General features: G+C 38.1%; 1 protein-coding gene across 1 annotated transcript; it reads right to left on the bottom strand.

Moving 5' to 3' along the window:
* Window positions 1-79,123: 79,123 nt before the first annotated feature.
* On the bottom strand, window positions 79,124-229,932 carry TLL1 (tolloid like 1). The gene is made up of 21 exons (XM_063310035.1): window positions 228,429-229,932; window positions 146,064-146,174; window positions 138,328-138,408; window positions 136,678-136,830; window positions 134,500-134,617; window positions 127,874-128,052; window positions 124,479-124,584; window positions 122,984-123,108; window positions 117,327-117,442; window positions 113,000-113,102; window positions 111,985-112,101; window positions 110,851-110,996; window positions 109,086-109,281; window positions 100,472-100,597; window positions 97,730-97,890; window positions 96,145-96,325; window positions 95,188-95,313; window positions 94,476-94,603; window positions 90,273-90,486; window positions 89,596-89,846; window positions 79,124-80,902 (listed from the first exon to the last, which is right to left on the bottom strand). Exons 1-21 carry the CDS (start codon window positions 228,589-228,591, stop codon window positions 80,768-80,770), a joined length of 3,036 nt encoding a protein of 1,011 aa, XP_063166105.1. The 5' UTR covers window positions 228,592-229,932; the 3' UTR covers window positions 79,124-80,767.
* Window positions 229,933-288,358: the final 58,426 nt, after the last annotated feature.

Raw genomic sequence — 288,358 nt, forward strand, 5'->3', positions numbered from 1 at the left:
CCTATGGTGATTTAGACCACAAATTATACATGCAGCAACTCCCTGGCTATGAAAAAGGGGAGAATCTGGTCTGTGAACTGCAGAAGTCAATCTATGGGTTAAAACAAGCTGCTAGATCCTGGAACCAAAAATTAGATGAAAAGCTGCAGAATTTTGGTTTTGAAAAAGGAAAAGCAGATCCATGTGTATATATAAAGAAAGACAAACAAGGCTGTATGTATCTGTGCATTTATGTTGATGATTTGCTGCTGTTCACATCAACTGAAAAACAAAGGCTTGAATTTAAAGCCTGCATGAAAAGCCATTTCACATTAAAAAGCCTTGGAACAGTAACGAATTACCTAGGCTTGGAAATACACAGGGAGAAGGATGGTAGCTTTCTGTTCAGCCAACACAGTAAAATTCAGAAGCTCCTGGAGGAGTAAGACTGTAAGCTAATCTCTACTCCTATGATACCAGATTTTCGGAATAGGAGAAACTCAATTAACTGAGGCAGAGAAATATAGATCTGCAATTGGAAGTTTACTGTACATTGCAAATCACTCTCGCTCAGATATCTCAAATTCTGGGGCCATTTTAAGTAGACAAGTAGAGAAGCCTACATCTACTGGAAAAACAGCATTGAAGAGGTTAATGAGGTATTTGCAAGGAACAAAGAATTATTGCCTGAAGCTAAATGCCTGTGGAATAGAAAAATTGCAGGCTTTTGCCAATTCTGACTGGGGAGCAGATGTCAGTGACAGGAAATCCACTTCTGGGATTTTAATTCAATTTGCTGGGTCAAACTTAGGCTGGCATTCTAGAAAGCAAAGACTTGTTGCTCTTTCCACTGCAGAAGCAGAGTTTTATTGTCTAGCACAAACCTGTAACGAGGTTGTATGGTTTAAACAGTTGTTAAAAGACATAGGCATGGAAGTGATAGATTTGGGAATCTATTAAGGCCAAATGTGAAATGAAATTCAGCAACATGAAAGTGGTGGGGGGGGGAGAGGAGGAGGAGGAGGAGGAGGAGGAGGATTTTGGATCCAACTGACTATAATGGCTGTAGCATTTTTAAAAATTGGTTGAGGTTTTCTAGCACAATATATATATAGGTAGGTAGGTAAGTAGGTAGGTAGGTAGTCCTTTGGGTCTGAAGAAGACACACTGTTGTGCAGTTTATCTGTGGACACAGAGGTGGCTCTGCAGTCCCAGTCTAGAAGTGAAGAGTCTAGCACAATGGGAGCACTGGAAGTCCATTGTTGTAATAACTGTGGGTGTTATTCTGTGATGCTGCTCACAATTTATTATCAGTTTTTGGCAGCTCCTGTCTTCAAAACTGGTGCAGGCTAGCACAGGGCACACCAGTGGGTTCTGTCAGCAGCTGCAGCTTCTAGTTTCCTTGGCTAGATGTCACAGTGGGGTAGGGTTTTCTTCACAGCATCTTTGTAGTGCTTGCATGGACAACCTTGAGGTCTCTTCCCAGCCTCCAGTATACCATTGAGCAACTGGCAAAGCATACTTGGTTGTCCATTCTGATGACATGTTCCACCTACTGCATCTAGTCTCTGATAATCAGAGACTCAGTGTTGGTGGACTTTGTGCAATCTAAGACCTCCAGGTTGGAAACACAGTCTTGTCAACAAACACCGGGGATGCAGCATCTGAGAATTTGTTCAGCATCAACTGTAGATCATTGTCTTTGTACAACAGGAGTGTGCAGTCATCAGCAAAGAGGGTTTATTGAATGACTGTATGGAGGCACTTCATCTCAGTGTTTTAAGCAGCAAAGGTCAAAGAGAGAGCTGTCAAATTGGTACCTGATGTACATTCCCTCCTTCAGACCCTGGACAGCATGTTACAACATGCAAATGAAGAACAGATTGAACAGGGCTGGGGCTAGCACACAACCCTGCTTCACCCCATTGGAAATGGCAAATGCAGGTGATGTATCACCACTGTAAAGGACCTGTCCTGTCATTCCATCATGGAGTAGCTGAATCAACTTCACAAATTTCCTCAGGCATCCACACTGTCTAAGGATGGTCCAGAGAGCCTCCCGTTTACAGTGTCAAATGCTTTTGTCAGATCAATGAAGACAGAGTAGAGAGGTTTGTTCTGCTTGATGCAGTTTTCTGGACTTGTCTCATGGCAAATATGTCTCCTGTACTCCGTTCTGACCAAAAGCCACCCTGTGCCTCTGGGAGGTTCCTTTCTGAGACAGTGACAAATCTGTTCAGGAGAATGTGGGCAAAAAACTTGCCTGCGATGTATAGCAATGAGATACCCCTGTAGTTTCCACTGTCTGATTTGCTTCCTTTATTTTTATAGAAAGCCATGATGAGGGCATCACAGAAGTCATCAGGCATCTCCTCTGTGAACCAGATGTCTTCCAAGATGACTTGGAAAGCCTGTAAAGTGTTTGGGTTTAGTGCTTTGTAGATATAAGCAGGAATGCCATCCTGCCCTGTTGCTTTGAGTTCATCCATGAGATTGTTTTCTTGATTTCATCAGTAAAGGGAGGCAGGTCCAGGGCATCCAAGACTGGCAGCTGAGGAATCTGCTGAGACATCAGGATCAACTGTGGATAGCCTATTGAGTAGTTTGGAAATATGTTCAGCCCAGTGGATTTTCAGTCCTTCCTGGTCTTTGATCAGGCTCAACCCACCAGATGACAGCAAGGGGGAGCATCCTGATTTAGAAGGACCATAAACTGACTTTATGGTGATGAAGAACTCTGGTGACACGCATGTCTGCTAGTCATATTCAGCTAGCCAGATGTTGTGGGGCAGGCAATGTTTAGGGTACCTTTTCTAACCTCCTTCCCTCATGTGAGGGTGGGCAGTGCTATCCTAAAAAGGGCTGCCCAGTTGCCCTGGATGCTGTCAGATGCTGTCATAAGATTATGAAACTGATTAGAAATTAACTATAGTTCACTGATAAGGATGCCTGTTTTTTTTTTTTTTATCTTTAGTTACATTAAAGTCATATTGAGCAAGAACTTGCCTTGCCCCAAGAGCTAGGGAGCATGGTAAACTAAGAGTAAAGCCAATGGATAAATACATCACCTACAAGCCCCAGTGCTGCCAAATAAACAACATTGAAAAAAAAATCTAGTTTTGTTCCAATGTCAAATAAACTGGTATGAAATCAGAAGAATGCTGGGGGGGGGGGTTACATTTGTAACTATTCCAGGAGCAATGGAAAATGTGAAATTGGAGGGACACAGCATCTCTCAAAACTCCTCAAAATTTAGTTGTGTGATCACTAGCAATGAGACATGAATTGACCATAGAAAAAGTACAATACAAAGAGTTAAGCTCATTTTGAAAGATTAGATTTTTTGAAAATCCACTTCCATTTTGTGAATATTTTGTTATATTGTGAAGGATAAAAGGTAGGACCCTAGCCTAAATGAGGGTTGGGAGAGAATCTGTTTTGCTGCTACTGCCAATGGCAGTTAAATGGATCTTTTTCATGTTAGTATGGTTAGAAATCACCCATGTTTCTTAAATTTAATTGTGAGATTTTATTGTTTTAGAGGAGGTATCTATGTTTCATTATAAAGTTTTCAAAGTGAAATAGCTCTTTTGATTGTAAAATAAAAGCAGCAGATATCCTGAAAGCATGATTATTAATTCTTCTTGGGAGAATGACTACAAAAGCAGTCTTGAGTTCCTGCACTTGATTGTCCTCCTCAAGTCTTTGAAACCACATGTATACAAATGTACTCCATTCAGTAAAATGTTGGAAGACGTCCCATGTAAACCCATACTGTTCTATTGCATGTTTCCTGGCTATTCTTCATTCAGTTCAAGAAGATAATGCTGTTATGAGTCTTCACTTTCTGCATAATAATATCTAGAGCCACTTGTCCTACCTTGTGTTCTCCAAATGACATCCTGTAGATTCAAACACTCAGAATTCTCACCAGTAATCATGCTGGCAGTAAATTCTGAGAATTGAAATCCAGCACATCTTGAAAGTATCAAGTTGGGGATAGTTAACTTATTTCAAAGCTAGGCCAATGGCAACCAAGCTCACATGACACTGTCACATACTACTCCTAGAACTAGTATAAGGTGGGAGTGAGGAGAAGAGGATTCTCCAAAGAGATACTATTTGGAGGCTTTTTAGTGACATGTGTTACATTTATCTTGCTGTGGGTTTATTCTGTGTCATGATCATATGAGGATGACTCAAAGAAGGTTAGAATGAATTGTGCATAGATTTAATGTACTATGTGTGAAAAGAGCCACTGAATAATTTTCTGACTTCCTTTTTTATTTGTTATTGTGTTAAAACTTGCTTAAACATAAAATTGACTAGATATATAGAGGTTTAGCATTGCTCATTTTTAGACAGTTTTGGAAAAGGAGAGCAAAGAATGAATCAGCTGTACTTTTCCAAGCAATTAGCTATGCATAAGATAAGGATAAGTTGTTTTTTACAGCTGCACACACGTCTCTTTTTTGATTTGGAATTCAAATTAACTCATAAATATTGAAATTCTAAGCTTAAGGAAATTGTGTTATTTGATGCATGGCCTATTTTAAGTAATTAGTTTTATGGATAAATTGTAGCCAAAAAAAGGGAGTTGCCATTCTAAGCTATAAGCAATGCTTCTTACAAATATATACTGTACATTTATTTCATCATTTAATTATACAGCCCACCCTATTTGAAAGGCTTTGTGGCTTTTAAGACCACCAGCTCATCTGTTTCACAATGAACATTTGCAATGAACGTTTATATAAATTTGGAATACTTCCAAGTTGTTTTTGTTCCTTTGAGATCTACGCTGTGCTTTATAACACTACATTCATGGGCAGGTCTACATTTTCTGGATCTAGAAATTGCAGAGAATATTAGTGAACCTGGACTAATATTTTTTCTAGCTGTTTCCAAACTGTTTTTTTTTTTTTTTAAATCTCAGTGTCCATAGATCTTGCCAGTGCACTGAACTGTAATTCAACAGAAATCCTTCAACCTCTCCTACAATAATAATACTTGAATTGTATAGAGATATGCTTCCTTTTATTGATCCTGAATCTCCCTGCATTTATGCAAATTACATAATTTGTGTCATTTGAACAATGCCATGATGCATTTGATGTCACTGTGGCTTATACCAAATGCGTATGAATGCCATTGTGTTCCTTCTAGCCCCCCCCCCCCTTATTTTGATTGCCCTTTGCTGCACTTTGTGAAGCTCTAAAGCAAATATAAAGTGATGTTTGTTGGACCTACTATATATGTTCATACAACTAGTAAACCCATGCTATCATTAAAGTTGTTTCTCCCATAAAATGAATGCAATTTGGGCTTCTGCTTGGAGAACATTAAATACCAGCACATTCTTAAGAGTGAGTTAGATTTAAAATTGTTTTATTAACATTTTAAGCAAAAACAAACAAACAAACAAATTGGGAACAGTATTTAATGCCTTCTGATATCATCGAATAAATGCCTTATTATTGTATGTCATCTAGTTAGTATTATTCCCAGCTGTATTAATTCCATTGCACAGAGACTCTGTAATGATGTCTAACTTCTGATATCAGTCGTATGGTTATAGTAAACCTACTGGCAGGGATGTTACAGCATAAATCTATTTGAAGATGGATAGTAAAAAAAATAAGAAGAACCTAACTGACAGCAACTAGCTGGCTTTGGCTGATCATAGAAGGTAAGCAAGGTCAGACCCAGTTAGTACTTGGATGAGGGAATTTCATCCAATTGAGGGAAATTCAACTGGGGAATTTCAGAGATGTTGGGAGGTAAAATAACAAATACAATATCATCATCCACAACAACAATAAATAAATCGCAGAAAGTAATGGCAAGGAAAACTACTTCAGTAATGCTGCCAAGAAAATTGCATAGATACAGTTACTAGGAGTCAACCTTCACTTAAAGGTATCTATACTTTACTGCAATAATCAAGTGCAATGAAACCATAATGTTGTGAGCTTGGCTGTTCTTAATAGGCATAGAATTGCATTTCAAACAACTATGTAGCCTGGGGTTACACCCCTTCAGGAAACACAAAACCTTCTCTCTTCCCCCATTAATCAATTACCCAGAGAATGTTTGCCCTTTTTCCCACTCATTCTCTGAAATAGTTCTACTCACCTATTGCTGTTTTAATACACTATTAGATCTAGCAGGGACTTACTGCACACCTTAAATCTGATACCAATATCCTGCTCAAGCCAGAAGAGAAGCAATACAGCAAGTTATTGCAAAATATATACTGTAGGATCTTCTATGCCGTGTCAGAGCATAGACAATGAAGGTTGCCCCAAACAAGCCAGGAACATGGTTGATTGTTTTCTAAATAGAGCATATTTACAAGAGCACACTCACATCCATTCACATGCACACAATACATACCAAAAGGAAGAAAAGTATAGAGACAGAGGCAAAGACAGAGTGCCTTTCTCCATTAGCCAAGTAAATGGAAAAAGTGTTAGGAGATTCCAAAGGGCTCTCAGCATTTCAACACCACATCCCATCTTTTGTACAATACACAGATCATGATATCTGTGTTGATTCTAACAATTTTTTCTGGCCTTGTACCTTCCATTCTTATTTTGATGTTTTGGTTCCATTCTCAAAAAATGAAGAATGTTTATTAGTAATGGCCATACAATTACAATAGATGTTTCATTTAGTTTCTTTCCATTAATTAGCTCTAACTGATGCCAGTTGACTGTTTATATTCTTCAGTTCTGTTATTTTGTTCCTCTCTTTCCTCTCCTTTTCTGGTCAGCTAGTAATAGAAAGATACATACTGAGTATAGTAAGATTCAGGGAGCATATAATAGAAGAATAAAGAATTATGATATGCATTTCACATCACAGGATAGAGATCAGCAGTAAAGACAGCAAATTTTGTGCAGGTTTCACTTCTGACATTTTAAGGACAGGTGGATAGCATTTTAACTGAGGCTTTAGGAAAGTCCCTAAAAGTAGCCATATCAAATATCATTGAAGTAAACAAAGCTGATTTTAGAATTTCATATAAGATGATACAAGGATTCTAGTCCAAGTGCTGTGGAGCACAACTTTTAAAGCAATGTTTTCTGAACTCTTTGGAGGTTTTTTGGCAAGAAAAATTATAGGTAGGAGTACTTTTAGTGTTCATGAAACTTATCCTGTCCTTTCAGCTCAGCCCTAACTTTGTTGGGCAACATTCATCTGACTTTTGCTAAGCATCAGGTTCCAAGAACTTAAGCAATGGCTGAAGGTCAAAACTTTCCCTGATTGCTAATAGTACAGTCTATCCCAATCTGGTGTCCTCCTGATATGATTGTCTTTAGCTTCAACTCACATCATCTCCAGCCAATGGGAACACTGGCTGTGCTGACTGCAAATTATAGGAGCTGAATTAATACATTTGGAGAGGCTTAGGTTAAGGGAAACTGAACAAGCTGCTATATGCCTGTTCTCAACTGGAGATTTCATACTGGTGAAAACTAGGCAAGAGTTTTAAAGAAATATTTTTTTAAGTGGTGGTTATTGTTAATAATATCAATGTCAATGACTGAATAGCAGATATGGCTCCTAATTGCATGTATAGCGTAGCCCAGATTTGGAGCTCAAACTCAGCTGCTGAAAAATATGGCACTGAGATGAGAACAAATCTGAACCATAAGGACTTCCATGTTCAAGATAGTCTGTCCCTGGCTGTCATGAAAAAATAATGAATATTTCTGAAAATTGAGCAGAATCCATTCCAAAATTTAAGGATGTCATTAAAGAAATCAGTTACCATATTTCTATGCTAGCAAGCATGGAGGTGCCACTGGGAGACTCTTTCCCCCATGATACAGCTGCCTTATCACTGCAGTACCAAAGCTGCAGGAGAGCTACCTGTACAGCAGAGGGTCTGCAGCCAGCACATCCTTGATACAAGAAGAAAAGACTGTATCACCTAGCACTCATGGCAAATGAAGAGGGGACCAGTCTTTTCTTTTCCTGCACCTCTCTTTCCTGCTTCTCCTGGCATCCCAGTAGCAGAAGACATGGGGGGAGAAACTGGGGAGAGAAAGAGGAAGGACAACTCTTTTAATGCCAGTCTTCCATCCCATGGGATCAGAGATCTATCTGCAGAAGATGGTTCCCATCCTTTTCTCCCCACCCTTTTCATCTGCTACACTATGGTAAGAGAACCAGGGGGAGAAAGAGGGAAAAACATGTCTCTTTTCCTCCCCTGCTTCTCTTGACATGAGTTACAAGAGAAGAAGGAGAGAATCAACAAAGAACTGACAGCAGGAGAACTGTGGATCTTCTGCTGTCAGTTATTGGCATCAAAGGAGGCATTCCTCACCTCTTTTCTCTCCAGCTCCTGCTTCTCATGAAGCCAAAGTCCACATTTTTCCTCATTACACCCCTTTTTGCCAGTCCTTGCACTGAGTAACAGCACCATAGAGCCCAAATAATGTAAAAAAGCTGGCAATGTTATAATATTGTCAGATGCTTTTCAGGGACTGAGAGTTCTTTCAGGCTTGCACAACTGCATCATAAACATTTGAGATCAGGTCCTAATAAGTATGACTAAGCAACAATCCACAGGGAAAGTTTGTTTCTTTCCTGCATTATAGGAACATTCTCTAGAGTTAAGCTTGCTTCAGGACTTCAAACAATAAACAAATGATTACTACTAAATTCTCTGGCGCATTATTACATCAAGTTAGGGGTAAAGCACAACACTTTCTAAAAAGAATCTTACATAAAAATAAGATGAAGTTGATCTGCTTCCTAGTACTTTTTGGTGATAGCACTAGTTACTTGAAAAAACTATTGAATATTGTAAGACTTACAGTAATAGGTCCTTTACAGTCAGCTTTATGGCTGTAAATGACCTAAATAAACTGGTTTTGAGTTTATATTTTTAACCATTTGTATGTTCAGAATGGAGAAGGGCAATATTTTCTATAACTAATTAGGAAAAGGACCCCCCCAGACACAAATAAATAAATAAAATATTTCAGGGGGGTGGGGTCTTATTTGATTTCTCATCACCAAACCTTAATTAATTTTAAGAATGAATCCTAATTGTTTAATGTTTAGCTCAACTGTGGAGCATATCATTTACACAGTATACAGGAGGCTCTAAATTCAACCTTGACATCTACAACTGAAATAATAAAAAATGGTGAAAGGTCTGGCAATCAGGCTCTATGAGAATAGTTAAAGGATGTGGATACGTTTAGCCTATACAACTGATGATAAGATAGCAGTCTTTAAACACCTGAAAGGATGTCACATAGAAGAGAGAGTTATTCTCTATTGCCCCAGAGGGCAGGATGGGAACCAATAAGTTAAAAATACAAGGAAGGAAGTTCAGGATAGGCATTAGGAGGAATTTCCTGACTGTATGAGTTGACAACCAATGAAACAGGCTGCCACACAAAGTTATGAGTTCACTAGAGGTCTTCAAACAGAGGTCATGGTAATGTGCTAGGGGTTGGACTAGATGATCCCTAGGTACTCTTCCAGTTCTATAACTCAGTCTACCTGAATGGCAGTCAAAGACCAATATTAATTTTTTAAAAGTCCTCTGTTTGAAAGGCTGTTCAATTCAAGTCCACTTTAAACCTATGGAACCATTGCTTCGACTCAACCCAAGCAAGACTGAGTGGCTTTGGGCCTCCCGGTGCTAAGGTTTTTCCACCTCTGTTCTTGGATGGGGTTGCACTGCCCCAGACGGACCCGGTGCGCAATCTGGGGGTCCTCATAGACTCACGGCTCCTGCTCAAAGAACAGGTGGCAGCCGTGGCTAGGAGGGCCTTTGCTCACCTTCGGGTTGTGCGCCAGCTGTGCCTATTCCTAGACCAAGAGGCTTTGCTCACAGTCACTCATGCCCTCCTGACCTCCCGTCTGGACTACTGTAATGCGCTCTACATGGGGCTGCCCTTGAAGAGCATTCGGAAGCTTCAACTGGTGCAGAATGCAGCTGCATGGATAGTAAATAGTTACAAATAAATAAATAGTAAATAGATAGTAAATAGTAAAAGACTGCAAGGCAAAACTCAGCTATAGATTGCAATGAGGCGACAAGGCTAGGCTCGACTGGACTCTGTGGCGAGACGGCAAGACTTGACTCGACTGGGCTTCTTGGCTGGAGGGCAAGACAAGACTCTGGGCAATGTCAGAGCTGGCATGACTCTCTTAGTTCATGTCACTCTCATATCTGAGGTAGGCGGGTGAAGTGTTAGGGGGTCTTTGCTCCTTGACACATGTAACACCACTGCTACGTGAGCTGCATTGGTTGCCAGTGTGCTTCCGGGTGCAATTCAAGGTGCTGGTTGTCACCTTTAAAGCCCTTCATGGCTTGGGGCCGGGTTACCTAAGGGACCGCCTTCTCCCAGTTGTTTCTGCCTGTCCAATTCGATCTAGTAGGTTGGGTATGCTGCGGGTCCCATCAGCCAGGGAGTGTCAGCTGGCGTGAACTAGAAGGCGTGCCTTCTCCTCTGTAGTGCCTGCCCTCTGGAACATCCTCCTTCCAGAAATTAGGATGTCCCCGATCCTGCTGGCCTTTCGTAAGGCCGTGAAGACCTGGCTTTGTGCCCAGGCCTGGGGCCTCGAGTGTGTGGATGGTCCCGTCTCTTGGCTGTATTAATATCTATGCATTGCTCACTTGGCAGCCATATATATTTATTTTGTATTTATTTTATATTTTAACTGTTTTAATTATAATTGCTTTAATTGTTTTGTGGTTTTATTGTTGTAAGCTGCCCAGAGTCACTTGTTAAGATGGGCGGCTATAGAAATCAAATAAATAAATAAATAAATAACAAAAAGAAAACACTTCTTTATTTTGAAACATTGAGAACTCTGGCACTTAGAGATCACTTTGCAATGGGCTCAAAAAAGTAATGTTGTGGGAAGAAAGGAGGAAAAAAAGGCAAGATTTCAGAATTCATTGTATTCTGTTTATATTGATAGTAAATGTTTACAAATGTATGTGTGTGTGTGAGTATATATTACTAGCACTTTGGGGAAACAATTAGAGATACATAATCAAACTATTTAAAATGATGCTTGGATGCTGAGCCGCTGTCCTTTCATCTTCTGCACTTCTACTAACTCCTTTTCCTTAAGAGAGTTTCTCTGTGTCTTTCACTCTTAATGGGATTATAAGAAATACCTGAATTAGAAGCACAGTTCTTCAAAGCAGTAAGTGGTCCAACACTTCATTCTCATAGATTTTAGATGGCAGCATTTATGATACCAATGCTTATTAACCTTCTTCCTAATAGTAGTTTTAATGGTGATTTTGATATTACCATTTTTGCTTGTTTTTATATCTGGAAATGGTTCAAATGTGATTGAGCTGTTCAGTTTTACAGCTGGAAAGCTGGAGTTTGAACCAATTCTTTTTTTTTTAAGGTATTACTATGCCATCTTGGTTTAGGTGCAATTTCTGGCTATTCAAGAATTTTGAGAGTTGCATAGGACCTTGTAAAAAGTGCATTCCTTCAAAGTAAGGGGAAATTACAATGTTTGTGTTTGTCCCTATCCCTCTGGCAAAGCTTATGGGGAAAAAGAATTGAGGACCAGGAAAAAAGAGAGACAATAAGATGTTGGACCATATTTGCTTGCAGAGAGGGACAGCCTAAAGGAGATGGAAGAACAACCCAATCTCAGTGGAAGGACGAAGATTCTCCATTTCTGCTGCCGCTTCCCTTCTGCTCTGTACCTGGTAGGCCTTTTATCAATGGCAGCAGCAGTGCTGCCCAACTTCTACTGGCAGCTAGCTGGCCAAACTTTTTAAAATTAAACTGAAGGGTCCTCGGAGTGGTAGATTCTGGAGGAACTGCAGATCTGCCTCTGCAAGCAAACACAAGAGTGACCTCAGAATATGCCACCTTGAGGTTCCTCTCAGTGTTGCATACAGGGCAGCTAGCTGGGGGAGCAAAGGGGTCCAGATAGCTCCTGTTCATGCATTACCTAATTCTAATTCATATGTTTAAAATGTAAGGTAGTAGGAAAAAATGGCATATAATGCCAAGAAAATCCTATAACATACTGTGCCACTGCAATTGTACCACAAATATTAGATTCTTCTCATGTACCCCTGAGCACTTGTGGATGAAACAACAGTATATGTGAAAAAAATCTAGGTTTTATTTTGGAAACCCAGCAAATATAAGCAAGCAGAATGACATGGTTGGTTTTAAAAAACCTTAAAGTAAACATAAGCTCTGCTAACTGAAATATTTTGTCAAGGTCATAAGAAGCAATCCTTTCACTCAAGTTTATACTAGACAAACCACATTTAGAATACTGTGTCTAGTTTGGGGTACCATACCTTTGAAAGGTCATTGGCAAAATGGAGAGAAAATCAACCAGAATTGTAACTGGGCTGCAGCCCAATTCCTATGAGGAATTATACAAGCAAAGTGATGTGTTTAGTCCCACATCCCTGATGAACCTTGTGTCTCTCAAATGCCAGAAAGACTGCATTGCAGAAGATGAAGCAGAATTGTCCCAGGTGATAGGAAAAAGAATGACTCAATTGCAATGTCAGGGAAGGAAGTTTTAGACAAAACAGGCTGCCTCGGATGGTAGTAGGTCTCCTTTGCTGGAGATACTTAAACGGCTGCTGGATAGCATCTGCCAAAAAAAAAAATAGCACAGTAACATGCATTTTAGAGCTTGGACTGAACAGGAGCTGTGCTATATATGATCTCTATCATCCTTTCTAACTTGATGGGTCTATGTAATATCACAGTGATCCACAATAAATATGAATCAAAGCAGTGGAGATCTGAAATGAACTTTCTTTCTTAAAATACCCTGTAACAGTAATCACTGGGCTCTCAGCCAAACTGACCAAATATAGCTCCAAATACAGATTTGGAAAGGATTATATCCAGAAATAAAAAGGTGAACCAACCATCATGATTAACTAAGTACAGTATATAGGCAGGAAAAGATCCCAGCTCTGTATCAGCAGTAAAATAGCCAGACCTAGCCTTGAGGCTGGCACCCTAGTCTTCTTGGCAACCCTGATCTAGATATTTTAAACCGAAGAACAGGCACTCCTGTTGATAGTATGATAAGATGAGCCTTTTTCATACATCTTGAAATGCAAGTCCACCCTTCGTTGTTGTTGTTTTTTTGCTTTGTTCCTCAGAATAATTTTAAACTGAATTACAATATCAAAGGGCATCCTGAATCCCTACAACTTCTTAGTTCTATACAATTTTCTGCTGAGACAGAAAACATGATCTAAACATAAAATCAAACTCTTAACTAAAAAATCTACTTTCAAGGTTTTTCTTTACTTTTACATTCCACAACAACAAACAAGTTGGTATTGGGTCCATACCAATCCCAATAATCAGATTTCATTTACAATACATCTTTTTCTGAAGGAGAGAAAACAATAGAATATTGCTACCATTCCTACATACTGTAGTTCCTATATGACTATTTTCCCACATCACTATTTCAAAGAGTTCCCCTATGAAAATTATGCTTAACATGCTGCATCTGGATTTATCATGGTTAGATGCTCTCAGGTTTCCCAATTATGGATGGATGGATGGATGGATGGATGGATGGATGGAAGGAAGGAAGGAAGGAAGGAAGGAAGGAAGGAATAATTTGCATCCTAAATAAAACAAGCAAACTTGTCATATACTATTAAATCAAGAATATTCATTGTGCAGGTGGATTTGTTCAAATGTATGAAAGCAATAATTAAAAGCAAATGAGAGAAAATTAAACTATTTAAAAATCAACTGAAGCCCCATTCTTATTCTAAGTTTATTACTGAACTATACTTATATATGTAAATTGTATGCTAAACATTTGAGGTTATGGCAGAAGATTATATTTTATGAATACATTAAGAAATAGTTTACGAAACAACTGCCTGTCCTTTTGACTTAAAATATCAGCCACATATTCCCCAAATTGTCATATATTCCTCAAACATCTTTTTTTTTTGTCAAATAACCTTGCAGCCCATTCTGTGGGGCACAGAAGGACAGAATTGTAGTTGTCTGCCACTATAAATTGTTAAAAATTATTATATCTCTACTCAGGTTGTTACTATTTATGTTTCAGAAACCTACTTTCAAAGCTTCAACATAGTATGTGATTTTTTTAAAAGCAGTGGAACTTTTTAACCTGTTTTTAGGGAGGAGGGAGGGAAATAGAAAATGGCAGATACTTCAAAAATTATTACTGAGACAAGAACATGGAACTTGTTAACATTCAGATTAAATGTCACAGTGAAAACAGGAAAATATCTGACTTACCTAGCAACTTCTGTTTTTCATGTGAGGTAAATCTTAAAATGATCGATATTAAGATTTCTACTGGTAATTCAATCTATTTTTGATTGGTCAATAGCCATTTAACTGAGAAAGTTGATAATACTGTACTCTGTCAACATTTTATTACTTTCGGTAGTCATGTTGGTAATGGAAAAGGTAACATTTATCTTGGTGTGGTGGTATTAGAATATTGAATACACATGTATGTTGAACCCAGTTTTCTAATATGGGCTTTGACCTTCCTGCTTGGAATCTTTTCTCTTAACTATTTATCTGACTATTATTTAAAAAGTTGTAATTCACATTAAGAATCAATATCTGCACTTGCTCTTCTTGTTTCCTTATTCCCCTTTGTTTTATGTCTTTTAGACTGTAAATCTGCAATAGGAGCTGTCTTTTTCATTGACTGTACGTAAACCATTTTTTGGATGAAAGAGTAACATATGAACTCTTTAAATAAAGCCTTTAGAGAAGTAGCCTAATCTAATGGCTATGTGGGTAAGCTACAGATCAGGTACTCCTATTCAGATCTCATCTCTGCTTCTCCAAGTTTCCTGAGACAAGCCACTGTCTTTCAGCCTCACTTTCATATTCACATATAAGCAATAGAAAACCCGACTAACCTTATTAGGTTAGCATAAAACAGCCTTTCCCAATCTGGGTGCTGTCCTGATGTTTAGCCTGCAACTCCCAGAATGTCATGTTGGATGAGGAATTTTGAAAGTAGAAGTCTACTTATTAAAATGTATCACTTTGGGGAAGGCTAATATAAGTATTACAAGTCAATAATACACATGAAGTGTTTTTTTTTTTGTGCTACTCTATTACATATTTTCATTTATTTTGAGCCAAATACCCATTTGCTTCTGAGTTAAGAAGCAAGTCCATATTTGCTTCACCTCTATGCCCTTTCTACACGTGCAATATCTTAACATGAAGAATTGGTCTTGCAGCTACAAAGAAGTGCCTGACAAATTTTGTTAAGGCTCACCCTTCCATAATTTTCTGAAACTGTATTTTGCTTTTCAGTGATATTATATCCTTAGACAAGAAGAAAAAAATAAAGACAATCATGTGGCAGAACAAACTAAATGTATGAGTTACTTTCTAAGCATACTGTTAACACTTAATCTTTGCTTACTGCCCATTCTAATACTTTCAATACCTCTTGTTTATTTGTGCCATAAGTACTTCTCAAAGAAGGGATACTGTACAAGCCATGTGTGTATAATTGTGGGTTTCATGCTTTTTATTTTAAAAATCTATAATGCATTGTGTATCTTATGCTTTTCCCCCTCACTGCTTGCTTCCTAAATAATTTTCTGGACTCACAGGGGTGCTATTATGTAGCAGGAGAAATGTTGCCAAACACCTAGCATAACTCACATATCGAAGGACTAAGTAGGAGAGACAAAAATATTTCTTTTGCAGATATAAGACTTCTCTGATATTTTTTTTCCCTGTAGCACTTACATTGTTTCCAGTTCACAGATAAACCAAAATTTCCTTCATTACAGCAAAGATCCTCTTTGTTGCTCAGATAGCCATTGTTTGGGTTACTTTTGTTGTTTCATTGAGCTTTCAATTTTGTGTGTTTGTAGTCTTTTATGAAGAAATTACATTGAGAGAAATGTTATTTTGAGATGCACCATCTGACTCAGTAGAAATCTAGTCCAGTTTGAACCATGCTATTCCCTTTCTCTCTCTCTCTCTCTCTTTCATTTCCCCCCTTCATTTTGGAAACAGTATGACTAAAGAAAAAGGAAAAGTAATAAATTCCCATCTAGCTGAAGACATAAAAAAAGTATATGAACAAATCTGGTGGCAAAATTTACATTTACAAACTTTACAATATGATCTTCTTCTGGGCTGTGACTGTGCATCAACTTTGCAAATATCTAGAGCAGCAGTGTCCATGAGCCCCAAGGCTGATACACTCTCTGACAAATGGGTAACAAAGCCTAATAGAATTTGCACAACTTGAAGCTGCCCTTAGACACTGTTGGAATAAAGGAGGAAACATTAATTACTTTAATGCTGGTGTAGCTTAGAATGGCATAAGGCTGCCTCACTCTTAGACTGGAGATGAGATGAAGGCAACTTTATGGGGATACATCCAAACAAAGACATTGCTGGAGCATTTTTGTGCCATGCATAAGGACAAGTGGACAAGCCCTCGGAGAAGCTTAATATTGCTGTTGAAGACAGTGCTAAAATCCTGAAGGAGCATATCACAAGACTATCATGTAGTTTTATGCATACCTGTTAAGTAGCAAGTTTGGATGTCAGTATGCTGAGGCATGAGATTGGTTTATTTAGCCAGAAGCTCAAAAGTCATAGGTACACGTTCACATGCATAGCACACTCTAGAGTTCTGTGTTTTTCTTCCTCCTGCAAGTTTTTCTTCCTTTAAAATCTAAATATTATACCCCCCCTCAAGATGGCACTTATATTATATTGTATAACACCCCTCCTTTAGATAGGAGTGGTATGGACAATAAAAAGTTATATAGTTTTAATGCTTTCATTTGCTTGCTTTTATTATTGTAAGCTGTCTAAAGTCAAATAGCCAGCATGAAAATACCTCTGATAGAAAATAAATAAATAAATAAATGAGATTTTTTTTCCCCATGGTATTTAAATCTGGATAATGTAGCTATCAATGTTCAGAGGTTCAGTGCCTTCTAGGGAACCAGCCCCAGAGATTCTGGTTATGTTATACCATAAAGCAGGGCTGTGCAACTCTTCTCAGCTCAACTGACCAGCCTTTTCATGTCACGTTGAAAGCCAAAATGCACCCAAAGCCAGCATGGACAGAGCTCATTGTTAGAGGGAGGTTTCAGCAGTACAATGGTCAAAACAGATGTCCTAAGCATGCATCAGGCTTAATGCAACCACAGTGCTCTTTAAAACCCCCAAGTCGCTGGTGCTCAGTGAAAGACAAACTCAACCAAACATAGGTTAGAGCCACTATTAAGGCCTACCTTGTGCCAGTAAGGTTGGTGAAGTGACAATGCTTCTCCTCCCTTATTGTATCTTCAGATAGCTGTCCCACAGCCCTGTTTTGGGTGACCTGTGCCCTCTTGGGTAGAGGGGGCTCAGAGATACCACTGCAGGGTCATGTGGAAGAATTCATGATTTGGGGGAGAGGTCCCACTCTCTGCCCCTACTATGTGGGGTACCACAGGGTTCAATGCTCTCTCTGTTCCTATTCTACATCTACATGAAGCTGCTGGGTGAGGTCATCCATCACCATGCTGATAATACCCAATTATACATCTCTGCCCCTGGTGAATTAAGCACTGCTGTCGATGTCTTATCCTGGTGCCTGGAGGCTGTGGGGATCTGGATGGAGGAAGATAGGCTTCAAATGAACCCTGGCAAGACTGAATGGCTCTGAGTTTTGGGGCCTACTGGTTCTGGGACTATGCCATCTTTGGTACTGGATGGGGTTGCAGTGTCCAAAGGGATCCAGTGAGTAACTTAGGGATCCTCCTAGACTCCTGCTCCTGCTGAAAGACCAGGTAGCAGTCATGGCTAGGAAGGCCTTTGCACAGCTTTGTGTTGTGTGCCAGTTGTGCCCATTCCTGGATCAGAAGGCTCTGCTCACAGTCACTTATGCCCTATGTCCTGAGCAGACTACTGTAATGTGCTCTACATAGGACTGCTCTTGAAGAGTATCTGGAAACTTCAGCTGGTACAGAATGCAGCAGCGTAGACAGTTATGTGTGCCCCTAGAGTAACAAAGGTACATGACTTTATGGTTTTAGAAACTGGACACTAGAGGAGGCTAAAGATTCTAAGTAGAAAGAAAAAAAATACAAGCCTGCTTTTGGTGTTGGTTAGTACTGGGACATACAAAATGACACAAAATGTCATAACATTGGAAATATTAAAGGAGATCTTTGAAGAATAGAGCCAGAATTTAGTAGCTACAATATCAACAGTGTCAGTAATGATGTGTGACTCTATGGATAGACTATGCCCAAAAGATTCTAATGTGGGAATGATAGATGAGGAACAATTTTTTTCTGACAAGACAGAGAAGGTACCAAAAGTAGAACTACAAATGAAAAGGAAAGGCCAAAAGGATGATTTGGAAAAGGATGCTTTATTGGATACATAAAAGAAACTGGCTGAAGTTTTAAAAATTAAAAGGGAAATATACAAATAATAAACCAGGGGAATGACCTGGAAAATGTTTTCTTATTGGATCTACAAAAGAGGTTTAAAGAAACCTTTGTTAAACCCTTGAAGTCTGTGCGATAGGATAAAGAAGAATTGAAGAGAAATCAAATCCTACAACAATATTTGAATTATTATTATTATTATTATTATTATTATTATTATTTCTGTACTTGCTGAATGTTTTTTCTAATTGTTTTTTATGGTTTGACCCAGAGTTACATTTCATGAGATGCAGCCATATAAATATGATAAATAAATAAGCCACCAAAAATGCAAAAAGAAACCAATCTTATCTGTTATAGGATTGGGCTGCATTTTCTTTTCTTCTCCTGTAAAGGATGCTAATGTACATTTTTCAACACGTCCTCTCAAATCAAGGCCCTCAAAAGATTGCTTCTATAAAGTTTTATTTCTTATTTGTGTAATTTATTCTTATTAACAATGACTAGTCAGGGTCTTCAAGAGAGGTCTACTCTGTAAGGCAACACAGACACACAAACACACACATACTTTGTAGATATATATTTAGAAAATGCCTTAACATTTAAAAACATTCTGTAAGAATTAGATAGATAATGCAGCTAGAAAGGTCAATGACAAAAACTGAGCTTTTCACAAAAACATCCTTTTTTTCTATGCAGAGATGGAAAGGAAGCAGCCTCATTTTTGCATATAGTTCTGTGAAAAGGTATTCTCAGAATGTTTGCATATCTTTTTCACCAAACTGTCATATTCAGTGACAAAGTATTTGCCCCTATGGAATTTTCTGAATTTTTGCATATATTTGATACTAAAAGTTTTCAGAGCTTCATGCAGGTCCTGCTGATAAATGAAGAGAGCCTTAGTGAACAAGTACTCTCAGCATTCAGAGCTTGCTTCAGTTATTTCAAAAACATAGCCATCCAACATGCAGTGTGCATAAAACTCCCATTCCTCACTTGCCTCACTTCAATAAATTAAGTTATATAAATAATTAGGCCAGTCGCATGATATCATCAGGGTTGATTTGGGTCATCTTTGCCCTATAAAAATCTAACCAATTTTGGCACACTTTGTCACAGAAGTTCTCATCATGCATTTTTCAGAAGCACAACATGCACTGCTCAAAAGTATTTTCTGATGACCTCCATATAAAATTGTTGATGCTTATCAATCTGGAAAGGTTTACAAATCATTTCTAAATCTGTGGGGCTTTTAGTGCTGAAGTGAAGAGTTGGGACAATTGTGAATCTTCCCAAGAGCAGCCGTACTTTCAAAATCAGTCTAAGATTGCTATATAAACTCATCCATAAAACATAGAGAACACTAGAACAACATACACCACGGTCTCACCTTGGTTAAATTCTGTATTTATTATTCCATCATCAGTTAGGGCATAATCCCAGGCACATTCCTAAGCAGACCCAAGAGGATTGTATGTTTACTGCAGAGCATTAGAAAACTATACATACAAAGTTCTATACAGTATTCAGCAGCACATAGAAATCCTGCCCCCGTATGTCAGTCCCAAAGTTTAGATCCTAGGCCTCTTCCTCCCCACCTTCAATGGACTTTTGGCTGCTCCTTTCTTGTCCTTGAAGCTCTGTGCCATCTGTCCTGTGCTTAAAAAGTAGTGTTATGTGTTACATCAGAAAAGCACTGGATGATTATGGAATTCATAGGAGAAGAGCAAAGCAGAAGTCATTGCTAAGAAGAACATTGATGTTTGTCTGAAATTTTCCAAAAAGTATCTGGATGGCTCTTCAGACTTTTAGAGTAATGTTCAAGAAATGGTGAGACAAAAGTGGAATTTTTCAGGCTACATAGGTATAATTATGTCTGGCAAAAGCCAAATGCTGCATTTCACAATAAGAAATTCATAGCTGCTGTCACACATAGAGATGTCATGCTCTGGGGATGTTTTGCTGCCTCAAGCCTTGGACAACTTGCCATTATTGAAGAAAGCCTGAATTTTTTCTTCAGCACATTCCATTGATTCAGATAATTGTACATGTATCATGCTCTGTCTATCAGCTGATGCAAAACTGCAAGACAATGGTTACAAACACACAAGAAAAAGAATGGATAAAGAAGAAATTTAGTGCTTTAGAATGACCATCAAATCTCCAGCTGCACAGAAATATTGTAGCAGATTCTGAAACAAAAAGTTCATGCTAGAAAATTCTCAAAGTTTACAGAGTGGAATTAATTATCCATAGCAGAATGGGCCAAAATTCCTACACAAAATCCAAAAGTGGGTGTATATATTTTTTTTCATGGAATCTTATCTAAGACAAATGTAAACAGGCTAGGAAAGATTTAAAGGAAATACATTGTTATAGGGCACAGACATACAGATACATTGAAGTGCTATCCATTAGTCCTTGAATCAATGCAAAAGTATGTTGATAGACAATTTGCTACCCTAATTGCTGAGCCCTGTTGTGTCGCATTACTCTTTTAATACAGGATAAGCTTCATTTCTTCTTCTAAGCATCAGCTGCTGGTAGAAGAACAACCACTGCATAAGTTGGAATGAGGTTTGGCAAGTATAGTTGGGTGCTTAGAATGGTGTGTTTATGCAGAGATTGTCCACAATTATGACTGTCAATCAGACTATTTCTGAACATGGGGCTAGTGTTCTTCTGAAAAAAAAAAAAAACCAGTCCACATGACAGATTGCAGGATAGAAAGACACAGGGTGAAGTGTTAATTACTGAGTCCCTGCAAACAGTTACCCAGCCAGAATTAGGAAGAGTTGGGAAGTTTTTATTCAATGTCTTCTGTTTTCACTTCTGTAACTAATAAATACATTTAAGCAGAATAGTGGGAAAGCCACAAGGTTTTCCATGTGCCACAACATTATTGCAAATCAGTTCCTGGAGTTGAATCAGAAGTCAAGCTAAGCACTAACTGGTGTCAGGGTGAAATCATTTCTCACTGGCTATTCTAGGTTTGGCATTTCAAAGCCATGCCAAATCAAATGGCTTTTCTTAATATTATTAAGAAGGCTTTTGTATGTTGACAGATCTGCCCTTTCTGGTTACAAGGCAGAATAAATAAGTTGGATTCTGAAGTAACAGACAGCACCCAAAGTTAAGGAAAGTATTTTTATTTTTTTCTCCTATAGCATTTTATTATACATCATTATTCCATATTCATTCCCTTTGTTTAATTTTATTATTAAGCTAGGTAGTTGATATATAACAACCAATATTAGAACTTAGTATCTTACTATAGTTTCAGCAAATGCTAAAGGTTCAGTTTTACACCACTATTAAAAGACTTAGGGGCCATTCAAGCAATCTATATTTATCACTCAACCACATGTTAAGAGGTAGTTTTTTAGACTTGTGGAAGTTCTGTTGTAAGTATGAAGAGAACTTATACACAAAACATTATACAGCATAAAGGTTTGTACAATACTATACAACATTCTTGCTAAGTCTAATTTGACAGGCGTTATGCTAACACAATATTTATCCCTAGAAAAATGCAGCTTTGATAAATACTGGAAAGGGAGGTAGTAGAAAGAGCAGGTGGGTTTCATAGTGAACGTCAACATTCTGAACAAGCAAGATCTCTCATAAATATCTTTTCATAAAGATGTGTCAACTTTTATTAGCTAATATAAGTACTGGGAGCCCCACTGTGCACAGCTTCTCAATATGACAGAATAATAATGATATCTGCATTCTTCAATTGCCTAAGCAATAACTGTGCAAAAGAGAGAGAGAGAAAGTAAGGAAGTCCAATGTTCACTGAACAGAAATTAATAAGAACTCCCAGGTGGATTAGGGAGGAAGCATAAATGAGTTAGAAAGAGTAAGGGATTGTAAGATTCTTTTCTGCCAGTGATGGGATTAGGCTTCTTCCCTAAAATGATCTATTTATTAACAAGAATGGTACCATAGATTGGAAAGCATCATGGATGTCTCCCAGTTGTCATGCATAGTTACATTACATTCTGCTTTGTGACTGACACCTGATACTAGCCAAAATCTGCTGTTCAGGATAGTAGAACTGTTTATTGGATATTCCAAGCTAAAATAAATTCTCTGTGTGATGAAATTTCTGTCAGTATGGTATTAACGAATTACCAGATTAGCAATAATGAGGTATATACAAGTGTTTCAGTATACTGCATATATCTCCTAGTTAGATGTATACAAGAAACAGTATGTTGTTTTTCAAGGCAGTCTCAGGACTAAAGCATCACTAAACCCCACCCCACCCGATCATCCAGAGAGGGCATGTTGCGGACCCCGTCCATAAGAGAATTTCATCTGGCGGGGTCCAGGAAATGGGCCTTCTCTGTAGTGGCCCCCACCCTCTGGAATATCTTGCCCCCAGAGGTGAGGCAGGCCCCCTCACTCCTGACCTTCCGGAAGGCCCTGAAGACCTGGTTCTGCCATCTCGCCTGGGGCAGAAAAGTGAATAACCATTCTTGGGGGTGGCTCGCACCCTAGAGTCCCTCCCACCAGCCTCAATTTTATACCTTTCTTGGATTCTATTTATTTACTGTATTTTATTATAACGGTTTTATGAGATTTTAATGTTTATATTTTGCGCTTGATTTTACTGTAAACTGCCCAGAGTCCCTCTTTTGGGGGAAATGGGCGGTGGCTAAATTTGAGCAATAAATAAATAAATAAATAAAGGGCCACCTTACATAAAATAGCTTAAGAATGCTTGAGGTAAATAGGCTTTGGCTACACTATTCTTACCATTAGCAGAGAATGCCACATTTAACATGGGCATGACTAAACCTAATAACTTAGTTTATTCTTTTTTTCTCTTATTGAAAAGTGCTTTGTGAAAGCCATGGTTGATCAAACTCATGATAGGTGGCAGAATGTTGATGATATTTTTTCCCAAAAAGTAGATTGAGTTTTCCATGAGCTGACTTCTTTCTGTTGCCTACTTTTAGGCATTATCTACTCTCTTCTACTGTATGTGTAAGAATGCTATCTATCTTTTTCAGCACAAAAACTGTCTATATGCTCAAAAATTTCACCACTAATTACATCAAATATGTGGATTCCCAGTATTACAGCTCATAAATGCATAGCAGAGCTTTTACAGAGCCTTGCCTCTATATGTACTACAACTGTCAATGCATTCAGCAAGTGTATGGCAGTATTTTCTAGATAATTAAACTATAAGAGCCCTGGGATCAATTTTACTTTTTAAAAAAAAATTTTTTTTTTTGCTATAATTACATGATTCACTAGCTTTTATATTTTGTCTATATTACAGTAAGGTATAATCAGTGGTCTGGCACAAACAGTGAAATAAAAGGTCACATCTATTCTCCATATTAGGAATTTCATTTTCACTGTTCCACTAAGTATCTACACAAGTGTCCGAATTCAATAGCTTCATGATGTTGTAGATGGAATAATGATGAGCCTTTGAAAATACATAGTGTGTTATTTGGCTTTTCTTCTCACTTGAACTATTGGGTGACAAAGGGAAATATTCTTAGAGAACTCATGTGTAAGGAGGGAATGAATAGAAAAAACGAGTTTGCATGGGGAAGCATACCATTTATTGGTTACTTTCTTCTTACTATAATAAAGTCAAGCTTTAATATGTAGTCCTGTCAAGTTCAGTCTTAAATTGATAATTAATGCCATTCATTAGCTTAATACCAACATGACAAATCACAATAAATTTACATTTAATTTAGCTTAATAATCATGGACTATTGATCATGTCTAGCAGGCATGTCCACAATTAACCTACAGAAATGATCATCTTCAAAGATAATTCTTTGATGGTGTCTGTAAATTATGGATCTGCTGATGTATCTGGATTCCTAAAGGAGAATGATGTAGGAGATGGAATGATGAAATGCAGAGGCCTTGCTTCTGAGTATCCCAGAAGTAGGTGTCAAAGGCAGCCTTGCTCCAAGAAAGACACGGACTTACTTAGAGGGTCTAAGGATTTCCGGCTTTATTGGAACAGTATGCATGCAATGAAAAAGACAGGAATCCTTATGTGTTGGCAGGGTGTCCTGTTTATACCCTGGTGGTGGACCTTGTCCTACTCCACCCCCTGTTGACCCTCGAGCCAGGACCGGATGTGTGCTTGGAACTGTGATGCGTCTGCTGATGGGCGATTCTGGCGATCTCCGCCGTTCTCCTTTGTTTCCTCGCCTTCGTCTGGTGCAGGTGCATTCCCTGGGGTAATGGGAAGGCATTCCCCCGATCTTTCTATGAGTGCCAAGCCTGGTCTGAGGGGTGTTTCTATTATGTTGGTGATTCCTTTATGGATATGGGTGCTTGAGGGATATGTGAGTGATTAAGGGATTATGCTTATCCCTTCCTCTTTCCTAATGTGCATTTTCCTTGTTGTGATGCACATATGCCTTACAACAGGGAACATGACATGCTGCCCCTCAAAGACAATCTTAGGGTGCTGGTTTAGATGGGTATGCTTCATGGAAGCTCTTTACCAACCGTTTAGCTGAGACATGTTGAGCTTGGACCCACTCTGGGTGTGGGAAATGTCTCCATTTAACAAGGTACTGCAGTGTGCCCCTCAGCCTCCTGGAGTCGAGTACCTCTTGTATCTCAAAATGTTGTTGCCCATCTATCATGATGGGTGGGGGCGGGGGGTTTTCTGTGTGCCATTTTGAAAGGGTGGCTGGTTTCAGGAGGGCACAGTGGAGTACTGGGTGTATGCGCCGTAGATTGTGGGGTAAGTCCAGTTTAAAGGTGACTGGGTTAATAATCTCTGTGATTGGGAATGGTCCAATAAATTTGGGTGCCAGTTTCTTGGAGGGCTGTGGGGATTTGATGAACTTAGTGGAGAGGTAGACCCTATCTCCCACTTTGTAGTTTGGTTGTGCTGCCCTGTGATTATCTGCAAACTTCTTGTATGATGCTTGCGCGTCAGCAAGAGCCAGTTGGATGATGGGCCAAACCGTGCCCAGTTGTACTGCCCAGTCATCTGGAGAACAGGGTGGGGTGTCTGGTTGTGGCAGTTCTGGGATTGGCACAAAGTCTCTGCCATAGACCACCTTGAATGGGGTGTGACCTGTGCTCTGGTGTACCGCGTTGTTGTAGGCCACCTCTGCAAAAGGTAGCAGGTCCACCCAATTGTCCTGTTGGTAATTAATAAACGCTCGTAGGAACTGCTCCGGGGTGGAGTTGAGAATCTCCGTAGAGCCATCTGTGTGGGGGTGCCAAGCCGTTGACAGTGCTTGCTTCGTGCCAATGAGGTTTAAGAATTCTTTCCAGAACCTGGAGGTAAATTGTGTGCCCCTATCAGTCACCAAATGGGAGGGGGCGCCATGGAGCTTGTAGATGTGGGTGAGGAATAGGCATGCGTGGAGGGGATGGATGCGCAGGGTATGAAGTGTGCCTGCTTGGAAAAATAGTCTTTTACCACCCAGATTATGTTTTTTCTTTGGCTGGGTGGCAGGTCGACTATGAAGTCCATGGAAATCTCCTCCCAGGGACTGGAGGGGCTTGCTACTTTCTGCAGCAGTCCTTGGGGTTTCCCCACCTTCCGTTTTGACCTTGCACATGTGGGGCAAGCTGTGACATATTCTTTGATGTCTTTTCTGAGGGTGGGCCACCAGAATTGTCTCCTAATTAAGTGTAAGGTTTTAACGAACCCAAAATACCCAGCCATCTTATCATCGTGGGAGCGGTTTAAAACCTCCACTCTCAATGATTCTGGCATGTATAGGGTTTTTTGTCTCCAGCCTAGCCCGTTCGTAAGAGATACATGGTGTTGGTTGTTTTGTAACCATGTATCTTTCTCGAGGGCTTGAACGAGTCTTTGTTGCCAGTCCGGTGAAATTGACCTGCATCTCCCTCCATTCGCTGGTGGTTGCGCTGAGGTGCGTTGGGTTTTTGTCTGGCTGCGTGTGACAGCAGGGCAGCTCAGCTGTGTGTCTGTCCACACAGTGCCCACAATGTCCAATGCCTGGCCGGCATCCTGAGGTCGTCGGGAAAGGGCATCTGCCAGGAAGTTCTTTCTCCCCGGTATGAACTTAAGTTTGAAGTTAAATCTGCTAAAGAACTGCGCCCAGCATTCTTGCTTTGGACTGAGGCGTTTTGGGGTGCTGAAAGCCTCCAGGTTTTTATGGTCAGTCCAGACCTCGAAGGGGCAGGAGGCCCCTTCCAGGAGGTGCCTCCATGTTTCCAGGGCTGCCTTGACTGCGAACGCCTCCTTTTCCCACACGTGCCATCTCCGTTCCATTTCGGAGAACTTGTGGGAGAGGTACGTGCAGGGCTTCAGCTGATTGTCAAAATCGCGCTGAAGGAGGAGCGCTCCAATAGAAAAGTCTGAGGCATCTACTTGCACAACAAAGGGTCTGGTGGGGTCGGGATGCTGCAGTACTGGCTCCGCCATAAAGAGGCTTTTGAGGCGTTCGAAATCCGTTTGACAATCAGCTGTCCAGTTTAGCAGTGCCCCTGGGTTTCGTGATTTTCGTGTATCTCCTACTCCTACTCCTACTCCTACTCCCTTTGTCTGGAGTAGGTTTGTTATCGGCAGCACAATTTCTGCTAGCCCCTGGATGAAACCCCTATAGAAATTAGTGAACCCGAGGAAACTTTGAAGTTGCCTCCTCGTGCATGGGCGCTCCCACGCCAGTATGGCCTGGACCTTGCTAGGGTCCATTTCGATCCCCCTTGCCGAGATCCGATAGCCAAGGTAGTCGATTTGCTCCTTGTGAAACTCACACTTGGAGAGCTTGGCGTATAGCTCTGCCTTGCGGAGTTTTGTGAGCACTTTCTTTATGAGGCGTTCATGCTCTCCTTCATTCTCAGAGTAAATCAAAACATCATCAAGGTAAACAAGCACCCCCTTAAACAGGTGGTCGTGCAAGACCTCATTAATTAGCTGCATGATCACGCCTGGTGCCCCAGCCAACCCAAATGGCAGAACCCGGTATTGGAACGACCCCAGCAGGCAGTTGAAATCCGTCTTCCATTCGTCCCCCTCCTTTATTCGAATCCGGAAGTAGGCTTCCCTGAGGTCTAATTTTGTGAATATTTTGCCCTTTGCTAGGTGGGCTAGAATGTCCTTTATTATGGGTAGGGGATATTTATTTGAAATGGACGTGGCATTCAGCCCGCGGTAATCTGTACAGAGCCGGAGGGACCCATCTTTCTTCTCCCAGAAGAGAACTGGGGCCCCGACTGGCGAGTTAGCTGGCTCAATAAACCCCCACGCCAAATGTTTGTCAATAAAGTCCCTTAATGCTGCCAACTCCCTCTGAGTCATAGCATAAATTTTGGGCTTTGGTAGAGGTGCCCCCGGGACCAGTTCGATGGTGCAGTCTGTTTTTCTATGGGGGGGGGGGAGTTTGTCAGCCTCCTTTTCCCTGAAAACATCAGCAAAGTCTGCATATCTGGCTGGCAGGCCCTCCGGGGTTGCTGCCTCCAGGTGCATCAAGGTGGTTGTCGCCCTCCCCATTGCAGCGCAGGGAACCCGATCCCCTGTGGGTGCTTGGTAACGCCCGTCCGAAAAGGTGATCTCTCTGGTCATCCAATTTATTTGAGGGTTGTGATGCACAAGCCACGGGATCCCTAAGATGAGTAGGGGTTGGCCCACCGGTGCCACTATGAAGGGCAGGCTTTCCTCGTGGTTGCTGAGCCTCAACACAACTCTGTCCGTGTATTGGGTGACCGGGCCCCCTCCCACTGCTGATCCATCCAACTGTGTGAACACTAATTGGTGCTGAAGTGGATAGCAGCGGAGGTTGAGCGCGGCTACCAGGTCTGGGTGCATAAGGCATTTCGAGCAGCCCTAATCAATCAGCGCCCAAACTCTCTCTGTTTTTCCCCCGTGGGCCAGGGTGACTCTCACATATAGGGTGGGACAGTTCTCCCTCACCCCAAAGTTGTTGCGCCCTTTGTTGTCTTCCACCTGTCCTTTGGTGTTCTTTAAGGCAGGTGGCTGGCGTTTCCCACTGGTTCGTCTCTTCCACTTTCCTCGTCAGCAGTGACGTCAGGGAATTCCCTTGCTGAGGTTTCCCCCTTTGCGGCTGGCCTTTTCCTTGGTGTTGGGGTTGGTTGGTTTGGAGCCTTCCCTGGGCTGTCTCTCACCTTTGCTCTCAGGCAAGCCGCCGCCTTGTGGTTCTCCTCCCCGCACTTGAAGCACTGACCACTGGCAAAACGTCGGTCCCTGTCATCCTTACAAGGTTGGGATCTTGGGTTCACAGGTCTTGCAGCTGTGTGGGGTCCTCTTGCCGCCTCTGCATACTGCGCTTCCCTCTGCGCCTGGAGGAAAGTTTCCTGGATGTCCTCTGCCTCACCTGCCAGCCAGATCCACTCCACCAGAGTGTTGGGGTTGTTTCTGCAGAGTGCCCACCTAAGTACATTCAGGTTCAACCCTTCCTTGAATTTTTCGATGAGGGTTGATTGGGACCATACCTCGACCTTACCAGCCAGGGCTTGGAACTCCATGGCATAATCTGCCACGGAGTGCTGTCCTTGTTTGAGGGCTTTCAAAGCTCTTTTTGCCCTCTCCCTTTCCAGGGGGTCCCTGAAATACAGTTCCACTGCCCATAGGAACTCGTTGCAGTCCTCGAGTTCGGGGCACCTGACTGGCACAACTGGACATACCAGTCGGCAGCACGTCCTTTCAGCTTGACAGCTAGGGCATTTACCTTGCCCCTCTCAGTTCGAAAATAGGGGCACCATTCTTCCAGGTAGATCCTCGTGTTCGTGAGGAAGACAGAAAGTTTTGTGGGGTCCCCATCGAACTTGATCCCGAAGTCCTTGATCGCCACTCTCGGTGGGCTCCAGGCCGCAGCTGGGCGCTGCTGGGTACTTTGGGCAGTTGGGGCTCCATGGTTGGGACATGGGGATTCCCTCCATCTGGCGTCAGGTGGTGTTTGTGCCCTCTCGTGTCGGCTTCCGGTGTGTTGGACTCACCTTGGCTGTGGGGTGGGTGGGTGGGGTGCAGCCCATCTGGCGGGTACCTGGAACCGCACTCTGCCTGGCACTGCATCATCCTTCAGACCTCTCCTCCATCTCTCCGGCTGGTGTGTCTCCAAGGGGGGGGTGAAGGGTGTCGGGCTTCTGGTGCCTGGTCCCTCCGCTCCCCAGCTGTGGGACTCATACCCCTCTGCTAACCTCTGGAGCAGCTGCCGCGTCGCCTCCATCTTTTCCTCGGCCGTGCTCAGCCTTGCCGCCATTCGCGAGCTCGCCGTGGTGCGGTTGCCTGCAGTTCTTGACGCCTTTGGTGTCGGGACATCCCGCGGTTCCTCCGGGGTGCCGGGCGATCCAGGCGAGGATCCGTCCATCTCGTTGAGGGTGAGCCATGGGCCTCGGGTCTCACGGGTAGCGCTCGCCGTGGCTTCTCCCTCTGAACTCAATCCTGAGCTCCCCTGGATGTCGTGCCGTTGGGGCCTTGGGCATCTTCTGTTCGTCTGGATGGGAGTTCCGTTGCTGGTCGCCGGGTAGCCGCTTCTCCGTGAGTTGAAGTCTTCCATCCTAGCATGGATCCCTCACAGAACTGGTCCAGATTGGTGCTAGGGAAAAAAAAATGTTTGGATTCCCGTCTTTATGTCAAAGGCAGCCTTGCTCCAAGAAAGACACGGACTGACTTAGAGGGTCTAAGGATTTCCGGCTTTATTGGAACAGTATGCATGCAATGAAAAAGACGGGAATCCTTATGTGTTGGCAGGGTGTCCTGTTTATACCCCAGTGGCAGACCTTGTCCTACTCCACCCCCTGTTGACCCTCGAGCCAGGACCGGATGGGTGCTTGGGACTGTGATGTGTCTGCTGATGGGCGATTCCAGTGATCTCCGGCGTTCTCCTTTGTTTCCTCACCTTCGTCCGGTGCAGGTGCATCCCCCGGGGTAATGGGAAGGCGTTCCCCCGATCTTTCTATGGGTGCCAAGTCCGGTCTGAGGGGCGTTTCTATTATGTTGGTGATTCCTTTATGGATATGGGTGCTTGAGGGATATGTGAGTGATTAAGGGATTATGCTTATCCCTTCCTCTTTCCTAATGTGCATGTTCCCCATTGTGATGTACATATGCCTTACAATGGGGAACATGACAGTAGGATTCTATTGGACTTCTGGGGAAGAAAGGGCAAACTGAAGATGACCGGCGAGTAAACCAGCTCTTCATAATTCCTCTCTGGACAAAGACAGAACTTGAGATCTCCAAACACTTGGTCCTCATGACGAGACCACAAGACAGTGGTCTCCAGCAGGTTTAGAGTTCTGAGAGATGAGGGAATAGTCATCTTGCTCAAACCACAGTCAGTCTCTTTAATGACACTGGGTTTTCATACTTCCTTTTCTAATCACTTTCAGAAATTGCTTGTTAACTGCTTTTCACCTATTAGAAACCTTTGGATCAACAAATTTGGGTGAGCACTTGAATTTCCTTCAATCCTTAGCAAAAGAAGTTTTAAATACAGGTTTAAGGACTTAACGTTTTTTTTCCTTTTGGAATAAACAGCAAAAGGGTTATTAGAACTTTGATTTTTCTTTATTATATTCTTATTTTTTCTTTCTTTTCTATTTTTCTATTTTCTTTTCTGTACCTTCTATTTTTTTCTTTTTCTTTTTTAGTTTGCATTAGCTTTTTATTGTTGCAATTTTTAATAAAGTTACTGTTTAAAAAAAGTAGGATTTTGTACACATGGATTTCTTTTCCTTGTGAAGAGAGAAAGAGAAAAATAGCTAGGTAGCTGAAAGTTTGCATACTTATTAGTTACCTGTCAAAAATAGGTCAATTGAGAGGAGCGTTATCATACAGGACTTGGGCCTCACCCACACAATCAGCTGAAGTACATTAAATGGAAGAAGAGTTGCAGGCTGGTGAAAGGAACTGTACATTAAATATAATTTTTAATGTTATTCTACATAATGACATTCTTGGAGATTTATATTCAGCAGTAGCCCTTGTTAGAGAATATGTTCCTGAATACTCTATATGCAGAATGCTGAAAGAATACTGGGTAATTAAGTTGCAGTACATTCCAATAAAAAGAATTAGATACTCATAATATAGTTGTCTTGGATGCAGAGTATGTGCTTAACCTAGGTAGGCAAGCATTTACTATGACTGAAGTAAAATACATGAGGTTAGAAAAACTTTACCTCTATCTAAACTTTATGTTGAAGAAGCCCAAAAGATAGCACATCAGAGAGACAGGAAGTTTCCTTTGTCACTTAAACACATAGATTCAGTTAACAAAGAATAGGCCAGCAAAAAATCAAAATCAACTGGATGTCCAACGTAACATGTGTGTTGCCTTGTCAAAGACCACCCCACAATTTAATTTTCTTACTCGCATTAAACAAAAGTGTTCACACTAAAGTCTTTTTATAATTAATTAATTAATTAAAGTTAATTTTAACTTCTTTGTCTTTTAAAATTATAACCTTGTTCTTGATTTAATGGATTAAGATGCACATATATTGCAATATTACATATTTGTTAATTTTTAATATTTTGATAACTATATTTGAGCATAACTGCAAATTTGAGATTCACATATTTATAGACCTGGATGTGTTTATAGTGTTTTAATGTTTGAACAGAGCTGCAAAGAACACCCCCACCCAAAAAAAAAAAAGGTCTGAGTAATCTTGGGTATCTTTTATACTGGTTTGGAAGGATTGAGAGATGAAAAGGGTGGTTCTCTGGAAGGCCTCAATATTCCTTATGGATATTGTTTATTTACATTTGGTTAAAGACAGCTTATAAAGGTGATGGCTATGAGTGGAAATTGAGTCTGAATAATACGGGATTATATAGTACTTCCATTATTATTGTAATAAGAGAGGGATATGAAATAAAGAAAGAGAGTATGAAAGAGATAAATAAAACACCACTCGAAGAATACTAAATAAATAATGACTCCTTGAGTCAAGTGCAGCTGCTGGTGATTGCATCTAAGTTTGTCATTGCCTTCCCCCAGGATTTTTTTCTTTACTGCAGCCCTGCTGGTCACCCATTCAAAGAGTAACCAGACCAACTTCCACTGGGGACATGGACTGAACAGCTGTGTCCATGGGCTCTGCAGACAGGACTGACAATGTGGCAGTTTTTTGGGGCTCAGGCAGGATTTTCCTGAAGCACAGGAGCATTTTCACAGACAAAGAAAACACTCAGAATCATCCCATCTGTCCTCCTGAACAGCGACTTGCAGCCAGAGGAGCTCAAACAGCATTCACACTAATCTGGTAAGAGCCACCGGGAGGCTGGGATGTCACCATTTCCAAGCCGTGCTGTAGCCTTAAACAGACACTAAGGCCAGCCACCCCATTTCTAAATCATCCAATATATTTCTTTTTAAGTTTATATATCCTAAGCGAGGCTTTTTACAGCAAGGAGAATTGACCTCTCTTGGTGCTTATTGTTATTTTTGGGATTATTTTTTTTTTAAGTTTTGGATTTTGCTTTCCATCCAAATATTAAGGAGGGCTGAGAATACATCATTGTCTCCCTGTTATTATTTTTGCATTAAATTTGAAGATTTTACTATTTTCCTATATGTTGAATCTGCTGTTTTGAACTTTTAGCATTCTGCTGCTATTTTCCCTGGGGAATTGCCTGTTATCATACTTTCACTTGTGTAAACATCTTTCAGAAATTTTCCATTAAATCCTACTTTTGCTAGTTAAGTACCTAGAGGGTGCCATAATCTATTGCCTGAGACATGGAGGATTTCAAGCAGACTTTCTTGGATTTCTCATTGTGAGCTTAAACAGATTCTTTTCAATTCCTGTCAAATTATTATGCAAGATATTCAGGACATTGTAGAGAACATAAGTTTTACAGTAAAATGTGTCATCTGGTTGGGGATGTCATGGAAGAAACTGAAGAGCTCAACAATGATAGAAATGTTTCTACTAACAGTGAGACAGAGGCTTCTGTTGAAATGCCAGACGATGACTGGGTAGTTGAGTTGAAGAAATTAAAGGGACAGAATGAATTGCAAGTCATAAGTGAGATTGACTTTCTGATGGAACATTATGGAAAGGGAGGGGTTGTTATCTATGGGAGGTTTTCTGCTGTGGAGTCAGAGTTTTTAATGCGGACAGTTGGACTATTTGATTTCTTTATGAAAAATGCCTTGTGTGTATTGTGGAAATATGTAAATGCTCTGGTTTATTTTGAAGTGGGTTAAGGGTTTAAGAATTGCTTTTAAGGCTTGCTTTTAAGGCTTGATTGACTTGATTTCTCTTTAATGATCTGGATTAAGTTTAATAAGGTATAATAATAAATGCTTGATTTTAGGCTTAATATGATTAAGATTATTATAATTGTTGTATTATTAACTGTAATGGCGACATATATGCTTTTTAGTTTGATCTCTATTATAGAAGAAAGAAAAGTATTAAAAAGTAGTAGGAAGGAAATAATTAAATAAATATTTTGGGTGGGGGAGTTGATTAGGAGATTTATATTCTTTCTTTTCTTTTAATATAAGGGGAAGGAGTAAATGTATCTAGTTTTTTTATAAACTAAATACATTTGCTGTGAGTTTTATAATGTGCTATTAGAATGATTTATAGAAATAATGTGAATTTGGTTTAATATAGGGTAAGAAATTGATTATGGAAAATTGTTCCATATTCTTGCTGTTAAAAGTCAGAATTTACCTCTTTATGTAACCTTTAATTTTTTTTTCTCTTTTTGTGTTTTCACACTGTTTTAGTTTTTTTTCTTTTTTCTTTTTGTAGTTTTTTTTGCTTTTTTGCAGTTTTTATCTTTGTTCCAAATCTAATAAAAACTCTTATACAAATAAAATAAAATAAAAGAGTAACCAGACCCAGCCTCACTTAGCTTTTGAGACCAGCATATATCAGCTAGGTGTTGCCGCCTGCTGAAGTTACTGAAGAAGTAGAAACAGAAAAATATCAGATATTTCACCATGGCAACATTAGTAGAAACTTCAGATCAACAAAGACAGAGACTTAGCAGAATAGAAATAGAAAAGTAATAGTATATAGTATTAAATTATATAGAATGAATGAAACTCAAACTGACAGTTTAAAAAAAAAAAAACATGTGTCCCAAACTGCCACTGGAATCATTCTCTACTTCAAATTGCTTGCTTTACCAGAAACTCTGAAAGATAAACATTATTTTTCTTACATTGATTTACCATGCTAATTATAGGCATGCATAGAGTTTATACTGGTATCCACAGCAAACTGCAATGACATCAAAATAACAACACATACACACATCTCCATCAAGCATATTCTGCCATTATTTGCCATTACTGTCAGATTCTGCCAGTACTTGCATCCTGGCATCTAACACAAATATGTAAGTCAAGGCATTTGTGTGATCACTATGTACATATATTTATTTTCTCCCTTTTATTATACAAACTCACGCACACACACTTGAATGCCTGTGTACACACCTATACCTCCCAAACATTATAAAGTCTGGATACTATCTCAGGCTTCTTAAATGTTGTCAATGCTGTCTGTTATATCTTACTTTTTTTTTAATTAAGCCAATATTAAAGAGCAGCATTCCCAACCTGGGGCCTTGATTTGACTCTCAGAATATTTGACTATAATAGTGAGGTCAGACCATAATATAAGTGACTTTTATATTTTATATAAATGTTCAAGAATTGATAGGTTGCCAGAACACGGGAATTGGAGTCTCCTCCCTCTCTACATTTGTGTCTGCTTAGAGGGAAAAAAAGAATTCATATTTTAATTATCAAGCCAGTTTAGCCTTAAAATACATTTGATTTTGCAGCTTTTTTCTATAGTCACATGTCTCATTATTTGATATATTTTTATCTATGACAGAATAGAATCAATTACTTTAAAAGGATCAAGATTTCATAGGGTTCATCTTTTTTCCCTTCTTTTTCCTCCTCTTCTTCCCCTTCCCTTTCCCTTTCCCTTTTTCCTTCCCCTTCCCTTCTTCCTCTTCTTCTTCCTCCCACACACATACACACCTTCTTGGTGCAAAAACATGATCCATCCATCATCGTTGGCAGCTATTTGCTAACAGAACAAGAAAACCTTGCTGGACATAGCAACTATAGATTTATACCTTTAAGGTAGGAGCCAATTCATATGGAGAACAATAGTGCAATGTGCCAAGAGAATGTATGGATGGCATTGCACAGAAACACAGCAGATGCCTTCTTTAACAGTGAGCTTTCCTTAGAAAAAGGAAAACCTTTCTTTTGGACTCATATTTCAAATGTCAAAATAAAGGGAGTCATTTTTTGAAGTAGTAGAATGCTCCAAAAAAAGGAGAAGTCCCTTAAAAAAAACCTTCTAGACAAACATGATTGAGGTGTCTGTGGTTTGTACAGCACGCAGTCAATTAATGAATCAACTCACTTCACCATACAATACAATAAGCAATAAACACTAAAACTCCATATCATTAGATTTTCTTTAAAAGGTTAGATCATTCAATGGAGAAATAGAATAGTTGTTTCAGGCTATAGCTAAAGAGAATTCCTATTATCCATATGGTGTACACTCCTAATACTGTGCTCAGGTAATACACTGGAGGTGGAAAAGAAATAAAAACAGAGGAAGAAGATGCAAATTGCCAGCCAGAAAATATATACTCCAGTGTCATCTCTCCCTGATTGTTATATTTCATCCAGTTACCTGGCAATAGGAACAGTGACACTAACCAAGCCTTGACCAAGCCACCCAAATGGCAAGTCTCAGTCTAACATGTAATATGACCCAAAACTTGGATCCTTGGCATTAGATTTATGCAAATTCAGAACCATATGAATATGGTGCCAATAATGCACCATGACTGCAGCAGCCAAATATCTGATTGTGGGTCAATCAGGGAAGGCCCTTAAGAAGTTTGAAAAACTTTCTAGGGTTGGGCTGATTTGGAGTATATCTGTCAATTCCTGGAAAATTTGAGCTTCCTGTAATAGGTCTAGATAGATAGGGGATGAAATAGTATTCATCACATGGTTTATGTAGATAAAGGATACCTCTCTGATTTGTGATCTCAAGTGGGTAGGCTACACATCTGTATACAACATGATGTATACAGATTAATCACTGAATCAGGCTCAGTGTTTAATCATGTTTATGAACTGCTGTATACACATATGTAGTCCACTCACTCAAGATCACAAATCAAAATAATTCCATAACATAAATTAGAGGTAAGCAATAGAATATCCTCACAAGTGACTCAACCCAAAACAAACTCCTGCATCATGAAAAAAAAAATATCTCACCTTGTGTGAGGTTTGTTAATATTGCACAATCTCACATTTTCATGTTTATATTTTTGGTCATCTCACAAGATCACACAAAGATACTTGGGGCCAAAAAGAGTGGTTGCTGACCAATAGTATAAATAGGAGTGCATTCCCATAATTCTGGGTCCAGAGTTTCATATCCTTTGCCCCTTCTGCCAGGAGTCTCATGTATTAAATCACTCAATATCAAATTTCATGCAAATTGCTTCTCTTTGTATTGGTCTCTTAAATGAGGCAAGCATGTGATTATACCCACTGCTACTCAGTTAGGTTCCAGTGGTCTCACAAATTACCTTAAAAAACCTCCCAGGTTTGCAGCCATACAAAACAATGACAACAGCAACAGTGCTAATTATGTTAGCAAAAGTAAATGGGCAAATTAGTATTTTTAATACATTCCTTCTGTAAAACAATAACTCACTGCAGTCATGAGGTGGTATAGAAAACCAAACTCTTAAAAACCAGCAGGGTTTTTTTCTTACATATTTTCAGAATTTCCAATGAATGCAAATTTACAATGAAATAAAACTATTCCATAATCCACTTTCATTAAAAAAATTTCCTTGCAGAATCTTTAATTCTAAGATGGCATCATGCATAATAGATACTGTTAATGATAGATTATCCCAAGAAAGGAGCCTTTTCATTTGTTTTTAATGTGCTATATTTGATCCCTGTAAGATCTTCATCAGATGATATTAAGCTCAATGGCTCCATTAAGTCAATACATTAAAATATATGCTTTCAAGGAAAATGGGATCACTGAATACAAAGATTTGCTGGTATAGAATAGGGCAATCTGTTATGACAAATGATTTCTTACTTTCCTTCCAGCATCTCATCTTTAACATCAATGATTTGTATCTACTCTCCAAGCAGTCAGACTTCTAGCAAAGTGACACCAACCTTGGATATACTCCACAGAGTCTCCACGGATTTTTTCTCTCAGCAGAAGCCAAGCATTTCCTCATTTTTCAAACAATTATTGCATGGTCAGCTTCCAGTAGCATGCTATTTTCTTCAACAGATATAAATAATTCAAAGGAAGAAGGGGTAATCAAAGACTTCCCAACAATTATGCTTTGTTACTATGAACACAATAGATGGGTAGGGATCTTAAACATGATGGGCTATAATATTGAGACAGATTTCTCCAGCCTTTGAAAAGCAAGCACTTAAGCCAAGCTCAATATACTGTATACCTATTAAAACAGATTAAATATGTACTAAATGCATCAGAATTAAATATCAAATAGCCCCAAGCCTGATGAAATTCTATATTTTTTCGGTTTAAAAGAATAGTTAATTAACTGGTTTTACTGTTGTTAGGTTAATTATCATCATCATCACCATCATTGCAAAATATAGCAGGGATGTGAAACTTGCTGATCTCCAGATGTTGTTGAACTATAACCCCCAGCATTTGTCATCATTTGTCATTCTAATTGCTGTCCAGCAAAATCTGGGTACCTAAATGTTTGTCACCCTGCTTAAAAAAAAAAACATAATGATAATGATAATAATAACAATATAGATTTATTATACCTAACTCACTCCAAAAGACTTAGCAGTCTAGGAAAAGCTGTTATCAGCTGATAAGAAAAACCTTCTGTGGCACTCTCTACAGGGCAACATATAGATGACCTTGGAGTGAAAACTATTTATTTATGTATTTATGTATGTACTGTATGTATATATTCATTCATTCTTTCTTTCAGTTTCTATGGCTACCCACTTGCAGTTTACAAAAATGGCTTGTGGGATTGGCCATTTTCATAAAAGATACCACTTCATAGGGATTACTAAGAAGCTCAATTATTTAATAAGAATTCATTATTTTGGCTTTAACAATCTGGATTACCACTATATGGAAGCAAAGAAAGAAATGTTTAGCCCTTTACTGCCACCTAATGGCCATCTAGTGTTTTGCAACCAGATATGGCATGCATTCTCCTTTTGGGCTCTGATAGAGACCCCACAATGTCTTTGGCACTGGTGAGGAAGCAGGAAGAACAAATATTGTTATTGGCCTATAGACTGAATGTCTACATTTTTCTATATAAATGATGGGGCCTGTTTTGTGAATGAAACAGAGAAATGGGAATGATTGAGACATATGACTAGAGAGATATAGAGAGAAGGTACCAGTACAATCATTAGACTCCATGAGTCTCTAATGCAGAAAACAGAATGCATCCCTATTCTACTTATGTATGTATGTATGCTATATCCATCCTTTTCCCATTTTCTCTGAGAGAGAAATTAAGCTCCAATTGCTATGAATGAAAGAACCAATCTAAAAAAAAAACAAAACCAAGAATAGGGCTTTAAATGTCCCTAGAGGTTAGCCAGCTTGTTTGATGTTTATTTAGCACCATTTTCAATACAGAACTTCTAGTACTAACATTATTAAAATAATAAATACTAGCAAAGATTGGGAGCAATAAACAGAGATCAGGCACACATACTTGTATAATATTCATAACATTTGAAGCAACCTCACTATTTCTTCTAACTCATCTGTAAAAATAAACTGCAGTTAAAATGAGCTAGGTGTGCATAATAACTCTGTAGCCTTAAACAGAATCATAAGGCTGGATAGTGTGAAGATAATCTATTTGAAATTATTAGTCTGAAATCTTCCTTATTCAAACACTGGGATAGCTGCTATATGGATTATTGGCTGCAACAAGCAAAGGGTAGGTAGAAATAGAGTACATTAGCAAAGTTCCCTCAGTCTGTTTCAGATGAAATTCATTCATATAGTAGGTAAGTTCACAGCAGGCATTAATTAATAATAAAATCAAACTGTAGCATTATATGTGAATGCAACCTATAGGAGAGGTAATAGTTATTACAGATACGTTTGCCTCCTCTACTGATACTACCTCAATATTGCATATGTAGGATCATATGCAATTTTGAAGGTACATAATTAAAATCTGAAACTGTTTGGGATTCAAATTATTTTATGGAATATCTCTCTTCATTTGAACCTGCTAATCTATTATTTCTATGAATTCCTTGTGTAGGAAAGCTACATTACACATCTCTGCAGCAGAGACAGCCTTTTTGGTGGTGGCATCCTGAACTCTCCCCACCCCCTGAAAAAACGTCCTGCTGTATTGCCTCATTGTGGCAGGGGTGTTCCTGGGAGGGATGAGTAAAGAATGCCAGGAAGGTATGCCAAAAGTATATATTCCCAGAAGGGTCACCCAAGGCATGAAGGTCATCCCAGCTGCCCAGCCAAAACAGGTAGGCATCTATGTTGGGCAGCAGTGCTACAGGAAAATTCTAGAGGTAGATGATCACTTCAGTGACAATGGCAAAGGCATCAAATTATATTGTGCAGGAGAAGGCAATGGTGAACCACTCCTGTATTTTTACCAAGAAAACCACATGAAAAAATACAAAATTATTGATGATATAGTGCTAGATGATAGGCCCCTCAGGTCAGATGATACTCAACATGCTACTTAGAAAGAGCTGATGATCCTAATGGTGTTTATGACCTGGCTAGATTAAAGACTTTGGGATGTCTAGTTGCTGATGTTGCCATGTAGGAAAAGAAAATCCAAAGCTGCAAAGATAGAATTATAGTAGGAACATAGAATGTAAGAAGCATGAACACAGGAAAGCTCAATATGGTGAAAGATGAAATGAAAGAACCATAAACTGACATCTTAGGCATCAGAGAATTGAGATGGACTGGGATCAGACACTTTCAGTCAGAAGATCACACTATTTATTACACAGGACATGCGGGGTCGGGGGGAAGAATTGGCATTGCTTTTATAGTTAGGGAGGGTACAGCAAGAGCAATACTTGGCTACAAAGCAATCAATGACAGAACAATATTGACTAGACTTCTTGGACAACACTTTAATATGATGATCACAGTGGTTTATGCTCCAACCACTGATACATAAAAAATAGGAATTGGTAAGTTTTATGATCAAGTTCAATTTGAATTTGAAGAACATGCAAGGAAGATATGCTGTTTGTGACTGGAGACTGGAATGCCAAAGTTGGAAACATTAAAGAGGAAAATGTAGTTGGATTGAATGGCTTAGGAAACTGAAATGAAGCAGGAGACTGACTTACCAATTTCTGCCACTCCAACATAACTAACACTGTATTCAAAACAACCAAAACAAACATCTCTATACATGGTCATCACTAGATGGAGCATATAGAAATCAAATTGACTGTATTAGTGCTAATAGAGGACCTCAATTATAGCATCAAAGAAATAGTGAGGTTAGATGGAACAGGTCACAAACTGCTCATGTGGAAGTTCCAGGTTAAGCTAAAGAAGAAGAAAGCCAGTTAGTTTCCACAATATGCCCTTGAACGTATGCTAACCATTTTCAAGGAGAACATCAGGAATCACTTTGAAGTCCTGAGCCTCATTGGTAGGGAACCAGAGGAATTGTGGAAAGGACTTAAAGAAGTCATTAAGAATGAAGGTGAACAGGCAGCCAAAAATGGAAACAGTGGAAAGCAAACTGGATGTCAGAACGGAAATTGCCAAGAAGAGAAGAGAAGCCAAAGCTGTAGTATGGACAGAACATAGCAAAACAGACTGGATCCTGTATCAGTCACGTGGACAGAGCCACAGCTGAGTCTACAGGCTGTAACACGCAGCCAAACCCGGGCACATCTGCCTCAGACCCCGGTTGCACCGGCAGGGAGGAGGACACAGATTCCCTCTCAATTGCAACAACAGTTTCTCCAGACACTGAAATCTGATACTTGGTTGCAGGAGAACAGAGACAATGTTTCCTTTGACAGTGGTTTAGCTTGGAAGCAATCGGGCTCCCCATCACCCGCCTCCTTGGGTTTGGGTTCAGTCATCTCTAGCTCTACTCCCTCACTTCCACAAATCTGGAAAGGGGCTAACGGTAAAACTTTTAGATTCTCAACTTTATGTAATGATTGCCTATCCTAACATACTCAGACTCACAAGCCAGAGCTTAATAATATCTGATTTATTAAAGAATAGTGTGCAAATACAAAGAAAGCTGAGAATGAACAAAAGTGCACCAAATACAAACTAAAAACCCTCGGTACAAACATAATCCCTCCTCTAGCCCAACCGTTTCAAATTCCCCACCCCAGGTGCTGGTAACGAGTTCTGCTGATCTCCTGGGAAGAAAACCTTGAACACAGTATATAACCCAAACACATTCCATTCCCCTGAAGACAGATAACAAACCCAGCAGAAGGAGTTTGCAGACCCCTCCCAAACAGAACGCGCATCAGCAACTTAACCTGACATGCAAAACGTTACGATGTACAATGCACATTGAAATGGTGAACATGACAACAGGTTGGTAAAGGAAGGCAATAAGGTTGTATACTCTCCCCTTATTTATTCAACCAATATGTGGAATACAGTATATATTGAGGGAAGCTGATTAGAAGAAGATAAGTGTGATTTTAAAACTGGAGGAAGAAACATCAGTAATCTGTGCTATGCTGATGACACTACTCTGATAGCCAAAAGTGCAAAGAATGTGCTAGTAATAAAAATCAAGGAGCACAGTGAAAAAATGGGACTAACATTAAATATACCTAACTAATGATAACAGGTACAAAACCAACTTTAGAATTGACAGTGAAGATCTCAAAGTGGTGGATAGCTTCTGCCTTTTTCGATCAACCATCCACAGTAAAGGAATTAGCAGTTTAGAAACACGCCACAGACTAGCACTCGGTAGGGCAGCCATGACGGCCTTGGAAAAGATATTCAGATGCCATGATCTGTCTATAACTACAAATACCAGGATAGTTCAAGCAACGTTGTTCCCACAATATATCATGCAGCAAAGCAAACACAAACATTTACAGTATGCTTTTTAAGGGGGTCTAAATGTCTATAAAACTGTAAATCAGTCAGAGTATAGAGAAGGAGGAAGTTAGACGTTAAATACCTCTCTACTTTTTTCAAGTAGCTCCTTTCTTTCTTTCTTTCTTTCTTTCTTTCTTTCTTTCTTTCTTTCTTTCTTTCTTTCTTTCTTTCTTTCTGAATAACAATAAATAATAATACAGGGGAGATTTTAATATTAAATATTTAGTATTAAGCTCAAAGTCAGTTTTTTCATATAATAAAATTATTCAATGCACTTCGTAATTTATCAATGTCATATTTAGCATTAATTGCACAACCTAAGCAACCTTATGTTCATTAATATTTTAGAAATTATATTCAGCATTTTTTTTCTCATCCTTAAAGGTTAACTTATCTTGTCACAATGTTAACAGTTTCCACTTTATTGTATAAATACCACTGTAGTCAGTTACTATCTGTTTCCTATAATGCATTATTTACAGTTTATAACGCAATCAAACAATTAACTTGATGGGGGAAAGCAATGGTATTCCCTGTGGGACTCTAGGGAAGCAAAAGTTGGACTTCGAAGGAGTAAGATAGAAAGCATATTGACACACTTGAATTTTGGTGTTGGAGAAGACACTTGAGAATACCATGGACAGCCAAGAAAACAAACACTAGCACTTGAAGATGCTAGGCTTTAGACTAAAGTTTTCTATAATTACTCACCATTTGATTTCTTGTTTTTATAAAACCACTTTCTTATCAGAGTGCAAAGCAGTTCACAATAATATTTCAGATCAAGTTATGGATTGTTACAAGCTGGAAGATGAGACAATTTAAAGCTTCACATATAGACCCTTTATTTTAAGAGTTCCCCAGTAAAAGAAAATTTCTAGGTCAGTCAAACTGAACTTCCTGACATGTGCTCTGTTATCTAGCTAGGGAATTCTTAGTCCTTCTATCAAGAACTATTTCTTTCATCCTAGATCTAGTGGGAAAAAATATAAAGGAAGGTGTTTCTGCTCAAACCATAGAAATAATGAACTTTAACTAACTTTATGCCAATATGAAACACAAGGGACTGCTGTGCAGTCTTGTATATAGGAAAGGTTTTAATTATAGGTTTCTTATGAAGTGAGGAAGATATAAAAAAGAATCTATTGGAAGAAAGTAATATAAGAAAACAAGGGAAGGCAATAAACACACATGCAGAATTCTATAAAATAAATATAAATAAAATGAATACTATTAAGTAAGTATAAGCAAAATTAACACTGTCAGCTTAGCTAAACTGATTACTTATTATTTGCCAGAATAAGGTAATGAGTTTCAGCACATATTGCAGAGAGGATAGTTGGACAGATACTGTATCATCTGGTCTTCCTGATTGGATATATTAGGCAGGCTCTCCTTGTTCCTGTCTGCCTGCCTGCTTTTCTAGAATTATCTTCAGAGTTTTGTAGATGCAGTGGATAAGTGAAAGTCAACCTCTTTGGATAGACCAGGGTTTCTCAACCAGGGCTCCATGGAACCCTAGGGTTCCACAAGAGGTCACGAGGAATTCCCTGGGAGATCACAATTTATTTAAAAAATTATTTCAAATTCTGGAAACTTCACATTAAAAAGGTAAATTTCATTCTTAAGTTTTAGTTTAATAACCCTGTTAATGCATATATACAGGCCTACACACAAAACAAATATAATAATTTTGTAACTTCTGGACTATATTTGAGCCTGAAAGTGCAGGGGTTCCCTGAGGCCTGAACAATATTTCAAGGGTTCCTCCAGGGTCAAAAGGTTGAGAAAGGCTGGGATAGATTGTTGCTTTGTTCAATTAAATAAAAGGCTTTTTTTCTGATGCCAAACAGAAACAAATTTTTCAGATTAATTTAACCACCCATCTCACAAACAAGTGACTCTGGGCAGCATACAAAGAGCTAAGAACAATCAATAAATACATTAAAAATATTAAAATATTTAGCTAGCTAAAACCCAAAAACTATAGCTTGTCATAGATGACAATCTCATTAGCAAACAATTGTGTTGAGTTATGGGATGTCTGTGTTTTTGCTTTTGTTTAATTTTCCAGTAGCTTTTTGTCAAATTTTATCATGCTTGTTACAGCAGTGAAAAATTACAATGGAATTTTGTAATTAAATGACTGTGTCAAAAAAACAAAACAAAAAAACAAAAACAAAAGAGTTTTCCCACTACTTAAAGAACTCTGCTGCATTTGTGAAGCCATAAAAATATTCTGCAAAATATTAACAAAACATATAGAAAATGAAGTCTAGCAGGATATATGCCCAAACACACAGACACTAATCTTTTTTTTTTTACAGTAATGATTGAATGTGAAGATTAATAACATGTGCATTATTATAGCTGTCAATCCTGAGTATCATACTGAATCAGGCATGGCACTGAATGTCTGCTGGTTCTAAAAAATGCCTTGAATGTAAATACCCAAAAGGGGAAAAATAAAAATAAACCCCTGAAAAATTATTACTGCTATTGCACATCACCAAACTAATCATTGAAATCCAAATTTATTGAGAAATTGAATAGGACTTCTGGGGAAGAAATGGCAAACTGAATATGGCTCTGCTAAAAGCGAAGCCAACGACCACTGTGGAACAAAGTGAGGAGACAGGAAGAGCCATTCTTGGGGCTGGTTGGTTCCCTAGTCCTACTGGGACTGGTCTTATCCCCTTATGGGTGGAATTAGATCTACCATCACTTGGATTTGACTGTATTTTATATATTTATTGTTGGCTGTTATTATTTATGATTGTATTGAATTTTAAATTGTTTTTATTGTGAACCGCCCAGGGTCCTCCATGTGGGGAAGATGGGCGGTCATAAAAATATGACAAATAAATAAATAAATAAATAAAATAAACAAAGAACCGGCGAGTAGACAAGGAGAGGACTTGAGATCACATACAAGTGCTCCATACAGGTATTCCTCATGAGGAGACCGCAAGACAGTGGTCTCCAGTGAGTTTAGAGCTCTGGGAGACAAGGGAAAGCCATCTTTGCTCAAACCATGGTCAGCACCTTTCAAAAGGACACTGAGTTCACATATACATGTTTTAGTTACAACAGAATTACAGAAGGAATATCTTTCAACTTCCATTTATTTTTATTTCAGTAGAAATCAGATATGTCAGAGATTGTAATCCCAAAATACCACTTGTTTGTTTGTTTGTTTGTTTAGTATACTGTCAAATCCATTTAAACACATAGTAGCTCACAACAAAGGCAACAATTAAAACATCCACTTTAATATAACTTAATGTCCAGATTAAACAATATGAAAAATTAAAGCTTGGTTGGTGACTCTATAACATAATAAAGTAATCAGCAATCAATTATCAATCTATGTTTGATTAATCTTTGATAAATTAACACCACCAAGTTCCAACTTCCTATCTGCCCCCATTTATATAGTTTGAAAAGCTAAAGCTCTCTTTGTATTCCATACTCCTTAATCTTTCATTTTATACTTAGCTGCAGTTCTGAGCAAGCCAGAAAAATCAGAAGATTAATTTTGTTTTACACACAGTATGATAGAGAAATTCAAATGTCAGTTGTGAGTTGACAACTCCTTCCAAACCATTAATTTGTGTTCAGGCCTTTGACCAAGTTGCGATGCCTAAAGATTCATTATATGGTATTTTATTCACTCTGACTGACAGCCATGACTTTTGCACATGAATGGTGCTTGGTGGCTCAGAGATAAGAGAACAATTACTTTGACATTCTCATTAATTTGTCTGATTCTAAAATGTTGCTTTGTTTAAAGAAAGTCTTGTGTACACAGTAATTTCTGTCACACAGCATGTTGAACGTAAGCACCTTTTTCTTCTTCTCAAATGAATGTTTGCAAAAACATTTTTCAAGAAATCTTAACACTTTATTTAATGCCTGTTTGCCTATGGGCAAAGGTGGTAATTTCAATAATCCTGTTTCCAAGGATTTCGGATATGTAACCTTACTGTTTAGTTGCAAGTCAGTCAGTTGATCACTTTTAACTTTGAAAGATTGATGACTTAAGGTATTCTTCAGTTTGGTATAATAAGACTCTATTCCACATTATAATAATGAGATGGTTAGTTTTTGCTTAGCCCATTCTGTGATCTTAGCCATTGTGGTCTATAAACCATATTTTACAGTTTAGTGTATTATGCAAAGCTAGTCAATAACAATTTATGCAATAACTCATGACTACCAGGCTTACTTACCAGGTCCAAAAGAGAAGCAGTTGACAAAAAGCCTGTGCAAGTGGAAAGGATAGTTTCAACACACTGCAACCAGCAACCCCCCCCCCCTTTTTTTTTTTTGTCAGCAGTGTATTCTTGATGGATAAACTCCATTAACCTCTCTATCTGGAATTTAACAGTATCCTTCTTCAGGTTGCCATATTATCTTCATATTCCTATCACTGTTTATATGAAATCATTGAGGATTACGAATTATAGTAAACCTAATGTTCCAACTTATTCATTCAGTGTCACTATTATAACAATACTTAAGTCAGCAGAAAACTCATAAAAGCAGAATTGGTGTAATAATTTTCAAGCAATTATCAAAGGATTCTAGTTTGTCATAATATATATGCATATACATGTAATATACAGTACATGGTAAATTCATACTGCCCCAGAATTATCAGTGATGTAATGTGATGTATTTGCAATCCATGTTAGCTGTGCTATGTATTTAGAAACTGGCTTCTATATTTAACATACTGTGTAAAAAGCAAACAAGACTATATCTTCTGGCTGTTCTGCCAATACTGTAGAGTCTGCTGGTTCTACCACTGTTTTCTGTGTATGGAGCACAGAGCCTGCAGAGGGTAACTACCTAAATTCAGCAGACTGCACAAAGGAACTCTGAATGTTATGGGCCCTGGAAGAAACTCAGTTTTGTAGAGCTGGCAGAACAAACAATTTACACTATATCTATATATCTTTGCCCAGAACAGCTCTAACAATGCAGGCATAGGCAATGCCACTTTAATGGAATAATGAGTAGGAATCTGCAGAAGATAAAAATTAATATAAGTACAGTATAAGTTTTGCTCTTCTATGTTCTGCTTAGCTGCTATGTTGAACAGGTCTTTAGGTATGTGACATGGCAGGTGAAGGACAGTGGTGAGTATGTGAGAGGTGAATAATAGAACTAAAACTATGGGATGTGTCATGGCTACCTAATGACTATGTCCTCCTTTACAAAGAACAGTCTTCAGTTAGAAGGTTGATTAACTGGTATTTGGCTCTATTTTTTATGGGCTATTCAGTCAACGTCTGGATCAAAGATTTAAAAACATGTAGAAGAGAGAGCAAGGATCATGAAGTTACCTATTAGTGGCCAGACTGAACTGGCATAATCTTCCCTACTAAGGCACTATACTCCAGTATCTGCAACCATACATAAAAATGAGCATATGGACATTTTATCTAAAATTACATGTGTTTTTGTCTTCCTTTTTGGTGATGTGTTTTCTTATTTTTGATTATATGTTATTAGCCATCTGTTTTTATACTTAGATACAAGGATGTAAGAACAATATCCATGTTTAAGGTGGATATTGATAACTAACGTTTCTTCATAATGTAGCTCTGAAAAACGTATCTTGGCCTAGTAGAGCATCTTCTGCCAGATTATACAGGGTCATCTTAATTTATCCAATTAGCCAACTATCTTCTACTACAACTATTGGTAGCTTACTAGTGTCTCCAGCAAAAGCTTTTCCCATTACCAGAATATGATCTATTTAACTAGAGATGCCAGTATCTCCTGCAGGCAAACACATGATGTATCGCTGAACTATAGTCCCTCTCTTCTCATATTATACTTCCCAATAAGTGGCTTTTCAAGCTCAGTGAATTGCAAACAATGCTGAGCACTATAAAAGTATAACTTGCATTACTGCAAATATCAGAATGCCACAATTAGTTTAATTGCTAGCAGGGCTCAAGGGGTGAAGTATTCAGTCAAGGTTTGGTGAATATGCCAGAGGCAGTATGTTCAAAATCAGAGGAAGAAGCTCTGTGTACTTCTAACATAGAGTTAAGCATCAACAGTTCTGAAAATCAGCTCTTTGGAAGCAAAAATTAATTTGTTTCTCCCATATAAACAGCAGTACTTCATACTGTAGTTACTCCCTCTCCATCCCTTCGAGCTGATATGAAATTAGGCAGCAAATGCTATCTGAACACTAGATGATGCTGCAGTGTTCAAGCTTTTAATTAAAATGCCCTTAAGTTGCTTACTCTGAAATTGTATCCCTTGCTTTAATTAACTATAATCTGATGGAAACCTAGCTTGGAAGCATTCATTATTTGGCCTCTGCTGCTTTCTGCAATATTCACTTAGACCCATTGCATTGTTATTCTGGCAGCTGAAGAAATGATCTATCAGAGAGATTGAGATATAGTACAGTAAGCTATCCAGCTTACCTATGCATGAACCACACTATAATGTATGGAAACTTGTGTTTTATTAGTGTGAATAAACAGAAGTCCTTTGGCAATGCTAACTCTAGTGTGCATATCACAGTCAATATTTCATCTCATGGCAGTGTGTCACTCTGGCATAATATAGCGAAGCACCTTACAAAGACACATCATTCCATCTGAGTGAAGCGTTGAGACAGAATGAATTGCCTCATTTCATAGTGGCTTCTCCTTGTGTATTCTCTGTTTTGGAGGATTTGGGTCCTTTTGATGTGGGACCTGATTTTTTTCCTGACAGACCAGTCCTAGGTTAAACTTGTTCAGATCTCAAACTTCCTAAATTATAGTTCACAACTGCTTTATTACAAACTAGGTTCTTTTACGTCATGAGGGAAGCTTCTTTGTCAGGAGAATGTACAGCACCTTTCCCTCAAGAAAAAGCTTTTTCCTTGAAATACTTTGGGACTTAAGGTATAAAAAAGCATACATACAGTACATCATGTTTCCTTCCTCAGATCCCCCAGGCCATACCAAAATCTTGGTCCATCATATTTGCCAGATGATTATTACAATGTTATTATGATATACACTCTATTTGCATGCATGCGTGTGTGTGTGTGTGTGTGTTTATGCATGTGGTTATATATGAAATGAATCAACCTACTTGCCAACTTTTCAAAAACTCTATGATACAGCTGTGAATTCCCTTTGAAGATTGTCATGACTTCTTGTATTTCAAAAATTGTTACAATTCTGTGCATGGCCACACTTCGTGCCACTTGATTAATGTTTTCCTACTATGGAAAATCCTGGGGATGGCAAAATGTGCACCACTTCAATTTGCTTATGTATCATAGTTGGTGGTAGTCCCTTGGGTTCTCCTTGGCTTCTTTTCCAGGACCTGTTCCAGGAACATACAGTAGATAATCACCAACCTACCTACTACAACTGTGGATCTAGTCCAATGCCCCAAACATTAAAGGAGATGGGCTACGTGAGTGGCTCAGTTCATAGCTAAACTTACCAGTGCTGCAACAGATCTATTAAGGCTTCCTGAATATCTATAGTAATAATCATAAGCCATGTCCAATAAACACACACTACAGTATTAGTTTAAAAAGCCGATCCTTATTTACTTCTTGAATTATTGTTGCATTTGTTTTACTTTACCTTAACCTCTCCATGTCTATTCTTGTCCCACTTCTTTGTAAATGACTTGATCTCATGTCATAACCAACCCAATGGTCAGGCACAGTGAACTAGTGGTGGCAGCTGTGAAGAAGTAATATGTGGTGGTCATTTTGGCTGCATGGTGGTATGTATTCTAGTAGTGGGAGCTCTAGTGGCAACTTTCCTGTCTTACATCTTCTGTATATGATTGAGAAGAGGATGAAACCGTATAATGGTCCTGTTCCCCTGCAGAAAATTGTTTGGATCCCTGGCTGTTTCTCTCTACTCCATGCCAAGAATCTCACCTCCTGAATGTCCTTCACCTGCCTCTACCATACAAAAAGACATCCTGGACAAAGGAGTCATCCTAGTAAGTTGGGTGTGGGATCATAGTTGGCATGACACCACTTCCTTCTTCTTCGTGTTCATGTTTCACTTTGAACATCTGTACAGCCCTATTATTTATTATGACCATCCCACATCTTAAGCATTTCAGAATAGGTATTTTTGGTCATCAACAAATCCTACTGTCATGATATAGTACAAAGCTGGAGTTCATGATATTCACCTTGGAGGACATTTATTTATTTATTATTTTTGATAATAGCAAAAAAAAGAAAAAAAAACACAATGATAATACCGTTAGAGATACATACATTGTCATAGAAAGCAGGAAAAAACCCATAAAAGTGCTTTACAAATTTAAAAGAAGTTGAACAAAAAAAGAAAGAAAGAAAAAGAAAAAAACATAGTGTAATATGTCATTATAACAGTAAACAGTTACAATTCTATATATACTTATCTAACAGAAATATTATTCAAGAACATACATATTTCTAATAGATTTGTATGACTATCATTTTAACCTACTGTAGTAGGTTATTAATTAATTAAATTTGAATAATAATAAATAAATAAATAAATTGATTTTTTGATAACAAATATCTATAAAAACTAATAGAATGTTGTTGTTTTTTTTAGTTTTAAAGGATTTAACAAGTTGTTCTAGTATCTCAGGTGTCTCAGAAGCTGAAAATGCTGCTGGTTCAAACAATATTGTTAAGAAATGTTGTAGCTGTAAATATTGCCATTGGGTTACATCTGATAGATGATATTTGTTTCTTAACACAGCATATGTAAAAATTCATCTTCATTGTCTATCAGTTGGTCCAAAGTCAATGTCCCGTCTTCCATCCAATTTTTCCATATCACCGTCTTTTTTCCCAATTTTTAAAGTTGGATTTCCCCATAAAGTCAATTTAGCATGAGAAAAGGGGTCAAATCTTTTATTAGACATTACATTATATAGCTTTCTAACTGACATAATTGTTTCCAGAGATACTAGAGTTCTAATTTATTTGGATCCTAATACTGTCAATCCAACCAAAGGTGCTATATACATATATTCCAAAGTTGCCCAAATCAGAAAATTAACACACATTGTTTCTTCCTGTATTTAATATTTGACAATAGGTAAGCATGATGATATAGCTCCAGATTCGGAAAACTGAATCCTCTCTCATCAATTCATAATTGCATTTTCTGTAAAGATATTCTTGGAATTGAAAAACCTCATATTTTTTTTCTAAACAAAGAATTTATTTTCTGAAAATATTTTCCAGATATTTGAACAGGAATTCCGCTCAGAATATAAACTGATCTGGGAATAACACTCATTTTGAGAGCTTTCACCTTTCCCCAAAGAGTGAGGTTTGAAAACTCCCATGTAATGATATTGGAAGAAACCTCTCTGTATTTTATTTATATTACAGGCTACTAACTGAGTTATATCTTTTGGTATGTACAGACCTAAATATTTAATGGATTCAGTAAAAATATGGAATTGATATTGACATAATTGATATTGATATAATTGATATAAATGGATGGGCAACCAAATTTTCACCTATTGGCATCAACTCTGATTTGGACCAGTTAATGGAATATCCTGCTATTTTACTAAAGGCATCTATCATTTGCATCAACACTGGAAAAGTAGTGTGAGGTTAAGAAATGAACAAAAGAATGTCATCTGCAAATAAAACCGGTTTATGTTCAACTGAATTAGAACTACTCCATAAGTCTCCCCATGTTGTCTATTAGCACAAGCCAAGGGTTCCACGCAGATATCAAAAAGCAAAGGAGAAAGTGGACATCTAGTTCCTCTAAATACTGGAAAAGTAGCAGAGAACATACCATTAATCTTTACTTTAGATGTGGGTGACTCATACAATATCTTGATTCATTTTATAAATGCCAGTGGATATCTGAATCTATTCACATACTGTATTTATGTACAAATATGTACTGTTTATATATTTTGTCACTTTTTCAGCATCTAATTATAAAATTTCAAATTGATCTACAACTAACCTAATGTTGTCTACTGCTTGCCTAGTTTTTATAAATCCTGCTTGATCATTCTTAATAACAAACTATATCACTTGCTGTAATCTATTTGCTAATGCTGCTGTTAAAATCTTTGTATCAACATTAATGAATGAGATTGGATGATAATTAGCACACTTAGTGTGATCCTTACCTGCTTTTGGTATAACTGTAATATAAGCCTGATTAAATGCCAGTGATAAAATTCCATTATCACATATCTCTTCATACACTTGACAAAGTTTTGACACTAAAAGATCTATAAATGTTTAATACCACTTGATAGGGAATCCATCTAATCCTGGTGTTTTACCACTTGCCATTTTTAAAACTATTTGTTTAATCTGTACCTCAGATAGTGGAGTGAATAAAAATTATTTTTGTGTATCATCTAGATGTGGTTGGTTAATTTTATTTTAAAAGGCTTCTATATCTTCAATCGACACATTCTCTGGTTTACTATATAATTCTGAATAAAAATTTTAAAATTGATAATTTATATCCATTGAAGTTTAATACATTTCATCTCTTTGAAGTACCTTTCTTGTTTATCTGAATTTGTCATTTAGAGCTCGATAGACAGCAGAATAGATTGATGAAGACAGACTGGAACACAGCATTGCAGACCAATCCTCAGACCAGTCCACCAGAAAAAAGCCCAAACAAAGTGAATAAAGCCAACTGTAGATGCCATCTGGGAAGCAGTAGCTGGGATGGAGTATGGGTCAGTGCTTATTCTATGGGCCACATCCAGAGCATCCATCTGTCCAGAGGCTGGTACAAGTACTGGATTTTTCTGTGCAACCCAGGGCAGCAAGAAGTTAAACATAGCACGAAGGCAAGCAAAATAAAATAGCAAGTTCTTCTGAATGCACTAGCATCTCTGCTTCATATCTGAGTAGTCTAAAATGGGGAGGCCAAAAAGCCACTAATAAATCAGAATGTGGCTCAGAGACTATATCATTCTTCAGAGCTATAACTTTACCTTTATCAAGTAAAGCTGACAGACCAACAGTCAGGAAACCCAAAGGCAAACTACTGAACACCAAAACATTTGGTCTCTCTCTCCCTCCCTCTCTCTTTCTCCCTCCCTCTCTGTCTCTCTCTCTCATGGATTTGCTTTATCTAATAGTTGTAGATGTGAAACCTGAAACAAAATTTTACAGTGTGAAGTCTCTTGTTTGGTATTCCAACTACCCAGCCATATCTATTTTTAGGATTCTTCATTTCACCTACTTCACAGCAGACAATATTCTATGGCCATAGAACATACTCAGTTTTCACTGGACTGTATTGTTACACTCATCAGTCTTGGAAGGGAGAAGACATAGGAATTTGTTTCCTTCCCTCTCAGGAGCTTTTGTCTCTAATGAGCAATCACCACAACAGAACTGCATAGGTTTATTAACTCAAAGCTTGAATCCAGTTACCCTTTAATACATTTCTCAGTTCCAACACAACTAATTAGAGGTACATATCACTAATCAGCATAATTTTGCCCAATAATATAAGCAGAAAGGTTATTTTAATCAGAAATCAAATAGCTATCAACAATTGTCTCATACCTCTTTAATTCCAGAAAGATTTCCCAGTGTGAAAAAGTTAGCAAGAGAAGTAGCAGACAAAAAGCAGCAATCAAATAGCAAGCTAAAGAATTGAGAAGCTCTTGCACACTCCACACAAACATACTCGCTCACATATCTTATATCCTTACACAGAGCTCATCTTTGTCTCCTGTTTTATAACCTAGTAATATTGGACTAGCTGATTTTCATCAATCTTGTCATGGAATAGTGTTGCAGCTTAGAAGACAATTGGGAGGGAGGGTTTTCTAGTTATTCTTGGGCAGTTGTTGATCATGGCAGTTCATGCCCTGACTCTATTTTTATCCATCAATCACACTTGGATCTTCTTCTGGTCTTTGGCATATCATTGTTTTAGTCCACCCTAATATGCCATTGTACTTACTCTCTATTTATCCATGCACCTTTGCATTTGAATGCAAATGCACTTCATTAGACTGAGTATTTATCATATAGTTCATTAAGCTCATTATCCATCATAATCTCTAGAAGAAGCTATTTGGTGGGCAAACCTGCAAAGAGGTTTGATTCCATTCAGATATGGATTTTCTCTGGTTCAGCTTGCCCTTGGTGTCTGTATGTCCAAAATCCCTTTCTAACAACTACCTTTTTATTGTATTTGCAAAACTTGTGTTTTTTTTGTCAAACATGTCCCCTAGATACTCTGTTTTATTCACATTGCCATTATAACTCAGTAGTTATAATAGTGAACTTAGCTCAGTTTGTTATTTGTATGTGCATTGTTGTCTTTTCCCATTTTAAAAGAAAAAAATAACATTGTTAGGCAGTGATTGTCATGTTCCCCGTTGCAAGGCATATGTGCATCACAACGGGGAACATGCACATTAGGTAAAAGGAAGGGATAAGCATAATCCCTAAATCACTCAAACACCCATAATCCAGAAGGGAACCCCCAACACAATAGATAAGCCCTTCATACCAAGCTTAGCACCCATCAAAAGGCAAGGGGAATGCCTATGTCCCCTGGGGATGCGTTCACACCTCCCTCAGGCACGCATATCCACAGAGTAATGCCCAACATAATGGGAGCACCCATCAGGCAGTAATTAACGCATATCAGAAGATCGGGGAAACACCTTCAGAGGACAAACCCGGTCCAGACGAAGACAGGGAGACAAAGGAGATCGCCGGGATCGCCCATCAGCTGACGCATTGAGGTCTCAAGCACCCATCCGGTCCTGGCCCGAGGGTGGGGAAGCACGACGTCCACCAGCAAAGTATAAACAGGGCACCCTGTCACCACATAAGGATTCCCGTCTTTCTCTTTGCACGCACACCATTCAAATAAAACCAGAAATCCTTAGACCTTCTAAGTGAGTCTGAGTCTTATTCTGAGCGTGGCTGCCTGGACAGTGATACGCTGTAAGAATCCCCAATATTTGGGGTCAGTGAATCCATTTGAAGTTTTGTTGGCATGTCCCAGACACTCTCTGTGTTGGATAGTCATTCACAAAATGGTTATTTAAGTGAAGGCACATAGGTGAGCATGCTCTAACTTCCAGATTACTCCTCCCTTCCTGGCTGACCTTTGTCTGTTTTTTTTTTCCCCTGGGCAAGCAAGCAGACTTTCAAGCAAAGCACCATACTGTAGTTCCCCACTGTTTTTATTTTCTAAGAATGGCTACTGTGAAAATAAAATAATACCAAAGGTGGGTGCTTTGTGCTGTAATCTACCAACATCTCAATTATTTATACTTTTTACAGATGAAAATAAACTTATTAAAACAAGGTCACGTGAGTAGGTGGGTTCCAAGAGAAGGGTCAGAGGCCCATTGATACCCACAGAGTATAGTATGTGGAGAAAATGCCAAATTCACCAATAGCACTGAGGTAGACACATATGTTTCCTTGAGCTGAAATGCCACTGACACAGGGCAAGCATGGTGTTTGTTGACTTTAGTTTTTGTCACTGAAGAGATAGTTTCTGCTTGAGAAAATCTATCTCCCTTCTATGTGTCTGTTTTAGAATGACAAATAAAGTAGGGTCATTTTCTTATCCTGGTTGCACATTTCTGATACAAGATTTCATGTCCTTAGCAGCATGTACAATATGTTATCGATTTGCTCAGAAATATGCTCCCTTCTTTTCAGGAGGCAAGATAATTTCTTTCAGAGTTTAAAGCTTTAAATTGATTTATTGACACAGTTTTTCTTTTTAAAGAAATTTGAGCTTCTTAGCAGGATAAGTTGATGATATTTTTTGAAAAGGTCTGAAACTATCCTCTCCTTTCACATTTGTCCAACTCAATTATATTGCAAGCCTGCTGGGAAGAGAAAGGACCATCTCCTGTGTTCTGTCTAGCAGTTAACAAATGGCTAGTGCTATGTAAGTGTTAAAACATCTTTTTAATCGACTTGACTGTAGCTATTGGGAATTCCTATTTTAGATGGCATTTCTATCAAATACCCCTTGCCAGCACATTTAAACCTATAGATACAAAGAAATTTTGGATAATAATTTTCAAGTTCTCAGAAAGCAACTGAAGGGAAGATTTTTTGCTTTTTTAAAAAAAATATGACACTGAGGCTGGATGATTGCTGTTGAGCTCTTGCGTTTTACTTGGTGCTAACATATTGATAATTTTTTGCAGAAGTGCTGATGTCTAGAAACAGGACAGGAGAATTTTAAGAGTTGTTCTGAGCTGTGATCTAGTGCAGTGCAAGGAATAGTGGTGGTTCTGGAGAATGATAAGGAGGGGAGTCTCGGGAAGGATCTGCTGGGTGGCTGGAGAGTGGTTTGGCAGCCAGTGGAGGAGTTTCAGTAGATTCAGATCCAGACCAGGACATGCAAACATGGAGATTCTCTGCAGAAGAGAGGGTATCATACTGGCTCTAGCAGTGTTGCTGATTAGCTGGTTGGTGCTATGTGGTTCCAAGTGGAAGATGCCACAGCTTGGATGCTGAGAAGGTGGCTATATGGCTGCAGAACTGACTGGACCTTCCATCTAGATAGTGACAACAGAGAAAATAATGGGTGGCAGCTGCTCTAGCCAGCTTGGTTGAGCAAAATGGTAACAATGGCCATGGGGGAATGGCTATCCTTGGTATGCAGGAGCATTCAGACAACCATGTTCTGGGTAGAAGCAGGAGTGAGAGTAGGTCAGTAGTCATTCAAGAGAACTGACCTGCATACTGCAGCTATCATATGACTGGGCTGGTGGTAGAGCAGACATTTTGGTTATTTGTTGCTCTGCACTGTGGACATGGGACTTAGAGGGACCAGAGCTTGCCCTGATTGTAACAGCTTGTGACAGCCCTAATTCTGTTTCATTGTTACCTCTGAAGGACTGAGTAGCAAATGGGACCGTGCTGATTATCTATGCTCTGGAAAGTTTTGAGAGAAAAGACTTGGGTGTGGTAGAAGCTGGAGTTGCTTGCCCTTCTTGGATGAGACATGGAGGGCAGGGGTGTATCTGGCTCACCTTGCTTGGTGAAGATATAAGAGTATCTTTTCCTCCAGCCACCTGGGTGACAGCAGGGAGGGCAGGGGATAGTATGAGATACGTATGAGTGGTGGGCAGTAGGCAAGCTGTTTGGCTACATTTTGGGTGCTCTATAGTAGTCCCCAAGGTGGTCCAGGATCAAGAAACTGTGCTCACAGTCACTCATGCTTTAGCCACTTCCTGGCTGGGCTACAGCAATGCATGCTAAATGGGGCTACCTGTTAGGCATTTAGAAGCTACAGCAGGTCCAGACTCCAAAGGCACATTCAGTTTTGGACACACCACAGTACACCTGCCAACCACTGCTGTTTCATGAAATATACTGGCTCCCACTAATCTTCCAGGTGCAATTCAAAGTAATCAGTTGTCACCTTTAAAGCCCTGCATAGCACAGGGCCAGGTTACCTGTGGGACTGCCTGTCTCTAATGGTTTCTGCCCATTCCACCAGGCCTGGCAGGGTGGATATGGCCCAGATCGCTTCTATGAAACAGTGTCATCTAATGTCCTCTCTATCATGATGAACATCTTTTCTCCTGAAATCCAGATGATAGTGATGCTGTTGTCCTTCTAGGAGGTCATGAAGAATTGGCTTTTCCCTCAGGCACTGGGGCAGGATATTGGTAGAACACAATATGTGTGTTTTGTTCTGTGCTATGAGACAGTTTTATGAGAAACCTCATTTATTTTTAATTGTCCTATGGCTTTTATACTTTGTTATTTTAGGCATGCTTTTTGTTAGCCTCCCAGAGCTCTTGGTTAAGATGGACAGCCATATAAATTCTAAAAATAAATAAGAAAAGAAGCACACCTCAGGATATAGTATATCTGACTAGTAGAAATTGGGTCTGTTTTACTGTCTGTGTCAGTAGGATAATATTCCAATCTGTCTGGATATATTTTAATGCTTTTCCAAATTTTTTTAAAAAAGCATATTTATTTTAGTTCACAGTTTTCTCTTATATATGAAATGAACTTCTATACATAAATTCCATTAATGTATATTGTAGTATACAGTTGATATCAATAGTATATGAAATATTTTCAAAATAAATTCATGATGCCATGCTTTACTACCTAAATTTCTCCACATGCAGGCTCTTTCAGTGTAACTTATCACTGATGTAAGCCCTTGCTTTTTAAAACATAGCTATACCTTTTTGGGTGCATTTTTAATTGCATTTCTCATAAAACAAATAGGGTTTTTTTCTTGTATTGGAGTTTGATTATAAAAATGTAGACTAGCCCAGAGGTTTTCAAACTTTTTTAGGCGATGGAAGCTGTTAGGTTTTTTTTTAAAAAAAAAAATCCCAGATTCCCTGACCAATGCAATGAAGCAAAATCCATTTGGATGGCTCTTACCCATAGAGACCCATGATGGGTCTCTCATAGAAATCCACAGAGGATTTCTTTTACATCCAAAGCCCTGACTCATCAATCAATACTCATATAATCTAAATGAACTAAGTTGAAATTGGGACTCACTATGTCATTTCTGAAGTCATAAGTATATTGAATGACATTTTGTTCCCTCTCTTGAAAAAAGGCTAAAAAATCTTCTTCCTTCTCTCAGAACCTAAGGTAAAACTCATAAATGATCAGTGTAATGAGAACTTTTAAATATACTTCCTTTCTCATATGATCTTCCATGGAAATGCCAAAAGGCACTTCCAAATTTATGCAACTAGCAAATTCAACCCTTTATGTTAGCACTTGGTAGAAAAGGAATACATTAAGAAAAACTGGTTCTATGGATCGTATCTAAATCATAGTAATAGATGTGTCATTACAATTTTAAGCCTTGATTGAAAGAAGAAAACCATTTATCATAAATTACATGAATACCCAAAAGACAGCAGAGGAAAGTAATAGCTGAAAGAAGAAAAGGAACAGTGGTGATAGGCTTCAGAATTTATGAAAAAAATATTAGGAAGAATATAAAAGGAATCTCTTTGGTCAGTTTTTCCATCTAAGATAAGGGCAACTTACCTTAGATAGAAAATATACAGTACACCAAACTAAGCTGATGGAAAATACAGAAATATGACATACTTTTTTCCAAACTAGGTCCCAATGTATTTTTATAATCAAATTTGAGAGCAGACTGTAATGATAAAAATACAACTTTTTTATTGATATGAAATATACATATCAAAGTATAAGTGGAAATAAAACATATATCAGCAACATATTAATCAATATGAAAAAATAAAGGCTATATAAAAATACTCTTAATACCCAAGAAATACAGGGAAATTTATAGTGGAATTTGGGGTTAGGTTATAGATTTTTCCTTGCATTAATGTTCAAGATTCCGAAGGCATTTAACCTCAAAACATATTGGGATCTTGTACAAATAGAATACTTTACTTGTCTTTCCTAGCATTGCTTTTTTCTGTGGCTAATTATCTTCTCTTGCTCAGGCATTATGTTTAAATACATCTCGGCTCTTATTTATATATATATATATATATATATATATATATATATATATTTCAAATTTCCATCACCGCCCATCTCCCCCAAAAAGGGGACTCTGGGCAGTTTACAATCAGAATTAAAACACATAAATTACAATATAAATAACTCTATAAAAATAAAATAAATATAAAATATAAAATCCAGCAGTGCAGATCTTGTTTGTCAGGGAGAGATCTATAATAGCCATCCCCAAGATGAACTGGTGCCCCTCCCACCCCAAGCGAGGGGGCAGAACCAGGTTTTTTAGGCTCTTCCAGAAGTCTGGGAGTGAATGGGCCTGTCTCACCTCTGGGGGCAGAATATTCCAGAGGGCGGGTGGCACTGCAGAGAAGGTCTGCCTCCTGGAATCTTACTGTTCATGCTAAACCAGGCTTCCTAAACATAAAGGGGCAGAGTCTGCAAAAGCAAACAGATGTTCCTTTTAGACTTTCCTATTAAATCCAGATGAAGTTGGAAGTTAGGGACATTATGGGTGAAACCTACATGATAACCTGTGCCCACTATACAACATTTGTTTGAAAAGCAAAAGGTCTTTTAAAATAAATAAATAAATAAGGGCACCTGTACCTTTTGTTATTTTACAACTACCATCAGATAGCCGTTTTGATACTTTTCTGTGATATGATAAATGATCTTAATGAGGTAAAGGTAAAACCTTCCTGGAGTTTAGCTCACATCTTGATGACTATGTGTAGTTTTCTTGATAAGCTCGAAATGGTTTGCTATTATTTTTTTCCAGGTTGTTTCTTTTTTTTTACTTGAGTCTATGGCCATAGAATTTTCTTGTACTCTCTTTCTTGGACCCTAGCTTAGCTTTCCAAAATCGACTAAGATTGGCTGTATCATATATAATTATTTACATTAATATTTTCTATAGATTAGCCATGCAAATTGGTTTATTATAGGAAGGGTACATACAATCTTCTTCATATAGTAAATAGGACAGAACAAAGCAATTATATCCACTACTGCCATTGACTTACACATCAATTTAACTCATTTGATAAATATTACATGGAAGTTCATCACATGTTATGCAGAGAACTCCTATAAGCAGATACCTGCCAAGGTAGAAATGTGATTGGCTAATTTCATCATCATCTAAAAGATCCCTCTTGATATACATCTGTTCAGAAATTCTTCAAATTAATGTGATATTTGTTGGGGGAATTTAGCAGCAGTGCAGTGTGAGTAGCTCATACAACCTGAGGACACTTCATATTTTGATTCGGTGTTTAGAGGTGTTCATATATATTGAACTACTGACTGCTTTATCGTCAAGTTCTAAGTTTTGAAAATAGAATCAGAATTGTTTTAGTTGTCAATTCTGAACCATTGGGGGGTAAATTGCACTATACTTACAAATGGATAAATAAGCAATATTTTCATTCATTTGCAATCAAACCAGAATCATTTTTCAGTTGTCTTATTTGTGACCTATCATGGGTAAACTTCTTTCAGAGTTATCTGGGGAAATGGTTCAGTTATACATTTTTGTTTTCTCTTCCTTGCTTTGCAGAGAGATAAGAAAAGAATCATTTCTCTCTGCAGTCCATCTTGTTTTCTTTTAACATCCCTTTGACATCTGATGCCCTGTTCTTACTGCTTCTGTTTTCCAATTTATTAGGGCATTTTTTGTTGTTTATTATTACTCCATGTATCTGTAGCAATTTCTTTTTAAAAATGTTTTTGACTTGCTTGTTACAAAATTTACATGTCACACACTTAAGTGGGTGGGAAGAGAAAGCAGAAGAATTTATCTTTCCCTGGAAATATTCGCTGTTAGTTACCATCCAGTGTTACAGATTGCCTCACTTACAGTGTGCAATAGTTGTAGGTGAAGAAGAACCTGAGCAATCTGGACATTTCTCAGTATTAACTATTTTCTCCTTTAAAATCTGTGGCACATGGGCCTAAGTTATGAATACTTGCTTGTTCTAGGCCTCACAGTTTGCAAATCAACTGCTAAAAGTATGAAATGTAGCAATAGCATGAAATATAGTGGTATGAAATATACTGTAGCAATAACTTGTGTTTATTTGCTGCCCAGGTTGCAAATGTATTCTTAGAGCCTAGATAACCTACCAGCCTTCACATAAAAGAAATGCATTTAGGAATCACGTCAGCAATAGACTGTTGACACAAACCTTGGAAGAATCGTATCTGAATTCATGCATTAATGCTAATACAATTCCAATGAAAATAGCACATGTAAAGGGTTATATGTCAGATGTGGGCATCAGGACCACTGCTGACCTGTAAGGTACCTTTGTGCAAAAAAAGTCTTTGCTGCCAGAGTATCAGGTCACATCATGTGGCAGCTGTGGCTTCTCAGCACTTTGTTCTCCCTTTTCTTCAACAGTGCATGTTCAACAGAAGGTACATAACAGAAGTAATAACTGGAAGGGCTTCTTCCCCCAATCTGGTGCCCTGCAATGCAGCACTTTGCTAGTACCATTCCCATCATTTGGCACCCTACACATCATGCCACCTTTATGCAGTGCACAACTTGCCCACCTGTTTGTGGCAAAATATGAAATATTTAGCTGTGTGATTGTCAAATGCATATACTTATTTGCTAATAGATAACCAACAAATAATTCTCTCTCTCTCTCCCAGGTCCATGCTATGTGGCATATCAGGCAGTAAGGGTTCTCCAGCTCTTTCGGTCTTGGGCAAGTGTTTCGGTGTCCTTCCATGTGATAAGCAATGCCTTCTGGTCTTGTGTCAGTGTTCTTCACCATGTTATTTGAGGGCGTCCTCGCTGTCGCTTAGCATCAGGAGGAGTCTAACTCATTGCCACTTTAGGAATCCAGTTGTCCTCCATGTGGAAGATGTGACCAGCCAGTTGAAGTCTTCTACATGCAATGATGTTATGAAGTTTACATGAGCTACTCATTTGGAGCACCTCCTCATTAGTGATGTGATCAAAATATCGGATCTTTAAAATTCAGTGGAGGCATCTCTGTTGGAAGATATCAAGCCTCTTGTTGATACTTGCTGATGCCTTCCAAGTCTTGCTGGCATAAATAGCTGTTGGGATCACAATAGAAGTGAATAGATAGAGCTTAATCTTCAGCGATATCAATGGCGAGGACCAGAACTTATTCATCCTCCGAAAAATGGGTATTGCCTTCCCAATGTGGCACTTAATGTCACAGTCACCTCAAGAGGACTGCACAAAATGCCTTCCTGGGTACTGAAACAAGGGTGATGCTCCGCCAATTGGTATGTTCAGAGATGTTTCCTGTCTTGGGGACTTTAACAATAGCATCTCTTTGCCAGTCTTCTGGGACTGCACCACTTTGCCAACACTTATTGAACAGCTTTGTCAGCTCTTTCACCATAATCTGACTGCCATACTTTAGGATCTCTGCAGATATCTCATCCAAGCCAGCTGCCTTGTTGTTTTTAAGGCTTCTGATCGCAATTTCGACTTCTTCAATACTAATCCCACCAGTATTCACCTGGAGCTCTTTTTCTGCATTCTCTTCATTGAAATTATATGTACTGGTCGGATCTGGTTGATTGAGGGTCTCCTGGAAGTATTTGTCCCATTTTCTGTTTTGCTCTTTCTGGGTGACCTTCTGGTCACCCAGGAAGAACAAGTAATTAGTTGCTTGCAAATTGCAGAGCCAGTTTCAAAACTGGGCTCCAGTTGCTACATAGTATTACTCATCATATGACCATGCTTAGGCCTTAAGACTGTCATGTTAATAAAGCTACAGTATTTTCCCCCACAAAATTATCCAGAGGATCTAAACACTTCCACCAATCTCTTGGCATTACTTAAGAATAAGTAGTACAACACTTCAGGTAGAATCTACAGCAGGCCAACATTTTTAGTAACTGCTACCTTTTCCAACTCATACACTTACACCTCTTTATACCTTGCCTGTAGTTAATGCAAATCTGGAGGTCATCAAGGTCTCTCTTTCACAGACCTGTTCAGACAATGCTGACAGATGCTGACAGAACTCTTCTACATGGTTGCAGAATGGAGTGCTAGCATCGTAACATATGAAATGAGCTGGTACTTCGAATCACATGGCATTCCCATAAGGGCTGGCTGATACTGTATGTACTGGAAAAACACTATCAAGTTAATCACCAGACATTGACAAGGCTAATCATGTTTGTGCTACAGCATGATTTCCTTCACAACTATGATTGCCTCACAATACTAAATTGGATTTGGACTGAAAACATACATGACTCAGTAGCCTATCAAAACTGTCCTACTATTCTTCTCAAACTGTATACTTTAACTTATTCTATTAGTACACTTTCCAACTTTCCTCTTCTATTTGCTAATCTATTTTTCTGGGAAAATGTTATTAAAGACCTATGGCAAATAATTATATCAGTTGTAATAATTTTAGAGTAGCTTTGTTTCAGTTTCACTGAAATAAAGTAAGATACTCCAGGATGTGCTTTTATTTTCCTTTTTTTTTCTTTTGAAAATGTGGTTTATAAGTTGACACAAGCATTAATTTCAATTCCATCTCTCAAATTCTGCAGGCACAAATATTCCTGCAATCTGTAACTACTCGATACCAGATAAAGGTATGCCTCCCAGGATTTAGTTCAAACCCTCAAGTGACTAAGAGGCACAATGCCTGTCTGAAGAGATATTTTGGTTCTGTTTAACAGTGATAACAATTCACATTGTTTACTGCAGTTATTATTCAGGATAATTCCAGCAAAAAAACAGTACTTCCGGAATTGTTGCATCCCAGAGCTGACCAGCATTCTCCCTTGTATATTTTAAAATGGAAAAAGATAGTATACATATCAAAGCTGCAAGTTTTCAATTGTAAGTGGTATGTTCCCTTTAAAACAAGAATGAATGCTTAGTTTTTGTCAACATGCATTAGCCTTATTTGGAAGAAAGTTCCATTAACATTAATAAGGTTTGCTTACAAAGATACCACATGCAAGATCAGACTATAATACATGTAATATAATTTCTACCGGTTTGGTCTGTTGCATGCAGCAAAATAAACAGTATTTGAGTCCTCCCCCCTTTCCACTGACTCACCATCCTCATTGCTAACTAAAATTTCTATAAGATGTTGTATAGAGATATTGAAAGAATCAAGAGCTGCAATTACCTTATCTGCAATATCCATTCCCCTTTTCCAGAGAGCCATTGCTTAGAGTAAGCGTAACAGTTCTGCAACTGGGGTGGGGGGTGTACTTTTTTTTATAATTGATTGTTTTCTAAGAGTTAGGACTGTAACAGGCCAGGCCAGGCAGTGATGTCATTAATTTTAGGGTCACAATATGTAGCTTTGAAGCTGAGGGTTACTCATTCCTTTGGAGCCAGATAAAGACATGGCACCACTGGAAGGCACTAAGCTCCAAAGGAAAGCTTAAAATCTAAAAAAGCAAAACTAAGGGTATTAAAAAAGAAAACCCTGAAAGGAACATGTATTGGGACCATTGTATTTACATGAACTTTGTGTCACCTTATAAGCAATTCATGAAGTTATACCAGAGGAAAGGAATAATTTCCTCACTTCTTAGTAGCATGGCAATGGATAATTTGGATGTACTTTCTGCTCCAGAATTGATAACTATTCATAATTAGTCAAGTGGAACTATTCATGTTAGCCAAAGGCACTATCAGGATCTCAGTATTCTGACCGACTGCCATGAGCCTGTTTGGCAGCATACCTCCCAGAGTCCCTCCTTTGTGGGGAGAAGGACGGTGATACAAATTTAATAAATAAATAAATGGCTGATATAATTATTTAATAATAAATAAAGTATCAGTTAAGATTCCAACCCTTCAGTTCTCTTATACAATGTAATTTTACATACGTACATGAAACATTTTTCTTTTTAAACTGGAGAGAAATACTGGCACTTCCATTGGTTTTTTTAGCAGCGTCATTAACTTCAGCAGCAGCTCTTTTTAGCATATTACTTCAGTGTTTTCACGGTCTGCGCAGTTGGCCCCGGGGTCTCTACTGTCTCTCAATAGTAAGTTTGCTCACTCTACAGACACTTGAAATTCAAAACTCTATTCCAAATTTCAAAAAAAAAAAAAAAAAACTGGAAAAGAAACTACTGATGGATGTACCTAGTACAAAGCTTTTATTTTTTATTCAAGAGGAATAAAAGTTTTAAAGAAAGAAAAATAATTACCAAGAACACTTTCCAAAGGATCTTGATGTAAAGTGATTGCTCAGTATGTATATGAAGCTGTGTTTATGCATGGTCTGAAGAGGTGATGTTTTTTTTCCCTAAAAGGACAAGACTGACATCTAGTGTAGATGAGGGGATTAGCAATGGTTAATAACTTTCTTCTGAAGTCATGTTATTTTCTCTCTCTGGACTGCTGCAATTAAGCTTAGCAAAAACCTGTCATTGGTGTAAATAAAAGAATAAGTGCCATAATTTAAGGAACTATGATTGCATGTAAGCACAGAGTTATGGGCAATATTAATTCATCTAGAGAACAGAACTTTGTTACAAGCAGGTAAAATCAGAGAAGGAAAGTAGAGCTATCCCAACCTTAAAACCAAGAAATATTGTTAATTATTAATTGTTTTTTGTTCTTTGCCCCTTTGCAACATTCCAAATAAAAAACATTCCAGAAAGCATAATATGGCATTTGTGCTTGAGGTGAACAACTTAGTTCTGTGTGTTGCCTGCTGATTTTTTAATTTTAATGAAGATCTTCTATACTTAAAAAAGGTTGCCCAAAAATATAGATTCGTGAGTTGCACACAATAATACTTGATGCTTCATACTGCCTGAGGCCTTTTCCAGTTTGCTGAACTACAAAAGAGGGAGAAAAAGACCAGGGTGCTTCTAACAGAATGAGTAATTCAGCCCTGCCAAAATTTCAAAATCATTGGCAAAAGTGAAAGTAGTTTTCCAGGTACTTGTAGGAATGTAGGTAACTTGCAGGTATCAAGGGAGTTCAGTCCTTCTGGCCCTGCTGGATCTCTTGCAACATTCATTTCCACTGATCATGGTATCCTTCTGGACCACCTGCAAGGGCTGGGATTTGTGAGCACTGCAATTCTGCTTTTTTCTGAGCTGGCAGTTCCAGTAGGTAGGGGGGATGAGAGGTTAGGTGCTTGACCACTTCGCTGTAGAGTGCCTTAGGTTCAGCCCTCTGCCTTATTTTTTATTGCTTGTTTGTTTAGTTGGTCATATAAACTAATATAACAATCACTCTAAAATAGAAGTAAAAATTCAGAAAAAATCATATTAATAGAATAAACTTAAGTAAAAATATAATTATTAACATAAAATTACAAAATGCAGGAATTAAAACCCAAGAGAGACCTATAAAATTACAATCAATAATCTGAATGCTATAGATAACTAAGGGAGATAACTCTAGAAAAAACATAAGAAGTACTAGGATTTATAAAACACTTTCTTTACATCATCTACATGAAACAACTTGGGGAGGTCATGTGTTATCTTGGGTAAAGCATCATCTGAGATGGGATGTAACGGAAATTTAACCTGGATGCTGTCAATAACTGGAACAGTTTTAGGATTCAAGAAAATAAGGTTGCCGTTTGTCCAAAAGCCTTCTGGTTCCAGGGAAGTTCCATCTTTAACCCTGTGGTGGGGTACACTGATGATACTCAACTGTCTATCTTGACTGCTTGACAACCAAGCAATGATGTCTAGGTCTTGTCCTGGTGCCTAGAGAATAGGGAGGAATAGATTTAAGCTCAGTTCTAGCAAGACCAAGCAGCTGTGAGTATATGGACCATCTGGGTTTGCGAATGGGGTTGCACTGCCCCAGATGTGCACAATTGTGCATACAGTTAACTAGTACACAGTTTGGGCATCTTCCTGGATTTTCTGCTCTTGCTGGAAGAGCAAGCTGTGGACAATATTCATTTTGGGTGCCAACTGCATCTATTCCTGAGTGGAGAGGCCCTTCTCACAGTCACCCAAGCCTTGGCCACCTTGTACGTAAACTACTGAAATGTACTCTACATGTCTCTGCCCTTGAAGACAACTCAGAAACTTCAGCTGGAAATGGAATGAAGGTCAAAATGCTTTCCTGCAACAAAGTTTGATACACCTGGCATCTTTATGTCAACAGGGGATGAAAAGGACAAAATAGGGAGGGAGGAGGTGTAAGGCCTAAAGAAACCCACAATCATAGCACAGAATGACAATCAGGGTATATTGGGGCTTAAGGATTATGTGAAACAACTTTTTCAGCACACTCAGCAATTTCCCTATGAATGCTGGCTACATCCTGCATAACACTAAAACTGACATAGGGAATGGGCATACTGTAGCTTCTGTTCTCTTTTAGCCTGATTATGTGCTCTGATGTATGTAATACCACAGTACAGGTTCTTCAGGGAAATAAACTAACAAAAATTACCACAAAAGAAGTCAAGATATTCTAAATATCTCCTAAGACACTCTTGATAGCTATATGATTTAGGAGTTGATATTTTGGAATTTCACAAGCTCTGTCAACTGAACAGTTCCAGTCTCCAAAGCATCGGGCCTAAATTCTTTCTTCCTGAAGGTAAACTAAAGAAAGAGGAATGTGTATTCAAGACAAATCAGCCATTTTTGTTATGAAACACAGGATGTCAATAGAAATGTACTTGAGATAATTTGGAGAAATTATCTTCTTATTAAGACAAAAACAAAACCTGTATAGACACATCCTTGCATAAGATGGTGCAGTTTACATCAGATTCCCAGGATTGTATCTAATGTATTCCATTTGCCAACCAAGTAAAAACTACTGCAAGTCTTCACTCTACACTTCCCCAGATTGGCTCCAGGACCTTGGGAATTTTCCTGAGTACATTTGTGCTGTGTCTGAGAATGTAAAGAAATATGTCACAATGTATTTTGTGTAGAAATAGCAAACTGCCAAAATGAAGGCTGATAGCAGCAATAAATGGAGTCTGCTGCCATCCATTGTTCACAGCTGAAAAGTTCATAAAGATTAGGGTCCATACAAAATGTTCTATAAAATCCAGATTTTATTAAATTAAGTTACACTATTTGAATGGACTACAGAGATACATTATAGTCCAATAAACCACATAATTCAAATAAATCTTATAATGACATTTCCTTAGATTTTTTTTATTTTTTATTTTGGGGGTTAAAAAAAACTCCTTTACAATGAGTTAATAATTTTGCAAACTCCTTTGCAGTAACTTAATAAATAACTTGTATTTCTATAGATGATATGAATGGTACACCTTTCTGTAATCTGGTGGCATGGGTGGTATAGAAATGCTATTAATAATCAAATACATTCTTAACAGTCCATGGAACTTTAATTCAAAACTCATTGAAAACTGTTTGAAAGCATGTGTAAATCATTATCTGCTTCAGATAACTCTGAAAAAAAAAACAGTTTACCATATTGTCTGAAGAACCTCTATGGAATAATGAACTGTTCCTACCTATTCTAGATTTACAGGTGTTAAGACACTTTGGGACTTTCAAGGAATACACAAAGGTTTCAAAGCTTCACATATAAGAACATGCCTGGCCTGATTATTTGCTTTGCTCCATTTATTTTTCCATTATGTAAAATAATGGAAGTTAGGGAGTATGGCAAGACTGGAACTAGAAACCAGAGTCCACGATCTGGAACACCAACTGAACTAGGCTGACAAGTGGAGGCAAGGCGAGACTGAACTGGAACCATTGGACAAGGCTTGGCTCTGGAGACTAGACTGGACTGGACTGGATATCTCAGGTGAGACTGGGCTGGAATGTAGATGCAAGGCAAGGCTGGAAACTTGAAACAAGACTGGACTGGAGATTCCAGACAAGGTGGAGAACTAGGAGCATGACTAGACTGGACTGGAGATTCTGGACTAGACTGAGGACTTGGAGCATGACTGGGCTGGACTGGAGATTCTAGGCAAGGCTGGGAATCCGGAGCTCAACAAGACTGGATTGGAGTTTCTGGACAAGGCTGGGAGCTTAGAACACAATGAGACTGGACTGGAGGTACTGAGTAAGTCTGGGAGCTTGGAGCATAATGAGACTGGACTGAAGATCCTGAGCAAGGCTGGGAGCTTGGTGCACGACAAAGCTGGCCTGAAATACTGGGCCATGCTGGAAGTTTGAGACACGATGAAACTGGACTGGAGATCCTGGGCTGGGCTGAGAGCTAGAAGCAAGGCTGGGAATGTGATAGGAACATGCTGAATGGTGGCGGTGAGGTTCGGAACTGGACGCGAGGCTGAGGTTGCAAGAATTGGCAAGAAGAAGATCCTCTATGGCAGCTGGCACAGAAGACAGGTCCTCAATGATAGGAATCGCAGGCACTGATTCCACTCCAGCTACAGATGAGGTTTCCAATGCAGGTAGGGACTCTACCACTGGGGCTGCGAGCTCGAAGGATCAGTTGTCTCCAGCAGCTTGCTCTTCACATGTTTGCCTTTTATGCCAATCCTTTGCACACCTGTTTCCATCTGTAGCCAATTGGGCTGTCTTTTCCTTCACACAATTTTCTGGCGGTAAGGAGAATCCAGGAAATCACCCCATTCGTTCTTCGGACAGCAGTTTCTTGAGGGGGGGGGGCGGGTCACAGAATGGCATTCCTGTGATCAATCCATGATTGGGACATGGGGCTATCATCTAGTCTGAAGCTGCATCAAAGCTGAAAAGCAGACTTTAGATTTCGTCACCCTATTACTTAGACGCTATTTTTTTGCCTATTTGTTATTTATGAGAAGTTTTTTTACAGCAAAGAAACACTGAACCTCTTGGAGATTCTCATTATTTTTTGGGATATTTTAATTTGGAAATTTGGTTTCTTTATATATAAATTGCAACATTGAAAGTCTAGATTATTTTTTTTCCTATTTTTTTTTAATAAATTTAAGGAATATCGAAGACTTCCCTTGTTTTGACGAATCTGCACATGTGGAGTTGAAATTGGACCTTTCTGTTTTTACGTTTCTGTGGGAAGCTGTCTTTGTTATTACTTTCCACTATGCTGATTGGCTTACTTCCATAAATAATAAGTCAAGGGATACCTTCACTGAAAAACAAGTCTCACCTTTTGAATGGAGCTTATGTTACTGACTCACCAGAGGGCACCATAATCTACTGTGGTGAAACATGGAAGAAATTAAACTGATTTTTGATGAGTTTTATCTTAAATCACTTAATGTTTGGACCATCTCTCAGAAGTTGTGGAAATTAAAGGATGCCAACAGTTGGAGAAAACTGAAAATGCTGTGAAATACCCAGAGTATAAAGTTGGCTTTTTAAAGAAGATGATTAGGGATTTGGAGCTAAAAAGAGAACTGGAAAATAATGAATTGTTGAAATGTGAAGAAAAGAGAGAATTGGACTTAAAAAGAGAAGTGGGAAAGATTGTACTGTTGAAATATGAAGAAAAAGAATTTGGCCCCAAATATTGGAAGGTCCCAGAGGAAAATTTGGACTTTTTAAGGCGTGAGGAAGATAAGATGGAGGTGCAAAGGGGGAAAGTTCTCTGCATAACATTGAGATATGTAAATGCTTTGGTTTATTTTGAGGTGGGATGTGGGATAAATTTTAAATATTTTTGTCAGGTTGGCTTTTAAGGGTTAAGATCAATGTTTTTGTTTTCTGAATGCTATTCTTATATTTGGTAAATGGATATTAATAAAGTTCCTTTTCTTTTATATGTTAGTAATAAAATATTACTAAAAGTCAGGTTACTTTCTGTTAGTTATAGGTGGCAGAGAGGATTAAAAATGTTTATAGGGAGGAGGGATAATACTTAGTTATTTGTCTTTGGTGAAAAACTGTGTCTGAGCATTTCTTCTTTATGTTTTTAAACTGGGAAAAATTGTCTTAGATGGGAATGTTACATTGCAAGTTGAAATGGACTATAGAAATAATGTTTACCATAGTTAAAATTAGAGTTAGAGACTGATTTTTTTTACATATATCTTTGCTGTAGAAAGTTGAAGTCACTCCTTATGTATTCTTTTTTATTTATTTCTACACCTTTTTAGTTTTTCTTCTTTCTTTTAGTTTTCTTTTTTTTAGTCTTTTTATCTTTTATCTATATCTTGAAAATACGATAAAGTTGTTGTTTTTTTTAAAAAAAACCTTAGCATTCCACATCTCAACTCTTAATTATAAGCAAATCCACCTTTAGGAGGCACAAAGTAGTCCCAGTATCTTAGTGTGAACAAAATACTGAAATTTAACATGACAAAAGAGGGATCATTTCTCATTTAATGAGAACAAGCTCACAAAAATTCCTTACTTGAAGTGAAAGGACAGCTAGATGCAAAGCCAATTTAAACACTGTCAGATTAAGATACATAAAGTAACTGTAGGGAAAAAGGCTTAAACACCATATTTAAGGTTACCTGAAGGACTGTCTCATCCCCAATGCATCGACCCATCCCACCTGGTCATGCAGAAAGGGCATGTTATGGACCTCATCTATGAGAGAATGTCAATTGGTGGGGTCCAGGAAGTGCGCCTTCTCTGCTGGGGCCCCTGCCCTTTGGAACACTCTTCCCCCAGAGGTGAGGCAGGCCCCCTCTCTCCTGGCCTTATGGAAGAAGTTAATGACCTGGCTCTACCATCTTGCTTGGGGCAGGAAGGGGGGCCGTCAATCTTGGGGGTGTCTAGTGCCTTAAAGTGTTCCTCATATATGTATGAACCAACTTAGAATTTTATCTGCCATCTTGATCCCATTTTATACTTCGTATTTTATATTTTATATTTTGTATTTATATTTATGTTTTATGTATTATATTTTGTTTTCATTGTATTTTATTATTTTATTTATTGTAAACTGCCCAGTCCCTCCTTTGGGGGTCCCTCCTTTGGGGGAGATGGTTAGTGGCAAATTTTGATAAATAAATATTAATATTAATATTAGCATGAAAGCCAGCTGGGTGACCTTGGGCCAGTCACTTTCTCTCAGTCCAAGTCACCTCACAGAGTTGCTGTTGTGGAGAAAATAGGAGGAGGAAGGAGTATTACGTATGTTCGCTGCCTTGAGTTATTTATAAAAATAAAAAAGGTGGGATAGTAAATAAATAAATATATAAATAAAATATTAACTGTAAGCAAATCTGATAACACAAACATTTTTCCAGTCCGGATGTCAGCACATCCAAAAAGAACCACCCAAAATAACATGTTCCATTTTAACCCTGATCAAATAAACTAAATATGTGTTCCTTCTTTTTATATAAAACAATCTTGCTCTTTAATCCATTCAGATGATTGTTGATCCTTGTTTTGAATTCTTCAATACTTTAACAGCCTCTTTTGTAAGTCCAGCAACAAGAAATTATGCCAGTTGCTCTCTGGGGTTGTCATTTTTTAATCTCCTTAATTTTTAAAGCCTCATTCAATTTTTTTATGTCTAATGACAAATTCTTGTTCAAATTCTTATTCATGTTGTTCTTGGATAGACTTTGTTGAATAGCTTTTTCTGTAATATCTTCTTCTAGGAACAGACTGTCCCTAAGAAGACACAACACAGCTGACGTTATTGATTCAAAGTCCTGATGCAGTTCCTCAAAAATATCTCTGAATGCCATTATAAGTTGCTTGTCTTGTTATGTCTCCAATATGAAATTCTCCTGAAAAGTTTGAAATATTTATATTGGAAAGTATATCCAGGAAAAACAATTTGACATGGCATATTGTGAAGCATGTCATAGGATATTTTTATGAAAGGGAAGATACAAACAGAATGACTAATAAAATAAACTATAGATAAAGAGTTAAACAGCATGTTATTCATAACACCTTATCACAGTGGGGCTCTTCTCTCACACCCCCTTATGAATTTTAAGAAGAGCGGTTAGGTCTCAGTTATATAAATTTAAGAATAACTGCAGTTTGGGCCTAAGAAAACTGATTTCTTCATTGTCAATAGAGAAATCAAAAACAGCAGTCAGAAAACAGACAAGCAGCCTTTTGAGAAAAATTATCTAGCCTGTTAGACATGTCAGAATTAATGACAAATTAAGCCAAAAAGAAGTATTAAATCAACATCTTTTCCAAGAAGCGTTGACATTATTGTAAGAGGTCAGAATGTACTTTCTTCATTTTTTTAAAAAAAAACTTGGACTCATTTCACCTATAGGATGTGTAATATTAAGTATGTTTTAGCTAAAAGCTAAATGTGGGTGCCTTGAAAATGTACATGCCATAAAATTTTCTTCTACCTGATATGCATCAGTCTAAAATACCAATGCAGAAAACTTTGGTGTAGTTTTTTGGTGAGAAAAAATAAAGAAGAATTCACAGATGCAGTATTTCAGAAAAGAATTTTACATTTGGAAAGATGGAAGAAAGAGGGAAGGAAGGAGAATACTCTGTAGTCAACAACATATTTTAGAATGATTTATTTGTCCATTTTAGCATGAGTATCTGATCGTTTTCAATACTTTGGAAACATTAATTATTCTGGGTGGACATTCTTAATAGCCTTAATTTTCCCCCTTTTCTATTAATACTGTGCAGGACTTCATAAACCATATTGTTTGGCAATGAAGATTTTGTTGTTCAGAGCTGGCTGTAATCTAATAACCTGTAGCTAAATAATAAATGTAAACATTTTGTCAGATTTGTACACAGTATTTTAACTGACTTCCAGATGATATTCAATATTGAGTTCCTTTGGTTGGACACCCCCATGTATTATGAAGGTACGTCTATACATATGCATAAACACACACATGCATATTTACATGGTGTATATTATGAAATATTTGCTACGTAAGCAATTAGGAATTTATTAAAATTAAGTTGGAGAGTTGAAGGGCAGTGCAATCTACAGGCAACCCATCTCTGTTCTAATACAGGAAATTGATCAAAGTCAAGGCAGTTTCAGCACTGAACACTTGAGTCAAGACTGAAATGGATTCAGAAAATCTGTTTTATCCATGTCCATCTGAAACTGAAGTGACATTGCCTATTTCATCTGCTTACTATGAAAAAAGTGTAGTGAACATTTTGTCCAGAAAGTGGCAATTCAGTAGGGCTGTGAACTCTTCAGAAATGATTTGGATGAACAGCTTCAGCCCTTGGATGAGCACAGCACCTTTCTTCTATTCATTAAAACAGCTTTTTTTTTTCAGGTTTCCATATGTTCTCAAAAAGGATGTGGCTGCTTTAAGAAGTCTGTTTATTAAAGTCAATGAACATTTAAAGCAATTGCACCTTTGATTCTGGCTTGCATGGAAGTCTAAAAAATCTGGCAACTTGGATGAATAACAGGAAACTGCAGTACTTGTACTTGCACAAGATCCAAGTCATATCTGAAACATACAAAACCCTGTATATCACTGCATTTTTGAAGATCCCTCATATCACCCAATCCCTGGATCCATGAGCCACACTCCACTTGTGAGAACATTATCAAAATACTGTCAGAGCTGTCTATACAAAGAGTAAAATAGCATAAATGTGTTTGAATTCTAAGATTTAAGTGACTGTTACTTATGGGATGGATGATGTCACTGCTGGCCTAGAGAGAAAAAAACAAAATTTCTATAATTCAGTGCAAAAAGAATGTATGTAACTTGGTCTAGATTGTACTATATGATGTAGTTAGTACCAAACTCAGCCAGCTGCCATTGAACATTTTCACAGTGCTTGACAGATGAAATTTGCAAAGTAACATGGTAAGAGTTTGTAAAAGTTATGGTGCTGAAGGGAAACCTTGTTTCAGAGATGCTATTTTCAATGAGCTCTCTAGAGCAAAAGAAAAAAGAAAAAAAGAAAAAGTCATTTGTTGCCATAGACAGACGGACACAGATGTTTAAATATTTTAATGAATGGGCATTCATCATCATGCAAGACCAAACTTCAGCCATTTCCAAATTTATAACAGCACCTTGTAGAAGTTACCTGGTGAATCCCTTGCACTACTAATTGTTTCAGCTTTTCTGTACACATTTATTGTTGTTTTATATTTGAGATACTGTAGTATTGTTAAGTTTTTAAACCTTGGTCTCAAATGGTAAATAAAACTACAATGGGTATATACAGGAGCAAAAAGCATCTGGATCCTCCCTCCTTATTCTGAGACAGGGAAATTGCACATAAAACCTTTGTCTGAAAATCCTCAAGAATCCAAGTCCCAAGATTATTTCCTCTTAATTCTGGGAAATAAAGGTAACAGTGGAATGTTTCATCATTTTCATCATTCTATTTTCCTGGAAAGTTCATATTCCTACTTTTCTTTGCAAGGTGCTTCAATTTACACAAAAAAACATAGCAAGGAAATAAATTGTTCGAAATCCTTTTCAGTTATTTTGCAGTTATTTATTATATCACAGAAAATAATACAGAGGTCAAAAAATGCAACCGAAATGAATTGTCACAGATGCTGACAATTCACAGTACACTTCATCTGCAAAAAATGAATCTGTATATTGGGAAACCTGAATAGAGAAAGCTGTTTGGTACACATAATACAGAGAGCCAGTTTGGTCTAGCCGTTACGGCAACGGGCTAGAAACCAAGAGACTGTGAGTTCTAGTCCCACCTTAGGCATGAAAGACAGCTGGATGACCTTGGGCTAGTCCCTCTCTCTCAGCCCAACTCACGACACAGGGTTGTTGTTGTGGGGGAAAATAGAAGGAGGAAGGAGTATTAGGTATGTTTGCTGCCTTGAGTTGTTTATAAAAACAATAAAAGCAGAATAGAAAATAAATAAATAAATAAATAAATAAATAAATAAATAAATTGTATTTATGGTATTTGTGGGAAAAATACATATACTGCTGATAATTCCAATGTGCACATAGGGGTAATTTATATTAAAGTGAATATAAAGTGGGAAATGTTTCATTTAAAAAGAAAAATTGGGAAAATTTTTCTAGAAAAAGTTCTATTGATGAACTGTACATTGAAAACCATATATATTAATAGTTGAGTACAAAAAATCCATATGTCTGAGAATGCTATGACAAATGAAAACATGCTTTTGTTATATTAATGCCCAGGTAATATTTGATAGTACCTATGTTAGAATGATGCCTAATAAAACTTAAGTACAAGGGAGCAACTGGTATCTGTGCTGCTTTTTAGTCTTCTTCAGTCAGCCATTTAATTCATTTTAATTTTTGGTTTACCCAGCATTGTTTATTAGAGCATTACCTATAGCGATGGCTGTCCATGGGGGAGTGGGGGGTGGAGGTCAAAATCAGTAGGTGTGGCATCATGATCAAAGCTTGGTCTGTTTGTAGATGCATGTTGTCGCCATACAGTATATACAAAGAAACAGGGCTTCTATTACCCTGTGTTTTTAATGAAGAACATTCTGAATACTGAATTGATTCAAATAAAGAATTATGATAAAACATAACCTAAATGTGGATGAGGATCTATTTCACAGTAATCTTAGTACTGAGGCAGAGCTGACATGGTAAAAGGCCTTTTTATGAGTGCAGAATGTTTTTGTGATAACTTTAATTATAGTTATACCACAAAGCCAGCAGTCTTTTCTTTTCTTAAATGGGGGGGCAGGAGATACTCAGATGCACATATTAAAGCTACTAGCAATCAAAATGCTGTTATACATAGCAACAGATGGTGTGGTTGTTAACATTTCTAATATGAATAGTCTTTCCGTGTATTTTTTTAAAAAATATGCAAGTGTCCTCCAGAATGCAAAGTTCCTGCTTCAGTTGAAAATTATGACCAAAAGAGGACCTCTCCTTTTCTTTCCAAGTGCTACCTCTGCATTTAATTGTAAAACTTCTGTACTTCCAGAATGTGCAGATCAGGCTGCATTATGAAGGGCTGGAGTGCAATCTTCACATTTTAGAGCCTCTGAATGTAACTGTCCTGTTAACTAAAACTATGTTCAAGATAAACATTTGACAAATCTCTTACTAATTGTGTAACATTAAATCAAGAAAGGACAGCATAACTAAGTAGAAAATAGTTAATATTCAGGAATGATTCCATTTTGCATAGACTGAAGAGAATTAGATACCTTTTGATAATGGATATTTTGAAGGATTTTTATTCAATTTGGGCAATAATGCATTAGTACATTTCTCAACAATTTTTTCAAGCCTTTCAGCAATAACACAAAAAGCTCACAGTACAGAGTTCTTGATAGAAGAAATACTCTCAAGAAAACGACTGCCATGGCAACCCTAATGTAAACTTGTTAAATAAACTAACACAATTCATGATACAAATATCCTACATTCAGAACTATAAAATTATTGCTAACATGTGCTTGACTTCGGAAGATATCTACTTGAACACACAGCCTGGATTTCTCCTATCAAAATTGTATATCCAAATCAGCTAACATGATCTCAGTAGAACTCTGCCAAATGTTCAAGAAGGTTGTTGAAGCAAAAGTTATATACAAAACTTTTTTTCTTTTGTATGTTCACAGTTATTCTTTCCTAACTTGCTTCTGCTTCAGTGCCATGTGTGTGTGTGTGTGTGTTGTGTGTACACACACAGACACACCACTGTGTGCTTCAAGAACTTCATGGGTTTGACCATTAGCAAAGACATACTGAGCTGTGTAACTTGCATTACCACTAATAAGCACTGGAAAAGCAAATTGCTCTTGTCGCAACATACATCCTCTGCTATTCTGTACTTATTATAATATGCAATAAAGCTCAACTTGACGATTGCTTCTTCAAGCTTCAATAATCTACTCTTCCTATGAGAAAACTTTGGTTGTGTTCACAGAACATGCTTGTACATGGTTAGTTTAACCATTGTTTACTCCATTTTCTGAGTAATACAATGTATATAATGAATTTTAAGCGATACAGTGAATCATGAATTAACCATACACCCTGGGTTTGAACAATGCACTAAAGTGTCTTTGCTAGTTTGGGGTTGTGTGCATTATACAATGCACCCATATTTCACCAGTTTGTCAGCCATCTCCTGAATAAAGACTGCAAGTTTTTTGTCATTTACTAAATGAAACAGCTGTTAAATAGAAGCAATGAGACCTACACATGCTTAGTTTTATTTTATTATTGTTTTTTTTAAAAAATATTAATGCCAGTGTATTTATCCTGGTAAGGAAATAAAAACTAAACAAAATAGCAACCAACATCAAATGATATCAAAATAGTTCTTTAATGGAACATAAACATTTCTATTAGCTCTTGATTTTTTATTACAGTCCTGTTTATGAAAGCTTTAAAGAAGTTGCTACACTCAGTTGAGATTGTGGTAGAACTTGGCACATGAAGTACAATTTACCTGTCCATACATACACAACACTTCTCACTCTTATTCATTCATACTAACTTACATGATGCATATACATTATGACTAAATCCATGTATGGCCTAAAGCACATACAATAAAACTTCTAAAAGTAACATATTCTACATTGGTAACAAGTCTGCTGTGCTGTATTTACAACTGATGATCTTGCTCTGTGGATGGCAATTTGCTTAAGGATCATTTTTGTGAACATACATCTAAAATGTTCAAGTTGCCATTAACTTTATCAAATCAGATATATATCTACAAGAAGATCTGTATGATCATGTACAAATATTCTAAGGCAATTGTAGTTTGTTCCACAGAGTTTGTGCTGCCACTGAAATAATCCTTTTCTCATGCCTAGAAAGTTGTCCCTTTTAACATGCAATGAGGCATAATGAGTCATTTCTGATCAGCAGGTTATCGGCTCAAAAATCTAGTATCTTGGGATATAGGGGTTTCTTTTAAAGTTCATGGAATAGCACCATAGAAATAATCTTTGCCACCACAAAAGGAAAAAAAAAATCTCTTTTTTTCAATTGCTTGGGAAACCTAGTTTTTGGGAAACCACTCTTTTTTCATTGTGATTGGTCTAAAATATAATAATTAGTTCATTCACAAACATTTCCAAGGAAATGCAGATTAACAGTTCATTTTTACCACTGAAATTAAATTCATGATTGATGTTTTGGCTTACTCTGGTCCTGATTCCTTTTGTTGCTCACTGGGAAAAGGTCTGCCATAGGTTGGCAAAAGACCAATTCTGATTTGGTTCTTAGTCTAATGTGAAAGCTCAGCATACTACAGTACTTCAGCAGTAATACACTTAATATACTCAGTCACTGACAATATCCAAAGTCTGAATGTATTCATAGTTACCATGGATATAAAATGATCCATTCTATTATATTATTGTAACCAAAACTGTCCACAGATTTAATGATTTTGCAGATACAGTTTTCCAGTTTTTATATTAATAAGCGGAGTGATGGAAAAATTCAGATTTCCTCTTCTCCTGATTTTATTTGTACATTTTAAATCTTGGATATGCCACCAATGCAATTAGAATAAGAAAAATACAAAGACAATATTTCAAGTGCATGACCTGTAGAAGGTGAGCTTTTCTCCTCTCCTGGATTCAAGTCACTTGTCAAAAAGTTACAGTCAGCAGGATCTTTTCCTGTTGTTGAAGTTGGAAACAACCATGACATTTGTCAAGCTGTGAACAAAGCTCTTACAGTCTCCTTGGAAGCATGCAATGTCTTTTCACCAGCTTTGCAAAGACAACCATGAATGGAGACCGTATGTTATCACCATAATGTCTCTTCCTCTACAGAAGTATGTTTAACAGTGAGATGTTTCAGTTTTCTTTCTGTTTGGGCTAAAAGTCTTTGCTTTTTACTAATATTGTCAGTATTTTTTTAAAGAACCCCTCCATCCCTTCAAAACAGTCATTCTCTGTCTCATTTTATGGCTTAAGGGGTCTTGTGTTATTTTTTGGTGTGAACATTATCTTGATATTTTATACTTTTGTATCGTATATGAAAACCTTTTTTGTTAATTGTATCATCTGTATGAAAATGGAGTAAAATAGAATCACCTGCTGAATAAATTTCTTCTGGGGGCTGCAGGAGGAAGAAGAAAAGAGAGGCTTACCAAGGCTATCTTAGAAACAACAATCAATCAATCATTCAGACTGTAGCAATTAACAGTGTTGTTTTATCTGAAATACTATGTATTTATTTTTAATAAAATACACTATGACAGTTTACGTTTCTTGTGCTATCGCCAGTGAACAAAATACTACTGCTTGGTTTATATTTAACTTTAAAGTTGAAATAACACATGTAGGGTCATGTTCCCCATTGCAAGGCATATGTGCATCACAACGGGGAACATGCACATTAGGTAAGAGGAAGGGATAAGCATAATCCCTAAATCACTCAAGCACCCATAATCCAGAAGGGAACCCCCAACACAATAGATAAGCCGTTCAGACCAAGCTTAGCACCCATCAAAAGGCAAGGGGAACGCCTTCCCGTGTCCCCCGGGGATGCGTTCACACCTCCCTCAGGCACGCATATCCACAGAGTAATGCCCAACATAATGGGAGCACCCATCAGGCAGTAATTAACGCATATCAGAAGATCGGGGAAACACCTTCAGAGGACAAACCCGATCTGGATGAAGACAGGGAGACAAAGGAGATCGCCGGGATCGCCCATCAGCTGATGCATCGAGGTCTCAAGCACCCATCCGGTCCTGGCCTGAGGGTGGAGAAGCACGACGTCTGCCAGCAAAGTATAAACAGGGCACCCTGTCACCACATAAGGATTCCCGTCTTTCTCTTTGCACGCACACCATTCAAATAAAACCAGAAATCCTTAGACCTTCTAAGTGAGTCTGAGTCTTATTCTGAGTGTGGCTGCTTTGACATAAAGATGGGAATCCCCCCCAAATTTTTTTCACTAGCACCTTTCCAGACTTGTCTGTGAGGGATCAACGCAGCGATGAAGCGGCACCCGGGAACCGGCGACAGCACCCGCAATCTCGCAGTAAGGACCAGCAGATGCCCAGTGGGGGAGGAACCCAGCCGCAGCGTGACCGGGATGACCACCGGTGAGTCGCAGGCGGAATGGGTCACCCTCGACTCAATGGGGGAATCCCTACCCGAGATGGCCGAAGCGGCATGGGAACAATGGAACACACCCGCAGCGAGGGGCGGAGATCACTGGCGGAGCAGGCAAGCCATGGGAGGCGCCACGGAGAACTGGTGCTGCGGAGCCACGGAAGCACGCCTGGCACGGATCGAGCGGCTCCTGGCAGAACTAGCATTGGAGCGCGGAGGCAGCGACCGGGGTGAGTGCGAACGGAGCGCCAGAAGCTCGTCCCCACCGCTGCTTGACCCCGAAGCATGGCAGCTGCAGTGGCAGGGCGCAGCACGGGACGAGGGAGCTGACCACGCTGGAGCACACCACACTGGGTTGCCTGGGAGAGGGTTTCCCCCGCCCCCCTATTCTGCAGGGCGTCAGCTGGGAAGAGGCTGGAGGCAAATGGATGCTGAGCCGACACCACCTGGAGGCTGGGCGAGGGAATCCCCACATCGGGATGACAGCTTCCTACCAGAGGGGAGAAGGACCACACATCTGGAGGCGCCCTGGAGCCCACCCACGATGGAAGTGAGAGACCTCGTGGCAAGATTCAATGGCGACCCAGCCATGTTGTCGTTCTTCCTCATCAACGCGAGGAACTACATGGCTGAATATGGACCCTGCTTATGGACAGAACAGGGAAAGATCAACGCCATTGCCAACAGACTCAGGGGGAGGGCGGCTGACTGGTACGTCCATCTATGCCAGGCAGACGCCCCAGAACTCAAACATGTGGACGCGTTCCTGGGTGCTCTGGACTCCCACTTCAGAGACCCCCTCGAGACCGAAACGGCAAAGAGAGCACTACGGCAAATCAGGCAAGGGCAGTGCTCCATGGCGGCTTACGCAAGCGAGTTCCAAGCGCTTGCGGGCAAAGTGCAGAACTGGTCACAATCCACCCTCATGGAAAAATTCAATGAGGGAGTTAATTTAAATGTTTTAAGATGGGCGCTAAACCGGGATGACCCCACCACCCTCCGCGAATGGATTTGGCTGGCAGGAAAGGCGGAGAACGCTCAAGAAACCTTTCGGCATGTCCAGAGGTCCCTACAAACTGCAGCAACAGCCAGAGGACCCTGATCCGGTGGTGCTCCAGCGACACCGGCGACCCGACCCTGTGGGGAGGAACGAGAGCATGTGTTTGCCCAGGGGCAGTGCTTCAAGTGTGGAGAGGCAAACCACAAGGCTGCGGCTTGCCCGAAAGCAAAGACAAGAGACAGCCAGGGAAAGGTTCCCAACAAACCAGCCCCAATGCCAAAGAAAAGGCCAGCCGCGAAGGGGGAAACCTCGGCAAGGGAATTCCCTGATGTCACCAATGACGAGGAAAGCGGAAGCGACGAACCGGCGGGAAACGCCAGCCACCTGCCTTGAAGAGCGCCAAAAGACAGGTGGAAGATAACAAAGGGCTCAACGACTTTGGGGTGAGTGACAACTGCCCGACCCTATATGTGAGAGCCACCCTGGCCCACAGGGGGAAAACAGAGAAGGTTTGGGCGCTGATCGACTCGGGTTGTTCGAAATGCCTCATGCACCCAGACCTGGTGGCCGCGCTTAACCTCTGCTGCTATTCACTTCAGCACCAACTGGTGTTCATGCAGTTGGACGGATCAGCAGCGGGAGGGTGCCCGGTCACCCAATACACAGAGAGAGTTGCGATGAGGCTCGGCAACCACGAGGAAAGCCTCCCTTTCATCATGGCACCGGTGGGTCAACCTCTACTCATACTAGGGATCCCGTGGCTGGGGCATCACAACCCCCAAATAAATTGGGTGACAAGAGAGATCACCTTTTCAGACGGGTGTTACAAAGTACCCACAGGAGATCGGGTTCCCCACACCACAATGGGGAGGGCAACAACAACCTCAATGCACCTGGAGGCAGAAACCCCGGAGGGTCTGCCTGCCAGATACAAAGACTTTGCTGATGTTTTCGGGGAAAAGGAGGCTGACAAACTCCCCCCCCCCCCATAGAAAAACAGACTGCACCATTGAATTGATCCCAGGGGCAACCTTACCAAAGCCAAAAATATATGCCATGACACAAAGGGAGTTGGCGGCATTAAGGGACTTTATTGACAAAAATTTGGCACAGGGGTTTATCGAACCGGCTAACTCGCCAGTTGGAGCCCCGTTCCTTTTTTGGGAAAAGAAGGACGGGTCCCTCCGGCTCTGCACAGATTACCGTGGGCTCAATGCCGTGTCCGTTTCAAATAAATACCCTATGCCCATAATAAAGGACATTCTAGTCCACCTTGCAAAGGGAAAAATATTCACAAAATTAGACCTCAGGGAAGCCTACTTCCGGATTCGAATAAAGAAGGGGGACAAATGGAAAACGGCTTTCAATTGCCCTCTAGGGTCATTCCAATACCGAGTTCTACCATTCGGGTTAGCTGGGGCACCGGGCGTGTTCATGCAGCCAATCAATGAGGTCTTGCACAACCACTTGTTTAAGGGGGTGCTTGTTTACCTGGATGATGTTTTAATTTATTCTGAGAACGAAGCCGAGCACGAACACCTCGTAAAGTCAGTGCTCACGAAACTCCGCAAGGCAGAGCTATACGCAAAGCTCTCCGAGTGTGAATTTAACAAGGAGCAAATCGACTACCTCGGCTACTGAATCTCGGCAAGGGGGATCGAAATGGACCCCAGTAAGGTCCAGGCTATACAAGCGTGGGAGCGCCCGCGCACAAGGAGACAACTTCAAAGTTTCCTGGGGTTCACGAATTTCTACAGGGGTTTCATCCAGGGGCTAGCGGAAATTGTGCTGCCGCTGACTAACCTCCTCTGGACAAAGGGCCTGGGAGACACCCGTAAATCACAAAACCCGGGGGCACTATTAAACTGGACAGCTGATTGTCAAACGGCTTTCGAACGCCTAAAAAGCCTCTTCACGGCAGAGCCAGTATTACAGCATCCCGACCCCGCCAGACCCTTTGTTGTACAGGTAGACGCCTCAGACTTTTCTATCGGAGCGCTCCTCCTTCAGCGCGATTTTGACAATCAGCTGAAGCCCTGTGCGTACCTCTCCCACAAGTTCTCGGAAATGGAAAGGAGATGGCACGTGTGGGAGAAGGAGGCGTTCGCGGTCAAGGCAGCCCTGGAAACGTGGACGCACCTCCTAGAAGGGGCCTCCTACCCTTTCGAGGTCTGGACTGACCACAAAAACCTGGAGGCTTTCAGCACCCCGAAACGCCTCAGTCCAAAGTAAGTACGCTGGGTGCAATTCTTCAGCAGATTCAATTTTAAACTTAAGTTCATCCCGGGGAGGAAAAACTTCCTGGCGGATGCCCTTTCCCGACGATCTCAAGATGCTGGCCAAGCACCGGACATTGTGGGGACTGTATGGACAGACACACAGCTTGGCTGCCCTGCTGTCACACGCAGCCAGACTAAAACCCGACGCGCCTCAGAGCAACCACCGGCAAACGGGGGAAGGTGCAGGTCAACTTCACAGGACTGGCAACAAAGACTCGCCCAAGCCCTCGAAAAAGATAGATGGTTGCAAAACAACCAACACCATGTATCTATTACGCATGGGCTCGCATGGAAACAAAAAGCCCTATACGTACCAGAACCATTGAGAGCGGAGGTGTTAAACCGCTCCCATGATGATAAAACAGCTGGACATTTGGGTTCGTAAAAACTCTACATTTAATCAGGAGGCGATTCTGGTGGCCCACCCTCAGAAAAGACATCAAGGATTACGTAACATCCTGCCCCACATGTGCAAGGTCTAAACGGAAGGTGGGGAAACCCCAAGGACTGCTGCAGAAAGTAGCAAGCCCCTCCCACCCCTGGGAGGAGATTTCTATGGACTTCATAGTCGACCTGCCACCCAGCCAAAGGAAAACAGTAATCTGGGTGGTAAAAGACTATTTTTCCAAGCAGGCACACTTCATACCCTGTGCATCCATCCCCTCTGCACAGCAACTGGCACTCATGTTCCTCACCCATATCTACAAAATCCACAGCGCCCCCTACCATTTGGTGACAGATAGGGGCACACAATTTACCTCCAGGTTCTGGAAAGAGTTCCTAAACCTCATTGGCACGAAGCAAGCACTGTCAACGGCTTGGCACCCCCACACAGACGGCTCTACAGAGATCCTCAACTCTACCTTGGAGCAGTTCCTGCAGGCATTTATTAACTACCAACAGGACAATTGGGTGGACCTGCTTCCTTTTGCAGAGGTGGCCTACAACAACGCGGTACACCAAAGCACAGGTCACACACCCTTCAAGGTGGTTTATGGCAGAGACTTTGTGCCAATCCCGGAACTGCCCCAACCAGACACCCCACCATGTTCTCCAGATGACTGGGCAGCTCAACTGGCTACGGTTTGGCCCATCATCCAGCTAGCCCTGGCAGATGCACAAGCTACATAGAAGAAGTTTGCAGACAATCACAGGGCGGCGCAACCAAACTACAAAGTGGGAGATAGGGTCTACCTCTCCACTAAGTTCATCAAATCCCCTCAGCCCTCCAAGAAATTGGCACCCAAATTTATCGGACCATTCCCCATCACAGAAATTATTAACCCAGTCACTTTCAAACTGGACTTACCCCACAATCTAAGGCGCATACACCCAGTTTTCCACTGTGCCCTCCTGAAACCAGCCACCCCTTCGAAATGGCACACAGAAACCCCCCCGCCTCCACCCATTATGATAGATGGGCAACAGCATTTTGAAATCCAAGAAATACTTGACTCCAGGAGGCAAAGGGGCACGCTACAATACCTGGTCAAATGGAGGCATTTCCCACACCCAGAGTGGGTCCAAGCCCAACATGTCTCAGCCAAAAGGTTGGTAAAGAACTTCCATGAAGCATACCCATCCAAACCAGCACCCTAAGATTTTCTTTGGGGGGCAGCATGTCATGTTCCCCGTTGCAAGGCATATGTGCATCACAACGGGGAACATGCACATTAGGTAAGAGGAAGGGATAAGCATAATCCCTAAATCACTCAAGCACCCATAATCCAGAAGGGAACCCCCAACACAATAGATAAGCCCTTCAGACCAAGCTTAGCACCCATCAAAAGGCAAGGGGAATGCCTTCCCATGTCCCCCGGGGATGCGTTCACACCTCCCTCAGGCATGCATATCCACAGAGTAATGCCCAACATAATGGGAGCACCCATCAGGCAGTAATTAACGCATATCAGAAGATCGGGGAAACACCTTCAGAGGACACACCCGGTCCGGACGAAGACAGGGAGACAAAGGAGATCGCCGGGATTGCCCATCAGCTGACGCATCGAGGTCTCAAGCACCCATCTGGTCCTGGCCCAAGGGTGGAGAAGCACGACGTCCGCCAGCAAAGTATAAACAGGGCACCCTGTCACCACATAAGGATTCCCGTCTTTCTCTTTGCATGCACACCGTTCAAATAAAACCAGAAATCCTTAGACCTTCTAAGTGAGTCTGAGTCTTATTCTGAGCGTGGCTGCCTTGACATGTAGCCATATGCTGTAACTTTTTTCTCCATTTTTAGTTAAAGCCAAGGCAGTCTGAAGCACATGTGAAAAAAAAGGGGTAAGAACTGGGTAAGCCATTCCCTTCATGTCATTTTTTTCCACTCAAAACTACCCTGCCTAGACTCTGTATTTCACCTGTTCTGTGGACAAAGAAAACTGAAAAAGAACCAGAAGAATTCTTTCTCCACTTTTCCATCTTCACTTAAAGACAAGTTTGCCTAAGTCTTCCTTGAACTAGAAATAACAAAAGAAAGTATGAAATGGTTGTGTTTGTCTTAGGACATTCTGTGCCTGTCTACACAAAGAAAAATTATCATTTTCTAACAATTTTTATTCAATGATATTAATATACAGAGACGAATCTCCTTTCTTTTTGTACCCTGAGCCTTTTTAAAACAAGAGCCTGATAGTTTAAAGAGTCACTTGTTGAGATGGGTGGCTATAAAAATTAAATAAATAAATATTTTTTTAAAAAATACTCTGTTCATTTAGGGCTGCCAATATATAATACATTATATTATTTTATGGGGGTTAAGGATTGCATTTGGCTTTTGTATGCTTTGCCAGGGGCTACACTCCAAAAGACTGGTAAAGCAAAAAGGAGGACACACAGGATAAAAATTTCTTTTTTAAAAAATTAAGTTTATATTTGCTTAATTAAATATAGATCTTTTAAATCTATTTCATCAAATCATCAAGAATTGGCCAGAAATATGATCCAGAGATGTTACTTTATTTGTCTAAAATTGCAGTATATAAATTATAACTCTTTCATGTTGTGTTAGTGGATTGTAAGCAAATTAGTACATATTATCATCTGTGATGGCAATACTCAATTAGACAGTCCTTTTGACTGAAATGTGAAGAAATTACCCAACAATCTTTCACAATGAATTAATCTCACTGTTCATTAACTAAGCTAAGATATACAAATATAAAGCAGCTTAAGAAATCAATGCAAGTCCTGTCATTACCTGCCAGGTTTTTTATATCAAAATACTGTAAAAACTAAAATAGGTATTTCATTAGAACAGTGGTATTTGGACACAGGTGAAAAAATAACATACTCAAAAAGAGCTTTATAAAGCCCTATATTAATGAATAAATTAATTTTGATGTGCTCAGCTTATATTAGCAATATCATGAAAACGTTTTTCCCAATTGTTTACCTTGTGTGGACAAATATCATTTTGGTAGAATATTGAATATTTAAAATTTTTGTATTTTTCCTTTGGAATCCATGCAATCCCTTTTTCTCGAAATTTCTTCTCTCTTTGTTTTTTTCTTTTTCATATGCTTGGGTTTTTTTTAACAATGTTTTGATTTTTCTAGTTTTTGTTGTTATGCTTTGATAATAAACTCATTGAATAAAGCTAATCTGAAGGGCTCTGAGAGCTGCACGCAAGAGATTGGAGAGCTTCATGTGATTTGCAGCCTGAAGTTGTGCATCCTTTTGCTAATGATCTATGATCACTTGCTTTAGAAGTTAGAGTGAGACTGTTCCATTTAAATTAAACTAACTTTTATCCCAAGTTAAAGGTCCCAGTGAAATGGAAATATAGAAAAAACATTTTGAAAGCATTACAGTCAATCTCACAGGAAAACTTCCATTTTTATTTAGTACTAATTTTAAGCAAAAAAAAAATGTAGGAATGATTTTATATTAAGTGAAAAATGTAGTTACCACTATTGTTTTGCTTTCTGTTTTCAGGCAGCATCTCTGAAATCATTTTAAACGAAAATAGAATGAATGCCTAAAATTCTAATTCTTCTGTACTGCTCCTTTACATATTGTTTCTGTCTAACCACTTCTCAATAACAAAATCAGCCTTGTCAAAAACAAACTATTTGATTCTGTTAGCTTTAAGTAACAAATACTTTGATTGCAAAAAGCTAAAATACTGGCTACAATCCAGCAAACTACTTCAACTGAACTTTTCTGAGCACAAGTTGCAGGAATTGAATTTTCTTTTCCCAGACAACAATCCTTCCACTGCGCTGAAGCTTCTTTTATACTCAGAGGGATTTTTGTTTGATAAACTGTGTGGGCATGGAGTTCTGCTAGATAAAAATGGAAAGCAACAGAAAGATGTTAATGCATAGATATCTCCATTACACATTTCCATTTACTGTTCTGGTATTTTATGGAGAAATTTGATAATTGCAAAACTTAAAGGTGACCTACCCCTGATCCACAAAACCGGCCAATCCTCAGAGCAGATGTATCATGACCATCAAAGATTTCTAAATAGTCATAGCCGCAGTCTGCTTCTTCTTCCACCTCAAAAGTCTGAAAAGTTAACTCTATTCGATAGCCGTGGTCTGACACCAGTAACCATTCGCAGTCTGCTTGAACTGGATAATTATTATCACCAAACTGAGCATGAGAGTAAAGATCTCTTGTCTTGCTTTCAGCTTGCAGGCGACCACCACACTCTGTTCAAGGTGGGGAAAGAAAAAGAGTCTAGTTTTGAAAGGGATCAGATTTATTTTCTACCATGATTGAGATGCACCACAAACAAAAGAAAAACCACTAGATGTCAGTATAAACAAAGAAACAGAGATCACTAGACATCTGATTGCAGCAGGCAGGAACCCTAATTGTTGGCAGGGGCTTTTTTTTAATAAACGACTTTTGATTCTCTGTGATCACCCAGCTTGATTTAAAATATATTCTGCAGAAAGACAAACAGATTTTGTTTTCCCAGAAATAAGAAAATGGATTATTAAAAGGTCTTCTATTGTATTAAGAATATTAATTTAAAATGTATTCTGTTTTCTGCACAAGGAACCTAATTAAACTTTCACCCATAACAATGTTAAACTTGCATCCACTGAAGTTAGCAGGAATTATTCTCACACCTGTTGAATGGGTTGCTTGGAACCCTTTTCTTTGAACTGATGCATCAGAGACAAATCGAAGGAACATTTTATTTCCTGTAGCAATAAGAGGATCTGGTATCTTATTTCCACATAAACGTCCCAGAATTGGGAATTTTTCATTTTCTCCATCAAATACCTCCAGATGGTCATAAGCACATTCCTGATGTTGTTCGATTTCAAACTCAATAAAAACCTGAAAAAATAGCAAAATATTAATTCAGAACTTAAATGTGTCCTGAGTACAGTCTTGCTGATCAGAATCATTCTAAACATTAAAAGATAGGGTGGTATTGGAAGAAGCAAAACAATGAAATTATGGAAATTATTTCAGCCCATGTGTAAGATGTATTTATGAGAACTTTGGAGATTTATTGCAATGCATTTCTTATGCATTGGATCTGATTAGCAAAAATACTGGAAAGACTATACTCTTAATAGATTTCTGAGTTAGCAATCATGATTCACACTAAAAATATTAAGATATTTACTCCTATTAACTATCCATGAAAGAAGCAAGAAAATCTTGAATATAGATGTCTAATACTTGTCGATTCTTTCAACTTTATAAGATGTTCATGTTTTTCAGATAACTGGAAGCACATAAGAATGGCAAAGGAAAGTTTCTGAAACATGTTATAATTTTAAGACAACAGTTTAGTGCTTTTAAAAATGCATTCAGTTAAGTGGCCACAACTAAAACAAAAATATTTTGGTGTTTTGGTTGGCTTTGTAAATATTCAAATTTTTAGAAGAAGGAAATTTACATAAAACTAAAAATTCAAAGAATTCTTTTCTTTTCATCCCTATACATCATTTTCCCTTGTTCAATATACTGTAAGTAATTTTCAAGCCTCCTTCAGCAGTTAAGAAAAACCATGGATAATAGAATTCCTTCTGATTTTCCTCTGTCAGCATGAAAAGTCTGTGAAGATGAACATAGTTAAAACTTGAATGAGACAGAAACAAGCCGTTCAAAATTCTCCACTAAATTTGTGAGCACAGAAGTTGGGTGAATAACATATCTGAATTACTCCAGGGGAAACAAAAATTCCATCATACATTAAAACATCGAATAGGAACAAAAGCATCAGAAGAAACTTCTGGCAAATAAAGTTAACGTACTAAGAGGTAGTATTTAAAAGGAATGAAACCCAGTAAGAATCAAATTCAGAGCAAAGAGATTTTCTGTTAAACTGTATTGGACAATAAGGCTGTTCTAATCTACTGACTCCCTAATGGAAGTCAGCCAAAGTACAATGTGTTGCCACTTTATATTAACAGCTGTCCTTGAGAAATTTCATATCGCTCAAGTGTTGACATTTTGGCAGTAAAATGAAAATAATCAGAATAAGCACAAAGTATTGCACACTGAAAGAGTGATACTTTCCCCTGACATACTTTGTTAAGAAAGATCAGACATTCTTATTAATAGAAGGAAGCTGCAGATGCAGTATAAACAACTGAAATGCTATCCCAGTTGCCAGTCATAAATTTTGTTCACCATTACAACTTTCACAGGGCCAATCATTGTGCTATTTGACATCTACAGTAGATCACCTCTATTAAGAAGAGAATTAGATCTATTCAACCTGCAGGCCATAATTAATTGACTTCTCATGTATGTAATGGATCTTTTCTAAGTATGACTAAAGTGATTCTTGCAATGGAGGACTGCTAATGCTACCAGTCAAAAGCATTACATGGCTATGCTGTTTCGTCTTTTAGGAAATATTTTTTTAGGCTCAGGGAAAAGATGGGTGAAATGATGGGGGGGGGGGCGGGAAGAGGACAGGTGAATAATTAGATTGTCTAGAGCCCAAAAAACTCTAAGGATGGCAGAATGGCTGCATAGTGAACAGACTCATCTGGAAGTATTCCTAGCGCCATGGAAGAGCTTTTAGCTTTACTGTGCAATTCTATGATGTAAGCACAAAAGGAAGCATGTTTCAATGGGATTTCTTTCAAGGCAATGTTTGTAGAATTGTGGGCTTACAGCACAATTCCATGCATATCACTCAGTTGTCCCATTGTTTTTGAAAAAAAAAAATTCTCCAAGATAAATACTACAGGACTGTACTCTTAGAATTTTACAGTTAAATTGTACATTTCATCATAACTGTATTTTTCCTCAAGGGCAATAGTATTGCACTGCATTCAATACAGTTAAATTAAAGGTCTTTTATTGTCTAAGTAATACATTTAACTCATGAATACTTGAAGAAAACATTCCTTTTAAAATGTTTTATATACCATACAAAAATATCACACAGTAGATCCTAGTAGGGAGGTAGGTAACTAATTTATCTCTCAATTCTCAATACAATCTAAAGGAGTGGTATAAAAACGATTGGAATGCCATGCCATTTTTGGAAATGTTTACCAGAGCTGCTCACCTTGGTAAAGAAGCAAGCTGCATTTTGCAAATAAAAATGATGTCTTTCTTCCTTCAGCACAATTGTTAGTTGAAAATGCATTTTTAATTGCATACACACATTTCAGAATACATATATTTATGTGTGTGTATATGTTGCATCATTTCAAGCTGATGGTAAGCCTCTTCTCATCCCCTTGAATTTTGCTAGGGCAATTCATTATAAACCACAGTGCCAAATGACCCTTTTACGAGTCCATTCAAAGAACTCAAGAACTCAGCTCCCAGAATTCTTATAAAGGAGGCCAAGAGCCTTCAAGCAAGATGCCTCTCCTATTGCTGCCTCACTTTTTGCTACTAATATAATGTTAGGCAAGTGTCCTCAAAATATTCTTAGAAGTCAGAGAACCTGCTAGCCTCAACTGAGGTGTAGGACCCTACCCTGTTGCTTGTGTGGATGTGATTCAACCACTATCTTCTCATGAGGAATCAAAGGGAATGGGGCATCTTGTCCTTTTCCTCTGGCAGCACAAGCAGGTAACCTTAGAGGCAAAGATTAGTGACTTATAGGGTGACTGGTAGATGATGGATAAGCAACACTGCAAAGTCAGGAAGTTGATAAAGTGCAAAATGAGCTTAAAATAAATGATGCTATTTTTTGATGCATTGAGAATGTAGCTGATTCTTGAGTTATTTAAATTAAGTGAGGTAAAGTGCCACTAAATGACAGTGAGAAAAAAAAAAAAAAACTTCCCAACCAAATGAATCAAAGCTATGTGATAAAAATTCTAAATAAGGTAGAGAAAATGTCAAACACTCTGTTCTTTTAATGCAAACCCTGAACAAGTTGTCAACTTTTACACATGTCCAATACTTCCCATATGATAGGATTATTTTTGGCCTCATCAATGGTTCTTCAGCCACACTCAATAAATAAAGTAATTTCAACCCCACTCAGTAAATTCCTTTACTGAATTCCCAACTGAATTCCTTTACTGAATTTCCAACCATAATATTTTAAAACATTTTTAAATAAAATCATGTAACTACAAACCGTTATATTATAATGTGCAAAATACCATTTCAACTTCCCTGTGCATATTTTACTTTCAGCACAGAAGTCTCTAACCATTTTGGTCACTTGTACATTTAGAACCAAGATTGCATGTTGTGGAGTAGGACTTCTCCATTCACAATATGGTTGTGTAGCCAATTGGAAAATAAAGAATTCAAGTGGGGATGGAGCCTGGGTAGCACCAGACAGGAGATCTGCTGGTATACTCACAGCATGGATATACTGTTGGGGCCAAGCACTGTGCATAGATCCGGATCTGAAGGGCAGAAAGGATTCAGAGCACACATGGACATACATGTAGCATGGGTCAAGAATACCTCAAACCAATCACATCTTTTCTTGGCTTGCACATTTGCTCTCTATTGTGAGGTGCTCCTGGCACATGTTACTTGTGTGTCCATGCAACCTGAAAATAATATTTTGCTTTTGGAATAAGAATATGAATCTTGGCACATATCAGGGGCCTCTAATCTAGCATACTTATTGACAAAGCAATACTCTAACAGTCTGTTGATTCAATTTTACCTTGATTAACAATATTGCTGATTCAAGTTAAACTTCTGATAAATTTGTTACTACTATTAACTATGATATTCTAGAGGTGACGGACTCATCCCTGGGGGAGCTGGGGGTGTTGACGACCGACAGGAAGGTCTGGCGTGGGCTGGTCCATGAAGTCACGAAGAGTCGGAAGCGACTAAACGAATAAACAGCAAACTATTAACTATTCACTTACTATTTTGACTCTGTGACCAGGTGTGGCACTTATTTCCCAGGTGCATTCCTTTCTGCTTGGGTACTTGTCAGGCCAGTTAGGGCTTGTGATAATTCCATTTGGGCTGTGGATTCTCTGCTCACATTCAGCTGCATTAATGATGGATAGAGAGCATCAATGAACTGAGTGAAAATATATGATATTACACATCTAGACAACCAAGATATTAATTCTCTACTTTGTGAAAAAAAGGAAGCATTTGCTAGAAACTGATACCGTGTAATTATTGTCTTAATTATCAGCATTTATGATTAGCAAACTCATTACTGAGAATAATATACAATAATCCATAATTTTATTTATTTATTTATTTCAAATTTCTATCACCGCCCATCTCTTCTGAAAAATATTAGTTTTGTGGGTTGTGTAAACCATTTGAGAAGTAAGGAATCCTCCTCCTCCTGAATGTTTTGTGTGGCTGCTTTAATGATCCATTCATTAACTCACTCACTCATTCATACATTCACGTGCATGCACAGAAGAGATGTCCACTGAGTTTGAGGTATAGTGATCATACAGTATCTGAATATTTTGTATAGCCTTTTGCATAACACTTTTCCATGGAGTATCTTACAATCTTAGAACAGGTGCAAATATAGGGATACATGCAGAAGTTAAAATGCACTCAAGAAACTTCTTTCAAAGTGAGCTTCTCTGTCATGCTACTTCTTACCTTCCTTGCAGTCATGTTTGTTTTCATGAAGAACAAATCCATTGCGACATTGACATACATAGCTTCCAAAAGTGTTAATACATTCATGCTGGCAGCCACCATTGTCCTTTGAACATTCATCTTTATCTATAAAATATACAACGTATTTACTCTGCAGAGAATATCTACTGCTATTTTTCATATAAAGGCACTGGATGGTTTAGTTAGATTTAAGTCCCTGTGAAAACTTTCTCCTGAATGGTAGAAGAAAGAGCCAAGCAGAATGATCAACAGGGAACTGTGTGCTGGTTAGCTTTTCCTTGACTTGAACGCAATTGTCTCATAGGTCAAAATCACTAATAATAAATAATAAATCAATATATATGATTTATATAATGTTTATATCACCCTAGATAATTTTTTGTACAGAATTTATATAGGGCTACTCAAAATATATTTCCACTGAATTCTACAATATTTATTCCCAAATTATAGGGATTATATAGGATTGTGCTATAACATTATAAATTAAGTATCAGAGGTTAAAAAAGGAAGTAATCTGTTCTCTTTTTCTGAATTTTCATACTAAACCTTTGCTGGAGTTTCTGTGCATCTTTTATAATGTGGGGAAACATGTCATTTTTTAAGGAGAAAAAAAATTCTAACACCTAGAGAAAATTAATGCAAATAAAGGAAAGCCAACATAGGAAGATAAATGAATGATGGAATCTGGATAGTGATATAGTTCCTTGTCATGATAATTATAGTCTAAGTCTTAAAATTAATATTAACTTATTTAATTGAGTGGAAAATTGAAACTGAACTGATTAAGAGAAGAGCCATTCATCTTCATTAGAACCAAAAAGTGAGAAGCATAAACAAATCTTATCCTGGAAAAAAGATACTGAAAACTCTTTGTTGTATTTGCAAACCCCCAAACATTCATAGAGATCACACCTATTGCATTTGTTTTAATACCTGAGAAGAAGTGAGCTTTGAAACCTTTTTTTGAAACTGTGTTATCTGATCTGAACTCAATTCTCATGTTGTTATACTGGGATGTGATAACTTCAGGCACTTCTGTTCCACAAAATTTGCCATATGGTTTGGAATCAGTAGAAAGGCCACTACGGATTTCCACATAATCGTATTTGCACACCTAAAAAATGAAATGTCAGTATTAATCCCAATGCAACAAAGAGATATATTTATTTTCAATTTATACCTTCCAGCATAAGAGATAATGTGGTTTATCTTTTTCTTTATTTTATTGCTTACGTTACTCATTAACAGCCTTGTGTGGCACAGAGTGGTAGGCGGCAGTATTGCAACCAAAACTCTCCCCACGACCCGAGTTCAATCCCAGCAGAAGCTGGATTCTCAGGTAGCTGGCTCAGGTCAACTCAGCCTTCCATCCTTCCAAGGTCGGTAAAATGAGTACCCAGCTTGCTGAGGAAGGTGACGACTGGGGAAGGCAATGGCAAACCAGCCCGCTATAGTCTGCCAAGAAAACGTCGTGAAAGCAGCATCCCCCCAAAGGGTCAGATGTGATTCGGTGCTTGCACAGGGGACCTTTCACCTTTTTTTTCACATTACTCATTATACCATATTTCCATATATAATGCAGATTATTGACCAAATACACAAGAAGCTTTGAACAGTGGTTTTTCTTGAGTGACTGTGGGGAAGAGGGCAGCATTTAAATTCTTTTAGAAAAGATACCACGTTTCTTAGTTCCAATTAACAAGTGACAGACTTGGAACCCTAGTCTGTCCTACCCCAGGATCTTAAGATCAGCTCAGCTGTTCTTTGCTATTAATAATAGTGCTTAATGCAAAAAATATTGTTATACCTATATTTGTTCATTTTGAATTGCCTTCTCTGGTACTTCCTGATGTTTGGTTTAATTTTAAAAAGTAAATTTCTGTTTTAGTTACCTGAATCATTACTATTTCCTATGTGTGTACACTGGTTTTAAAATAAGTTGGAAAACTCTTATTAATTCGTTAGCCAAAATCTTATTTTCTTAGTGGTACTGGAAGAATGATAATTCTCTGTGGAAAGACTTAACATTTGGTCATATTAATCTTCTCTGGCCCTTAGGAATTCTAATTCCTGACTTTCTAAAAATAATGCAGGACCTGGAATTTTGATATTCTGTTGATGTGTGTTTTTAATTATTTTAAAAATGTGATCATGATTTCATTCATGTGTATTTCATTCATTTGTATTTATCCCAAAGCCTCCAGTCTCAAAGTGGATTTTAAAAATGTGATCATGATTTCATTCATGTGCTTGATTTCAAGTAGATTATTTCAGCATGCACATAATTTACATACTAAAATAATGGGATCAACATGCTTAATTTGGTAGGCTTGTAATTTTTTAGTGTATTTATTTTTCCATATGTTCTTAAGAAATCCAGGAAACAGCTCCAAGAAATAAGAATAAGAACCAATAAGAAAACACAAATTAGGAGGATTTTTCACTGATGGGATGTATTTTATATTCTGCTATTGTTGATTATATAAGCAAGTATCAGCTACAGCTGTCATTAACTTACTTCATTCCCTTCCAGTTCAAAGAACTCAAACTTCACTGAGATTCTGTACTGGGCAGGAGCAACAAGTTGCCACACACAGTTTTTATTAGGAGGATATTCCTTGGGCCATCCTGGTGTTGTTAAGGTCCCGTTCAGCTTTGTTAGAAGTCCCCCACAGGCAGCTGAAATAAAAGTGAAAGAACAGATTCATAAAGTTACAGGTTCATAAAGCCATATTATGTATGAGAAGTAGTATGCTAATTAAATATTTTTTTTAAAAAAGGATCAAAGCAGATGAATCCAAAATTAGGGCCAATTCATGCTGCCTCTTGGCATATATGGACTGCATATATAGGGAGGCTGAAGAGCAAGGTAGATGCATGCATAAACATTTTTTAAAGCAGTTATGTATATCTTATGACTTTAATAAAATCCCAGTTTCCTCTTTTAATTACTCATATATTCTACTTTGTATCAATCCAAACTGTAGATTCCTGAAAGACAGAATAGAAAATAAACCAAAATAGAATTCATGGTAGGGTTGAGACCAGGATGCCAAAGAGCATGTATTAGAATATTTATCTATTTTCCTAGTGAAAATATGTGAAATCTGTTCTCCGTCCCTGCATGACCGTATTGTAAGATAGTTCAGGCAGAGGAGCATATTAAGGGACACCAATGCTTATGAAATGCCTGTGACCACTACAGTGGAATAGCACCCACAAAATTCCACCCTCACCCCATAATAAATAAATAAGTAATAGCTGCAAAATTTTGTGGACACGTCATTGAAATCTTGTGGGATTTGGTGAGTTTGTAGCTATTTTCCTCTTTAAAAAAATGGTGCCCACTCCATCAAAAGGCTGCTAAACTCAGGCCAAGTTCGTAAATCTGTTAAGTGATGACGCAGAATTATATCAATTTAGTTTCTTTAACTAAGATATGAATTCCATGAAGCCCACTAACCAGAATTTTAGAGCTGAATGTCAATCTTAGACACTTGGAAGAAAGCAAACAAATGGATCATCAAACAAATCAACCCAGAGTTCCCACTCAAGGCACAAATGACCAGGCTCAAATTATCCTACTTTGGACACATATATGACCCAGCTCTCTAGAAAAGACTCTAACACTGGGAAAGATGGAAAGAAAGAAAAGAAGATGACCAGCAACAAGGTGGATGGACTCAGGCACAGTGGTGATGAATGCACTGTTGGAAGAGCTGAAGGACCAAGTTAGGGATAGATCATCATGGAGAAAATCTATGTGTTTGCTGGGAGTTGAGACTGTCTTGATGGCACATAATCTATCAATCAATCAATCAATCAATCAATCAACACTTACTTATTGTACTAACGCAATAAGAGAAAAGATGATAGCACTGAAACCTGGAAGTAGACATTATGACACAAACATTCAGATGTAGGATGCACATAAACCTTTTTCTTCTGTTAAGGTCCTATACAGATACTGAGTTATTTCAGAAATGAAGAATTACAGCTTTAGCCATATAAAATATTGTATCTGTTCATACAAGACACTTTTTAAAGGAGCATTTATTGCTCTGTAATAACACAAATTTTTGGTTTTTTGCCCTTTTCTATTGTCAGGGCTCACTCATTCACACCAGAGGTCAGCAATAAATTGCAGCTTTCCAGGCAGTTAACTCCTCATTCAGGAATAGGCTAACTCAGCAGAAGAGTCCCAGACAAAATTGGCTAATTCCTCTCTTTATTACAATTATTGCAAGCAAGAAAGAAGCCACTAACACAGAGATAATTTGCCCTCTGCAGTGGAAAGATGTCAAAACCTTTATGTAGGTCCATGTTTTAGACTTTTAACTCAAGTTTTTTCCTCCCATCTTTCCAAGTTAATGGACACCTGGTGGTTCATTCGGTAATATTAGGCCGCTGATACACGTTTATGTAACAGACTTTTGTAGCCTGGGAACCTTGTTTGTGGCCTTGTCTACAGAGAAAAGTGGAATGGAAGTAGAGGAAAATGTTATGGAGATTGCTGGTGAAGAAGACGGGGGCCCCGTCCAGGGGGAAAAGCGCATGCACAGTATTTAATCTCTTTGGCTCCCAATCAAAAAGACCAGAAGAGAACCGCCTTAGGTTTCTGGGGCTTTTTCTAATAGAGTTTGCTAGTGCCTTTCAGTTTAGCAGGATTTTGTCTAATAGAGTAGAACAATAAATACTAGAGCTCAATCTTCTGGTCTCAGCATGGTTCTTCAGTCTATATCCTGACAGAAAATGAGCATATTTGCACTAATTTGAGACCTGATCGTACCTTGTTCTTGGCAAAAGTCCAAGTGACTTTATAGAGTGGTTATAGTAAAAAGCCCTAACAGAGTAGCAGCATGGTAAGTTTCGTCTTTCTTGTTCTCAAACTTTTATTTGAGTACACAAGGGTATATTTACATTTACATGCTAAATCTAGAGATGTTTTTAATAGTTAAATATTTTCTATGATTTAATAAAATTCATGTCAGTTCATTAAGAACAAGACATACTGACACTGAAAATTACCAGCTAGCTGGCATGAACCACTGCACTACACTTTCATTAACCCACTACGCATGGAATCTATTGTCTGATCAGTATTTTGAGAAGTTTGATGTGATGTTTATAATACATACACAAAACCAGCCTTGGCGAGAACGTATTGGGCTTAATGCAGATATGACACTTGCCATAAAAGCATGCCATGTAATAAAGCTAAACAGTCTCTGGAATATTGAAGATTAGTACGCTGAATTACCTTCGCAACTCTTCTTATCAGGCCCGAGCTCATAACCCGGATCACAAGTACACTGATAGCTTCCCAGAGTATTCACACATCGTTGTTCACATCCACCATTGTCCTGTTTGGCACATTCATCTTCCTCTGAGAAGTAAAAAATAGCATTGCATTCAAACATAACTTTACCTCTTTTTCCCCACTGTATGACAGTAACAACAAACTTGTATTTACTGTATAATTCAAACTGTGGCTGATATAACCATTTTGTAAAAGTAGGATACATCTAATAACTGAGAAGACAGGCACACCCCTTTAGGCTCTGGCCTTATATTCTTTCAGACCCAGTAGGTAGACCAGATCAGGAAATCAACTCCACAGGAAGGCTGAAACTACTTTTATTGAGATTGGCTATAGTAACAGAAACTTTCAAGTCTGATTATGCTGTATCTATTTCCCCTTCTCACACTCCAGTGAATCAGGGAGGCATCCTGAGCTGCTTCCAAGTGTTGTCTCATTGCTCTAGACTTAAAAAGTGTTTCAGCCCCTTTTCCTAGGTAATGGTTCTTACATATTTCTATCATGGCCATCTTCCTTACTTTCTACAAATTCCAAGAACATGATGCTTCCTGCATAGGCACTTGTAGTGAGATTGCCAGAAGTCATAACTAAGTCCTCCTTCAGTTACAGGGTGCAGATGAAGGAACAACAGATAATGTCAGGCAATTATAGCAAAACAGATACTTCAGTGTGCTTTTCATGTCCCTGCTTAGCACTTTCTACTTCTTAAGATTGAGAAAAGCAAGAAATGACCCTGCACTATCTGGTTCACAGAGAGGGCAAAATGCATCAACTACATATGCCTAACACTTATGATTTATCACACTGCCTATATATTGTCTTGTGCACAAGGAGAGGGGAAGAGGGAAACCAGGGAACAATTCTATTTTATGGCAATCCTTTTGGGCATAGGTTTCATATGCAAGCATTACATCCTAATGTTATGATTTATTTATTTAAAGAAATTTATTAAAACATTAATTATTTAATTAATGTTTATACTAGTACCACCTGTTTTACTGATGTTAACAAAATGTTTTTTTTAAAATTAGCTACTTAAATATACATAACTGAAACAGGTGTAAAAACAAGTAGGAAACATTTCAATAGCAAATGCTTGTTTCTTTCACTATGTTTTAATAGCTGACTAGCTAAAACACTGATATGCAAGGTAATAGTTAACAACAGAATGCAAAAGTGGGTTTCCTTCCCATTTTGCTGATCAAAGTCTCTTAGGAACACATTAGTTAAGGCATGCCAGTTTCATATATATTTATATATAAGTATACATTTATACCTCCACGGTTTGTTAATATTTTTGAAATACTGCCATTTGTGAATAGTTTGTGTCAAATGTCTTTGAGAATCATTCGAAGTTATCAGTTTATTTGACCAGGATCCACTGTGTACCAAAAGAGTCTTTAAATTTATTTGTAATCAAAATTATAATGCTTATAAAATAAGGCTATAATAAAAACACAACAGAACAAGGTAATACCATGAGTTGGCATTAAACAGTAAAACAAAACTTGGCATTAAACTTCTAAATGAGGATTTTAGCTGTATGCTGACTAAAAAAAGCATGTCCAGCATTAGCCTCCAGCTATACAAATGACAGAACTGCCCCAAGATTTTAATCTTAAGGAATATAAATATAGAAGTGAGTGCAGCCTTGGCATTGTTGGCCCAGACAGCAATAGACTTGAAATTTAACTTTCAATTTAGCAAGAAATAAATTAGAATCCAACAGAATTCATACAAAATTGGTAATAGGTTTCCTTTAATAACATTAGAGATTTAAATATAGCAAGAATTCATCTAGAGTTTGAAAAATCAATTTACACTCTCCCACTGTTACCTTGAGACTTGTTGTTCTCTGCTTATGTTGTTTACATTGATCTGCCAGGGATACAGCTGAGACTGAAAAAAATTTCTTCAGTAATTTCAGTATTCAAAATTAAGGTAGATAATGTGTAGGAGAAATATGGGACTGGTTAGGGTGAGTAAAATAAAGCAAAACTTCCCCATCCCATATTACTTAATCAGGGACATGAAAAAACAAACTTTGTCAGTTCAGCCATAAAACATTTAGAAGGCCAAGAAATACTGATAACCCAGGAGAAGACATTAGGACATAAGCATAAACTCTGGGAAACAAGATAGCAGTATCTTTCTAGACGTAATTATGCTCCTAGAATGCCCTCTTTGTTCATTCAATGAACCACTGTATTTGCAGTTCTTACCCATTTTCTCATAGGATCCTTACTAACATGTAAGACCACTCTATGATTGCTTTGAAGTTCTCCCTATCTGCTCCCCATTGCAGGAAGGGAGGATTTATTCATCTGCTCTGCCTCAGATGCTTGATGGATGCACTTGGGTTTCAGAGGGTGCTTGGTGGAATTCCTGAGTATCTGGTGCACAGTTTAATAGAGGCTTCAGTTATTGCTTGGAATTAGAGGGTGGTGATGGCCTTACACAGAATTGCACTTCTCTATTTGAGCATCCTGGAGAGCCCCTGCTTTGAGAAGCATTCTTTGAGATAAAATATCAGAAGCTAACTAGACCACACTGGAGGAAAATGAAGAGTGAATCAGACTGGGTAAGAGTGTTTGTTAAGTATTACCCTGTGGTTATAAGAGCAGCAAAACAGAGTTGTTTTGTTGATCTCATTGTATCTGCGGATTGCGATCCAGCAGCTCTATTTAAAATGACTCTGTCTTTGCTGAAGAGGGCCAAGTTGGGAGAGGATATTTCATAGCATCTGTTAGTTAAAATCTCTTGGATTCACTTGAGGTGGACTCCTCTTGTGCAGGTCCTCTGGAGTTGGCTGAGTCATGGGGTGATATGGTTATCCGGTAAGAATTTTTTCCTGTTGACATTGAGAAAGTGGACAGGGTCATTGGAGTTGTTAAGTGCATCTGCCTGTATTTTAGATCGATGCTCCTCCTTGTTGGTTAAGATCTCCCTAGAGGTGAGCTCCCGGTGGGGAAGATGGCAATTTGAGTGGCTCCTTTGAATTGGGAGATGATGCCATAGTGGATTTGGGGCTTGGGTGGGACCCTTGTAGCCTGAAGAATTCTCTGGAGTTAAGGAGAATCCTACTGTAGAAATTGACCCATTTGTGCTCTGGACAGCTGTTCCTTGTGAGAAGATTGCAAAATAGAGATTTTTACAATCGGCTGATGAGTTGAGCAGCTGGGAGGCAGGGTTTACAAGCAAGTTGGAAGCTGTGGTGAAGCCAGGAATAAACGGACACTAGAACTGACTCCCCCATTTCTAAAACATTTTTTTATAGCTTATTATATTTTTAGTTATAGAGAGGCTTTCTTTGGTTACAGATAAATTTTTTCTCTTGGAGATTTTTAGTATTTTGGAGACTATTATACAAAAAGGCTGATGTGGATACTGGGATTTGCTTATCTAGCAAAAAGACGGAGGCTTGGATTATTGGCTGTTTTGTAAGAAAATTTCTTTAAGGATAATTAAAAAGTTTACCTTTTAATGAACCTGCATTTATGGTACCAGAGCTTGGATTGTATGATTAAATGGGAAAAAAATGGTTACTTTATAATGCTTGATCAATGGGAGAATATGTGGAGTAAAGGATTGAAATTTACACTGAATAATAATCTGAGAGAAATTTTTTATAAAATGATGTTTCATTGGTATTTAACAACAGATAAATTGTCGAAGATGTATAAGGGAGTGTCCAATATATGTTGGAAATGTAATCAGTGTGAAGATACTTTTCACCATCTTTGGTGGACATGTATGAAAGCTAAGAAATACTGGGATCAGATATGTACTTTAATTCAGAGAATTCTCAAAATAAGTGTACCACTGAAACCAGAGGTTTTCCGTTTAGATTTGATGGATAAACAGAATGAAAGAAAAAATGGGACTTTGTTTCTATATATGATAACAGCAGCAAGACTTTTATATGCACAGAGGTGGAAGGATTTACAAATACCTACAATGGAAGAATGGATGGTGAAGTTAATGGAATTGGCTGAGAAGGTGAAATTGACTACTTTGATTAAAGAAAAGACTTTGTAAAAACTATGTTTCTACTTGGAAACTGCTTTTGGACTTCTTGCTTGAAACTGAAAAAAATGAAACTTTAATTCTGGGATTTGATTATTAGAATTGTTTATGATTATAGAAATATTGTGTACTATTGTTAATTTTGGAATAAGAGGCTAATGTATCTTATATTTGTATCTGTACCAAAGAAAGTTGAAAGTTATTCTTTTTTTGTTTCTTTTTGTTTCTTTTCTTTTTCTTTTTTGCACTGTTAATTTTGCTCTTTTTCTGATCTTTTCTTCTTTTTTTTCTGTTTCTTTATATTTTATTTCTTGTTGAAACTTAATAAAGTTTTATGTAAAAAAAAAAAAAAACCTCCCTAGAGGTGGCATGTGGTTGGGTCCAAGTGGTGGTGATTTTTTCCCTCAGAAGAGAAATAGTCCCACATGTGGTTAAGGAGTCAGGAAAAGGAAGGGAAGGGAAGGGAAGGGAAGGGAAGAGAAGGGAAGGGAAGGGAAGATTGTTGAGAAGGTGGTTGCCCTGGATGAAATGGATTATCTGGATCTTTTTCAGTCAGGTTTCAGACTTGGGCACAGTATGGATATGGCATAGGCCAAGTTTGCTGGTAATATTAAAGACATTAAAGACCTTTGACATTGGGTCTGAGAGTCTGACCCACTGGATGAATTTTTTTTCTTGGCACTTATGTGTTTGCATGTTGTTGTTTTAGTTTATATTTTTAAATGTTGATTATGGGTTTTAATCAACTTTCTGCTATTTACTGATAATATACACTGCCCTGAGTTGAACAGCTATAGAAATCAATTAAATAAATAAACACTTCTATATCCAGTTATATTCAACTGATTCTTGTAGTGTGTCCACTCAGTTGTATATTCTAATTTGCATAACTCTATATAGAGAGAGTCCATCACCACCCCTTTAGGTTTCGCTTTTTTGGCTACCTCCAGTATAATTTCAGCAAAGGATCGTTACCTTGTTGTGTTGGAGCTTGAGCACCTCAAAGATGCCATGAGCTAAACCGTGAAGGGCCACCCAAGACGGGAAGGTCATGACAGAGAGGTCAGACTAAATGCGATCCCTGGGGAAGGTAATGGCAACCCACCCCAGTATTCTTGCCATGAAAACTAAATGGATCAGTACAACCAGAGATATGTCGGTATACCATCGGAAGATGAGACCCCCAGGTCAGAAGATGGTCAAAATGCTACTGGGGAGGAACAGAGGATGAGTTCAACTAGCCCCAGACGTGATGACGCAGCTAGCTCAAAGCCGAAAGGATGGCTAGCGGCTGACGGTGCTGGTGGTGAACGGCAAATCCGATGTTCTAAGGATCAACACACCATTGGAACCTGGAATGTAAGATCTATGAGCCAGGGCAAATTGGATGTGGTTACTGGTGAGATGTCAAGATTAAAGATAGACATGTTGGGCGTCAGTGAACTGAAATGGACTGGAATGGGCCACTTCACATCAAATGACCACCAGATCTACTACTGTGGACAAGAGGACAACAGAAGAAATGGAGTAGCCTTCATAATTAATAGTAAAGTGGCTAAAGCAGTGCTTGGATACAATCCCAAAAACGATAGAATGATCTCAATTCGAATTCAGGGCAAGCCATCTAACATCACAGTGATCCAAATATACGCCCCAACCACAGATGCTGAAGAAGCTGAAGTAGAGCGGTTCTATGAGGATCTGCAGCACCTACTGGACAGCACGACTAAAAGAGATGTTATTTTCATCACGGGAGACTGGAATGCTAAGGTGGGCAGTCAAATGACACCTGGATTACCTGAATTACAGGTAAGCATGGCCTGGGAGAACAAAATGAAGCATGACATAGGCTAATAGAATTTTGCCAAGACAACTCACTCTGCATAACAAACACTCTCTTCCAACAACCTAAGAGACGGCTTTATACATGGACTTCACCAGATGGACAACACCAAAATCAGACTGACTACATCATTTGCAGCCAAAGGTGGCAGACATCTATACAGTTGGCAAAAACAAGACCTGGAGCTGACTGTAGTTCCGATCACGAACTTCTTATTGCACAATTTAGGATCAGACTAAAGAGATTAGGGAAGACCCACAGATCAGCTAGATATGAGCTCACTAATATTCCTAAGGAATATGCAGTGGAGGTGAAGAATAGATTTAAGGGACTGGACTTAGTAGACAGGGTCCCGGAAGAACTCTGAACAGAAGTTTGCAACATTGTTCAGGAGGCAGCAACAAAATACGTCCCAAAGGAAGAGAAAATCAAGAAGGCAAAATGGCTGTCTGCTGAGACACTAGAAGTAGCCCAAGAAAGAAGGAAAGCAAAAGGCAACAGGGATAGGGGGAGATATGCCCAATTAAATGCAAAATTCCAGAGGTTAGCCAGAAGAAATAAGGAATTGTTTTTAAACAAGCAATGCACAGAAGTGGAAGAAGACAATAGAATAGGAAGGACAAGAGACCTCTTCCAGAAAATTAGAAACATTGGAGGTAAATTCCAGACCAAAATGGGTATGATCAAAAACAAAGATGGCAAGGACCTAACAGAAGAAGAAGAGATCAAGAAAAGGTGGCAAGAATATACGGAAGACCTGTATAGGAAGGTTAACAATATCAGGGATAGTTTTGACGGTGTGGTCAGGGAGCTAGAGCCAGACATCCTGAAGAGTGAGGTTGAGTGGGCCTTAAGAAGCATTGCTAATAACAAGGCAGCAGGAGATGACGGCATCCCAGCTGAACTGTTCAAAATCTTGCAAGATGATGCTGTCAAGGTAATGCATGCTATATGCCAGCAAATTTGGAAAACACAAGAATGGCCATCAGACTGGAAAAAATCAACTTATATCCCCATACCAAAAAAAGGAAACACTAAAGAATGTTAAAACTATCAAACAGTGGCACTCATTTCACATGCCAGTAAGGTAATGCTCAAGATCCTTCAAGGTAGACTTCAGCAATTCATGGAGCGAGAATTGCCAGATGTACAAGCTGGGTTTAGAAAAGGCAGAGGAACTAGGGACCAAATTGCCAATATCCTCTGGCTAATGGAAAAAGCCAGGGAGTTTCAGAAAAACATCTATTTCTGTTTTATTGACTATTCTAAAGCCTTTGACTGTTGGACCATAACAAATTGTGGCAAGTTCTTAGTGGTATGGGGATACCGAGTCATCTTGTCTGCCTCCTGAAGAATCTGTATAATGACCGAGTAGCAACAGTAAGAACAGACCACGGTTTAAGATTGGGAAAGGAGTATGGCAGGGCTGTATACTCTCACCCTACCTATTCAACTTGTACGCAGAACACATCATGCGACATGCTGGACTTGAGGAATCCAAGGTTGGAGTTAAAATCTCTGGAAGAAACATTAACAATCTCAGATATGCAGATGATACCACTTTGATGGCTGAAAGCGAAGAGGAACTGAGGAGCCTTATGATGAAGGTGAAAGAAGAAAGTGCAAAAGCTGGCTTGCAGCTAAACCTCAAAAAAACCAAGATTATGGCAACCAGCTTGATTGATAACTGGCAAATAGAGGGAGAAAATGTAGAAGCAGTGAAAGACTTTGTATTTCTAGGTGAGAAGATTACTGCAGATGCTGACTGCAGTCAGGAAATCAGAAGACGCTTAATCCTTGGGAGAAGAGCAATGACAAATCTTAATAAAATAGTCAAGAGCAGAGACATCACGCTGACAACAAAGGTCCGCATAGTTAAAGCAATGATGTTCCCTGTAGTAACATATGGCTGCAAGAGCTGGACCATAAGGAAGGCTGAGAGAAGGAAGATCAATGCTTTTGAACTGTGGTGTTGGAGGAAAATTCTGAGAGTGCCTTGGACTGCAAGAAGATCAAACCAGTCCATCCTCCAGGAAATAAAGCCAGACTGCTCACTTGAGGGAATGATATTAGAGGCAAAACTGAAATACTTTGGCCACATAATGAGAAGACAGGACACCCTGGAGAAGATGCTGATGCTAGGGAGAGTGGAGGGCAAAAGGAAGAGGGGCCGACCAAGGGCAAGGTGGATGGATGATATTCTAGAGGTGACGGACTCATCCCTGGGGGAGCTGGGGGTGTTGACGACCGAGAGGAAGCTCTGGCGTGGGCTGGTCCATGAAGTCACAAAGAGTCGGAAGCGACTAAACGAATAAACAACAACACCAGTATAATAAATGATCTGTGCTTCAATGGAATTGAGTTGTGGTCTCCAGTTTAAAATGAACTCTTTAATGAACTCACTAAAAATTAGTGAGAGAAGTTTCTCCTACAAATGCATTCAAATAACTTCATCTTCTGGCTTAGGAAACTGCTTCATAGTGAGAATAAGTGAAAGATGAAAAAGAAGCCCACGGGCTCATAGATCACGCTCAATCTTACTGTCTCAGCAGTGAAGGCTACAGGAGCAGGGGCAGAAGCTGAAAAAATGTCTGAACAATTTTATACTAAGGAAAATCTCTACATTATTTCCCCTTGAAGTTTATTATTAAATGCAACTACCCCACTAACTGCCCAAACTGTTACCTTTAAAAAAATTAGCAGCAAATCCTGCTTTATTGACTGTTCCATCAGAAACGAACTTCATCCACAGGGTATTTGAGGTAGATCTTATATCTTCAGGTTTATCATAGCCACAAAAATGGCCAATCAAAGGGCTGCTTTCACTCATTCCATCTCGGACTTCTAAATAATCATAGGCACAATTATCGTGCCTCTCAATCTGCAAATAAAAAATGGTATTTGATCAAAATTATAATGTGCATACTTCTGCTATCAATTTTTCAGATTAGCTGCATTACTTAGTTTTTAGTATAAAAATCTTTGCTATCTAATTATATAAGCTTCTTTACACCCCATTAAGAATAAATTTCATGGATTTGTAATATACTATTTTCCTGGGAAAAAGTATTTAAATTCTGAGCAGAGCTTCTCTGACAAGTAAAATTAAATTGGAATGAAATTAAATTATGTTGGGCACCAAGTGATGTATATTTGCCATCATATGGCCAAAGCTGAACTTAAGGAAGATCCAAAATCAGAAGCAGGAAAAGTTATGAAGCTTGGAAATTCAACAGTTAATGAAATAATGCAGACATGTTTAATTTGCAAATGATACAGGTGCTCCTGCTATCTCAGAAACTGTAGTTTGTTGAGCAAAACAAAAAACAAAACATTTTTAATATGGCCATGCACAGTCTAAGCTGGAATAATTCTTTACCTTAGATATGCACAAAGCCACAGTAAACATTTAACGTCCCCACACTGATTCAGGTCAGTGGTCCATTGAGACTAGCAATGCCTAATTTGGAAGCCATATTTCTTTCATATGTTCAGGCAGCAGGGAAACTAGTATCTTTAAAAAGAGAGATTGGCAGCTGAGCTGACACCTGCAAGGCTTCCATTTTATAACTGTGGTGTTTAAGGGCTATCTTGTAATTTACTGGCAGTTACAGCTTTTCCCTCAGTTCTTAGACAAGATGAGTTTCACGAAGACGGCTTTCTGATCTTTTGACATTTCTTTAGGATACAATCCTGCAACCTGAGTTTGTTGACTACGTGCAGGATTGCAGATTTGAATTCCCATAGTTTTTAACAGCTAATGAAAAGGAAACAGAAACAAACCAAAGATATAATAAAAACCATAACTCCCTATATAAAAACTTTATAAAGCTTTTTTTTACTATGATTCATTTATATAATTCTATTTATATAAATGAATCTACCTACCTACTTATTTTTAAATCACTGTGATACTAGGGGAGTTTGAACATTTTTTTTTATTTTCCTAGCCCAGATATAACATGATTCAAAACAAGACTCATTTAATAGTATACAATAAATATAGCAGTGAATATGACAGAATTATATTGTAGAAGTATCAAAATAAAAATTAGCAGCTATTATAAAATTCATTACAATTTTGGTCCCTGATAAATATCAACATGAAACAATTGTGTGAAGAGAGAAAAGAGAACAAAGAGATTTTAGAAAGAAATAAAAGTCCTATTCCTTAAAGAGTCTTGTGGAACAGGGTTAGTTATTTTCCAAAAGAAACTATTGTCAGTTTTTAAAACATTCCAGTTCAAATAGTTCATATAACATAAAACCCTTCCATCTTTTGAAATTTCTGCAATGAAAAAACTATCAGTGAAAGGAAATACAAACTAGTGTATGGCATTATGTTATACAGAGAATGCTTTGTGTCTATACTGGCTTAATGAGGATTCCCTTAAATGTCACTGTCATTTAGCCACAGGATGGTTTGCTCAGATCAGTTAAAAGGCTTTACCTCAAATGCCTGAAAGGTTAATCCAACGTTGTAGTTCTCTGACACTGTTATTTTCCACACACATTCTTTCATTGGTCTGTAGTCATCAGGATAATTAGGAGACTGGATCTGGCCTTCATTTTTATGTATCTCACCTCCACAAATTGCTGAAGAATACAAAAGAAAAAAATTAAGCATACTTCCAATGTTTACATTTTCTCTGTTTTTTAAAATGAGTGGTCACTCATGCCTGGAGGACCCATTCAAATGACAAAATATGTGAATCCTTCATCAACTGTTCCTGATAACATTTATAATTTTAAATTGTATGCAGTGCAATCAATCTAGAGTATGTGTAAATTGCAGACTGGATGGGAGCCATAGGATATGACCCAGCAGCTTCAGTGTCTGGGCCAACACCTGTTAATGCAGGGGTTTCCCTTTGTCTCCCATGAAAGGGAAATGCTTGGCATGCACAATGGGAAATCTGCAGTGCATGGAAAATTCCTTATCAGAAAGGAAGCCCTAAGCATGCAGAACCTGGTAAGCTGCCACAGTTTGCAGGTTTATTGCTACTCAGAAACATCCAGACCTACTGAGAGATTGGAACACAAAAAGGACTTTAAGATAAATGAAAGTTGTGTAAGACAATAACTATATCGCTCAGGTAATCTATGTGAGAGACACCTGATAATTATTCAGGGGTATTATTCAGGGGTAGAATGTAAAAAAACTCTATTGATCTGGGTTGGGCTCCACATCCATATCCACATCCACACTCACACTCACACCTACCCACCCATCTTTACTTGAACACATAAGGCAGTCTTCTCCAATTTGACCCATTACAGATATATTGGGACTATAATGCCAAAATCTCAGCAAATTTGGCCAGTGGGGAAGGCTGCTAGATATCCTGGAAGTATTCTATCTAATTGCTCAAATCTTTCCTGTATTTTTACTCTTGGAACTCTAAGAAAAGTTTGAGGGAAGAATTTTAGCAAATATTCACTTCAAGAGAAATGATTTAATATTTTAGTATTTGCCTTCTTTTCTTGAAACTGACATGTTATGCCGAAAGGCATATTCTGCTGAATTTGGGCCACAGATATCTGGTATAAAAGCTTAACCCCGTTGATTTTTATAAGGACCCACCTTCATAAATGGCTGCAAAACCTTTTCCTACCCAGTTGCTGCTGCTACGGAACTCGATCCACATTCTGCTATCACTAGATGTGAGGATGTTTGAGAGTTTATCTCCACAGAATCTGCCTAAAAAAATGTAAAAAGTGAGAAAATGCATTTTAAGGCATCTCTTAAGATGATGCCATGGAGTATGATATAAGCAGTCTGAGACACAAACTACAGTTCTTGAAGACAGATCCATATACACACACAGACACAAACACATACATACATACACACAGACACAAAGATATATATATATATATATATATATATATATATAAATAAATTAATATTACTTTTGTTTGGGGGATCTTTTGAGGTTGGCTTAGAATTGTAAATGTCTTTAATTCCCTGGTGGAAAATGGCAATGTGTCACCCACTTAGGGGTACTTCAAGGGTACTTAGGGAGGTTATAACAAAGGATGCACACACAAAGTTTGCTAATCCCTCATTTAGTTGTTCTTCCAGCTTTCACTTTGCCACTGGTTTTACTCAGGTACAGACATAGGTGTTTTGGGGTAGAGTAGGGGACAGATGACAATAATAGACAATAATAGATATATAAACAGCCAGATGAATATAAAATAAAATTTAATACAGAACAAACATTGGAGAAGAAATAGTTTCATTTATTTTTTAAAAATAACATCTTTGTGAAGCAGAAATAATGCAGCTGTGGGAGTGACAGACACCACCTAGTATGCTTAAGCTAAACTATTTTTACCTTTATTCATTCTGAAATTCTTTCATGAGCTAAAGTGTGCCCATAACAGAATAACAAAGCCCTGCCTTCCCCACTTTTACATGTGCACATAATAAAAGAGCTGGGACTTTGATTGCATGATTGTGACTGCAATCTTGATTTTTTACCTCCTCCCTACAGACGCCCCTGCCTGACTAGAAAGGTTAACTCCACTTCCATTTGATGTTGTTATTTCTACATTCAACTTTTCAAAACTGACCACAATAGATAGGTTCATACCAAGCAGAGGTGATTTTCTCCAGTAGCCATCCCTTACTTCAATGTAGTCATACCAGCAGAGGCTGCTCTTGTAGAGGTCCATTGTTGTAAAGTTTAAAACAATCTGGAGATAAGTGCAAAGGAGATAAGTATGATATCCCATTAAATTGATTTGTGGCCTGACTAAAAAGAAAAATTGAAAGCTTTTCTCACCAGCATACTGGCTTTAAAGTGGAATAAGACTATTCCTAAAATAATCTTGGAAATCTTACCCTCTGAATAGCATCATTTGAATATATGGGTCATGTACGTCTTTATGTCAGACAGAGGGAGGACAGGTGGGTGAGAAAAGGGGAGAGAAGGAGAAAGATCTAAAACTGCCCTTAAAGACATAACAGAAGGAAGGGACTGTTAATTTTCTGACAAAAACCTGCAATAAGGATTTTGAACATTTATTTTGTTAGTCATGAGGAATGTAATGGATTGCATCCATTTCATTTTAGATAGTGACACTAGCACTTCTTTAACAGGATCTCACCTGCATATCCATATCATACACATTTATATGAAATGCATTAACTGTGTCCTAGTCATTTCGGTAGTGAGACGTATCAGATGCTGCTAGAAATTTCATCACTCTTATAATAGAGGAAAAAAAATATATAGTGTCTGATTTCTTGCATCCTACAAAGCATTCAGCCCAAGCAGAAGTCAATCTCCATAGCCATGTCTGAGATAAGAACCATTGGTTATTACCATGTTTTAGAATAGAGACAATTGATATGTCTGTTATTTCCTGCAGGGCAGGGGAGGGAATCTTGGAAATGTAGGAAGGGGATAAAAGCTTTTTATTGATTGTTTTAAAGTAAGGTTGAATACTGTGGTTTCAATTGGCCTATTATACAAGTACAAACGTATTGTGATTATAACTATTTCAGAGGTGGCCAATCATTTTGTGGGCAGTGTCTGCCTAAAGCATTCCAATAAGATAAGAGTATTGATTATTTTGAATGGTACCATTTTGCTCTAAGATAGAACATATCATATTTTGAGCAATTGCTTTGAAATGATTATTTGCCACTGTGTAGTGAATGCAATTTCATACTGCAATGGTATACTTCCCTGGCAGCCACTTTGGCATATGTTCTTTGTATCTGTATGGGAATCTATCCTTTCTCTACTTACGATAAGGAAATACAACACTGATATTTGAACAATGCACTTAAATAATTACTTACTGGTTTTCAGCTGTGCATAATTTGCATACAGTACACTATGAAAATCACATTGTATTGAAGTTCTGGAAACAGTTTTGTAATTTTATATTACAAGATTTATAACCACCCAAAATATATCAAGACATATAATAGTTTGGATTCTTCCAGTGGGGACATGGCCAACTAAGCAGCTGTGCCCAAGAGCTCTATGGGCAGATCTGACAATGTGGCTTTTTGGGGGAGCTCAGGCAGGCTTTTCCTGAAGCCCTAGAGCATTTTCATGGACAGACAATGCTCAGAATCATCCCATTTGTATTCCAGAACGGTGCCTCACAGCCAGAGGATCATGAACAGTGTTAGCGCTAATCCGGTAAGAGACACCAGGAGGCTGGGGCGTCAACATTTCCAAACTGCGCTGTAGCCTTAAAGTAAAGCCACCCCATTTCTAAATCACTCAATTTTTTTTTTTTTTAAGTTTATATACTCCAAGAGAGGCTTTCTACAGCAAGGTGCTTATGGTTATTTTTTTGGACTAATTTTTAAAAATCTTTCTAAGTTTTAGTTTGTTTCCACATTTAAATATTAAGAAGGACTGAAAATAAATAAGTGCATCCCTGATATTATTTTTGTATTGAATTTGAAGAATTTGATTTTTCCCTACACATCGTATCTGCTGTTTTGAATCATCAGCTTTCTCTTGTTACTTTCTCTGGGAAGTTGCCCCTTACCACTTTTACCTTTGTACACATTGCCGGAAATCTTCTATTAACTCTTACTTTTGCCAGTTATGTATCTAGGGGGTACCATAATCTACTGCCTGTAACATGGAGGATTTTAAGCAGACATTCTCTGAGCTTCATTGTGAGATCAAACAAATTTTCTATGATTCCTGTCAAGCTATTATGCAAGATATTTGGGACATTGTAGAAAATATTTTACAGTATGTAACAATTGCCTTATCTCATTGACATTGATTTTTTTTTTTAACTGAGCAAGTGGAAACAGTAATTAAGTGAAAGATTTGTAACTAAATTTCACCATCTTGTGTTACTATTATAATGAGGAGTAACAAATATAGTTACATTAAATTCTACTAATACTTCTCTGTTATTATCAAAATGGGATTTTACACATATATTTTCAAATATTTTTTTTAGTTAAAAATGAACCCAGGAACATGATATTCATATATTCTCTGCAATATGCATACTTTTAACACTTTGCCTAAGTTTTGTTTTGTCATATAGTACATGAGCCAAATGATGGCCTAGGAGCCAGAGAAGTGAAATCTGCCTTCAGATTTCTACAATAAACTAAATGTTGGCTGTTATGTTCAACTCTTAGTGGCACTGGCTATGGCACTAATAAACATCTAGGCCCTTCTGCCCTTTGATCATGACTATTGGAACTGGTGCAATCTGTTTATAAGGTTTTGATTGAAAACTGGGACCCAAATAGTTAACACACAAAATGGTTAACTGAAGCAAATGGTAGTCTAGCATCACAGCTGTGTGTATTACTGCCAACTATTTCCATGACTGAATAAAGAATTAGGCATGCTCCAGCCCACCCATTGAAATGGATGGACTAAAGCATTGTCAGCACTGTTGGACTATTACATTTTTTCTGAAGAAAAAAAAAGATATATTAGCAAAATGTTATTTTCATTTTCTCATATGCCATAAACTAGTAATTCTGACTCATACTTATTTTTATTATAGGCATGAGATATGTTATGATGATTTGCTTGATGATCAAAGTAAATGACACACTTCATAATAGGATTCTAAGTATAGAATTATTTTCAAAACTCAATTTCTAGCTATTGTTTCCTCAAAATGCAAGCACATTTGCATAACAGAATTATTTGAACTAAAAGAAAGAAGTTACAGAATTCAGCTTTGTTCTTCCATTCTTTATCCTTCTGAGAATGCACAAGACAGGACGAAAAACTATTCATTACATTTCTTTCCCTTGTGTTATGAAATGAATCTAGTCAGCACAGTAGCATGGTCATTCAGTACAGGGAGAAAAAAACAACTTTAAATAATGGAAGATAAAGTATAAGGGAGATGGGATCTCACAGCAGAACCAAAATGTTTCAAAACTGGTAGTTATGGTAACACAACAGCTAAACATGACATTACTTGTGTTCTTGAATAACCATAAAATTATTTTAACATCTGTGCTGCAACTCAGCAAACACAGAAGAACTGGAGACAAGACAGACCAAGAGTTCAAGAGGACCGGATGGTTACAAAACTCCAGAGATAAAAAATCAATCAACATTTGTCAGCACAACTGAAAAATTAGTGGTTATGTAAACAAATTCACTAGTAGCAATGCTGCCTGATGAAGAATAATATGTTACACATTTTCACAGCAGCTCAACAGGAATGCAATGGGATAACTCAAAAAGGTGCTCAGGATTTAACAAAACTAAATAACAACTAAGTAAGCACAATCCTTTCATCGAATGACCAATTTTCAAATAGCCATATGTATCAAAGAAATAAGTAACAACCTTTGATCTGGGAACCAAAAGCTCTTCACATCTCTGGGAGAGCTATGGCCCTGACAGTTGGTAATGGAACAGATGGTCAGGATAATTCTTGGAGTTTGAAAACATACTTTATTTTTCCCATATTAAAGGGTTGAAGCATACTTCTGACTTGAACATTTTATGAATAATCAGAAATTTCTTTTTAAAAAAAATCAGAGCACTTCATTTGCAGACTAGAAATCTGATTCTTTTTAATCCATATGCTATCTACAAAAAAGTAGGATAATCTGCTTTAGAGTCTCCATCAGTGTGCACCAATACCAACGTAACTAAAATTGATGATGGCAGTATGGTAGTATTTTTTCTAAATGTGAAATCACCAGACTGTACTCATTTCACATGAGGTTTTAAGGTATAAATGGATCTGCAATCCTAACAGCAGATCAAAAAGGGATGAAGATGTAGTTCAAAGGCTTTATTTGATGAACCCCCCCCCCTACTTAAAGAAACTCAAGCCCTCAAAGCAGTGCTTCAGTTGTAATGTTTTAAAGTTTCTAATAAAGCAAACCCAAAATAATGAGAATGTTCTCTGTCTTAAGAAGCAAAGGTGGACATCAGAGCAAAGTACCTTTTCCCCAGGAGTCACTGAAATTCTCCATATGCAATGTGTGTATGAAGGGTAACCATTTGGAAATCCTGGAGAGGAAAAGTTGCCTGTGGACTCTTGCAGTGTTTCACCACATGCTGAAAGACATCAGATAATAGAGAAATTGTGAGCTCTCTGGGAGGGTGCTAAGTCAGCATGTTGCTTCTTACTGGGATTCACCAGAGGTAGATGGAGAAATGCTTGTACTTAAATGACCACCCTTTATGCAAAGCCATAATTTCAGAACAGTCTGCCATGAGTAAATACTTTTCTAGATAGTTTTCTTTAAATCAAAATTACAGCAGGCCTTAAAATAGCTCTGCTCCAACCAGGCAAGGAAACTTTCTTTTTTCATTGCAATGTTATAGAGAAAAAAAACACTGCAGAAAGAGCAAAGGTATTACTATGATGCAGGAAATCAATTACTATTTTCATTTAATGACTGTTTAGTCTAGGTTATATGCAGATGAGTATTTATATTATATTTGTTGTGGCAATAATGCTAATATAGGAAAACAGTTACATGTTAGTCATGGGTTTCAAGCAAAACTAAAAAAGGTTGTTGTAGCAGTTTCAAGATTAACAAATTTATATTGCTCAAGTTTTCATGAACCACAATCTACTTCATCAGATGCATGGAACTTTCTGATACAGTACTTCTCTCTCAGTACATGTATACAGCATTCTTGAGCAGGACAACAGAATTAGAGGACAGGCAATTACTGATACAAAAGAGCTTTAACAAAATTACTGTTGGGTGTTAACACAGGCATTATTTATTTATTCATAGAGAAATGTATGAATGAAAAAGAAAGTTTACTGCATTTTTTAAAAAGTGTATGATATGGTGAAGAGACATTTTATATAAAAATCTGTGGAATCCTTAGTGCTGAGATTGGTTGTTTTCTTGTGGACAATTCATTGCCCAACTTCGCAACATCAGATGTTGTTTTTTGATTTGAATTGATTGAATTGAATTGATTGAATTGTTTTTTGAATTTAATTGATTGACTTGAATGTCTGAATTGATCAGACCTTGCCTAGTTGGGAAATGAAACATCTGCAAGAAAACAATCAAGTTCAGAGAGCACCAAGGACTCCACAGTTCAATCCTGAACTACAGATATTCTCTGATTGGTATATAAAAATCTATTTGAAGGTAGATAAGAGCTGAATGGAATGCAATAAGAACAGTATTTGAATGGAGTATAGCATGCATGAGAATAAATTGAATGCTTATTAAATTTTTCAACATTGATCAGGGAGTGAGACACAGATGTGATATCCCTTTGGCTGCTTCATCTACTTGAGATTAAATGTATAAGGAATGTTTGTGGTGTCCTTAGAACCATGCTGGCTGGGAAAATGAAAGGAAGATACAGAAGAACCAGCAAGGCCATAGTCCCCCTTCCAGAATCTGGTAAGGTTATCCATCAAGATGATCAAAGCAATTTTAGTTATCCAGGCCAAAATCTCAACAAATGGATCTAATGGATATTGTACCTGCAACTGATTTGGTATGATAGCAGAATTTTCAGGTTGCAGAAGCCAACATTTGTGTTACCTTAATTTTTAAAATTATACTGAAACATGAAAAGGCCGGCAACTGGCCTTCCCTCTTTCCCGTGCAATGGTCATTATGCAACCTTCCACCTTGTGGTGATATGTTTGCTGACAGGCTGTTGTCCATACCACACTTTCACCCATTTTCATTTGTATCTCTTAACATCAAGCTGCAAAAAATTCCTTCCAACACTCCTTCCCTCTCCAAGAGCCCACACCTACATAAATGCTAAAAGAAGGGTGCCCAACAGAGCGAGCAATAGATTGATGACCAGCAGGCTCAGGAAACTGATGCAATCCTGAGTAATCTGGCTCTGCTAGGAGCACATAGTCCAAGACTTGTTCCCATGAAGGAGCAGTTTCCTAAAGACAGGCAGCTAGCCATATGGTGCAGCACACTTTCCCTCTTATTTGCCATCTACCTGGGCTACACATTAGATTTCTTTGCAGCCACTACTTACATGGGAGGGTGCTAGTCCTTGTAATAGTATAATGTTCAGTCTTCTCTCTTTTATTTTACAGCTATGACAATTATATATTGTTACCTTATTTTGTGATTTACTAATTCCTTGTAATACTTTGTTTCAGCAGCTCTGCATGAATATATTCATTTTTTCTCTTGTGTGGCAATTTTTTTCTCTATTGTTACCCCACCACCGTTGACATAATGGGACAGTGATGCCAGCTCTAAAGCTGGTGTATTTCCTGGAGCTTGTGCTGAACTTGAGGGGGAAATGAGGGATGCACAACGCCTTGGAATACCCATTCCCTGCTTCCTAATATACAGGAGTGTCACAGGGTGTGCAACACAGAGGTGGAGCTTCAGTCGTACCCTTTCCTTTTTTATCTCACCCTGCAGACACTCCTGCTAATATACAACTTCTTAATTATCTTTGTGGGCTTCAATCAATAAGTTGCTTCTTCTGCTGATTTGAATGTCTGCTGAACATCTCACATTTGAAACAATTACTTTGTGACCCAGAATAATGCCATAGACACTGCTTTTCCTTATCACAGTGCAGTAGACAGGTCACAGGTATAATTAAAAACCAAATTAATTCTAAGAGATTTTCAAAGCCTTTAGATGTAACAGAAAAAGGTTCAGCTATTGGGTTAAGATACAACTGGCAATATTGTTCTCTGGTTAATGTTATATTCAGTCTTAACACAAATTTAAACATGACAGCATGTAATAAACTCTATGCTGAATATATTTTATAATGCATTATTATAATTTTAGGATTTATTTTAAAAATGCAAGTAAACTGTCTATAATGCCAAATGAAAATGTCCAAAAGACCAGATTATCATTCTTTCATCTCTGCAGTAAAAGAATCATTGGCTTAGCCTAAAATATTTTCTCTTTCACCCTACGCACCAAGCCTGCATCATATGACATCTAATCAAATATAAGTTGCACATTAAATAATTTATTCAGCACCAGCCATTTTCAGAGTAAATACCATAGCTAATTATTGACAGTTTATTTTTAACTCTGCAATCATTAGTAATTCCACTAAACTGCTGAGGTTGGTATCTTGGGTTTCTTGATGCTGACTGCTATAGAATTAAAGATGTATCGAACTTTGTTTCTAGTCTGAAAGACTTCTTAGGGAAGGAAACGGAACAAAACCAACAGAATAACAAACAATAAAACCACTGAAAGACAATGTCATCAACTAAAAGCAATTCAAAGCAATGTCACCAATACTCATCTACATGCCATTTGCAACACAAATTTGCCAGTCTGAAATGCTCACCTACAGTACAGATTTAAAAGGTTATTTTCCTCAAAAAAAAATTATCATGAGGCATATAATCTGGAAGCCCAAAACAGGCTGGCAATAGATGGAGTGTTGGAAGAGGTAGCACCATTTAAGTGACACATACAAGCACTCGTATAGCATAGCAAGAAGACACCTCCAGCAGTATAGAGAGCAAGAAAAGCTACAGGGAGGCATGTAGAAGTGGCATCTTTAGAGCCACAGTCTTCAAAACTCACTTGTTACCTAGAGACATGGTCCATTGGAGTCAATAGGAGGGTGGAAAACCATAGATTCTCCTCCCTCCCTCATCTATTGCCACATACATAATACAGGGCTTTGGCTACAGTGGTTGTTCTCATCTGGAATCACTCGCCCCCACCAATAGAATTGCTGTGTTAAGTTTTATTCTGATCTGATAATTTAGTTTTTAGTTCATCACTTTTCATTTGAAGGTGCATTGTGTCACTTCCACAGTAGGAATAACTGCATGAGAAATACCAAACTCCCTCTGGCCTACTTAGTTACTTCTTCCCACACCTCCATACAGATCTGAGGGTAGGCGAATTATGTTTTTTTTTTCAAACCTCAATTATGAAATGATTAAAGATGTTGTAATATAACATGAATGAGGATTATTTTTATGTAGGATTGAGATGGAAGATTAATTTATTCCTAATCCATTCAATTTCATTTTTTAAAAGTTATGAAAACTTAAAATAGTGGAAGACAAATATGCTTAGTTTTTTATTTTCCTCTGACTGAAGAAACATCCGTTAAGTTTCAAACCTACATGTTCCTCATCTCTTCACCATCTCTTTCATCTGCAAAAATATCAAAACTATTGGCCTTTAAACAAACTGTAGTGTCAATGAAGTCCTAGTTCAGGGGCCTTTGATTCATTTAAAATGTTGTAATGTGAATAAGGAAAAGTCTAAAAATAAAATTGAGAGCCAGTTTGGTGCAGTGGTTAAGGCTTTAGGTTAGAAACCAGGAGACTGTGAATTTTAGCCCTGGCTTAGGCACAAACCAGCTGGTTGACCTTGGGCCAGTCACTCTCTCAGGCCTAGGAAGGAAGCAATGGCAAACCACTTTTGAAAAACCTTGCCAAGAAAACTGCAAGGACTTGTCCAGGCAGTATCTGAGAATCGGTACAATTGAACGAATTAAACTAATGATGATGATGATGATGAATAATTATTAAAATATCTGACTAGTATTATAAAGACCATAATTTTGAATCCTTAAAAAGTCATTAGATACATTTAGGTTGATCATTATACTCTCAACCGAACCTACTTAAATAAAGTAATTATGAAGTTGAATCGTTTATTTTGTGGTAGGTTGTCAACTGAAATAGCTTATCATTTTTTATACACACATTTGTGAGCTCCTTAATAACATACTGGCAGAACACCACTTGGATTTCATATTGTGCCTCATAAATGCAGTTCTTTTCAGCATGTTTTGTGTTTTTGACATAGTTCTATCATAATACAGCTTGTGAAAAATTTAGAATAATATGCAAAGGGTAAAATCAGTGGAACTAAGATACTGGGTAGACACATAGATGGACACACATGCAAACACACCATGCATGTGTTAGGAATAGGGGGAATAGTTCCTTTAACTTCCCTTCCTAACTGGCACCCATTAGAAACAGCTCAGCTTCAAAATGAGTATCACATAAGTGGTACCTTGCACTGTTCAGATAGGACTTATAGGCAGGAAAAGAAATAAATATATGGAGACAGAGGAATTCTAACCAATTACATAGTTCAGAAAGTGCAGTAAGGTAAGATGCTGAGATTTCAGGGCCACAAGAAGGAATTTTTCTGTAAGAGCCAAAGAACCAAGTTTCAAGGCTTTCTACAGCTGGATTTCTTGATCAAACATTGCACTTATTTTAAGACTTATTACATCTTTAAAAAAAAAGGCCTAGGACAATTGTTTTGCAGAGCAGCTAGATTTCCCTGCTGAAGTATGTTAAACAAATGCATCACCAGTCTAAATATAGATCTGGATTTAAAGTACACTACCTTAAATAAGAAATGATAGAATGAATCATGTTTTTCCCACTGTCATCTCCAGCAAGTGAACAGCTACATTAGGAAAGCACAGAACTGCCTCTTGAGTTGGTAAACTCAGATTCAAGCCACTGATCCCTTAATGCCTTAAGAATGTTTATGATCTCACCTTAATTAACTGCCTGAATAGAAGCAGATAAGAAAACGCCTTATTCAGAATTATAGTTAGTCCTCATTAACTATAGTATAATATGCTTCTTCATGTTTATGCTCTATGATTGAATACCTGGACATCGGTACAGCTTTCTGGCTTGTGCAATATCTCCTTTACTTAATCGTGTGCGCTGGCCAATGGCTGGTCGGATCCCATTATCATCTCGGGAAGGAAGTATGGTATCCAGAAACATACCCCTAAAAATAATTAAGAAACCAAGAAAACCAACTTGTTTTTCATATCAGACTAGTTTTGACTTTATACAAGATACCCTTCAGCATGTATAACCTAGCAGGTAAAATGAAGATCAGTAACAAAAAGCAGCCAGTGAAATGGAAAAGTCAACAATTATAATAACATGTTTATTTGATTAGTCTGGCTTGTTACTGACATTCACACAATAGGTGAAGAAACTACTCTGCTCAAGGCCTTATTCCAACAGCACATCATCTTGATCTTGCCCAATTATTTTAATTATACTTATTTCAACTGAATATTAGGAACAAAAAAATCCACAATACAATTATTGGTTCTCATATTGCTAATTAGTTCATTAAAATCTGCTTCAAAGGCTTTCATCTGCTTTTTCAAAACCGCAGTATATATTTTGTGCGCAATCTTTTTCACAGCTTTTGATGTATGTGAGATTAATGCATTGTTCTGTTTAAACTTTCATCACAGTGACAAACATACTTTAAATATTTATTTATAATAACAGCAAATCTTAGGGCCATAATCAGAAAAGCATTTTAAAACCTTAATCAAAAGAGGCAGTCTTTCAAATTGCAACAAACTGGTTATTCTAAAATGTTAATAATTAAAACCAATCAACATGCAAGAGGCTATTCAAAGGATAGAAGAAGCAACAACATGTCTTTACTTAAAAAAGAATATTTAAGATTAAATTTAATTGTATGCAAAAGATCTGCATGCATTAATAAGACTGGACTGCTATCATTTTATAATGACACATATTGTTTTCTAAATAATTCATTTTAAATGGACATATTATGTGTCCTTCATAATTGAAAAGGTGTATTATCTTCATAGTACAAGTTTTTTGTCATATGGTAGCTGGAACATTACACAGTGTTCCTGTTATTGGCACAGTGATTTTTTTTTCCTATAGAATAGTTTTAAAAATCATTAAGCATGGCTTTTAAAACTTCTTTTTCAGCATTCTAAAAAACCATTCTTCAGTTTGTTACTTCCATAGTCAAGTCAGGCTCTCGTGGTTTTGAAGGCAGTGTCTATAAGCTAAAAATGTTAACACAGTGAGTTCTGTTTGTCATTTCTCAAAATGAGTGAGTGTTCTGGAACAGTAGTTGGAAAAAATAGGAAACAAAACTGCGTGGTTTAAAAAAACTTCCCTTAAAACAATAATCAGGGAAATATTTATGAAATATTTCAATAAAGTCACAAAATGCATTTATCTAGTAGCTCTCCACCAAAGAAGTGCAACATCACACAGCAATTCTGACAACTCCCCACATCAGAACAACATACATAGAATATTCACATTGAAGAATGGAATTATAAAACAAAAGGTATAACCTGAGACTCCAACCTTGAGAAGGTGTTCCTGGCATAGTGCATAATGCTATCAAAATCGTATGGTTCTCCCAGAGAATTCACTTCTCCAGGCTCCATCTTCAAAAAGTTGTACTCCTGACCTGTAATTCATAAGTAAGCTTTCATGTACATTTTTCAGAAGGAAGAAAGGGGAAACAAAATCTGTAACTCCTTTTTTGTTTGGAAATTAAAATTCGAATTACTGTATAATCTGGAGTTGATATAAACAATTTGCTTGCAAAGACTAACACAGAATTCATTGATTAGGATATAGGTGCACAGTTAAGAGCAGCTTTCTAAGTTTTCCTTTAAACAGCATTAACAATGTACCTATTTGCTTAATTACTAATGGACCTATTATCCAAAATGTCATCTTGGTATGCAGCATATGAAGATAACTATTATTTCCTGTCATACTCTGACTTGATTATTTCACACTTACTTTCTTACTTTCTACCATGCATTGTGGAAACATAATTACATTGGTACTGCTTTTGCAATTTTACAACACACATTATTAATTAACAATACAACATACCCCAGCTATTATAGGGGACAGTACCTAGTTGACCTTGCTTAGTACATACAGTAGATGGGAAACCCACCAGAAAACTTCAGGTCTATAGGTTAGACTGGGGAAAAAGAATATCCCTGAATGTGGTAATGACAAACTACTTATATATTGTTGCCAGGAAACTATATGGAGTCAAGTTTGAGTCAAAGACTTTATCTTTTATATGAACCAGACTGTGAAAGAGTTTAATCTTTATTGAAGACTGAGCATATGTACATTTATTTCCATAATTTTTCCATTATTTCTCCCCATCCTCAAACTGCTTCTATTCTTTCTTTTTTCTACCCATAGTGTTCTACCTTACAAGGTATCCTTCTTCATTTATTTATTTAAACAATTTATATGGCCACTTATCCCACTACTCTGTCTCTGGGCAAACAATAAATAAAACCAAAAAACCCAGCAACAATCCAAATAATCAGAAATAATTACAAACCTATTGAGTTCCTTCAGTGTTTGAACTATTTTAACCTGAAATCACTGTATGCAATTTCTGATTCAGTTTGTTCATTCTTTTGGTAAAATGACCATACAAACGCTCTGCACTTAGTGGAAATTATACACAAAAATATGTGCAATTTTGCCAGCATTTCTCTTAATGAATGCATTTATACTCATTTTTTCTAATAAGATTATTAGGAATTATTAGGAAAATGAGTACAAATGCATACATTGAAAGAAATGTGTTTTAAAAAAATGAAAGGTGTTAAAAAATGAAGACGCACCCAAAATATAAGCATTTTATGTAAGGAAACTATATAATAAATTCTGGAGAAATTTGAAAAACAGAAGGATCCAATAGAAGATATATGTAGCTCAGGGTTGAACTGTGGAGTCCTTGCTGTTCTCTGAGCTTCATTGTTTGCTTGCAGATGTTTCATTACCCAACTAGGTAACATCATCAGTGCTGGTGAATGTAGGGTTTGCTCCCGGTTTATTTACAGTAGCTTGCCCTGGCAGTGCTGGCGGGGGTGTGGTTTTCTCCTTGGTAGTTCCTTGATTAGGGTATTGTCCTCTGCTTGACTATTTGTCTGGTGTTAATCCCTGCTTATCTGGGTGTTGGCTGCTGGAAAGGATGTGTTCTGGTCTTTTTGTTTCCTTTTAGCTTTTTTATTGTCTCTTTTGAATGGTGTGCAAATTTGATTTACCTCTGTGTGTCTACTGATGGCTGATTTGTCTGAATGCCAAGCTTCCAGGAATTCCCTAGCGTTTTTGGATTTAGCTTTGTCTAGAACACTCACAATTTCCCAGCTGAAACTATGGCTAAGTCTGTCGATGTGTTGTGAGATTAAGGAGTTTTCATCGTGTCTTCTGACTGCTAGTTGGTGTTCGTGGATGTGCTCTGCTAGTCTTCTGCCTGTCTGTCCTACATAGTGGCTGTTATAGTCCTTACACTGTATGTTGTAGATGACGCTTGTTTTTATTTCTTGGCCTGCTTGGTCTTTTGGTTTACTTAAGACGTTTTGGAGGGTTTAGTTGGTTTGTATGTGGTTGTAATAGTCTGTTAGTTGTTTCTGAGATATTTTTGATGTATTTTATGAAACTGAAGGATAACTGCATTCTACTTTCCATATTAGTTTCAGAAGTGTGAATTATGACAATTTATATTCAAATGTAAAGCAAATAAATTTCTCCCTCTCTAGATTGTGTAAAGTTTATACTAGTCCCTGGATACATAAGTGACTCGATATAGCTAAAACACTGATCCTCACTCCCGACAAGACAGATTCTGTTATTGTAATCTTACAATAATGATAGTGTGCTCATGGTTTGGGCTTTTTGTCTGGACTACCTTGAAGGGCTGATGGTTATAAACCTATTATGCCAGTTCTACAGTACATTATGTGTATGAGATTCCAATCTGTTCAGGATTCAATTACAGGCATTGGTTCTTACTCATAAAGCATTAAAAAGTATTGTAATAATAACCTCCTTGGATATGAACTTGTCTGTTACTTAAGATCTTTGAGATATAAAAATGCCTTCCACTGAGGGTAATGGTGATGGGAAAGCAGTTAAGATATTTTCTATAGCAGCATTACAATTATAAAACTATCTCCCTGAGGAGATTAGATTAACATCAGAAGATAAACAACACATTTTTATTTCATACAGTATTGGTTGGTTTGAAGAGCTAATAGATGAGTCAATTTTTCAGAAGGTTTTACTGATTTATTTTTAATCTTTATTTTTTTAAAAAATGTGTTCATATTTATGTCATAAAAATAAACAAAGTATGTCTTCAATTTTCCTCCTTCACAACCTCAACAACCTGAATAAAAGACCTACAGAATACTTCTACTGGTAGAAAACATGGGCTGGGGGTGGGAAGGGGAGGGGGGAGGAAAGAGAGAATAAGATTTTCACCTACTTCCACACTGTTCCAAAGATTCTATTATTTTCTGGAGCAAAGTTTCAAAGTTACGCGTAGAGTCGCGTAAAAGTAAGATGGGTTGCTTTATAAATCAATCAAACAAACAAACAAACAAACAAAGTTTCAATTTGCACAGAAAAATCAGGGAAGTTAGGAACTTATTAAAATAATATGTTGCCCATTTCATCAGCAGAATTAATTACAACTTTAATCTGCAGGATTTAATGCCTGTATCCAAATCAGCCTCTTACAAAATTTAACAGACCAATTTTCAGTTACCAAAATATTATATCAATAATTAGATGCTCCAGTCCCACATAGCACATCAGTTGCCTTCTAGAGGTTGCAGAACTGCAATTCTTAGAAAGCTCAGTCCTGATGGCAGCTTTGATATATGACATCAACCTAAAATATCTGGGATATCTCCCTAAAATTATCTCACCTGGTTGAATGTTCTCTCTGATGATGGTGACGTGATCATCTCTGTCTGGCCTTGTGTGCTCATGCCAAAATCCTATTACATGTCCCAGCTCATGAACAACAATTCCAAATTTATCACAATTCTTGCCAATAGAGATTGCTTGAGGACCATTGCCCCTTCGGCCTACATAAGAGCAGCATCTGTAATTTAGTGTAAGAAAAGAAGTGAAATCATGTAAATGTGCACTTCCAAAAAGGAGCTGCAATTTGTATTTAGTGTTTTTATTTTCTATTTTATTTTAGGTTTTGTTTTTAATAAATGTTTTATTAAATATATGTATAATATACATATATGGTATATTACAATATATTCATATTCATATTTATATAATGTATTTGTGTCCAGGTGCTTTTGTATGTTGTACATATTTAGCTAGCAGATATCAGTAAATTTAAATGAAAACCAAATGGTTCTTCACAAATTATCAACTGAAGCCTGATCTTGTAACTAAAAGAGTATATGGCAAAAAACAGAAGAGCAACAGTGTGACTCTCATTCCTTCTCCACCCTTTCCCTAGAAGAAAGATTGTGGAATATTTTGAATAATCAAAATATGTTATTTGTTGCTGACAAAGGAAGCTACCATAGATGTTTTCTCCAATCTTACTGTAATTTAAGACCAAACTAGGTGTCATGCTAAAGATCTGGGACTGGCTACCTGGTAGTTACTTTCATTTTTCATAGGTGGGAGTTCCTAATGGGAACATGGTGCTGAAATAAGGAAAATGATTCCTTTTGCCTTGTGCTATTCTGCTGGTTGAAATTCCTCTTCAAGAAGTGGCAGTAAAGATAAATATCATGTCACCTCTAATCTCTTTAAAAGCCATAAAAGCCTACAGAGTTTGGGGTACAGGTTTGGCTAATGTCACAGAAGCTTTTATTTATCACAGAGAAGTCATGTAGAACTAAATAAAGACAAAACTTATGGCAATATTCTAGGCCTAGAATGCCACTTCGTACGGAGCTGACACTTGTATTCTTTATCCACTATTGTTTCCTCACAGTCCCCAGGGAATACTTTTTTATCACCTTTAAGCTCTTCATGGGATAGAAGAATATTGCAGTGGTAGTGCTAATGATATGTAACTTCCCAGTCCACATCCCCTACTCTCTTTTGATGTGGAGCTCTTCAACAGTAAAATTAAAGAATGAAAGCAAATCCTCCAGGCATATATCTGTGTCCTAAACTTTTTCAAGGGCCCTTCGGATTGGAAATTATACTGACATGTAGGATTTACAGCAGAATATTGCAGTGGGAAATGCTTCTTTTGAGGATTCCAGCCAGGTAACCTTATTCTCTTTCGAAATGTCCCATTCTCACATTTTTTCTGAAAAATGTTTTGTACTTCTACAAACCTTGGAATGCCCCCAAATCTCCTGAACCTTCCTCTTGTGTACAGATGATTCATTTTGCTTCCATAAAAGTCCATATTAAGAAAATGGGGTTTCTTATAGGTTGGGTCTATAGCCACATAAATATAATACGATTTTATAAATTCTGAATTGGCTTTTAAGAGGAAAAAAGTAACTGGATATGTGATAAAACACCCAATCACATATTGGAGAAAACACAGTGATAGAAATCGTTTGTTTATGTCAGTTGTGGGAGATGTAAGCTCTACTACATCAAAAGCTGCCATCAGAATAAAGTTTTGATTTAAATGCAATTAATTCATAATACACTGATTCAATACACTAATACACTAATCACAGTCTGAACAACAGCTTAAATTGACTAAATTAAATAAATGTAACATGTATTTACTTACATAACTGATTAAGCAAACATAAAGCAAAACTCCTTTATGTAGAAAATCAATATGTTTTAGCATAAAGATCCCACCAGTCTACTTAAAAGCATGCTATATAAATCCAATTTGCAAAACATTATTTTAAGGTAATGCATAATTGAAACAGAGTTCACTGTATAATGTAGGTTGTATGATACTTTACATGAGATTTAAACACTCTGAAAATGGTTGCTTATGAGCAGCTTCTGACCTATTTCAGATATCCATTGCTTTGTTCAGGTCATGTAGGTCACATTAAATAAAATCACAATAGAAACATTTTAATAAGCATCACATTTAGGAAAATCATTTTAAAGTTAATCATTCTAAGTCCCTAGTACATATAATCTGTTCTTCCCATCTGTCTGCCCCACTATTTCCATCTGCTCCCTGCATGAGTCTTGCAGTTCTCTAGATCAGTAGTGAATACTCAGGTGAACTTCCAAAGGCCTTTCAGATTACAATTTGCAAAAGTTATTTGACAAAAATGCATGATTTATTATAATAAAAGGGTTCAATTATAACCAAAACTATACTAACTTTTAAACAATATGTAATCCTACAATTCATTTAGAAGAAGAGTGAATGATCTAATGTGATTCCAAACTGACCTACAAAAACAATACTCTAAAACATTGATAAAACAGGTTTCATTTTAATTAATATACTGTATTTAAGATGGATATAGGCATAATTTGCTAAATCTCCTATAGAAGTACAGAAACTTGCTTAAAATTGTTATATATGAAAGACCAGCAAGTATGACAAATATTGAACATATCCTAAAAGGGTGTTCTATCGAAGTCATTCTTATAAAACATTAAGGTTAAGATGTAATACAAAGCACGCATCCCTAAAGTTAAACAGTGATTGTGCAAAACAATACTTGAAGCTATAAGTCGAGTGGTGAAGAGAAATTTGAGGGGTCTAGCCTCCAACCCAAATACATCTTCCAGGGAAACAAAAGCACTAACCTCAGCTATACTCAGACACTAGAAGCTCTCAGGTGTGACAAGTGTTGCATGTGATAATGATAGTGAAAGTTTTAAATGCAAAGAATGTTAGCTAGGGCAGGTAAGAAATAACTAACAATGCTTGGGAACCTGAGGTTTCTAGATAGTGGCTAGAGATATGCAGTGGCTTCAGATATGGTTTCTTCAACTATTTGTTTCAACTCACGGGTACCATTTTGCATTTGCACCCACTACCTCACTTATCTCACCTTATTAACACACATATTAACATGCACATGCTGTTACCTAATCAATGAACCAGAAGCAAAATAAATCTGTATTGTAATTTGTATAAGTCTATAAAAAAAAAGACTAACGCCTGCCCGCTTTAGACTTGTCTTCACCTCCAGTACTGATCAATAAGACAATTTGTGCTTCAGTGAAGATGTCCAGGTCTCCAGTTTAAACACACTGAAAAATTATCCAACAGAGACATAAGTTCAAAGTAAACTGGCTAATTTGGATTCTGTGTTTAATATGGGTAGCAATTTTGTATTTGAAAGAAAACAGCAATTGGTAACAATTGTTTCACGTAATAGCCATAACTATGATACATTACTGAGACAATCTGCCAAGTACATTAGTAATTCATTCAGTTAAATGGACTGGGACCATTAAACAGCACTAAGTCAAAAGGTTTGACTTTATGCAAAAGAATATTCTATATAGAAATACACACACACATGTGCACAGACATACTGTACACAGACACATTTCTATATGCAAAACAAAGCTAGATGTACTTGGTCAAATGCCCTCAGGAAACTGTTCTCCTGAGTACAGATATTTGGCTTCCTCCACAAACTTTACCAAAAGTTTGCCAAAGACTTTGACCTCCTTAATGTACATTGTGCCAGACAGCACTTAAAGACACTTGAATCTCTGACTTCATTTAATAATGGTAAGTAAAGTGCAGTATCTGACTGTCTGAATGAAAATAGGGCAACCCTAACATTAAATATGATATTGGCATGATAACCTCTGAGAATTAAATTATAAAGATAACAACAAGGGGGTTTAAGTTGGATAGAGAAATTTGGGATCAAAATCAGGACACTTTTCTTTTTTCTTTTTAATTTGGGCATATGAACCAAAAAGGAATGTATAACCATGTGATTCTGCATGAAATAAAGCTCACTGAGTTCAATAGGACTTAGTCCTAGATAGATGATTATATAGAATTGTAGTTTAATTCCCACTGTGTCATATTACATGTAATTATTACATTATACATATATGTATAATGTTTCAAAAAGTGCTTTCCATCCCAAATTATCAAGTAAAGTATTTGACAGTAGAAAAATCACATGATTAAATACACAATAATTTCATTACCATCAGATTTCAGGGTTTTTTAAAAAATCAAATATATCTATATGTTTATAAAATTGTGAACATTTTTATTAACATTATGCAAACATTTCTTTTTTACTTTTCAAATTCAGAATTTTGCTACAGTTTATAAGAAAAACATCCTATGATTGTAGATGACAGAGAGTCACAAGGGCAAAGTTCTTTGTGGAAGGGAATTTTTTGTGTTTACCATCAGTAATTGCTGAAGGGAGTGTGTTGAATCTAGTCAGAGCAATGCTTTGCGACATCTATTATTTATTAAACTTTGGCAATAATTAGCTGGCTTGGTGGTAAAAGACAGTCTCAAAGACTAAGGTAGCCTTGGTGCTAAACTGATGTCATGTTGCCATCCTATATCAAGGATCCTCTTCAATGATCTTTTTGCTTGGTTGTATTCCATCCTTTGTATTGCCTCATTAGAGAAGCCATAGGTTGCCACTTTTTCTCTAATGGATATCTTCCAAGTGGATTGGAAGTTATCCCTGTTAACGAGGGATGTCAGGCCTGTTGGGTTAAATAGTAGTTTTAGCCTGTAATTAAAGATAACAATCCAGATCCTGGTTTCTATCCTTGTAATTCCTAGTTCTAGCCTTAAAACTGTGTTAGATACACATCTGTGGACCACATAACATCTGCTAAACAAGACACTTGCTTTATATGGCCAAAGTTTTCTCAATCAGCTCCTGATATTATATGGCAAATTGAATCTTAGAAAGCTGTTACCTAGTTACCTTTGGAATTGTTTCCTCCAATCAGATTCAACCTAGTCTGGGGCATCTCTCCTATGAAAACTGTTAATAATGCTTCTTTTCTAGGAAATGAGAAAAGCCAAGGCCTGGAGGCATTGCACTTTTGGGATGGCCTCCTCTTGGAGGTGAGATTGATTCCATTAATAGTAACCTTCCAAAAATTAGTTCAAATCAAATTATTCTAGGAAGTTTTGTGGTGAATTGTGACATCATCAGGGTTGTGCTACATTTTTATTATTATTGTTACCTTCAAGTCAGCACTGACTCCTGGCAACTGCAGGAACAAGTCCCTGAAGTTTCCTTGGCAAGGTTTTTCAGAAGTGGATTACCACTGCCTGCTTTCTATGGCTGAGAGAGATTGACTGGCCCAAGCTCACCCAGCTAGCTTTGTGCCCAAGCTGGGGCTAGAACTCATAGTCTCCTGGTTTTTAGTTTAACCACTACACCAAACTGCCTCTCTATTTTAATTTTAATTCAGCTTAATTTTAACTTTAATGTACTGTGGGCACTTTATTGTTGTATTTTGTAATCGTTTTGAACTGCCAAGAATCATGAGATAAAAGTTTAATAAACCAATAGATACACACATATGAAGTATAACATCAATTGTGATATGGGAAAGATTTACCATTTAAAAGAAAATGGTTTAATAAAATCTCACCAGGTTTGCCCTGTAATTGGCTGCAAAGGCATACTATCTTTATTAATCATGATCATAACTGTTATACTGTATATGTAATTATGCTTAAAACAGATGTGAGTATCACTGAGAGTACAACAAAATGAAAACACAAGTTCAGTGATGTTATGACATACAGTAAATCCCAGCTACATTTATTTGCAGCCCACAACCTGATACAAGTATATAGGCTGCGGATTTTGTGTTATGACATGTTTTGTCACTTCCCTCCTCTTAATTTCCCCAGTGTACACCTGAAGGGATACTGCAAATTAGTTATCAATCCATAAAGAATTGTAAAAAACAGTTAGGTTTGAAGATATACATGCATACATATACCGTATGCATACTAAAACATGCATACAAACACAATTAAACTTTTTAAAGCAATATAACTTTCCAGTGAAATATAAAGACATCTTCATTTGAGTTTGTGGGAACTAGTCAGTCTACAAGTTTCATTTTAAAACAGAGCTCTCAACTGGCAGCAGCAAATTATAGGCTAGACTGCATGTTTATACCTAGGTGCCTTACCACAGGAAACTGGAATTTATGGCTCTTTGTTCTTTTCCTATTCTGTGCTTCCAAGCATAAAGCAGATAAATATATAAAGTGTGTGTGCATCATATTTGTTAAGCATATGACACCGAAGTAACATTAAACATTAACATTTTAATAGCATAACTGCTTAGTTCTCAATTCATGTACAGAGTAAAGGGGTGACCTTGACAGAAATATGCAAGAACCATTAGCTAGGCAAAAGGGACTGAAACATTCTTTAAGTCCTGAGAAACAAGGTAATATTTAGAAGCAGCTCAGATAAATGTCTCCCTGATTCATTGGCGCATAAGAATGAAGTACAGCACCATCAGACTTAGAAGGTTCTGTGATTATAGCTTATCTCAATAAACTGTAGTTCTGGCCTGTGGAGTTGATTTTCTGGTCTGGTCCCCCTGGTGGGGATGACAATTCATTAGGATCAATATCTTTTATATCAACTTACCCACAAGGCCTGTATGTAAACACAATGTAACTTTCTTCATCACTTCGCTCAATGAATGTAACACAGGTATATTTTTCCCAGTGTCGCATTGCCTGCTTGAACATTGCTCGCTGGCTGCCTGAAAGCAGAATTTGTAATGATATAACAAATTTCAAAAACAAAAAAATCGTGTCACCCCAACAATATTAAAGTAAAATTTTCTACTTTGAAACAAATGACAGCAGGAAGGTTCCAAAGGTGAGGAAGGCAGGTTTTGGTCACAATCTATAAAAGAGCTTGGTAGCAATTAGTGAAATCTTACAAAGCAAGGATCTTTTTTCAGAAAGGATTTCCTATGTACAATACATAAACAAATTGCATATGATAAACATACTACCCTAAGGTTTTTTCAATTACCTGTGTCAGATCTACACTTCACAGAACTTGTGGCCATCAAGCTGGACACACAGTCAACAGCTTATCCTTGTTACTGCAAGGTTTAATTAGTTTGTCTTAGTGAATTATCATTGATCCATGAAATACATGCAGTTCATATCAACTGCTTTGCCATTTGTCCAATAGCTGCTAATAACTTGAAAAAAATTAAGTCCCAGTATCTTTTATGTACCTGCAAAATATTAAATAGTATATTGTTGCAAGTAACAGAACATCAAACTAAGGGCAATATGGAACTACTTTAATTAAGTAATGGGCAGCATAGTGAAATGCAATCAGGTTGCTTTTGAATAAATTCGTGTCGCTGATATGTTTACTTTCTTCATTAAGGAAAGCTGTTTGTGTGCATATACACATACATATGTATCCATCCCACTATTCCCTTTCAGAGTAAGCAATGTTATGTAAACAGCAGAAAAGGAGAAGGATATAGTAAGCCAAGGAAATTAGGGCTTGAACTAAAAAAAAGGAAAGATAGCTAAATCTAGTTTACATCAACATCATTTACTACACCTCTCCATTCCATTCTATCCTTACAAACAGTCCTTGTTTCCATGATATACATACAATGTTTCATAGACTTACCTTTTCTTCTTTAGATTTCTCACCTCTCTCATTTTGAGGATCTCATGAACTCCATCCACCTTTTTCAGTCTTCCTTTTCCTCTCAACCCATTCACTCTTCCTTCATATATAGTATTTGTTTCATTATTTGATCGTATTCATTCTCACTATACAACCAAATCACTTCAATAAACTTCTTTCACATGGACACTCACTTCTGTATGCAATACATATTCATTCAGCACCCATTTATTCTTGCCCCTATGTCTTCTTGTTCTAACACACACACACTTCTTAAGTACTGCATTTGCATATCCAATGAAACCTATATTTACTACTCTTTGCATTCAAAGTCACAACCTTCTATATAACATGGTTATGAAAAGACAGGCTCATAGATCCTTCTGCTGCCCATCATGTCTTTAGTGAAATTAGGTGTTTACATACAGCTTGTCTGTAAACTAAAGAAGGTGTAGATTAAGTTACCCACCTTAGTCACACCCATGCCACATGCAGCATTCCCTGTTACTGCTAAGGACAGTGTGTATTTTTGGGTATGTGTGTTTCACATTTCTATAACTAGAATCATGAAATGCACATGCATTCATTATTAGTTAATGGGTTGTACAATAATGTTTAGATTTGGCATCCCAATATTAATACCAGCATTTCCCAGCTTAAGTTACTAGAAGTTGTTGAGTTACTGTAACCATCATTTCCACCAACAGCAGCAGGCAGGAATCTTACAGTTTATAATGCAATAACATCTGGGAAGTTAAGTCTGGAAAAGACTGACTTAGCACCAAAAGAAAATATAGCATGTTACTTTACAACAAAGTTAAGTTTGTTAATGAGCACTTTTCCATAGTTTTAGTAATAAGCACTATTACTTTTCATTTAATGGTTTAGGGTTGTTTAGAATAATAATTCATAGGGTAGGTCATAAGGCACAGAAATATACTGTAGCTGCATTATTCAGGTTCCAGGATATGCAAATACTTTAAAATTTGGCATTATTAAATACATTAAGCATAACCGGCATTTCATGGAACAGAAGCAAATTATAAATAAGGAACTGTCTTCAAGACATCTCTAGCTGAATTACTAAATATATATTTTTCTATTAATGTGAAGGCTCAGTTCATGTGTCTGATAAATGTGCGCCTTGGTCTGCCTTACCAGTGAAATTTCCTCCTATGACATATGGAATAACACCTCCTGGCCATATTCTTTCTGTGCGTGATGTAGCTGCTCGGGAAAATCTTTTTCTCTCATTGCTCCTTGAGAATGTTAGAGCTGTTCTTCCCTTTGTTTTATTATTTTGTTCAAAACCTGCAATGACACTTATGTTGTAAAATACCATTCTTAAGATTGTGCTAACAGTAACATTTTCTTCAGATAAATGAGCTTTCTTCCCTTATATACAGTACATATAGACAAGCTTTGCATTATGGTGAATATACTGTATATGATTTAAGAAGTACATAACATTAATGACTAACAGCTCAGTGCTACACGGCTACCTATCATAAACCCAGCATTTTAAATATTCATTTTTCTATCCACCTGTCAGCAGTGATATGCTGATTCATCCTTTGCGCTGTAATATCTCCTCCTGCTAATTTTCCTTAACTGTCATTTAAATAATGTGCCAATGACTCACGCCAACACTAACTTCTTTAACTAAGAAGTTATTTCTTAGTTAAATAACAGATAACAATTTTGTAATGAATAGCTCTAAAATTGTAATAGTCATTTTATTATGTATGCAGAATTTGTTTTCAGATGTTTAATATGAAACAAGATCAACGAAATGGATGTTTTTAAAAAATACATAATGGCTTTTAAATGTTTGTTTGCTTCTCTAAAGTTAAAGGTTTTGTAGTTCCAATGCATGTGGAATTCCCAAGCCAAGAAAATCTTCACATGATTCTGAATTGTATTTCTTTATTGAATTGAAATAAGTTGATATGCAGAAGAATTTTTTCTAGGAACTGAAAGGCAGATAGGACTCAGGACAAATTTCACAGCACCTTCATTAAGAGAATATATTTGACAGATTATAAATAAGGAATTGTCTTCAAGACATCTCTAGCTGAATTACTAAATATACTGATTTCCATTAATGTGAAGGCTCAGTTCATGTGTCTGATAAATGTGCATCTTGGTCTGCCTTACCAGTGAAATTTCCTCCTATGACATGTGGAATAACTTCTGGTCAAATATATCCACTGTGGACTCCTTTTAGATTAGCTATTGCAAAATGCAAAAGCTAAGGCTCGTACAGCATGGATGGCAGTAACAAACATAGTCAACTGCCATGCCTCAACCTTCACTAGAAATGTACTTACAAGTCAGAACACATTTGGGAAAAATAAGTCAAAATCAGAGTTATCTGTAAGGAAAACTATGTTAAAAATTAATGGATGCTAGGGCTTCACTGCTATTAAATAAACCGTATTTTACAGGAAAAATGAAGAGGAAAAGAAATTGGTTAGGTAAATTGCCTGGGGGTAAAACAGGGCTATTTATGCTATGTTAAAAATATACTGTAGAACATACTCTAAATCCGCATGTTAACAACTGAGATGTTTAAGGTATGAATGTCTGCTTTTTAATTACTCTGAAATTTGACAGCAGATGGTATACAAGTATATTAGGCACTTGCTTAAACTGGATTTAGACCATCCCTAAAATCTTTTCATTACTGGTATTCACAATTAGATTATCTACTTACTGTCATGGCTACTCAGAGGTTGGACCAAGAAAGGTATGGAATGTCTTATATTATATGCAGTGGTGAAGCAAAATTAAGTAGCTTGCCCATACCTGACTCAATTCTTCTTATCCTGTCCATAAGCTGATAGAGAGCATTGCTTTTTTTTGATACCTCGCGTTCTTCAAAGCCACCTTTTGGAAGAAAAGAAGTAAATGAAAAATTGCATGCATGTGTTTAGTAAATGTATTTACAAAATGTAGAGGAAGGGTATGGAAAATTTTTAAATTTATATTATTGAATTACTATCTAAAAAAACTTCCTCCTCCTCACCATGGTGATCTTGACTACGAATGATAAATTATGGCTTTGTTTTAAAAACTGCAATTTACATGCTTGGCCAGGTACCGGTATCCAAATCCACTGAATAAAAACTGAACTATTTTCAGCTGTAATAAATCATGTAGCAATAGTAATTTCAATGCCACAATTTGAATGAGGTGCTTTAAAAGTTATTTACAGGAACAGGGGACTTTTTATCCCACGATTCACTGTTTCATTTGTAGGCTGTCAACAAATGCTGTATCTGTTTGCATATCTACTGGGTGATAAGTCAGTGACAGGGTAACACTGAATGAGTTAATAATATAACCAACCAAGTCAGAAGCTTAATTTTGCTGTTATGTATTGGGCTTAAGACTGTGGCTACATTAGGCACAGTGCTCTGCATGGGCATCTATAACAAAAGAACTTTTTTGTTAAGGAGTTCTGTAAGTAAGGAGTTCTGTCCCTTACAAGCTTGAGTGCAACATCAGTGCTCAAAAGTGGAAACGTTCGATACTACCCGCAATAGAGAAATGGTTGGTGCAGATGATGGAACTTGCAGAGATGGCTAAATCGACTTCTTTGATTAGAGAAAAAAAACAGTATCTACATTTATGGCTGACTGGAAACTCCTTATAGCCTTTTTGCATGAAACAGAAAAAAATGCACTTATGATCTGTGGTTTTGATGATTAGAAAAAAAAAGTGAGCTTTTTTTTGTAATCACAGAGTAAAAGAACTTTGTAGTCATACTCATATTTGCTGCAAAGGAAATTGGAAGCTTCTTCTATTTCTTTTTATCTTTTCTGTCTGCACTTTTCTTTCTCTTTTTTCTTTATTCTGTATTAGTTTGTGTTAGTTTTTATGTTTTCTTTAAAACTTCTAATAAAATTTATACAAATAAAGGTCAATTTGTTTCATCAATGTCTTTAATGAAGATGTTAATTTCATGCTTATCTTACTTAGGAACTAGTTGGTGACAGCAGTGAAGGTATGAACAGTTTAACAAACATTTTCTGTGAGGTCTGACTGTGGCAAAGAATTCCATAGAATAAATCATGAAGTTTAACCATGAAGAAAACCACTATTCCATTTCATATGATATTACAAGCAGTGTAACTCACTGGATCCTGTCACACTCTAACAAAGAAAAATTTCCACATAATACTACATAAAGCATTTACATTAGTTGCACTACCTCTTTTAACACTTGACTATGTTTGGAATTGATTTTTTGTAATTACACTCAAAGCATTATATTATGTTGCTTCTAACTAATGACACTATTTACTTCCTGCAAGCAAGTAATTGCAAGTAATTTAATTGCCATTTGTAAAAAGATTATGAATTAATGTTAAATCACTGCTTTTGCAGTCTAGGAAACTCATAAAAAGACTGCTCATTTGCATGCTCATTCAAAAGTGAGGCCCATTGAAGTCAATGAGAAATAGGCTAACTATTTCAGTAATTCCTTAGATTCTTTCAACATGTAATTTTCATGCAATCTTCCTAAATGACAGTGTCAAAAGGGTTATAACGAAGTGCACAGTGCCATATAAGGCAAATGTGTTGTGTGATTGCTAAGTAATCTGCCTAATGATTTGCCTTCCACTGTCAAACAGCTGCAGCAATGCTTGAGAAAAATTTTCTGAATTTTTTCTTAGATTTTAGAAGGATGAGGTAAGACGTTAAGACATTCCTACCCTATGAGCTATTTTGTCAACTGCCCAGAATGCAAATACTTATTGCCCAGTGATGCAACAATCTTTCAAGGTAAGATTTACTTTAGGAAGTAACCTGTAGAATTCAATGGTCCTTCTCCAAGGAAGTAGCTACAAGAGTACAACTTAAATAATGTTACGTTAATTCCAGATTATATTATATTACTGTGTTATCTTGTTTTCATTTATTAAAAAGTCATCATTCTGTTTTATCTGGTGGTGATCACACACTTTTCCTGTGCAAAACATGTGTATTAATCTGCTGGATACCATATATTGTTAAAGATATCAGGCTGATTATATCATAATTTTGAATCAAAAGCAGAAATGCAAGCTAAACAAATATAATTATTTCCCTTACTGCATGTTCCTGTCAGCAAAATTAGACTCTGAAACAGCCCAATGCTAAATATTTATTAATAAAGAAGGTGGCATTTATTAATATTTTAAATCAGATCCTAAACCAGATCAGGTATGCAACTAATTAAAACAACAGTTAATCTTAAGAAAAGTTAAGCAAAGATGATAGGGCAGTATAAAAATAGTCTACTCACTAACTTTTAATTAGTGTTTTAAAAAAAAAAACCTCTATTCAAAATGTACTGGGTACTTGGAGAAAGAGTTTGCCAACTTTTGAAAGGGTAATTAAAACTATGCCTCTTAAGATTGGATTTCCAGGCAGGCATTAGTAAATGATGATGCGGGTCTCCATGATGTGAGTGGGAGAAAAGCTGGGAGCACAGGAAAGTGTCTGGTTCAATTCTACATTGTGTGCATTCTACCAGACAAAAATGCAATGTTGTAATGTGAGCTGAAGAACAGAAATGGTTCACAGCTACTGTATATTGAGCAGCAGGACCTGCATATGAGGACCATGGTAGAAGGGGAGAGAAAATAAATCAGGAACACAGAGAACCAAGAGAAGCAGCCTGCCTCCTCCCTGCTACCAGAATCCTTTCGGTAGCTCTGACTGCTGCCAAAGCCACTACTGGGATTCTAAAATAAGTATACCAAAGACATGAACATGTGGAGTTAGTTTTTGTTTCTTTATAGATAACAGTATCTCTTACAGCTGAACTTTTACCATAGCTGAAAATGAAGGAAGTGCTGCTGAAAAGCAAGGGATATTAATATTACAATCAGAATACAGACATAAATACAAATTATTTAAGAAATAGTGTATGTGTGTCTTTCCTTAAACTTGATTTTTAATAGCACCATTTTGTGAAAAAGCTTTCACTTGCTACATTGTGGGAAAAAGAGAAAATGAAGGATTATAAAAATTTGAATGACAGCAACTTTCTCAATTTTAACACACAATGAGTTTTTTCTACTTTTTTCCTAGGTTTGTTTGATTGATTGATTTTTGATAAATATTTTGAGAGCTTTGGAGTATTATTTTGAACTGTTTATAAACTTTTAAGGATTAAACTTGATAGTGTTTTGTTGTATTTTGGATAAAACTAAGCATCTGGATAGGATATTATTTCTTCTGTACTACCAAGTCTAAATAGCTAAAATGTGAAGTCTTCTTTTCTTCCTAGTCATCTTTCTTCTAATTTAAAAATACCTATTACCAATCATTTTGAGAAATACAATGCTGATGTAATCATTAGGCCCATAATCAGACAGTCATGAGTTTTGGATTACAACATCTCACGGCAAAGCATTGTCTTTTAATTCCTAATACTGTAAACTTAATTTATGAGCAGTTGGAGGAAACATATTTTAAATTGGACAATCATATTAATGGCTCATCTCCAGTGAGATACCCCCCACCCTACCCCAAAAAAGATGCTGTGAATGCTTCATCTGTCAATCTCTGAAGGCAAGTGTGCTAATAAAGGCAGAAAAGCACCTCAGACCACTTCATCTTGTTGAGAATTGTAGTGGGACAAGGAAACTATGGAGTATTTTTTTTTTCCAGTAGAATCTTTCATCTGAAGGCCAATCATAAAATAGTTTCACTTAATAGTAGTTTTATTAAAAATTACAATTACAACAATAAAAACTAAAAAAAAAAATAGAAGGGGCAGAAAAGAAAAAAAAAGAAAATAGAAAGAAAAATAGAAAAGAAAAAAATAAGAATATAGTAAAGAAAAAGAAATATATAAAGAAATGACCTCCCCCTTCTTCACAAAAAGTATAAGCAATTTTAGTAACTTATCACCTTCTCTTAAAATATAACAAATGATCTCTTCTTCCCATATCCCATCTCTTATCTATAAACAAAATCCTTACAACCTCATCATTTCAGTTCTGATCAGCAAAAGTCCATTAAGGGTTACCAGAAATAACAACATGTCTATTTTAACCTTGATCAGATAAACCAAATCTATATTCCTTCCTTTTACTTTTAACAATCTTGATCTTTATTCCCTTCAAAAAATGTCCTAGAACTTCTTTTCATTTTCTCTTTGTCCCTTCTCACAAAATTGTTCAAAGCTTTAACAAGCCTCTTTGTAAATCCAACATAAGAAAATTATCCAGGTCACTCTCTTGGTTTGTTATTTGTATAAGCCTTTTAATTATAAGACATCAGCTGTTTCTTTTGTACTTCCAGTGTAGCATCTTTTTCCATGTCATTCTTGTAGCCTATCATTTTTAAATCCATTTTCAAATCAGTGTCAATCAGGTCAGGTAATACTTGTTCCTCTTCCATAACATCTTTTAAACATGGTATATCTATAGAGGCAGACACTCTTAAAATTAACTTCTGGATCTATTGCTTAAAAAGATCCTTTAATATGTCCAATGTTGAAATATTTTGCTTCATTTTGTATTTGTAAGTCAAGCTTGATTGTTCTTTTTTAATTGTAATCTTTAGTTCCTTCTAGTTCCCTCTAGTGCCCAATTTTTAATGTCTTATCTTTTTTTTTAAAGAATTCAAAACAAAAGCTTTTCCCATGGGAAGGATTCTTTATAATTAATTCCAAAATCTTATTTCAAATTTATCTGGACCCTTAGTTTGTTTATAACTTTCTAAAATCAAAAATTTAGTCACCCTTTTGCTGTTTATTCCAAAGGACTTTTTTTAAAGTCCTTAAACTTGTATTTAAAACTTCTTTCACTAAGGATTGAAGGAAATTCACCTGGTGCTGTAAAACTTACTGATCCAAAGGTTCCTAATAGCTGGAACACAGTTAACAAGTAATTTCTGAAAGTGATTAGAAAAAGAAGTATGCAAACCCAGTGTCCTTTCAAAGGCACTGACCGTAGTTTGAGCAAGATGGCTATTCTCTCATCTCCCAGAGCTCTAAACCCACTCGAGACCACTTTTTGAGGAGTCTTCTTCAGTCTGCCATTCCTTCCGTGGAAGTCCCCTAAAAGTTTCACTTAAATAGAAAGTTTCTTCCTGCTGACATCCCCTCTTACTATGGTATACAGTAAACATGAGTATCTTCCAAAAAAGCTTTACTTTAAAAAAAAAAAAAAAGATTAGACTCTATAATGAAGTGAATGTGGTTTAAACAATTTCTGCTTTTTAATTAATGAATTTATTTATTTATTAAATTTATGTCACTGCCCATCTCCCCCAATGGGGGACTCTAGGCGGTTTACAATAAAATAGTTTTTTTTTAGTCAATTTCATGATGCATACTTTTCAGTTCAATAAATTAGGGTTACGTTTTGTAAATTCTGGGTAATTCGTTTTCAGGCTCTTTTTAAAAAAAAATCTGTTATGAATTGCCTAAAAGTCTCATTAGGTCGGAAGGCCAAAACTGTGTTGTCTGGATTTTCACCTAGATAATAAGATTAACTATAGCTTGAAAGGTTGCCAATTGTTTCAGAATTGTACGTTAGGGATATTCAAGAAATACATCAGGTTTCTGAACTACATTTTCAAACCTAGAGCATTTTGGATACATGGATGGAGAAGAAATTACCTCAGCTGCCAACTATGGCTGACAAGTATGAAAGAAAGAAAAGGGCAGAAGAGCATCTACCAAGCATCACACCCACTTACTATTATTCTTGTATCAATTTCTGAGAAAGACTCTGAGAAGGTGAGACTGGAGCAAGAACTAGCTCCATGCATCCCAGAAGACATTACCACATTAGCAACTTTCCTGACTGAAGAGGTTCAAAACTTATAAAAGCTTTGGCCTTTTAAAGGAAGTATTCCTGCTGAATTCCTGCAGCTTTGAGGAATCCTCCTAAAAATCCTAAGAAATACAAGATCCCCACACCCCGGCCAACATGCTTTTTCCAAGAAGAGCACAGTACTCTCTGTACTGGGGTCAGCACCTTAGAAACAGATGCAATCCCTTTAAAGTCCAACCATCCCTCAGAACTTTCAAAGGAAGGAGCGTCAAACTTCTGCAAAGAGCTGTCCATAGTCCTGCTCTCCAGCTGAGTGCCAATAGACTTCCCTGACAAGTCTTAATGCAGAACTGAATATCATAACAAATCATGACCCAATTAGCCCATTCCCTTTTTTTATTTAGCTCATATTTTATTATTTTATTTTATTTTATTTTATTTTATTTTATTTTATTTTATTTTATTTATCTTATTTTATTTTATTTAAAAGACTTATGCAGTCACTCATATTATGAACCACAACCCTTGGCAGTTCACAAAACAATAAAAACAGTAAAAAAAAAATAAACACAATAAAAACTCATAGCACCCCAGGGCAACACTCTCCTACATATCATCATGCCACCTTCCTGGGCTCCAGTCTCATTCTACTCCAATGCTTGTGGGTTTTGCCTACATTTGGAAAATGTTAATATCTGACTCAGCTTTCATTACAACTGGAATAAGGAAGTTCTGCATAGATTACTCCTTCTGGTAATTTTTAGCTGTGATGAGTTCTACGGCCAGTTTCTGAACACAATATTATGTCCTGTTATACAACTTCTGCATTCAGGTATGAGAAACTCTGACACACATATTCTGTTTGTACACTGACAGATACTACTGTTCCTTCCACTACCTGGCACTGAATGCCCTCTTGGCAGCATCTTACCAACAGATAAAACTATGACAGATAAAATGTAATTCATTTTTATACATGTTGTTCTATATTCTTTGATTTTAAATGTGTTTCTTGTAAGCCAGCTGTCACGTTTAACATACAGGTAAAACAAAAGTTTATTGTTGAGTTGTTTGATCACTTTTGCAACTCTTTGTGATCCAATGGACATAATTTCACTAGGACTGTCTGTCAGTAATGGCTGCTTTGAGCTCATGCAACTCCTGCTTGAGTCATCAGTGATAGTACCTAGTACCCTTGTCTTCTATTGGCCGCTTTTTAAGTTGCCTTTGATTTTTTTTTTCAGTTATCATACCATTTCCAGTGACTCTTGCCTTCACTTTATGTGTCCAAAATATTTAAACTTTAGCTTCATTATAGCTTCATTATCACAACTTCCAGTGATCAATCTGATTTTACTTCATCAACTATTGAATTATTTGTTCTTCTCACAGACCAAGATATTCTCAACTATTTGTCCAGTATCAGAACTGGACAATTAACTCAGTCAATTTCTCTTCATTCTTCATTCTCTTCAGTCCAGCTTTCACAGCCATATGTACTTCTGTGGTCAAGGTGATATCTCTGCACTGCACTTCAGTACTCTGTCAAATGGGAGAGTAGTCTTTCTCCCGAGTAGCAGGCATCTCTATTTCATCTCTATTTACTTTACCTAAATGGCTACATTTATTAACTCATTAAATGAATAGATTTATCTACATAATTAAAATTATGAACAGCCAATAAGAATATGTTACAAATCTACATTACAAAACTTGTTAGACTCTCTCTATATAAATGAATAAATAATGTTTGTGGCTTACCAGTATTATGTCCATTTCTTTCCTCTGAATGTTGCGTAAGATCAATTGTCCTGTCAATCTGAAAGATTTTTAAGTCTTCAACATCTAAGGCAATATCTCCCCAAAAGACAGCTTTAAATACAAAAAGAGAGCTTAATATAAATATATTAAAAGTAGTATCACATAAACCTCTATTTGAAGTCTTGGCTATAATCAAACACAGAGATTTAAGGATAGTTTGACATATTGAAATTAAGGATCTTTGTTTGCTTAAAGTCTCTTGCAGACTTCATGTTCAATTACTGAGAAAGACTTTAAAATATTCAAGATAAATTATATGTTTTAAATGATACAGCATTACAGAAGTCTTTAAGAACATTATTGTTATATTGACTTAGGTATTCTAAATTTATTATTCTATACAATATTGGATATTTGAGGATGGGAAGTTAAGGATACAAATCACTAAAAGAGAAAATAAATGGTTAAAACATTATATGGCTACAGAAGAGAGATATCATGGCAATATAATTCCCAATTTCTATATGAATAGAATAGAATAGAATAGAATAGAATAGAATAGAATAGAATAGAATAGAATAGAATAGAATAGAATAGAATAGAATAGAATAATGTTCATTTGTATAATAAACACATTACAACAATTACTTTATTCCCTCTTTCTAATCAATAAAGAAACATTTTGTTTTTACAATATATAAGGTTTAACATTTAAATTCCACAATATATCATCACATTCATCACAGATGTAATCTTTCCAACAAGTTTTTTTTAGCGTGGAGTATTGTTTCAACATGGAACAGTTTTGCCAATGTTAACCATACCAATCTGTCAGCAGAAGAAATGTTTATTCAACGTGTATCACTAAAAGCTGCATTGTGGATTAAATGTTGTAATTACATTCTAGATATGGTCCCATCTCCATATATGGATAAGGGCAAATGTAGTTGCTTGACATGTAAAAAAAAAAATCTTGAAGTTATTGACTAGACCCAAATTTACTAGACCCAAACTTATTGACTAGAGCAAAAAAGTCCTGATATATTTATATATGTCACAGATATCATAGTACAGCCTGAGGATACAACAAAGAACTTTCTTTCATTGTGGAGAAATATTAACAGCAGAGAAGGAACATTTTATTTTGCATGTGGCTAAGCAAAGTCACACTATACTCCTTTAAACTGAAAATCTCCTAATATTTTTTCTACCTTCTCTATTGGTAGAGAAGGAATTCCTATTCAGAATTAATTCAGTCCAAGAACTTTAATTCATAATGTCAACAATGTTTGGAACATTATTATATATTTTCATATCAAAAGATTTTTATCCTAGAAGTTCCAACATTAATACCAATTTTGAAACAGTTTTGTTCATCCCGTGTTGTTTCCCATTTCCCATATTTTTAATATTCAGTTGATACAAGTTCTTCATTTCCAAAAAGTTAAACAGTAGTAGAAAAATTGTGTTATTCAACATATTTCTTTTCAGCTATTCTTCTTCCAGCTACAAGTTTATAGCACTATCCTAAGCTCAGTGCAATATTATACAGCATCTTCTGCAACTGTAATGGGAGTTTTTGCCACTTTCTTCCTTCCTTATCTACATCTCAGATCTGTTCCTGAAGAGCCTACAACCCTTTACAGCAGATTTGCAGGTGAGTGCATGAATGGGGGGGGGGGGTTTGGGGGGGGGGTGTTGCAGGGGGGAGATACTTAAACCCCATTTGTGGAACCATCACTTGTATTCTCTAGTAAATCTGCTTAAAAATTGAGTTATACAGCATGCATTGCAACTTGTGACAAAAGTGAGCTCACGCTGTTTTGAAATACATGCAAAATCTATATATATATATACACAGCATATATATGTGTGTGTGTGTGCGTGTCTGTGTATATATATGTATATATATATACAGTATATGTGTGTGTGTATATATATATATACACTGTATACACACACACACACACATATACTGTATATATATATACATATATATACACCGAAACGCACACACACACATACACACACACACACACATACACCTGTATGTGTTTGTATATACACATACAAACAGTGTGTGTGTGTGCGTGTCTGTCATGAGTAAGGATGGCGAGCAGGGGGCTCCCATCCAGACTGTCAAGCGCATGCGTAGCACTGAGGAATTGTTCAGCCATTCAAAGAGACACAGATCGGGACCGCCTTAACCCTTGGGGGTTATATGTCTGGGTTTTTCCCACGCTTCTTCAGTTTGTTAGGATTCCTGTTAAGTACTAGCAATAAATATTAGAGACCAGTTCATTGTCTCAGTGTGTTTCCTGGTTGTTAGGACAGTGTCTGTATATATATATATACACGCACACACACACACACTATATATACTATATATATATATATATGTATGTATGTATGTTTGTGTGTGTGGATGTGGATATATAACTGAGTGGTGTTAAATCCATATTTTGTAGACTTTAAAGAGTGAGTGTTTTTTATCTGTTTCAGAAGCAAGGTACCTCTGCAATTAGTAAGCAAAATCATGAGAGGAAACTCAAATATTTATAATCAGACAGAGAGGAGGGGAAAATGTATAGTTTAGGAGGATAGTAAGAGAGAGAAAGAAGGGTGAAAGGATCTCAGATGGAATATTTACATTAAAAGAAAGCTTCTAATAGTCAATATGAATATAATGAAGCTGAGAAACAAACAAAAAACCCACAACTGGCTACAGTTAATCTAAATAGTTGAGCAGAATGAAGTAGTATGATGTGTATTTTAATAGTTAAAGCTCTTATTATTAAAGTTTGTATTCATTTTGCTTTATCTGTATTTTAAGTGATTTTTTTTACTATTTTAATGACTAACTAATTAACTCTGATACCTAATAAGCACTTAATCAAAAGGGTGATAGAAAATGAATTGTGGACAATGGAATTTACAGAAAAATAAATTAAGCCTGGTGAGATTAAGATTGCGGAATGAGGACTACATTTGAAAAATGTAATTAAAAGATAACTCCAGGGCTGAAACATTCAATGAAATAGTTATCTGGCAGGGTAAGGAGGGAAGCCTCAGATAAATATTCTATCTGGATCTAAAGAATTAGAGAAGGTACCCATTTCATCACAAATGAAAATCATGGTAAATTTCATACCCAACAAAATGATACAGGTATTCTTATAAATCAGTTATTGCAAAGATTTAGTCCTTTTTATTTCTAATTATTACTACTTTCTGATCATAAGCACTAGCCTCATTCTCAGAATATATTTAGCTTCAATTTTCTCACATCTTCAAAAGGTAAGGTAAAGGTAAAGGTTTCCCTCGACGTAAAGTCCAGTCGTGTCCGACTCTAGGGGGCGGTGCTCATCTCTGTTTCTAAGCCTTTAGAGCCGGCGTTGTCCATAGGACACTTCCGGGTCATGTGGCCAGCATGACGACTCGGAACGCCGTTACCTTCCTGCCGAAGCGGTACCAATTAATCTACTCACATTTGCATGTTTTCGAACTGCTTGGTGTGCAGGAGCTGGGACGAGCAACGGGAGCTCACCCCGCCGCGCGGTTTCGAACCGCCGACCTTCCGATCGGCAGCTCAGCGGTTTAACCCGCAGCGCCACCGCGTCCCTTCAAAAGGTATGCTGTACAATACCCTTTGCACTTTACTGCTAAATCTCATAAAACTTTCAATGTGACTTCTTACCTTCAACCCCCTTCTAGCTAAACAGTACATGCACACAGTATAGAAAAGTGTAGACACAGAAACATGCACAGGAAAATGTTTTTTTCAACTTATCAGTTTTATTGCATTGTTATCATTACAGTATATTAGTAGTGGTAGTGCTATTATAATAATCCAGAATGCTCCATAATGATAATACCTATGGTTTAATTTATCTGAAATCCTGCTGCTCTTTCACAAGAAGTATTTATCAGAAAAAGTGCCTTTATTGTGTGTCTTTTGTTGTAAAGATTATGTTTCTCTACATTTGCTGACAATTATGTTCGCTGTTTAAAAATGTATGTAACATTGACATACTTGGATTTCACAGAGGAAGGCAGTAACAGAGAAGAACAAATCAAGCCAAATATGTCTCCAGTCTCTCTTACTTTTTTGAAATGAACTGTAGTTCAGCATTCCAATATGACAGGCACATTGCACAAAGTTTAAAAACCTGATACTAAAGTACAGAATAGGCAACAAGCCAGGTAGTACTGACTGGGAGGTGAAACAATTATATAGCAATTTAACTCTTTTTAAATTTGGAATGAATGTAAAACTATGAAATCAAGCACATGCCCAGTCTTGTCAGCAACCCAGGGAGAATGAATTATTTATATACAGTATATATATTACAGTATTTTTTTAAAAAAATTTTTAGGAAACCTATCAACATACCTACACTGCAGGGGTACTAAGGTGTAAAGAAATCAATTCATTTTGTTTAATACGTTTCTACAGTTATGAAGAAAGTAATTCTTTTTCCAGCTTCCATTATTTTATAGGTTTACATAAACCACTCCAATTATGTGACACATAATTTTGTATACTCCGCAGGGATGCTTTGCATACAAACAATACATAAATATTTTTTAAATAAATGAATAAGTAAATGGTATATTTTTACACTTTCTACCTATTTTATTTATTTATTTATTTAATTTTTATCCCGCCTTTATTATTTTTATAAATAACTCAAGGCGGTGATCATACCTAATACTCCCTCCTCCTATTTTCCCCACAACAACAACCCTGTGAGGTGAGTTGGGCTGAGGGAAAGTGACTGGTCCAAGGTCACCCAGCCGGCTTTCATGCCTGAGGTGGCACTGGAACTGTCAGTCTCCTGGTTTCTAGCCTGGAGCCTTAACCACTAGACCAAACTGGCTCTTTTAAAAGGAACATTTCATTTTCCTGTTTACTTCTAATTTTTTAAGTCAGATTTTTCTATGACTTAAATCTACACAGTTCTCAAATATAGTACAAATGTATAAAAAGTAAGAAAAGTGCAGTAACAATTAATAAACTTTTCCAAATGGTCTAGTCCAGCCCTCCCCTACAGTTGCCCTCCAGATGTCTTGGTTAGGTGATTTGAGAAGTTGGACTTTGTAAGAAAAGCTGGATCAGGCCATGACCCATCATAGAGGACTACCTGTTTCTCCTAGTGGACAACTAGATGCTTTTGCAGTACTTGTAAGTTGGAGACATACCCTTTTTCTGTCATTTCCCCCCTTTATTTACTAGGGCAAAGTAAGTAGCAGGTGAAGGTGCTTACATAATGAATTTTCCAACTGTTTAATAAAATGTGTCTGCTAGCTAAACAAAAAGCAATTAAATTCTATTTTTCATTTTCCAGTGGTTTTTTGTTTATGCTTAGATATAAATATGAAAAGTTTTCTGATCCAGCTGCTGCTGAGATGTTTATTGTTGTGGGATCATCCGAATTAAAGTAATATCAGTCTATCTAACATCTAAGATCTATCTAGATCTTAAAGGAATAGGTCAACCAAGCTCAAAGGTGGAGTTCCTGCACTGTGGTTTCAGTATGTCCTGTCTGGAAGTCCTAAGGAACATCTGACAGATTGGAGATGGAGACGGAGAGAGGATTTTATAGAGGTGTCTTGAGCTCCTCTATGAAATTTCAAAAATTCACAGAGGAGCTCAAGGCAAGTCCCTCCTTTGAAATAATCAGTTTGAATGTGTTATCTTAGTAATCCAATGGAAATTTGCATTAAACAATGTGAAATTAATTTCCCATAATCTTACACTGACAACAATAACAACAGCAATTCTTTGGGTATACTAAACACCTCAGAAACTGTTCAAGAAGGGCTGGTCACTATATTACACTGACATATCACATGTTGGAATACTTTTGTTTATGAAACAAATGGAACAAGCCCACAATGCTGATGTTAAATGTTCACTGACACTCTTATATATCAGCAAGGCCCACATGAAGGTAATCCAAAAAACCCGAGGAAAATCTTTTGTCATGGAACTGTAAACTAGAATACAAACAACAATGAAGCAAATAAAAGATTTAAAACCAATCCAACAGTCTACAAATCAGAAATCTAACTATGATGTCTTGAAACACAGATTAGTTGGCAGGACATAGCAAGTACTGGGGATTAGTTCATATGAAAGTAAAAATACTTGTCAGAGAAGCACCAACTGTGGCATGTATCTTAGATGTCCAGGATAAATGTCTCAGATATCAAACATATTCCAAATTGTTCTTCATGTATTTCCTTATAAACCATCTAAGGTTTTGTATAATTGTTGTATAATTATAATTATAATATACAACATAGTACAAAGTATGAGACAAGACAGTTAAATCATAAGCCTTTGCTTGTAATTTTTGGGGTCTGTGGCGTTTAAATTTCTGTGACACCTTTAACCCTAGTTTTAAATCAGATTATTTCTTTGAATGGTTGTTTATGTGACCTGTAAGAATTTATAAGAAATTCTTCCACACTGCACTCTTGAACACATCACTTAAAAATCCCACTTGATCCCAAATGTTAAAAAACTGATCTTAAGATTTTATTTTAATCACTTTCCCAGGGAAAACAGTTCTCCAACCAAACAATGAAGACAAATTTACTAATCTTATCAAGCAACAAAGTAATGAACAGTCATATAACCTGCTACCAAGGACAACTCTAAGATGAGGTATAAATATTTCAATATTTTGATTTGCTTTGAGGCACATAATGCTTTCACTTCTAGCCATATTAGCAAAGCTTTACAATAAGTGATTATATATAGAAAGATAACAATAGTACAATGAGGAAAAATGGGAAAAATTGTCCAGCAATTATAGCTTCAGTTCAGCTTTAAATATGGTACACTGTTACCAGTTTAATGAATATACGGTATGCACATAGGGAAAAAATAAGTATGTCTGAGTTTTGAGAAAATATATTAAAATATAATAAAAATTATTCTGAAAACTTTGAAATCTACAAATAACTGGCTTAGATACATATTCTAAAACAGAAAAAAAAAAAAACAATTATTCTGAGTACAGTATATTAATGGTGGGACAAAATTGAGTCCCTATATCTTAGCAGAGGTAAAGAGCTACAGCCCAATGCAATGAAATTTGTTTTTATGCCACAAAAGCATAAACAATTAAGATTCCACCAAGTAAAAGATACAATTTAATCAACATAGCATTGATCTCAATTATCCAAACATCAATATATATTTTACAACATGCAATAGCTATCATATAATAGGTGTAGCTGTCAGGCTATCTATCTACATCCACACCCACGCACATGTATATATATATATATGTATAATATGTGTGTGTATACATATACATATACACATACATTTATGTATATATAATATGAACAAAATCGATGACTCATTTTTATCAACTAGCTGCTGTTGTGTCATGAGTGCCGTTGAGCTAAAGTCATCAGCGCAATGGCACACATGACAATGACAAGGAAATAGGTGAAGGGGTACAAGTTAAGTAGCCATCAACCTACAACGACTAACGGCCAACAAACAATAGCCAAATGAATCACGGAGCCACCCAAACCATCAGCGGCAATACAACGGGGATCGCCCAGCTGAAAGCAATCAGCAGAAGAATGGAAACCTGATGATGGGCGATCCCGGAAACCCTCATCCACCGGCAGGGCAACGCATGGGACAAAGGGGGGTGACGTGACCGTGAGCGAGGGGGCGCTGACCGGCGCGGGGTATTTAAACCCCGCACCGGCGCGCTCCTGTCACTCTCAGCTTTTTTCTACCAACGCTGTACCTGCCCTGCAATAAACCAGAGCCTGATTCGCAAACCAGTGTCTGAATGTTATTCAGGGGGAGGCAGCGCATGACATAAAGCTGAGAGTCATAAACTCAGCCTCGCCGAGCCCCACCGGACGACAACGAGCCGCGGGAGGAGTAGACGGCGAGAAGACCAGCAAGATGAGGCCGGAACGGCGCGGGCAAGGAGGGCGAGCCGCGCGGCAAGAGACAGAGGAGGACCGACCAAGGCCAGAGGCACCGCGGACTCCCGGAGCCATGGACGCCCACCCCACCCGACCCGAGCCTCAGCTCCAACCCCAAGGGGAGATGGCGACGGAGGCAACCCGACCGCGGGAGGGAGCAGCACGACTTCCGAAACCAGCGGAGGACCCCGCGCCCCACATCGCACCCCAGCAACGGGCGTGGAGCGACAGCCCCACGGCGCTCAACACGGAGGAGGACGACGGAGACACCCATCAGACGGCGGAGGAAGCGGACCCGCGGCAGAGGGACGATGAACCCCACCGGCAACCCACCCCCGAGGACGCGCCAACGGAACCGGCCCCAGCGGCGGCGCGGGCTGTGGACGAGGAGGCACGAGCTGAACTCGCGGCCATGCGGGCTCAGCTGACGGAACTCCGGACCATGCTCCAGGCGCTTATGCCCCCCGCGCCACCCAACGACGTCCCCGCACAAGCCCACACCCCGAGCGAAGCATCGAACCCACACGGGCCAGCGGAGGGCCAGCAGACGGCACAGGCGGCCGACACCACACCCCGAGAAGCGAGAGGCGGGGCCGCACAAAACGCCCGGGCCCCAAAGGACTTCCCCATCTTCTTCGATGGGACCCCCACAAAACTCTCGTTTTTTGTGACCAACGCTAGGGAGTTCATGGGGAGGCACGGACACTCCTATGACTCCGAGGCCGACAAGATCGCCGCCGTGGCGATCAAACTCCAAGACAGGGCGGCGGACTGGTACGTCCAAGTGTACGAGTCCAGCTCCCCCGCCCTCACCACCTTCCCTGCTTTCATCAAAGAGATGAAAAACTACTTCGAAGACCCCCTAGCCAAAGTACGGGCGAAAAGCGCACTCCAAAGACTTAAACAGGGCACCCGCACGGTCCCTGACTACGCCCTGGAGTTCAAAGCCCTCGCGGGGAAGGTCAGCGACTGGTCCGAGACCACCCTGCTGGAAATCTTCAAAAGGGGGCTCAACCGCGACGTTCTCCAATGGGCCCTCTACCGCGACGACCCAGAAACGTTACACGGGTGGATCCACCTCGCGGGGAAAGCCGAACACGCGCACCGCACCTTCCTCATGACAACCACGGAAGACACAAACGATGCCGGGGAAAAGGTACCCGCACCACACGGGGGGATGGCCGGCCCCATATACCCAAAAAAGAAGTTCAACCGGGAGCCCTGCGGGAGGTGTGGCAAATTAGGGCACAAGACGGCGGATTGCTTCGCCAACCGACCGCCGACCAGCGCGCCCAAGCCCACCCCGAAAATTAGCCCCAAACCACCCAACCCGGGGCCGCCGCCTCACCGCCGAATGACTGTGGCCACAGCGACACCGAAAGAGGGCTGGGACGCTTACTGGGGGGAAGAGGACAATACCGACCCCGACCAGCCGGCGGGAAATGCTCCCCGCCTGCTCTGAGACGCGTGGCGAGGCAGGCGGTGGGACAGCAACGCGGACCACCTCAACGAAACGACAAAAGCTCCGTAATATTGGCAGCAATTCAACTCTCTACCGGCAACGGAGCCACCACGGCCGCGGCACTAGTGGACTCGGGGTGCTCAAAAAACCTCATCCACCCCGACCTAGTCGCCAAACTCGACCTCCGCTGCTTCCCCCTCCCCACGCCGCTGGCGTTCCACCAGCTGGACGGCTCTACAGCGGGAGGAAAACCAGCCACGCTACAAACCGAGCCGGTCACCCTGCAAATGGGCACTCACACCGAGCGCACATCGTTCGTAGTCACGCACATCGGACGGCCCATTGCAGTCCTGGGGATGCCATGGCTCGCGAAAAACAACCCGCGGATCAACTGGGCGACCCGCACCTTCACATTCGGCGACGGCGAGTATCGAGCACCAGTACCAGCTGGCAAAAGCAACCCCACGGTAGGACGAGCGGAGGCGACCACACAAGACAACGCCGCTACCACAGCAGACCTACCAGAACAATACGCCGACTTCTCCGAGGTCTTCGGAGAGGCAGAGGCGGACCAACTACCCCCCCACCGCAAGACGGATTGCCGGATCGACCTACTGCCCGACGTCCCCTTACCTAGACCAAAGATCTATTCGATGACCCCGAAGGAGATGGCAACCCTCCGGGAGTTCATCGATAAAAACCTAGACAGGGGATTCATAGAGCCAGCATGCTCACCGGTCGGAGCCCCCGTCTTATTCCGGGAGAAGAAAGACGGGACCCTACGGCTCTGCACCGACTACCGGGGCCTAAACGCGGCTTCCCTGTCCAACAAATACCCCTTACCCCTGGTGAAGGACATGCTCGCCCACCTGTCCACGGGCAAAGTCTTTTCCAAATTGGACCTTCGCGAGGCATACTATCGCATCCGAATCAGGGAGGGGGACGAATGGAAGACGGCGTTTAACTGCCCCCTAGGCGCTTTCCAGTACAAGGTACTGCCCTTCGGACTCGCGGGGGCCCCTGGGGTGTTCATGCAGCTCATCAATGAGGTACTGCATGAACATCTGTTTAAAGGGGTCCTGGTCTACATCGACGACGTCCTTATTTACACAAAAACACACGAGGAACACGTAACCTTAGTCAGGCAAGTCCTCGACAAGCTCAGAAGGGCGCAGCTCTATGCGAAGCCTACAAAGTGCGAGTTTCACAAAGAGCGCCTAGACTATTTGGGGTATCGAATCTCCAGGGACGGCATCGAAATGGACCCCGCAAAAGTCGAAGCGGTGCTAAACTGGGAGCGGCCCCGCAACAGACGGCAACTACAGAGCTTCCTGGGATTCGCGAATTTCTACAGGTCATTCGCCCGGGGGTTCGCTGAGATAGCCCTCCCCTTAACGGACCTCCTCAAAACCAAAGGGGTGGGGGACACCCGACGCGCCAAGAACCCAGGCACAGTGCTGAATTGGACTCCCGCGTGCCAGACCGCATTCGACAAGCTGAAAGCGCTGTTCACTACGGAGCCAATCCTCGCGCACCCGGACCCAGAACGGCCGTTTGTGGTCCAAGCCGACGCCTCAGACTTCTCCCTGGGAGCCATCCTGCTACAGAAAGACTCCACGGGGCTCCTGAAACCATGCGCCTACCTGTCAAGGAAGTTCTCCGAGACAGAGAGGCGATGGCACGTCTGGGAGAAAGAAGCCTTCGCGGTGAAATCGGCACTAGAGACATGGCGACACCTACTCGAGGGAGCCACCCAACCATTCGAGGTCTGGACGGACCACCGGAACCTCGAGGCCCTACAAACGCCTAGACGCCTTAGCCCAAAACAGGTCCGATGGGCCCAATTCTTCAGCCGCTTTGATTTCCAGCTGAAGTTCATGCCGGGCAAGAAGAACTTCCTGGCCGACGCCCTCTCCCGACTGCCCCAAGACGAAGAGCCCGCCCCAGACACCATTGGGACGGTCCTATCCGCCTCGCAACTGGGGATGGCCGTGACCACCCGAAGTGGCGCACGGAGGCAGTTCGACGCTACGGCGCAGCCGACGGCGGGACAACCGGCGACGGAAAGAAGCCAACCGCAACTACCAGGGGGAATGCGCACGGACCTCGCCGCCGCCCTCAAAACCGACCCCTGGTTCCTGGCGAACCCCGACAAGGTAACGATGGCGCAAGACCTGGCATGGGGGGAAGGCAGAATCTACGTCCCGGACTCGCAACGCCAGGCGATCTTGCATAGGTCACACGACGCCAAGCAAGCGGGACACTTTGGGTTCCTCAAGACCCTACACCTAACACGGCGCCAATTCTGGTGGCCCGCGCTCAGGCGAGACGTAAAAACCTACGTGGCGTCCTGCCCAACGTGCGCTAGGGCCAAACGGGCACCAGGCAAACCCGCGGGGCTATTGCAACGGGTGGCAGAACCCTCCCGCCCATGGGAGGAAATCTCTATGGATTTTATAGTGGACCTCCCACCCAGCCAGAAGAAAACGGCCATTTGGGTGGTGAAGGACTACTTCTCAAAGCAGGCCCACTTCATCCCCTGCACGTCGGTCCCATCCTCACAACAGCTAGCCAAACTCTTCCTCATCCACGTGTACAGGCTACACGGATGTCCCGCACGTGTGGTGACCGACAGGGGCACACAGTTCACCTCCAAATTCTGGCGGGCCTTCCTGAAGCTGACGGGGACCCAACAGGCCCTATCTACGGCTTGGCATCCTCAGACGGACGGAGCCACTGAGGTTCTTAATGCCACTTTAGAGCAATTTATACGATCATATACGAACTACCACCAAGACGACTGGGCTGAACTGCTCCCGTTCGCCGAAGTCGCATACAACAACGCCGTCCACACGAGCACGGGGAAAACTCCGTTCGAAGTAGTCTCGGGGCGCGACTTCGTCCCCATACCGGAGCTACCTCAACCCCCGGAACCCCAGGTGGACGCCAGCGACTGGGGACGGAAGATCGCGGAAGCATGGCCAGTAATCACGGCGGCGCTGAAGGAGGCACAGGCTGCTTACAAAGAGCAGGCCGACAAGCACCGGCGCCAACAACCGACGTTCCAGGCGGGGGATATGGCCTATCTATCCACCAAGTTCCTAAAGTCAACCCAACCCTCAAAAAAACTGGGGCCTAAGTACATCGGGCCGTTCCGAGTCACGCAAATAGTGAACCCGGTAGCAATACGCCTGGACCTGCCACACAACCTCCGGAGACTCCACCCGGTGTTCCACACCAGCCTCCTAAAACCGGCAACCACCTCCCGATGGCACCCAAGCACGCCACAGCCCGCACCGCTAATGATCGACGGGCAACACCACTTCGAGATAAGGGACATCCTCGACTCCCGCAAGCAACGAGGAACTCTACACTATCTGGTCAGGTGGAAACACTTCCCCCACCCGGAATGGGTGGCGGCGCACAACGTTAACGCGCCTGACCTGACCAGAGCATTTCACCGGGCATACCCCGACAAACCGCAACCAAGGTCAGCAAAACCAAACCCCCCCCGCAGGCCCCCCCCGCCTCCCGTGCCCCAAGGGAAAGGGCCCCCCCCAAGCCCGCGACTTGGGTGGACCTTCCCCCCCCCGGGACTCACTCCCCCCGCCCCGGGCCCACGGGGTGGTGACAAACGATCGCCAGCACCCTCCCCCCGCCCCCCCGGCCGCGGGGGAGTGGCAAGCAAGTCAACAGGGCAACCTGGGGGCAACGCCCAGGAGACACAACAAAGGCGACGCACTCTAAATAAGAAAAGAAGGGCCCTACCTGGAGCTGAGAAGCACCCGACCAGCCACGCCTCTCGCCTCGCCGAACTGAGCCAAACAAACAGGGTGTGGTTGGAGCATGCGCACGCCAGGTCAGAACCCGAGCATGCGCACCATGGACACACCCTGGGAAGGCACGTGGTAGAGGGAGGAGCAAAGGGAGGGGCGACAACTACTCCGGCGGGAACTTTGAAAAAAAAAAAAAAAAAATGTGGCGTTTTGACAGCTCCACGGGGAAAACCCAGAAACCCGGGGGAGAACACTATTCGAAAAGGGGGCAGTATGTCATGAGTGCCGTTGAGCTAAAGTCATCAGCGCAATGGCACACATGACAATGACAAGGAAATAGGTGAAGGGGTACAAGTTAAGTAGCCATCAACCTACAACGACTAACGGCCAACAAACAATAGCCAAATGAATCACGGAGCCACCCAAACCATCAGCGGCAATACAACGGGGATCGCCCAGCTGAAAGCAATCAGCAGAAGAATGGAAACCTGATGATGGGCGATCCCGGAAACCCTCATCCACCGGCAGGGCAACGCATGGGACAAAGGGGGGTGACGTGACCGTGAGCGAGGGGGCGCTGACCGGCGCGGGGTATTTAAACCCCGCACCGGCGCGCTCCTGTCACTCTCAGCTTTTTTCTACCAACGCTGTACCTGCCCTGCAATAAACCAGAGCCTGATTCGCAAACCAGTGTCTGAATGTTATTCAGGGGGAGGCAGCGCATGACATGTTGCATCCAAAAGTCCTGTCTGAAGTTTTGCCATTTCTCAGCAGCATTTCCTGATAAATATAGGATAAATGAATAGTTCCCATGCTAGAGTGAACTGTTATATCTATATACAGTATATCCAAGAATATTGACCTGGAAAGCTGGGAGAAGAAGCCTACTGCTTATATCACTATGGCTAGCCTAGATTCTCTGCTGGATTTTTTAAGGGAGTGTTATTGAGAGAAACGAGGAGACCAGTTCCAGATCTCAAATAAACTCTCTACCTATTTTTTTGTGGGGTGGTATGGCAGGGCCCTTTAGCAAAGGATCGTTACCTTGTTGTGGTGCTGGAGCTTGAGCACGTCAATGATGCCATGAGCTAAACCGTGAAGGGCCACCCAAGACGGGAAGGTCATGACAGAGAGGTCAGACTAAATGCGATCCCTGGGGAAGGTAATGGCAACCCACCCCAGTATACTTGCCATGAAAACTAAATGGATCAGTACAACCAGAAATATGTCGGTATACCATCGGAAGATGAGACCCCCAGGTCGGAAGATGGTCAAAATTCTACTGGGGAGGAACAGAGGATGAGTTCAACTAGACCCAGACGTGATGACGCAGCTAGCTTAAAGCCGAAAGGATGGCTAGCGGCTGACGGTGCTGGTGGTGAACAGCGAACACGATGTTCTAAGGATCAACACACCATTGCAATCTGGAATGTAAGATCTATGAGCCAGGGCAAATTGGATATGGTTATTGGTGAGATGTCAAGATTAAAGATAGACATTTTGGGCGTCCGTGAACTGAAATGGACTGGAATGGGCCACTTCACATCAAATGACCACCAGATCTACTACTGTGGACAAGAGGACCACAGAAGAAATGGAGTAGCCTTCATAATTAATAGTAAAGTGGCTAAAGCAGTGCTTGGATACAATCCAAAAAATGATAGAATGATCTCAATTAAAATTTGGGGCAAGTCATCTAACATCACAGTGATCCAAATATACGCCCCAACCACAGATGCTGAAGAAGCTGAAGTAGAGTGGTTCTATGAGGATCTGCAGCACCTACTGGACAACAGGCCTAAAAGAGATGTTATTTTCATCACGGGAGACTGGAATGCTAAGGTGGGCAGTCAAATGACACCTGGATTACCTGAATTACAGGTAAGCATGGCCTGGGAGAACAAAACGAAGCAGGACATAGGCTGATAGAATTTTGCCAAGACAACTCACTCTGCATAACAAACACTCTCTTCCAACAACCTAAGAGACGGCTTTATACATGGACTTCCCCAGATGGACAACACTGAAATCAGATTGACTACATCCTTTGCAGCCAAAGGTGGCGGACATCTATACAGTCGGTAAAAACAAGACCTGGAGCTGACTGTAGTTCAGATCACGAACTTCTTATGGCACAATTTAGGATCAGACTAAAGAGATTAGGGAAGACCCACAGATCAGCTAGATATGAGCTCACTAATATTCCTAAGGAATATGCAGTGGAGGTGAAGAATAGATTTAAGGGACTGGACGTAGTAGATAGGGTCCCGGAAGAACTATGGACAGAAGTTTGCAACATTGTTCAGGAGGCGGCAACAAAATACATCCCAAAGAAAGAGAAAACTAAGAAGGCAAAATGGCTGTCTGCTGAGACACTAGAAGTAGCCCAAGAAAGAAGGAAAGCAAAAGGCAACAGTGATAGGGGGAGATATGCCCAATTAAATGCAAAATTCCAGAGATTAGCCAGAAGAGATAAGGAATTGTTTTTAAACAAACAATGCGTGGAAGTGGAAGAAGACAATAGAATAGGAAGGACAAGAGACCTCTTCCAGAAAATCAGAAACATTGGAGGTAAATTCCAGGCAACAATGGGTATGATCAAAAACAAAGATGGCAAGGACCTAACAGAAGAAGAAGAGATCAAGAAAAGGTGGCAAGAATATACGGAAGACTTGTATAGGAAGGATAACAATATGGGGAATAGCTTTGACGGTGTGGTCAGTGAGCTAGAGCCAGAGAGCCAGAGTGAGGAATGGGCCTTAAGAAGCATTGCTAATAACAAGGCAGCAGGAGAAGACGGCATCCCAGCTGAACTGTTCAAAATCTTGCAAGATGATGCTGTCAAGGTAATGTATGCTATATGCCAGCAAATTTGGAAAACACAAGAATGGCCATCAGATTGGAAAAAATCAATTTATATCCCCATACCAAAAAAGGGAAACACTAAAGAATGTTCAAACTATCGAACAGTGGCATTCATTTCACATGCCAGTAAGGTAATGCTCAAGATTCTGCAAGGTAGACTTCAGCAATTCATGGAGCGAGAATTGCCAGATATACAAGCTGGGTTTAGAAAAGGCAGAGGAACTAGGGACCAAATTGCCAATATCCGATGGATAATGGAAAAGGCCAGGGAGTTTCAGAAAAACATCTATTTCTGTTTTATTGACTATTCTAAAGCCTTTGACTGTGTGGACCATAACAAATTGTGGCAAGTTCTTAGTGGTATGGGGATACCAAGTCATCTTGTATGCCTCCTGAAGAATCTGTATAACGACCAAGTAGCAATAGTAAGAACAGACCAGGGAACAACAGACTGGTTTAAGATTGGGAAAGGAGTACAGCAGGGCTGTATCCTCTCACCCTACCTATTCAACGTGTACGCAGAAACATCATGTGACATGCTGGGCTTGAGGAATCCAAGGCTGGAGTTAAAATCGCTGGAAGAAACATGAACAATCTCAGATATGCAGATGATACCACTTTGATGGCTGAAAGCACAGAGGAACTGAGGAGCCTTATGATGAAGGTGAAAGAAGAAAGTGCAAAAGCTGGCTTGCAGCTAAACCTCAAAAAAACCAAGATTATGGCAACCAGCTTGATTGATAACTGGCAAATAGAGGGAGAAAATGTAGAAGCAGTGAAAGACTTTGTATTTCTAGGTGCGAAGATTACTGCAGATGCTGACTGCAGTCAGGAAATCAGAAGACGCTTAATCCTTGGGAGAAGAGCAATGACCAATCTCGGTAAAATAGTTAAGAGTAGAGACATCACACTGACAACAAAGGTCCGCATAGTTAAAGCAATGGTGTTCCCTGTAGTAACATATGGCTGTGAGAGCTGGACCATAAGGAAGGCTGAGGGAAGGAAGATCGATGCTTTTGAACTGTGGTGTTGGAGGAAAATTCTGAGAGTGCCTTGGACTGCAAGAAGATCAAACCCATCCATCCTCCAGGAAATAAAGCCAGACTGCTCACTTGAGGGAATGATATTAAAGGCAACACTGAAATACTTTGGCCACATAATGAGAAGACAGGACACCCTGGAGAAGATGCTGATGCTAGGGAGAGTGGAGGGCAAAAGGAAGAGGGGCCGACCAAGGGCAAGGTGGATGGATGCTATTCTAGAGGTGACGGATTCATCCCTGGGGGAGCTGGAGGTGTTGACGACTGACAGGAAGCTCTGGCGTGGGCTGGTCCATGAAGTCACGGAGAGTCGGAGGTGACTAAACGAATAAACAACAACAAATCGCAGGACCAAGTAGCTGTTTGATTCAGTAGGTCTGTGGAGTCTTTCATGGAACATCTCCTTTCAGCCTTTTCTGACACAGCATTCTACTCATGTTGGAAAGAACCTGCCTTGGAGACTAGCTAGATGTTGGAGGGTGGTAAAGTCAGATTCCCCCTCCAACGTTAGACCCCTTTCTCAATTCTTAGTAGGGAAACACCAGTGGATGATTTGGTCCCTAACCATTCCAAAGAACTTAGGATTGTAGGTTTAATTGATGATGATGCTATCTGAATCATGTCTAATTCTCAGCAATTTTATGAACCAGCTCTCTCCACATTTTTCAGTCTCTTACAGTTTCTTTCAGTTGTTTTATGCTCTGGCTGGTATTGGCTGTATTGGTGTCTAGCCACCATGTTTTTTGGTGGCCTCGTTTAATTAAGGTTTAATTAAGTTTAAAATCAATGGTAAATTCTCACCAACTTCATTTTTTTGGTTCAATTAAAGCCAAAATTTTAGTCAAATCAGAAGCTGAAGTTTTATCCTGTCCTCAGTATATATTAAATAATGTTTATTACGTATTATTTAATACAATATGTATAAAAGAATACATCCCCATTAAGAAAAATTGGGATATATACAGACCGGAAGTACCATTAAAGGACTTAATAATTTGAGATTCATCAAGCCAAGAACAGTCCTATTCTGGGTTGAAAATAAGTTTTAAAATCCCTAACTAATTGTAGGCAAGTCAGAGAGGGCTCCATCCTCCTTCTTTTACTCCAGTATTGGTCCTGGTGAAGAGAATCTTCCAAAATCAGATCAGAAGTAAAAAGGGCAGAGTAACTGAACAAAAGCATGCTGGCCATTACTGTTTCACTGTTTTCCCTCTTGTCAGCTCTACTTCTCAGTTAAAAAAAAAAATCTTTATTCAGCAGATCTAGGAAACCAACCAGAAAAGAACGATATACTTAAGCTCAAGGAAGCTTCTGGATCAAACAACAGAACGATCAGTGTTCTCTTCACCACTACATACAGTAGCTCTTCTTCCTTTCTTTAGTGCAGTATTTCCTTGGGATGGACAGCCAACATTAAAGGCACAACAGGGAGCACTCAAAATCATCAGATCTCCCCCACTGCCCCACAGCTGCATCCTGTCCTTGCCCCAAATCCTCATCTTTGAGGCTACAGCAAACAAGAACAGGGAGGAGCTGCAGTAGCAGTAGGGATTGCAAATGACTGATCATAATGACAAGAGGTGGCATGGAAGATCTGCAAGTATAAAGTGCAAAATAAGGAAAACCATCTCTGCCTGTGCACTGTTGGCTAGCACACAATTAACCAATCATACTCTTACAGAAATAAAGATTTAACAGTGTCTGTCTGCAATTCTATCTTCACTTACCTGCAAATAAGCATTACTAAGCTCAGTGAGACTTATTTTACATATATATGCATGAGATTTACCATTAATTATCAGAATGAAAAGTACTGCTACTACAGGTACCAAACCTTAAAAATATTGATGAATTTTGTATCCTGATGAATTTTGTACATAGACGTGTTAGTAAAAGTTTTACTAATTCAAAACTAGTCTTACCCTCTCTCCTTCAAAAACAAACAGCAATTGAATAAACCCTCTGTTTTATAGCTTTAACAAGCTGTAAAATAAGAATGAACAAAAAAAAACCACCCAGAAATAAACCATTATATTAAACTTGCCACTTACACAAAATAGCTGCTAAAACCAGGAAACAGACTCAGAAGATGCTTCAAACTAAGCATCTATGTAAGTTACAATCATGTTATACCATTTCAATTTAAAAATACACAGGTATACACATTTCAGAAAGTAACAGTCAAACTGACTTTGAATCCAATATTATGTTGAAAATTTTTACCATATTAATAATATGAGTGTAGATCACAGGTTATTTCATCTCCAAAACTAAATATTGTATATCTGACATCAAATCAAAGTAATGTTATCAAATAAGTTACTTCATGATTAAATCATTATCACTTAGTAAAAAAGAAGCAAACAAAAATAATATACATGAAACAAAGCAAAATTGGTTATACTTAGTGTTAGCATTGTATTTTTTAAGAAGATGTATATTTGTTTAATCTTGCATGAGCTTGTTCTGATAAAAGTAATTGCTGTTGATTCACTGAGGAATGAGTTTTCTAATCTGCTTTCTAATCTGTTCTTGTGCAAGGACACAATATTCAGTCTTAAGAGAAACATTACCATTCCATTACTTGAAATTTAAAAAATATATGAGACCAACCCAGTGATTTAAAATAAAATATTGGATGTTAAAAGAATGAAGGCAATATGATTCTCAGAATAACATTATGAATTTTCTAATGTCTACAAATCCTGGACCCTCTACAGTCAGGCTTAAAGCCCAGACATGGAATGGAGATGTTGATGGTTGCACTAGTGAATGACCTTTGTTGGGACATGGATGGAGGAAGTATGTCCATTTTGGTCCTTTTGGACACCACAGCAGCCTTCAGTACTATTGATCATAGTACAGTATTCTTCTGTAGGGCTGGGATTGAGGAAAACTGTATTGTCCTGGTTCTGCTCTTTCTTTGATGTTCCAGTTTGACGTGGGGAGAAGTCAACACAATGGCTACTCTCTTGCAGGGTGTCACAAGGGTTGGTTCTCTCCCCCCTCTTATTTGACATTTACATGGAGCCACTGGGAGAGGTCACCTGAAGATAGGGGGGTTGGTATGATCAAGATTTATTTATTTATTTATTTGTTTGTTTGTTTGTTTTTGTTTGTTTGTTTATTTATTTTTCAAATTTCTATCACAGCCCATCTCTCCCAAAAAGGAGACTATGCTAATGATACCCAACTGTACATCACTACCCCAAACCAGACTGGTGATGCTGCTGTTCTGATGTGTAGAGGTTGAGTGGCTCTGGATGGGAAAGATCAAGCTTGAACTGAATTCTAATAAGATGTAATTACTTCTTGTCCATTGGTATTCTCTCTTTTCTCCAGTGATTCTCTTGATAAGGGAGCAGTACCCCTGAAACAATAGGTTTTGTGATTTGGGGGTTTTCATGCATTCACAGCTCCTGCTGGAATAGCAGGTGGAGGCCATGGCTAGGGGTACTTTTCTCAGCTATGGCTTGTGCACCAGTTGCAACCCTACCTGGAATGAGAGGTTCTTGCTACAGAGACTCATGCCTTCATCACCACCCACATAGACTAATGAAACATCATCTATGTATGCTTGCCTTTGATGATCACTTGGAAGCTGCAGTTGATTCTGAATATAGTGGCCCATGTGCTGACCAACATTCACTGATGGGAGCACATTACACCAGAGCTCCAAGCCCTGTGCTAGCTGCCAACAAGCTTCTGGGTGCAATTTAAAGTGCTGGTACTAATCTATAAATCCCTATATGGATTGGAACCTAGCTAACAAGAAAGAGTAGATATATAGAATTTTTATGAGGGGGGGGGAGAAATTTCAAAAAATATAGTTTGCCTAAAAATATTAAAATAAATCACATTAGAAAATTAAACTGTAAATACAAACTAAAACACCCTAAAGATGTTAATACCAAATTTTAAACAAATGGGCATGGCAATACTAAATCTATGTTTTCTGACTGACTTCAAAGACTGTAGTCTTGCAGGTTAAGCAATCAGGTGTGGGAAGAACAATGAAAACTCTTTCACTATTCTTCCTTTTTAAAAAATCTCTTCCACTGCCTGAAGTGGGAGGGTATAAAATTATACCATCTCTAATGTAGTTTTACTTATTCCTTCTTCTGTTTGTTGATAGGATAGAAGGCTAGATGGGCTTAACAATCCTTCAGATTCAAAGTTTCTTCAGGCCTATATCATGACCAAAACTCAACAGGCTTCTTTTATTATCTATTCAACATCACAGTTTACAGTATCAGTAACAGCCAGCTTTAAAAAGGCCCAACTTCAGACAGGAAATCCAACCAATCCCATGCATTTGAGATACTATTCATGTATCAGAACACTGGAAATCTGAAAACCTATCACTAAGAATGTTTCTTCCTCCTTTTTGTAGGTTACTACTTGCCTTGTCCCAGAAGTAATGGGACCTGCAGAAGACGTGCTATTCGAGTTCTTTATATCCAGGCAAGCTTCTGGCAACCCCCTTTAGCCATACTGATTAAGTCACCTACAAAAGCTGAGCCAGAGTCTTTGAGCCAAACTGCCTGTTAGTTGGGAGATCTATATGGTACCTATATATTTTCCTTGTAGAACAAATAGCAACTGATGTACAGTATATGGAGATAGCAATATTAGGGATTTTTTTTCCCTGTATTCCAGAGTTATAATTTCTGGTCCAACTGGTCTCTATAGCTGTAGTTAATATTTTAACTCACATCACAGCCCTAATTATGAATCTTCTGTTTTATATAGTCCTTGCAGCTTTTTGCATGACAGATCTGTTCTAGGAAAAGGTATGCTATAAATGCTTTAGTTAGAATCTAAGGAACTTAACAGGAGCTTATTTGGACTCAATGGAGTTCTGTATTTGTTTCGTTTTTGAACATTATTTCACTCTCAGTAGCTAAATTGTGAGCCTTCCTTAATATGATAATAGAATCATAGACTTTGAAGGGACCATTTAGACCATCAAGTTAAAACACTGCTTGGTGCAGGAATCCAAATTAAACCATCCCTGACTTACAGCTGTCTAGCCTCCACTTGAACATTTCTGTTGATGAGAAACCCACCACCTCTCTGGGTAATTGGTCCCACTTTGAACTGCTAAATATACCCAGCTCTTTTCAGAAGTCTGAATATATAATCCTCTAATCATCTTCAAAACCTTTCACTGAATGTTCTAATATCTATGAATCCTTAAAGTGTAATGTCAGAAAAGAACATAATACTCAAGATGCAATCTGATCAAAACAGAATAAGATGGAACAATTATTTCCGGTAAACTGGAATATACAGTACATCTCTGCCAATGTATCTTAAATTATATTTGCCTTTTCCACAACCACATCCCACTGCTGATTCCTATTCAGTTTTCAATCAATTATTATCATGTGCTCTAAATGTATTTGGACAGCAGTTCTCAGATTTCCAAGCCTATATGTACATAAAATGTTGGTCACACAGGCTTGGAATGTTGAGAGATGTAGCTTTGACTTCTCAGGAGTACCATGTTTGTAATAAAGCACAGAAATAGAAAAAAAAAACATACTGAGTGCACACAAACCTAAATGAATTATGGTTTTCTGCTTGACTTCAGCAGAGACTATAGTAGCATGCACATCAGTAGCACTGGAAACATTGCCAGAAATATATGACTGTTTATTGTAGCATTGAACAGTCTACTGATTGTTCTGTGATCTCACTGTTACCACAAAAGCATAAAAATACACTTTCTTCTGCTGCACATTTTTCCATTTTGTGAGCACTGTTGTCCATTTATGTGTTTTTAAACATATCACATTAACAGGGTGGGGAATTTGTTAAAATAATCTTACTGATTTTTCCTCTCATGCAATTCCGAAGTGTAACTATCAGGCTGGTACAAACTTAAAATGTGTATCTTTATTAATAGTACCAGTTCGAACAAAATACTTTGCTTATTTTTTTTCCCAAATCCACACCCTTTCTTTAGAGAGTTCAGATTAGTATGGAATATTACTGACTCTGGCTAACATGGATAATCAAGCAAATTGTGAACGGAATGCCTGCTATCTAAATTGCAAGGAAATAATTTACAATGAACTGATTGTTAATGTCTATTGCATATAGAAGATTGCAACTTGGAATGTAAGAGATGTAAATGGTAAAGAGCATGGATTAATGAATTAAATGAGAGAAAAATAGGTATGTCATGTGTTAGTGACACCAGCAGAAAAGAGGAACGACATACTAGAATTGAATGAAATTGGCTTAATTTTGTGGAGAGGAATTGATTAATATCTTCAGGAAAATAAAGGTGCAGGCTTAATTATGAATGAAAGTGCAAAAAAATATATCACAAAGTATGCATTGGTGTCATCAAGATTGTTGTGGTTATGTATAGAATTAGGAATTCAAAGGCTGGTAATAGTTCCAATTATACTCCATAGGTGGTGATAACGAAACAACTAGGGATGAGTTTGGGAAAAAATATGCAACATTGTGAATGAATGTGGTCCTGGAAAAAAATGTTATTCTGTTATGAATGGATAGTTGAGAATAAGATGAGAGAGTATAGAAAAAGTGATTGTGCTACAGTATTTGTTGATTGAGAATGATGACCAGTGAACAACAGACTGCTTAGAAAACAGTCTGTTCATTTGAAATATGTAGCTTAAACATAAGTCTATTCATGCATAAACACAACAAAAGAAATAATATAAATATAAAAACATGATTGATTTGATTGTTTATGATTAAAGATTGAGGGAATTACTGAACGATAGAAGAGTGATGAGACATTCTGAATGTGGGAAATATCATTATTTGGTAGTATCAAGATTAGAATGATGCAAAAAGAGTTCTCTGTATGAAAAAGTATTGAATACAGTGGGCATATTCAGCATACAGTGGATGTGAGGAAAGAGAACGTTGAGGCTGCTTAAACAGAGTGAAAATAATGATGTTACAAAGTGCTACAGAAGTATTTGGACTGCTGAGGGGAAGTATGAAAATCAAGACACTACCCTAAACTGTCTTAAATGCGTTGGGCTAATAAAACAACATGTGAGCCATTGCTTATCCTAGTTATAAAAGTTATTCATAGCTATGATAGTATACAGAAAAGCAAGCAATAAAAAAATAAATGTTATGATACTGCCAAATATCACCAAAACTTGAATCTGTGGTTTTAACCACCAATGGACCAGAAAACAATACTACTGAATATTTGTTATCAATGATCTCTGTATCCCATTCAGTGGGACATGCTCCCTGGTAAATGATTGTTTTGCACACTTATATGGAAATAAATCCCAAGGCATAGAGTAGGACCTAACTCTAAGTAAACATGTGTAGGATTTAGGGCCAGCTCTATTTTTAGGCAAAATGAAGCAGCTATTTCAGACAGATTTCCATTATCACAAAAGGATATTTTATATTTAGTAATTTTAAATCCAAATATGGCACATCAAGTGGGATTTTCTGCCTCTTGTTATAAACTGACTTAGTCAACTACAAGTAGTAAGCACAGTGATTTGAATAGGGAGGTAGGCCAGCTCTGATTAAGTTGCATTGTAAATCTATTTCAACACAATGCATGTATAGGTAGTCCTTGACGTATGACCACAACAGGGACTGGAAAGTTTGTTGTTAAGCAGCGTGGTCATTAAGTAAGGCATCACATGGCCGCACCTGATTTCATGACCTTTTTTGCCGTGGTCATTAAGAGAGACATCACATGACCACGACCTGCAACCTTCCCTGCCAGCTTACCCATTGACTTTCCTTGTCGGAAGCCAGCTGGGAAGGTCACAAATGGCAATCATGTGACCACAGGATGCTACAACTGTCATAAATATGTGATGGTTATCAAGTGCCCAAATTATGATCACATGACTGCAGGGATGCTGTGACAGCCATAAGTGCAAGGACCAATTGTAAGTCACTTCTTTTTAGCACCATCTTAACTTCAAATAGCTGAATGGTTAAGTTGAGGACTACCTGTAAAACAGTTTTTTTCTTTTATCTTCATCATAAAACACTTTTGGCTTTATATTATATCATGTTAGAGGTCTAAAGAAGTATTTCTTATAAATCAATGGCTGTTTTGAGAATGACCTGTAAGCCATATCATACCAAAGTAGCATTCTGGACTGTTTATCACCAGTATCACTTATAAAAGAAGGAACATCCTGTCCCACCTACAAAAGCCACATTTAATTATTGATTTTCCTTTCATATTTGTAACCTCTCTTCCAGCCTTAGTTTTTCTCTTCATAATAGTGCTCCATAAATGTTACTCCCTGAAAAAACCCAAGTATGCCATCCTAGAATAAGCTGTTTTATCACTAGCAAAATATTTCATCCTATTTAGACCAGGTGAATTGTGTGAGATGTTGTGAAATAGAAGACTACAGCTGTGCTATACAAGAAACTGCCTCTTCTTTGGTCCTCAATAATTTCTGTTCTTGCTGTAGATTTAGACACTGTGGAATGCTAGATAATGCCTCAGTGAGAATCACCATTCAGAATCACCCACTTCAAACACCACAACAAATTTTATGGATTTTATTCTTAGATTTGAAATTATAGAGAAACTGTATAGAATCCCTAAGTTGTTTTAATTGTAAGACAATATAAATTAATCTGAGGCATTTTAGTGATTCTATAGACATTCTGGCTTTACAGAGTCCCAATCATTATTGCTGCTTTATTTCCATATAATGAATGGAAAAGCTAAGGCAGGGTTGAATGGTGTGATGGGCTCTCTAATGTTGACAGATGGAATCAGCCAACAAATTTTATCTCTTCTTCACACTCTACCTATTGGGGAGTGGCGCTCTGTTGTTTGTGTCTTTTATTCTTCTGCTAAAATTTGCTTACACAGTTTAGCTTAGGAAGGGAGAGAGAGAATTTATTGTGCAAGTAGGTAAGAAATACTGTGCTTGCTATTTATTGCATATAAAGACTACTTCTTTGCAACATAGTTTATTTTATACACAATAATAGTAACACATATGCCTCTGCGGTTTCTTAAATTGTTGCGTAAGTAGCATGTAATGCATCATATCCACAAGAGCATAATCCTTGCCAATAACCCATGCCAACAGTTCCGCCAGCCAAAAAAAGCAAGCAGTCAGAGGACTCTTCAATAACTAGTAAGCCTTTTTAAAACATTTTTGAGTTTTTATGTTTTTTAAGTGAAATAGAAAACTTTCTGCATTGGTTCATACAATATCTCTATAGACTTTACAATGAACAATGAGCACTGCTGTCCGTTTGCAGGTATCTGATGCTTCCTATTATAGTGTACAGGCAAACTTTTTACTGAATCAAATCTCAAATCAGTTTGAATGTAAACATGTTGCCTTTGAATCATGAATCATAAATTCAAATAAAATCTCAAATTCAAATAGGATTTTGACTGATTTCCATTCTTCCATAGTTCACCCATATATAGATGCTTAATCTTAAATAGAACTTTCTTGTCTACATTACCTGGAAAATTACTGGATCTAATAATGTAACTTTACTTTTCCATAAGATTTTGAGACCATTGCTACTTTGGTAGCGGCGCTAAAAGTACCCAAACTGAATAATCTGTAGCTATCTACAAGTGGATAGATGATGATGTCATCAATAGAGAAGAGGAAGAGAATGTTATGCTAAATACTAAGTGTATTTTAAAGATCATAAGAGAGGGATAAACAAATGAATGCCTTACTTCAGCCTTGGACCAGAATACAAACTAAAATGCAATTATAAAAAAGAGAGGGAATATGAGGACAGACTAGGACAAATGTTAATCACTCATTTCTCCAAGGGCATTAGCAGGCTTAGCCTTAAAATCTGCTAAACAATTATTTTTATTGGTGCTCCTTTAGTATATTACCACTGAAACTTTATAGGTAGTCCTCACTTACTGATGGTAATTGGGACCGGTAACTCAGGGACCGGTCATAAGGCGCAATGACACATGACCGCACTGACTTATGACAGCAGTTCTGGCAGTCCCAGTTGTTATTGTTAGGTGAATCCTGCACCGTCACAGTGTCCCGCAGTCACATGATTGCCATCTGCGACCTCCTGCAGGCTTCCCCATTGACTTTGCTTGTGGGAAGCCAGCAGTAAAGGTCGCAAATGGCAATCAGCTGACTGTGGGACACTGCAACATTGTAACTGTGAGCCAGTTGCCACGCTCCCAAATTCTGATCACGTGACTGTGGGGATGCTGAAATGGCCACAACTATGAGGTCCCATCATTCAGCACCATCATAACTTCAAATGGTTGCTGAACAAGTGGACATTAAACAAGGACTACCCATATTTATCTACTAGATTACTATCCCACCTTTCCTCCAGGAACAAAAAGTGGCACACATTGCACTTCTTCCTCAATTTTTTCCCCACAACAATACTGTGAGACAGGTTAGGCTGAGAGTAATTGACCCCAAATCATCAAGTGAGCTTTCATGACTAAGGATGGACTTGAACCTGGATCTTCCTGGTCCTAACTGAATACTTCAACCATTGGCAAACTAATTTACTTTCAGTCCATTTATCTCTATGGTAGATTTTTATTTTCCCCAAATGGGCTTGGCAATTATAAATCTGATGCACGTTGCCAAAGTACTTTCTTTGAAGAAAAAATCATTTATTTTATTTATATTTATATATAATGTCCATTTCTATGACTGTCCACTTATACTCAACTCTAGGAAGCATGCAAGAAGAAAACGAGGGAAAAAAAGAAGCATAACAAGCTAACAAGGATGAAATATTTATAAAAATATTTTACCTTAAAATGCATATTTCTATATTGTTAAGTCAAAATATTTGGCCCAGATCATTATTTTTATTATTTCAACAGGATTAATCTTGGATGCTGCAGGAACTAAAGAATTTTCAGGTGGAGAAGGGCTCAGTAGGAAGACAAAATAGCTGAGGGCTTCACTTCTTAATATCCATATACATAAACAAAAGCTTTCCTGTTAATTTAAGTCCAGCTTGATTGTCTCCAGCAGATTCTTAGTAGATCAGGATAAAATATTTAATTGGAAAGGTGTCATGATAGTTTCAGGGACTACCCTTGATATTTCAATATCTCTCTAACCTTTGTTACTATATTAATTATTTCCATCTATCCCAATAATGTACTATATTTTGCTCTAATTACATTAGATCATTGTCTTTCATTTTATGTCTAAATATGTTTTTAGAGGTCTACACTGTATACACCAAGGAAAGCTCAGTTTTGAATTGACTTAGAAATATTCTTCAATCTGTCAATCTCTCACACATATACAAGAAAGCTCCAAGGAACAACACATGGCATAACATTGTTCACATAAGACCATCTGTCCCAAATTATTGAGAAATGTGATGGGCTACTAAGAACAGCAAAGCCACCATCTGAAGTGTCAGCAAAGCTTTTTAATTTTTGTAAAAAAAGAGTTCTCCTGGCTTGGCATATTGGCTGATACTTATATGTGAAAAACTAGAGAGGGGAAATTAAATGTGTTATGTGAATTCTAAAACTGATCCAGTCAACTAACCATGAACACAGCAGAATGTCTGGAATTAAATCACCTCTCCCTATTCAGCTGATTCCTCTTGTATCCTGTGAATTACTTACTGGATGGCTAAATGCCCTGACAAATATGATAAAAAAAATGAGGCCTAGGGAGGACATGGGAAAATGGGGCTTCTCTAAGCACTCCACCTCTGTTGTTTTTGGTTTTCCACTACCTCACAACTATACAGAGGGGTGAAAATACATGTCCCTCCAAATCCTGACCAGATGGCATCAACCCTGTCCTAACAGCCAGGAACCACGCTGAGACAAGGAACAGGTCTCTAGTGTTTTATTGCAGCTACATAACAGGAAAATCCTAACAAACTGAAGAAGCGTGGGAAAAACCCAGACATATAAACCCCAAAGGTTAAGGCGGGCCCAATCTGTGTCTCTTGGAATGGCTACCTAATTCCTCAGTGCTACGCATGCGCTTTACAGCCTGGATGGGAGCCCCCTGCTCGCCATCCTTACTCATGACAAACCCCAATGGTACCATCACAGATTCTTCCCTAGGGCTACGATATCTGGTCTGTAAAACTCTGGATTACTACCAAAACAGCAAAAAGATATAGAAAAGCTTCTTTGCTGACTCCTGGACATAATGGCCCTCTTCTCACTCTGGAGGGAAAGAGGGTGAAATGAAAGAAATCAAGAGGGAAGTAACAACCTTTCAGTCTCTGTTTCCACAACTGGGAAGGCAGCTGTCACATGAGTAATTGACTCTCTGGAAATGTGTGTTATTAATGCAAATAGATGGGTTATTTTACTGGCAGAGGAGATGACTGGACTGCTCACAGCATGCAGCCAAGGCTACTCTAACTTCCTGCCTACCTTCCTAAAAGTCACATATTCATTCTTGAACCCCCCCCCCCAAAAAAAGAGACAGAATAAACAAAATAAAGTAATAAATAAAGTACCCTGCCTTGATGGCAGGGTAACTGCCGGTGAAGACCATCTGCTGGGAAACTAGTGGGCTTCTGTAGTGGTTAGTTTCCTTGTGAGGTTAGTTGGCCACTGTGAGAACAGACTGATGCACTAAATGGGCCAGGGATCTGATCCAGCAGGGCACTGCTGATGTTCCTATGTTTTAAGTGTATATTTATAAGAAGAAACTGTGTATCTTCTTGTAAAAGGCATTATTTTAGCATTTTGAACCAAAAAGTGCATATTTAGGAAGCGTGAATGCCAGCAATTACTCTAGTAATGTTTCAATCTATATGACACATTAAGATAATACAATAACATTTTATAGAGGCCCTTTAAAAAGAAAAAAACCTCTATGTTACTTCCAATTTCTTTCTGCAAATCTCTATTGTCATTCTATTTCTTATAGTCTATTACAGCTATTATGCAATAGCTGTCTTGGCTTTTTTATTCACTAGACAAGGTATTTTTTACACATTCCTCAAAGCTCTTCCCAATTTGCCCATGCAGAAGTTGTGAAAAAAGTTATGATTTATTATAAAGAGAAAGGGGTATCTATGGCAGAAAACCTACAGAAATAATTCTATGGCTTAAAGTGTAGTTCTCACACCAGAAAAGTCCTCTCAATATGAGTTTTTGTGAAGGATTACAGATTTTAATTCTGTGACTCTGTTTATCTGTTTTTTCTTCCCAAATTTAACAAAATACAACTTACTTTAGGGGATCTTCTAATATGGTGTTATCATTTTGAAAGATAAAAACATAAATAATCCAGCCAAAAGTTTTTGTTATTAAGCCTCATTAAACTAATGTGGAACACCTAAAAGACATTAAAGTAAATAAAAAATAAACAGGAAATTATAAACACTGATTATCCAGTAGGGCACATAATTATATATCATAATAGTTTACAACGTCCCAATTTGGGCTATAATATGAGGATTGCATTTTCTGTCTTTTGGTCTGTAGACTTATTTTGTGTGATTATTTAAGTTAAATAAACCTTGTGAAAAGTCCATATGTATTGTTTCAAGGTATTTGCTGAAGTTATTTAACTGATAGCAGTTTTTCATGCCATGCTGCCATCAGTAAACAGTAAATAGTAGTTCTGGAATTCAGGAAGAGGGAAACCTAATTAACAGGAAGATGGGTTCAGTTAATGATAAAACTTCTGAATAAATGCTAAAAGGAAGTTAATTCTTGACAACAATGATTACAAGAGTTTAACTTATCAGTGCTAATCACACAACATTATACCTAGAGATAAATTAATCAGCATTTCTAAGACAACTTAAGAGAATGCCAAGGAGTTACGTTTGTTAATTACTGCTTTTTTAAGAAGAATTTAATGTTTTGTGCTGCCTCAAAAAACTATGTATTTAGGAAGGCTTTAAACTGAATATATTAAAAGTATGTACAATATTAATGAATTACAACTGATACAAAATGCTAGATTTGCAAGTTTTTCAATCAGCTAGAACAGATTATATATTACCTATATAGAGAAGGGATGCATAGAAAGTAGAGTAAGTAGGAGATGGTAGATTTATTGAGATGGTAGATATATTGACATTAGTGAAAGAGACACACAAGTGTACTAATACTATAGTAATGATTCATCAAATGTGTGCGAAATGTTTCCCATTATCTGAAGGATATGAAATTTGAAAGATACAAATTATACAATAGAAAGATAATATAGGAGGTATAGTTACATAGAAATATAGTATATAAATGATGCAAGAATGAAAATAATAAATGTTTAAAGAGGAACTTGAAGCTGATAGAGAATATTACTATAAATATATACAACAACAAGTAAATGTTATAGTAAGTAAATTAAAATTGAGTTGATGCAGGTTCAAGGATATGGAATACCGAATTGAAATATTTGCTCTTTTTCCCCCATGGTATAGAAGGGAAAAATAAAATGGAAATTCAAATGTTAAGAAGGTGTTCCATAAATATACCTGTATGTTCATTCCCATACAATTGTTTTGTATCAGCATGATAATGCTAGGTGGGTCTATCTAGCTACTGGAAAAAAAAAAAAAAAATCCCCATTACTTTAGGATACAGCTTCATGCAAACTGTTGGTATACAGTATGTGTCACTATGATCACATTATTACCAAGTCTGAGTGTTTAAGAAGAAACTTGGCAAGGAAACATGTTGCTACTTTTTTCCTTGAACAGGATGCTTAAGATGCAAAGACTTTTCCAATAAATAAAGACATAGACTTGAAAAGCTGACCAAACAAAATCCTTTGGTAAGGTGGAGTAAATCTACAGATCAGCTTCCTGGAGCATTTTGCTTGGTACTGAACACAGAGACAGGTTCATCTTTTTTGGTAAGATTCCCTTCCTGAAGAACCAGGAAGCATCCCAAGTTTTGGCAGAATAGTTATGAACTCCATTTTTTTTTCCGAATTGAAACTTGTTTTTCAGAAAATCCAGACAGCCACATCCTTGTCAGTATTTGTCAAATACAGTGCAGGATACGCTAAAATTCAAAATAGCATCAACTAAAATGAAACACAGTAAAAATAGTCCTGATGTTTGCAACACAGACATATAATCCATAATGGTTAGGAAATCCATAGAACATGGGAAGGATGCATCTGGCTGCCATAGCTAACTATGAATAGACCTATCGTGTCCTCTGAGAATTTATCCAATCCCCTTTTAAAGCCATGTAAACTAACAACCATTACTTCTGGTGAATTTCATAGATTAACCATGGGCTGAACTCATATTAGCACCATTTAAATCACTATGACAAGTTAGTCATATTCCATTAATTTCAAGGGGAACATGACATAGTCTGGATCCAACGCTGTAGGAAAAATATGTATTTCACTTTGTACACTTGTCTTTTTTTCTATTTTGGGGGATGGGGAAAGGCTTCCAGCAATGTTAGTCTTATGATTTTCTTTCATTTATCTGTAAGTACAGACATTTAATTCTGCATAAATAACTACCTCAAAAATATGTTAAGCAAGATTGAACTTGTGAGGAATTATTTAAAAACAAAGATGGATTAAAAACAATCTAGCTTTCCTCCCTTAGAAAGCATACCAGCTATCTAGTCTAATCTGTTCACTTGTCTTTTTGCAGTCTTCCTACTTTTCCTGTCACAAGTAATTCTCCTATGAAGTTAATGGAGCTTTTGAGGAATGGCCTCTCTGGTATGTCTACATTAGCATGGAACATTTTTAGGGGTATCTGACATTATCATAAGCAATTAAGATTATCAACAGCATGCAGTAATGCATCCCTGCACAAGATGCAATTCCTGCAAAAATTATTTCCCCAAGAGAACAATAGAAATAAAAACTACGAGGAAAAAAATACAATTACAAAAATAAAATAAGTGAAATAACATAACTTTGATTACTTTTGCCTATTTAGAAGTAGAAATAAGAAGTAGAGTTTTATGCCTCCCTTTTCATAAAACTCCAAAGAAAGGGAGAAAGAAAAAGTGTGGATAATGCACTCATTTATCTGTAGTATCTCTATCCGCTTTTTCAGTTGGAAAGTTTCTCAAAGAGACTTACTTGTCAATAAAAATAGAAAGTTCCTATCCCCAAGCTGACCATTTAAAAAGCTGATACAAAAGGAAAAAAAAGGGTGAGAGAAAAGAAAATGGAAGTGTTGAAGTACCAATGTTATATGGATATTAAAATGGCCAGCTATAATATGGATGCAATGCTATATTGGCTGTAATTCATCCAGAAGTTTTGGTGGTCTAGCTGGAATAGAAAGATTTTAAAGAAAGGAGGAGGCTAAATTTGATGGCCTTTCCACTAAGCTCATGCTCATCTTCTTCCTTTTTTCTATAGCACAGGTGACATCCAGGGCCTCCACGAAACCCCTTAAATTTGTCAGTCTATTTTTTTAATTAAAAGAAGAACCCTATTTTCTTTTAAAATCCCCATTTCCCAAAAATGAAAAGTGAATTTTTTAGTATTGCCTCTTCTAATTTAATCACCTCATTCCTGTCACTCTCTCTTGAAGGACAAATCATCATTATCATCACCATCATCACCATCATCTTTGCAGCTTCTGGCAATATAGTTTCCTCCTCATCATCTACAGTCTGACTTGGTTCCTGGTTGACAGAGCACAGATAAAGGCTAAGCCTAATGAAGCTTTGGAAGGAAAGAGAAGAAGATGACCAGCAGCAAGGTGGATGGACTCAATTAAAGTCATGATGGATGCACCATTAGAAGACCTGAAAGACCAGGTTAGGGATAGATTGTCATGGAGGAAATCTATCTATGTGGTCACTAAGAGTCAACACTGACTTGATGGCACATAACCCAAAAAATCAATGAAGCTTAGCAGAATTTGGTGGTCAGCTTCCCTTCTTTCTCTTTTTCATATGATATCTGCCTGCTTACACCAAAGTAAACCCCACTAAACTGAATAAGTCACATAAGGATGCAAAGAAATGCTATCTCAGATATACAGTTCAGGGCATTACAACTTAACACAAGAGTAGAGAAACTTGGCTCTTTAGTTGTTGCACTCCAACTACCATGGCTCCAACCAGCAAGGTCAACAGCTGCATGACTAAAGCGTATTTGCCAAGGATGGTGGGAATTGTAATATCGCAAGAGCTAGGGTTCGAAATCCTTGCTTTAAAAGGATAAAAAGGATCCTGAGGAAACACTGAGGTTGCATGTTATTCATGGATATGAGATTTTTATTGGGGCGTTTTAATTGACTTTCATACTTATGTGTTTATCCTTGTAGCCATCCAGAGTTCCTTTGGTAGATGGGCAGCTATATAAACATGTTCAATCAATCAATGTCTTAACTGAACATAGTTTACCAAAAAGAAAGAGAAAGGGTATGTGCAACAATGTACATTGTGTAAGTACTTAAATAAGTGATAAGGTGTACACTGAACAGGAAGTAAACAAATAACATGCAAATATTTTTTTAAAAAAATTAAAATATGAACTCCAGAATATAGGCAGAGAGGCCAGAGTGAAACAGAATTAGTTTACTTAGGAAAGACTTCCTACTTATAACTGTATACTAGCAGTAAAGCAAGATGCTTTGAGGAATATCTTTTGAAGATTTCTAAGCATTTGTTAGAAATGCTTTTTCTGAAGGATATCCCGTCTCCGGGCAGGACATTGCTCCTGGCTTCCTTTCAAAACCTTGATTTTATGGTGTTCGGAAACTGCTGATCTGAACAATTAACTAGTACATTTGTTTTTAAAGTTCATCCAAATCCAATTTTTATTAAACACACAATTTGAAACAAGTACTGTATATGCAAATGAAAGATAAATTGTTTAAACTGTTTTTAATAAATACCCCTCAGTATTTCTTCATTAGGGCAATAAATATATTGTGTTTCATAACCTGTTGACCTCACATACATTGGCTATGGTGGCTGGGGATTCTGTGAGTTGTAGTCCCAACACATCTGAAGTCATCAGATTGGGAAAGGCTGCACTGTGTTCTTTAGGTATCATGGCCACTGGGATGTAGAAAGAACCTGAACCCCCCCAAAAAAGGAAATTTTTCAGGATTACCAGATCTGGACTGCACAATTCCAGATGACCTCTAGAAATACATAAATGTCCGCTGGCATATAGTAGTCACATGATTTTTTGCAGCCTAGCTCTAATACCCCTAACCTGACCTGATAATGAATTTAATACTTGCTTCCCTTAAACAAAAATTGGGCCACATCTCTAAACGCAGAAATTAATATAAGCAGTTCAAGATAAATAGCTCAATAGGTACAAAATCAGGCCGTTCCTGACAGCCAGTTTGTTCTAGTGGTTAAGGTTCTGGTCTAGAAACCAAGAGTCTGTGAGTTCTTGTCCCACCTTAGGCATGAAAGCCAGCTGGGTGACCTTGGGCCAGTCACTTTCTCTCAGTCCAACTCAATGCAATGTAGGCTAGCCTCCTCATGGTGCACTCCGGGCAATGTGACTTGTCACAGCTAAATAGTCTACACATCTGGCTGCTGGACCTCACAAGGATTTCCCAGCAAGAAAAAAGCAGCATGAACTGTTGCCGTTCCTCATGAGCATAGGCATCACAACATCATGACAAAAAAATGATGGAAATTATGTTAGTTATGTAAGTTACCTCATGTTAGTTGTGTCATGATGCAAATGACATACAGTATGATGTCACTTGCCCCTTTTCTTCTCCTATAGACACCATGTTTATGGGTGCTAAGGAAAGGCATTTTCCATCATTTTTTTACAGTCTTGGGCTGGCAAAAGAGGCAAACTAAAGTGGTTTAAATTAGGTTAAGCTCCTTTGTTCTACTTATTTCAGCAGATTCAAGGATCATAGCCTGAACCCTAAGTTCATTATTGAGAAAAATGAAACAGGATTATAAGAAAGGATTTGGGTAGAGACAGTTTCCTGCACTGGTTTTGGCTACGTGCAAATTGTTTCTATCAAGTAATAATAGAGAAAAAGCTGATTATACCTTAATTCAGAAATCGGTACAGGTTCACATTTCAAGTACAAATGGAGAGAGTGATTTACATTAATCAAGTGTCTGGTTGTTTCAGATTATGATCCTGAATTACTTATCCTAAAAAGCAGCAATGCTCCCTCCTTCAAACATTTTTTTACCTGTACCGTCAAACATTTTTGATCTGTACTTCAATTGCTTCCTAATTATTGCATGTCATTTTAGTAAAAGTAAAAATAAAAATAAGATCAATCTCTGTCATCTTCAACATTTCTTTCCATCTACTAAAGTTTATGTATCTTCAAGGAATTCTATGTTTAGTAGGTCTAAACATGACATTAGCTGCCATGACAATAGCAGTAATACAAATGAGTTTAATAGTGACAATATACATGTGTTTAATCCTTTTTAATCTAATATTGTCACATCTTAAATTTATATGTCATGTTTGATAAAAGGACTTTCACTTGTCAGTCCTTAATATACTTGCATTTCTCAAATCTTTAGAGCTGTATCATGCAATTCCTGAGATAGGTGAGCCAGAATTATAGGAAGTCTTTTCAGCATGCCCATCTTAGAAATGTGTATTTACCTGCACCTGTCTGTAAGTATTTTGTGTGTGGGGGGGAGGGGGGAGGATATCTGACTCCTGTGAGATTTATAATGAAACAGTAATTGAAAGCATTTCTGGAATTAGCTTTAGAATTATCCCAGCTCCAAATACATACATTATTTATTATTTCATTTGTTCTTCTACATCATTATTTCATTTTCTACTTTGTGTTGATTTCCCTTTAATATTATACACGACACAGGACTAAAAAGCACAGTACAGAATAGTAATTATTTCATCCTAGTCATCTTCCCCATACAAACTTCTAACTAAAGGCTTTCTTTTGGTCTTTCTTTTTTAGCAGTCAAATTCAAATCACGCCTACATTACAGAAATGCCTACAGAGCTTGGCATTCTTTAGCCAAACATGAAGCCAATTTTCTTGGATACTTTTTCCTTCATTAATAGTGTCTGGAATCCAGCGTGTTAACATCAAGAATGGTGCTGGAGTAGGAAGAATGTGTGGAGAAACAATGATTTAATACACTTTCTGCTCTGTGACAGCAAAATTTAATACTACATACATGTTGTCTTAATAATATTTTCTGTGTTAAAGATAGTACATTTTATTCTGTTCCATGACAGGGTACAACTGCAGTGGATCTTATGTAGCTGTATTCACTGGAAATAATTTAACTGTACTAATAACTGATCTTCAAAGATCAAATCAAGTACATTTATTCTAAAATGTGTTTCTTCCTTACAAGTATCCATTTACATCTATCTTGATCTTAGATATCTAAATCTGGAGCAAAGAGAGATAAAATTACTTTTGAGTCTTGTCATTAAAAATTAATGCTTTACTGGTATAATATTCCTTCTACGGATGCTGGTTTTGTGGTATGTAGTAATTTTCCAAGAAAAGATGAATAATTATAAATTCAGCATGAATATTTAGAGCCAAGCTACAGAAAGAATTACAAATTTAGCCACAAAATCAGACTGTGTGGTCAAGCAAAAAAGGTCCTATTCAACTGTTAAATAATCCAGTAGAGGAGCAGTTTTGTTTTTTTTTAAACTGACCCAATATTTCAACAACGGGAAATGCTCTCCAACTTTGTTTCACAGAACCACTTCACTGATTTATCATTTTTGGGAAAGTAAATCCCACTGAACACCAAGGTCTAATTCTGATTGTACACTGCTGTTAATTACTGATTCCTCCCTCCCTCAAAAATCATGGCATGAAATGCCATTCAAACTTTGGTTTTGACTTTTTAAGGACATTTTGGCTATTACATGACATTATTTTAAAGGAACAAAAAAAACCTGTGTGTGTGTGTGTGTTTCTCCTATATTTGTATGTTTTTATATCTGCATTAATTTCTGTCATTTTTCTGGAGGGGTATCTTGTCAGTCAAACGTCTGAAGGAATGATATACCAATTAGATAAAGAATGTGGCTTTTAAAAGGAAATAATTTAAATGCTGTCCCTACAATGATAGCTTCTGGTAAATGGCAAAAGGTTCTGTGTATGTTAGCCATTATTTTAAACTGCATAATTCAATTCTGATTTATTTTCCTCAAATAATATTGTTCCCCTTCAGCAAAGGATCGTTACCTTGTCATGATGCTGGAGCTTGAGCACGTCAATGATGCCATGAGTTAAACCGTGAAGGGCCACCCAAGATGGGAAGGTCATGACAGAAAGGTCAGGCTAAATGCGATCCCTGGGGAAGGTAATGGCAACCCACCCCAGTATTCTTGCCATGAAAACTAAATGGATCAGTACAACCAGAGATATGTCGGTATGCCATCGGAAGATGAGACTCCCAGGTCAAAAGATGGTCAAAATGCTACTGGGGAAGAACAGAGGATGAGTTCAACTAGCCCCAGACGTGATGACGCAGCTAGCTCAAAGCCAAAAGAATGGCTAGCGGCCAACAGTGCTGGTGGTGAGCGGCGAATCCAATGTTCTAAGGATCAACACACCATTGGAACCTGGAATGTAAGATCTATGAGTCAGGGCAAATTGAATATGGTTATTGGTGAGATGTCAAGATTAAAGATAGACATTTTGGCCATCAATGAACTGAAATGGACTGATATGGGCCACTTCACATCAAATGACCACCAGATCTACTACTGTGGTCAAGAGGACCACAGAAGAAATGGAGTAGCCTTCATAATTAATAGTAAAGTGGCTAAAGCAGTGCTTGGATACAATCCAAAAAACGATAGAATGATCTCAATTCAAATTCGGGGCAAGTCATCTAACATCACAGTGATCCAAATATACACCCCAACCATAGATGCTGAAGAAGCTGAAGTAGAGCAGTTCTATGAGGATCTGCAGCACCTACTGGGTTTAGAAAAGACAGAGGAACTAGGGACCAAATTGCCAATATCCGATGGATAATGGAAAAGGCCAGGGAGTTTCAGAAAAACATCTATTTCTGTTTTATTGACTATTCTAAAGCCTTTGACTGTGTGGACCATAACAAATTGTGGCAAGTTCTTAGTGGTATGGGGATACCAAGTCATCTTGTATGCCTCCTGAAGAATCTGTATAACGACCAAGTCGCAACAGTAAGAGCAGACCACGGAGCAACGGACTGTTTTAAGATTGGGAAAGGAGTACAGCAGGGTTGTATACTCTGACCCTACCTATACAACATGTACTCAGAACACATCATGCGACATGCTGGGCTTGAGGAATCCAAGGCTGGAGTTAAAATCTCTGGAAGAAACATTAACAACCTCAGATATGCAGATGATACCACTTTGATGGCTGAAAGCGAAGAGGAACTGAGGAGCCTTATGATGAAGGTGAAAGAGGAAAGTACAAGAGCTGGCTTGCAGCTAAACCTCAAAAAAAACAAGATTATGGCAACCAGCTTGATTGATAAATGGCAAATAGAGGGAGAAAACGTAGCGGCAGTGAAAGACTTAGTACTTCTAGGTGCAAAGATTACTGCAGTTGCTGACTGCAGTCAGGAAATCAGAAGACGCTTAATCCTTGGGAGAAGAGATATGACAAATCTCAATTAAATAGTCAAGAGTAGAGACATCACACTGACAACAAAGGTCCACAGAGTTAAAGCAATGGTATTCCCAGTAGTAACATATGGCTACGAGAGCTGGACCATAAGGAAGGCTGAGAGAAGGAAGATCGATGCTTTTGAACTGTGGTGTTGGAGGAAAATTCTGAGAGTGGCTTGGACTGCAAGAAGATCAAACCAGTCCATACTCCAGGAAATAAAGCCAGACTGCTCACTGGAGGGAATCATATTAAAGGCAAAACTGAAATACTTTGGCCACATAATGAGAAGACAGGACACCCTGGAGAAGGTGATGATGCTAGGGAGAGTGGAAGGCAAAAGGAAGAGGGGCCGACCAAGGGCAAGATGGATGGATGATATTCTAGAGGTGACGGACTCGTCCCTGGGGGAGCTGGGGGTGTTGACGACCGACAGGAAGCTCTGGCATGGGCTGGTCCATGAAGTCATGAAGAGTCAGAAGCGACTGAACGAATAAACAACAAATTGTTCCCTCCACCCCAAAATCAGTCAATCAAAATATCCCATCTATTTTGAGATGAATGACACAGATACAGCTAACTTGTTGTCAACTATAGCCCATATTACAAGAAACTGTGTTCAAGCAACAGCTGAGTCATTCACTACAATGGCCAGGAATGTTCCACCTCTTAATTTTATTGTGCATGCACAGTCCTTCCTGGCAGTGGGTAATGGAATCTGATTCATGAAGCACTGAGGAAGCATTTAAATTTTTTTTCACCTATGGACACTTTAAATGGAACATCTACCACTTTTTCTCACTTCTAAATTTCATTTAAAATTACGTTTCAGTAGATGGGGCACCTAGTGCCTTTCACTCAGTTTTAATCTCATTTTTTCAAAAAACGATTTATCATTACCCATAGCATAACTGTTCCACAACATCAGGTCTTGATGCTTGATCTGATGCTGTCAATCCAGAGTATTTCTTATAAGGCAATTCTGTTCCCCATTTGCTAACAAAACTGGCAGGAAAATAAGCTTTTCCATGCATATTTTTAAAATATAATAAGGTTCATTTTGTATGAACCTTTTGTAACGTGCACAGATTTTCATAAAGTGATTATTTTTATGTAAATAGGAATTTATTATCTGTGTGGTTAAAGGATGTATTTAAATAAGAATTTCATTCTTCAACATGATTAAAATTCAATACCTTAGCCAAGCTGGTGTCAAAAATATGGGAATATCTCCAGTTTTGAACATGAATTTTTCTTTGTGAATTTTCTCACAATATACATTTAAGGAATATTTGTTTTAAATTCTCCTTTGTACCTGAAAGGTCTGAAATGGATTGATGGACAAAAAAATTCTCATGTGAGAATTTTATTATCTTTATTTAAAGTACCTTCAACACTTAACAAGGCTAATATCTAAAAACTATGACAGAATTCTTGAAAAACAACCACAGGCAAATAAGCAGGTAGTTTTTTTAGTGAAACCTTATTTTTAATTAGCTTTTTTTTTTTACTCCCTACAAAGCACCCTGTGAGAAATCTTTTTAAATTTAAGATGTAGCTGAAACCCATGGAATATTATCACTTACTGTTTCAGCAAATGATTTCAGTATTAAAAAGTCTAAGCAGGCAGCATGAATGAACTTGAGGGAGTGCATCTGTGTGTGTGCCTATGCTGAAAAAAGAGACTTCCAACTAAGTGGCAGGATGCAGGCTACCAGGAAGAGATAACTAAGGGAATAGTGAACACTTCTAATATGTAAGCAAGTTTGGCAGGACTCAATACTGTACTGCAACCGGGAAATTAGATAACAAAAGGTTGGCAATGTGTATTTTGCTCTTGAAGAGAACAGATTGTATCAGATAAATGAACAGTCAAATACTCACATCGTGCTTTTCCTAGCAATAATATAAACAGGAATACCTAGCAGTGATAAAGTTATGTAATATTTTGGTTGGACAGAAAGCTACTTCGAACATTGGTATACTGAACTGATTTTTTTTCTTTAAGCAAAGCAAAATCTCCAGCACAAAAATGAGTGGATGAATTTAACATAATTAAGTTCTACCTTAATATTATTTTACTTACTTTTACATTAAAAAGAAATATAATGACAAAGATGTGAGTTACAGAAAGGTACATTTTACTATCAGAGCTGCTCCATGAATTTCACAGTGCTTACCAGATATGCATTTTTATTCTTCCCTTTGGCTATAAAGACATTCCCAGGCCCTCCAGAGGTCCAGAATAGAGCTAAAAAATTATTTCAGTTGGAGTCATCAGTGCCTAACCTTGACTGATTCTGGGAGGTTAAGTTTTTGTGGGGCTTTCCAGGGTCCCAAAGGAAATAAAAAAGATGAGTAACCATTCCAATTTCCCAACATCTTACTCCCTCAATTTATATCATCAATAAAGGAAAGTCTTGCCCTGAGACAGCAATATTGGCACATTGCTATCCTCACCCCTTTCTCAATTTTTTGTACTTTTTCTTTAGGTCTTTTAGTAAGGAAGCCCCATTTCAAAAACCTTTATCCACAGAATTTCTTCTCTGTGGGAGCAAAGCATTTCCCTTCATTCCATTTGCTCATATTGGATCAGGCAGCTGTTCATAGCTTTCCAGAACTTCTCAAAACTGTTCTCACCATTTTGGAAAGTTATAATCACACACTCATTCTAGGCTTCTTCCTATCCTTGAATAAAAATTATAAAGCTAATTTTTTGAAGTGGCTGAAAACGATGCTTGAACATTACTTTTCTAGAGCTTCTAAGAATAAATCCCATTCTTGGAACAATCTCAATCTCAGTATTAGCACTCTTCTGAAAGGTGCAGCTTCTCCAGGTGTTTCTCATCTGCTTTAACTCTTTAAAGCAACATGGAGAAATCTAGAAACTATTGATGTTTTGGCAATTACTGTTGTCTTTCTACAGAGTGCTTGTTAAACAGTGAAAAGTCTAGCTGTTCCATTATTTGCAAAGCAGTTTTCATTCAGTAGGTACATTAAGGAATGAAGCTAAATATTTTTTGGACTCACTCACTTTCACCCTTGTCTCATCAGGTACTCACTGCTTTACCAGTAGATGCTTTCTTCAGGTAGTCCTCAAATCCTGAGTTGACATTCTTAAGGGAATGTGCAAATAGCATATCATTTCTCTGGTGGAAGTGCAGCTATTTTTTATATTCCTTCCACAAATGCTTCCTAGACAGTTCTGTACTTATCATCATCTTTAGATGCCAGCCCTTGCAGTTTACTCTAATTCAAGTTCCTTATATTGCCTGTCCTTTTTACATTTTTTCTAATGTTTTTCTCATGTCCTGAAGATCATTCTTGTCTTTTGGGAAATGATTCTTTGGTCTTGCATTAATGATCCCAGTGCAGCCTCTTGATTGTCTGAAGGGCTGTAGGAACCTGTTGATCCTGGAAGTACATGACTGAAAATTTATGGCCCATATTTTTTTATTTTTTGTGGAGTTGTTAAATGTGGGAATAGGAGCAGGATGGTTCCATTAGCATATTCAATATATTCACAGCCATGAGAACAGAATTTTGCTAGGCAAGAACTTCATATCCCATTTATTCTTGGCCTTGGGAATGGAGCACTCCATTCACAGGTAGCTTAGCAAGAGTAACACTCAACAAGAACACTAAACAGGTCATGAGAAACCTAACTAAAGCTCCACTATAGATAGTACTATCAACTATTTTCATGATCCTACTTTCTGTAACTATTTTGTTATGAATTTACACCAGGTATTGGCAACTCATACAGCCCATGATGTGTTGTAGTCGTTAGCACCCTGTTTGTAACAACTGTGCCACTAAAATGTGGCAACAAAGTAGTCAAATTGTGTAAAGTGATTTAAGCCCCTTTTCTCCTTTTTGGGTAGATTTAAAGAAAGAGATTGGAAGTGGTTTGCCTACAGAGCCATCCTGCTCCTATTGCCACATTTAACAACTTCACAAAAAAGCCAAAAATATGGGCCATAAATTTTCAGTCATGTACTTCCAGCATCAGAAGGTTCCTACAGCCCTTCAGACAATCAAGAGACTGAATTATGGCCCAAAACCCAGGGCCGCAACTGGGGGGGGGGCAACTGGGGCATGTGCCCTGGGTGCCGCGCTGGTGGGGTGTCAAAATGAGCACTAGTGGGGCACCAAAATGAGTGCTGGGGGTTGCCAAAATGGGTGCAGAATCCATGTTTGCCCTGGGTGACACAGACCCTAGTTGCAGCCCTGCCTAAACCTCAATGTTGCCCATCCCAATTTATGCACATAATACAATAAAAATGGAAAACAGAACAGTGGCCAACATATTAGAAAACATTCATTTATATTCCAGTACCAGAAAGGCTATGCTAAGGAATGTTAGAATTATCAAACTAATGCATTTATTTCACATGGTAGTAAGGTAACACCAAAATTTGTAATCCAGATTTCAATACTGTAGTACTTGGAATGAGAACTGTTAGATATACAAGGTGGATTGTAACAGAAGAGAAACGGCAACAAGATCACATTTCTAAACATCCAATGGATAATGGAAAAGACAAAGGAGTTCCAAAAATATGTCTATTTTTGCTTTATTGATTATACAAAGGCTTTTAACTGAGCAGAGCACAATACATTGTGAATAGCCCTGATATTTTTAGTGTACGGGGGGCAACCTTATCTGCTTTTTGCAGAAATTGTATGATGACTAGGAAGCAATAGTTAGAATAAAACATGGAACAACTAAATGCTTCAACATTGGGAAAAATATTCTGATAATACCATTTTAATGGTTGGAAGTAAGCCAGAAGGTGAAAAAAAACTTAAAGGTGAAAAAAAAATAATACAAAGCAGGTTTTGATGATGATGATGATGATGATGATGATGATGATGATGATGATGATAATGTCAACCAACAATGCATACACAATACAAATAGGTGGAGAATAAGTTGAAGTAGTTTCATCTTATAAGGTGCAAGACATGAAATGAAGAGACATCTGCAACTTGGAAGAACAGCAATGACGAAATAGTTTAAAGATTAGACAAAATATAAAAGTACAGAAGTATCACACTACAACAAATGTATATATTGTCAAGAACATGGTTCCCATTTGTACAATATATGGGAGTGAAAGCTGGATAATTAGAAAGGCTGAATAACAACAAAAAGAAATGCTTCTGAAATATGATACTGGAGAAGATTCTTCAGAATACCTTGGATTGAAAAAGAAAAAAAATCATTTGATATTACATGAAATAAAACAGACTGCTCACTAGAGGCACTAAAGCTAAAACATACATATATCTGGCATATAATACAAAGACAAGAGTTATTGGACAAGACTCGGATGTCTGGAAAATCGAAGTCAGATGTAAAAAAGGCCTATGGAAGACAAGATGAACAGATACTATCACTGATGACAGAAGCATAAGCTTACAAGAACTCAAAGAAGCAGTTTTTGACAGGCAATCCTGGTAAAATGACGTCAATCAGGTCATAGAGTTGGAAGTTGAACAATGTATATTATTGTCAGACTCTACAATCAAATGATTGCTGAATTATCTGATCGTGTTCATCTGCCATGATGAGTCAATGCATGTCAAGAACAAGATCGAAGGGGGGAGTTGAAAGGAGAGTGAATCTCTGTTGTTTGGACTGGAAGGGGAGAGTCAAGGTCATACTGCCAGAGACATCTGTGGCTGGTATGGCTGATCGTTGGAGGATAGGTGAGAAAGAGATAAGAGGGGGGAGCAGGGTGCTGGAAAGTTTTAATGAGTGAGTTTAGGCGGGAATCTTTTAATCGCAGCTTTCTGTTCTGTACACTGGACCTCAATAAACCTGAATTCTGCATATTCCAATTGTGCATGAATTGGGTCAATATTGGGACTAATGGTGTCAGTTCTTACAGTAACAATATTTAGAAGAAAGATACTCTGGCAATGCATGTTAGCTACTGCACATTATTATAGATACCATTTTAAGCATGGAAATGGAAGAATAAGACAAATGTTTAAAATGGCCTGAAGCAAGGCCAGAATGGGGCTGGGACAAGGCTGAAAGTACAGTTAGAAAGGAATGTAGGCCTCATCTTGGGAAGGGTATAAGAGAGCCATTAAGGGTGGACTTGGACATCATGTAGCCCACAGGCCATATGTTCTGCAAGTCTGGTCTATATTTTTGCAATCTTCAGAACTATGGCACAACACCAAAACCATTGGCATGGTTCCCCATCAATTTTCATTGGAAAACAAAAAGGAATAGATGTGCCAGCCTCTGATTGGCTTACCATATTGATGAAACTAAACACTGCCACCCCAAATGGGGGAGAGAAATGGGGGCCCACCCTGTTGCTGTTATTATGACATTATCCTGATTCACATTTTTGAAGAAAACTACCCTCCTCTCACTTCAGAAAAGTTACCTATTACTGGAGGATATCACTTTCTTAATAACTGGTTCTCTAATTTTTTGTAGAGTAGAGGTAAATCAAAATTGCCAAATGGGACTCTATGCTATTATTTATGATGAAATAAAAAGTATTGAAAGGTAGTTGTAAAGCATTTTGAATGAGATTCTGTAAATTTTACATATTATATCTAGCACTTTTGAATGTGGGGGACTATCTTCACATTTAATGCACATGTGAACAAAAATCATTCTTGGACAATTACCTGCAAAATCTCATGAATCAAACTATATTTGCTAACAGTTTTGCATAAAATACAATGTTTGTTATCAGCTTTTAAACTGAAATTTGAGAAACATCTTTTGTTTTTCTTAAATGACAGAGGGCAGTGCAGGACTGAGCCATAATGTCATAGTTAGTTATTCATATAGAGAATGACACTTAACAGATTAAGAATTAATTCATGTTTCAGAGGTACTGCTATGGTATGCCATTTTGTACACTAAAACTATTGAACTATATGCTAAGTATCAGTGACATATGGTGGTATAGCTTAATTGTAATTATAGCTATTAATGTGTTTACTTTGTAATGGTAAAAGTAATGAAGATTATTTTTCTTGTTTGTAGCTTCTGGCTTAAATTATATCTATAATATAATTAATAAACTGTGTTTTGATTTTCAGATATGTTTTATCTGTCCATAGCTATATGATAAAATGCAGATGCAATGCCAAACTTACTGGTATTAATAGTTGTAGTCCTCAATACTTTAATTACATAAATCAGACTACAAACCCATATATACAGTACAGTAGCCAATTCATGCTATATTAGGGGTCAATGGGAATAGTTCTCCATATGTTCGTATTGCACAAAAATGTGACCCGATGTGCTCATTGCTCCTAATTTTGCTTTTACTAAAAGGGAAACTATATTAGAATGTTGATAGTATAAGTAGGCCAAGTTGTCCTTTTCCATAAGTTAAAGCTCTGAGTCAGGGAAGAAAAGATGTATTTAATCCCTCCTCCACATACATTAAAATGCATGGACATGAACAAAAAGCAATGCCGAATAGGGAATTCTGAAATACCCGTATTTTGGGGTACTACTGTATTATGTTATTTCTAATTCAAAGGTACTGTTTTATAGTATACTATTCCATATATTGAAGCTAAGTATTTGCTGAATTTTGATAATATATCATGGGACACTTATGTTTTGCAAAGTCTTACGAATACCCCATTCACACAGTCCCCTTTTCAAACATATCTACCCATACCTTCTTCCCTTTCACACAGTGTTTCTTAAACTTTTTGCCCTCAGGACCTCTTCCCACTTTTAAAAATTATGGAGGACCCCCACAGGAGCTTTTGTTTCTATGTGTTATATTTATTAATATTTACTGTATTAAAAATTAAAATAGATGCATTCATAGAATATTTATTTATTGAATCATATAAAAATAACAATATTAAACCCATTAGATATTAACATAAATAAAATATTTTTCATAAAAACTATTTTTAATAAAAATAATAATGAAAAGAGTGACATTGTTTTAAATTTTTACAAATATCTTCAATATCTGTCAAATAATTTTGATTTCATGGACCCCTGAAGGGGTCTTGGGGGACCCTGAGGGATCCTCAGACTACTCTTTAAGAAATACTGCTTTAACAGAACTCAACATTTACCACTAAAACTTCTATCCATCTTCCCACATACTCTACCTCCTTCACTCAGAAAATACAAATAAAAAGACTCAAATGCTCAGAACATTAAAGAGCAAGGGACCATGAAAGCACATATGAACAGAAACATGGATCACTGGAGAGAAAAGGAGGGGAAAACCAAAAATGCCCAAATACATAACTTCATAAACTTTCCTCTTTCTTCTACTGTATCTTAACTGAATTCTGATTGTCTATATGTTAATATGCCTTAATTAACTGTAAAAGAAAGAGAAGGTAAAATTCCTACTCCTATTGTCTTTTATTTAGCACCGTAAGATTGCCACCCAGCTAAATCTTATAGTTAATAGTCAGACAAAAGTCTATCATTTGTCAAAGAGCAAAATAACATTATTACTGGAGAAAATAAAAAATAATTTTATTGTCTCAAGAAATAAGAAAACAACTTTATTAAGTAAATCTTATTAGAGCTGTATACTACCTTACCTGCTCCCACCAAATACACAGTAATATGTAAAAAAAGGTAATTCAACAGAATACTAAACCACATAAAATAAATGAAAAAAAGAATTTTCAAATAAGCTACTCATTACCATATCTTAATGTGAGCTGGGGTTTACACCTACTTCCAAATCTCATTCCCGAATCTCACGTTTTGCTCCAGTATCTTTACCTTACCTCCAGCATCTGGAACATTTTACCTCCAGTATCTTACTTTAGAGAGCCACTTTCGTTTAGCAGTTAAGGCAATGGGCTAGAAATCAGAAGACCTTAGGCATGAAAGCCAGCTGGGTGACTTTGAGCCAGTCACTCTCTTTCAGCCCTAGGAAGGAGGCAATGGCAAACCACTTCTGAAATATTGCCTAGAAAACTGCAGGCACTTGTCTAGGCAGTTGCCGAGGATCAGACCCGACTGAATGGCAAAAAAAAAAAAAAAGTCTTTCTTTACCTCCAGTATCTGTTCCTTCCAATCAAGAGCCTGTATAAAGAGTATTATGTGGTACATGAATCTGCTGCAACCATGCAACAATAAATGTATGTTGACATGTTATTATGACTGTTTCTCTCAGATCTTCTGTAAAGAGCTCCATGTATCCTCTCCCCTGCTTCATTTATGAGACTAAAATTCCCAACATTATCAACCACTGTTGGGAATTCTAGGGGTGATAGTTCCCAGTCATAGAGGTAAGGACTAATTGACTAGTCCATGCTCATTAGGACTAGCTCCTACTGAACATTCTGGCTGAGTGAGAATTTGAATCCAGATCTTTCCACCTTCTAATGTATCACTCTAATTTCTACAACACATTGGTTCTCAATTTTTAGGTATGCATAGCCAATATCAACCAACCAAATTAAGAATTTTAAATCCTTTTGATTCAAATGAATGAACTTCAAGCCCATCTACTTACGTCTAACTAAAAGCAACAAGGCATTAAAACTCAAAGCTCATAATATCATAATGACACCAGATGCCTTGAACAATCAAAATACAAATACAAAGATGGGGGGAGGGTAAAGTCAAAGATCTGGGAATTGCCAGCAAAATCCAGACTTTCATTTGAGAAACAAAATACTAGGCAGGGATACTTTTGAATAGAGTTAATTACAAAAGTTGTGTATCTGCAGTGCAATTTTCAGAAGAAACTGATAGTGACCAGGGCATACACCACAATAAGTCACAGTTTAATAATATTTGTTAAGTGAGCCACAAATGGGTTAACACATTTGCCACTTTATAATCCATGGTTGGCAAACTATAACAGCAGGGATCACCAAATACACTAAGCTAAAACCAAATAAGTCACATTATGACTTAGTGTGACTCAGCTGTTGCTTTAATGCTTTAAGATGTCTATATAAAGAACTGTATGTTTGGGCTGCAATTCGAAACATACTTTCAAGGGAGAAGTTCTGTTAAACGTACTTTTAAATAAACATGTATAAGTTAGCACTGTGTTATTCAGTGAGGTAATTCTGCAATCTTGCTCATTAGTGGCCAGTAAGGCAGGAATTTAAAACAGGAAGAGATGTTCAATTTGGAGGATATTCATAGAAAGTCAAAAGAGTTGGCAGAACACTCAACTATAGGGGCCACTACAGTGGAACCAGAGCTTTTGGAATGATTAAACTTGGTAGTATGTGTTCTCACAAAGCAGTAAGAAAGACATTTCCAAGCAATCTTGTTTCTGAACTAATGGTATTTAGATGCATTTCCCAACTGATGGTTGCAGAGTCTTGTAACTGTTTATGATCCCTTTGATATGTATGATTAACTCCTATTAACATCAACAGGGACTTAGGCACATACATTAAGGATAAAACAGGACAATAAAGATAACTATGGATAGGGCTGCTATTGCCAAGACAATTAGCAGGGAAGTGCTTCAAATAGAGGCCACAGCTGTGAGAAAGAAAAGATTTGTGAAATATGTCATATACATTTGTCAAAGAAAACTGACAAGAGCAAAGCTTACCATGTCATTGGGACTTAGTCTCACATATCAAAGGGAGGCCATGAGAGAGGATGTGCCCTACAGCTCCAAGCACATTGTTAGCCAAAACTGTCAAAATGAACTGGAGGGGAAGGGGGGAGAAAAACAAATCCTTTTCCTGTCCTTTAAGAAAAAAGCAGGTCTGCAATTTCAGGATTATTTTGGTGTCCTTGTAAGTAAATTCATTATTCCTTATTTGTTCAAAGTTTATCATGCCTTTCATTCAATAAATCCAATATTAGTAAGACTGGGAAATTATGTTCTGTAATGAAATGTCCAATTTCTGGAATTTAGGATTAGACTACCACAAATGGCTTTTGTACACGGGCACTTGATGCTGCTAATTTAACTGGATAAATTCCTTAAATGGATAGAATTCAGAGAGATAAATATTTCTCTCTGCCAGCTAGGACTATTTTGTAGAGAATTCACACACATTTTGGGACTGATTATTTTAAAAATCATAGATTAATGCAAGAACAGGACTGAGCAGATGACTGAATGAATGCATGAAAATGACATGGGCCAGAAATAGACTGATTAACATATCCTTAAAATCTATCATTCTGCATGAAAAATTGTGAAACCATAGTTGATTGATTGTCAAATGAATTGTTGCTTGCTTTCTAATTTGGAAAAACACCCACCTTGATACCATGAAATAACCAGTTTTCAACATATATTTAATCTCTCTTTCTTAAAATAACGAGCAAGAAAAATAAATTTTGTTTTAGTTAAATCACGTAACACCAGAAAGAATTTAGCAACTTGTAGAAATCTTAAGAGATTCAACAGCACAATCATTCAGCAAAGTCCCATTAACTTTAATGGAGCTTGCTCTCAAATACATAGGAAATTGATTGCAGCCCCCAAAGTACTTGATTTCCTGAAGCTAGCAGCCCCTAAGCAGATGGATATTAATATTATCAAGATTATCATGATAATCCCAGGTCTACTAATGAAGAACCCCAAAAATTATTTCCTGGAGGAAGAACATCCATTGGCAACAACAACAACAACTTACCTATACTACTGAATATTGGTAGCAAATATGAAGAATACTTGAGCACGTGTTAAAGCTGATCGGATGAACTTTGTGGAACAGGCTACTTTAACTGTCATACGGAAACATATCTGAAGAAATAATTGCCTAGAACTGAGTGGTTGAAGTATTTTCTTTACAGCCTCTTTTTTAAACTGAGAATCTTTGGTTTGGTTTATAGCCTTATTTAGTGAATGGAGGCTTGTTCTGTCAGGCAGATCTCTATTTAGGATTTGCATTTCCAGCATTGTTTCCCTTTAGAACTATTGATTTATTTAGAATTAATTATCACTTTTCTGTTTTCCAGCCATTCTATAAAACTTTTGATTCATAAGGAGATGGTGGAGTTTTTTGTAGCAGAGAAAAAGATATGGGTTTGTTTGTTTTTTTGGTAATGCCATGTGCAGAGTATCTCAAAGTTCTGTCCATGCAGTGATATATTATGTTATAAATGATGCAAACACATACACCTGGATATTTCAAGCATAGAAAAGGGAAATGTGAAAAAGCTGTTTTCACATCTGAAAACATTGTTCCATTAATTACATGCCTTTATTTTAAATTAATGCTGCCCATTGATCAAAATCCTTCTTTGGAAGGATTTATATTCACTTTGTTTCTGATATAAAGGGCATTGGCCAGATGGTATTATCAAAAAGCATCTTTTAGTTACTTTATTTTTATTCTGAATTGTCTTACTCATGAAATGAAACTATTTTTTTCAAATAAAATTATCCCAATAGCCATTTCTAGTATGATGTACTAGATGTGTATAAATCTACACATTTTAATTAAGTTCTGTTATACTTTAGACATTCTCTTAAACCTGCTTTGCAACTTAGTCATAATCTTGAATTTCTAATTATATGTTAAAAGTTATATATTTTTATACATTGTAAAATATTATATATTTTACATTGTATAAAAATCCAAGCAAGACCTTAACTAAGTTTTAAACTCTGTGAAACTGTAATTTCTCCTAGCTTGTCTTTTAACCTAAATTAAGTCACCCTAACAGTACTTTCATTTAGCCAATTGATTTACTCCCAACATACAGAGTAATTTCAGTTTCATGTACAATGATCTTGAATATAGAATTGCTTTTTTTTTTTTTTTGGAAACTACTAACTTTCAGGATTGCCTAATTTCTATCTGATGCACAGTATGTTTGATATGCTAATAGGGTATTTAATGGTATCTACTTGTTCAGGCACTCCTATTAAAAGGAAATCTGACACAGGAATGTCACTGGCAATGAACAGAAGTGGTTCAGTTTCTGTGCAGACCTTGTAGACCCTTAATACTTAAAAATATTTTGGAATAACTCTTTAACAGATCTGCTTCATGTAGCAATCTGCATTTCAAGAAACATCTGTGTTATACCACATGCTGACTTTTGAGGCATATTTTTAAGATTCTGTAAATCATGTGATATAGGAATAAGAAAAGTAAATAAAACCACAACTTCATGAATTGAGAACACAGATGCAGATGACAAGGGAGATAACATTTTCCAACACTCATTAATTACAACATTCCTTTTTTGGGAACTTCATCCAACTGTGTTTTGAAAAACAGTAAGCCAAAGCAAAAAAATATAGTGCTCTTCAAAGATGTGCTGACATTAATAGCCAAGACAATACATAATAGCCTCCACCTTTACATGTGATTTTATTTTTTAAAAAATCTAATACTGCTCAATATTCTCAGCTGTCATGTTAGAAAGACACAAATCAATCATCTTAAATCAGCTATATCTTTCGGCTTTAGTTTTTCCTTTGTGTAAAAATTACAATTTTGTTATTCTTCTTTTAATCAGCATTGTTACGTTTAATTTTGATTTCATATTGATCCCTTTGTTGTTATTTTCTTCTTTCATGATATGAGATGCACATGTGATGTTCAAGTTCTTTCAAATTGTTTATCTTCCACCACTTTAAATCTTATTTTATTTTACCCAGACTAAAAATTTCGACCATGTTAACAGCAGATAACGGTAATCTCTTAAAAACTTAAGGAACTGATCTGTTCAAGGCATTAATGAGAAACTTTATTTAAAATAAAAAGCACTTCAACATTATTCTGCTAATGATCTCCACAGTTCTGATGATCAGAATGATAATCAGGCATGAGATGGCCAAGAATTTAACTGAAGGGTGACATCATCCCATGTCATTAAATATGAATGTCAGTTCACAAATAGTATGAGAATTACATTCTGCTAACCTTCAGTTGACTCCACTTCAGGAAGACCAAGTGCAATAATTGAAAATGGTTTCCATCATAGAATATATTTGCAACTTGATCAAAACTAGATCAAAACTACTGTAATACTGCAAACAGCAAATATTTTCAGTTCTAATTGTTCTGAAAACAGTATTATGAAAAATCATAGCTTTTGTCTTTCCATAAATTATCAGGTGAGACTGAATCATCTAGTAAGATCATAGTGAATAATATGGCAGTGGGGATAAGGTACTGGACTTAAGGAAATCAAGGTTCAAACTTCCTCCTGAGTATGGTGTTCACTGTACTTCTTTGGGATAGTCACTACATCTCAGCGTATAGATTATAGAATGAGTAACTCCCCTGTATATTATCTTTATTTTCAAGAGAAAATGTATAATATAAATATAATAGCACTTTTTAATTCCACTCTGATAACAGAAACAACTTTCCTGCACTGCACATGGATTTCTATTTTACAGGGATTCTGAATGGACATTTTCCCCCAAGTTTTCTCTATACTATCTCAATTATTGTGAGGGTTTCTTGACTCTTCTGAGGCATTTTGGTTATTTCAGAGATTAAAAAAGGAAATCCCCCCCCACTGCCTAATTACTATTTATATTCTGAAGTTTAGTGAAATTTGTAAAGCATCGTATGGTAAGACATGACTGCTAAGATGTGACTGGTAATGCTCTGTTAAATATGTTCGACAACAGATGCTGTATACTGTCCCTTAACTCTCCCTTTAAATATGAGTGTGTGTTAGTTAATAGACATAGTATTATTTTCCTTCATTTTTTTTTCTTTCTTGATTGTATAGTTTTAGTAAAAAACATTATTACTTTACTATTGTTTATTTTTGATGTTACGTAAATATATTGAGAGCTCTTCCACCGAAGTCAAATTCCTTGTATGTCTAATCATACTTGGCCAATAAAGTATTCTATCCTATCCTATCCTATCCTATCCTATCCTATCCTATCCTATCGCCCCACTCCGCCCCGATCCATCTTTCAGTGTCTTGTCTGCATTTAATTTGCTGGTTCCAAAAATTACAGCATTTATCTAAAACCTTCTTTTCTTAGTTCTTGTCTCACAAGCAAGTCTTCTGAGTTCTCTTCACCACTCTTTGTTCCTAAATAAATATACACTATATGCAAGCTTGAGAAGAGTAGCCCATTTTTCTAACTAATATGGCAGTAGAACTTCAGTTTTGTTACAGATTTCCAGCTTATGTTTCCTAACATGAAAAATGTCATTTTCTTTGTAAAACTTTCTCAGTAGATGTGACTACAAATCTAAAATATCTATAGACATTCTATAGTCACTTTAAATACTGGACTAAAATTAAACCATAAAAACCACCAAATATGATGTTAGCTATTAGACGTACAGACAACACAAACTACTTTTTTTTAACTATATAGAAAAATTGCAAGACTTTTTTCTGGCATTTGCTCTCCACTCAGATGGAAAACTTCCATATTGTTGTCTCACATGAATTTCTGCAATATTCAAACACAGACACAGATATCCCATTGATGTGGGATTCTATCACAGAGCCATAGTTGTCATGTTTAAAGAAGCTTAAATAGTTTGGTTCATGTGAATTCCACATGGTATAATGTTGAATAATACACATCAGAATTTATTTAACTGCTAGATTTTTCACACTGAGAAATGCTGTGACATATTATGTCTCATAAATATATATTGGAATTAAAGTTGAATTTTAGGTGCAACTTGCCCTAATGAAGACTTGAAAATGATACATCTGATATAATGTTTTTTTAAAAGGACAATTGCCCCAAATATGAGTTTCTCTTTGACCACATCCTTTCTAAATGCAATTTTTTCAGTAGAGAATGACAAATGTTTGGGGACTCCATCCACTGCTGCCTGTCCATGCCACTTTAATCCATTTTGGTACCATTTCACTCTCACTAAAATTTAAAGCAGTTTTATGTTAACCTTTAATCTAAATATGTATCTAATAAAATTGGTCCAATAAATATGTTCTTCAGATGCCATGGCAAGTAGTGTCATCTCCAGCAAGCATGACAAGCTTATAGCTTCCCCTCCAATTTTGAGGCTGCCAAAGCCAGCAAATTGTCTGAAAAATTAAACATCAATCCACTATCATCAAAGTTGGGAGGAAGACTGGTGATTATCTGGCAGCTGCATGTTAAAATCACCTTTAAAAAAGCAGGAAACATGGATGCAGGGAATTGCTGGATGCTGTGCCTAAAGCATATTATATATCCCTGAATGTGAATATATGTACTGAGATGATTCTTAAAACATACATACATACAGGTACACACAAACATGAATGTAGAAAATCATGGGTAAAAATATATGAAATTATATGATAATCACTCATGAGAAATAGATTTGCCTTTCCTTGGCCATACCCCATATGGCTCTACTGTCTTCCAGATAAAATGGCCAAGGAAAACTGAGATGCAATATTACAAAGGGACCTTTAAGACATTTCTATGGAAAGAAGACAAACATTTTTTGCATGACTTTTTTAATACAAACCTTGAACCACCATAATAGTTGCATTTGATGATGACATGGAGGCCCAACACAGATTCCATAAATTATAAAGTAGATCTTATTCATTACAAATCACTATTAAAATAATGTATTTATCTTGCAAAACCTACTGAAATAAAAAATAAATTTCATAATTATTTTTTGTAATTTTAATACAACTTTATCTGAGAATCATTCCTATTCATATAGTTTAAATGTCTTGGTTTTATTATTATAATGTTCAAGGTTTTTTTTTTATAACTTCTGAGGATATAGTCTCTTGGTCTCAGCCTTACCTTACCAGATCTGCAGAACTATATTTCTCCATCAAACTGAATCAATGTTCACATTTGAGATACTGTACTAAAGCAAATAAAACCTACATGTGTTCTTAAATAATACTGTCCATAAAAACTACAGTAGATAAAGTTAAATGGCTTATCTGTTTCAAAATTCTAATTTAATTTTATAACATTTTTTTAAAAAAACTTTTAGGCAGTATCTTTATACTTATGGGTTACGCTCACTATTTCAGAAGCTTTAAACATTTCATATATAGCTTTTACATAATTTAAGGCAACTTGGACAGAAAGAACTTTGTTTCAAAGTGACCTGACACATTTTTTAAAATGCCAAAGTGTTAACATAATATATTTCTTCATAATTCAATAACTAAAGGTTAAAAAAACATTCATATATATACACCGCCCTGATAAAATAATATAACAACTTTCCTTGGAAAGAGATATATGCTATAAATAGAATTAATATTCCTGAACAAGAGGTCCAACAATGTCTATCAGTAATAATAAAAAACAAAATGAAATCAAATGGCATTTTTAGAAGTAGAATGTATAGTTGTGTTTAAAGGCAAATTTTAAAAGGAACATGAGATAAATACAGCAACAGAACAGAGCTACTGTACATAACTTTAATTTTTCAGTGGAGATGAATCTGTTCACTAAACAATAATATTAAAATTATAAATATGGTCTCAGTTTTCAAAAAGTAATGATGCAAACTCTATCATGTATTTTTGGGAAAATATTGGGAAAAATATAATCTTTGCATAAAACTTTGCAACTTGTTAAGGATGTAATCAGATAAAATTAAAGACAATAGCACCCCCAATTTAGCAATGGCTTTGGAGCAGGACAAACACCTGGCTTAAAAATGTGAATGTATCAGTTAATTCATCCTTATAAGACATCAAGTACACACAAGCACTTATTGTTAAAAGTACGCAACAGATGAAACAATGCATTGTGATAAAACTAGAAATTAAAAAGAAAGCCATGTTCCTTGGAATAATCAGAATTTCTCCCAACTTCTGCTGTTTTTCCAAAACTGCTAACTCCCACATACCTTCTGGAGACCATGAGCTCTTTATTTCTGAAATGATGAATCATTGCTGAAGTCCAGTTTAAAGCCCAGAAAAAGCAAACTGAACCAAGTTCCTTCAACACTTGCTGTCCTCTGGATATCTGAGGCATGTTGATTGTTTCACAGCATTTCCTACATCTTTGTCATCTCTCTTATGGCTTTGAGATGTAGGTGTTTTTTGCTGGTACAATGTCTCCTAGTCATTCTCATTCAATACGTCACCAGCTGAATAAATAAATCAGAGTATTATTTCTATTTTAGGCATCCTGATCTCTAGTTTAAGTGCTGTATTGGGTACACATCTTGGGGCAAATATAATAGCTCTTAAAAACTTAGTCTACAGTGTCTCAATTTCCTTTGTATTTATAGAGATGTCCACTTGTACCCCATAAAAAATTTGGGAAAGTGATTTTGCTTCAAAGAGTTTACAGCTGCTGGGATCAATTCTGCTCTTCTAGAGAAAACAAGTATTTTAATGGTCACTGAGGATTTTAATGTTCCTTCCTTGGCATACTCATTGTTGGCCTTCCAGATGACGAAAAACTGCTCCCAGGTATTTGAAGTTATGGGTCTGTTCCATTATATTTTCCCCAATCATTCATCTCTGTGCTTTAGTCTTTTTGGCAAATATTATAGTTGTTGTCATTATTTAATCATAATGATCAAGATGTTCCCCCCGCAGTACTGGGTAATAGCTTTTAGGGCCCTCTTAAGGCCAACTGGAATACATGAAGTGACTCATGTGTCATCAGTGTATAGCAAGATGGGAGTGTTAATGCCTTCAAGCTGAGGGAGATTGAAATCTGGCTTATCTAAAACTTTGGCCATAGAGTTAATACAGAAGATGAATAGATGGGACACCAATATGCATCCTTACGCAACCTTTTTCCAGGCAGATATTGGTTTCAGAAGTGTTCCTTATGGCTTACCTCTCACTTTTAGGGAGGTGTTAGTATAGAGTTTCTGGATAAGCATTTATCTTAAGTATGACTCATAAAATTGCTCTCCAAATGGAGTTGAAAAAAAGTCCATGAAAGCCACTTATAAAGTTTAGGTTTGTGATACAGTTTTCTGTAAAATGGTGTAAAACTAAAATGTGATAAAATATGAACATCCAGACCTAAAGCCTGCTTGTTCATCTCCAGGTATGGTTTCAAAATCTATCCAATCTTAAAGTTTTTAATTTAGATGTTTAGCATATAACACTGATCATGCTCAATAAGATGATAGGGCAGTAGTTAGCTATATTACTGTTGTTAATTGGAACAATTATTACCATACTACTCCTCCCTGTCTTGGAGAAATGGGCAGTGTGATCTATATACAGTATGTACTGTAAATAAAGATACAGGTACCCATCAGTCTGGATTTATTTTAATTAACTCAGGGAGCAAAGTTACTACCTGATGCTTTTCTCCATCCAGAGACTTAATGAATTTTGGTAAGTTTTGATATGGTTTCCATATAAACAAGACTTTAAAGTGTTCCACCTGTGTACTAAGACAGGTTAGCTGAACTAGTTGGCATTTTACCAAATACATTGGTAGTAATTTAGCAAAACAAGAGAAAAGTCTCTTTTCCTAACTGCCCTGGATTAACATTTGCTAGGATTTTTTAATGGCCTCCTGTCTTTTCTTCCTGAGTAGAGATAGATAGATATACTGTCCTAACAGTCAGGAACCACACTGAGACAAGGAATAGGTCTCTAGTGTTTTATTACTGCTACATTAGACAGAAAATCCTAACAAACTGAAGAAGCGTGGGGAAAAACCCAGAAAGGTAAACCCCAAAAATCAAGGCGGGTCTGATTTGTGTCTCTTTGAATGGCTGCTTAACTCCTCAGTACTATGCATGCATTTTCCCCCCTGGATAGGGGCCCCCTCCTGCTCATCATCAGTACTCATGACATCACCCTCCCCTCCAGATTCACATTCCATTTCAGCCCCCTCCCTTCCAGAGTTCCTTCCTCCCTCCAGAGTCTCATGAGAGGCCATCTCCCCCTCCAAGCTCCCACGGGAACTGGGCAACGATGGAAATTCTTCAAAGGAAAACTCCTCCAAGGACAAATCAGTCCTGCTCTCCAGGTCTGATAACGCTTCTGGCCCAGGTGGCTGCTGCTGGAAAATAGCTAGATAATTAGAAGATTCTTCCCCCCTCCCCCTTGGGAAATGCAAGCCGGAGGTGGAGGGCTGCGGCTCCCCCTCCTCCTGTCTCTCTGGCTTCAGAGCCTCTGGCGGGGGTGGAGGTTGCCAACTTACAAACTCCTCTGCTTGGGATTCCTCTGCTTGCTCAGTCAAGTAAGGAATCTCTGGTAGAGTGCAAGGCTTGGGTTTGTGAGGGAAAAGCTGATGGAATTGTTGAACCAGCGCTGGTGTGTGCACATCTCTGGCATTTTCCCACATGCGCTCTTTCTCAGGGTACCCTTTCCAGTGTATGAAATATTGGATGCCCCTTCCCCTCCTCCTAGAGTCCAGAATTTCCTAGACTTCGTATTCCTCCTCCCCTTCCACAATTACTGGAGGTGGGGGGGGGCATTTGTGATCATAAGGTACTTGGGGGAGGGTCTTTGGCTAGCAAGGCTCTGTGCAAGACTGAATGGATTTTCATGGATGCTGGCAGCTTTAAGTGATAAGCCACTGGATTTATCTGCTGTACCACAGTGAAAGGGCCCACAAACATAGAGTCCAACTTCTTGGAGGGCCTGGTAGAGGTCAAAAACTTGGTAGAGAGCCACACTTTGTCTCCTACTGCAATCGCTGGCCCCTCTTGTCTGTGAGCATCTGCAGCTCTCTTGTAAGCACTCTTTGCCCTGTTCAGCTGCTCCTTTAACAACTCCTGTGCGGCTTGTTGCTCTTTCAGAAAATCAGCCATGGCTGGAACAGTTCCCTGCTGGGAGGAGGTGGGTAACCCCAAGGGTTAACCCCGTAGAGTGCTTGGAAAGGAGACATCTTGGTAGAGGATTGCACAGAGTTGTTATAAGTAAATTCTGCCATGGGGAGCAGGGCTGGCCAATTGTCTTGCCAATAAGTGGTGTAACACCTGAGACACTGCTGTAACCATTGGTTAATTTTCTCAGCTTGCCCATTACTAGCCAGATGATGCAATGATGACAGGTGGATCTGGACCCCTAATGACTGGAAAAGGGCCCTCCAGAACCTGGAAGTGAACTGAGGGCCTCTGTCATTCACCAAGTGATTTATCATGCCTCTATACCTAAAAACATGGTCCATAAACAACTGCGCTGTGGCTTGCGCAGATGGGGGCCCTTGCAAGGAATAAAATGCAGCATTTTAGTGAAAAGGTCCACCACCACTAGTATGGAAGTCAGCCCCTGGACCGGGGGTAAATCAGTGATGAAATCCATGGAGATTGTATCCCAAGGCCTACTGGGGGTGGGTAGGGGTTGCAAGAGTCCTGTGGGCTTCCCTGGGAGAGGCTTGGCTCATCTACAGGTATGACAAGAAGCAACGTAACCCTTTATGTCTGCAGTCATCTTAGGCCACCAGTAGTCTCTCAGAGCTCTATGGAGAGTTTTGAAAACACCTCTGTGGCCTGCCATTTGATGGTCATGGCAAAGTCTCAGTACTTCTTCCCTCAATGAGGGGGGAATGTATAATCGCCCGCTATGCCAGAGGATTCCTGCCTCCACATTGAATGGCGAGGCAGTGTCTTGCAGGTCCCTCTGGAGGTCATCCAACCTGGCCCTGGCATATGGGTCATGTTGCTGCTGAGCTCTGACTCTTGTAAATAGGTCCTCTGCTTGTCTGCCTGCTGCTAAAATCTCTGTCTGGTTCCCCCTCATAGACTGATCAAAGTTGTGAGGTTGTAATATAGTAGCCTGTACCTCCTGGTGAGTAGCGGGGGTTGCCTGAATGGATCGAGACAGGGCATCTGCCAAACAGTTCTGTGCCCCAGGAACATAAGAAATAACAAAATTGAAATGGGAGAAAAACCGGGCTCCATCTGATTTGGCGTGGGGTGAGGGATCTGGTGTTTTGTATAAGCTGTAAATTCTTGTGATCAGTGCAAACTTTCACAGGAAAGGTTGCACCTTCTAGCCAGTGCCTCCACTCTTGAAATGCTGCTTTAATTGCCAGCAACTCCTTGTTAAAAACATCATAGTTTCTCTCTGCTGGTGAGAGAGTGCAGGAGAAAAATGCACAAGGGAGCAGTGTCTTTCCTTCTTTGTCATTATATTGCAATAAAACAGCAGCAATAGCAAAATCTGAAGCATCTGAATGCATTATGAATTGCTTCGTGGGATCAGGGTGCTTTAAAAGCGGCTGGGATGCAAAGAGTTGCTTAAATTCTTGGAAGGCTGCTTGCTCTCTCTCCCCCCAAATGAATTTTGATCCTTTCTTCAAAAGCTGTGTGAGGGGTTTAGCCCTGTCACTAAATTTATGAATCTCCTGTAGAAATTGGAGAATCCTAGGAATCTTTGTACATCTTTCACATTGTGGGGAGGTTGCCAAGAGAGAATTGCCTGGACCTTTGAAGGATCCATGGATATGCCTTCTGTTGATATTCTATAGCCCAGGAAATGTAATTCAGTTAAATCAAAGGCACACTTCTCTAGCTTGGCGAACAGCTTGTTCTCTCAGTCTTTGTAAGACATTACATTACATACATGGGTTACATGAGTTGTAGCATCCTCAGAGAAAATTAATATGTCATCGAGATAAATGACCAGATACTTATCTAGTAAATCAGAGAAAATTTGATTCATAAATCGGGAAAATATGGCTCCTGCATTAGACAAGCCAAAGGGCAAAACAAGGTACTCAAATTTACCAAACCTAGTATCGAAAGCAGTCAGGTATTCATGCCCCTCTTTCATCCGGATCAGATTGTACGCATTCCTGAGTTCCAACCTAGTAAAAGTGCATGCTTTCTGTAAGTGATCCAGCAGATCAGATATTAGGGGGAGTAGGTAATTTTCCTTGACCGTGACTTTATTGAGGGAACTGAAATCATGCACCACTCTCATGGGTGTCTCCTGGGTTGCCGGTGCCAACGGGACAGGCTTCTTTGGTACGAAGAAGGTAGGAGCAGACGCTGGAGAAGTAGATGCTCAGATGAAACCCTTTTGGAGATTAGAATCCAAGTAATCTTTTAAGGTGGCTAGTTCCTTGGGGGACATGGGATATTGTTTCCTTGCTGGAATCTTGGCTCCTGGTATCAACTCAATCGTGCAATCACAGTCCCTATTGGGGGGAGGGGTAGTGCTGTGGCCTCTTGTTTGCTGAAAACGTCTGCGAAATCTGCATACTTGGCTGGCAACTGGACCCCCCCCCCTTCTTCCCTGACTGCGTTGGTTGCTGGAGAGAGAAGAGCGGCTTGAATCTTGTGGTGCTGGCATTCCTTAGCTGGGAAGGAGATTGCTCCCGAAGTCCAGTTCAACAATGGGTTGTGGATCTTCAGCCAAGGTGTGCCCACAACTATAGACACATTAAGTGATGCAGTAACATAAAGTTGGATCCACTCAGTGTGGTCTCCCGTTGTTAGTTGCAAAGGTTCTGTGAAACTTCTAATCGGCCCTGCCTTGAGGGGCTGGCCATCAATGGTCTCAACTTCTATGGGACATGGCAATTCGATGGTTGGGATGTTGAGGTCTTGTACAGACTGTACATCAATAAAATTGGTGGAAGCTCCGGAATCCATGAGGGCCTCTAGCTTGACCTGGTGCTCTTGGTTTACGTGCATTATGACTGGTAAGTAGTAAAAGGATTGCCTGGAATCCTCGGAATGAGCCCTTCTTAATAGATTGATGGTCTCCCTGCTGAGCTCTGTGCAGGGAGACCAATGGAGTTTCCCTGGTTGGAAGTCGAGGTGGAGGTGGCTCTTGGTTCTGCTGCTTGCCCTGGGGCTCTTATGGAATTTGCTTGGCTTCTTGCTGGGCAAGCTCTCACCATGTGCCCCTGGACTCCGCAGTAGAAACAGAGGGCTCTTTCTCTCCTTCTCTGTCTCTCAGCCTCAGAAATAAGCCTCCTGCTCACCCCAAACTGCATAGACTCCTCTGGTCCTGAGTAAAGAGATGCTGCAGAGAGAGCTGGAAATCCTGGAAGCACTCTGAGGCCCCTGTTTCCCCCTGGCTGCATCTGTCTGAGCTCTTCTAGCCTGGTGTCTATGACCACAGACAGTTGATATAAACCTTCTAGGGTAGCTGGTATTCCCTGGTGCACTAATTCATTTTTAATTTCTTCATCCAGCCCCTGTTTGAATTGGTCTTTCAAAGCACTCTCATTCCAGTCCAAATCTCCTGCTAACAGCTTGAAATCAGCAATGTAAATTCCCACCCTCTCGTTGCCTTGCTTGAGTTTCCAAATTTCCCAGCTGGCAGTGACCTCTCTGATCGGGTCATCAAAGTGTGCTCAGAACCCTGCCAGAAAATTCTGGTAGTCGTTGAGAATTGGGTCATTGTTCTCAACCATGGGAATAGCCCATTTGGCTGCTGGGCCCTTTAGCAGACTTAGAATGAAGGTGACTCTGGTTCTGTCTGTGGGAAACTCTGCCGGTCTGCTGTCGAAAAACATTGTGCACTGTGTGCTGCTGCCAGTTGTTGGATGGCTTGCCGAATTTCCTGGTTTTCCGAAGACATTTTCCCAAATGTCTCTTCCTTTTTTTTTTTGTTCCTCCCTCTTTCAATGGGAGTAGGAGTTTGTTAGGATTGATGTCCTAACAGTCAGGAACCACGCTGAGACAAGGAATAGGTCTCTAGTGTTTTATTACTGCTACATTAGACAGAAAATCCTAACAAACTGAAGAAGCGTGGGAAAAACCCAGACAGATAAACCCCAAAAGTCAAGGCGGGTCTGATCTGTGTCTCTTTGAATGGCTGCTTAACTCCTCAGTACTACGCATGTGTTTTCCCCCATGGATAGGGGCCCCCTCCTGCTCACCATCAGTACTCATGATATATACACTAGATATATTAAAAAAATTAAGACTTCTGTTTGTAAGCCTTAAAACCAGTTATTAATTTCCTTGTGCATATCACACACTCTTTGTCAAACCATTCCTGGCCTTTGCTTCTTTGTTTAGGGCAACTTATTGGTTATCTGTGATACAGAACTTTTTTAGATGGTCAATCAGGTGATTGGATTATTCAGTATACCCATATACAGTATCTCATTTATTATGAATGATCCTATTTCTAATATGTGATGAATTTAGTCATACAGCAGTCTTTTACTCCATCTGACCTAGACAATGTGCCCCTTCTCTCTAACATTGGCGTGGTTGATATCTTAGTGTGGCTCAGCCACCACAGATGCTTAGGAAATCTCAAAGTTTCCACTTCCATAGTGGAGAGGCTTGTAAGAGTAGATCCATCTCTCTAAAGTTGGAGAAATATCCAGTAAATCTGAAGACCCCTAGAAAACCATCCCAGGAACCACAGGTTATCAAAAGCTACCTCGGTTATACCCATCAATCTTTTATAACTGATAAAGTCAAGTCATTCAGTGCTTTAACCATTCAAAAGCATATAGGTTAGCTTGCTAAAGCATTTTTTTTCCAAAACAGAGGATATGTTTTTACATATACCATGAAACATCTAGCGTAATTTCAACTAGTAGTTATAGTGACAGTAATTATGTCACTGGTGTGGCCTGGTTTAGTATAACTACAATAAATCTCTGTCAATAACCTTTAATTTAATTAATTTAATTTATTTACTATTAAACCTTGTTGGCCTTCCAGAAGGCCCTTAAAATGTGGTTTTGTCAACTGGCCTGGGGATCCCATAATAGAGTAGAGTCTGCTAGATGGTTATATGATGGTTAATTGGAATGCACTCTCTTGTATGGTTTTTTTTTTTTGTCATTTTTACAATCTTTTTAATGTATTTCGGTTGTATTTTAATGGTTTTTTATGTATGTGATATGGGTGGCTATATAAATGTTATAAATAAATAAATAAATTACAAGCAAAGTAATTCTATCTTTTTTCAGAAGTCTGCAGGGGTTTTTCTTAGCTAAGCTGTAATTAATATCAGTAGGATTTTTCCCCCATGTTTACCTTCAGCAATTTTTTTTGCATAAATACCTACAAAGAGTTTTTTTAAGGTGCTGTGCAATTTCCAGTAGTAATTTCCATCCTCCACTTTAACAGTTAAAACATTGAGCCAATTGTATGAAAAGACAAATCTCTAACTTTTCTAAAGCAATTGTATCAATTAAAATTTAAATTGTAATGTATCAATTGTATCAATTTAAAATTAAAATTGTATCAATTAAAATTGTATCAATTAAAATTTGTCCAGCTTTGGAACAATATTTGATATGAAAAAGAAAATGGCCCATACTCCAAAGTCACTTATGTAAATTCTCATGATTTAAAAAGTAATAAACTACAAATCTGGGCAGTATTTCATTTTTAATTCATATATACCAATCACATTCTCAGAACCACAATAGAAATGAACAGGTTTTAACAAGGAGTGGGTGATGCTCATCAAATTTCTCCATGTCGTCATTCAAATATTAGGTATTCACATACAGAATAATGAATTGTGTAAGATAGCAAAGATCCCTTTAGTCATGCTTACACTTCTCTGACAGCTGTATTTACCACAGAATTTATACACTAACCTTTTTCCTGTGTGCTTAACAGCCTGAGGAAAACATCATTAGTGTGAACTCATTGTAAGTATCTTGGCAACTATTTGGTTCTTGTACTGACTGCAAAGTGAAGTTTAATGGCCAGTTGTGTGTCACACTTGTTTCAGTAAGCATTTTGTTAAACGGTTATCCCGTATAGAAGGTACAAGGCTGATGGATTATGGTGATTAGAAATTAGCTTTTTTTGAAGAGTCCAAGTAAGAAGAATACTCGTTCAAACTTTCAAACTTTCCTATTCTTTATCTAAGATGCAGTACATCTATATGATTCAGAAGCAGTGGAAATATTTAAAGCATGCTTAGGTTGCTTTAGTTGGGGGGATTGTCCTATATACCTTTTATCATGAAATAAATCTAATTGAATTACTTTTGAGTAGGCACATAGGATTTACTTGAATTAACTTGTATAAATCACTTCTAATACCAGTTGTGCTGTGTATTCTTTTTTCTTACACCTGTTTAATACAAAGCCACTGTAGGAATATTCATATACTTGTCACACTTTCAGATAAGCAAACTGAAAAACATTCACCTATAATATTTGGCCTCATTATACATTAAGTGCTTATAAACAGCATTTCTTAATGAAACTGATTCAAAAAATAACCACTAAAATATGTTCAAAAGAAAGGAGGAATTACACAATTAGCATGCAGGTTAAAATAATAGAAGATGTCATCTCTTTATATAAACATAGAAAAGCAATTTTTGCCAGATGGTGAAATTGGGCAATTCATCTCAAAAGTTCAGCACCATCATGTTCTCACACCCACTGAATTGTTCTAAAACTATCCTACGTGAAACCAGATATAATTGGCTTGTGTAAGTAACATACTGAAATACACTGATATTATGTAAAAAGATTTTCTGCACATTATTTATTTAAGAACATCATACTGATAGTGCCAAAGAAATGTATATGTGTATGTTTCTGTGTGTGCAAATATATAAAAAATATAATTTTTTGTACTGACTCTCTAGTTAGAACATATTATGAACAAATTATTTAAGTAATATGTTCAGGGTGAAAGCTGCACATAGCCTTTACATGGCATACTGCAAGCCTTACTCCAAAACAGCCAAAACTGTATTTGAATTAGTTTAAATTATATTTCAATTTAATTAAAAATTATAGTTAATACGAGAGCCAGTTTGGTGTAGTGGTTAAGGCATCAGGCTAGAAACTGGGAGACCATAAGTTCTGCCTTAGGCACGAAGCCAGCTGGGTGACCTTGGGCCAGTCACTCTCTCTCAGCCCTATGAAGGAGGCAATGGCAAACCACTTCTGAAAAACCTTGTCAACAAAACTGCAGGGACTTGTCCAGGCAGTCTCCAAGAATTGGACACAATTGAATGGATTTTTTAAAAAAAGTTTAATACATCACAATCAGCTGTCCTTGTAATTTGTTATACAGTATGTTGCCTTGTTGCCAACTTTTTAAGAGACTCTGAAGAGTACACCTAAAGTTTTTCAGGGTCATATTTATTTTTATTTATTTATAAATTTATTCACCTCCCATCTCTACCTCATGGGGGACTCTTGGCAGTTTACAATAAAATGAAGTTAAAATTTAAAACCATTCCAATACAACAATACAATAAAATAAAGATATAATAAAATCTAAGTGGCAAAAGATTTTAATCAGTCTGTGACTGTAACAGACCCCTCAAAATCACTTATGGCGCTAGCCATCCCCAGGTATAACTATTTCCCCTCCCATTCCAAGCCTGCAGACAAAACCAGGTCTTTAATCTTTTGCGAAAGTCCAGGAGTGAGGGGGCCTGTCTCACCTCTTTGGGAAGGATGTTCCAAAGGGTAGGAGCTACAGCAGAGAAGGAACGCTTCCAAGACCCCACTAGATGAAATTCTTTTATAGATGGGGTCCGTAACATGCCCTCCCTGCATGACCGGGTGGGGCAGGTCAATGTAATAGGGATGAGACAGTCCCTCAGATATCCTGGTCCCATGCCATGTAGGGCTTTAAAAGTCATAACCAACATCTTGGACCCGGAAGCAAACTGGAACCCAGTGCAGCTCACGCAACAAAGGTGTTATGTGTGCAAATCTTGGAACACCCAGGATTGTCCAAGTGGCTGCGTTCTGAACCAGCTGAAGCTTCCGGATACTCTTCAAGGGTAGTCCATTTGTACAGCACATTACAGTAGTCTATATGGGAGATGACCAGGGCATGAGTGACTATTCAAAGGGCCTCTCAGTCCAGGAAAGGGTGTAACTGGCACACAACCCAAAGTTGCGCAAAGGCCCTCCTGGCCACAACTGCTACCTGCTCTTCAAGCAGGAGTTGTGAGTCCAAGAGGACCCCCAAGTTACTCACCAGGTCTGTCTGGGGCAGTGCAACCCCATCCAGCATTAAAGAGGACAAGTTCCTGGCACCTGAGGTGCCGTTAATCCACAGCCACTCTATCTTACTAGGGTTCAGTCGAAGCCTGTTGTTCCCCATCCAGGTCCCCACAGCCCCCAGGCACTCAGAAAGGGTGGTCGCGGCATCACTTACTTCATCTGGGATGGAGATATACAATTGAGTATCATCAGCATACTGATGATACCTCATCCCGTGGTGATGGATGATCTCGCCCAGTGGTTTCATGTAGATGTAAAAAAGGAGAGGGGAGTGTACTGATCCCTACGGCACCCCACAAAGAAGGGGCCATGGGGCTGATCTCTCCTCCCCTATCAACACCGATTGGGACTGGCCCTGGAGGAAGGAGGTGAACCAGCACAAAACTATGCCACCCACCCCCAACTCCCCGAGCCAACCCAAAAGGATACCATGGTTGATGGTATCGAAAGCTGCTGAGAGATCAAAAAGAGCCAGGATGGATGCACTCCCTCCATCCCACTCCTGCCAGAGATCATCCATAAGTGCGACCAATGCTGTTTCCATCCCATAACCAGGCCTGAAACCTGACTGAAAGGGGTCTAGATAATCCGTTTCATCCAGGATCCTCTGGAGCTGCAGCACCACCACTTTCTCAACCACTTTCCCTAAAAAGGGGAGGTAGGAGACTGGGTGAAAGTTGTCTAGTACGCTAGGGTCCAGCAATGGTTTCTTGAGGAGGGGGCACACCAGCGCCTCTTTTAAGGCTGCCAGGAATACCCCCTCTCTCAAGGAAGTATTTACCATTGCTTGGACCCAACCACACGTCCCCTCCCGAGCTGCCTTCACCAGCCAGGAGGGGCATGGGTCTAGTTGACAAGTGGTGGCGTTTACAGTCCAGTGGATCCTGTCCACTTCCTCAGGCTCAACAGGCTCAAACCGTTCCCAGATAACAGAGTAAGAACGTCCCCTGGGCATCTCCCCAGACACTGCCTCATGCTCAGAGTCCAACTTGGAACAGATCTGAGCAATTTTATCCTGTAGATGCCCAGAAAACTCCTCAGCATGGTCCTGTAGATGGATCTCTGGATCCTCTTTCCCCAGAAGGGAATGTGTAATCTTAAACAGGGCCGCCGGGCAGCATTCTGCAGATGCAATAAGAGCGGAGAAATACTGACATTTTGCTGCTCTTACCGCCACAAGGTAGGCCTTAATAGCAGGTCTAGCTTGTGTTCGGTCAGGTTCGGTCTTTGTCGTCCTCCAGTGGTGCTCTAGGTATCTCTTAATCCTCTTCAGAACCCTCAGCTCCTCCATAAACCACGGGGAGTATCAGGTTTGATGGGATGAGAGAGGCCGCACAGGGGCGATCTTGTCCAAGGCCCTAGCTGCTTCCCTATTCCAGGCCGCTGGCAGGGCCTCCACTGAACCATGCAGCAGATCCTCGGGTATAACCCCCAGCTCCCTCTGAAACCCTAATGAGTCCATTAGTCACCGGGGGCAGACCAATCTAATAGGTCCTGCCTCCCTGCGGAGGGGAGTGGCATAAGAGAATCTCAGGCTCACCAGGGCATGATCTGACCATGACAAAGGAGAGAAATGTACTTCTCTCCTCAGATCACATTGCCATTGCAATGTGACAAGAAACCTAAGTCCAGGGTGAGGCCACTGTCCCGAGTTGGGTCTCAGATAATCTGAATCAGGTCCATGGCTGCCATGGTGGTCATGAACTCCTGAGCTGCCTCCGAGGCCCACCCCAGGGATGGCAGGTTGAAGTCCCCCAGAACCATAAGCCAACCCCGATATGGCCTCCAGCAGCTCAGGGAGGTTGCTACATAGCAGGGAGACTGGTACACTAGCAACATCCTCAACTGTTCCTGAGAACCCAACTTGAAAAATAGGGTCTCACACCCAGTCACTTGTGGAGCATGGCCCCTGAAAGCCACAAGAGATTCCTGGATGACAACAGCCACCCCTCCTCCCCTGCCCTCAGGTCTCAGCTGGTGCCATACTCGAAACCCGGCTGGGCACATCTCTAAAAGAGGAACACCTCCTTTCATGCCCAGCCAGGTTTCAGTAATGCACCCAGGTTGGCCCCCTCCTCTGTGATCAAGTCGCCGATGAGGGGGGCCTTGTTGTTAACGGACCTGGCATTGCAGAGCAGCAGCCAAAGCCCAGGGCCTCCATGGGTCTGCTGACCTAAAGCCTCAAACTGTGCATTCCTAATTTTTGATACCTCTGAATGGCAATGGAATATAGAGGGGGGAAAATAATTATCCTGAATAATTTGGATCTACATACTAACTTTATAACTTTAATGAATTGAAAACCAGAACATAATCAGTTTATAATCAGAATTTTTCATTTATTCGGCTAGGTACGGCAACACTGTAGATGGTAAATGGTGAAGAGTAATTATGGGCAAAGATTCCTCTGCTCATTTCAAGATTATTTTCAAAATATTTTCTAAGAAATGAAAAATCTGTGTTGAACTTCAAATGCAAACTTTATCATGATTCTGATGGTATCGTTGTGGAGAAAATTAAAACTCAGTTACAGTACACATATTTTGCATGCAAGTGTTTCCAGAGTCAAATCCAAAGCTTTTTAGAATGGCTCAGTTTTCTAAGACAGAATAAGGCAGAACTTTGCAGTTTCCTTATTCACAATCTCTTTGCAGAGTGGTATCTGCACTGTTTAAAGATGCAAAGTTGGTGTCGTTTTCCCCAATCTCTTCTCGGCTACTACCAATTTTCAGCTAAGTAAATTAAACTTAAGCCATGGTTTTAAAACTAGTTAAAATGGGAGAGGTTAGATTAGGATTAAATCTTAATTAATAGGAAAGCCCATTCACATAGTATCTCTGTCCAGATACATAGCATAAGAAAAAAAATTAATGAGTGGTTTGCATAGTCACAGTTAACACATATGCATACTTGTACATAAAAGTTTCAAATTTGCCTACAGGGCAGTTGATGTTTTATCCATATTCAGAATGTGTTCCTCATGTTCACATACTGGAATAATAAATTTACAAGCAACATTTCCAAAAGGGAGAAAAAGATCCCAGTGAACACCAACAATTTCAGAAAGGATCCATACAGAAAAAAACAACAGTGTTAATTTTCTCCAAATGGACTTATAGGCATAAGCGAAGCACATGAAGGAAGTTGTCATTCATACCCTTATATTGATGCTGAGAGTGAATAATAGTTTAAATATTAATTCTGTCCATGTTTATATTATGCTGGTATTAGAATAGCTGTAATTTAACAAGCCATATGTTTACCTCATTAAGATTTTTTTCCTGATTTAAAAAAAATCAATGCCTTTTCAAACTTAACTTTGTTTTTGTCAAAAGGTTTATTTAAAGAATTCATATTATTTATAAATAATGTATTATTCCTCTTATTATATGTACAATCTTAATTACTAGAATTGCAAATCATATTGAAAGAATATAGACTGATTTGTTGTTGGGAAGGAGCACCTAATGAGTTACTGAACATAAAAGGAAAATCAGTTCTATTTCCACCATCCAGTTTTTTCATGCCCCTTAATTATTTTAAAAAAATAATTTTAATCATTTTGAGCATATGAATATTACATACAAATAAATACTAAGCAAAAGAACCCCCAGAAGCCAATGTAAGTCCACATGGCACCTGTCTGCATTGATTTAACTTGTATATTACCTTGTATATTGATTTAACTTGTATATTACCTTGTATATTATTAGGCACCAGTCTGCATTGATTTAAATATAAATAAATCTTTTTTTTAATGTTAAGTAAATGTGCAAATTAGCCAGGTACCACAGTAATGCACTATGGTGTGAGCATTGTTGATTTAAAAAAAAAATACAACCAAGAGTATTACAATTGTTAATCTGATATTTTTGCTATTATTTTAAGATATACTACCATAAAAAGAACATTTCTGTAGCTAATTGCTTCAGAGAGCAGCCATGATCCTCTGAAATAAATCCCTTTGAACATTTTATCTGATATTCTTGCCAATAAAAACAATTACAGGCTAATTATCTATTAATTTCTGGCTCTCTTGTCAAGCAAATATCACCTCAGCAATGTTAAGCATGCAGAGCAGATGGTTAAGGACCAGGAGTGCCTCCCCTTAGGCATCACCTTTCACATAACTCAATAAAATAAGAGCCCAAAGCTATTTTAGAGCAAAAGTGATCTCTACATCTTTGATTCTTGACAATCTTGCCTTTAAATATTGAAGGGGAAAACCACATTCTTACATCACAGAAGCTAATGCTACCCAACAGAGAAAATGCAATGTCTGCGGTTTATGGGCTTGATGTATCAATTTGCTGATTGGCTTGGACAAGTCCCTCTCAGACTCACTTCATCATCTGTAAAGTACAGGTATCGGTCATTCCTCTTCAGAATACAAGACAAAATACAGCTATGCAACAACTTGTTAGGCCTTGAGAACTGCATCACTTTTTATTCTTTTACTGAATATACTTCCTTAACAGTCCTCAAAAGTTGCATCTCAAAACTAAAGACAGGAGATTCAGGATTTCACAAAGAATATAATTTGTAACATCTACCTGGAGACTACAATTTTTAGGTAGATGTGACAAATCATATTCTTTGTGAAATCCTGAACCTAAAAACTGTAGTCTCCTAAGATAAACTGTTGTCGATGATATAGCCCTCTTTCACAAGAAAACTGCCCTACTAGCAAGCCAATAAATCAAAATTCCACCTCAAAGAAACCATCAGACCTCTCTATGTTTCTTCTTTCGTTTGACACCATTGTGCCTCACCTTTCTGCCTACTAGTGTTTCTATCTTCAGTTCATGTTTGCTTGTACTTACCTAAACTTGGAAGGTTCACACTTCCTCTGAGAAGTTTACAAAGTTAAGAACTACAGTAGAGCTTCCAGACAGCCCAAACAACCTAGTTCTCTTCATTAACCCTGTTCTAAATTATAGAAATGAGAACCAGTTTGATCTAGTTATTAGGTTTCTCAATTAGGAGTGGGGAGTTCTAGTCCTACTTTAGGAATGGAAGCCAACTGGGTGACTTTGAGTCAATCTCTCTCTTTCAGCCCTAGGAAGAAGGCAATGGCAAACAATAATGGCAAACTGCTTGGACTTATCCAGGCAGATACTAGGATTCAAGATGGACTTGAAGACACAATATATATCCCCCAAGTCCTGCTACACTGCCTCATTGTAGTGGTGCGAGGTGTTCTTGGGAGTTATGACTGAAGAATGAGGGGAGTGACAAGAAGAATATATATTTCCAGCAAGGTCACCCAAGGTGTGAAGGTCATCCCAGCTGCCCAGCTACAGCAAGCAGGAACCTATATTGGACAGCAGCAATACAGGAAGACCCTAGACACAGATGATCATTTCAGTGACATCATTTCATACTGCATAGGAGAAAGCAATGGTAAATCACTCTCATATTTCATCAAGAAAGCCACTTAGATAAGACAAAATAAAGTGACTAATGATATAGTGCCAGATGTTGGGTCCTTCAGGTTGGGTGACACTCAACATGCTACTGACAAAGGTCTGAGATCTTTCATAGTACTAATGGTGTTTATGACACAGCTACATTAAAGTTTAATGATATCTAGTTGCTGATGTTGCCATGCATGAAAAGAAAATCCAAAGCTGCAAAGACAGAATGACAGTGGGAACATGGAAGCTAACATGGGAAAGCTTAATACAGTGAGAGATAAAATGAACTGACTACACACTGACATCTTAAGCATTGTAATAGCAAAGATGTGGCTAGGGGCTGACTGTGAAACAGTTCACAAATGACTCATGTGCAAGTTCCAAGGCAAGCTAAAGGGGAAGAAAAAAACTAACCAGTTTCCATGATATAATCTTGAGCATATTCCCACCATTTTCAAGGAAAATATTGGGAATCACTTTAAAGTCCTGAACCTCAATGATAGGGAACCAGAAGAATGAATGAAATCAAAGGAATTGTTAAGGTGTCAGTTGCTTTGCACACCTACCATGGAATTGCATGAAGTTGCTGCTTAATGCTACATGCATCAGATTAACTGCTGAGAGCAAACTCGTGTCAGCTTTCGCAGCTTTGCAGACAGAGAGAATCGTTAAGCACATTCCTTCACAAGCTGTTGCAGCCAAGGACAGGCTGACAAGACACCTGGACTCTTATTAAGTCTAAGGAACTGGGAGGGGGAAATCAGGAGTGTGAACCGGCTGGTTTGTGAAACAGTGAGACAGGGGGGGGAGACTAGTCAGAGGGAATTATTTAATTTGAATGCTTGGAGCCAAAACGTTATTCAGAGCTTTGCAACTCTCCTGTGTAATTGGATTTTAATAAATGAATTCTTTAAGCTTTCTAATGGACGGTCTGGAGAACTTCTCAAGTTAAGATCCTGGTACTGGGGCCGTCACATAAAGATGAATGTGAGAAAAGACTGTGAAAGACCAAGAAACCAAAGAAACCTAACTGGATGTTAGAAGAGAAGATGGATTTTGCCCAGAAGAGAAGACAAGCCAAAGCCAAGAAAGACAGATCTCAGGAAGGAACTTAACAAAGAATTTCAGAGAGCTGTTACAAGAGACAAGAAGCAGTATTACAACGACATCTGTAACAACATTGAAGATGTCTCCAAAAAATAAGGAAAATCTTCCAAAAGATCTCCAAACTGAGAAGGATGTTCCAACCTCAAATTGGTAAGCTAATTGATGCCAATGGGCAGATAGTAACCGATTCAAATAAGATCAAAGATGGAAAGAATATATTGAAATTCTATACAGTATGGATGTCAACATCCAAGATACCTTAGAAAATATTCCCTATTTAGTACTAGAAGATGAAGTTTGATCAGCACTTCAGCCATTACCAAGTCAGAAAACTGCAAGAATTAATGGAATATCTGCAGAAATATGGCACACAGAAGCAGAAGGATCAGTTTTGGTTCAAACCAAACTATGCCAGCAAATATGTAGAATGACCCAGTGGCCATGAAGATAATGGTTTTCCCTATGACTGTATGGAAGTGAAACTGAATTCTGAAGAAGCAGGAGTATTGAAGAGTGCAGTATTGACACTTTTGAATTTTGATGTTGGAAAAGACTGCTGAAAATACCACAGATAGTCAAGAAAACAAACAAATGGATCATCAAACAAATCAATCCAGAGTTATCATTTGAGGCACAAATGACCAGGCTCAAGTTGGCATATTTTGAACACATTATACAAAGAATGAGCTTTCTTGAAAAGTCTATACTTTTGGGTAAGTTGGACGGAAAGAGAAGATGAAGACAACTAGCAGCAAGATGGATGGACTCAATTACAGTGGCGATGGGTACACTGTTGGAAGGCCTGAAGGGGACAGATCACCATGGAGAAGATCTATCTATTGATCACTAAGAACCTACTTGATGGCACATATTCAATTAAAAAACAAAAACTGTAGAAGCAAATGAACAGCTGCCCCTAAAGTTAAACAGACTGAAACAATGCTCTCAGGTGGCAAAAGCTGAATCAGAGAGCACTGCTAAGATGGTGAAAGAAAGAGCTGTGTTGCCATTCCCCCTCTACATTAGCCTACTGTCTAAGTTATGCTGGAAAATGCTGTCTCATCTGTTGGATTGATCCAGCCACCAGTCTGGTAAGTTTCTGTAAGTGGATGGGAGAAAGGGCACCATCCAGTCTTTTGCCTAAAATTACAAACTATCTGAAGCCAACCAAGAGACAAACTGGTTAACCAGTGGCATATGGCATATGGATGCAAGGAGCCTTAAGAAGTTGAGCAAAATGAAGACAGCAACTAGCCAGAACATTTGTAATAGTGTTAAGAAGAGGAATTTAAAAAATAGGAGCCAGAAATGAAATTAAGTACAAATGAAGATGGTATGGATAACTTTCCTTTCCAAGAATGAAAGATTTTGTACTCTATAAAATGAAGCAAAAATACCAAAGTAACTTTGCTAGCATGCATTTTCACATTTGATAGTTCTATAGTTGCAACAGAGATAGAAGAAGAAGAGCCATTCAAGAAGAGACAGGTTTTTTTGTTACTTCTCTGGCAAATTCTCTGCCTCAAAGCTACATGCAGGCTCTGTAACACTTGAGTCTCATCACCATACCTGGATTAGAGACATCTCATGGCTTTCTGTTCTACTATCACAGAAAGACTGTTTCCTTTAGTCATTCACACCTTACTTATCTCATCTGGGTTCCATCAGAACTACTGAACCTTTAGCTACCATATACCAACCTTCAATTGCATGGCAAAATAATTAAGATTCTTTTACAATACATAGAAAATGAACTTTGGCATGCATGTATGTGTCCTGAATCCTTAAAAATGAAAGGTGTCACCATTCTTCCTTTAAATCACAAACTAACTACCTGGTTTATAGTATTCTTGCACAAAGTAACCCAAGGCACAGGTAGGGCAAGAGGTGGAGTTTTAGTAATTCCAAACTAGTTTTTAAATGGGGAAAGGGCAAGTTACTGTTGCAATCTGCAAAGTAGATAAATCCACCCACGCACATTAGCAATCCCCAGAATGCAGGGCAGGATGCCACCAGAAGCCAGGACTATGATAGCTGCAATAAAAAGCTGTACACCGCCATTCCACTAAAGTTAGGTATTTTTCTCTCTCCACCAAAATCATCTGTAAATTATTAAACTCCAAGTAAATTAATTACTAAAATTTACTGGTACTATAAATAATATATATTTGCTTATATACACCATTTACTCTGTATGAAATATTAGAACAAATATGACATCATAATATTTTTCAAATGTCACAAATAACATAACCAAGTCATTTTCATTCATTTTCATTCAGCCCTCTAAAATTCAGAGCCTTTTACCTTATGAATGAGCATTTCACTATGTGATGACCATTAAAGAAAATGTTTAAAACAGAATAAATTCAGTACTCACATTTTATACAAACTATACAGTAGTACATAGATTAGTCCTACTATAGTTAAAGGGACTTACTACTAATTAAAAGCCACTTTGGTGTAGTGGTTAAGGCATCAGGCTAGAAAGTGAGAGAATGAGAATTCTAGTCCCGCCTTAGACACAAAGCCAGCTGGGTGACCTTGGGCCAGTCACTCTCTCTCAGCCCTAGGAAGGAGGCAATGGTAAACCATTTCCAAAAAAATCTTGCCAAGAAAACTGCAGGGACCCGTCCAGGCAGTCTCCAAGAATCAGACATGATTGAACAGATAAAACAAAAAGTGTAAATAAGAACTGCAAACAAGCACAACCCTACGCATACTTAAGGGAAAGGGAAAGCTTTCCCTTGACATTAAGTCCAGTCCTGTCCGACTCTAGGGGGCGGTGCTCATCTCCATTTCAAAGCCGAAGAGCCGGCGTTTGTCTGTAGACACTTCCGTGGTCATGTGGCCGGCATGACTACACAGAACGCCGTTACCTGCCCGCCGAAGCAGAACCTATTAATCTACTCACATTTGCATGTTTTCGAACTGCTAGGTTGGCAGGAGCTGGGACTAGCAATGGGAGCTCACCCCATCACGCAGATTCGAACCGCCGACCTTCCGATCGACAAGCTCAGCAGCTCAGCGGTTTAACCCGCAGCATCACCGCACCCCCTTACCTGGGGATACTTACGCATACTTACCTGGGTATAAATCCAACTAAATATAATTTGACTTACTTCTGAATATAGTTTTATACAATTGCCTTACTAGGTTACAAACCTAAGCATATTTATTTGAAAATAGATCTTACCGGTAGCAATCAGTGGGGATAAGCACCAAGAACTAATTGGGAAGAAGTACACTGAACTCAGTGGCACTTACATGTAAGTAACCTTGCTCAAGACTATTCAGAAGCTTGAAAGATGGTCAGAATGACTGTGATATTTAGAGCACCTAGAACAATTTATAGCTGAAACATAATTATTTGCTTCCAATCAAGTAAAGAATATTTAGCAATTTATACCAAGATGGCACATATATTTAGTATTGAAAAAAGGAACTGTTATAGAGCATATTGGCACTGTCAACATATAAATAAAAATGACTAAAAGCAACCAAACAACATATACCAGGGCTAGGCCTCAAACCACTGAATTTGGAGTACACCCATCACAACTTAGACCACAAACCACTTAATCCCATTCTTTGCTAAAGAATAAAAAAATGGAGGATTGTGGTCAACATGAATACTATTTTTGGCTGAACTACATCTCAAGGAAAAAAGCAAATAATACAAATGAAGTAATAGCAAAATTAAAGCACTTGTTTTAAATTCCAACTGTCCACATGGGCCCAGATTGCATGTAACAGCTCTTTCAAAATAATACGATATGTACATCATATACACAAACTACGAAGGTATGTCATTTTGATGTAATAAACCATGACCCCATTCCTGGTGCTGAGAAAGCCACTGAGCAGGATTAAATGGATCCAGTATTAACTTACTCAAGTCACTTAAAGAGCATATAAATCTAAAACACATGTCTTGCAATCAACAGATGTTTGACTAGAGTCTGGAAAAACAGAGATGTTCCTTTTGACATATTAACCAATAGCTAACAAAGTTAATTTAAAGAATATGAAAGAATATTACAGTAGGTGGACATGGGCATTTAAATAGCTAGTAACCAGATACTCTTCATATAACCAAATATGTATGTACAGTATGTAAATTAACAATATAAAGCACTATTCATAGAATGAAAGGCAACTTTTGTATCTTATAACCCATTTTATTGCACAGGAAATTAATATTATCTATTTTAAAAATAACAGATCCAATTTTTTTTCTCCAAGTTCCATAAACTGATTTAATAAGTGAAGATCATCAAAGAAATCCTTCCTGCAAGGGAAGACAGTTGGCCAGATTTCAGCTTTTCAAAGGAAAGATGTTAGCAATTCCTCTGGGAGATACATGGCAGACTTCTCTCCAGATTGACTCCTTCAGACAAGCATTTGAGTACTTGCTTTCTGGCTTTAAAAAGAAATATCCATTTGGAGGAATTAGTCTTCATCTCCTACTATTGCTTCTCCATAGTAGGAAGCAGGGGTTTAATCCTTTTTCATGTCCTAATGTGGTCTACAGAGAACCAGTTTGGTGCAGTGATTAAGGATCAGGCTAGAAACTGGGAGACTGTGAGTTCTAGTCCTGCCTTAGGCACAAAGCCAGTTGGGTGACCTTGGGCCAGTCACTCACCCTCCTGAGGAAGCAGGCAATGGCCAACCCCTTCTGAAAATCTTGCCGAGAAAACTGCAGGGACTAGTCCAGGCAGTCACCAAAAATTAACTCTGACTTGAAGGAATAATAAGAATAAGAATAAGTCTGGCAGTGGTGGTCCTAGTGTTTATCAGCACACTGGGTGCAATTCCAAAAAACCTTGGATGGCACTTAGAAAATCTGTGCATTGACAAAGTTTCCATCTGTCAATTACAAAAGTCTACACTGCTTGGATCCACACATATACTACACTATTACATTACAACAACCTAGGTTCTTGGGAAGAACTCGAAGCAAATGAAGGTCAGCACCAACTAAAGAATTGGCAGCTGTGATTTCATGTTGTTGTGTATAATAATAGTAATAGTAATAGTAATAATATCTATAATTAATTGACTTATCTCCTCAATTATTCTAGTTAAACTTGCAATAAATAAACCATAATTTATTGACAGAGGATGGTAGGCACTAATGTAATACATACTGCCTTCCATGAGTCAGCTTTTGGTCTTCCTAGCCTACACAGACTGGCAGCTGCTCTCCTAGGGTTCAGGAAATTTGTTTAGCTCAACTCGGAGATGCCATGGATCAACCCTGGGATCTTTTGCATGCAAAGTTTATCTTCTGTCATTTACTAATGTCCTGTTTCTACAATCTGGGCAGAGTATTCTTCAAATGATTAATTTTAAATAGTTCTTTTATGCTGCTAATTTGACCATCCCTAAGGCTTGGGTCCAAACTAAAATACTTGCCTTTCGATGCATTTAATGACAAGAATTAGAGTACAGTATTTCCTGGTTTAGACAGTCTTGACTTTTCTTTCAGATCTATCATTCAGTAGGTCCTGAAATAAATGCTAGTTCAAGACTGGAAAAACTGGGAGTAAGCCTAATGAGCTCAGCGAATTCTTTTGATTAAATTTAGATAGGACTGGACTGGGAAAGGAAAACACTATTTCTTGGGGCAGCTTTTATACAACAAGGAAAACAAACATGAGCAATATCATACAGAAAATGTTATGATGGCAGCAAATTCAGAACATACTCCAATGAGTTAGGTAGCAGCTATCAGTTAATAAGAGGGTGGATTGTTCCTGGATATTTTTTGCAACCTGTGTTCCAGTATAACATCTTGCACATTTTTTTTCTTCTTAAGAGGAATTACACTGTACCTGAAATGGCACCTCTGCCTCTGCTTTGAACTCACCTGAAAACCTGAAAATGTTCTATCTTTGGAAGCAGCTGAAACTTAGAGGAGGGGGGGGGGGTTCTTTCCTTAAAAAAAAACATTAAAAAACAAAAAACAAAAGGGAATCCTCATTAAAGTCAAGGCTTATCTAAAGGGCAGGTGCTCCCACATCCAGCGGCACTGATCTGGGTAATGAAGATTGCTGCTGTCCCTTCTCTTAGGGCACCTCCTAAAACTTCCTCTGCCTGAAGCCCCCTAGAACTGTCCTGCTGGATTACAGTTCCCACAATGCCCAGTGTGGTGGGTGAAGAACAGCTTCCCAAGAGCTAACTTTACACTTCCTACCAAGCCTAACACCTGGTGGTTTAAAAGGACAGCTGTGTCAAGAGTGCCTACCCCTCTCCTCATTCCAAGGCTGAGAATGCGGATTTGCTTCTTTCAGATAAAGTGGCTGCAGATGGGTGACCCAGCACTGTGTTACTGTGCACCAGTTCTGGGGACAACAGAACAGTCTTGACAAGCTACCGGTGCTCACGCGCACTCTTGCTTAAATTGTTAAGAATGCTGGGAGATTTTTCATGTGTCATACATACACGGTCATCAAACCCTGCCCTTAGGCACAGGCTGCCCAGGAATAAACTTGCTAAATTCAGCACGCACGGTCTTGAGTGCACCCCTTACTGCAGAAATGGCCAATAGGACTGTAATTCTCCGCAGTTGATTCTTTGTTGTCTTGAAACAACGAGGATTGAATCGCACCTCCACCAGACGCAGCTAAGGCATAAACATGGACTTTTCCCAGGCTTAACCCCAGGAACAACCCACTCCAATTTGGTAAGAAGTTGTAATGATAAAGAAACAGCAGCATATTTCAGGCTTGCGGAATGCCTTGCCCTACCTATTTAAAGCTGCTCTTCGTTGATGTGATTAAGGGGGCACAAGGCAGAAGAAGAGCTTCCTAGGTAAACCCGACCTCTTCTCAACTTCCAGATCAATATTAAAACTCACGACAGGGGCACGGAGTGGCTCCCTTTCCTTTTCGAGTCGTCCACCCCTTTCGGTCAGCGTAGCAACATGAAGTGGCGCGTGTGCGAGGGACGGGGAAGAAAGGGACCCCCGAAGAATGACATTTCCAAGAGTCACTGGAGGCAGGGGAAACCAGCGCCAGGTTTCCCCTTCCGCCGTTTGCTTTCTTTTCTCCGAGGCTTGGACGGCAGCACGGCCGCAAAGTGCGAAGGGTGCCTGGGTGCGGGGGAAGGAGGAGAGAGCCGGCTGCGCCGGCGGCGAATCCCGAGACAACAGGTTCTCGGAGAACTGCCCCCAGCGGCTTGCGGGGCCACTCCAGCGGAATCCAAGTGCGCCTGCCCCGGCTTTCTCCAGCTTCCTCTTGGGTAGGAATTTTTCACTTCGCTCCGAAGCGAAGAAGGAAACAGGTGAGCTGCCTCTGTACATCTCGTTCTTCCGCCCCGTTTAAGCCATATTTACCCGCGGGGGGAGATAAAATCCCTCTCGATGGGGAAGAGCCGGAGAAAAGGCCGGGGGGAGGGCGAGTGCCCGAAGAGACTAATCTCGCCTGGGAAGGCACTTACCGGCTTTGCAAGGATCCTTGTAATCTATGGTTTCAGCCTGATCCTCCTCGCTGAAATCGTAAACGTAGTCGAAATCCAGGCTGGAGCAGCGGCAGCGGGAGAGTTTGTTCCAGAGGGCCACCCCAGCCAGCCACAGAGCCACCCTCCAGCAAAACATGTTCATGCTCCTCAGTGAAGAGATGAGAGAGAGAGGGAGGCGAGGCGCCGGGTGCCAGGAGTGGCTGAGTGTACGTGTGGCGGAGGGGGCTGGAGAGAAGCGGAGATTCACGGCTGCCCGCCCTGCAGTGGGGAGAACGGGGAGCGAGTTTCTCGTCCGCACCGACAGGCTTCTCTTCTCCAGTGGGGTCGGACCCGGAGCTGGGGCTTCCCCCCATGCAAATGAATCGGGAGGGTGCCGTGTGCGTGGGCGTGTGTGTGTGTGTGCGCGCGTGGAGGACGAAGGGGTCCGACTCTACTCTTCTCTGAGCAGGCGAGGAGGGAAGTTGCAAAGTGGAGAGACGCTGGCTCGCCCGCCTGCCCTCTCACAGCGCCGAGCTCTTCTCCTCGCCTCTGTCAAAGGCCAAGCAAACTTTTCTGCGTTCCCGCCACAGCCGCCGCCGGGGCAGCAGCAGCACCAGGCTGCCGGGGGCTTTTCTGGCCAGGACTCGGCAACAGAGCCAAGTCGTTGGAAGAATCCCTTCACCCGGTCGGCTCTTGCCGCGCTTCCCGCTGTTCCCGATTTTGCTGCTGGGCGATGGAGTCGGGCTGCACATCAGCAAGCTGCCGGGGGTGGGGGAGAGAAAGAGAAGCCCAGAGAGGAGCGGGGGGACGACCAGGCGCACGGCAGCCCTGCAGTGATGGCAACGCGTCAGCAAAGGAGAGAGGAAGGAAAAGTGCAAAGGCTTTCCTCTTTTTTGATTTCCCTGAGTTTCCCCCGCCAGTCCTCCTCCTCCCCCCTCCTTTTAATTAGCAAAAACGTTCAGCAGAATCTTCGCTGTCAGCATCCTGCTTACTTATTCCGACCAGAAGGGCCAGGATCCGGGATGCCTCTGATCTGTTGCTCTGATAGCCTTAGGAAAACATGCGCGCCTGTCCGGTGTGCCCCGCTCTCCATACAGCTGCTGTCTGTTGAGATAAGCGGAGCGGAGCAGGACTTTACGGGGCAGACGGTGACCGGAGCGGGGGAGGAATCAGTGCCCGGGCATGATTGTTTCGCAATGGCCCCCAAGGTCGCCCGAATCCGGAAACAGAAAGATGGAAAGGAGGTTCGGCGAGGGTGACAACAACGGTGATGAGAAATAATTGCAACGCTTTTCCCTGTCTCTGCCTCTTTCACTTTCTGCTGCCAGCGTGCAAGGCGCGAGGAAGGGAAGGAAAGTTGTTTTTGTTTTGTTTTGTTTTTTTAAGGCGTCCACCGGTTTGTTGAACGGAGTATAAGACGACCATCGATCGGCGAAGTTCAGCCAAGGAAAGCAGTTTCAGCTGTGGGCTTTAAAAAAAAGTCACGCGAAAGCAAACGTAGAATTAGGAGAGCGAAAGAATAATGTTAAAGAAAGCAGGCTGTGCATCAGCAGCAAACAGTAGCAATAATTTTTGCAGGCAGCTCGGCCCTGGCTTTCCAGCGGATGCGAAAGGTTAACGGGGTTTTCAGAAGCAAAGTTTCCGTCGCAGCTTCGTCTCCTTCCCTCCCTTGCTTGGAAGTGCGTGCTGTGCATTCGGTTGCAGCGACCAGCCTCAAAACGTAGGCAGTGTGAGGGCTGGGTTTGTTTTCTAAACCAGCCAAACGAATCAGCGAGTTTAAAATCTGACTTCAGTCGATCCGCCTGAAAAATAAAACGTGGAGCTCGACTAAGACAGTAACAGCACAGAGATATATCTCAAAGGGGGCGAGGAGGGAGGGTGAGATACTTAATTTTATGCATAAGGAATATACGGCATTACTATGCTTGTATTTAGGATGTGAGCAATGTCAAATTGTCCCAAGCTCATGGATTTATTGTAAAAAGCAAACAGACTTTCCTGGTCTTTGTATAGAATCTCCATACACAAAAAGGGAGGGGGAGGGAGACCTTAAATAGATTTTTCCAAGTGCTCGTTAGGATGTCACACCTAACTGGGCTATGCAAAGGAAGATGTTCTCTTACCTTCCTATAAGTTTGGATGCTAACAGGTTGCTTATGGTTGCAAATACTGTATCTACATGAAACCGCTGGGTGAGATCATCCGCCACCACAGGGTGAGGTATCATCAATATACTGATGATATTCAACTATACATCTTCAAACTGGGTGACTTAAGTAATGCTGTTGCCACTCTTTTGCGGTGCCTGGAGGCTGTAAGGGTTTGGATGGGGAACAACAGGCTTCAGCTGAACCCTGGCAAGGTGGAGTGGCTGCAGGTTGTGGCTCCCAGGTATCCGGGAACTTACCATCTTTGGTTCTAGATGGGGTTGCACTGCCCCAGACAGACCCAGTGCGGATCCTGTGGGTTCTCCTGGACTCACAACTCCTGCTCAAAGAGCAGGTGGAAGTTTTGGCCAAGGAAGTTTTTGCACAGCTTTGTGTTGTGTACCAGCTGTGCCCTTTCCTGGATCTTAAGTCCCTTCAAATGGTCACTCATGCTCTGGTCATCTCCCACATAGACTACTGCACTGCTCTCTACATGAAGTATCCAGAAGCTTCAACTGGTACAAAATGTGGCCACGTGAGCAGTTTTAGGAGCCCCTAGAAGGGCACATATAACACCGTTGCTGCATGAGCTGCATTGGGTGCAGTTTGCTTCCAGGTCCAATTCAAGGTGTTATCACCTTTAAAGCTCTACATGGCATGGGTCCAGGTTATCTGAGGGACCGCCTCACCCCCATTACATCGACCCATCCCATCTGGTCAGGAAGAGGGGGAATGTTATGGACCCTGTCCATGAGGGATTGCTGATTGGCAGGATCCAGGAAGACAGCCTTCTCTGTCATAGCACCTGCCCTTCGGAACAAGTTACCCCCATGGGTAGGCCCCCATGCTCCCAGCCTTTCGGAAGGGAGTAAAAACTTGGTTATGCCACCTGGCCTGGGATGGGGGGGCAGCTATTCCTGGGGGTGGTTGGCCCCATGAGGGTACTAAGGTTAAGATCTTCCCATCTGGAATTTTATATTTTATATTCTATTTTATACTGCATATTTTGTATTTGTATTCGCATTTTTAGGTATTTATATTGAACTGTTTTAGCGATTTACTATTTTCATTATTTGTAAGCCACCCAGAGTTGTTGTAAGTGAGATGGGCTGCAAAGAAATTCAATTAATTAATTAATCAATCAATCAATCTTTATAGCTATAGCCATAACAAACCACTGAGTAGACATTTACAGCTTTCCTCTGCTCCCTGCAAGATATTCAAGACCAAAAAGCATGCAACCTTCAGATCAAGACTTGGGATGTGATCCGGTGTCACTAACCCCTGAATTTCCTTCCAGAGGTTAATGTATACATGTGGGCTCATTATCACATCTACAATGAAACTGCTTCATCATCACATCTGCAGTCATAAATGCTGCTGACTATAGGGCCCTGGAAGGATGGTGACTGAGGAAAAGGATACCCAGGCACAACAGGAGGCTGGTAGATGTGATTAAAACAAACATCTGAGAAACAGGGCATTTTGTCCACAGGATTTATTAAATACTCTTATATGTTTTAATAGCCTTAGCGCTTAAAAAGGTCGAGCATTGTGTATATGCTGTCCTGCTGAAAAGCTCTTTCCATTTAAAGTTGTTCTTATCTGTGGAAAGACTGTTTACTACCACAACATAATGTGCTAGTGCAAAATATTACTTGCAACTAAGCAAAACAGAGTGTCAAAAGATGGTTTTCTTTAAAATCCTCTATATGTGCTTTATTTTATGGATGTTATACAAGAAACCAAGGCTGGGCTATGATCTTTTTCTTCTGGAGGCAAAGGACAAAAATAGTGCCTTCTCATATTCCATGTATAGAAACAATCCAAGGTGACAGATCAGAATGTGCAGAATAGTGTTTTTCTTTACATTTGTGAACAGCGGTGTAATTCAGAAAGCTTAAGGCAGCTCTGCCCTTCAGTATCTTGCTATTGCTTCAGTACCTGGGTAGAATCTGCCGTATAAATAACCATGAGATTTACTTTTGAAGCTTCCAGAAATATAGCTACCATTGAATTTGGTGCCATATGCCCAGATATTGCAAAAAACAGTTTTTTTTAAGAAAGGGAAGCTGGCAAAATTGGGATTTTGAACCTTTGCACAACCTTAGGCTACTCCTAAATGGTGTCATAGCTCCCAAAAATTACCAAGACCAACATCGTATAAATTTTACCCAAGAGTTTTTAATACAGCGTAGTGCAATAATTATCCTCTGCATTAAGAATGGAATATACGATGCAGTAGAAGGCTTGTTCCCAACATCCGACAGGATACTTGCTTCATTCAAAAAATAACCCAGTAAAAATTAAACCAATAAAATCCAGGTCTTTCATAATTCTATTTGAACAAAAGCATTCAAATTTCACAAATAAAAGCTTATTCAACTGCCCAGATCACAAATATAAAATATACCTTGTTCTGGGTCTAGAAACTATCCTGTGATAGACTCAGACATGAGGTAAGAGGATCTTAATGATTCACTATTCTTAAATAACCGCCCAGTCATTTTGTCAAGATGGGTGGTGAAGAAATGCGATAAATAAATGGTATCATAGCTCCAAAACAAAAGTATGCAGTCTCAAGTATTCCAGTCTCCCTAAGTAAGTTCAGAATTAAATATATCGTCCCTGCAGGAGATTAATTATTACAACAAGTGACACACTTACGTCACCTCTCAACCTCCAGATGGCAATCTGCCCCTGACCTTAGGTTCATTAATGGAAGCAAAGCAACATTGGCTGGCAATAGACTTGAGGACAGTTGGTCTTCAAGACCCCTGAGAAAGCTAAGAAAAAGACCCAGACATGTCTGTGCCAAGATACTGAAACAAGGCAACTCAGCCTGCCCAATGGAAAGATGTGATAAGACGAAGAAGAAAAATCTATACCTCCAGTCTGCAATTTCTAATAATTTTGAAAACCAGAACAATTCCATGATTCGTGTTTTTGCAAGATGTTTAATTTACCAGCCTTTTTTGAACAACAGTGTTTCTTTTTCCCAAATCACACATAAATATCTAATACCAGCCTACTCATAACTCTGATAATCCATCTGTCAACATACATAATCAAAGTCTGTCCGTATAGTCATTTCCAAGTACCTAACAAAAGCACAAAGACAGGCTGCCTAATTGGAGAGACACTCACTGCATTTTCCTGTTCATCCAAAGGTCTGTGAAGCTGCTGCATATATCAGAAAAAATATCTTGAGACAAGTCAATAGAAAGAATAGGCAGCATCCATTTCATTCATTTTATTTCAAGGTAGCTTCCTTTGCCGGCAGTTGAAAAGAGATTTCTCTTTATCCTGATTATATAATGTCAGATAGAGTGATCCCCACTCCTTGCTGCCAGGAATGTTAGAAGAAGCAAATATTTAGATGAAAAATGCTTCATGGCATGCATGCAATCTGGTCCTTTAAATTAGGATGTTCTCCAATTATTCAGCTGACGATTTATTTTAACTCGTGTCCTCATGTGATAGCATTCGCCAATAGGGAACCAGTTATAGATAGTGTGTGTGTGTGTGTATAAAATTCAAGGGCAGAAAGAGTTAATTGAGTCTCATATATATCCAGTCCTTCAGTCCTATTCTTACAATAATTGTTAATTTTCCCTTAATTTGACTCAGAATATATATTTCGATGTCTTGAAGAACACAAATCTCATCTGTCCCAATTGACTATTTCTACTTTCTCTCCTCAGGATGAAAGTGATAGTAGTTTTCCTAGTTAATCTTTTTGTTGTTGTTGTTCACAACCTTAACAATAACATTACTCAAGCAGATTCCTTCCAGATATGAACTGCAACTCCCATCACATCGTATCAGCATTAATTTAATGAACGTCTATAAACTCCAGGTTAAGTGCTTATAATATTAATCCTAAACATAATCTAAATAATAACCCTTCAGTTCCCAGGGTAAAGTAGTGTATTGACAAGAAAATATTTGGATGTGGAAACATATTACCCTTACGATATCTTCAATCTGCTGGTTACAGTTTGTTGGCTATCTACCTGTATTCTATTGCTTTTTTCTTTTCCATCTGCACTTTATTTTCTGAATTCCTCTAAATGTATGTTTGTATTAGTTGTATTCCTTTCTCTTCTTTCTTGAGGTGATTATATATAAAATCACTATGTATGTATGTATGTATATAAAATGTAAAATTACTTTCATTTTTCAGGGCATTGTTTCCTCACTTTCTGCCAGATTACAAATGTCCATCTGAATCTTCTTCTTGAAGCTATATTTTTGGTAGGCTTCAGATGATCACTTTGAGACTCTTCCCCAGTCTTCTGTAGGTTCATCAAAACATCTTTTATGGAGAAACATGCCCCTCTGAATAGTTTATACGATCCTAACAGCCATTTCCTAGTTCATGTATAATACATTGGGTTCATTCAAGTTCATACTGTCATTGTCCATCGGAGAGCAAGTTTGGGGTAGTGGTTAAGGAATTCTAGTCCCACCTTAGGTATAAAGCCAGTGGGTGACCTTGACCAGTCACTTTCTCTCAGCCCTAGGAAGGAGGCAATAGCAAACCACTTCCGAAAAACCTTGCCAAGAAAACTGCAGAGACTTGTCCAGGCAGTCTCTGAGAATCAGACATGATTGAATGGATACACACACACACACACAATACATACATACATACATACTTCCATGCTCTGGAATGGAATTGATGGCAATTTCATATCAAAAAAGGAAGTTTCATTTTCTTATTTAGTCATGGCTATTCTTTCTGGTTTTTGTAATCTTTTTCATCTTGTAAAAGATACACACACACACACATTAAATCATGATGAGGGATTAGTCAGAAAAAAATTAATGAAAAAAACATTATACATAAAAACATACAATGATTTAAGAAGACAAGCCAATGTTTTTTTTATCTTCTCAAATGGATGTCCCTCATTACTGAAAGCATTTTTTGTATTAACTCTAAGTTATCAGTCTTTGTTTTAGTTGTTTCAAGATAATGATACAATAAGTATCTTTTTTAAAAAAGTGTTTTGTTAGTTGTTGTATAAGAAAACATGTTTAATTTTTATTTCCTTATTTATTTATTATGTCTTCAAGTCAATCTTGATCCCTGGTGATTGTCTGGATTTTTGGAAGTGGTTTGTCATTGTCTTCTTCCTAGGGCTGAGAGAAACACTAACACTAATAATAAATAATAAGAAGAAACAATACAATGCTTATTTTACTTAAAGTTTTACTGAACAGTTTAATATGTTCAATAATATCACATTTGTTCTGTAAGATTTTGTTTTGCTGTGCCCTTGATAAAGGATTTATCCAAAATGTATTGGGTTTTCACTTAATCAAGCATTTTCACTAGCACTTGAAATATACTCTTCCCTCTTTTTGTCTTGTAGCCACAAGGTAGGATGAAACAAGAGTTCCTGCCATTGGAAAAATGGACCACCCACAAGTTCAGCAAACCTACAGCACTGCAAAGAAAATCCCAGTTTTGTTCCAGTTTCAAATTGAAGCAGGACCAGAAAAAACAACTCCATTCTCAAAACCAGGCAACACTCAATCATGTAGACCTGTAGCTGGTTCTGAACCAACATAAAACCTCATGTGAGGCTGCTGTAAGATTCGAAAGACTCCTTAGAACACTGCTTAGAAATGCAAAGTGGACTGTAAAGAGAAGTTTGGTCTGATCCACCCAGAATCTGTTTTTGCTTTATCACCTTGACAGGAAATGTTCTCAGTTCTAGTAACTACACTTGAAAACCTGCACCAAAATGCTTAATTCTAGTTTTTGTGAAACGTCATCCATATTATGGATCCTCCATATGAAGTCCAAATATGGACTTCATCCATATTTTTCCTTCCTGCTGACTGGTCAGTCCATAATGAGTGCTTTCTCCCCCCAAAATGCATTATTTCTGAAGAACAGTATTATTTGATAATTATTCTAATACCACATAGTTGATTGAAACTAATGATGGGAGTGTCAGAGTAAGTCTATGTGTAAAGAAGTTCCAAGTAGGCAATTCTTAAATTGGGCTATCCACACTTCAAAACTGATTTGGAAGAAGTGCTTTGGACGTTGTGCAATTGCAGCCCCACTGCTTTTCATCTGAGTGGCCCCATTTTTTTTTCTTGGGGCTTTTGCATGGGCCCTTTTTTTCAGATTGATGTGGTAGCCTAAAAGAAGTGGGTCTGCTTTAATGAGCACAGAGGTTTTGGTCTTACACAAAATCCAAAGGACTCCTTCAGAATCATTTCCAGGTGTGCACAGCACTAATTTTTACATTGTAACTCACTGCTATGAGACACAAAATTGTTACCTGTTTTCTTTCAATTAACGCTCATAATGTATTTATGCTTAGCTAACACTATGGACAAATCAGGATCATTTGAGTGAAGGAAGAAACAGCAAAAACTGTATGGCTCCCCCTTCCTTTCTTCCTTCTTCCCCCAGTTTTTACAGTTTCTTGTGTGAGTGGACAACTGGAGATGAGGGAGAAAGCATACAAAGCACACCTTAGTTTATAAAACAGAAATATACTTTAACACCCATAATGTATTTATGAGTGTTTTGAAATTCAGCAAAGAAAACTGAAAAAAGCCAATGGAATGACCTCAGTAAGAGATTTAATCCTTGTATGAAAGGAAAATGGGTTGTAAATTGCACACGGAGTAGAAAGGACTATACACTTGTCTAGTCTACAGGGCAAGAGCATTCAACTTCCATCACCTCAAGCATCACAGCAGACTTTGCTCACAATGGGCAGAGGCAAGATTCATGAGGAGGTTAGTTAACTTCCCTAAGTATTTAAAAAAGAGGCCAAAATGCACTTTAATGAACTTTGCATTATGTAAAAGGACTATTGGCAAGCAATATGCAGCCCATGGGCCACACTTTTCTGCACCCATGAAATATAAGTAGGGTTACAGTTTGAATGCTTCCATATGTTGCTTTTGTTCCCTTGCAAACAGAAAAACAATGTAGAAGAGTTGAATTAGCACCTTTTTTCTGGTGTACTAAATATATATTTGAGGGAATTGGGGAGTGGGGGGAGGCTTAAAAATATTCCACTCCTGTAATCTGAAAAGTCATAATTTACTTATATATTCTGCATACAAGACCCAACCAAATTAAGTGAGAAAACACAAGATGGTGGAGCAAGGAGCGAATAAGCTTAGGTAATTAGGTAACCTGATTTTCTTTTGCAAGGAAAGGTGAGATATTTCTTTAAACTGCATTTTGATAATTATATCCTGTGCATATAACAGGCTTCTTGGTGAGCATAAGACCAAAACAAAGGTTAGCCTGTTATTTTCCCTCTCCTGGCTTTGCATATTTGTGTTTGTCCTTGTACTTTTGATTCTTGATTTAATGTAGGTAAGATGCTGGGTATTAATTACCTACTGAATATATTTCTGAAGAATGGGAAGCTATGTTCTCATGTTTGGCTTTCTGAAGCATGAGTCAAATAAGGGCTGTCCATCCCCTTGTTCTTGCAGTTTCCTTCACAAAAAGCATAACATGCATGCTCTGAGAAGCTTGGCTGAACTTGAACATTCAGAATGCAATGGACTCTAAAACCATGCTTGCTGAAAATACAGTGGTCATAGTTTGAAAGAACTTTGGTATTTGGTACTTGCCTAAAGTAATTCATATAGAGCAATACATTTTAAAGCACCATCTCTCTATCTTATTCTTAGCCTATTTACCTCTGTATATACTAACCGACATACTGTATTTGTATAAGTTATGATTCTAAACTGCATAGACATATATACATTTTGATGTGTGCTCTATGCCATACTTATTGATATATATTCATAGGAGTGCAAATCTCATTAGAAATAAATACAGAACTTATTACTGGTTGGTTTTTGGTCTTTGTGAATATTCTCAGTTGTTAGCTCTGTAGTGTATAAGCCTGTATTATTGAGTATTATTGATGTAAATTTCCAAAAAATAAGGTATTTACAAAATAAATTTCTGGTTTCAGTTATACCATTTTTAATTGAATGAATTATTTTAAAAGTGATGCTTAAGAAATCCTCCTCCTCCTCATTCTTAGAGTATTGGATTAGGACAGGGAAGACTCAGGTTGAATTTCACGCAGCATTTTGGACTAATTACTATGTCTCAGCCTAACTTCTTTAAAGAATTATTATGAGTACCAACATTAGAGGAGGACTTGCTACGCAAGTGATCTTGAGCTCCTGGAGAAAAAAGTGCCACTGAAATACCACAATACATTCCTTGTTAGCTGGAACTCTCTCTTGCTCTCTTAAATATTCAGTGAATAAACGATGCTGGTTTTTTCCAATCAAAAGTCACTTTTTAATAAGATGGTGCTAGTGAAATAAGCCAAAACAAGGAGTTATAGTATTCATGAAAGTGGACACCTTAATTTCTCAAGTAGTGCAATTGGTGTGCAAATGATTGTATTAACAGTGGTTTGTACAGATCGGGGTTACAGTTTTGGTAGTGCTGCCTGATTGATTTTTTGACATCCTGCTGCGACCCCTAGTGAACAACATGACAACATCACTTGCAGCACCTCTTCCTGCCAGATTCTGGTCTTCTTTGACTTTTTCCTGTAGACATCTCAGTGAATTACCTAAGATGCAATTAAATGCTTCTAATTCAGTAGTTGCCAGATAAAAACAGCTGTGCAAGTTATCATATTGTTGATATATATTCTAATTCTGTCTGAAAAACCTAATTCAAGTCACCATGAGAGGAGAAATAAGAAGATGAAAGTAAGTTAATATCCAAAAAGAAAACACATGTTTAGGAGTGCAACAGTTTTATTGAATTTAACCAGAATTCACTGTTTTATATATGATCTAGTTTTAAGAAAAGGGAGCTTGCAAATCAGTTTTTTCGCTCACCCAAATTTACCATTAAAAGAGGTTCACAGTTATTTGAGAATGCTAGGTTTTTAAATAATAAACTATTTAAAATACTAGTAAAATGTGGAATTTACAGTATTAACACACAATCCTATAGATATCCACTCAGAAATAAGTCTTTGTAAATATATTTAGGAATACAGAAAACTGGTGAAATTTTTAAAATTGCATAACATTTTATCCATATATCAAACTTGGTTTTAGCCATCAGGTTTTAGCAGCTTATTACCTCTGCTATCAGGATCATGTTCCTGCTACAAGCTTTATACCTGAAGGGGTGGAGGATTCCTCTGTGTGTGTGTGTGTGTGAGAGAGCGAGAGAGAGAGAGAGAGAGCTACCTATGATGGATACAAATAATCTTTTCAGCTGGCCACAAGGACCAAGCCATATTCTTTGAGATACCAAAAAAGGAAAGGCAAATCCCATGGATAAAGTCTTCACCTGAAGCAACTTGTCTTACTGTGAGAAGATGGCAGAAGAGTTCCTGTTCATATAACTCTAACCCAAATGATAAACAGTGTCAAATGTCAGTGAAAGATTCACCTTGCCAATCTGCTAAGATTCATGGTTCACTAAATTGGCCCAAACAATTTCAGTCCCGAATCTAGCCTGAAACTGAAGCAGGCATCATTTAGGTTGAAACTAGGCTGCTACAATGTATTCACATAGCTTACCACAAAACAGTTTATCCAAAACCCCATGGTGATTTTTCATATTACAGAAACCAATAAGAAGATATTTATGGAGATATCATTTCTTCCATTAAAAAGGTAGGCACTCAAGCCTTTTCTCACAGTCGTTAGCAGAGCCTGACATATGTGATGACAAAGGCAAGGAATAAGTCTGCACTTGATCAGCCTAAATTTAGCTGTACTTCTCTTAATTCATGCTCTTATTAAACAAACAACAACCATAAATATCTGGAAAGAAAGAATTAAAAATTCCAATGCCCAATACTAAGAAGAAACAATAGCAGTGGAGAAGAGAGATCTGGGAATGTTCTCTAACCCATAATTTACAATGTCATGTACTATCCTCCAAAATCATTATTTTATCCTCTGTTGTTGCCTTTGAAACTGTTCCTGTTCACTTTGGATTATATTGCTATATTTGGTCCATCTGATTTTTGATAGCTGCTTTTTTGGAGTTCAACTGTTACCTCTCCTCAACCTTGCCTGGTTCCACTGACCAGTCATATAGAGACCTGTGTCACCTCTTAGGAAAGAGTAACCAGACTGTGTATACTCTTGGGACCAGTCAGCTTGGTTGTTTGTGTTAGACAACTCTAGAAAGTTTTAAAACTGCTGATTAGTTTGTCCACCAAACTTCTAATTATCTCCTTCCACCTGGAAAACCCTCTTTGAATATTATCTTTCTCTGTTATTTCTAAACTCCATAGGTGGTGATTTGTGAACAAAACCCTGCTAGTTTCCGGTTATGTTGCTGGTTACTGCCTCTTTCTTACTGAAGCTATTTAGCAAAGGGCTGTTTATATGAGTAGATCTGCTGTTTCTAATCCTATGCAGACTTTTTATACAGGATAAAATAAAGTAATGCCATTAAAGTTAATGTCTCTGGGCATGTAACAGTTTCATGGATAGTACATGAAATGTCAGTGGTAGCATCAGGCAGGATTTTTAAGGAACAAGATTTGAAATTGAATCACGCCTAGAATTGTTCACTTTGGTCCAGAATCCAGTGAATTGATATTAAGCACCAGAATATCCTTAACTAAGTTCATTATTGTATTTCTCCAACACAGTAGCAGACCAAGAAATGGTAATACTAGACTACTCTAAAAGGTATTCTGTCAATTAACTTTATTTAGGTCTCAAAGTAGTATGAAAATTTATTACATTGCTTCAAAATATAATGGCAAAACAAAAGATATGCAAATTACATAAAACTACATAAAATCAATATAAAATACAATAATATGTAATAATAGGGAAGACTATTGATTTCTATTTTCCTAGACCTTCTGCTCCTCCATGCGATATCACTATGCCCAGCATTTTGCAAACAAAATTTTACTAATTGCCATGTGATTTAATGACCAACATTTCTACCACATCAGTCCTTCATGGAGAGATTCTTTCACTGAGGAGAGTTTGGACCAGAATGTTAAATTGTGAAATAGGATGCCTAGATATTAAAATGACCTGGTTTATTTGATGCTGAGTTGTCAGTTTTCTTGCATAAACCCTAGGAAATACCATGACTTTATTATTTACTCACCTATTTATTAGATGATGGTAATAGGTGAGTTCTGAGCAGGCTGCTCTGTAACAGATCAGGGACAGATTCTTTCCCACTTGATTGAGAAATACACTCAGCCACCAAAAGTAGCTCTTTATGACCGTTGATTTTAAGCAGGTTTTGATTCAATTTCCAGGAAAATTCTCTGGAAGAAATTGAAAGCTTCTACCATCAATAAATGATTACTCACTCTAATACATGGACTACATAAAAAAATATCAGTTTGAGGCTGAGATGTACCACAGCCAGGCATCTCTCAGATACAATGATAACCAGCAAGGGGGTTAAACAAAGGAGTATTCTGGACCCATTACTCTTTAAATATTATAATCATACAAGGGCTAGTACCTTTAACAAAGGAGTCCCTCGAAAGTGGACAGCAGCCTTTTATCTGTACTGAATTAGAAGGGCCATAGGAGCTTTGGTCCATTTCTGTTAGGAACATTCATTACAGATCAATTATGAAAAAACAAAGATCAAGTCAGAACATTAGTTCTAAAATGTGTCATCTGGCTGGGGATGTTGTGGAAGAAACTGAAGAGTTCAACAATGATGGGAACATTTTCTACTAGCAGTGAGATTGAGGCTTCTGTTAAAATGCCAGATGAAGATTGGGCAGATGAGTTGAAGAATTTAGAGGAATTTAAAGTCATGAGTGAGACTGACTTTTTGATGGAAAGTTATGGAAAAGAAGGGGCTGTTATCTATGGGAGGTTTTCTGCTGAGAAGTTAGAGTTTTGAAAGGGGCAGTTGGGCTGTTTGAATTCTTCACGAAAAATGCTTTGCATGTATTGTGGAGATACATAAATGTTCTGGTTTATTTTGAGGTGGGGTAAGGATTTAAGAATAATTATCTGGATTGCTTTTAGAGCTTGTTTGACTTCTCTTTAATGATTTGGATTAAGTGTAATATGACATAATAATAATTGTTTGGTTTTAGGCTTAATATGATTAAGATTATTATAAATGTTGTATTATTAACTATAGTGGCAGACAATTTATGTGCTTTTTAGTTTGATCTTTATTATAGCAGACAGAAAAGTACAGAATAGTAGTAGGAAGGAAATAAATAAATAAATGTTATTCAAGATGGGGAAGTTGATTAGAAGGTTTGTATTCTTTCTTTTCTTTTAATATGAGGGGAAGGAGCAAATGTATTTAGTCATTTTTATAATGTGCTAATAGAATGGTTTATAGAAATAATGTGATTTTGGTTTAATCTAGAGTAAGGGATTGATTATGGAAATTGTTGCATATTTTTGCTATTAAAAATCGGAAGTCACCTCTTTATGTAATCTTTAAAAAAAATTCTCTTTTTGAGTTTTCACACTCTTAGTTTTTTTTCTTTTTGTAGTTTTTCTTTTTTTTTCTTTTTTGTAGTTTTTATCTTTGTTCTAAATCTAATAAAATTCTTATTCAAAAAAAGAGAGAAATGTATAGATTTATTTTTAGGTAGTCTCAGAAGTACATGGAATTATTAGCGGTACAAGAGAATGCTGACTATTCTTTCATTCTGTGGCTACAGCACCTTGCCTGTACCATGGAATAAATAATCAATATTTGTAATCAAGCCAAAAAAACCCAAACTGAAGACACTGAAAAGAAACTTAACAGTCCATTACTGTCTCTTAAATCTGTTTGGGTATGAGACTGCTTGGAACTGTTTACCACTGTTTTTGACTAGAATTTTCTCACCTTATCTGAAGATGCCAGGTACTGAACCTGAGATCTTTCACACACAAAACACAGATTGGCCACAGAGCTATGACTCCAATTGATTCAAATATGTAAGTTGGTTCAACTGCATACTAAGGATTATGTCATAATATAAATTATATTTTCACAGTACAGTAATATATTGTTTTCAGTTTTGAGTTATATATACAACTATGCACAGTACATATGTACAAGCAAGGGGATATTGTCATTACCTCTGCTAATTAGTGGCTAAAATAAGGAAGACACAACTAAAATGTTAGGATCAGAGTGTTAGAAAAGAAGAGGGATTTTGGACTGACAAAGTAGCTACGAAGCCAATGTGGTGGAAATAGTACAAGGAAAAGTAAGGGTTAACTAGTCTGCAATAGAATTGGGAATACTCAGAGATGAAGAGAAAATGAAAATGTCTTCATTGGTGAACTGAGATTCTAGTTCAGAGAGATTTCCAAAAATCTTGTGGTGTGAACAAATGGTCTAAAGGCACTTCCACATGGGGTCTTTGTACTGCATCCACATCAGCTCAGCATCTGTGTGATCACTGCTGTTGGTTAGCTAAGCTGATTTATATCTGCCTCAGCAAATACAACTGAACTCACATAGACGTTCTGAGGAGCTTGTATGCTGTTCAGTTTTCAATCAGTGAAAACTCTTACATTACTCTGCCTCCCAGCTCCCAAATTCAACTCCCAATTTCTTCTCCTCCAACCCTGTAAATGTCCAACCTCTGTAGCATCTTCCCAAGACACAATTATTCTAAATTTAAGAAGGGTGCAGCTCCACCCCCACCCTCCCAATAGCAACCATGCAGCTTGTGGGAAAAATCACCAAACACCAAACTTATACATGAAATAAACTATGAATGGAGCTGGGACATTAGACAGTGGGGTGAGAACACCGAATTGTTCATATGTTCCCAGCATTTGAATTCAATGGCAATGAAGTTACCACAAATTTTCTTCAAACCACTTTTGAGAGATTGGGAAGTGGATATGGTGTTGGTGTAGAAGAGCATTAAATCATTTAACTCTAACAAGCAAGAAATGATGGTATACCAAGAAAATATGTCTTGTATGAAATCTTGTGATAAACATAGAAATGGTAATCTTAATCAACCACTATAAAATCATTAGCTCCGAGCAAAGTAAAGATTCAAATGAATTTAACTAGCTACCTTGCAGCCTTTATGCTTAAGGAAATGTAAGTTAAAGACTTACCAAAATACAGCATAAAAGCTGGATTAATTTTATTGAAAGTTGATAATTTTGAATCCTCTGTTCAGTCCCATGTTTTCTCCATCTAGAAGCTCTAGGGAGTTACTTAGATTTAAAGGCTTAAAGATCTAATTCTGAAGACTAGAATGTGCCTCTTGCATTTGACTTAACATTAAAACTGAATTAATGGCAGCGGTACTTAAAGAAAAAAATAAGATTTCACAAGGGAACATAGGATTATTATTATAACAGAATTTAGCAAAGTAAGATTGTAAAAAAAATAATTGTACAGCTATTGCCTTAAAGAGAAAGGCAGCTACTCATTTGGCTAAATAAGAAATTATATCTGTGGTGTCTATGCATCTGCACATAGATTTCCAAATGAAGCTAAAAATCTGACTCCAAATTCAAATGCAGTGGTTTAGAACATTTTTTGAAAATTACTATTATGTATAAGGTGCATAATTAGTGTATACTTTCTTTCAAAAAAGCAAATTCTGCACTTTTCTATGGGTAGTTATTCTGAATGCTTAAGTGAGTCATTGAAAACATTTCAGTGATTCTTTGCAAAAGTATCTCCCAAAAGGTAATATTTGCACCATCCCATCTCAGTCCATTATGGCCCTCTTTGCAGACTCCCCACTAACCTGAGGATGACCCCTACCCCAATCTCCTCCAAAACATCAGAATGTTTTACTAAATGCATGCAGATTTGGGAAGTGTGATTGACAGTCTGGCCTACATTCTTTTACAATGCACAAAAGAAACTATGGATTCAGCTCCTAGAAAACATGTGAGTCAACACAATATAGTTTTTTCCTATAACATTAAGGTCATAAGAGAAGATGACTTCACAACCTTCTGTGTTGTGAATTCTCTACAAATCAGTGTTAAGATTGTCAAGTTTCTATGAGGGACAAAGTGGTGTGAGCTTCTTTGATTGGCTGCATTGTGAACATTTAATTCAATATAGTCTCATTTATTCCACTCCATTTCCCATCTTAGTGGGGAGTCAGAACCTAGAATGAATTCATAATGTGTGTGGCAGACAGACCTGAAACATTTGACTCTAGACTTCATGTCCAATAATAGTGCAAACTGTGTACATGCTAAGATGTCAATTGTTATAAAACTGAACTACTGTCAATTTGTTGGAACACTATATGTTTTTCAGAGAAGCAGCACATGTTAGGTGTTAGTTTTATTTCATCATAACGAACTGCCCATGCTGAAGAATTTGAAGAGATGATCCTACTGTTAGATGGAGTCACAGCTGGCTGAATGACCACACCCAAGCAGTACCAGTTAATTCCACTTCAGTTTCAACTAGAAGGGGAAATTGACTTATTATCTGTCAGGAGGAACTTCTGGCTGTATAAGTTATCAGTCAGTGGAACAGGCTGCCACACAATGTGGTGGGTTCTCTTTTGCTGGAGGTCTTCAAATCACAGCTCGATGGTAATTTGTTAGAGATGCTTTAGGAGATCCTGTTATGTGCAAAGAGCTGGACTTCAAACTTCATGATTCTAGCATCCTAACGTTGCAAAACCTCAATGAACTATTCCCAAAAGATTTTGAAGAAACCCACCCTCCCCACCACCCTACAGGAAATTTAAATATGAATTGACAAAGTAACCATTTCAGAAAAGACATTGCGGCTTCAGGTTTAATGACAGAATGCTCCTCTTTGGAGGACTAGCATCTGGAATGTCAATCCATGTGCTTTGCTGGAACTGTGGTTCATTCAGAAATCATCTTGTTGGTGATGACTGACATGTCCAAAACTGCTGCATGTTAGAATGGGAGGCTTGCAAAGCTATTTGATCTTCCTGTAGTAGTAAACTGTGTGAGCTACAGATACTGTGGAAACAAAAATCCAAACATTTTAAAGATGTTTCTCCTTTTACACAAATGTTGAACTTCTATTTAATGCAATAAGCAATGAATCCAGAAAATATTAAGATTAAACCTAAGATTAGTATTTAGCTTCTAGTATCCATGTGCCTGGACAAAAGCAGGTGGCAGGACCCAACTGAACTTAACTAATTTTGAAAAAACAGTAACCAGAGTTAAATCTCATTAGCACTTTCATTGGAGAACACCAATAAATCCGAGGACTGTAGATGAGACTGGGTAATTGAAAATATCCTGGAAAAAGGCAATGGCAAAGCATATCTATCACATTTCCAAGGACTTGAGATGAGCTCGAGAGAATATCTGTATTCCAGTTTTCCTACACACCAAGAAAATAGATTATTTCAATAAAAGAAGCTAATTAATACTTCATTATTTGCTGATTTTCATTGTTTGCTGCATTTCATACAGATTGCCTTTACCTCTTCTTTTTCTTCCCATCCTTCTTTTCCTCAGTCGTCCAGAACCCCGTTTTCGTCTTAGCCTTTTGCTATTAGGCTTTCTGCACCTACATCGTGACATTTTCCTGGGGTTCTGGTGATGTTCTGAGCCTACTCAAGGATCAAGAGGAGCATGTCTTTTAGTGAAGCCAGTGCAGTCTGTTCTGCAAGATGGTAATTGAGTTTATGAAACTATGCTTTCTCCTGCACTTTTACTTAAAGGGTTTGGCAATTATGAGCTCATCTCATCGATATGGTAACTTCTATGGCTTAAATGTGATCGCATATGAGACACAGGGATTAGCTGGCTATGAAATTACCTTATCTTGGGCAAACACCTGATAACCTTAATTTGACTCTGAAATGCTCTCACTGAAGAGCATAGAAAAGGAGAATGGAATTTCCCAGAAGGAAATAAGAAAAAATAATAAAGAGAAGTTACTTATAATTTTCATTTCCATATTCAGGAAAAAAACACATCTTGATGTAAGAACCACAACAAATGACATTAGTTATAGCATGGTGACCCTTGTTCCTGCATGCTCACACTCCACCATTTCTCTTGATTTTCTGGCAAACTTAGTTCACGCTTCACCATTTATCTTGTTTTTCTCCCACTGGCTGCCATACAAGAAACGTCTTCCTGGTATGAGAGGATTTTTCTCAATTGGTATGAAACTACCATTTGTTTTATATTGATATTATCTTTTCTCCCTTCAGGCAAAAAAAGAGGTAATAGAATCAGGGAGTTAGAATAAATAAATAATTCAGGTCATTGAATCTAACCCTTTTCTCAGAGCAAGAATTCAAATACATGTCCAGACTCTGTTTGAACTCCATAAATAAGGGCACTTCCATAAGGAGACTTTGCACTCCTCCAGTATAAGTTCCAGAACTCTGTTCTTTCACCATCACCTACATTCAGGTGATTTATTTCTATCTTAGCTGCAATGCAATTTTTCCATTTAGCAGTGCTGAACCTCTGTAATGTTTGTGGGCAGACTGTTTTCCCAACCAGCTTCTTCCCATTGGTGGGAACTCTTGCCTCATCCTTTCACACCTGACTCTTAGCTTCATAAGACATAGGTGGGGTTTGTGTGTGTATGTGGGTGTGTTTGCGGAGGAGGGGGAAGATGACCAAACAAATGCACACCAGTCTGCTGATTCCAGTTTAAAATGCCAAATACACACAAGTATGTCCTTTCTGATACGGAGTGGGGATGAGGGAATTGTTGATTCTTCAGGTCCTGCAATAGCTTGTGATGGGACATTTTTTTAATACTTCTGCTGATCAGCTAGAGAAAGATTAGCCCATAATTTCCCTTCCTGTTCTCTGTATTTTGAGGTTGGCAAAAGTAATGAATACAGATAAGCCTGAAACTGTTTTCTGAAGAATTGCAGAATGGAAACCAAGTGGTTTGGAAGTGCCGTAACTGGTTCCATTATCCAATTGATTTTGTTTTTTCTAATATTCTGGCGGAATTTGTTTTCCTGTACTTTAAAACCATCAGTCCATCTCTTGCAATGTATCATGACCTTTTATCTGACACTACTTAAGGTACTTAATAAGTGTTATCATAACCTCCTCAATCATCTTTTCTCAAACAATCCCAGTTTTCTCAGTCCCTTCCTGCGGGACATAGTTTCCAGGTCTCACAATCCATTGCCCTTCTTTGTACTTGTTACAATGTGTTGAATCTTTCTCCAAGTATATTACTCAGAACTGGACACAGCACTCAGTATGGCATCTAATTAATACAGAATAGAGTGGAACTATTCCTTTTGGTGATTTGGAAACTATCTGTAATGACTGCCTACAGATGCAGCCTGAAATTGCATTTGCTTTGTTTGTAGCTACATCACATAGTTGATTCATATTCAGCTTATGATTATGATTAATTAGAGTGTTGATATCCTTTTCACAGGTATTATTAGCAAGTCATACATTTCTTATTCAATATGGACAGAGCTTTGTTTAGACCAGGGTTCCCCAAAGTGGTCAGTATCAACCTCCAAGGTTATTGTTGTTGATATTGTTATTGCTGTTGCAATTGGTAGTTATTGTTATTCATAGTACTATTCGTTAAAGTAGTATTTATTAAATTATTTTCATATAATAAATGTTTGGGGATCAATGAACAATCCAAAACTTCATGAAGGGGTCGGTGAGCTGAAGAGTTTGGAGACCCTGATTTAGGCCATCAACAATTTCCTTCAATACTCTTAATATTCATATATTATATATGGAACCACAGCTAGGAATGGTTACGATGCACTGAATAAGGGATATCTCTGAATAAGCAGATCAAAAGTGGCAATAACCAGTCTTGCATAGGCTTGGAAACTACTGTAAGCAGGATCAGTGTGTTTTGAATCGGGATATGAGATCTCCAATGTATAGCAGAACTGTAAGCTGAACTAGAAAGTCATCATCATTGTCATCATCATTCTGGGTTTAACAAAGTAAAAACATACATTGTTCAGTGGGTCTCTCTGGCATTCTGCATGTTCTGGTTAATCTGTGCAGGATTTCTTCTGGTTCTTCAGAAGTTACTGGCTGAGTCTCTTTTCTCATGTTCCTCTACAGCCTTGATATTATGATAATTCCCTATTGATCTCCACAATACTTTCTAACTCTACATTTCTTCTTTCCTCCCCTTCCTTCTCCAATGAAGTAACAACCTGTTATGCCTGTGGGAATGACAAAAGGAGTCACCACATTACATGAATGGGCTGCTGCTTCATGTACCCTATGGGGTGGTGTAGCCCAAGTGGTGCCATTTCAAATGTGAACACAATCATTAAGTTTCAAAAATGCTAATAGATGAGTAGCTCTGTAAGTCAAAAGAGCCAAAAAGGGATCACTGTAAAAGCAAAGGCTATTTCAGTAATTGTTTTATAGTCTTTACCATATTTTTAACAAATCAGAAATGGGAAATCTGAGCTGGAAGAAGTCACATTGCTTAGCAAAGAGCATGGCCAGAGAACTGAGGACCATTATCTGACATGAGAATATAGGGTATCTTATGGAAAGAAAAAAGCACCTTCATGTGGTAGATAATCTGTGCAGTAGTTATGAGTAATGAACAAAATACTTTATAATTATTATGTAATCTTTACTTGCCAGTGTAAACAAATAAATACCCACTTATCTCAAGAGTGTGCTCATCAATAAACGTGGGGTACTTTTTTTCCCCTTAGACTGATACGTTTGATAAACAGTGCAATTATGGACTGTATTTTCAATATCCTTGTTAATGTCTAGCCAATATAAAACTTCCATAGCCTGATGTTTACATTTTTCCAAACCAAGATGATCTTCTTCCTCCTCAACTTGTTTATATTAGACTTCTGTGCTTATAAAAGCTCAAGATGCATACACTGTAGTCTTCCAAAAATCATCTTATTTTAGCAAAAGCATCACTTCAGTACCCATTTTGACAGTATCAGTAGACCTGGCATGTATTACTGAAACCTGGCTGGGCGTTGAAGGAGGTGTTGCTCTTTTGGAGATATGCCTGGCTGGGTTTCGAGTCTGGCATCAGCCGCGACCTCAGGGCAGAGGAGGAGGGGTGGCTGTTGTCATCCAAGAATCCCTAGTGGCCATCAGGGGTCCGGCTCCACAAGTGGCCAGGTGTGAGACCCTGTTCTTCAAGCTGGGTTCTCGAGAACAGTTGGGAGTGCTGCTACTGTACCAGCCTCCCTGCTGCGTAGCAACCTCCCTGCCTGAGCTGCTGGAGGCCGTCTCAGGTTTGGCAGTGGAGCTCTCCAGGCTTATGGTGTTGGGGGACTTCAATCTGCCTTCCCTGGGGCGAGCCTTGGAAGCAGCCCAGGAGTTCATGGCTACCATGGCAGCCATGGGCCTGTTCCAGATTATTCAGGACTCGACTAGAGACAGTGGCCTCACCCCAGACCTAGTTTTCTTGTTGGAGCAGTGGCAAGATGATCTGAGGGGAGAATTACAGCTTTCCCCTTTGTCATGGTCGGATCATGCCCTGGTGGCCTTGAGATTCTCTCGTGCTGCCCCTCTCCGCAGGGAGGCAGGACCCATTTGATTGGTCCGCCCCCGGCGACTGATGGACCTGGCTGGGTTTCAGAGGGAGCTGGGGGTTATAACCGAGTCTCTTCTGCACAGTCCAGCGGAGGCCCTGGCTGCTGCCTGGAATAGTGAGGCGGCCGGACCCTTGGACAGAAGTGCCAGTACTTCTCCGCTCTTATTGCATCCGCAGAATGCCGCCCAGCAGCCCTGTTTAAGATTACCCGATCCCTTTCTGGCTAGATTATAACTACCATCAAACAAGCTACCTAAGAGATAAATTACATATTAAATTAGCTAGAGTACAGCTGACCATGTATGTGTGTATGTATTCACTGTTTACTCTCAAATAATAAGCAAGCTTTTAGTCTAGACCACACCACGACACATGGGGTGAGCAACTTGAAACCAGTGCCCCAACAGTCTTCTGCACTTTTTAACCATTCTCCTTTACTGATTGAAAAGATTGCTTTAAATCTTTATTTGCTCAAATTTATATAGGTATGGTATAGTATTCTGATATTAAGTTTAAATATGAGGGACTTCTCCCACACTGGCCACAGGTCTCAATCTCAGAAATCAGCAAATTAATTTATCAGCTGAAATCTAGAAAGCCACCTTGAATAGACTTGCCAGAGTTGATTAAAATTAGTCTGGATTGGTGGGTTTCAATTTGTTCTCACTATTGACTTATATAGCCAGAATCCCTCACACCCAAAGAGTCAGGCAGGTTTTAGAGAAGGTAGAAGTACAATAGAGAAAAGGGTTGAGCTGAGTCATTTACTACAGAAACATATAGCTGAAGTATGTCTTTCATATATGAGCAATCCATGGTTTTATTAGAATGATTCATCATGCCAGCTTTTCCTCTTATTTACACATATAAAAAAGCAGAGTTTGTATCATGGTGCCACAACATATATTTGCCCCCTATTGCTCCTACTTCTTGTGGGTGACATGTATATAACAAACCCAAAGTCTGTCCTGTGTGGTAAATTTATTGATTATAAGCAGGTTTTAATGGTATCTCTAGGAAAAAAAAATATGGGAAAAGTTTAGAGATACTTCAGTTGCCCAACAGCTGTTTACTCTTATCTATAAGATGTATATAAACTCTTATTTTAAGTTAAGAGGTGATGCTGCAGGGAAGTTCTCTGACTCATTCCCTATCAGAAGAGGTTAAACAAAACTGCATTATTATCACACAGCTGTTATTCAATTTCTGCATAAATTATATTGTCAATTATCTGACAAAAATAGAATTTTACCCATCAAATATTGCAGACAGGTTTAACAGTGGTACTAATGTATGCAGATGATGCAATGAGTCTATCACCAACATTAGTAGAACTAAAGAGGACTATTCAATCTTTATCCCTCCTCTGCAAGGAGCATCCACTACAGTTAAATTTCAATAAAATATTTTTTTTCCAAAAAGATCTAAACATCTGAATTGGTTCATTAATGGACAGAAGTTTGAGTTAGTGGCCCATTTTAATTATCTTAGGATGGTTTTTCATTCAACTGGGAATCAGAAAGTTCACCTTTGTATGCTACCCAGAAGGCACAAAGAAGTATTTCATCTATTCTGTTTCTTGTAATACAAGTAGACCATAATACACTCCAGCTGCTATTATGCTCATTATGGCCAACCCTCTAATCAACTTCTTTACAGATGGGAATTAGAACTAGGAAGTACAGTATCTTAACATGAGAATTTTCAGCCCAAAGTTCTGAGAAAAGTCTGGCTTGTTGCATACCAAATTCAGCACTGTTTGGAGACAGGACTGGCTGAGTGTAATTCTGGCTAAGGCTGAACTTCCTCACACAAGTTTGGTCCTGCAGACATTAACCAACTCTGTGTTATGTGGAAACAGAGAATAGAGCATGAACTGCTGCAGTCTGGGCTTTCTCCTCAGACACTTTTGGGAATGGGACATGACAGAGCAAGAGACGTGTTGAAACAGATTTACAGACATGAGTTCTATAGAAAGACTGGGGCAGGATCTGCAAGGCAGGAGCAGGAAGTTGATTGTATAGCTCCCAAGCAGTCTGTTACCTGATCAACTTCATCTTAGAAAGTCCCACACAGTATTCACTTTAGCCTGCTTTAACCCTTCATCAATGTAAACTCCTCTTCATGTAACGAAAGACTGCCCATGTGGGCCAGAGTGGTCTATAAGCTTCTGTACTATCACCTGTATAGGGATATTCACAGAATTCTGATAGCCCCTCCTGATATAAAATTCCCATAGCTCCAGATGGTATTTATATAAAATACCTATTTGCTCATAAAAAGGGTAAAATCACATGGCAAGTAGCAAAACTTTTGTGTAGCAGCATGCCGAAGACCATGTTGCTATATGCAGGAGATCAATATTTAGATGGTTGGGTATAATATATTATATTGACTACACAGAAGTTAAATATTGTCTCCAACATGTAACTGTAATGAACTGATTATTCAATGGATTAAAAGGATCACATCTTAAGTATTTTAATGGTAAAAGTAGTGTTTTAGTGCTAAATAGCTTAGTATATTAAGAAAGTATTCATTTGTAGTTGAGTAGTTGAGTAGTTTATTCACAATTTTATGCTTTAGTGCTTTAGTTGTAAATATTTTGTTTTTTAAATGTTTTAGTACTTGTATTTATACTGTCATTTTTGTTTGCTCTATCTTATCCTTGAGCCAGTTTGGTGTAATAGTTAAGGCACTAGGCTGAAAACCAGGAGACAGTGAGTTCTAGTTCCACCTTAGGCACAAAGCCAGCTGGGTGACCTTGGGCCAGTCATTTTCTCTCAGCCCTAGAAAGGAGACAGTGGCAAACCACTTCCAAAAAATCTTGCCAAGAAAACTGCAGGGACTTGTCCAGGCAGTCTCCAAGAATCGGACATGATTGAATGGATTAAAAAAAACATATCCTTACAAATTTGTCTAGAATTTTTGTTTACCAAAATACATCTAAAACAGTATATAATGCTTGTCAGTGACTGAAATAAAGGTGTTTGTTCATTTGTGATTTGCATATGAGTTATGAAGGAACTGAGGGGTGTAAGAATGTGTCTTGTTCTTCACTATACAATTATTTCCCCAGCAGTATGCAACCTTATTGATTTCCCACTCATCAGTTAAATCCCAGTAGATTTATATGCTGAATTGCTTTCAGTGGGCATCTTAAACTGCCAGGAATTGTGAGCAGTCAAAAGACAAAATGATGGAATGCTGTGTAATAGAAAAAAATCAAGTACATTGCAACATTAGAGATCAAAATGTCAATTTCTGAAGTAGAACAACATAAATTTTGGAGGACGCTGGAAGATAGATTATCATATTAGGTTTTTAACACTGAAATAAGTCAACATAAAACCAGTCGAAATTAGGTTTATATTTTCTCCTCCTTTTAATCTGTGGAATAAGTGGTGATTTCAAGAAAAGAGAGATTGCACCACCTTTCTTCCCCACATACTAATTTCAATATAGACTGGGACAACAAACATTTTTTTAAAGTATAAGGACTAAGAATGATGAACTGATCTTTGCAATGTTAATCAAATTCGGGATAGAAAAGTGTGACAGCAAGGGCAGTTTGTCATCTCAGTTTGGACATTAACCCCTGCCAGCCTAAATAATGATTTGGTGATTCCCTAATTGGCTCCGATTTTCTCTGCCTTTTTACTTTTAATATTATTGTTGAGTTATTAAACATTGAATGAATTTTATGAGAAAGTAGTACAAAAAAGCATAACAATGTCCGCATGTTGGGATCCTACCCCACACTGTTTTACCACTGATAAATTCAGTATGCCTTTGCCATGGTTTTCAGATTCCTTATAAATAAGCAAGACCCACTACTTGAACTCAGGATTCCCAAAGGAAGGCAATCTCCCCATTAATAAGAGCTTGACAGAGAATAGCACCTTCATAAATAGCCATATTTTGATTTTGACAAAAATTCAGTTTGTTCTGGATGCCTATTGGACTTCCAGCGGGGAAAATGGCAGACTGAATGTCTCTGAAAGTGCAGAGACAATGCTGAAGCTAGAATTGCAATTGGGTGAGGTGCCAGGTCTTGCAAGGTTTTTCCGGAGAAAGAAGAAGACAAAGAGATCACCTACATGTGCTCTGGATGACCACTCCTCACAAGAAAGCCTGCAGATTTTGAAAGGACTCTGCAGGCACCTTGTGAATAAGAGCAGCCAGGAGATAAGGAGGAGAATCACACTCATAGCCTCAGTGGAGCCTTTTAAAGGACACTGGGTCTGACCAAACCCCACTTCTTAAATCACTTCAGATTACAACTAATTAAATGCTAAAGAGTTCTTCAGAACAGCAGTTTAACTGCACCATCCAGTGCGAGTTCCTACAGCCCATATAATAGTTTTTTCTGATATTCAATCTTATTAAATCAAAAATTAGCTCCATAATCAGTTAGACCTTATGAGTTTTGGATAAAAAGGGTCTGCAATATATAGTACACAGTTAAATTAATATTTTTATTTATGTAGATTTTGGAAGGGCAGAGAAAATAATTAAAAATTGATAAGTAGCTCAGAAACTGGGAATGCTCCATCTGTTGGGATGTGTGAGTCAACCCTTTTTTCAAGATCTTACTGTTATTGTTATTTGAATATATCCAGATTGTAGTTAGTAGGAAAAAATCAAAGAGAATCAATAATCTAAAAGGATTCATTGTAATAATTATGTGCAATGAAATATAATATTGCAAATGCTCAGCTGTCACTGGGATTTGCAATATTTGTTCATAATGACTATCATGACAAAATGTTCTAAAGGCTAGATAAAAACTGCTTAATTCTTTGTTACATTCATTATACTAATTACCTTACTCCTGATTGTATAGAACAACTTAAAATATGGGAAGCATATCTAAAGAAATCAAATCCTTTTCTCCACAAATATACTCATTCTTCCATCTTTTGGTACAAAAGTTAGTAAAGAAAACCAAGTGTAGACATTTGGCTTTTTCCACAAGCAGGCTTCATAAGTTGATACACATTTTATCAAATGTTTGAGGATTTCATATGTCAAGTCTTGTTCTCTCTGCTCTGCTCTCTCACCTATTTGGCACTGTTGTCCCCATTCCTCCTCCACATGTGAAAAGAGTGAGACTTTTATTATGTATCTGTGATATCGCAATATGAGTACACAATCTGTTGTGAGTCAAATATTGCATTGGGCCTTTCAGTGACTTCCACAAGGTTGAACGCTAAAAAGTAAGCAGCACTAGGCAAGGAAGTGGGAACTGCCAGGGCAAAAAATAGATTGGATTAAATTAAATTAAATTAAATTAAATTAAATTAAATTAAATTAAATTAAATTAAATGCAGTTCATATGTTTATTCCTCAAATATTTAATAATTTCTCCCTTTGTTACATTACAACTTACCACTTTACATGAGGCTTGCTCTCAAGGCTTTAGGGGATACATACATGACCGAGGTCACAGGTTGTACACCTCTACACTAGGAGTAACCAAAGAAGATAGTGGCCATTCCTGGCTCAAATCATTTTGCCTCATGCCAGTTTGTACAGATATGAACATCCAGTACACACAAGCCAAAACCTAAATCCATGAGAATTGTCTGGGATGGAAACCAGGCCAACTGTCTGCAAGCTGCTACATGTCAATGATTAGATCTAGAGTTGAATAGTATTAATAGTTCCGCTCATTTTTCTGGATCTTTTGACAGCTTTTGCAAAAATAGTCAATTGCTTCTTGCAGATGGGATAGAAAGCACACTGATTGCTCTTGTAGACCAGCAGTGGGATGTAGATGGGGAGCATGGTTTTTCCTTGTCCTTTTTTTACTCTCAGTGGGATCTGATAGCATCTGTCCTGATACTATTTTGAACCACCTGTAAGGGTTGGGAGTTGTGGGTATTGTTTTGCATTGATGCCACTCCTTTCTGAAGACTGGTTTCAATGGGCACTGATGGGGAGGAGAAGTTGGATCCTTTGAAATTTCAGTGTAGGATGCCTCAAGGCTTAGCTTTCTCCTCTGTCCTTTTCAATAGCACTTGAAATCACAGAGAAAGATAATTCACACTAGTTTGAAGTGAACTATAATTAAGTATGCTGATGATACCCAACTTTACATCTCTCCTTGGCCATAGGAGGAGAAGCAGTGGAAATCTTGACCAATCTCTTGTGAGATGGATGAGAAATGTCAGCAGTGTGGAGGTAGTGGTTGTTCAGAAGTCCTCAGTTTCCAAGATGTCTTTGCCTTTGACAGGGTGGTACTATCCCGAGAGTAGATTCACAACTGTTGGAACAGCAAATAGAAGGCGTGACTGAGAGCCTTTGCCCAGCTTTGGCTAGTATAGCACTTGAGGTCTTTTTTTTTTTTAATCAGCATGTTCTGGCAACAGTAATTTATGCTCCTAGCATCTCACACTTGGATTGCTACAATTCATTCTACTGGCTTGCCATCAAGGACAATTCAGATATTACAACCAGTCTAAAATTAATCTGCCTCCCTCCTGCAACTGGTACAGCAGAATAACATCAACTTCATGGGAGCATCATTGGCCACAAGTAGGATTTCAGGCCCAATTCAAGGTTCTAAACCACCTATAAGCCATTTTCACCAAAGGTTCTTATTAACTTCAGGGCCATCTGACTCAAGTAGACTCTACCTTCTTAGTTGAGAATAGTGATGAAGGCAAGCGGAGAATCCCTCTCCCATAAGAAATCTAGAGGAAAAAGAGTCCAGAAAAACAGGCCTTCTCTGTAAGAATAGCCTGCTAGCCCCACTCTACCCAAGTTAAGGCCTTTTCCCTATTACCTTTTCAGAATGTTAAGACTATATTTTTCCAGTAGTCCTTTATGAGGGAGTGCCATTTGACTTAAAGCAGTCAAGCCAGAGAAGTATTGTGAACCACGTAGAATCTTAGGAGGATGTGGCCTATAAACAAACTTATTTTTTTCATGGCGTTCTTTAGAACCTAATTTGCCACTGAATTCATGGGTCGGGGTAGTAGTAGGAGTAGCTTTAGGTTATGGATTATTTATTTATTTATTTATAGTTCACATTTATATGGCCACCCATCTCACACAGGGTGACTCTGGGTGGCATACAAGTATGAGATAAAATCCATGAATAAATAAGAACAATACATTATAAAAAAATAAAATGATTATTAAAAATTATCACCAAATTATAAAATCTGTATAAAAAATATACAAGCCCCATGGAAACAGCAAGAATGTAAATCATAGTGGAACCATCTAAGAATGTCTCCTGTTCCCAAAGACCCCCAGCCTGACAACACAACCATGTCTTGAGGGACTTCCTAAATGATATCAGGGAAGGAGCAAGCCTAATTTCAGGGGGGAGAAAGTTCCACAAGGAGGGAGCAGTTATATAGTCAGTTGTAACTGCTTTTCTCTGACCATAAGTTGTTCCTTATTATTCATGCTTTGTTCAGTTTCTATATTTACTACTGCAATGCACTCAACATGGTGATGCTTTCAAATGAAGTTCAGAAGCTACAGCCAAAGCACTGCAATATTTAATAAGAAGGGAAATATTACTATTATGGCTTCCAATAAATTTCTGGACTCAGTTCAGTGAGGTGGTGATTATCCTTGAGACAAAGATGCAGAGATACAAAGAGCCAGTTTGGTCTAGTGGTTAAGGCAATGGGTTAGAAACCAGGAGACCGAGAGTTCTAGTCCGCCTTAGGCATGAAAGCCGGCTGGGTGACCTCGGGCCAGTCACTCTCTCTCAGCCCAACTCAACTCACAGGGTTGCTGTTGTGGGGAAAACAGGAGGAGGAAGGAGTATGTTTGCCACCTTGAGTTATTACTTTTTTAAAAAATGAAAGGATAGAAAATAAATAAATAAATATTGAAATGGAAATTAACTAAATTATGGTAATGTAGTTCATTGAGCATAATGGAAGAATCATGTTTTAGGGAAAAAGACAAAAATATTGAGAAGTTATATTGCTTGGCATTGGCATGAATTATGTTACAATGTATCTTTATGATGTCACCAGTGTAGTAGTATATCCCTGCTATCTAGTTACTGACAAAACAGTTCAGTAGACATTGGGGCAGCAAGCTAGTGGCAGGTAAGGTCTTTTAAATGGCAGTTCACACTGAGCATTAAAAAGGATTTCTTTAAAAATAGCTGAAGTTTAGTTTCTGGATGGATGAGTATATGATCAGATCTGCAAAGCTGTATCGTTTTGTTTCAAAGCTGTTGCCTACATTTTCTTTACTGGAAAAATAATAAAGCGGGGAAAGTTGATCAAATTTCTTTCCCCAATAGCATAGTAATTGTAATAACAACAGAAGTAGAAGATAATGCTTAAAAGAGAGTTCAAAATGTAATTATAATTATTTCTCATTACATAGCAATAATATAATAATAGTAATAATGTAATCCATGATATAATATAAAGACTGACTGAATATACACAAAATCTTCTTGTAATTTATTTATGTATTTCCATAGTCAGAATAACACCACCATCTGAGGATGACCAGCTGAATTTCTAGCTTATCTCAGGCTGAAAATCTTAAACAATGTCACGGTACTTGCGTCAGAGCAGCAGAAGCAGAAGGCTGCATCGTAGTAGGAGATTAAAACAAAGGAAAAGGACTACTAGAAGACACCGGAGGATGCAGAAGAGAGGTTTTAAAAAATAACTAATACTTTTGAAAGGACCATTAAGAAGTGTTGAGAGAAATGAGAGAAATTCTTATATAGAAGAGAAGCATTATGCTGCATTTTTTTAGTTGGAATTTTCTAAGCCAATTTTATTCTTTTATTATATTAATATTTTAAAATGTATAGATAATTATTGAATAAATCATACAAAAAGCTCTTTATCATAAAAAGACAATTAGGCAGAACAAGACAATTAGCTGAAACAAGTTACTCATGATTTAATTCCCACTATTTTTAATTAACTTCTTCTGATGCCAAGTTTAAAAGACCCTTTACATGCCAAGTTTAAAGACAGCCTTTACATACTACCTTTGCAAATTGTGAAATGAAGATTATTTTTCATTATTTACATTTGTTCATACTTGTGCCAACCTTTTTTGCTTATTTAATATAGGTGCACGCCAGTCCCATTACCGGAAGAGCTCCATCTCAGCCTAGCCACCTTCAGTTCCTGAAAGAGGACAACTGCAATTCCACAACACCAATGTGTTGGGAGACCAGGATTGTGGTACTGATACACCAAGCTTCTGCAACCATTCATGCTGGACAATAAACCACCTGAGCATCACTTGGACTGCTTTTTGTCTCCTTATAAAACATACTGTTGGAAAATCAACTCTGATCACAGTCTGAAACTTGGCAATAAAACTTAAAGATTTGGGGGTGCAGTAGATCCAAATGTTTTTTAGGGAGAAGCAAATGATTCATGTCCTTTGCTTTTTTAGGATATCTGGAATCTCATGGGCAGCAAGTTACTGAATCATCTGCTTTTTTATCTTGTCACTCACAGCACCCTTAAAGCCATAGCAGTTGAACTTCCATGAACAGACACTGGAGCCGGAACTGCTGCATTTCAGGAATTATAAAGTGTGGTTAGGATAGCTTTTCCCAAAATGGTACCATTGATTTGTATTGGACAGTATAACTGCCATTAATCTAATCAGGTGCACTGCCTAGATATGATGGGAGTTAAACTCCAAATATTTGAAAGGCAGAAACAAGAAAAAAAGTTATATTTACCAATAGTTTGCAAGGATTGATAATACTAGCTTTAACTCAGTGGGCTTTCAATAATTCCTTATCAGAATAGGAAAAAGGAAGTTACAATATGGGGTGGCACAAGATTCAGTCCTGAGCCCAATAAGGTATGATTTGGATAAAGTAATTGCAACATTATTTTGATAAGTTAGAAAAATTAACTGAAAACTATTGGAATTCTAAGAGTACACAGATCAAATGCACAGATATAGAATAGGAGTGTCTGACTTGGTAATACTCCCTGTAAAAAATACTTTTTTTTTTACAAAAAAAGTTTTTTACAAATTGAATGTGAGGCAAGATATCTATGGCAATTTGTAAAATAAATGGGCTGTTTATTATATGACTTCTCTTAAATACATTGGAATTATTCCTGGAGAAATGTGTTTTTATTGTTTAAATATTTCAATTGTTAAATTAATATTGATATAGATGATTGAAAGCTCCCATGAGTGTATAGAAAGAATGTGGTTAAAATGAATATTTTAGATTGATATATTTATATTCTAGAAGAATATTCCATATTATTTGTTTAGGTTCTTTAAACAGACTGATAAATTTTTGAGTTTTGCCATTGGGCTTATGTTTTGAATTCTGTTTGTGTGTGTGTAATCCAAGTGATTTTTTTTTTCCAAAAGCCATTATGGAAACAATTAGAAGTTATTACTTGAACCCTCTGATATCTTGGCAGGACTTCGGTACTTCTTTTAAGTAAAATTCCATTGTTTTTCTGACATTAACAGAAGAAATACGTATTTGGAACATGTCTGGACGAAAGTTTGATTCCTGTTCACATGAAAAATTGACACATTGAGATAATCTTAATTTAAAAACTGTAGGCAATGTTTTTTCCTTTTTCCTTTTTTTTTTGTAGTTGGGTAAAGGATAGAATTATCTTTTTTTTTTCAAAATGTTTCATCTATTGCAAGAATTTGGGCTATTCAGTTAAAACATCATTTAATTTCTTAATCTGGGCCTGAAGCATTAGCACTTCTAAACTCCACAGGTTACTTGTTCTATTGGAAGTGTTTTGAAATTGTTTAAATTAACAATTTACTTCTATAGACAGCTGAAGAATACTGGTGATTTTCAATAACTTAATGTTGCTTATAACACTAATTAATGAATATAAAAACCATATAAATAAATGATTTTTTTTATTAGCCATCTCAGTGGATGTTTAAGAATTGGAGTCAGGTTTTGAATGCTGGAAATGTAACCCATTTGAGGGGATTTTTTGCTGTGTGACTTGGGCTTACCCAATGATTGTCCCCTTTTACTTGAGTATTTACTTGAATATCAAATTGAATATGAGTCAAGAGTTTAATGTCATTTTAGAAAAGGCTGATGCAAGTTTATGTTGCATCAACAAAACTAAACTTGGCAAAGTATAGGTTGAACAACTAAATTTCCTGCATTGCTGACTCCAAAGTCCACCATCAGAATAATTTAAGAATAGGAATAAAAGTTGCCAATATTGGTATAACTGAAAAAGGGAGTAGTTGTTCCTCATTCGGACAAATCTAGGCATTGGTATATTTTGCTTTTAGCTTAATTACCACTACTCTCCTTGTTAAAACAAAATGGAAGAAAGGCTGCATGAATAAAACATACTATTGAGTAGAAACTGGAATTCTTTATGATTGTAAGTCACAAATATGCAATTGTAATTTAATTATCTGATAATAAGTTTCATTGAATTTAATGAGTTTTACTTCTAACACATATGAGTAGAGAGGATTAAACTTCTGTCCTATCCTTCCATTTGGGAAGACCATCTCTAACTGTTGCTTTATATAATCGTCAGTGGATTTGGAATAGTTTGCAATTTTTAGGGCATTTCAGTTTGTTGAAAACAAAAAATATTTTAATTATGTTTTTTCCCCTAATATCTGGCAGTTGCTATATATGGTCATGTTTCAACAAACAAAGGGCCACAGTAATAGTGCCATACTGTTATGGATTTTATAAAAGGGGGACCTGAGATACTCATGCTTCAGAAGCTCACAGAACACCTGAGTACAAAGGTTGGCTCAACAGGCCAGGTAATCATGTATCTGCTCCTAAAAACTTGAAAGATTAAGCAACATGTCAAGGCACAGAAGAGTATCCTGCAAAAATCCTGAACGTAAAGTGCCTCCAAGCAGGAGGAATAAAAAGTGCCGGATCATCTATGATTCACCTTTAAAGAAGAAGGATGGTAACTATTTTATCTATATTGTTATACTGTGTGGATATCATGTGCTTGGCAAATAATATGAACAGGGATATTGGGGAGTTTTAATTTATTTGAAAGAATAATATTTTGACAGTCAACATGGATTTTGTTTTGGATAGGATACATACGTGTTTGTGCTACATACTATTACTGGAAAGGAGGAAAAAAATAATTTCCAGTGCTGAAAATTCCATCTTTCATATCAGTTTAATTACCACCATGCATCTTTCAAGATAAGAAAACCCATCGGATAAGTCATCAGTGAGCTGAAAAGTCTGTAAGATTTGGGAGCAATGCTTGACCTGTCTGTCATTAAACTCATAAAAATGCATTTGTGTTTGGGTGATTCTAAATGTCTTTCCCCTGAGTTTTAATGAAATATTGCAACATCTTTTTAAATTGAACAATTATGTAGGAGAATGAAAAGCTTGCTTAAGGGGGGGGGGTATTAAATAAATAATGGAAACAGAACAAGAAAGAAAATTCTCCACCTTTAATATAACAGTACAATCTAGAGAGATGTCAGCCTTACAAGGTAGACCAGACAGGAAGCAAGACCAGATGAGCTAATTCTACTTTATTGTAAGGTTACATTAACAGAATCTTGAGAGTCTGAAAGTACTTCTCTCCCCAATCCCCTTTACAGCCCCAAAACTAGGGAGGGTCTCTTCTGAGTCTCTTGCCCCACCCACATTTCTGCTGTGGGTTAAGCTGCCTTTTATCTGACTGTTCCCTTGGTTGTGTCTCATTGCTCTGTCTCCCAAGGTCATTCCCACATGCCATTACATCTCTTCATATGGCCTAAGCATTGCTGATTTAAATTCAGTGAGGGATAATATGGTGTTGAGACTTGGAAAATCTGTCATAGAGGTCAGTCACATCCAATTTAGGGAGCTGTTTCTTGGCTTGGAAAATAATTTATGAGAAATGCCATTGGAATATATAGGCTGCATTGTGGAACACACACACACACCACTCCAGGCTTACTGATTCTGATTACTAACACTAGTTTAAAACATTGTGTTGTTCAGCTGCACATTATACCCAGCCATCTATATTTTGTCATTTCTACAGTATGTTCCTCTTTCTCCACATGACTTAGAATATGGGTTTCAGGAATCTTATAACCAGGTAAATTTTAAACCTTTGAATTATTGTCTCTAGCTATACTAAAAGTTCATCACAATCAATTATGAACTCTCAATATCCCAATATATATTGTGCTGGATTTGATCTGTGTTCAGATTTCAACTCCTGCTAAACTGCAAGGATGGGAAAATCAAAATATGGCAAAACTCATCTCATTAAAAGAAAGTTCTTTCTTGCATTTTCTATCTAGAGTTTATGAATATGTAATTCTATATGCATATGCTTATTTTTATATAGAGAAATACAAAGACAAAAGTGCTAACTTTGGATTGCATAATAAGTATTATTGAAGTCAGTGGGACTTGTACACATAGGATAAACTTCATTGTCATTAATTTCAAAGAGATGTAGATCACCAAGTGCTTTGTGATCTCATAATGTTTCCCAGTATGATTGTTGTAACAATGGCCCATGTATATCTAACATGAAGTACTTCCTCCTGTGTTCTCCCTTAGCACTATACTGTTATTATTGGCACTTGTTTCAATCAGCATGAAATTTCAGCAGTAAGCCAGTAATGGCTCTGGATAATGGGTGTAACTAGCACGTGGTAGTTAGAGAAAATTTCAGCAGTAAGGATGTGGCAAACTGTCAAAGTTTCCATTGCAAAATATTTAAGAGTTTTTATATACCCTAAAATACTTTTAAACTCAGACTTCTCACACAACATGCTTTACTTAATTGAAATTGGGTGAGATTAATTTCATCTTAAATGGTCTTTTGTCCTGATTTTCAATTATGTTTATTGTATATGAATTGGGCCAAAATTTAATTTGAAGATCTTATTAGATACTTTTGTGAATATTTCACTGTTTACAAATTACCTATTGCTTCATGCCAAAAGGCAAAAAAGAAGATTGTTTAGAAATTCTTATTCCTCTTACTAATTATAATGCTTTTATATTAAACTAATTACACTAAAGCAATTGTACCATACAAATAACTATGTCTGGTAAGTCTCTTATTCCAGCAATAAACAAAAGGTAATATTCCTTAAATTTCTTTAAGAAGTCCGGGATGTTTGGAAGAAATCATTAGAATTAAGAACACTTTGTAAATTAATATACATTAGTCATCTTTCTCCAATTCATTTGTTTATCCTATCATCACTTTTCATGCTGATGACCTCTGAGCATGATTTTAGTCAATTATCCTGCTTTTCAAAACTGTCATGTCACATGCCTTATGTGATTTATGTCATCCCCAGTTTCACCTAAGACTTCAGCATCACTTGGTTTTAAGTGCATTTTGTAAATATATTTACTTTCACTTATTAAATATTGCCGACAGCTACAAGTGTAATACATTATAACAACACATTTAAAAAAAAAAAATCACACTGGATCAATATGAGGTTTCTAATACCTGGTAACCTTTATGTCTGAGGTGTGGGTTTATTCCAGCTCTAAAAGAGCTATTACTTTTAAAATCCTTTAAAATGTATGGGAAGTGATATCATTGCTTCCTCATTTTTTTCCTCATTGCATAATTCATTTTACAACAGTGTATTTATTGTTTCCTGAGTAAAAGCATCTCCGCACAACAAATATACAGCTATTTTCTATTTTGAAATATTTATTATATTCAGTAAGCCTTATTTTTAGTTAAGTGTGTAGCCCAACCCAATGCAAATTCTCTTGGGTGACAATCCCACAATAGTTCAGTGGGCATGATCTAAAGATAGCAGATGTGTCCTTCATTGCCATGAATATTTTCTCAGAAAATCAACCAAGTTCAAAGGAGCTTAAGCCAGGCATTGCAAGATTGCAGTTGTAAGATAATAGAGCCCTGCTCTAATCACACATTAAAAAAAAACAAAAAACACTTGTGTTTATTTTTCTTACTTTCGAAGAAAGTGCATTCTTACACATGGACATTCTTGAGCAAGATATAAAGTTTTAACAATCCCTCTTCCCACTTTCTTTATGTGTATCTGTTCATTGTCAGTCACACTATTGCATTCCCTAAAGTGGACAGTTCACGGTCTTCCATAAATGAGCATTCTATCCCTCCCATATTATGAATGTTGAAGTCTATGATGATTTTTTTTTTTTAATGTCATGCTAGATTCACACACTGTCCTAAGTGTGTGATACTTTGGGTTCAGAACTGAGCTGGTGCTATGTTGCAGGAAGAGTCCTTTAGGAACCTGCCTTTTTTATTATAAGATTAAGTAGCCATTGAGCCCTATCAGAATAGAAGTTAGAGAATCTTACTGTGATTCAGGGCTTGGATGAAAATCAGTGACATCTGTCCCATTCACAAACCATGAAAGGCAGACAAGAGAAGATGTTGAGGACTTTAAATTTCCTCTCCTAACAAGTTCAGCGACACTGAGGTTGCAGAGAGAGTTGCTTTGGGAGTTTCTGTGTGGGTGCCTTGGTGAGTTTACTACCTCCCCGCCACCTCCAGCCCACTGTTAGATGCATTCCCCAGGGCTGAAAAGATTGTTCACCCATGGCTTTCCCCACTGTGAGCTGCAGGAACATCTTTAATGAAAACACAAATTGCATTCTGAGACAAATGTAAGAAACACATTGGCTGTGTATCTGATACTGTTAGATAGTCAGCACAGTTGGCCATGTGACGATGTGACAAAGTAAATGAGGACAGTGCTTCTTGACCTATTTTTATTGCTCATCAAGAAATAAGATCCAACTGACAGTTTAATATAATGTATGCTCAAATTACTTAAGGAACAGAAAGAAAAAAAGTGATTAAAAACACAGTCTAGAGTTCTGTTCAGTTTTTGAATAAGAATAGCACATCCTAAGCCCCCAGAAACCCCTGCTATAGTAGTTGCTGAAAAAAAACATTGCTTCCCAGGATTGTGCAGAAGAAAATACATGAAAACTATAGCATAAACCTTTTGGTCTTTTAGATGCTGAGTTTTGTTTTTGTTTTTTAAATCCTAAAACTAGAGAAGTCTCTCCCAATGCTCCTCCTCCCAGGCATTGTCCAGAATCTGCACTGTATAAATCTTTAAATTAAGCTGATTTTATATGTTCACCTATTTGCCAAAGGATTCTCAAAAATTTCTTTTGGTAAAAGTTGTTGTTTTTAATGAGCCAAAGCCCAGTCACATGAGATCATGATATGATTAGTTGGAAAGCATTTTCTCTTAAGGAGGGGCTTTGACTGACTGGCTGTTTGCTGATTCTTAGTTTCTATGGTCACAAGTTGAGTATTTTTGGAACATTGTAGATGTAATAAAGTTATTAAATTATAAACCTGTTCTCTAGTATTTAACTTCTCTTACAGAATATTACTTATAGCAATATGTTTGATAGCAATATGTTTCTTTGATAGCAATATGTGGCTGAATTTATTATGTACTATATACACTGTATAAGGCATCAAAGTCCAAACTACTGTGTGAGATAGACATAGAGATGAATGCACATAAAGTATTTTGTTGATTTGATTTATTCCTTCTCTCTTACTCTTGCTTCTGTATTCCATACTTTTTATGGATCTGTACCAGTTCCAGTCTATGTCAATTCAAATGTTACCATCTTATAGTGGCAGGCTGTGTGCCTGCATGGAAAAGAAAAATGAAAATTGGAAAGAAACTGTTTGAAATTCAGCACTTATGTCTTAAATAAGTGGCTCCATAGTTACAACCTAGGAAAAAATTTTATCAGCCTTCCTCAATCTAGTTTGTATTTCCCCTCTCCCATAATTTCTATTAGGACTGCAATTCCCAAAATTCCCAGCCAGAATGAAAGGAAGGCTGTTTTTTTCAGCAAAGTTTAAGCTTTGAAATAAACATAAATAAATAAATATAAATAAAATTTGTCCCTTTAAAATTTGTCCCTGTTGTCAGTTTACAACAGACTTACTGAAATTAACAATATATATTAACCACATCTACCTTAAGTCCCACTGATTTCAATAGATTTACAACTCTTAAGTACAAGAGTCTAGATCTCACCAAATGTCTTTTTGATAGTGTTGTATATTATTGTGCTTATTATATGAAGTCACAAGAATGAATGAATATATGTGTGTGTGTGTGTGTGTGTGTGTGTATGTGTATATATGTGTGTGTGTGTATGATTAAAACAGCAATGTGATGAATTATTGATCTGGATTTATATTATTGTTTTATTTTGACAGATTTATATGTGTTTGTATTTCTCTACCCTACTGTAATGGGATATATGCATCCTTGAAAATGAGTACAATATGTACAGCATTAGTTTTCCTTTCTCATGAGAAAAATCATTTCCATAAAATATATGAATTGGGTTTGATCCAGAATATAAAAGGTGATGTTCCCAGCAGTAAATCCAAATGGATTATAAACCTAATATTGAGTTTGAATGTTAGCTGTTAGTTTAGAATGTTATCTTAACAAATTTCAAAATTGAATTAAATCAAGCACAAATGCCTTATTATAATTATGTTCCTTTTGGAATATCATTTATTTTTAAAAGTTTATTTATTTATTTATTTCACTGAATAACTATGAATTATGTGTTTATGTCTCCTTTTAAATGACTCAAATATTCTAAGATTTTGGATTCAAAATCCAAAACAATGATTCAGGAGTTTTGAATTGATCTGGATAACATCATTACGTTACACAACCAGTCCAAGTTGTTTGTGGTAACCAGCAAATGAAATCAACTGAGAAACAAAAAAACTTGAAATAGCAATATATATATATATATATATATATATATATGTGTGTGTGTGTGTGTGTGTGTGTGTGTGTGTGTGTGTATATGTATATATAAAAGTATAGCTTTTTTAGAATTTCTAGCAATATAGAAAAATGTGATTTTTTTTTTAATTCTGAAAGATATAACTATGGCCTGAGATTTAGAATTTATTCTTATTTTTACCATTTCATTACCAAGAAATAAAATAGCTGGAATAAATATATTATTCAGATACCATTCAGAAAATATCAATTGTAAGGAAAAGGAAGAATATTGCACATTTTTTCCTTGTTCCGCTTCATCAAAGAAAGGATTATTAACAATAACTTTTCTTGCTCCTTTATACTGTTACAATGTGGCAGCATTTCTTGAAACATTTTGAGTTAGTGTTAAATGTTTAATACATAATAATATTATCATATGTGCAATTAGCTTGCATCTGTTTGTTATATGCAAAGATAAGTTAACCATATCTATCATCTAAATTTGCAAACTATTTATATGAAATTATATACTATCTGAATATTTGAATAATGTTTCTGTTCTGTGTCAGGTTTAAACAATGATTAAAATTACATCACTTGGCAGCTACAGCTATAACACATGTAAATAAAGCTGACATATGCAGGAGTCAGATAGATGCAGCCAAGCTCAAATTTCCTATAAATTGACCTTGGAAACAGAAATACAACACAATGAACATTGGCTATTCTGAGTGAAAGTTACAGTAACACTGAGGAGAGAGTTAGAATTCCAGGATTTCATTATATAGCTTAACTCCAGAACAGGAGATGTAACACCATTAAGTGGCTGGATTGAGATCTGCATTTCAATATGTAGTTACTGAAAAGTAAGACCAGCTGAATTCAGTGGACCTTATTTCCTGGTAGGATTGTAGTCTACAGAACTGTAGGCAGGCAGGAAGGAAAGAAAACACCAGTCTAGATACTTCTCTGGAATTTGCAGTGGTCACCTTCCAGGTATTAACCAAAACCAACCCTGCTTACCTTCCAGAATCAGTCAAGGTCAACTAGGTTGCCACCTGTTGAAGTTCAACTTAAAGTACATTGGGACTTGAATCACAACAAAAGTGTCCCATTTTTTTTTCTGCAGAATTAAAATAAACCTATTTAAGTCAATGGAACTTTTGACAGATAAATGTCGTTACTCTGGATCAAATCCTCGTTAACAAGCAGTATGGATTGAGATACTTTGCATTTTTAGAAATCTAAATACATCTGCTTTGAAAAAAGCTGTTACTGTCAGTATTATAGAGCAATTGATGCAAAGGGTTCTTTTCAGCCAATATGCTATTTATATATAATTTAGTAAATCCTTGAGTGATAAGCAATGCTGCCCTAACTAGCCACACTCTGGACATCAATGTACAATGTATTCTTCTGACTACAGACCCTATATTTATATGGTCAGCACAAAGCATGAAAAAAACGTAATGAATATAATCATTCTCTTCTCACATAGTGTGATGACTGCCCTACTCAGCTTACCATTAAATTCGATTCGTATGTGATAAAGTAGAATTCTCTTTAATGGAGTGTAGTGTGCAGTACAGTGAAAAAGTTGGGAATAGAAGTTCCCATGCTTTCTCCAAGTTAAACAGCCCAATGAACTCAACCCCCTCCCCCTTCTTTGGTATACACCCCCCCCCTTCTCATGCCAGTTTGTTCAGCTCTGTGCAGATGTCTCCAATGGATCGGCAGCTTGACCTTGGATGCCAGAGATAGCCCAAACAAGATGCTTTCACACTCCTGGCTTGTCCCCCTCCCACTTCTTTGACTTGCAAGTCTTGACATGTGTTGACTTCATTCATGCATGCAAGTCCGATCAGATGTTCTAGGAACATTTGATCTGGGAGCATGACACATAGAGTCTTTTAAATGGTATCTCATGAATGTGGTTGATAAGCTAGGACACAAAACCAAATGAGTACAGTATACTGTACCAACAGATGATAATTGAGTAAACATCCACAGATCCATCTATGAAGCCCAGAATAGCCTCTGGTGGTAATAAGTAAACTAAAATAAACTAACGTTTTGTGCTATCTAGTTTCCTATTTTTTTTGCTTGGGGTTTAGGAAAAGATTGTTTCTGCAATGGAAAACAATGCTACATCTTCATTTTTCTTATTCATTATTTCAGTCATTCCATTTTTATATCATTAAAATTTACCATAACAGATATATAATAACTTGATGCTTGTAAATTAAAAAAAAAATCCCTTCTCACCCCTATGGGTGGCATGTGTCTTCCTCAACCTCAGGTCCTCTTCCAGAGGCCTGGGAGTTTGAGGGTCCTGCGCAGTATCTTAGCTGTTCCTAGCACTGTACTCTTCTGGACAGAAGGCTCTGATGTTGTTCTCAGGATCTGTTGGAGCCACTCTCCCAGCTTAGGAGTCACAGCCACGAGTGCTCCTACCACCATTAGGAGCACTTTGGCTTTTACCTTCCACATCCTGCTAGTTCAGACCCTGGTACTTCTCCAGCTTCTCATACTCCTTCTTCCTTATGTTGCTGTCACTACATCTAATACCACTGCTGTCTTCTGGTCCTTGTCTACTACCATGATGTCTGGTTGATTAGCCAGTACCTGCCTGTCCATCTGGATCTGGAAGTTCCACAGGATCTTAGCCCTGCCATTCTCCACAACCTTCTGTGGAATCTCCCATCTGGACTTGGGATGGTCTAGCCCATACACTGTGCAGATGTTCCTGTACACAATGCCAGCTACTTGGTTGTGCAGTTCAGTGTATGCTGTTCCTGCCTGCATCTTACACCCTGCCACTATGTGTTGGACTGTCTCTGAGGCCTCTCTGCACAGTCTGCACTTTGGGTCCTGTCTAGTGTGGTAGACCCCTGCTTCTATGGATCTAGTGCTTAGTGCCTGTTCTTGTGCTGCTATGAACAGTGCCTCAGTTCTGTCTTCTAGCCCAGCCCTTTCCAACCACTGGTAGGATTTCTCAATGTCAGACCCCTCAGCTATCTGTCAATGGTACATCTCATGCAGGGTTTTGTCTTCCCATGGCACTTCCTCTGCTTGATCTTCCTCCTATGTCTGCTGCTGCCTCAAGCATTATCTCAGCAGCTCATTTTTGGGTGCCATCTTACTGATGTACTCCTGGATGCTCTGGGTTTCATTCAGGACAGTGGCTCAGTGACACATACCACCCATAGGGGTTAGAAGGGGATTTTTATATACATACACTTCTAAAACTCTTGTATGTGTCTGATACTTCGTAACCTTTAACTGGGTGAAACAGTGCATCATAGGGCAACAATTTTTGAACCAAGGTACCTCAGATGGGCTAATTTACAGAATGCATCCAAAATCTGGGACTCATGATTCCTGTAGAATAGAAATTTGGCAATTTTTATAAAATATTTTATGACATAAAAATTATCATAAAACATTTTAATGGTAATTTTTATGACATAATACAAAATGCCATAAAATATTTCCTGTGGTCAACTCCTGATGTTTGACTGTGTTATACAGTTCAACATTGGCTATTTTCAAGGCAGATACATCTCTCCCTGAATTTTTAAGAACTTTTTCAGTACATTAGAAACTCTGCCATTGTTCAAGCTATTGAGGAATCTGGTAAGGAAATATCTCTGAAGCAATGAACCAACAGGTCACAGGTTGTCGGGTGTGTGTATCCTTCTCAGAAAATTGACTTTTTTCTTCTATTTTGAAGTGACCCAGATTATTTGAATGATGGAACTTAAGGTAGGAAAAGTTGAGAACCAATGTGTCTCAATTTCTTTTTCTTTTAAAATTTCTAAACCATTCTTGTCCCAGATTATTCAGGACCCGACTCGAGACAGTGGCCACACTCCAGACTTGGTTTTCTTGTCAGAGCAGTGGCAATGTGATCTGAGGGGAGAGTTAGATCTGTCCCCATTGTCATGGTCATATCAAGCCCTGGTGGCCTTGAGATTCTCTGGTGCTGCCCCACTCAGCAGGGAGGCGGGACCCATTTGACTGGTCTGCCCCCGGTGACTGATGGACCCAATGGGTTTTCAGAAGCAGCTGGGGGTTATACCTGAGGATCTACTGCACGGTCCAGTGGAGGTCCTGGCTGCAGCCTGGAATAGGGAGGCAGCCAGGGCCTTGGACAGGATTGCACCTGTGCAACCTCTTTAGCCCCTTCTGACCCAGCACTCGCCATGGTTTACAGAGAAGCTGTGGGTTTGAAGAGGATCAACAGATGTCTAGAGCGCTGCTGGAGGAAGACAAGGACTGAATCTGACTGAACACAAGCTAGAGCTGCTATTAAGGCCTACCATGTGGCAGTAAGAGTGGCGAAACATCAAAATTTCTCTGCTCTTATTGCATCCACAGAATGTTGCCCGACGGCCCTGTTTAGGATTACCCGATACCTCTTGGGTAAGGGGGATTCGGTGATCCACTACAGGGCCATGAGGAGGAGTTTTCTGAGCATCTGCAGGATAAAATCACTTGGATCCATTCTAAGTTGGACTCTAATCATGAGGCACAGTCTGGAGAGATGCTGAGGGAACGTACTTACCCTGTTATCTGGGAACAATTTGATCCTGTTGGGCCTGAGAAAGTGGACAGAATCCTCCGGACTGCAAATGCAACCACATGCCACCTTGACCCATGCCCTTCCTGGCTGGTAAAATCAGCCCGGGAGGTGACTTGAGGTTGGGTCCAGGCAATGGTTAATACATCCTTGAGGGAGGGGGTGTTTCTGGCTGCCTTTAACGAGGCACTGGTATACCCCCTCCTCAAAAAGCCATCCCTGGACCCTACTATACTGGGCAATTTTCACCCGGTCTCCCACCTTCCCTTCTTGGGAAAGGTGGTTGAGAAAGTGGTGTGTTGCAGCTCCAGAGGATTCTGGAGGAAACGGATTATCTGGACCCCTTGCAGTCAGGTTTCAGGCCAGGATATGGGACAGAGACTGCATTGGTCACACTTATGGATTATCTCTGGCAAGAGCAGGATAAAGGGAATGTATCCATCCTGGCTCTTCTTGACCTCTCAGCGGCTTTCAATACCATCAACCATGGTATCCTTTTGGAATTGGGGGTGGGTGGTGTAGTCTTATGATGGTTCACCTCCTTCCTCCAGGGCTGGTCCCAATTGGTGGTGGTAGGAGAGGAGAGATCTGACCCTCGACCCCTCCATTGCGGGGTGCTGCAGGGTTCGGTTCTCTCTCCTCTCCTATTCAACATCTACATGAAACCACTGGGTGAGATCATCCGTCACCACAGGATGAGGTATCATCAATATGCTGATGATACCCAGTTATATATCTCCATCTCCAGTGAGGTAAGTGATGTGGTGGCTGCCTTCTCTCAGTGCCTGGGGGCTGTGGGGGTCTGGATGGGAAACAATAGGCTTCAGCTGAACCCTGGTAAGATGGAGTGGCTGTACAGCTGTACAGCTCCTCTGTACCTTGGAAGTTATCCTTAGTTCTGGATGCAGTTGCACTGCCCCATTCAGACCTGGTCCATAACTTGGGGGTCCTTCTGGATTCACGACTCCTGCTCGAAGAGCAGGTGGCAGTCGTGGCCAGAAGGGCCTTTGTACAACTTCATGTTGTGCACCAGTTACACCCTTTCCTAGATCGAAAAGCCCTCCGAACAGTCACTCATGCCCTGGTCATCTCCCACATAGACTATTGCAATGTGCTCTACATGGGGCTACCCTTGAAGAGTATCCGGAAGTTTCAACTGGTCCAGAATGCGGCTGTGTGAGCAGTTATTGGTGCCCCAAGATCGGCACATGTGCCACCACTTCTGAGTGAGCTGCACTGGGTACCAGTTTGCTTCCAGGTCCAATTCAAGGTGCTGGTTATGACCTTTAAAGCCCTACATGGCATGGGACCAGGTTACCTGAGGGACTGTCTCATCCCCTTAACATCGACCCGCCCCACCTGGTCATGCAGAGAGGGCATGCTACAAACCCCACCAGCAAGGGAATTCCACCTGGTGGGGTCCAGGAGTTGGGCCTTTTCAGCAGTGGCACCTGCCCTTTGGAACATTTTGCCCCTGGAGGTGAGGCAGGCCCCTTCGCTCCAGGCCTTCCGGAAGAACTTGAAAACCTGGTTCTGCCACCTTGCTTGGGGTGGGAGGGGCACCAGTTCTTCTTGGGGGTGGCTAGTACCATAGATCTCTCCCCAACAAATAAGATCTTCACCTCTTGGATTTTATATCTATTTTATCTTTATTTATTGGTCTTTTATATGTAATTTATATGCTTTTAATTTTGATTTTATTGTAAACTGCCCAGAGTCCCCCTTTTGGGAGAGATGGGCAGTAATAGAAATTTGAAAAATAAATAAATAAATAATTTATTCTGGCACAATATATCCTTGACTTTACCTTTTATTTTATTTTCGATTCTTATATCCCCCAATAGATTAAATATTATAGCGTGCTATTTCATAATTTTGTTAAATTTACAAATATTTCTCTTGCTTACCATCTTAGATAATATTCCTAAATTCAGTTTATCTTGTTTATCATTTTTATTCTTTTATTCTAGTCAAGCCCTTGTAGAAACGTGTTAAATTTGAATAACCTTCTCTACAGTAAAATCTTATTTGCATTTTCTGTTTAAATGAAGAGTTTATGTTAGGTCACATTTATAATTGCCACAGCAACATGTTTCCATTCAGTCTGAAGAAAGATCTAGGAAGATGTTGTTTTCATGATAAAAGAGACTGAAATATGAGAACTATGGTAAGAAAATAAAAGGAAGTGCTCTAATTCAAAACTCTGCCAGTAGGAAGTTATTTCTTCCTCTTTCTTTTGAAACTGGTGAGTTTTGGGGAATTTGTATGGAAGATAATCAGATTTTATATCTCTATCAAAAGTTGTCACACCTGGGCAATGGACCTTTTACCATTCTATTTATTCTTTATTATTTTGTAATTTTTCAGTTCTTTTATTTTGCCTCTGATCCCTACATAATGGCTGTACTTTTCAAAAATTGGTATTCCTCTGCAGTGACTGAAAGCTTCATGCATATTGCAGTTTATCAGGCAGAGAAGTTAATATTCCATATTTTGATCAACAGAAGTTTTGGAAAAGTTTTTTTTTTAATGATGTGGCATAGCAGTTGGTGTTCATGCTGCTTTTTTCTTGCTGGGAAATCCTTGTGAGGTCCAGCAGCCAGATGTGTAGACTATTTAGCTGTGACAAGTCACGTTATCCAGGGTGCACCACAAGGAGGCTAGTTTACATTGCACCGAGTTGGGCTGAGACAAAGTGACTGGCTCAAGGTCACCCAGCTGGCTTTCGTGCCTAAGGTGGGACTAGAACTCACATACTCCTGGTTTCTAGCCCAGAACCTTAGCCACTAGACCAAACTGGCTCTCAGTTTTTGGAAAAGTGATACAATCTTGTACAATCTTAATAGGAAAGCCTGAAGGAACTCCAGTAATTCTATGTGTCTTTTTTCACATGGACCTCACAACAGTCAGGTTTGTGTGTCTGATCTGTTGCAGGCAGTTTTATGCAGAACCAAGAGTATTATTTTCAGCAATAGGAATTACCAATAAACGTAGGCATGTTCGTCTCTAAGCTGGGAATTCAAGACTTGTTTCATTTTTCCCCAATGTGATAAAAGTTCAATTAACTTCCCATGCTTGATTAAACTGCTACAAAAGAAAAAGAGAGAGATAAGAGAAAATTAAAAAGAACTTCTGTGCCACATTACTTAATCCTAATGGAAATAATATATTTTAAAAGGAAATTAAACTCAGAAGTCACAGCCCTTGATATGAAAGATTTTTTTTCTTTATAGCAAATTGTGGAAGCTGATTATAGATACTTAGTTGCTGCTGATTAATATACACTTGCCATAAGTTCAGACTATTCTTTATTATGGCTGCATATCTGGAACAAACATTCCAGAATGAAGAAAGGTACTACGTTGAACCTTAATGAGAATTGGCTTAAAATAAGCTGTGTATGTATGTTTCAGTTGGAACATAACCAACAGGAAGGGTATGAGGCAGTTTGCTCATCCTAAGAAATATTCAATCAAACATAAAAAGATTACACAAAGGCCTAACAAATGCTCTTAATTTTTTCCATTTCTGAATTTGCAAAATTTTGCCAAAGAAACTGCTTCACATATTATATGTTTAAGGAGAGGCTTGGAAATGCAAAGTTAAACACAAAGTTCCTGTCAAAATTTAGTAACAAAAAGTGAATGTCAAAAGATGGTTGATGTAACAAAAAGTATTAAGATAAGGGCTCTATTCATGGTCAAGTGAAAATGACTAAATCCACCTTCAGTATTTGTTCCAAACAATCAAGGTTGAGAAGAGAAAAGATGGAGTTGGCACACATAGAGAAGTTAGTGACAGGGCCAGAACATGTTCAGAACATGTCATCTTTATGGGTTCTTGTTTAAGCATTAGGTCCAAAAAAGCATTTGGCTACCAAGCTTGATGCAAAAAGATCTCTGTAATTCTCTGTCCTTTCTTCTCTTGCTAAGCCATTTGAAAAGCAGTTTTCTTTTGCTATTTTTAAACAAATCTTTACTCTCAATATACTTTACAAATTCAAAATTCTTTCTGATTAATGTAGCTCTCCGTCAGAATGACACAGAGAAAACTAATTTTCCATCTATTACTACCTAGTCATGTTCATGACCTAAAGCTGGCAGGCAACAGTATATACAGAAGAATCATGGCTTACTTCTGCTCCATTGATGTTTGGAAAATAAATTCTATAGTCCATGAGACTAAAAATCCAATATTTTAAAACAGTAGAGTAGTACAAATTTGGCAATCAAAAGGAGCAACCACTAAAGTTGAAATCAAGATGAAATAATACATAATTCTCAAATGATGACAAAACTGTTTAAACTGTTGATTACTCTGCTATATTATAGCTCGTTCCTTCACAGTGATAGATGTGCCATATGTTCTGATATTTCTGTAATGCTAGCTGGAAAGGTCTATGGATTATTCAAAATTAACTGCTCTAAATCCCCTTTTCAGGATGATTACATAAAAAAGCATTTTCAATGAACGTTTTATTAAATTTTAACAAGAAATCATGTAAACCCTGGAAATGTTTTAAAAGGGGAAAAGCAGACAATACTTAACCCCTTAATATGTTTACAAAATTATCCTATTAGGATGGATATGAGAGAGCAATCAGTAAAATCTTGAGCAGTCCTCTCATGCTTGAGGCAGCAATCTGAAGTAAATAAAATTTCTTCTTAGTCAATTTTCTGAATTCATAGAAAGCCAGAAATTTGCATAATTAGCATCAACCCCCCCAAAAAAAATTAGAATCAACTTTTAAAATGTATCAAAGGTAATCAAAGCAAAATGCCCAAAGTGTTTGGATTACTGTTGTTATAACAGGATTTTCAAGCTATCAGAAGGCACAAATTGGTAAAACAAATATGCCTAATAATAATTTTATGTAACACAGATTCATTTATACATATTTTTCTTACTGAAAGTGTGGCTCTAAGTGTATTTTTGTGGCTTTAGAGTATGAAGTAAAATAACAAGAACATTGGATTTTTGTTTTTTGAAAAAGTTCCATTGCCAGTCTGGGTGTGAAAATTCAGAAAAATATGAGATGAGAGAAGTCCAAATTAATAAATTGTACTAAGTTCTGGCATGGTAGGGAAAGCATTGACTGCAAGTGATTTGGTGTAGTAGTTAGAACAGCCTGGTCCAGTCTAGAGGAACTCAAGATGTAAGGACTTCAGCTCCTAGAATTCTCAGAAATGACCATGTTGGCTAGGAAATTTTTGGAGTTGAAATCCACACATCCTGATGGTACCTAGGTTAAGAAATGCTGTAGTTAGAATTTTGAATAAGGAGTTGGGTGACCCAGGTTCAGTTTCCCCCTGAGTCATTTAGCTAAATAACTTTTGTTCTGTCATTATTATGCATTCTAATCTACTGTATATGAGATTAAAATGGAAAGCTATTAATCACCTGGAGATATTAGAGGAAGGGGGAATATAAATATAGCCATTTGACAAATAGTAAAACCAATAACTGATTTACAAGTAATTGCTCATATAGAAAGAGATTAAGGGGATGATTTTGATCATAATTATTTAACAACATTTATAAACCATCCCAATCACAAAGGATTCTGGGCAGCATACAGTAACACCGAAAAGAAAATGTAGCATCAAAACAAAAGAGTAAACATCTCTCAGTAAAAAATGAACAATGATAACTGAGGTAATTACAATAATTTATGATTGTCACAGATAAACCAAGAGCAGAGACCCAACAACAGCCACTCAGTTCAAGGCCATGAAACTTAGAGTAAATAGTCTGGAAGAGATGGGGAAAAAAGCCTTGATAGTTGCACCCTCATACTGCAGAAGACAATCACATGGCTTCATTCTAGTTTACAGTAAAACTACTTATCTAGCCACCTAGGTTTGAGCCTAGCAATCTAGTTAGGCCATAGAGAGTTAAGGTCTGTGGTTTACAGCCAAATCCTGATCTGGGAAGCCTGACAGTGATTATCCCAATCAATTTGTATTATATCTACAGCAAGTATTACTGGATAACCCCACCATGTTTTCCTTAATTCCCTAGAGATTCCTTCCTGAACTGGCATAAACTGAAAAAAATAGCAAGTTTTTGTAGAATGCATAGTTTGTAGAATGCAAAATGCAAGTTTATAGGGTGATGGGTGAAAAAAAAAAAAGCTTTCTTTCTTGACATACCCAGTATTGGTTGCTAGCTCTGCCAATGCTTAACTGCCTCATTTGGAGTCAGCTGTGTGCTTATAGACTTTGGCCTGAATAGCTGGATGACTGACTGGATCTACTCACCAGCTCAGATTGCATGTTATCAGTAAAACATTTTCTGCTGTGTTTGTTTCCTTTCATTGTGTCCTGAAGCTGACCTGTTTCCTGTCCATGTCCTTTAAGCAGCAAATACACAGAGGAGATCAGGGTCAGTCTTCATGCTGCTTAATCTTCACTTACGGGTTGAAAAGATAAAGCTCTTAATAATACCAGTAGTAGTGTAGCAGTAGTGATTACAGAAATAAGAATGGCAAAAGCATATTATTTCTGTTTCTGTGAGTAGTTTTTCTAAACCTGCTTGAAGAACTTTGATTCACTTTCATTCATAACAGCTATTGAATGCTGTTTTAACAATATTTGATTGGGATTTGATATTAAATGATGAACAGAATAATCATATTGAAATATACAACAGGGCAGTGCACATTGACATAGAGGCAAAGTGTGTCTAATTGTTCTCTTAACTCAAGCCATACTGTCACATTTTAATTTTTAATGGAAAGAAATCTCATTGGGAAATTTTGCCAAGGTGTCTGTGGGAGCACAGATTATTTTCCAAAATGCTATACTTGATTATGCTATTTTTCTGTTACAGTATATATAAAGCCAATTAATATAGCCTTATTAAAGTCCTTTATGGGTAAAGAGAGAAACAAGCTCTTTGAAGCTATTCATAAAGCTCAAGATTTGAATATTTGGCTAATTATCATTTTAAACAGTAAACATGAAAAAATCATTATTGTTTTGTAAATGTAACACTTCAAGTTCATCTGTAATCAGGTTAAGTAGTCAGGTAAGATGTGTTTATTGCCATTTATTCCTTAAAATTTAGTTGCACTTTCAGCACACCCACTGGTTTTATTCCTCCAAACACTTACAAGCTGATTCAGGCCCACAAATATCCCTCTGCTGCCATTCTTAGAACAACCACAACAACAAAATTTGTTGCTGAATACAAAACTACTTTCATCTCATTAATAAGGCAATACAACATTCAGCATCTAACCTAGTGTTTCTCAACCTTGGCAACCTGAAGATGTGTGGACTTCTGGGAGTTCAAGTCCACACATCTTCAAGCTGCCAAGGTTGAGAAACACTGATCTAACCAATGCCACACCTCCTGGCTGATCCTCAGTTGCCTGTCCATTTGTTTTCTGAATGATGCAAGCAAAATCCAGCCAGTTGCTATGAGGCTGAGCTTGAAAGTTGCCTCTGCTCATTTTAAGAGGCTTCAGCATAGGAGGGGGAAATGAGGAGGCAGAAGGGTGTTTCCATGCATAGAAATCCACCCAAGCTGATGCTCCAGCATTACCACTGCAGAACTACGTGCAGCTATTCCTCTTCTGTTGCCACAGAGATACGTTAATTAGCTGTGCTGCCAGTGTTAATAGAATGTGATCACACAGGCACAGTGCCAGTCTGTAAGTAGCGTTGATGTCCTACCTGTATATGAAAGGGCCCTGGACCAACTACATTTAATGAATGGATGGATAACAGTTCTAAGAGAATGAGGTGTTGGAAGTCCTGGCAAATCCAGCAAGCCTCATTAGCATGTGAATTAGCATGTAAATTGAGTTGTCCCACAATGCAACTCTGAGGAAGCTGTTTGTTGCCACTCCCACTTCCTCTGTCTCTCTTCCCTCCTTCTTCCACCCAGGGAGAAGCAAGCATGCTGCTCTGCTCTCCATTCATCAGGGCCATGTGCTCAGGCCTTGATAAAGGATTCTGCCCCTTTCTTTCCCACAGCTCTTAGCAGCTGTAGGGCTGAGAGTTTAGGGCAAACTAAGTATTTAGAAAGAAAAGAAGAACAAAGGAACCTCATCTTTTCCACCAAGATGGATGTACCAGAACAACAGAGCTACAGTATTTGGGAAAGGAGAGATATTGAATTCATTCCATTCTCATCCCTGATCAACGATCCTACCTTGTCAGTTATCTGGCAGGACTATGGTCCATACCTTGCTGAATGATTTTTGTTGCATCAGGAGTGGTGCATACAGTGAATGTTGATGTTGCTTAGGATATACAGTATACAGTACATGGAAGTTTCATTCCACACAAATATAGCTGCAGCTGGCTCAGAGGGAATATATACTGTATACAGTATAATGCATTTGTGGCTGTTTAACAGCTTCCAATTGGTTTGATTTTTTTTCTTTTCTTTTTGAAACTGCAGGCTCATAGTATTGCCATCTACTATATATCTTGGCAAATCCTGTTTGGTATCATGAACTGAGCATTGATTTTAAAAAGGAGAGAATCTATTTTATGAATTCTTTCTTTCCAGCAGTATTACATACATTTAACGATGACAGAGTAGGATCTTTGATCTATGTTATTGCATTAGATTAGAGAGAGTTGCTTTTCTTAAAAAACAAAACAAAACACCTCAAAATTGGTTCAGGATTAGTAAGAAATAGATACCATCATCATTTTATATTTTTTTTCAAAATATGTTAGTAGCAAATACAAATAAATACTCCTTATTATACATGGTTGCAATAATTGCTAGTTGCCTCTATTGCAATTTTATTATGTTAACTGATTATACTGTATATATTGCTTTCTTTCTCTATGTGGATGTGTGTGTGTGTGTGTAAGTGTGTATATACTGCATATGAATGAAAATATGGAGAAGAAAAGTTCTAGATATATTAAGGTCTATGGTATTTACATATTATATAGGTTTTCCCCCCATACAATCTACAGTAACTTCATTTTAAAATACATTAATAGCAAATAGAAACATTTAATCAGACCAAAATGGGCTTTTTAAGCCACCTAACCCAACTCCCTCTTCTATAGCCAAAATCCAAGACTAGAGGATCTACACTATTTTTTTGCTGTTTGCAATATATATATATATATATATACACACACACACAATGTATATAAATTTTATACATGAATGTATACAAGAAATATCTTTTGCTAGTATAAGGCTTCTTTTATATAATAACTTCCTTTATATGAGGAATAGCTACTTCATTTCTGAAAATCGTATGTTACAGTAATATCTTCCAAGTACTTCATTGCCTGTAACTGTCTTTTTATGAAGGTAATGATCAACCAAATCACCATAATCTACAGTAATTATATGTAAATGGCATTCCTTCCTCTTGCTTCTATAACTATTTTAATTTTAGTTTTGCAGCTGAAACACAAAATTGTAAGATGGATTCAAGACCCGTGTGTGTTGTTTAATTACCCAGAAAAATTAAGGAAGCAACTGAACATTCTTGGATCAAGTCTCTGTGAAATCTATTGCCTAGTTTCTATTGACAGTGATATAATAACTTACATTTCAATTGTACTTTATTTGGAACTACAGGGAATTAGGAACCCTGTGCATACTGTAAACCCTAATGTGTGTGTTTATGCATATACAGATTTTATTTATTTATTTATTATTCAAATTTAATTACCGCCCATCTTCCCCAAAGGGGGACTCTGGGCGGTAGAAGTTGCTACATTAATTGTCTTATCTCTATCATGATATTATTGACTCTGCTGCTGGTTGAGCATTGTGTTAGGAACTGTCTATGTTGTAAAGTGCATCAGTTCAGCTTGATTTGGGTGGCCTACAAATTTAATAAATTATTATTATCATTATTCTCAGCAAAAGGTCAAATATTCAGGATTCCCAAGTGACTGATATTTTTAGGAAAAAAATATCTCACCCATATGGATTTTCTGTGTAAGAAATAACCTTAAATGTTTTGTTATTATTGTTGCTGTTGCAGATGAGCTTATTTTGAACAACAAAGTGTACCTGAAGTCTGCTGTGTCCTGTGTTTCCAGTTTTGCTTTTTGGTTCCTCCAGTATACTCTGGAATGCTGACTGTTGCTTGATCCTGACTGTCTCTAGATTGTTAGCCACTAATGAGCCCTAACAGAATGTTATTTTACTTCAGAGTTGTCTTTGGTTTATTAGAACTCCCTGCTTTCAGGACCATACAACTTACACAATTTCTGTAGAAATGAAAACATATATTTTAATATCTTATTTGTTACGCATTGTATTTATATCTACCTTTTCTCTGAGAGTTCAATGCAGCTCTCATTGGAAACTCCCTTGCAATGAAAAACCCATGAGACAGGTTGGCCTGAAACAGAGAAACTGACTGAAAGTCACTGTTCGAACTCAGTGGTCAACTGGTAACTGAACTAACATCTCAATTACTAAACTACAGTACACCATTCTTTTGATAGGGCCATTTTATGCATAATGCAGTTATCATTTCAGGACTAAATATACAGATTGATAAACACCAAATACAGCTGAAAAGGATTCCCTGATAAGCCTAGCTTTAAACTGTTTCCAAGCACTGCGAGCAAGCAGCCTTGTGCATAGCATTCTGTCTACAAGGAGATTACAGTTTTATTACTGGAAGCAGTTTCCTTTTGGCGTAGTGTCAAATTACATGCTCCATTCAATATGTTAATTTCTCATTTCTAAGGAAGAACCATCTCCCCCCTTATCTTTTCTGCAGATATTGAGGAAACTACCATTAAATTTACTGAAGACATAGTAACCACTTATTCTAAACAGCAGATAAATATGATTGAGGGGACTTAGTACAAGCAAGACAGAGTTTTTCAGTATAGTCATCTGGACAGGATGTTGAAACGTAGAGCAACTGAAAGAGCAGAAGGAAGCAACAAGCGATGGAGACTAATGTCACTGCTTTCTACTGTTTGAGATGTGCATGGAGTTATAGGTCACAAAGCATGAGACTAATAAGCAAAAGGGGCATCTAATTACTAGCATCCTGAAAGCTTGTTAGTGGGAAGTGTTAGGGATGTCTCTCAACTGAGTCCCTGAGCAGAGTAACCAGTTAGGACAGGATGTATTAAGTCCCCTTTTCGGGGGAGATGGCCAGTGATGGAAATTTGAAATATAAATATAAATAAATAAATAAATGTATTAAACGTAGAAAGGAACTTATTTAAGGTTTACCATGACCACTGCTGAGTGTGGTAGAGGTTAAAGAAATAGCCAGAGAATGAGGTCCCATAGCAGTGTACCTTTTATGTCTTCTTAAGAACACCTCTGAATAAACAGTCTGGAAATAATCTGCTGCTTTATGGCATGTTATACTGCTTCCCTCTGCATTTTTACAGGAAAGATCTGGCAAGTTGGATATGTTGTATCTCTTTACTTTTTAGAGGTGTAGATTTGATAACGTTCATTGTAGCCTAGGATTTCTTACTGAGGTGATAAGCTGATTTCTGAGCGGTATCACAGAAGACTCAAATGAGGCAATATCCCTTTGTACATATGGCACCATTCCCAGTGCCCCTAGCAACTCCAGCACCATCCATAAATCTTGATATATATATAATGATACCCCTACATAATTCAGGCCCAAAAGGCTCCAAGATACAGTAGTAGCTTACAAGAAGTTATATCTCAGAAATCAGTAAGCACATCTTCCATATACCACAAATGCAGTCCATTAGAAAACAGCATTGCATGTCTTTTCATATTAGTTCAAAAGGCTAATGTGCAAAATGAACTGAGGCTTGGAAAGGAAGCTAAAAGGAACATAAGGGGGGTGTTGGTTGGTTGTGTCAATAGTAAAAGGAAGAGAAACAAAAGGGTAAGCCCACAGCTAGGAGATTATGGTATGATAGTAACAGGTGACAAAGACAAGGTGTAGCTTCTCAACTCCCACTTTGCTTCAGTCTTCTCCCCAAAGGGAAAATGAATTCAAACAGACTTAGCAGAGCAATTGTCAAAAAGAGGTATAACAACCCAAACTAAGTAAAGAACTGCTTAGGGAACACCTGGCTATCATGAACAAGTTTAAATCTCCTGTTACGTTTAAGAGTCTTGAAGGAGCTTGAAGATGCCATCTCCAAGCCACTTTCCCATCTTAGGGAGGACAGGCATAATGCCAGGGGAATGGAGAAAAGCAAATCTTGTTCTGTTTTCAAAACAAAAAGGAAGGAAAGGAACTAGATAGCTATGGCTCAGCCAGATTGACATAGATATGGGCAAAACTCTAGAACAAATTGTTAAGCAGTCAGCCTGTGAATATTACAAAAGAATGTATTGCTAAGCAAGAACTAGAATTGGTTTGTCATGAATTAATCATGCCAAACAAACCAAATATTTAAGAAAAAAATTACCATTCTGTATTTGAGATCCTGGGCTGAAGAAATAAGTTCACTCTCAAGCTTTGAATCAGTCGTTATTGAAAAATGGAAAGTCTGATCAATATAATTCAATACAGATGAGGTTTAATTTTTTGTTTAAAAACTGAGTCACTTTTACATATTGTTATATCATTAACATTTTTCATTCAGATTTTTAAAAATATTATTGCTTTGATTGGGTTTTTTTTCTCCCCCAGGAGAACTTCATTTATATTTCGTTCTCCTTTGAAAAACATTCAAAACAAATTCTTTCATCACCCTGAAAGAGAGTTGTTTGGAAAAAATGAGAATTTTTCTTCATGGCACTAATTTAAAATGCTGTCGGAAAAGGCAGAGCCGTCCTTTCCTCTGGACACTTCCACTGAGTGCCATGGTGAACTGACATTCCTAGAATACAGCAGCATTGCAGCCAAAAACGATACCGAAATGCAGGATTCAGATTGCCGAAATATCTCTATAGGATATAGAGAAGGAGAGATCTCAAGATTAGCCACATGTACTCTGGACAGGTGTGTTTGTGTGTATGTGTGCGTGTTTTGTGAGCAGACGGCAGGAACTGCATTTTTGCAGTTGGCTTGCAATCACCTAGGAGTCACTGGGTTTCACCAATCTCATAGCCGCTAACATAGCCTATACAGACTTGAGGTTCAACTGAGACTTACCTCTTAATCACTTTGGATTTAATCTTTTTTCTTGCTTCTTAAAGATTGAGAACCAGATCAGCAAGTCTTATTGAATCACTGGGTGAGTTTTCTTCAATCCTTTAAAAAAGAAGTTTTAACTACAACTTTAAAGATTTGTAAAAAAAAATCTCCCTTTTTGGAATATACAGCAAAAGGATGATTAGGGTTAGCTTTAAAAAGTTAAAGATTGGATTAAGGGCTCAGATGGACTTTTGAGAGAAGAGACAAAGAGGGTATGAGAAAGCAGATGTTAGAACTTTGAGCAATCTAAAGATTGTTGGGAGAAAGAAGAAAGAATATAAAATCAGTTTATTTGATCAAGGTTAAAATAAATGGGTTGCTATCTCTGGTAATGTTTAATGGTTTGTTGATTGGGACTGGAGGACAATGCTTTAATTTTTTTTGTTTATTTGAAGAGAGGAAATAGGAGGGATATGTTTAAATAGAAAGGGAGGTATAAAAAGGAAAGATTCAAATTGGGTTTAGTAGATATAGTTTGTAATAATTATGTTGTTATTTCTAACCCTTAATGGACTTTTGCTGATTAATATGGAGAGATGAAGTTTTAGAGATTGGTTTATAGAGAATTGGGTGAGATATGGGATGAAGAGATGCTTGGTTTTACTTTAAGACATAGTGATAAGTTGTTAATGTTGATTATACTTGCTGGGGAGGAAGGGGGAGATTTCTTTTTTTCTTTTTCTGCACTTTTTAATATTTTTTTCCCCTATTTTATACTGTGTAGATTGTATTAGTTGTATCTGTATAATATAATCTTAAGTAACCTTATTTTTTTTAAAAAAGGAAAAGGCAGAGCTGTCCTTTCCTCTGATATTTGGAGGATATTCATTTCCTTGTGAACCCAAGCCTTATTCAGTCCTTCTTATCATATAGGTTCTGTGTACAAGAGAGGGAGGAAGAATAAGCTTGCTTTCTCTACCATTTTCACTCTCAACATTCTTATCACTCTCTTTATGTGGAGAAGCAACTGACTACAAGAGAACATCCTCTGCGAACCTTGGATTTTTTACATTAAAATAAATAATTCTACAAATAAATAAATAGTTCTAGTGAAAGTAGTCTACATTTCATTAGGTGCTGTTTTGCATTTTTTACATATATTCATATATTTTGGAATTGTGCTTAATTTTATTTTATTGATTGATTGATTTGGTCTGCATGGTGCATACATTCCAGAAAGATGGGATATAACGTATATAAATAAAAATACATACAATTCCTAGATCTAAACTTTCTCATGTATTCAATTATTATATTTCTGCATGTTTTACAGAAAATGCTAGTATCTGTACACTCTGGAGTAAGATCAGACAAAGCCTTCTTTAAACTACAATTCTTGCTACTTTCATTTTTTCTTTGTATTTTCTAACAATTATACATTTTTAATGGTCAAACAAGATGCAGGAAAAGATATTGTTGAATTTTAAAGGCTACCTCAAATATTTTTATGTTTCTCCATCAATACTTGGCAATTGCTATATATGGCAATATTTCAAGGGATAAAGGACCATGGTAACAATGGGTGACATTATCAACAGATTTTATAAAAATTGAAGAGCAGGAAGCAATGCTTCAGAAACTCATGTAACATCTGAGAAGGCAGTTGGGCATCACAGGGCAAAGGATAATGTATTTGCTTCTAGAATCCTGAATTGGCAAGAAAGATGTCAAGACGCCCAGACAGTACATATATCAGCCGAGGGCTCTCTCGCAGAGGTGCTGGCGGTAGAAGGAATAAAAGGTGCAAGTCTGGAGCAGATATGCCAATAAAAAGGAAGAGAGGTAGATGTTAAGTTTCATATGTTTATGCTTATGCTTGTAAATAATTTGATCAGAAGTCAATACCATATTAATAAAGCCTGAAAGTTGTGT

The sequence above is a fragment of the Candoia aspera genome, chromosome 8, assembly GCF_035149785.1.
Source record: "Candoia aspera isolate rCanAsp1 chromosome 8, rCanAsp1.hap2, whole genome shotgun sequence".
Classification (NCBI taxonomy): Eukaryota; Metazoa; Chordata; class Lepidosauria; order Squamata; family Boidae; genus Candoia; species Candoia aspera.

What these genes read in the sequence shown, in the direction of transcription:
- TLL1 (XM_063310035.1), bottom strand. Translation starts at nt 228,591, where the DNA reads ATGAACATGTTTTGCTGGAGGGTGGCTCTGTGGCTGGCTGGGGTGGCC. An exon ending in CATAGGAGGAAATTTCACTG is followed by an intron (nt 134,618 to 136,677) that starts GTAAGGCAGACC and finishes TTCTGCTTTCAG; the next exon opens with GCAGCCAGCGAGCAATGTTC. An exon ending in GAGAAAATCACCTCTGCTTG is followed by an intron (nt 112,102 to 112,999) that starts GTATGAACCTAT and finishes ACATTTTTTTAG; the next exon opens with GCAGATTCTGTGGAGATAAA.